This window comes from Leucoraja erinacea, chromosome 8 (genome assembly GCF_028641065.1).
Source record: "Leucoraja erinacea ecotype New England chromosome 8, Leri_hhj_1, whole genome shotgun sequence".
In the NCBI taxonomy this organism is placed as follows: Eukaryota; Metazoa; Chordata; class Chondrichthyes; order Rajiformes; family Rajidae; genus Leucoraja; species Leucoraja erinaceus.
The window spans coordinates 52,665,515-52,953,872 of record NC_073384.1 but is presented as its reverse complement, the minus strand read 5'-3'; the positions used below and the strand labels follow the sequence as shown (position 1 = coordinate 52,953,872).

At 40.9% G+C, this 288,358-nt stretch overlaps 5 protein-coding genes, 1 long non-coding RNA gene and 1 other non-coding gene across 7 annotated transcripts; 1 reads left to right on the top strand and 6 right to left on the bottom strand.

The window, feature by feature from the left end:
• Positions 1-12,606: 12,606 nt before the first annotated feature.
• slc30a10 (solute carrier family 30 member 10) lies at positions 12,607-30,340 on the bottom strand. Its single transcript, XM_055639723.1, has 5 exons — positions 29,685-30,340; positions 25,991-26,062; positions 19,027-19,266; positions 16,738-16,823; positions 12,607-13,865 (listed from the first exon to the last, which is right to left on the bottom strand). Exons 1-5 carry the CDS (start codon positions 30,082-30,084, stop codon positions 13,827-13,829), a joined length of 837 nt encoding a protein of 278 aa, XP_055495698.1. The 5' UTR covers positions 30,085-30,340; the 3' UTR covers positions 12,607-13,826.
• A 9,223-nt stretch (positions 30,341-39,563) lies between these two features.
• On the bottom strand, positions 39,564-98,340 carry eprs1 (glutamyl-prolyl-tRNA synthetase 1). Its single transcript, XM_055639718.1, has 32 exons — positions 98,183-98,340; positions 94,305-94,389; positions 89,667-89,766; positions 79,196-79,352; positions 78,534-78,673; positions 76,750-76,844; positions 74,471-74,597; positions 72,887-73,079; positions 70,101-70,272; positions 68,940-69,173; positions 68,717-68,801; positions 68,514-68,573; positions 66,899-67,009; positions 65,775-65,911; positions 65,450-65,657; positions 64,734-64,846; positions 63,753-63,867; positions 61,584-61,940; positions 59,430-59,663; positions 58,614-58,867; positions 57,198-57,249; positions 54,024-54,233; positions 53,745-53,817; positions 52,755-52,834; positions 50,653-50,754; positions 49,154-49,309; positions 48,537-48,734; positions 47,902-48,075; positions 46,192-46,352; positions 43,093-43,171; positions 41,157-41,221; positions 39,564-39,921 (listed from the first exon to the last, which is right to left on the bottom strand). Exons 1-32 carry the CDS (start codon positions 98,223-98,225, stop codon positions 39,771-39,773), a joined length of 4,521 nt encoding a protein of 1,506 aa, XP_055495693.1. The 5' UTR covers positions 98,226-98,340; the 3' UTR covers positions 39,564-39,770.
• A 3,730-nt stretch (positions 98,341-102,070) lies between these two features.
• Positions 102,071-116,787, bottom strand: bpnt1 (bisphosphate nucleotidase 1). Its single transcript, XM_055639722.1, has 8 exons — positions 116,557-116,787; positions 111,094-111,198; positions 110,569-110,676; positions 108,159-108,207; positions 105,917-106,008; positions 104,818-105,015; positions 103,404-103,509; positions 102,071-102,239 (listed from the first exon to the last, which is right to left on the bottom strand). The coding sequence occupies exons 1-8, from the start codon at positions 116,674-116,676 to the stop codon at positions 102,091-102,093; spliced, it is 927 nt and encodes a 308-aa protein (XP_055495697.1). The 5' UTR covers positions 116,677-116,787; the 3' UTR covers positions 102,071-102,090.
• Positions 116,788-119,264: 2,477 nt separating this feature from the next.
• iars2 (isoleucyl-tRNA synthetase 2, mitochondrial) lies at positions 119,265-183,919 on the top strand. The gene is given in 24 exon segments (XM_055639721.1): positions 119,265-119,519; positions 123,999-124,118; positions 124,306-124,465; positions 128,453-128,601; positions 128,682-128,731; positions 128,820-128,923; positions 129,534-129,624; positions 130,160-130,275; positions 130,730-130,899; positions 131,503-131,593; positions 132,942-133,093; positions 143,898-144,058; positions 152,575-152,677; positions 159,394-159,487; positions 172,239-172,347; positions 174,215-174,317; positions 176,030-176,095; positions 176,097-176,156; positions 179,224-179,355; positions 180,037-180,143; positions 181,005-181,150; positions 181,294-181,484; positions 181,944-182,088; positions 183,009-183,919. Coding segments are annotated over 24 exon segments (2,985 nt in total). The 5' UTR covers positions 119,265-119,306; the 3' UTR covers positions 183,161-183,919.
• On the bottom strand, positions 146,171-152,562 carry LOC129699711 (uncharacterized). Its single transcript, XR_008723916.1, has 4 exons — positions 150,967-152,562; positions 150,595-150,685; positions 150,079-150,187; positions 146,171-149,058 (listed from the first exon to the last, which is right to left on the bottom strand). It is a non-coding gene; the product is annotated as an uncharacterized LOC129699711 (long non-coding RNA).
• A 1,292-nt stretch (positions 183,920-185,211) lies between the features above and the next one.
• Positions 185,212-253,715, bottom strand: rab3gap2 (RAB3 GTPase activating protein subunit 2 (non-catalytic)). Its single transcript, XM_055639720.1, has 35 exons — positions 253,533-253,715; positions 246,832-246,896; positions 245,618-245,741; positions 245,073-245,154; positions 241,823-241,870; positions 236,420-236,495; positions 235,408-235,509; positions 234,927-235,026; positions 231,440-231,538; positions 230,725-230,873; positions 230,396-230,475; positions 229,130-229,219; positions 226,790-226,929; positions 226,135-226,351; positions 223,591-223,734; positions 221,295-221,377; positions 220,721-220,785; positions 220,553-220,643; positions 217,234-217,361; positions 215,857-216,070; positions 214,889-214,986; positions 213,704-213,809; positions 211,134-211,294; positions 210,236-210,443; positions 207,769-207,942; positions 207,005-207,111; positions 204,680-204,746; positions 201,890-201,960; positions 199,873-199,908; positions 196,398-196,472; positions 193,810-194,028; positions 192,282-192,371; positions 190,362-190,577; positions 187,496-187,654; positions 185,212-186,072 (listed from the first exon to the last, which is right to left on the bottom strand). Exons 1-35 carry the CDS (start codon positions 253,627-253,629, stop codon positions 185,923-185,925), a joined length of 4,131 nt encoding a protein of 1,376 aa, XP_055495695.1. The 5' UTR covers positions 253,630-253,715; the 3' UTR covers positions 185,212-185,922.
• Positions 253,716-261,123: 7,408 nt separating this feature from the next.
• Positions 261,124-261,216, bottom strand: trnai-uau (transfer RNA isoleucine (anticodon UAU)). The gene is given in 2 exon segments: positions 261,124-261,159; positions 261,179-261,216. It is a non-coding gene; the product is annotated as a tRNA-Ile (tRNA).
• Positions 261,217-288,358: the final 27,142 nt, after the last annotated feature.

Genomic DNA, 288,358 nt, shown 5'->3' with positions numbered 1-288,358 from the left:
AGGAGATCACGTAGGCCAAGGTGGACTGCGTGTAAGCATTCAGTGAAATGATCGACGAGCCTGCGCTTGGTCTCACCAATATATAGGAGCCCATGCATAGGACCACCGGATAAAGTAGATGAGGTTGGAAGAAGAGCAAGTGAACCTCTGCTTTGCCTGAAAGGACTGTCGGGGTCCCAGAAGGAAGTCGAGGGAGGAGATATAGGGACAGGTGTTGCATCACCTACCATTACATGGGGGGTCCATGGGCAGGGTGTGGTTTGGGTGGGAAAGGATATGTTAACCAGTCTGAAGAAGGGTCTCGACCCAAAACGTTGCCTATTCTTTCTCTCCATAGATGCTACCTCATCCGCTGAGTTTCTCCAGCATTTTTTGCCTACCTTTGATATTTCCAGCATCTGCAGTTCTTTCTTAAACAGTTAACCAGGGAGTTGTGGAGGGAATGTTTTCTGCAGAAAGCGGAAAAGGGGTGGAGATGGGAAGATGTCACTAGTGGTGGGATCCCATTGGAGGTGACAAAAATGATGAGCGACAATGTGTTGTATGCCACGGCTGATGGGGTGAAAGGTGAGGACTAGCGGGACTCTGCCCAAGTTACAACTGGGGGAGAGGGAGCAAGAACAGAACTATGAGATATAGAGGAGACACCTGTGAGGGCCTCATCTACGATAGAAGAGGGAAACCCCTATTCCCTAAGGAACGAAGACATCTCGGATGTCCTAGCAAGGAACGCCTCATCTTGGAGCAGATGCGGTGTAGACGGAGGAATTGGGAGTAGGGGATAGAGTCTTTGCAAGAGGCAGGTTGGGAAGAAGTGTTGTCTAGATAACTGTGAGAGTCAGTCGGTTTGTATTAGACATCAGTCGATAATCTACCTCCTGCGATGGAGATGGTGGGAACAAGAAAGGGGAGAGAGGTGTCCGGGTGAATTTGAGGGCAGGGTGGAAGTTAGTGGAACAAGGGGAAGGAGAGAGGTGGGAAATCATTTTTTAGTTTATGACTATTTAATTCAAAGGTCTTAGCCAAGTTTACAAAAAAAAGTTACATCTCTTCATTAAAGTATTTAGTATCAAAGTATTCTCATTCCATCAAGATGTCGCAGCTAAAAACCCTTATGACGGTGAGTTAAAATGACAGATCTGCTGACCTTTCAGCTTTTTCTTTCAAAACCCAAAGCAAAGTGGAGGCAACTACAATTGGTCTCCAATTATCAGCACTCTGGAGTTTTACAAGGTCCTGCAATTTGGGAACCCATCCAAACTATCCTGAAATTAATTGGGTGCTTTCTTCCATTCCGTTGAAATTGAAAAGAAACCGAATCAACATTTGTGTATCAAGATTTTCAACTGCAACTAATTGAAGTCTGTCAAAAACAGCAGTATTGTTTTAAAAATAATCTAACACAGTCCCAATTTCTGCAACTTTAATGACCCTGAGAAACTCACTATTATTACATGGTCTAAAACAATGAATCAATTTACCCATATCTATACAATATTATTCTCTATTAAAGTAGTCCTCTAATCTGCAGTGGACCATATGCACAAGGAAGAGGCCGACAGAAATATAGAAACATAGAAAATAGGTGTAGGAGTAGGCCATTAGGCCCTTCGAACCAGAACCAGAACCACCATTCAATGTGATCATCGCTGATCATCCAGAATCAGTACCCCGTTCCTGCTTTCTCCCCATATCCTTTGATTCCATTAGTTCTGAGAGCTATCCAACTATCTCTTGAATACATCCAGTGAATTGGCCACCACTGCCTTCTGTGGCAGAAAATTCCACAGATAAAAATAATATATAAATATAGAGAAAATAACCTATTGATGTTATTTTGCATTTAGAAAAGAGATTTCCCCATAATTCCAGGGATTCTGTTTTGTCAGCAGTATGAAATTGCCATCCACATAGATCAATCCTTGCTGACCCATATCCAAATCACAAGGATTTTTTTAAGTTGGCAGGCAGCTGAATTACAAGACATTTCTGTAGTATCTTTGTCAAATGAAATAGGCTTTTTAAAATGAAACATGGGCATATCTAATTTTGCATTTGTTCCTTCCTTTTCTTTGCTTATTTCCCCTTCGGCTAAATCATGAGATGAAATATTGATAACATTGGCAGCATTCCTCCATTCTGAAATATTCCTCCAACTGAAATATTCCTCCACGGCAATTATCGAGTGCTCACTAGAGGAGGCTTCTGGAGTATTGGTACCCATCTTTGTGTCGTCTTCTACAGCAAAATCATTACCATTTTGTGCCCTCCCTGCACAATTTATTCTCACATTCTGCACATGAATGATTGCACATTAACTCAGAATCTTTCATTCGTTCAGGATATTCTACTTGAATGATTGCAGGGTGAACTCCTATATTGTGGACAATCTCATGCATTTGTGATTCAGCTGTTTTAAAGGTGCCTGGTTACTGACATTTCACATGCAATGAAGCAATATTCTCCCATCTAGCATGTTCGCAGACACAGATCCCTTGCATTTTATTAATTCTGTGCACATCTTCATCTTCAAAACATAAAAAACAGAACTTCAGATTTTATTAAATGGAGAAAAATAGTTGTCATTTAAGTTCATCAGATCTTTACATTCTTATATTTAATGCTTTAGTGATGTGTTTACTGACTTCCTGTAAGCAAGAACTGTCCAGTTATTGACTGGACTAGTAGAATTCTTGAAATTGAAATTCTCGAAATTAAATAGAGAGAGAAACAAATCAACTTAAATATTCAGGACACTAATGTTTTAAGCAACATTACTATTTTCTAACTCAGAGGTCCCTGTGAACAAATTGTCCAAAACTTGGTGAATCCTTCAATGTTGCTTAAAACATTAGTGTCCTGAATATTTAAGTTGATTTGGTTTGGTATATCCAGCTGGAACATTTAAAATGGAGAATAGCTGAAAAGACTATAGAAACTGTTGAAACCCTCGTGGAACCATGTATACAAACTGAGAAAGAGCAAGGGAGGAACCTGCAACAAACATGTAATGCTTACCTCATGGGATACATAGTATGAAAATAATATCCCTGATAACAAACGTTCAGTGAGGTCACAAATTTTCATCACAAGCTTGGACAAAGATTTGCCAAAAACTTTGTATATCTACACTGAATAAAATGAGACCAATGAAGCATGAAGCTGCTATTATTATATTTATCTGTTCTACTAGAAATGGTTATTATCGTGTGTTTCAATTAACCTATTTCAAAACCAATATAAATGTATTCTCCAAACACATTTCACATGCTAACCGTACAACTTAGTTGTACAACTGTGCAACCCTATCCCTATCCCTGAACCCTATCTCTGCTCCCTATCCCCGAACACCATCTCCGCATACTTGTTCCAGGCGTACACTTGCCCTATCCTCAACCTCTATTTCTGCCACGTCGAACAATCCCTGTTCCAGGCCAACACTGGCCCTAACCCCGAACTCTATTTCCGCTTCAATGCGAAACGTCACCCATTCCCTCGCTCCAGAGATGCTGCCTGTCCCGTTGAGTTACTCCAGAATTTTGTGTCTACTGTCAACTTAAATGGAGTTAGGTACAGTGAAACTTTTGTTACACAGTTAATCATTTTCAGCAGAAAAAAAAAAAAAATGTATATCCATAAGCTAAATTATTTTCTTAGTAAAATAAATACAGGTTTAAATCAAGTACCACAACAACAAAATTGTAACCGTGTACTTAGATTAAATACTTAAAACAAAGAGAGCAATGTAATGCATTCATACATATTCATGTGTATGTTATTAAGTTGGTATTCAATATAAGCAGGGAATGCTGGGTAATATATATGTCATCCTGGAGTTTGGGAGTTCTCAGGGGTGTGTCTTCCTCCGATGTTCACAGTTCGTTTACTTCTGCCTTGTGAACTGTAGCCGTGGCGATTACGTAATTTTAAAAGCTCTGTGACTTGATGCCGTGGATCTCTCTCTCTCATGATCCAGGCAACCAGTGTGTAAGTTTAGTTCTTCATTCTGCCGTCCGGAATATAACAGCTCTCCCTTTTATTCTTGGAGATGCAGACATTTATTCAGAGACATTTTCATAGCACTGTCCAGATGACAATGCAAAATAGATTGGCAATGGATTTTTCGATCATGGATAATCCTGGTCACACACTGGAGAAGTTTCCACTGTTTTCTGATGTAACTTGAATATTCAAAATTAAAATTCTGTTTCTCAGCCACCCAGTTTCTTAATCATTTAAAATATTGATTCAGCAAATTTTAAAGAGCTGTCTTTGAAATTAACATATACCTCGTGTTATTTAGGCTCAGAGATAATCTACTTGAGATACACCATGCAGTTGTATCAAATATATCCCACCCTGTGGTGTACATGTCAATTTGGTCTTCAATTAGGAACACTTTTACTAGGTTAGATATATTTTAGTATCTATATATAATATACCAAAGCTCAATTACAAAAATATTTCAGTGAAAATTAGACATTACCTCCTAAGGCTAATAGTACAGGAAATAGTAAGATTAAACGAGAACTTACCAGTTTGAAGTTTGATCTTTATTTTATGAGGAGTAACGTTGAGGGAATACGTGAAGAACCCCGCCAGGACGCATGCGTGTCATTCTTCAAAGCAGCGGTGTGAAATCACAGATAACTGTAATGACTAAACATAGTAAGATTAGAGAAGAGATACCAGTTCAGGATATGATCAAGGGTGGGAGCGGAGGGCACGTATTCCCTCAATGTTACTCCTCATAAAATAAAGATCAAACTTCAAACTGGTAAGTTCTCGTTTAATCTTACTATTTTACTTCGGAGTCACGTGAGTGACTACGTGAAGATTTTAAAGCTCTGTGATTTCATGCCGTGGAACGAGTCCATGCATCACATCTGCCTTGATTTTGGGGAGAATAGAGTTAACATCATTAGACATCAATACGATATTGAAACCCAACGGTAAAAATATTAACACCAATTATTGCCCCTATTTATGGGGTAAATTATATTACAGAACTTAAATTTGTTTCTGCAAATGTTCCAGGTTCAATGACTGGATTGTTATAAAGTTGTAGGAAAGTTTCCTCCGTTGACCATCCTGCTGTCTTGAGGATTTGGTCCATAGGAACGTCCAACTTCATAGCTACGGAAGTAGCTGCAGCCCTGGTGGAGTGAGATTTTTTAAAAATGCTAGTGTCTGCTCCAGCCTTTTTTAGGACCTGTTTTAGCCATGTAGAGATGGTTGGGACAGTCACTGTTTTGAGTGGCTGTTTGTAGCTGATTAAAGTGACATTTCTTTCCCTCTGATGATCTTAGTATACTCCATATATAATAGTAAGTGTGTTGCAATACAGAGATGACCATCTGTCGGGTAGGCCCTGAATTCTGTTTTTAGGCCTGCTGACCCCTGTCTGTTCTGTTTGACTATTTCATTGATGTGAAAAGTTAAATTTCCAGATGAAATAGTCATGTTGTCCAACCTTAGTTTCTGTAGTGACTGGACCCTTTGTGCCGTAACCAAGGCCATCAGCATGACTGTTTTCATAGTCAGTTTCTGTAGTGACAGAGCTGTAGCTGGAGACCAGTTTCTTAACATGGTCAGTACAATGCTCACATCCCATATTTGGGAGTACCTGGCTCTTGGGGGATTAATATTAAAATGCCCCTCATGAGTTTGGTTACCAGGGTGCGTCCCAACAGAATGCCGCTCTGTTCCTTGTGCCAGGTATGTTGACAGAGCACTTCTGGCACAGTTGATGGCACTATAACTGAGCCTCTCATCGTAATGGAGGCTTGCCAGGAATTCTAGAACAGACGGGATGTTCATAGATCTGTGGGTGATGTTTATTGTTGTGACAGTACTTCCCATTTCTTGCTGACACCAAGTACTGAGTTTTTCGTGGACTGTCTGTGGGCCGCTGAAATAATTCCACTGTTCGGTCCGTCAGTCCCAGGTGTAGTAGAGGTGCTTTCAACTCTATAAATTAATAGGTTTATATAATTATGACATGGGTAACTCCCCTTGTTGCGGGAAGAACCAGTAAATTAGGTCTAAGATGGATGGTGATGCATGGTTCTAAAACCATGTCGATATCACCAGGACCGATGGTTGAGTAGGCCAATCGGGTACTATCAAAATACCAGACGCGGAGTCTACTGTTTATTCCTAAATACCCGACTGATGAGGCAGAAGGAGGGAATGCATAAATAATCCCCCAATGCAGCGAAAAGCATCTGTAGCCACTGCCCCAGGTTCTGGTTCCCAAGAACCTAATTCGATAACTGGTGAGAGCATGGATGTGAATAGGTCGTTATCTGGTGTTCCATACCGTGCTGTAATTCCAGCAATACATTTTTTATCCAACATCCATACAGTGTTTTCATAGACTTAGCGTGACCTGTTGTCTGCCACTAAATTCAGTTTACCTAGTAAGTTGGTAGCTGATATCCTAATATCTTTCTGGATACACTATTGCCAAATTGTGTTGGCCAGATAGTCACATGATGTCGATATGTTTCCACCCATATGGTTGACATATGCTACCACGGTGGTGTAGTCAATTAGTAGTCTAACATACTGGTGATATAACCCAGAACAATATGACTTAAAGCCATGGAATGCACTCAACTTCCCAGGTATTTATGCCCAGCGTATGTAATGATGCCCCTTGTGCATTCCATCTCCCCCACAGCTGGAGATGGAATTGGTAGCATCCCATCCAAGTGCCCATCAGTATGTAGGTCCATAGACGGGTAGCTGTTAATGTTTGGATAGGAACAATGCCTAATGTTATGTTTCCACCATTTTTAGTACCATTGTGGCCTCTGTTGGTAGCTTCTTTGGTCTGTCAGAATGACCCTCATAATTTTTGAGTGCACGCATGTTTGCGCTCAGTAATTTGCTAATGTAAAGGTCCGATTTATGTGGCTGGAACACAGCCACTATAATGCCAATTATTCTACTACCAGTCTGATGGATGGTTTAGTTTACTGCAAGCCTCCATTAAGGCTGTAACCTTTTCTTACGGCAAAGTCACTGACATGTGAGCTGAGTTAAGAGTGAAACCGCAGATGATCCATTGTGTTAAATACATCTGTGGTCACCTCTAATGGGTACTGTATAGTAAGCATTTTTTTTTAATACGATGCTTGCCATGTAGTACCCTAGGATCAATCCCTTTGCAGTAACAAAGGTTCCCATCTAGTAATGAATATAAAGTACGAAAGTATTCGAATTAGTCAAATCTATGATGACGTGGCAACCACCGTCTATTTTATGATAAAGATTTTTGGACACAGATTCCTGTGATTCGGGTTGGATGTCCTCGATTACTTTTTTATTTGGGCACTGTAGTTCAGCATGCGCTTTTGATTTTTTCTTTGCCTGTAAGCATGAACATTCAGTTCGGTGCATGCTGAACTGGAGGATTATGTTTTGAATAATTCTATGGTATAACCCTATACTTCTTCCTCCATGGTTACTATAAGTAGATTTGTTACTTTTTGGGCATCCTCCGTGGACGTTGAGGTGCCGGTGTCTGGATCTGTAGTTGGGTGTGTGTTGAGGGTTAGCGCATTCCCCAGGAAGTAGATTTTAAACGTTGCTTAATGAGCCCCCAGGGTTTCCCTCTATGTCAAGGTCTTTACCTGTTTAGATAAGTTGCCTCCAAATTTTAATATTGGTTGTATGGAGGTTCCAGATCTGCATAGGCCTGCAAATTAAGGTCTAAAGCCGGTTGGATGGTACTTCTTCCTAATGCTGTTTACTCGTATTGGTAGTTAGCAAAATAAGGCCAGTACATCCTGGTGATCTAGTGTCATGTCTTTTTTGTTTATTGTGCGGGCGAAACCCGTAATACCCGCTGTTAGGACTTTTGGAACTTTCTTTCGTTTCAAGTCCCTGGCCCTGTCATGTTTTCAAATACACTGGTTAATACTGGGAACATTCAGTGTTTTGCAGTTCCCTGATGGTAAGTGTCTTCCAATAGGTTTTCTGCACCCCATGTGCACTAGGGGTATGTTCTGCACCCCTGTTCAGGTTCAGCCCAGAATGGACCCCCTATACTCCGCTCTGATGAGGGAGAATCACTGTGCAGCCCTACAAGAGGTACTGCTGTAGGACTTACCAGCTGCCCCCTGTGACTAGTCTCCATCTCCCGGAGCCTGCCACTTATCTGCTCCAACAGCCGCTCCAGCTCGCTCCAATGCTCTCGGGCACTGGCTCCAATGCACATGGTCACTGGCCGTCGCAGCTGCTCCTGAAGCCGCTACTCCTGAGGCCGCTCCTGCTCCAGTTCCTGAAGCCACTCCACCCGGCTCCAATGCTCACGGGCACTGGCCGTCGCGGCTGCTCCTGAAGCCTCTCCTGCTCCAGCTCCTGCAGTCAGCCCAGGATTGACCCTCGGTGTTCCCCTCCGATGAGGGAGAAACACTGTGCAGCCCTACACGAGGTACTGCTGTGGGGCTTACTAACTGCCCACTGTGGCTAGCCTCCATCTCCCGGTGCCTGCCACTTTGGGGTATTTCCTCCAGCAGCCTTTCCAACTGGCTCTTATGCTCTCGGGCATATGCCACTCCCGGCTGCTGTTGACCCATCCTGCAGCCGCTCCAACCGGCTCCCGTGCTCATGGGCACTGGCCGCTCGCGGCTGCTTTGTTTCTCCTGCAGCCGCTCAACCGACCCCCATGCACACGGGCACTGGCCGCTCGCGGCTGCTTCGTTACCCGCTCCCAGCCGCTCAAACCGGCTCCCGTGCGCATGGGCACCGGCCGCTCGTGGCTGCTCCTAAAGCCGCTCAAACCGACCCCCATGCACACGGGCACTGGTCGCTCGCGGCTATTCAGAGTCGGACTCCTCGGAGTCAACGACTCTGTTAGTTGCTTACCTCTCCCGACCGGCCGGGGCCGGCGCGGGAGCGAAGTCGGGAGCGAAGTCGGGCACAGCTGTTCCCATTCCGGGAGATTAGCATGCCTTTGGTTGCTGCTGCCGGCTGCCCGCAACTCCGCGGTTCTCCCCCACCAGCTTTCCCGCAGTCTTCGTGGATCCGGACCATGTCTCCACCTAAAAGGTAAGTGGAAGGAACGCAGAATCTCCTTGCCTGCTGTTCCCGGCTTTCAAATTTTGCCGCTAAGGGAACGTCTTTCCCCCTGCTGTGACTCGTTGCAGTGCGTGTAGCGATATGACACGCATGCGTCCTGGTGGGGTTCTTCACATAGTCACTCACGTGACTCCGAAGTAAAATTCAATAGTTCACTAAATAAATTTAGAGACACTGAATTAGTTTAAGTACTTTCATGTTTATTAGTTAGGTAAACATGCACTCAATTTGTATACCACAGACAGTAAATTGTTGCATTAGAAACACTTGAAAATAACATTGCTCTTGAAATAGTAGTATGATCAAAAAAAAAAATTTCTACCTATGCATAGAATCCCCATTTAACAGCTTTTCACAGGCCAATTAACCTACACACCCACACAATCTTTGGGATGTGGGAGAAAGCTGGAGCACCTGGAAGAAATCCATGTCGTCACAGTGGGAACACGCAAACTTCACACACACACATAACCGAGGTCAGGATCAAACCAAATACTCTTGACACAGTGAGGCAGCAGCTCTACCAGCTGTGCCACTGTGTTAATAAATTCCTGACCAGTGTGTGGGAGAATTCTCTATGTATACAAAACGTGAATGATTTACTCTGTACTAATCAGAATACTAATGAAATTGAAATTATTTATGTTAAAGTCCCAATTTCCAATTACAATTATTTTCAATTGCAAAAATAAAACATCCCTTTTTAAAATAAAATATCAGCCCTAATATGTTAACATACAATTCTTATAGTGTCCTGCTCTCACATTAGATGAATGTTTGCTTGATGAATTAATCTTTGCCGAGCAAATATACCTGGAGTTCTTCACCTACAGTATAGCCTGAATGTGAATAAGAAGTACTTTCAATGTATCACTTTTGAGTCAATGCATTCACCAAGAAAATGCTCCCAACATGCCTGCCCTCTTCTGGAGTTTCTGTGTATAAGTCACCGTCAACGTGATGCTTATAAGAGAGATCAGCTCAGACAGCATGCTGAAGGAGTCCGAGATCAGAACAATGGACTTGCTCATGTATCCTGTCACCAGCTCCACAAGGAAGGAGCTGCCTGTTAACACCAGATTGAGATGTTACAGCCATAACAGAAGCACTATTGGAACAAAGTCAGGACTGGCAGCTCAACGTTCCACGGTACAGATGCTACAGGTGTGATAGAAGTACAGGTTAGAGAAGAGGGGGTTTTCCTTTTTGATGAGAGAGGACATATCTAGAGTGCATAGAGAGAGTATACTTGGAAAAAAACAGGAAGGGAATGATCACTCTGATTGGGACAGTATTATAGAATCCACAGTGGTGCTTACAGAGGAGCAGATTTGCAGGGAACATGGGCCTTTCATCATTTATCCTGGGCTCATTACAAATTACCTTCTCAAAGCTCCTTCATCACGTTGAAGCATTCCATTCCCAGGAGTCGCGAATTACACATTTTATCACACAGATGTTACACATTTTCAGGGAAATAATGAGAACCTTAGAATTTTTTACTTCAGTACTAATAATGTTTTGCTGTGAGAAAGGTTGAAAAAGAATGTTCTCCAGATTGCAGATGCTGGAATCTGGAATAGAAAACGAACGATAGTAAGCTCTCGTTTTATGAAGCAGGTCTGTGGAGGGGAATTGCATGAAGTTTAGGAAAAAGCAAAATTGTTGCTACTGAGGGCCAAATTTCAGTTTTGGGCTGCTATTGTAGGAATCCAAAAGTTTAATATTTACCAATTGCCCTTTAGACCAGTAGTAAGCAGTCATATTAACCTGTCAATTTAATAAAGACATGCTGCTTTTTATAGCAATTCTGATGCATTTGTTTGTAATGGTCAAAAAACTAGTTTGTAGCGGCCTGGAAAAGGCCAGACGCCAGGCAGGTTTAAACAGTAGTCTTTAATCACACAGCGAGAGCACACACACAAAAAGGGTCCTCTGGAAACCCCTTGGCAGACCAACGCCCCTGTCCCTCAATCGGCGAGGGGAATGATCCAAGGAGTGGCCTACCCCCCAAGGACCACCACTAGTTGGGAAAAACATTGCTCATCTAGAAGATAATGAAAACTAAAAGACTAATGTGTCTTTTTTTTTTCAAGTGTTAACTGATTTGAAAGTTTCTGAGAATACCACCCACTTGGAGGGTCATCACCATTAGGTGGTCTTAAATACCAATTTCATACCATCTGTTGTATTGTTGCAAAGAAGTTTAACCTGTCTCTGGACACTGTAGATGGCTTGATTGTAATCATTTGTAGACTTTCCGCTGACTGGATAGCATGCACCAAAAATCCACGGTACACATGACAATAAATTAAACTAAGCTTTTCAATAATAAATCATGTGTTTCAAGGAATTCTGGTGTGTTAAGGTACTTCATTTATTTGAGTTTGGACCAAACAAGGATGTTGTAAATATGCGCATGTTCATAAAATAGATGTTTTGGGAAATATTAGCATTAGATAATAAACCAGAAATGAGTTGTGAACACCATATAAATATTTGGACTTCTTTAATGAACAAAGGTGCTTTTACTCTACAATAATTAATCAACACAACCGTGATGTTTGGTGTGGATCATCTGGTACTGTGATCATTGTTAACAATCTCCTATTAATATCACCCCCACAATAACATAATGTTGTGCCCCCCCACAGCTCTTGATTTGCAACCTTATTTATGTACAATGAACTAGCAGTTTGTACATGTATTGCTATAATATTGCGGAAAATTGAACATTTTTTAAATCAAAACCTTCCGAAAATATCGGATAAAAATGCATTGGATCTAAATATTCTATCATTGTAACAAAATTGACTTAATTTAGTGACTCCTGACTTATTTTTACAATAAATTATAAACCAGTACCAGAAGCATATTTACTAGAAATGCATTGGTTATTAATCCATTTTGTATTGTGACCATAATTGTTTTGTCACAGGAAGGAGCATTTTCCTAACAGGGGTGTTTGTGAGTGAAATTCCATGTCGAGAGCAGATGATTGGGAAATTATCTCTTTAAGCCATATAGATTCAATTCTTCTGCTACTGGAGTAAAATTAACCAACGAAAGGCAATATGAGAGGCAATAATGAGATTTTCTCAAATGTTACCTGATACAATGCAAAAACACAGTTATAAAGAGAAACAAATGTGGCGGGACCAAGTCTCTTTCTTTCCAGAGCTGAAATTGAACTCAAGTTTTGTCCTTTGCTTTTTTTAGTAACATCTAACAGGAGAGATTCTGGCATAATATCCAGTGCCCAGTCGTATAGATCGACTCGGTCAACTTGATTGATAGATCAATCTCTCCTCCAGTATACAGTCACAAATACAGTTCACTTATGCTTAGTTCACAGTATTGCTGATTTGGAAATGGTCAGAAGGACACAGCTTCTTTATGTGGCATAAGCTTCAAATTACTTTTCAAAAAGTGATGTAAACAATTGCTATCCTCAAAATTAATGCTGAAGTGGAGTCCGATAGCCATTCTGTTTCTTATGATTAAATACTATAGTAAAACATGGTGCTGTACTGTTGTAAATGAAAATGGTTACTGTCCATAATTACCAATGTTAACAACATGATCTTGTTGCTATGTGCTGCTGTTGTGAAAATGATTTTCAAAAATATAACCTTGTGATACTGTTTAAAAGTGATTATTGGAAATTTATGCTTATAGTTATACATTTAGTTTGAAATGTTCCACTCATTGAAAGAATAAAGCATGCTGCTATAAGTCCTTTTATCTATTTAATAAAAACTAAAACAAAGAGGTTTGTTGGAGACAATGTTATTGCTGAAAGAATTTAACAATGCATATGAAAATGCTAAATTGAAAACTGTTTATGAGTTACAACAAAGCACCGGGTAAGATGAAATAGTAGCTCTATTTCTTGCAAAAGTAGGTAGGGAAGAAATATTTTAACATGCAGTTCAGCATTACAGTCAAACTCGAGACTTTGGTGCTGAACTGGCATATATTTGGACAATTAGATGTTATTAACACATTAACACGTGTTTGGTTAACTATTTTCAGATGCCACACAGTATTATAATAATTTCTCCAGTGAACATAATAAATTAAAAGGAAGTGGGGGAACTCAGGCCGTGATGAGTTGAATTGTAGAGTGGGAACTTGGGCCCAGGTGAGTTGAAAGAGCGCTGTAAACATCATCTACTGGGCCATGTGTTGAACAGTCAGGATTTCTTAAACATCAGATAGTGGATTATTGGAATTCAACTACATGTGGCTGGACTTTCTAAACAGTTTGGTGTTTCAATATGTCTCTGACACTTTGTTTCAGTTGAAGGTTTTTAAACAGATTGTTCCCTTGTCAGTTTTGATCAACTCTCTCTCTCCCACCACAAAGGCAAGGAAGCATGAGGAAAAAAATACTGGGCTGGCTAACGATGCTCACATCCTTGACAAACTAATGACAGATTTCTCATTGCAACTTGTTTAAACACAGGGCAAATCAATCATTATTTTGAAACACGCCACTGCTTTTTCATTAATTTCCACGTTTCCCACATTTTCACCATGGATCGTTTCACAGGATGTAGCTGTGATTTTTTTTTTTTTAAGTCTGTAGAAGGATCCCAATTCAAAACATCATCTGTCCATTTGCTTCCAGAGATGCTGCTGACCCACTTTCCTCCAGCACTTCAAGGTTCAAGGTTCCGTCTTCGGCAGTTTCTTGTGCCTCCAAGTAACTGTGAAATGTTTGCTCACTGACGCTAATAATAAACTTCTGCTCGAGCAGGAGTCAGCCATTCCTTCAGGAAAAACAATATAGAGTGAATCAAAGACATTTGTTTAGATACATGGTAAAAGTGCCTTGGTCTTTTCAGCCATTTGAGGAGTGATTTAAACATCCTGACTTTTTTCACCACAATTTGCAATGTGGACACACAAGCATTGAAGCAGCTGCCCTATCCTATATGAATATGATGTGGAGGGGTTCCATTAGAGAGCACATCACTAAAACGTGTTCTGCTGCTTCTCCCTCCCTCTTGAGCAAGTTGTATGTTGCATGATTGTGCATTAATGAATAGAGTGTGCAGGTGGTCATAGAAACATAGAAATTAGGTGCAGGAGTAGGCCATTCGGCCCTTCGAGCCTGTACCGCCATTCAATATGATCATGGCTGATCATCCAACTCAGTATCCCGTACCTGCCTTCTCTCCATACCCTCTGATCCCCTTGGCCACAAGGGCCACATCTAACTCCCTCTTATATATAGCCAATGAACTGGCCTCAACTACCCACTGTGGCAGAGAGTTCCAGAGATTCACCACTCTCTGTGTGAAAAATGTTCTCCTCATCTCGGTTTTAAAGGATTTCCCCCTTATCCTTAAGCTGTGACCCCTTGTCCTGGACTTCCCCAACATCGGGAACAATCTTCCTGCATCTAGCCTGTCCAACCCCTTAAGAATTTTGTAAGTTTCTATAAGATCCCCTCTCAATCTCCTAAATTCTAGAGTGTATAAACCAAGTCTATCCAGTCTTTCTTCATAAGACAGTCCTGACATCCCAGGAATCAGTCTGGTGAACCGTCTCTGCACTCCCTCTATGGCAATAATGTCCTTCCTCAGATTTGGAGACCAAAACTGCACACAATACTCCAGATGTGGTCTCACCAAGACCCTGTACAACTGCAGTAGAACCTCCCTGCTCCTATACTCAAATCCTCTTGCTATGAAAGCCAACATACCAAAGTCATCACAGACTCTCCTGATTTGAGTGGTTGCCTTTGCTGTTTATAGGTGTGGCATGCCTAACATGTGGTGCCTTAAGCAGGACACGTATCTCATTAATGTCCTCACTCAGCAAAGAAGAGAAAGGAGGGTTTTCCTTCATTGTTCAGGGCATTGAGCATGAAAGTGGGGAACTTTAATTCATCCACATTTGGAGAATTGTAGGCAACTCTAGTAACTAGCTTATAGGAATGACCTGGAAGCTATGGGTAGGGTGCAGAAGAGGTTGAATTGGAGTTCCATAGCTAAAAGGAGATGTTGGATTAACATGGACTGTACACTCTGCAGCGTTGGAGGCTGAGGGGTGACACAAGAGAAGCTACAGAAGTATGAGAAGCAGAGTTAGATCATCAAGAGTATTTTTCCCAGGATGGAAATGTCCTGGGAAAGTACCACAGGACAGAAGTTTAAAGTGAGAGAGGTTTAGTTACAAGGAAACATGTAGAGCAAGCATTTACACAGGGAGTGGTGGGTGCCGGGGCCACGAGAGGCCGGGAAGGCTGTGTGGGCCAGGGGTAGTGTGGGCAGTGTGGGCAGTGTGGGTCAGGAGGCAATGTTGGCAGGGGGCAATGTGGGCCAGGGGCAGTGGGTGGGCAGGGGGCAGTGTGGACAGTGTGGGCAGTGGGCAGCCAGGGAGGCAGCATGGGCGGCCATCAGTAGATCCATCCACTATAACCGCAATCCATTAAAACAAGGATTTACTACATTTCGATTTTTTTTCCATTCTGCAGTTAGCAGGTTAATTTCAATATTGGACAATATTTAACCTAAAATTGGAGAATTCAATGTTCATGGCGTTACATTGTAAGCTACCCAAGCAGAATACGAGATGCTGTTCCTCCAGTTTGCATGAGGCCTCACTCTGCAATAGAAGAGGTCCAGGACAGAAAGGTCAGAATGGGAATGGGAAGGTTATCTACCAGTAGATCTAGCAGGGCTTGGTGTACCAAGCGCTCGTGTTCGATGAAACAGTCACCTAGTCTACGTTCGGTCTTGCAGATGTAAAAGATGCCACATTAGGACTACCGAACACAGTCTGAGGTGAGAGGAGGTGCATGTGAACAACTGCCTCACCTGGGTGGCTGAGAGGAACAAAGTATAGGGACAGGGGTAACATTTCCTACGGCTGCATGGGAAAGGGTTGGTTTGGGTGAGAAGGGATGAGTGAACCAAGGTGTCGTAGAAGGAGCGGTCTCTGTGGAAGGCAAAAATGGGTGCAGATGAGAAGATGTGACTGGTGGTGGTGGGATCAAGTAGATGGTGACGGGAACGTTCGAGAATGATGTGTTGGAATCAGAAGCTGAATGGGAAGGACCAGGGGAACTCTATGTTTGTTCCGTCTGGAAGAGGAGGGAAGCAAAAGTAGAACAATGGGACATAGTTGGTTTGATCGCCCCCTGACACAATATTGTGTAAAGTGACAATTGTTTGCACAACCTGGAAAATTGTAGGGGAGCTTTTTTCGCCCTGTTTTAAAACCTAACATAAATTTAACTGAAATTACTGGTAAATATCATTTTAAGATTTCACTCAGATCTAATGTGCAGATTGAATGGTTTGAAAAGGTAAAAATGTAGCTTCCCATCCTTCATAAATTTAGCAATCAAATGGAAAGTTGCCTCTTTATTTAAAGGGATAGCATTTAAAGGGATGTAAGTAACTTCATTTTCAATAAACTCCATTTTATTTCCAAGCTTATTTCAGCCTGGTCATAATGAGGAAGTTAAGTCTTAGTTAAGCAAACCTCAAACCTGACTGATCTGTGCTCTTCTTTTGCACATATAAACAAAAAATAAGTTTAGCCCCAGATTCAGTCTTACTTTGAAATGGGATTATATTGCCAGATGAAATAGACTTACTACATTGAAACAGTAGGCATATCTAATATTACTTTTGTCTCTTCCTTTTCTTCTGTGTCCGAAGCGCTTGTGTCGACACCTTTCTCTGCAGTGTTTTCTGAACTAGCACAGGGACAATCTAGATATAGATATTGAATAGAGAGAGAAAAACAAACCAATTTAAATATTCAGGGCATTAATATTTTAATGTAAATGTCTCCATTGGAGTTCACCAAGTCTTGGAAAATGTGCTCACAAGGACATCTGAGTTAGAAAGGACTAAACCTGGTTTGGTATATCCAGCTGGAACATTCGAAAGGGAGAATATCAAGAAACACTATGGAAGGATTCAAACTGTTGAAGCCATCATGTAACCAAATGTATACATTGGGGATCAGCAAAGGGGGAATCTCAAACAGACATGTAACGTTTACCTCATGGGACACATCTTAGGAAATTGATGTCTCTGACAACAGATTTTCAATGAGGTCACAATTTATTTTCATATGCTTAAAGCAGGATTTAATCAGAACCGTTCTGTATCTACACTGAATAAAACTTGCCGAATGAAATATTAAACTGATATTATATTATCTGTTCTACTAGAAATTATTATTAAATTGTGCTATAATTACTCAATTTAAAGCTAGTATCATTGTAGTCTCCCACCACATTTCATATGTGATATGTACAACTTAAATGTTGGTACAGTGAAACTTTTTTGTAATATAGCTAATTAATTTCAGCATAAATATAGTTTTAATATTTATATCCATTAGTTAAGAGTTAATTTTCTTTCCTCTCCCTTCTATTTCTGAAGTGTTTTTATCACAAAACTTACAGTTGATTAATGGAGTCTGAGGTTAAGGGGCAAAGGCAGGAGAATGGGGTTAGGGGGAGAGATAGATCAGCCATGATTGAATGGCAAAGTAGACTTGATGGGCTGAATGGCCTAATTCTACTCATTTCACTTATGTCTTATGATCACTGCTCTCTTGTATATTTATTAGATTTGAAGCAGCCACCTTCAAGCATTTGAGAAGCATCATCACATTGTAGCAATGCTACAAAATTTTGAGATCAAAATCAAGTCTGCAATTTATCCCATCAGATAAAGCATAAAAAGAAGTTTAATTTGACACCCAATTCATTTTCATATCTTCAGTATTAAAAAAGTTATGGCCATTTTCAAACTCTGAAATTAGCATCTTGTTCCCTATTGCTTTTCCATTGACTTAACTCAAAAGCTGTGATCAAGGACAGTCAAAAGCCAATAACTTTCTTAAAAATTAAGGGAACTGAATGAATTTTTCAATTTTTATAGATTGAAGCATTCTGAAACAAATATGAAACAATCGTACTTGGATGACCTGAAATTAACGCATATAATTAGTTAGTTACCTAATTGTAGTTATTTACAAAATTCAATTACTAGATCCAAAATCTATCAATTTCTTAAAGAAAGGTTAACACTTTCAAATAGCCTAAGTGTCCAAATAATATTCACACAAGAATTCACACAATAACATGATTTTTAAATCTCATTCTCATGAATTTATAGGCCAAATGGAAGGAATTGTTTTGGAAGGAAGTGTTTAATTCCCGTAAATTAATGGCCATTTTAATCATCTTGCGAGTGGGATTTTGTGGAACACGAGCGTTTGAAACGTTGCGGTAGCGGTGAATTTAAATCCCATATCGGCAGGAAAACACTGCCGAAAAAATACTACCACCCAAGACTGCAACATTCATTTCATGTGCATGGAATTTGGTGAATGAAATTGTATCAGGTGTGCAACAACATTTTCCTGTTTATTGAATTACCTCTGGTGTTAAGAGCATCAAATAGTTTTCAAAATTCTAGTCCAGGACTAAGTCATGGCCACAGAATTAAAGGACGTTCCTTTAGGAAGGAGATGAGAAGGAATTTCTTTAGTCAGAGGGTGGTGAATCTGTAGAATTATTTGCCACAGAAGGCTATGGAGGCCGTCAGTGGATATTTTTAAGGAAGAGATAGATCCATTCTTGATTAGTACGATTGTCAGTTATTGGGAGAAGGCAGGAGAATGGGGTTAGGAGGGAGAGATAGATCTGCCATGATTGAATGGCGGAGTAGACTTGATGGGGCAAATGGCCTAATTCTGTTCCTATTACTTATGACCATAATGTGGCAGTTTATCGAGATTATGACTACGTTATTTTCTTGAAATAACATCAAATACTAAACATAATATCAGAAGATAAATTCCGAAGATGTATTTTTGGGATATATTTCTAATCATAACATGACCTTAGGTCTTTAAGACACGTTAATGAATCTTACATAATAAGCATTAACTTACCCATATTCTGCACATTCAATTCTTTGGGTTCATTCTCAAGTAAAATATGAACCGTTTCTTTTATAAGTGAGTAAACAGAGACATAAATGATCATAACCATAACGATGGTCAGGCTTGGATCGACATAACATTCCCAATTACAGGGATCATCCGATGCAAGTGGAAACACATAGAAGATGGTAGCAGTGACTACTACCACAACAGATCCCAAAGCATCGCCCAGTAATTGTAGGAAGACACCTGGAAAATAAATAATTGTATTTGTTTTAACTCTTACAAACAGGAAAAGGTCACACAAAAACAAAACTGTTCCAGAGCCTGGTGGCACATTCTTTTCTTTTTCATCCTTGGTACAAATGACATAAAAATGTCTTGAGTCCTCACCTACCCAAATATCTTTTGAATGTTGTTATTGTACCTGCCTCTGCCACTTCATCTGGCATCTCGTTCCATTTACCCACCACCCTCTGTGTGAAATTGTTGCTCCTTAATATGCAATAACAGTTGAATATTATTATATTATACATTGTATAATATGCTCCATATGATACAATAATGTAGCATCATACAACATTAGTGTATGTTCCCTTTAAAACATATAATGATGGTGTTTAAGAAGCTTTTGGAGAGGTACATGGATATGCAGGGAATGGGGGGGGGGGGGGGGGGGGGGGGGGGGGGGGGGGGGATCATGTGCAGGCAGAGGAGATTAGTTTAACTTGCAACATGTTTGGCAAGGCAAACCACCAGGTGGCGCCGTATGTGATGGCAGCCTCGCCAACAGTCTGCTGTCTTTTCGTCTTTTTGTTATTTTTAGTGTGTTTTATAAGTGTGTGTTAATGTTCTCTGGTTTGTTTTATTTGCGGAGAGGGGGAGGGGGTCGGGGAAACTTTTTTCAATCTCTTACATTGCTGGAGATGTGATTGATTTCCGGATCTCATCTCCAGTCGCTCTGCATGTAATACAGGGCTGCCAACTCACACGCATTTCAGCCAATTCTCACGCCCTCACGCTGAAGACAGAATTCTCACGCTGACAGGCTGTCTTCAGTCCCTGCACAGCAAAGATCCTATAGGGGAGCTATAGCGGAGCTATAGGCTCTTTGCTGCACAGTTTGTCTCAAGTTTACGCCGCATGACAGCGATCTGCACAGATTGGGGAAGCGCGTCGGTCCCGAGCAGCGGGTGCCAGCGCTTTTGTGAGCCGTCTGCGAGCGCTGTGCTTCCGGCTACCGCCTCCCTCCCTCCCTCCATCCCTCCTGCCCTTCAACTGACACGGCAGCACCGTGCCCGCCAGACTCCCCATTGGGCGGCCAGGGAAAGAGAGGGATGGGAGAAAGAGAGAGAGAAAAAAAAGGGAGGGATGGAGGCAAAGAGAGACAGTAGGGAATGTAGACAGGGGATGAAGGAAGGTAAGGAGAAAGGGGAGAAAGAGGAATGGTGAGGAAAAAGAGGGAGGGGGAGGAAAGGAAAGAGGGAGGAAAGAGAGGGAGGGAGGGGGAGGATGGAGGGAGGAAGGCAAGGTGTGTGTCTGTCTCCCTGTGTGTGTGTGTGTGTGTGTCTGTCTGTCTCCCCATGTCTGTGTGTGTGTGTGTCTGTCTGTCCCTGTGTGTGTGTGTGTGTGTGTGTGTGTGTGTGTGTGTGTGTGTGTGTGTGTCTCCTTTGTGTATGTGTCTCCCTGTGTGTCTGTTGTCACATCCTGGCCTTAGACAGGGCTGCCAACTCTCACGCTTTGAGCTTTGAGCTTTGAGCGTGAGAGTCACACATTTGCGGCATATCACAACGATCTGTGCGGCCTGTGGAAGCGCGTCAGTTGGCGGCTGTGAGTGACGTTGCATCTCTTCTCTTCTTTCTTGGTTGGATGTGCACCCGCCGACAACATGAAGCAGCCGGAGATAAAACTAACCAGGTGAATCAGTTGTAAAACATGGGGAGGACCACAATGAGGCCAAACATCTAGGACAGGGTTCGGCAACCTACGGCACACGGGCCGTAACCCACTGAAAACCCTCTTCCCATCCACCCCCCCCCCCCCCCCCCCCCCCCCCCCCCCCACCCCCCCACCCCCCCCCCCCCCCCCCCCCCCCCCCCCCCCCACACCCCACCCACCCCCACCCCCCCCCCCCCCCCCCCCCCCCCCCCCCCCCGGTCGCTACGTCCCTCGCAATTTCTCACTCTCAACTCTCACCCAATGTTGGCAGCCCTGATGTAACATCATGTAACTGGCGGCCTTGCTCGAGACTGACTTTGAGCCCCACCATCAGAGCCTGTGATCCCTTGCCTAGGATCGATGCTCCAACTGCAGCCTGCGGATTTCACCATCACGGAGCTTGCAGTTTCGGGTGGAGACAGATGTTGGGAAGTTCCAAAGTGCAGGTTCGACCAGCCCTGACCCGGGATCCGATCGCCCGGTCCCCCCCAATGTGGGAGCTTGATCGCCTCGACGCGGAGGGCTACAGGAGCCAAGATTGTCCCATCAATGGAAGGCTCGAGACCCCCGACGGGACAACAAAGAAGGGAAGAGATTGAGCTTTTTTTTGCCTTCCATCACAGTGAGGAATGTGGAGGGGTCACTGTGGTGGATGTTCATTTTAAAATTGTATCTGTGTGTCTTGTTACTTGTTATTGGTATGACTGTATGGCAAATCAATTTCTCGTATGTTGCAAAACACACTTGGCTAATAAAGTACTATGATTATTATTATGATTATGGTTATGACTTTGTGGGCTGAAGGGACTGTTCTTCTACTGCACTTTTCTATGTTCTAAAACCAAATCAGTGACGGTTATTAATCTAAGCTGACTGGCTGTCCTTATATATAATCCAATAGGAGCTGGGAACGTTTTAAATGATAGTCATTTTGACGAATAAAATCAAAGAAAAGGGTAATCTAATTGACTCATTGTAGTTGGTTCCTCAACATTCCAAATCACCCAGTTTCATTTGGACTCACTCCAATGCTTTGATTGATACATTTTGCCTATATTAAACATATATTGATATATGAAGTAATTACTTTTAAAACAACTTTTAAACCCACCTTTCTGTCACTTAAACTGAAAATCGTTTGCCCTCTACATATCTGTGTTTGAAGTAATATCATAGATCCACATCACTCTTTCAATAAATATTTTATACATGGCATTGAGATGCTCTGTTATGTAACTGTTCTCCAAATAAAGTAGTTCGCATATATTCAATATTATATGGCTGATCCATTTCTTATTCTTGTTGCTCCTCAAATCCCCAAATGTCAAATTTAAAGCATAGCATTATTGTCCTCTTGACCTATTGTTCATTTATCTTCAAAGAAAACATCCTTGCACACATGGCACCCTAGGGTGATATGCCTTCCCTTATTTGAGGAGTGTCTCTACCGGACTCTGCCCATCAATGACCAGGAGTGGAAAGACCCGAGCCCGTGTTCCTGCCCACAGATGTTTTCGGTTTAGTCCCTCAGCCCTGTCTCCTGCAATCTGAAATGGGCCAGCCTGCGGAGAGTCCACTGTTACGGACCTATTTGGCGTGAACCATTACAAGGACCTTTGCATTCTTCTCCAGACTCTCTTTGCAAATCCTTCTCGAAACCTTCTTTGCAAATCTATAGCCAGACCAACTTTGCAAATCCACACTCTGCAAAGAGGTGGGCAACTGTCTCCTCTCCATAGCAGCCATCCAGATGGCAGCATGACCAGATGGCAGGGTAATAAGATTCCGATGATACAGGGAGTATCTGACTGGATGAGCCCTTCGCATCGCCAGTCAAGCAAGGTCTTGGTTCTTGGTGCAGTTCTGGTGATGAGGCATTTTGCCAGACAATGTGGGCAGTCTGCTCAGAGAACCACCCACAGGATCCAACCATTCCATGTCCTGCAGCATCTACAGGATGTTCCATACTGACCACTGCCCGATGGACTTGTGGTTAAAGATGTTGGTCATGTCCATTTAAACCTATCCTATTTATTTACCTGTCTAAATGTTACTTAAACATTGTGATAATACCTATCTCAACTACCTCCTCAGGCAGCTCATTCCATACACCCACCACCCTTGTGTCAAAAAGCTCTCTCAGGTTCTCGATTTCCCTTTTCTGTGCATTTACCCGATCTATTCCTCTCATAATTTGTACACCTCTATAAAGGTCACCCCTCATCCTCCTGCACTCCAAGGAATTGAGTCCCAGCCTGCACAACCTCTCCCTATAGCCCAGGCTCTTATATTATGGCAATATCCTCATAAATCTTCTCTGCACCATTTCCAACATCTTTCCTATAACATGGTGACCAGAACTGAACACCTTACTTTAAATAAGACCTCAGTCTGAAGAAGGGTTTTGACTCGAAATGTCACCTATTGCCTTCGCTCCATAGATGCTGCTGCACCCGCTGAGTTTCTCCAGCATTTTTGTGTACCTTACTTTAAATGTGGCCTCACCAACATCTTATATAACTGCAACATGACCTCCCAACGTCTTTGCTCAATACTCTGATTGATGAAGGTTAATGTGCCAAAAGCCTTTTCGTTGCCTCAAAAAGGCTGGCAGTATCATGAAAGACCCACAACATCCTGGCCACACACTCATCTCCCTGCTACCTTCAGGTAGAAGGTACACAAGTCTGAAGACTGCAACAACCAGGTTCAGGAATAGCTACTTCCCCACAGCCATCAGGCTATTAAACCTGGCTCATACAAAACCTTGATTATTAATAACCAATTATCTGTTATTTGCACTTTATCAGTTTATTTATTCATGTGTGTATATATTTATATTATAGTATATGGACACATTGATCCGTTTTGTAGTAAATGCCATCTACTATGTTATGTTTGCTGAAGCAAAGCAAGAATGTCATTGGCCTATCAGGGACACATGACAATAAACTCACTTGAACTATCTACCTGTGATGTCACTTTAAAAAAACTATGTACCTGCACTCCCAGATCCCTCTGCTCTACAACACTCCCCAGAGCCTTGCCATTCACTGTGTAGATCCTGCCCTTGTTGGACTTCCCAAAACACCCCACATTTCTTGTATTAAATTCCATCAACTATTCATCAACCCACCTGCCCAAACAATCAAGAGCCTGCTGCAAATTTTGGCAACCATCTTTATTATCTACAATACCATCCACTTTAGTGTAATCTGCAAACTTGTTTCCAGATTTGGTCCCGTTACCTAAAATCGTATAGAGTAGCATTGTAGGCAGTGCGAAGGGAAATGACGGGTGGTCTTATCCAAACCTATAGAATCCTAACTGGGCTAACTGGACCGAGATGTTGAGATGAGAGTCATGAACATGGGAAAGAGTTACAAAAATGGTAACAACTATTTAAAGCTGAGGAGTGTAGAAATGCCTTCTGTCAGAATAGGACGGAATAGGCATTTATTTTTAGATAGTCCACTCTCCTGTTGTTCAGGAATCCCAATGGTTCACATGTGATTCATTTGCTCTGCTTACCACTTAACATTTAGTCTCATTGGACACTATTTTCATTCTTCTTAAAATATAACAGGACCTTTCCTGTGCTCCTTTTAAATTCCCCAGGGCCTTAGTCCCATTTGCCATGCTCGTTTTCAGCACAATGGGACCCTGCTTCTCACAACCCTTTTAAATTCACCGGGGCCAAGAATCCAGTATTCCCTTTAAAGTCATCAGGTTCACCAAAATAATGATTATACTATATTTAACATCAAAAAGATGACTAAAGACTCTGTGTTCAAGAGGGAACTGCAGATGCTGGAAGATTGAAGGTACACAAAATTGCTGGAGAAACTCAGCGGGTGCAGCAGCATCTATGGAGCGAAGGAAATAGGCGACGTTTCGGGCCGAAACCCTTCTTCAGACTGGGGGGGGAGAAGGAAGGAAAAGGGGAGGAGGAGGAGCCCGAGGGCGGGCGGATGGGAGGGTGGGAGGAGACAGCTAGAGGGTTAAGGAAGGGGAGGAGACAGCAAGGGCTAGCAAAATTGGGAGAATTCAATGTTAATGCCATCCGGACGCAAGGTCCCCAGGCGGAATATGAGGTGCTGTTCCTCTAATTTCCGCTGTTGCTCACTCTGGCAATGGAGGAGACCCAGGACAGAGAGGTCGGATTGGGAATGGGAGGGGGAGTTGAAGCTCCATAGATGCTGCTGCACCCGCTGAGTTTCTCCAGCAATTTTGTGTACCTTTGACTAAAGACTCTATTAGTTTGTAAAATACGTGATATTCAATAATCTAGAAAATCCATCATTATTACACCACCAAAGTCTGAAGCATACCAGATTATCATGTTTTGCAGTACTCTGTAAAACTTCGCTAAATTTTGGACCAATATTGGCTTAGTTTAAGGGAGTAGTGGTAAAGGTGGTGGACTTTATGGCAGTGGTGTGCAACTCCTGCACAATATGGCACATCAGTAATATTTCCAATATCCCTGTTTTTTATTGATGAGTTTCAACAAATCTAATTCTTATTAAAAAAACATAATATTTTTCTCCCTCACAGCTACTGCCTGACCAGTTGTATTTCCAGCATTTGTCATTTCTGTTGCAGACTTCAGACCTTTGTTCGCTAAATTTGAGGCTTTTATTTCAATATTGACCACTTAACAAGTGACAGTGGTTATTTCCTCAGAAACTCCCATTCAAACCCAATATTTTCTAATAATGATTTGCTTTTAAGTCCACCACCTTTCAAAACAAAATTAAAGATGCTATGTTCCACATATCTAATGTTAAATACCTTAAAACTACTTGAGAAATGAAGATATTGTTCGTAATTCATTAAATCTTAAGTAAAGTTTTTTTTTAGTGGGATAATTAGCTGTACAGTGGATATATAAGCGTGGCCATCGAGTAATTTTCCTTAAACAGTGTACTGATAAATATTTGAGTAAAGATACAAGATGGTATGTTTACTGACAAATGCAGCCACCATCAGAATGACTATGAAGTTATAATATATTTTTATTCCATGGTATTACCTTGAATATTTAAGTTCGAAGCATTTGTATTCCTGTTCCCTGATTGGTCTCTTGTGTCATTTCCCAAGCTGCCTAAAATTTGAAAAAAAACAGAAATGGATATTTAGATGTCTTCTTTGGAAATAAGAAACTAAAGGCAAATTGGTCAACAGGAGTAAAAAAGCACCATAAGAAACATACAAAATAATGCAGGTGCCATCCTATTATGGTTATGTTCAAGCACAATTAACATTAAACATTAAGAAATGCAAACATTCCAATTGGTGGTGATTTACGCATGTAAGTAGAAATTGTGTTTTAAATTGCCAAGGGCTTTAATACTGATATGAATCATTTGGAATATGAGCTGCTGTTTCTCCAGACCTAGGATTGGAGAATTCAATCTTCATACTTTTAGGCTGTAAGCTACAGTATCTGCAGGGACATCACCTCATATTCCATTTGTCAAGTCGATAGAACAGGACAAGTTGGAGGATTCAGATCCTCCAGATAACACACGGTATGAACATTGAACGCGCCAATTTTAGGTAATTCACCTACAAACAACCTCTCACCCCAATTTATTTTCCCATTTCGTGCCTCTTAAGTCCTTGTCTCACACCTTCTGTCTTTTTATCTCTAGCCTTTGTCCAACCGTCTGCCAATTAACCCCCCCCCCTTCCGCTGTATCCACCTATCACTCGCCAGGCTTTGTCCTCCCCCCCCCCCCCCCCCCTCCCAACTTTCTCTCCCCTACTAAAGTACATTCTGATGAAGGATTCCAATCAGAAAGGCGTAGAAAGAAACTGCGGATACTGGTATATACCGAAGATAGGCACAAAGTGCTGGAGTAACTCAATGGGTCAGGCCACATCTCTGGAGAAAAGGAACAAGTGACGTTTCAGGTCGAGACCCTTCTTCAGGCTGAGAGTCAGAGGAGGAAACTAGAGGCATGAAAAGGTACAGAACAGATCAAAGCTCGCACCAATGACACAGGAAAGGCAGAGCCCACAATGGTTCATTGTTGACTGTGGAAAAGGTGATAACAAAGAGAAAAAAACAATGGAACTGGCAATGTGAGATGGAGAGAGGGGGGATGCAAGGGTTACTTAAAATTAAAGAAATTAATATTCATACTGCAGGGTTGTAAGGTGCCCAAGTAAAATGTGTGCTGTTCCTCCAATTCATGTGCAGTCTCACTCTGTCAGTGGAGGATGAGTTAAAATGTTTGGCAATCAGGAGATTGAGTAGGCCAAGGCGGACTGAGGATTGGTGTTCAGCGAAACGATCGCCGTGTCTGTGCTTGGTCCCGCCATACCGAGAATAACAGATGTACAGTAGATGAGGTTGGAGGAGGCGCAAGTGAACCTCTGCCTCACCTGAAAGGACTGTCGGAGTCCTTGGATGGAGTGAAGGGAGAGGGTATAGGGACAGGTGTTGCATCTCTTGCGAAAGTACCCGGAGGAGGAGGTGGTTTCGGTGGGAAGAGACGAGTGAACCAGGAAGTTGTGGAGGGAATGGTCTCTGTGGAAAGGGGTGGAGATGGGAAGATATGGCAAGTGGTGGTATCCGGTTGAAGGTGGCGAAAATGTCGGAGGTGATGATCCTTTTTCACCACAGATGCAGCCTGACCAGTTGGGTTACTCCAGCACCTTCCCGACCAGAAATGTCTTCAATCATGTTCTCCAGCGATGCTACCTGACCCACTATTGTCACTCCAGCACTTGCTGTCTTTGTTTATTTATTAACTATCCATTTTGAGTAGGTATGTTGCAAAACCTACCTTCAGCGGCGCTGCAGTTCTGTCACTGCCCGTGTGCGCAACTTTGGTGCCTTTGAGAGGGGGGCGGGTTTAAAATGCCGTTTCCTCCAGGCTGTTTAAATCGATGTTCATCAGTCTGTTTAATTGCTCAAGAGAAATCACTGCCGTTCTCTGCACTTATTTTTAAGCTGAGTTAAATAATTTAATTGTTATAGTAAATTAAAAATCATCTTCTAAAGCCGTGAACGCCGACAACGGAACAGATCTCATGTAGGGGACAAGGCAATGTAGGCTGTTTATTTTTACATTAAAAAGTGCTTCTTAAGTTCCCTTTAATCAAAATTTTAAGTTGCGAGAAGGTGACTTGGGGCCCCTCCGAACCGGCAGTATTTTTCCTGCTGATATGGACTTCAAATCCACTGCAACCGCAACATTCCAAATGATCGCGTTCCAGAAAAACCCACTCGCAAGATGATTTAAATGGCCATTAATTTGCAGATATTAAACACTAAATTCCTTCCATTACAGGGTTACAGGGTTTCCTTTATTGTCATTCAGACCGAAGTCTGAACGAAATTTTGTGCCTGCAGTCATACATACATACATACAATACACTAAAAAAACAACAATAAACACATATTAACATCCACCACAATGAGTCCACCTAGCACCTCCTCACTGTGATGGAGGCAAAAGTCTTAGGGTCTGCAGTCTCTTCCCTCCTCTTCTCCCTCTGCGCTGCAGCGATACCCCACCGGGCGATGTTAAAACAGTCCCGCGGCTCAATCACCGCGGCCCGGGGTGGTTGAAGCTACCGCCCACCAGTCCTGCTGACACAGCCGCTGGGTCGCGGCCGAACCCCGGACTCAAGTCTCCGCCGTCAGAACGCCGTCCCAGCCACTGGAGCACCGTTCCAGCCCCGAGCCGGATCGCCCTCATGTAAGTACCGTTCAGCCTCGCTCCAGGCCGTCCTGACATGGGCGCCGCTCCTCCCTCGGTCTGGGCCGCCCCGACATGGGCCCCGCTCCTCCCTCGGGCTGGGCCGCCCCGACATGGCGCCGCTCCTCACTCGGGCTGGGAGCGCCGTACCTCCCCGAGCTCGGCCACTCCGACGGGAGCACCGTTCCTCCCTCGTGCTGGCCGCCCTCACGGGGTCGTCACAGCCCCTCACGGAAGCCCTGTTCCAACCCCGAGCCGGACCGTCCTCACGTCAGCGAGCTCAGGGCGAGTCCTGGCGGGCTTTGACTCCTGAGCCTCGAAGTCGCCAGCTCCGCCATTAGGCTTCAGCGCAGACGGAGGCAGAGAAGGGGAATACGACAAAAAAGTTGCATTCCCCCCGCAGGGAGAGACAGCAAACCCTGTTTCAAACCCCCCCCCCCCCCCCCCCCCCAAATCACAAACTAAAAACCAAAAACATTTGGCCTATAAATCCATGACAATGAGATTTAAAAATCATGTTATATTGGGAATTCTTGTGTGTATGTTATTTGGACACAGGCTATTTAAAAATGTTAATCTTTTCTTAAGAAATGGATAGATGTTTAGATCTAGTAATTGAATTATGTAATTAGCTACAATTGGGTAACTAACTAATTATATGCTTTAATTTCAGGTCATCCAAGTAAGATTGTTTCATATTTGTTTCAGAATGCTTCAATCTGTATTAACTGAAAATGTATTTCAGTTTTCTTAATTTTTAATAAAGTTATGGGCTTTTGACTGTCTTCGATCACAGCTTGTGTGTTAAGTCAATGGAAAAGCAATAGGGAACAAGATTTCCGAGTTTGAAAATGGCCATAACTTTTTTAATACTGAAGATATGAAAGTAAATTAGGTGTCAAATTAAACTTATTTTTATGCTTTATCTGATGGGATAAATTGCAGACTTGATTTTTAAAATCTCAAAACGTTGTAACATTCCTACTTTGAGCCCTCAGGCAGGACCCCATTCACCTGCTCGCATGCATCTGCCTCTCTTGGAGCAACAGTCTTGGAAGAGGATCAGTCCAACAACGTTCACGCCCAGCCCGAGAACTCCGACGATCAGCACCAGGACAACATCCTCCAACTTGCTCAATTCTAAAAGACGAGCAATCGCCTGGGTGAAGATGCCGAAAGTTAGCGCACAGAGGATGACGGCGTTGAGCAGAGCTCCCAAAACCCCTGCCGTCTTCTGGAGCTTGGACACATAGGCTGCCGCCAACGCGATGCTCAGAGAGATAACATCAGACAGCATGCTGAAGGAGTCCGAGATGAGAGCGATAGACTTGCTCATGTACCCTGTCACCAGCTCCACAAGGAAGAAGCCGCCTGTTAACACCAGCATGAGGATCAAGCGGCAGTTCTTACACATGGCTGTGATTACAAGCGGGTGTCAGAGCACCGGCTTCGATCGGTGAGTCCAATGTGTCTTGGCCATTGCTTGTGTTCTATCAGCGACTTTGTATTCCAATACGTCCAGTCGTAAGTCAAAGCCAGTTGAAACTGTGATGTGTGGGTTGGGGGGGAGATCTACCTGAAATATTATTCCTCCAAACCAGAACACATTGTGTTATATTACATCTACACCGATCCATTGATGCGTCACAGGTCAAACCCGCTTGTAATTGTGGCGTGTGGGGAAATCCAGCTGAAACATTCCAATGGACACTTCACTAAATATTATCAAACAGACCTCTCAAAGCCAGGACACACTTCCTGGTGGATAGATAGCACGCCTGTGACTTATTTTGGAGGGGGTGTTCTTTTCTCAAACTGTTGTTACACTTTTGCCTCCGAGTTTTTATTTTGGCAAGACACATTTTTTTAAAGTTCTGCTACGATCCCAAGTTATTTACCCCTAAAATAACATTCGGTAAAGTACCGATTGGAATGTTGTGCTACGGTAAAGTTATACTCCACGTCTGCGGGTTGTGGCTGCACATGATTCTTTGGAAAGCAAATATTACATCTACAACTTGCGCCTTCTTTTTCACCCATTCCTTCTCTCCAAAGATGCTGCCTGTGCCGCTGAGTTGCCCCAGCATTTTGTGTCTATCTTCGGTGTAAACCAGCATCTGTAGTTCCTTCCGACATGTTCGTTTTTACAGATGCCCTGAATGGAACAAATTGCACCAGATCAACAAATATCACGCAGTAACAGTTTTGACCACTGGCGATCGCATGAGATGTCCAGCACTTTCAACGGAATCTTGACCGAATAGCTAGCAGGATGCCTACCCTTTTAAAATAATAATAATACAGGATACCTCTCTGCAATGGGCTGATTATCAACTGATTATCAAACTGAAGAAGGGTCTCGACCCGATACGTCACCTAATCCATGTTGTCTGATCCAGTCTGGGTTATCAGCTTTTTGCGTCTATCTTCGGTTAAACCAGCATCTGTAGTTTCTTCCTACACATGTTATTTCCTGGTTCTAAGTTAGCGGTAGCCCATACATTGGCAAAGAGTCTCCTTGTGTTCTGATCGACATCCCTGATGGGCATGCCAAGGAAATGCCTACTTTTGTTTCCAGAAAGGATAAATCGGATGCAATTAAAGCGGCAAGAATAATTAAAGATTACTTTAAATGTATAAGACTATTAACATTTATTTTTTAGCCCAATCGATGATCTAGTGTGGACATTTGTAATTTGCCCACAACTCGGCCTCCTCCAGTGGTATTCAGCATGGTCCATGGCAGTTTGCAGCCAATTGCACTCATCCATGTGATTGCAAGAAACACCAAAGGCACTGTAAACAGCAAAGGTTAAGGGGCCAGACAACGTTCTGACAATAGGTTGAAGATTTTTACCCCAGTACTTTCCACACTCAGCTGTTCCAGTGCAGCTACAACACTGACAATGTAGAAGATTGCTCAGGTATGTTCTGTACACAAGAAGCAGGCCAAATTCAACCCTTCCAATTACTGTCCTAATATTCGAATTTTTAGTTTCGAGATACAGTGCAGAAACTTTGGTCCACCAAATCCACCCCGACCAGCAATTCCCACACACACACACAATGGACAATTTACAATTTTACCGAAATCAATGAATCTGCGAACCTGTATGTCTTTGGAATGTGGGAGGAAACTGGAGCCCCAAGAAAAAAAAACCCACACAAGGTCACAGATAGAATGTGTAAACTCCATACAGGCAGCACCATGGTCTGGATCGAACCCGGGTCTCTGGCACTGTAAGGCAGCAACTCTACTGCTGCACCACTGGGTCACCCTAATAAAATATTACTAGTTTAGTTCAGAGATGCTGTGTGGAAACAGGCCCTTCAGCCCATCGAGTCCGCGGAACCAGCGATCCCCCATACATCAGCATTATCCTATTCACTAGGGATAATGTACAATCTTTAATCTTATACTCTCGATCATCATCAAAGTGATGGAAGTGATTGGCAACAACCTTATCAAGCAGCATCTGCTTGCTAACAGCCTTCTCATAGAACCTCATTCTGGGTTCTGCCAAAGTTACTCAGCCTCTGAGCTCATTATGACATTTTTCCAAACGTGGACAAAAGAGTTGAACCAGAGTTCCCTTGACAATGTGGCAGTATTTGATCAAGTATGACATCAAGGAGCCCTGGCTAAACTGGAGCCAATTGGTAGGCAAACAGCTAGATTAATGGGCAGAAATAAAAGCAAGCGATATGAGACAGACTGATGAAAGAGTTGCAAATTGTAAAGCCAGAGGAAAGGATATAGGAGGAGGGGAGGGGGAGGGGGATGAGATGAGAAAATGTGTCAATTTCTGATGATCAGCAGTGTGCAAACATTTCACTTTTACTTGGAGACAAGAAACTGCAGATGCCGGTACCTTGACCAAAACAGTGCTGGAGGAACTCAATGAGCTGGTAGCATCTGTGGAGGGAAATGGACAGGTGCATTTTGAGTTGGGACCCTTCTTCAGACTTTTTTTAATTTCACAATTATTTCCTGTGAAAAGATCAATGATGATAATGTGGGAAATTAATTTCAAGCAGTGCCGTGTTTCAAAATAATGATTGATTTGACCTGTTTTTTAAATGAGTTAAAATGGAAAAAAGCTGTCATTAGTTTGTAAAGGATGTGAGCCCAGTATTTTTTCCTCATGTTTTCTTGCCTTTGTGGTGTGAGAGAGAGCTGATCAAAACTGTCAAGGGAACAATTACTTTAATAACCAGCAGCTGAAACAAAGTGACGGACACATATTGAAACAACAAATTGTTCGGAAAGTTTTGCCACGTGCAATTATATTCCGATAATCCACTATCTGATGTTTAAGAAATACTGATGTTGCAGCACATGGCCCAGTAGCTGATGTTTACAGCACTCTCTTTCAACTCACCTGGGCACTGGTTCCCACATGTCAATTCAATTCATCAGGGCATCTGTTCCTGTGCTCTCTTAACTTACTGGGTTGCCCTGAATAATGTTACAATGTTGTGTGGTATCTAAGATTAGTTAATTAAAACCATGTTAGTGGGTTAAGAGGAATAACATCCAATTGTCTAGAATATCTGTCAGCCCAGCACCATCAAAGACCTGAGCGTGTTGGATTATGTGTTTTACTGTCTATGGAGGAAAGGCACCTGAAATTGTTAAATTCAATATCAAAACCCGACGTTCGCATTGAATAGCGTTGTTACAAAACCTACCATCAGTGGCGCTCCAGTTCTGCCTGCTGCCTGTCCGTGCGATTCTGGAGGCTCTGGGGGATGGAAGATTGCAACCTTCACGTGGTCCGCCCTGTTTCGACTAATGCAATCAACTCAACGTGCACAAACGGAAGATCAAATAGAACAAGTTGTCCAACAACTTTAGGCTGTGCATGCCACACGAAAGAAGAAGGGGGGGGGGGGGGGGGGGGATTAAAATGCAGGTGCGTATTGGTTGTTGGAGAGGGATTTCCGCGAGCTGATGAAGAAAAAAAATGTTCACGCTTCCGTTCCCGGTTTTTAAAAAAAAAAAATTGCTGGACGATTGCACCGCTGGATTGAAGCTGAACGTGACTTCTAACGCCTTCAACATCACGGATCGCAATTGCAGGACAAAACAAAAGGTATGTCATTTATTTAACATATTATCTTGCTTTTTGGCGTGGCTTCATTTTAATCTTATGATGCAGCAAAATGTTATTTAGGCCCCAATACGAATCGGCCATGTCTTGCCTGCTGATAGAGGCTTAAATCATGGCAGTGGCCACATTCCAATCGATCACAATCCAGAAACACTCACTCTCAAGATAATCAAATCCATTATTTTTTGCACAATCATGTCATAAGAACATCTAAATCAAATATATTTTGTGTTATTGTCTATCCCTGATCAATATTTTCATACTAACTATCCACAGTACAGTTTTAGTCAGATGTATTGTGCAAAAAATAATGATTTTGATTATCTTGAGAGTGGATGTTTCTGGATTAATTTATGGGAATTAAACATTAAATTTCTTCCATTTGGCATACAAATTCATGACAAAGTGAGATTTAAAAATCATGTTATATTGTGAATTCTTGTGTGAATGGGATCAGTTTGTTATTTGTTATTAGGATACTTAGGCTGTTTAAAAATGTCAGCCTTGTTTAGATCTAGTAATTGAATTTAGATTAATTTAATTGATTAGATGAATTTAATTGATTTGATGAAACTGATGAATATGATTTTTTTGTTGGGTATACTATTTGTTTTAGCTTTTAACTTTATCATTTCTACCTTTTTTTCTAAAACTGCAAATAATAACTTGTTTCTGTTAATGCTGTTCAGTGTTTTTTTTTTCTCTTTACATTTTAAACAGATGTCTCAGAAGAAGAAATACAAAATTGTCAATCCAAATGCCCAGCAAAAGAGACTGATTTAGGCATCATTCTCAGAGATTATCCAAATTTGGACTACTCCAAATGTGATGAACTACAGGACATTCTTAATGGGGAAAGTAGTGGGCAGAAAGGCATGTCATGCATGGCTTGAAGAGCAAAAACTTGTAGTTTAAAATGCCAAAATCGAAAAGTTGAGGAAAAACAAGGCGTACAGAGTTGCTTATTGGTTACAATCTGAGGAGTATGATGATGTTACTGATTATGATATGCCAATGTACCAGCTAGCAACTGATCTTCTCCATAAAGATTTGGTCTTTTGCTAGAAATTGTAATTTCTTTACCTGTCTGTTACGGACACAGCATATAATACAATAATATTAAATTTCTGATCTTGAGAATATCACGTTTTTGAATTTCAGATTCAGATTCAACTTTAATTGTCATTGTCAGTGTACAGTACAGAGACAACGAAATGAATTTTCAAGGCAGTCTGGGTGTTTATTACTATTTCCGTCACCATGGTCAATGTTGTAATTAGCTACAATTAAATAACTAACTAATTATATGCTTTAATTTCAGGGCATCCAAGTAAGATGCTTCATATTTGTTTCAGAATGCTTCAACCTATAATAACTGAAAATTTCATTCAGTTCTCTTAATTTTTAAGAAAGTTATGGGCTTTTATGTCAATTGACTGTCCTCGATCACAGCTTTTGTGTTAAGTCAATGGAAAAGCAATAAGGAACAAGATGCAATTTTCCAAGTAAGAAAATTACCATAACTTTAATACTGAAGATATGAGAGTGAATTAGGTATCAAATTAAAGTTTATGCTTTATCTGATGGGATAAATTACAGGCTTGATTTTTAAAATCTCAAAATGTTGTAACATTCCTACATTGAGCCCTGCTGGAAATTGATTTGCTGCTGCTCAAGCATATAATAATGGAGCAATCCAAGAGACTGAAGATAGAGTGGTCAGAGTGGGAGTGGGTTGCAGAATTGAAGCGATGGTTGACTGGAAGCTCAGGATTGCCCCTGGAGTCCAAAATAGAAGGGATCTGCAAAGCATCCACATTGATAAAGGAATTAAATGAAAAATTAGAGTTTGTTCATCTAAGACGATGTGGACGTCAAGAATCCTGCCTGAAAGATGGAGGTAAAAATCCACATATGTCAGCATAGACATCAAAACCAGAAAATCAATCAGGTTGTACACTTACTTGATCGTAATGCTGAGCCACATGCTAAATTATTTGTTCCCTGGCTATGTTTTCAAGCAATATAGCTACTATTTCTCCTTCCCAAGTACTTTCCCGCAACCTATCAACTGCTTCCCATTTTTTATTTCCATATGTTTTGCTAAATTCTTTCAGCAAGAACATTGTCAGGTTTTTATTTTGGGGTTTTGTTTTAGGTTTTTATTAAATAGATAAAACAACTTGCAGTACATTAAAGCATGTAGTTTAATTCTTCCAATGAGTGGAGTATTATAACATAGCATAAATAGAGATGCGATCCTGATAAGTTATTTTTAACTCACTTATCGTAACTCACTTGTAGGTCTGTACGCTTTTCCGCAATGTTTACTCCAGATATTTACCTGTTCAATCCACTTCCATTAATGGCTCCGGTATGAAAAAAATGTGAAACAACCAGATTCTCTGGTTGGAGCATTGATTCCGGCTGCAAAGTTGGATTGAACTTTTGCTTTGTCTTGTTTTTAGTGTAAGCGAGGGAGAGAAGGGAGGGAGTGAACCGGATCCAATGAAGATTTCCAAAGATGAGATGGTCTTCCTCTGGCCCCTTGCACTTCTCATTAGATGAATGGAGAAAATGTCCTCGAGATCAACTGTGCCCCTGGCCAACAAACCATTCATGCCTTTTAATATAATGGGTATACACAACACTTTCAGTGAAGAGATTTTGCTCTGTGTGGGATGAACCATCTCCTGACAGCGGCTGACAAGTGCACTGATTCGGCCCCTGCCCGGCTTGGCTTGGCATCCTGTCCCAAACCTTGCCTGTGTGCACCTTGGTAAAACTCACCAGCAAGACTTTTAAAGAGCTGGAAGTTAGTGTTGCAAGCGACAGAGGGTAGGTCAAATGCAACACCTTCACATTTTACACCCTTACTAATCAAATGTACCAGTAAATGACTTTATGCTATTGCATTCTGCAGTCTCTTTATTATTTAGTTTTGGAAAAACAAGGCTCCAAAAGAAAAGATTGCTAATAGAGAAGCAGCACTATGTGGGGGTAGTGCTAAACAAGGTATACCTATATTTATAAATTTCCATTATCACTTTTAAACTGTATCATACGAGGCTATATTTTTGAAGATCATTTTACAGAACATGGAATCATATTGTTACTATTGCCAATCATGGACAATTGCTATTTTCATTTTAAACCGAAGATAGACACAAAATGCTGTAGTAACTTAACGGGGCAGGCAGTATCTCTAGGGAAGGAATGGTGACGTTTCGGGTTGAGACCGTTCTTCAGACTAGTTAGGGAAAAGGGAAACGAGAGACATAGACAATGATTATAGAGAGATAAAGAACAATGAATGAAAGATATACATCTCTAAAAAAGTAACGATGATAAAGGAAACAGGCCACTGTTAGCTGTTTGCTGAGTGACGAGGAGCTGGTGCGACTTGGGTGGGGGAGGGATAGAGTGAGAGAGGGAATGCTTGGACTACTTGAAGTTAGAGAAATCAAAACTCATACTAATGGACTGTAAGCTGCACAAGCAAAATATGAGATGTTGTTCCTCCAATTTGTGTATAGCCTCACCGGTGGGTGCTGTGAGGGGTCAGTTGGGCTGTTGGCCAGTGGGTGCTGTGAGGGGTCAGTCTGGCATTCGGCCGGCCGGTGGGTGCTGTGAGGGGTCAGTCGGCTGGCCGGTGAGCGGTCGGTCAGTCGGCCGGCCGGTGTTGCAGCGAGCGAGCGGACTGACGGAGCTATGGGGGTGCAGGGCAGTGCTGCTCCCCACCATGTTGGCATTCGGTGTAATCGTGGCATCGGGTGAGCTGCTGCTGATGATCCAGAAGGTCATGCTGGCCTGAGTGGATGCGCTGAGCGGATACGTACGGAGCCCGCAGCCGGTCCCAAAGCATCTCCAGCTCCAGCCGTTGGCAGCTCTGGAAGGGGGGCGAGTTAGGGTTAGGGTTAGGTATTTTCCTCTCAATGGAAGATGCCTTAGCCTTTCCCCAGCCTGGCACTGCCCCAGGCCCACTATGGCTGTGATCCCCACTCTGCACACTGGCAGTCAGTGGGGTTCAGTAAACGGGGGAATGCACAGGATCTGCCCTCACCCATTAATTAGGCGGGTTCAGGAGCCGGTGAAACCCAGAACCTCTGCGGCAGTCTCACTCAACATACACCTCCAGTTAGACTCACAATTATATTAATTATATTATTTTAAAATAATATAATTATATATAACTCCAGTTATATTATATGGCATAATATGATATGGAGTTATATTATATGGTATAATAATTATATGGTAATTATTATATGGTATAATTATTGGTTTAAATAGACCACAGCACGGAATTAGGCACCCCATAGAGTAATATGAGCATTGAGCACTAGATGGCGCTTACTTTTTCGATCTAATTTTGTAATTAGCTTAGTGTGCAACTTTTGGCACTGACAAGTTATGAATTCCTTCTCAATTATAATTTATTTAAATCTGTGCCAAATATCAAGTAGATACCAGACATGGGTCACAAAAATCTAATCCTAGAAACATTTTCGATGCTCCATCCACGGCCTAATAGCAAAATTAAGCCATTTGACCCATTGACTGTTCTGCTATTAGATTATGGCTGATGTATTTTTCCCTCTCGACCTGCCTTCTCTCTGTAATCTTTGATGCACTTACTAATCAAGAACTGCACTTTATTTTGCATTCAGTTTTGAGAAGGATGTCATTAAGCTGGTAAGAGTGTAAAGATGATTTACAAAAATGTTGCCAGGATGTGAAGGCCTAAGTTTAGGGTGAAGTTGGGTAGCCTGGGCCTTTATTCCTTAGAGTTTAGAAGTTTAAGATGTGTATAAAATCACGAGAAGCATAAACAAGGTGAATACAGTCTTTTCCCCAGGGCAAGGCAATCAAATACTAGATTAAATATGTTTAAGGTGAGGGTTAAAATAAAAAAGTGTTACTTTTTCAGAGGGTAGTTGAAAGGAACGCGCTGCCAGAGGATAGTTTGAGGCAGTAACTACAACGGCATTTAAAAGGCACTTGGACAGGAACATGGATAAGAAAGGGTCAGAGCAGTATGGGCAAATGGGACAGCTAATACGCGGAATCTTGGTCGGGATAAACGAGTTGGGCTGAAGGGCCTGTTCCTGTGTTGTATGACTGACTATCAGATGAGATTAGAAGGGAATCAGCTGAGAGCATTTAACTAAGCAGTGTTGGAGAATGGTTTGAGGAGAATGGTGTATTCGTGTAAGAGTATAGTTGAGAAGGAACGGATGGGATTGTTTTCCCTTTATTTAAATCACACTGTATGGGTCTTTGATAATTGTTTCAGAACTGAAGTATTACTTGAACTTTAATTTTGAAGTTTCAATATTTCAAGAAAAATAAGCACAAAATTTGATACAATGGCAGATTCAAGAACTCTGGATAGAAAAAAGATTAGAAATACACATGGCAATTACCAAGTATTTGAAATTCTTGATTTTTTCTTATTTAGATTTGAGAAATGTTTGGACGATAACCAAGGAGAAAGAACCGTTCACATTGTCAACTTACAATCCAGAAGGACAAATTTAATGTGTTTGAACTTTAAGAGGCTGGGCCACTTACAATAATTTTTAAATCTTGAACATTAAAATCAAGTATAAGGGAATAGCCTAATTTTGTAATATGATTAATATAATAGTATAGGTAATTAATCCTATTTAGAAATGTATTTTTCTCCATTTTTTTTGATAAGCAAAAGATTTGGAAATATTTTTCCTATTTTGATACCAAAACACTACACTGTTTAAATCAAACAAAAACACAAATGTATTCATTAAACGTTTACTAATGTTAAGTAGGGTATCTGTTCTGGATTTATTTTTGACAATCATTAGCTCTCAAGGTTTTGTCCTTGTTATTCATAGTTAATTTCTTATAACTAGATAAAAATACACAAAGATGAAAGCAACTGGTATTTAGTCTTATAAAAACATTTATAGACAAAGACATGATTTTCCCACTATTCACATCTTCATTAGTAACTACGCCCAAAAAGTACATAATGTTGAGCAGGCTCTTTGCCACTGATGCACATTGCTCCATGCTGTAATTCACGAAGAGGTTTGAAAGGGATACACAGGCTCTTGGCTCCCATGGATGGTGCTCCAGGCTCAATATCCTGATCCCTACAACACACACACAAAAAACAATTATTTTTCCAAGAATGGCATAGTGGCAAAGTAAACAATAGCCAAATAATTTAAAAGAACAAATTACCCGTTTTTCGATACAATTGATATTTGTAAAAAAGAGGCTGACAAAATTACTTTGATTTTACTTGCAAGAAGTTAACAAAAGGGTGATGAAGGCAAGGTCACAGACAATGTATATACGGACTTCAGCAAGGCCTTTGACATGGTTCCGCATGGTAGGCTGATCTGGAAGGTTAGCTTGCATAGCTCCAGGGTGAGCTAGTTGCCTGGAAACAGAGTTGGCTTCGAGAATGACAGAGGGTGGTGGTAAATGGTTGTTTTTTTAAACTGGAGTTCCCTGAAAGTACTGTCCTGGGTAGATAGGGTGGTAAAGGCTGCTTTTGGTACATTGGCCTTAATTGGTCAAGTGTATTGAGCAACTTTGTTATAGTCGTCAGAACGTTGGTGAGACCGCATTTGGAGTATTACGTTCAGTTTTAGTCAACCTGCTTTGAGGGATGTCAGTCATAGCCCTTCAGCCCAACTTGCCATGCTAACCAAGATGCCCCATTGACACAAGCCCACCGACTTGCATTTGCTCCATTTCCTTCAAACCTTTCCTATCCATATACAAGTATGTTACATGACAGCACAAGGCATGACAGCAACGTTTGTTATAGTCTGTCAGAACATGACAGCTAACGTTTTGGTACATAAGACAACTTTGCATGGTTTTGGTGAGACCGCATTTGGAGTATTACGTTCAGTTTTAGTCAACCTGCTTTGAGGGATGTCAGTCATAGCCCTTCAGCCCAACTTGCCATGCTAACCAAGATGCCCCATTGACACAAGCCCACCGACTTGCATTTGCTCCATTTCCTTCAAACCTTTCCTATCCATATACAAGTATGTTACATGACAGCACAAAGGCATGACAGCTAACGTGCATAAGACAAATGGCATGGTTTTTTTTAAAATAACATTGAGGCATAAGGTTTGGCTATGACTGCTGGAAGACCACTTTCTTTTTAAATGCCACAGATTATTTTGTCTTCAGCCAGTTTATCGGATTTTTAACAATTCCTTAAAGCCCACATATATTAAAAAATGTATCCAAGAATAAATTCTACATCTTTGACAATTATGTAGAATTTTATTCATGGTACAAATATATCTGACAACAGCAATACAAAACACTCAATACATAGATGATCAATGTTTGCTATTACCTAGTTGTTGTTTTCTTGATCCAGTCTTCACATTCTATGCTACCACAAAAAGGAATCTGAACAATCTGAAAGAGAAACAATGATATCGACTAACATTAGTACAATCAATGGGAATGCTCGAGATGGAAAAATAAAACACCACTGCTTTTTTGATAAAGATGAAATGCACACGAGAACTTGGTGTTTTTAATCAACATAGGTACACAACTTTTTATCCGAAATTCCGGAAATCGAAAAGCTTCGAAAACCGGACATTTTTTCCAGGATGTCGTCTGCACACCAAAGCTCGCGTTTGGCGCCAAACCTGACCCGAAACGACCTACGGTCAACCCAGGTCTGTACTACTGTAGCGGCTGCCTCCTCCCCGGAGACCGAGGAGACACTTAAACATCTGTAAATTATTGCTTAAATGTTAGTCAGTTAGTTTGGAGGGCTTTTTTTGGTGGTGGGGGGGGGGGGGGGGGGGGGGAAGGGGTGAAGGGGGTGGGGGGGGGGGGGGGTGAAGGGGGAAACTTTAATTTTTAGTCCCCTCCCTGGTCGGAGAGGCGGGGAGCGGGCAATGCCTTATCGGGTCGCCGTGCAGTAAGCTCCGGAGTGCTGTGGCCGCCGACTCCCAACATCGCGGAGCTGGGGCTGTGGGCATCCGGCCGCGGGCGGCGTCGGTTGGAGCTCCGACCCCAGCGAACTCGATCCCTGGCACTCCAAATCCAGCGCGGCCCGCGGCCGGCCGGCCGCAGCCCCAGCTCCGCGATGTTGGGAGTCGGCGGCCACAGCGCTCCGGAGCTTACCGCACGGCGACCCTGTAAGGCATTGCCCGCTCCCCACCGGTATCCCAGCGCTGCGCCACCGCCGACTCTCAACATCGCGGAGCTGGGGCTGCGGAGCCAGGGATCGAGTTCGCCGGGGTCGGAGCTCCAAATGGCGCGGCCTGAGGGCTACAAGTGCCAACTCCCAACATCACGGAGCTGGGGCTGCGGAGCCAGGCATCGAGTTCGCCGAGGTCGGAGCTGCAACAGACGCCGCCCGCAGCCCCAGCTCCACGATGTTGGGAGTCGGCGGCCACAGCACTCCGGAGCTTAGGGGCGACTTGGAAAGGCATTGCCCCCTCCCCCCTCTCCCCCAGGTACAATAAAAGCCCCCCAAACTAGCTGATAAAATTTCCAAACTAACTGACTAACATTTAAGCAATGGGGAGGAGGCAGCCGCTCCAGACTTTCCAAGCCACCTAAACCTAATCTACGCTAAAAATCTTCCATTCCGAAATCCGAAAAATTCCGAAATCCGAGAAGTGTCTGGTCCCAAGGCTTTCGGATAAAAGGTTGTGTACCTGTACCACATAGGCCTGTGATTGCAATTGGCACTCATTCAATTTAATTAGCAGCGTTGCTAATTACATTGAAAAATACAGCCTGGGAACAAACACTAGGGCTAATCGAATTTCCATGGTGACCATTGATTACCCACTCACACTAATTTTAATTTTACCTCACCTTCACATGCATTCCCTACATACAAGGGCAATTTTGAGGTGGCCAATTAACCTACAAACCCACACCTGGGGATGTAGGCGGAAACTGGAGGAAACCCAGGTGGACAGGGGGAGAACATGCAAGCTCCACAGACAAACACCCAAGATCAGGATCAAACCTGAGTTTCTGACTGCACCACAGTGCCGCCCCTGGACTTGCGTTTTACAAGACCATGTTGAGACCAAAGATCTTATAACGGAGCTATAAGATCTTTGGTTGAGACTCCCCTAATACAATGCCCATACGTTTGACAAAGAATAGGAATAACACAAAAGACTTTTGAGCAATTTGTCTTACTTGCTTGCATTTGAATAAACTCCAATTAGGTACTAACCTACTGTATCACATTTTCCACACAAATACCTCTCTCATGCAAAGGAAGCAGTAATTAAGTGAGATTTTCATACCTTTCTTGAATCTAACTCCTGCTGAAATTGTTCCATTGTGTCAGCCAAAACCATATGGTCCTTTAAATCCTGTGCAGCCCTTATTGTGATGCAGGAAGAAAAAAAAATCCTAAATATTACAAGCTTCAACATAGAAAACAGCTGAATAGAAATTAGACTCTTTATTGAATTGACTTTGCCTTTGATACAGACGATTTGCTGTGAATGGATAAACAATACAATTCCCCTGGTAAAAAGGCAACACCAATCAACCATTGATACACTAGAGTAATACTATTATGCACAGAATCACGTTATGAGTAATGTTTAATAATTTTAATGTAAAAACATTTTAAACAGTAGCCAAAGAAAGTAATTTCAGTATTTGATTAAAAGTATTGCAATAAAAAATTACATTATATTGTCATATTTTAACAAGGAAATAAGATTTTGAATTTGTCAACGTAAGGAGCAGGTACATTATTTATTGTTAAACTACTAGGAAGAGCAGCAATATTAATCGATGTAGTAATCCCAGTTAAGATATTCACACATGGACTTGGAGATTCCAGTGTTCGAGAACTGTATTTTCCACTACACCTTTATTTGAAATTTCTTTATTATTCCGTCCAAGCTGAACAAATAGAAGACACAATCATATTACAACACAAAAACAGGTCTTTCATCCTACTATATTCACAACACCCTTTATAGAGTCATAGAGTGAAACAGCATGGAAACAGGCCCTTTGGCCCAACGCCCACACCGGCCAACGTGTCCCAGCTAGATTAGTCCCACCTGCCTGAGTTTGGTCCATATCCCTCCTATCCATTTAACTGTCTCTTAAACTATTTCATTATATTAATCCCATTTAACAACATTTGGCCCATAGCTTTCTATGCCATGGATATTCACTGTAAGGAAGTATGACATGCTACATGTAGGAAATTAACGATACAATTCAGAACTGTAAGTTCTCAACTGTTAAAAGTAACCAAGGAAGTAGTTAGCAGTTAGAGCAGCGATTCTCAACCGGGGTCCCCGGAACGTTAGGGTTCCACGAGAGGTCACGAGGGGTTCCAAGAGATATAGTGATAAATTGGCTAATTATATGTAATGGTTCAGCGCCATCTCAGCGCCTTCTGCCGGCCCGCTCACCTCTGGCAGTGCGGGCGGTGGAGTTTACTCCTGCGTCAGCACGATCAAGGGACTAATTGAGGTTACTCGTGCTGAAACAGGAGTAAGCTCCACCACCCGCACTGCCAGAGGCGAGCGGGCTGGCAGAAGGCGCTGAGATAGCGGTCGGTTCCACTGTCTGGTCCCGGCGGCCGCTTGCAGCCACCTGAGCTACTCCCCTCCCCGGCCACAATACCGTGGCACCGCGCCCGGAACGCCGCACAGCGGTGAGCGAGTTTCTGGCATGATCCCCCCCCCCCACCCTCTCATTCTCAACGCTCATTCAATAAGATCACAACTGATTCCTTGTCCCGGTGTGCTCCCACTTTACCGCTGGCCACCTACTTCCCTACACGCTCAGTAAGGCTAAGCATTTACTGCACAATTTTATTTTTCCCGAAGCATTAGCAAGCCGCCAGCCTCTGGAAAAATTGCATTGCGTCTTCTGGGGAAAGATACTTTTGAAGACTTCATAAAAAGTCGACAGCTGCTGTATGGCATCCGATTTAATTACATTTTAATTACTCAGACTTTGACAGTCCAGCACCCACATAAATAGTGAACCCATCTTTTGTGTTACAGAAATGTTCCATTAAATGGCTGTGAATCCCCAATATCCTAAAAGGCCGTTTATTCTGCCAAATCCCAACAAGATTATTAAGTTTGTTTTTTTTGCATTTTAAACTTGAAAATCTGAATAAACCAGACAGAAATATATATATTTTGCCTTATGAACTTTAAGTTTAAAAGGTGCAGGAGTAGAATACTTTTTTCGGCCCTGAGTGCCAATTATTTCACCGCCAAAAAGGTTCAATGTGAAATCATTTCCCCAAAACTCAGTACCCCTAAAATTGGCAATTAAAGTCCTCTACATTCCCAATTGTTTAAACAAGTTGAAACGTATTAATGTACACAGGGAAAAGACAAGGAATTATAGCTTAAGGTAGAAGGGCTAATCTTTTTTTATTTAAAAAGCATTTTCAGGAAGGCTAACATTTACGCACAATTTTAATTTCCCGCCCATATTCCCTGACTCCGCTATTTTTAAGAGCCCTATCTAACTCTCTCTTGAAAGCATCCAGAGAACCTGCCTCCACCGCACTCAGACTCGTCACTCTGTGAGAAAAAGTGTCTCCTCGACTCCGTTCTAAGAAAATTTGTTCTGAATCCTTTGTTCCGAATCCTATTTGTTCTGAACCCTTTCAAAGAGCAAAATGGAAAGCACCAATGCTAGCTATGAGTGGGGCACTTTATCAGTAGAAGATTGCCTGGGTGGGGATAGCTATGTGTGGGGCACTTTATCAGTAGAAGATTGCCTGGGTGGGGATGACCTGTGGTTTTCATTCAAAAATGTCAGAGTTTAAAACAAAGATGAAACGCCCCCGGGATTATCTGGAGTCACATTTGTGTCAAATGATTTCCTCATTAATAAAACAACAGAAAGCTTCTGTCTCACTGGGTGGTGATGGAGAAATTTGCGAATGATGGGTTTTTTGTCAACAAATTTGCAAAACTGTAAATTTATAATGCATTTTCAAGTCACATCTTAAGTCACGTCTGGAGGTGGCAGTGTTCCGTGCATTTGCACCCTTGTACTTTTTGGCGGTTGAGGTGCTGCCCAAATGGCTAACTAATTTTATTGATGGGTATAAACTTTAGCCACTTTACACCTGTGGTGGAGGGTTAGTAAGTTACCTGATTGACCTTTCCCCGTCCCCAGGATCATCTCTGATGGCATTTAAAAGAAAAAGCATATATTTCACGTAGGCATGAAGCCAAATTGGTAATGGTGTATGCTCTCCTCTTTTTGCACGAGTTATCCAAGATAAACATCATCAGAAGTATGTCTGAGAAAAAGGGTACCTTAATAAAATGGTCGAACTGCAATGCATGCCAAGGTTGGGTGAATTCTTCAGATTTGTACTATTTTCTTAGAATGTGTACCTGTTATAAAGATTGGTTTGGATTTCCTCCAATAAAATCTTCAACTTTGTCTCAGCAGCACCCTCAGGAACCGTGAGTTTACTGGCAGTATCTCTTCTGACAGCTACAAATTGGTGATTTTTCATGTCTCGTGGTCCAACTTCGAGCCTGATGGGGACACCCTGAAATTAGAAATTTAAAATATCCTACTACCACTTCTTCATCGAAAATAAAATCATCTTGTTCTAGTGTTGGGTTCCGATGCTGCACGTCGCTCTCGAAACAATAAACTAGACCATCAGGAATGTTAACTAAAATGAGCAATGTCCATCATGCTTGCATTGCATTTGTCAGATATGCACCATACCAACATTCTCAGCAGTAATTCCATTTACTGATATACAAAAAGCAAAATATTGCAGTGGAGGAAGATCTAAAACATAAATATGCGGAAAACAAAAGTCAGGCTATACCTTGGGGAAATAATAGAGTTAAGATAAATAATATCATGTATTATATTGTTTAAGAAGGAACTGCAGATGCTGGAAAATCGAAGGTAGACAAAAATGGTGGAGAAACTCAGCGGGCGAGGCAGCATCTATGGAGCGAAGTAAATAGGCAACGTTTTGGGTCAAAACCCTTCTTCTACTTTCATGTATTATATTTACTGGAACTAAAGCATTTTCTGACTTTCTTGTTTCAGGTTAATTGAACTAGATGAGTTACTAGTCATATTGTAGCTGCAGGACATTGAAACCTATTGTGCAAAAAAAGATTAAAGCCACAGAACAAATGGTTTGTAAGGCTGAATTCAGCCCACTTGATGGTTTCATTAATCTCCCATTGACCAGCAAGCTGCCTGTACTGGCCATTCCAGCATAAAGCAAAGGTCGGAAATTCAGATTAAAAGATAAATTCTGACACAAAAATACAAGAGACATTAAGAAATACAAAAATCACATCAGTCATCGTCATGGCTACTTTGTCACCAAAAGCACCTTTCAATGAACAATCAATAGTAATGACCCAAGGCTAACAGGCTGTCTAATAGTTTGAATGTTTATGTATGAATATACTAAAATATTCACAGCCATTTTAGGTTGTTGGAAATAAACAGAGTAGCATGTTTAGCAGGTAGATTGGCAAATGTGGGATGCTGACAACACTGCTAGATTCCAAAAGGAGACTAACATTTAAGAGACGTTAATATAGGTTTAGAGGGATGCGAGCCAAATGTAGTTGGGACATTTTGACTGGTGTAGGCAAGATGGCCCAAAGGGCCCTATTCCACACTGTAAGATTATATGACACAGCACAACCAAATTGACAGTGGCAAAGACATCTCAGTTAATTCAGGGTCTTCTCATTCAGGTTCCAAAGCCTTCATAAGCAGTTCAGATTACCAATCATGCCACTCCCAATAAAAAAAGTGCCTTCAGTGCATGAAGATCCTAACTGCAAAAACTCTGAGGGCAATATAAAACTGAAACGTGTTCAGGTCCCAGGATGACGGCTAATTCCTATGCCTTGCCCTTGACAATTGTTGTTTTCTGCATGGTGGAAGCTAGGAGGATACGATAGCAAATTAGTGGAGCCTTGAAAAAGTATTTCACATGTTATCTCAAATCATCAATAACTGTAACTTATTGAGGTGAAATCAGAGTGCACTTTGGAAACACAACTAACCCAAGAAATGTCTTAAATTTGAATTTAAACAACTTATCCACTCACTTTCAACTCCCAATGGTTGAACTTCCAGCCAGGTGAATAATTATCCCTCAAGTCAGCTCGAGCACGGACTCCAGCATTAATCAATCGGTCAAGATATTGACTGCACTTCTTTATTAAAGATTCTTTGTCCTCTTCTGAGAGGTTGTTAGTGATACCACAAGGTATTATTATAACCTGCAAAAAATTAGTAATTAATTGTGAAACAACAGATCCATGCATTGATTTGCTTAGCAAATGGAAATTCTGATAAATTTGTACTTTGCTCGTGTGAATATATTATCTATTTATTATCATTAAAATTTATATCCTTGGCTTTCAGAACTCAAAGTCAGTGTTCTATTCTCTGGTCTGAATAATTATCTGAAAAGTAATTAATCTTTGAATGTAATCACAGAATAGAACATTCTACCTTACCAAATAACTGTTTTACTCTTTTATCTACAGTATCCAATATTCCATGAGAACTGCTATGGGAGATTTGATATCATAACATTTGCAAAATGAAAACCTTTATTATTGCATTACCATGTATTACTTGTCTTCCCACAAACTACAGTTCAAATTTAACTTCTGATTGAACATGCAATTAACACAAGCCCATTAATCGGCCAACCCGTCACAAACAAAATACATACCTGCACACAAGCAACTCGTGGAGGTAATATTAGTCCCTGGTTATCACCATGGATCATGGTCATGACCCCAATTGTACGGGTTGTAATTCCCCAAGAGTTTTGATATGCAAATTGTTTCTCTCCAGGTTTCATTGGATCTTCAAAAACGATCTCAAACATCTTTGCAAAATTCTGTCCCAAGTGGTGTGAAGTGGCACCCTACAATTTTAAAATTATACATCAAATGCTATTCAATACCAGAGAAATTCATCTCCTATAAACGCACTATTGAAATTAATTCAATCTATCTAACTGAAAGGGAAAAAAAGTACAATTTGATCGATCCAAAATCATTAGACTTGAGACCCTAAGTAAAGATTGTTGAATATTGTTCAATAGAGTATTACAATCATGTAATTTTAACATTAAAATACATTTGAAAGATTTTTTTCAAAATAGTTAAAAATACAGGCTCCACAGAAAGTTGATATTTATTGAATTTCAACTGTAGCAAACTCACAGCCATTTTTTTTCAGTGTTATTTTGCAGAACACTTGAAATAAAATACTTAATTGTTTTGCAGGTTCAATGAAAATTTCAGATCCCATAATACCATCTAGATTCTTGCATATACACACCTGGATAGCTCTTCCACTGGCGGATACAAAGGCCTCCACTGTAGTTGTATAGTCACCACCTGCAAACTTTTCTTTCCCAGTTTTTCTTCCTTTCACCACAGGGATTGCAAGCAACTCCTCATACACTCGTGCATAGAGTTCCAGAATTTGCAAGACCTACAACAGTAAATTTCAGTCAATAAATGTAAAGTTTGCAATAATGCCCAGTTCATAATGCAGGAATACTCACATTTTGAAAACAGATAACATTTGAAAAGAAAGACAAATGGGTCTTTTAGCTTTTATTATCCTTTGGTTGAACAATCTTTTTCCGAACATTTTTTTTACAATAAGTGAATGCATCAGATTTGCTACAAACAGCAGCAGATAAATGTCAAATTAGGCTAATATGACTGCTTATGGTTGGTCTAAAGGGCAATTGGCAAGTACAGTAAACCTTTGTTTTAACAGACCCTTTTATAATGGATTTTGATTATAGCAGACGGACCAACTGATGCTACCCGACTCGCAAGGCCGTCACTTTGTCCACTCGGCCTCTTCCCTCCCACCCCCTCCTGCAGTCGCTGACATACCATCTTGGAAGATGTCAGTGACTGAGGTAGGAGGAGGAAAGGGAAGTGGCGGAGTGGAAAGCGATGGGAGGAGGCGGTGTTGGGGTGGGGAGAGAATAGCGGAGTGGACAAAGCAGCGGAAGGAGGAGAAAGTGGTGATGGAGCAGGAAACGGACAATGCGACGGCCAACAGAAAGAAGCGGCAGCTGATGAGAGTGGAGGAAGCCCCATGGTAACCAAGTGCGGCTTGTCATTGGCAGCAGCCTGAAGAAAGCACTGCCGGTCAGGGGCTACAACGAGTAGCGACAACAGCCTTGTCAACTGGACCGTGTGACAGCTGGTGACGAAAGGCTCGCTGGTGTAGACCACGGCATCGGCACCTAGTTTTAAGGTGAAACTACACAAAGTACTGGAATAACTGAATCAGTCTGAAGGGTCCCAACCTGTAACTTCACCTATCCATGTTATGCAAATACTACCTGATCTACTGCGTCACTCCAGCACTTTGTGTTCTTTTGTGTATTAACCAGCATCTGCAATTCTTTGTTTCCACTATTAATCAGTTATAGTGGACAATCAGCAATAACGGACACCGTTTCCCGCTCGATGGTCCAGTATATTGAGGGTTAACTATTCAACATTTGGATTCCTCCAATGTCCGGGCTAAAACTGAAATTCGGCCCAGTGGCTCATAGTAGCAGCTAATTTGCATTCTCATTAACATCATGCACCAAACAAAATCCCAAGCTATAAACTTGACACATCCAGTAAAGTGTAACCATAAACCATGCCCATGTAAACTATAGTATGACAACAATGTAGTACAGATGAATGGTTAACTGTGACCAAAGTTAATTGTTTTAAATGAATGTTTTCACATGCACAAGGATACAAGTTATTGAAAATAATATTTAGGAATAGTGAACTGCAACCCTCTCAATGCCTTACCTCTTCTGTGGCTTCCTCACGACTAGCAAACGCTGTGTGTCCTTCCTGCCATAAGAACTCACGAGTGCGTAGAAATGGTTGTGGATGCTTAAATTCCCAGCGCTGTGGAGCAAATGCAAAATAAAACTTTTCACTGTACCTCGCTACACGTGACAATAATAATCAAACCAAATGTAATCACATAATTCTAACTTTTACAAACAATAATAAATGACTGTAAAAGAAAATACTGAATGTTTACGTCTTCACTACAGAAAATAACAAGTAGAGGAAATTGAAAAGCAGCCAAGACAGCAAGTTTTTAAAATATAAAGTACCAAGGTGGATGAATTTAAGATTGAAATGCAAGGATTAGTGATAAGAAAGCTCCAGACCTTCTCCCCAATGGAGGGACATATAGGAAAAATATTTTCTTATGGTTCATTAGTATTTATGAAGAACACGAAAAAGTTTGACTAAAGTTGCAATGTCGTTAGAAGTTTGAAACCCCATATTTTATTGTTGAATTCTGACTGGTTTTTAGGTATGGTTATCACACTTTTTTCCCCTTTCAGCAACTGAGGAACAGATGGAGCAGGAGCTGACGTAGGTCAGGCAGTTTCTCAACCCTCTCACCATTTCATAAGGTTATGGTTAATTGATTCTTGGACCCGACACTACGTTCCTGCACTCTCCCAAACCTAACTTCTTTATAGTTTAAACTAGACTAAGTGGGACCTGTTGGGTCCCAGTCACACGGGAGGCCTGGTCCCCCAACGCAACCCATTTCCCAACGCAATATTCCACCACTCACCAGTTCTCCCAACGCAACCATTTCCCCCAATGAAATATTCCACCACTCACCCATAGCCCCTTACTGCGCATGAGTGGCTGACGGGTTCCCGTTGTGACGCCCCTGATCCCCCTTCCTCCCCCCCACTCTGCCCCTTGTTCTTCCCCCCACGCACTCACTCCATCCCCTCTCAAACCTCCCCCATCCACTCTTTGCGGCTCTCCTGCAGCGCAGCCATTCCCGCTGATTGGGTTCCCATTGGGATGTGTGTGGGCCGTGGGGGTGATGTGTTGGCCGGGAGCAGGAGCCAGCGTGGGGGACTAGAGTATTGTATTGCATTGTATTCAAATTTATTGTCATTGTCTCAATTAGAGAAGAAGGGGCTGGAGCTCACGGTGCGATAGGAATTCACAGCGGCCGCTGGACGTTCTCCTCTGCTGGGATCAGATTTTCCGCTTTCAATTGGCGACATCTTTCCAGTCCCTCAGAAAATTGTGGGACTAGAAACCTCGCCAGCCATCCTCAGCTCCAGTAAAGACGCGATGGCGCAAGAAGAGGCGGACCGGGGTAAAGACGCGATGGCGCAGGAAGGGGCATTGATCGGCACACGCGTGGTTTTTAAGATTTTTTAAACCTGTTACATTAGACCACCGATTGGAACGGAACTTGGTGAAAACGGCGAGTCAGCTGGTGAAAAATCGTAGCGCTATTGCGTACTGTTTATACGCAAATAGAATGATTGCGCAAACTGGAAGATAACAAGATCAGAGCTTTAGTTATGTATAGATGTCAGTAATTTTCTGCCTTGAATATATCTTTCAGCTCACAAGGCTGGTGAAACCCGAAGAATACAAGTTTCCAAGAACAAATTCCTCATCTCAATCTGAAATACATTATTCTGAAATATTAGCTCGTTCTAGACAATGCTACTGAAGGAAACATCCTAGCTGCAACCAGGCTTTCAATCCCCTTCACAATCTTACATATTTCAGCAAGTCACATCCCATTCTTCTATATTTTATGTCGCACTACCCTGCTTAGCCTTCCTTCCTATGCCATTTATTTAATACCATAAAGCATTCTGAAGTTCCTTATAATGAAATATCTGAATTAGCTACTGTAAAATGCAGAAGAGTGGTCAGTACAATTTTGCTAATTGTAAAAAAAAGACCAATCCACGCGGCGCTGAATGACAGATTTCTCCTGATTTCTCCTTTCCTTCATAATGTTACCTAATTTCCACTGACCTTACTAGCTTTTGTATAATCAAACTTGGAATTAAACAAATACACAATAAAATATATTAATGCAAGCAAACTTCAATACCTACCACTACATTGCACCATTGATTGAGCTTGATTGGTAAATCACGATGTGATTGGACCCATTTGGCATAAGCTGGGTACATAGCTAACAAAATGAACACAAGAGAAAATTAGCCCTCATCATTGAAACAAATAGCTCTTCTTCACAAGAGAAACATTTTTAAACATTTACTTCTGGCGAATAGCCAAACATATCAATCTTTCCAAGACCCTGTATAACCTGATAAGTATTTCCAGCACTTTAGTTTTACTAGTTTCACTATGAGGATGGCAAGTTTTTCATGCTGTGTTCGAGCCAAAATGATTATGACATCCTACAGGTGCCACCAGAATTATGAGTAGGCTTCATTACGGTAGTTCAGAAAAACACCATTTCCACTATTTTGGAAATTTTGTAATTGGAGGCGCAAGTTAAAGAATTTTGCTAATGAAAAATGGAAGAGGTTAGAAGCTTTTATTTATAAAGTAGATGACTATCAAGATAATGGAAGGTCCTACCAAAAACAGCCGTGGACATCAAAAAAAGTGGCTAAATATTTGAAGGAGGAAACATTTATTATAGAAAATGAGTTCAATTGGAGGCTTATTCCAGAGCCATCAAAGAACCTGAAAGATTGCAAATTCAATCACTCTAGTAGATCTTGTGCTTTGTGTAGGTTGGTAAAAGTACTCCAGGTCTGCCGAGTTAGATGAATGTTGGAGAAAGTGTAACATTTCGCAGAGAGCAAGGAATGCACTAAGAGGTTCTTCTGATGTCCAGAATTACACGGTATCGTCAACTTTTAAGAGTAAAATAACAGGGCATTTTTCTTATTGGCAATTTGAGGCATTTTACTTTGATTAAATTGGCTTCTCTGTTTAGCAGCTACAAAATTAGATGTTAATCACTTAGAGGTGTCTCGATGGCATTCCAAGATATTCTGTAATTCATTATGGTCATATCATAGCTATCAGTAATAAAAGGCAATAAAAGATTTGATTAAGATATTTCATACCAGTTTCACTTGTTGGTCGAACAGCAATTGGTTCTGCCAGCTCCGTTTTCCCTGATCTCGTAACCCAGGCAACCTAATTTAATTAAAATGATAATTAATTACTTCAAAGTAATCTACATCGTTAGAATACAATGTTTTAAATACTATTTCAAATGAACGAAAATTGCGGATTTTGTGGACCAAGTGAATGAAAACATGGTTGTACCCACTGAATAAATTCAAGGCTGATAGTCAAGTCAATTAGATTTCACATGGATTGTCAAGTAAATTTATTCTTACCTCCGGGGCAAAATCTGCTATATGAGATTTCTCCTTCTCGAGGGCTGCTTGTGACACAAACATGGGGAAGTAACAGTTTTCCACCCCCATTTTTTTAATCTCACGGTCGAAGAACTCTTTGATGGCTTCCCAGATAGCATATGACCATGGACGGAGAATATAGCAGCCACTAACATCATAATATTCAATCAATTCGGATTTTGTAATGACCTGGATTCAGCCAAGGAAAACAACACGTTAAAAAAGACCTCTATACAATAAGAACAAATATTGCATATTATAACGACTGTTCAGGCAAAAGGACAGCTATAATCTTAGTGTTATTATAACATTTTCTGAGTTTAATGAAATTCATAACAAATGCGTTATTAGTACATTTTCACTCTTCATTTGTACATCGTACATGGCAACTGTGCCAATAGCCTATCTCGTATTTTTCTTCTTTTGCTGTTTTGGTCTGTGTTTACTTATACAGTGCCCTCCATAATGTTTGGGATAAAGACCCATCCTTTATTTATTTGCCTCTGTATTCATTATCAGATTTTATTAAAGGCCATTGTCAGATTTTGGTTTCACCATGTAGAAATTACAGCTGTGTTTATACATAGTCCCCCCATTTCAGGGCACCATAATGTTTGGGACACATGGCTTCACAGGCGTAATTGCTCAGATGTGTTTAATTGTGTCCTTAATGCAGGTATAAGAGAGCTCTCAGCACCTAGTCAATCACCTTTGGAAACTTTTATTGCTGTTTATCAACATGTGGATCAACGTTGTGCCAATGAAAGTCAAAGAAGCCATTGTGAGACTGAGAAACAAGAATAAAACTGTTACAGACATCAGCCATACCTTAGGCTTACCAAAATCAACTGTTTAGAACATCATTAAGAAGAAAGAGAGCACTGATGAGCTTACTAATCGCAAAGGGATTGGCAGGCCAAGGAAGACCTCCACAGCTGATGACAGAAGAATTTTCTCTATAATAAAGAAAAATCCCCAACACCTGTCTGACAGATCAGAAATAGTCCTCAGGTGTGGATTTGTCAATGATCACTGTCCGCAGAAGACTTCATGAACAGAAATACTGCTACACTGCAAGATGCAAATCACTGGTTAACTGCAAAAATAGGATGGCCACGTTACTGTTTGCCAAGAAGTACTTAAAAGAGCAGCCACAGTTCTTGACAAAGATCTTGTGGACAGATGAGACGAAGATTAACCTAAATCAGAGTGATGGCAAGACCAAACTATGGAGGAGAGAAGGAACTGCCCAAGGTCCAAACCATACCATGTCATCTGTGAAACGCAGTGGTAGAGGTGGTATGGCCAGGGCATTAATGGCTGCTGAAGGTACTGGCTCACTTATCTTGATTGATGAGACAACTGCTGATGGTAGTAGCATAATGAATTCCGAAGTGTATAGACACATCCTATCTGCACAAGTTCAAACAAATGCCTCAAATCTCATTGACCGGCAGTTCATTCTACAGCAAGACGATGATGCCAAACATACTGCTAAAGCAACATAGGAGTTTTTAAAAACTAAAAAATTGTAAATTCTTGAGTGGCCATGTCAATCACCCGATCTAAACCCAATTGAGCATGCCTTTTATATGCTGAAAGAAAACTGAAGGGAACTAGCCACCAAAACAAGGAAAAACTAAAGATGACTGCAATTCAGGCCTGGCAGAGCATCGCCAGAGAAGACACCCAGCAACTGGTCATGTCCATGAATCGCAGATTTCAAGCAGTCATTGCATGCAAAGGATATGCAACAAAATACTAAACATGGCTATTTTCGTTTACATGACATTGCTGTCCCAAACATTAAGATGTCCTGAATTTGGGGGGGGGGGGGGGGGGGGGGGGGGGGGGGAGTATGTATAAACACAGCTGTAATGTCTACATGGTGAAACCAAAATGTAGAAAAATGCCCTTTATTAAAAGCTGACAATGTGCACTTTAACCACATGTGATTTTTTTTCCCCAATTACAAATCTCAAATTGTGGAATACAGAGGCAAATAAATAAATAAACGCTAGGTCTTTGTCCCAAACATTATGAAGGACACAGTGTTTTTAGTGTGCCTTTTAGTTTTTATATTATGTGAGGGTGGGGGTTGGGGGAAACTTTTTTAAATCTCTTTCCTTCACGGAGCTGCAACTTTTTCATCGTATCTCCATCTGCACTGAGGCTTTAACATCGTGGAGCTGGCAGTCCGTTTGTTAGGGATTGACTGCAGGAGCTCCAACCGCAGGAGCTTCTGGAGTCCAGTGCGAGTGTGGACGGCTTTCTGACTGTTCGGCGGACAGGGGCTGCAGAGGGAGTGACAGCGGTCGGTACAACTCTGGTCACATCGTGGTGAAGGAGCGTGTGTGTGGTCAGGATATTGAAATGATGGCTGTGGGTCTCCGCTTAGGCTGTGTGCCCTGGGGATTCTCACACTCCGTTGTGGTGGCAGTTTAATTTTTATGTGGTTATGTATCTTGTTGCTTTTTTGACTGTTGGCAAATCAAATTCCTTGCATGGTTACATACTTGGCTAATAAATTAACTACAAATGAATTACAATTACAATCAGGAAGACATCTTACTGCTGTAATAACGTGAAGAAGCCGAAAACAACTTCATAATCAAGGCAGGAATTGATCAATGCAGGTTAAAACGAACCTCATGCTTCTTAGATATTTCAATTTAGAATTAAAATGTTTTTAATTTATTGGTTATTTACTCATAATTAAAATGTTTTTAATTACGAGTTATTTTTAAACTCAGTTGACAGACAGACAGACAGACAGACAGACAGACAGACAGACAGACAGACAGACAGACAGACAGACAGACAGATAACCACATTCAACAAAAACAAATAGAAAAGTAAGTAACAATATCGGACTATACTACAAAAATAATGGCGGGTGCTTTCAAACCATCACAATTAATGTATCATAGCAGATACCAACAATCAAGACAGCTCATATGCTACGCCAAGTGCAATTGCTGTTTGCAGGAATGCACTATTGAGTACACCAAAACACTTTCGCTAATTACACTGAATGGGCACAAAAGCATTTGGGTTGGTTTCAGGGCAACTCAATAGCACGAAAATGCCATTCACACAACTATAATACTACTTCCTGTCCGGCTAATAAAGAAAAGATAATCACACACTTACTTGTGAATACCAATCTGCCAGATTCTCCTCTTTTTTAGCTTCGAGGCCCAATCTATAAAAAGAGCATCAGTCAGAAGCAATAGTGACTAATAATTAGTAATAGGAATAACTCCCTCACATGCTTTACATTTCTAGTTTCACATTCCTAGAAGTATAACAAAATTAACCTTCTGATTATTCAATAAATTCTACATTTAAAGTTTTTAAATTCTAGCAGAATCTAAATTTTATAATAAAAAGTTCTTGGGCCCATTTTCAAAAATATTTCCATACTTCCAGACTCCATGACAAAAGCAAAATTCCACAGGCAATGCACTAATAAAATATATCTCTTCTTGCGCCTTTATAAACTCTATGTAGCATTATTGAGAGCATCTTAAGGTTTATTTGAGGAATTCTACATCATAGAAAGATAGCATTCAATCCACTTATGTGTGCTTATCCTTTTAATGAATTACTGCTCCTCTTGGATTTTAAAGACAATTGAACAAACATTTATCATCAATAATTCCATGAGTTTGATGTTGAACACAATATCAACGTAATGGTCTACAAAAATGTAGCATAGTAAGTGTGCCGACACCGATGCTCAGAAGGTATTCTCAGACCATGGGCGGGAGTAGGTTTGGATGCATTCTTTTATTTGGTACTTGGCCCATCTTTTTCCCAACCATTTCCACTGACATCTGGTAGCAAAATGTTTAGCACATGTATCCCTCACTTTCATGAGGAGCAAATAAAATGTAACATTAACATTTGTTTCAAGCATGTCAACGGTATCCTAAACGTGACCTTCCCAGTTCCTGCTTTTGCTCAGGAAATCCAAGGTAGATTCAAAGATATATGCAGGTGTGCCCACATAAGTGTGTCATTATTTGGCATTTAACAACTTCTATAAAAGTAAACGCTTATTTAAAAATTGAATCAAATGCAGACAGATTAAATGAGGTTGTATTCCCGACTTGACAATTTTTGTGCTATCAGAGTGAATTTCCCATTTGATCGGATTTTCAGATTGGGGCCAAATGGGAACTCAAAATATGGGCAGCCAAGGTGGCGCAGCGATAGAGTTGCTGCCTTACAGTGCTGGAGGCCCGGGTTGGATCCAGACTACGGGTGCTGTCTGTACGGAGTTTGTACGTTCTCCCTGTGACCACATGTGTTTTTTCCAAAATCTTCGGTCCTCCATTCCAAAGACGTGCAGGTTTGTAGGTTAATTGGCTTGGTGTATGTGTAAATTGGCCCTTTGTGTGTAGGATCGTGTTAGTGTGCTGAGATCGCAGGTTGGCGCGGATTCGGTGGGCTGAAGGGCCTGTTTCCGTGCTGTGTCTCTCGGTTTCCAAATAATGATCTTGTTTATCAAGTCTCTACTCTTAGCAGCGCCATTTTATTAAATGTGTCTGGATGTTTACTCACCGGGTCTGCTTCTTCGCCCCTTGACCTTCACCAGCGCCTCCACTGCTTGAACCTTGCTCCTGCTCTTTTGATGTGTTTTTCTTGTTTTCCTCTTGTTTTTCAGATTTATTCTGCTTCTCAGATTTATTTTGTTTCTCTTTCTTATTTTTGCTCCGGTCATCACCACCAGCAGCTGGTTTATACTCTGATCCCGTTAAAGCTTTGTACTGGACCTTCAAATCAAGAAGCAAGGCAATAGCAGCATCCATCAAAGCCTGGAAAAATTAAGGGAGAGACATGAAAAAATGATGAAACCAAATTTAGATTGCATAATGTCACTAAGATCATGTTACATTAAACTATAATATACACTAAACTTATAGAACCAAAAATGGAAAACCTAATCCATCAGGAAGGCCTTCCTGCCCTGGGGATAAGAAGAGTATTGACTCAATTCAGGACAACCCAAGTCATGTGTTTAAGATGTGTGGGCAGTGCACTTCTAGTTTTATTGACTGAGATTGGTGCCAATTTAACGAGTTTTTTGGACTCCACTATACGAGGAACGAAGCTAATGAATATAGAAATATTTCTCAGCAATATGGGATTGTTTCCAGCTTCTAATGGAAGGTAGCATCCTGAATGTCAGTGTTATTATCCAAATCTTCATTTATAATTCATACCTTGGTCAATGCCTTCCTTCAACTTAAATATCCATCTCAGTTTGAGCAGAGAAGCACATTTCTTTGGACTATAACAAACTGAACGCATGGCTACTTTTTACTCTTTTCTATGACTCGCAATGGGTTCAATAATTGAAAAATCCTACTGTGTTACCTTTGAAACTTTCTCTGCTTTAAGTTTGCGTACAACCTCTCCTTGTTCTGCCACCTTGCTATACAGTGTTTTCTCTTCAAGTCCCGACGCTTCTGTAGAGCAGACGACCCTGGCTGGAGTTACTGCTTCTGCCACTACAACAGGTGACTTTCCTGGTTTATATTCCTCACCAGTCTTCTGTTTAAACTCAGTTTTTAAGTCTTTAAGTATTTTCACTGCTTCATCCACCTGAACCTGAACCATAAAGAGATAATTGTATAAAAACAAAAATTAAACAAAATAGAAACACATAGAAATCCAGAAACTGTTAGATAGAAATAAACATATACGGTTTCTGAATCAGCATGCTTCTTTGTCTTCATATTGCACTTGCATTGCAAGTAAAATAACCACAATTTTGTTTTCAAATTACACACAAATAGACCACCTTTGTATTTGTGATGTGAAATCACAAAAAAGGTGATAGAATTTTTTTACGAGCGGAAAAGGGGGATGTACTGATATTTTGTGCTAAATAAGTGACAAGTGTTGAACCACCACATCGTCAAGCTGTCAACTAAACTCAAAGTCTACAAAGCAGTTGTGCTTTCCAGCCTGCTCTATGGCTGTGAAACGTGGACCTTGTAGAGGAATCACATCCGTCAACTTGAGAAGTCCCATATGCGCTCGTAACGGTCCACCATTGATTGGCATTCGCTGGCAGGACAAAGTGCCCAACCTTGAAGTATTGGATAGATCCAGCTTCACAAGCATCGAGGCAATGATCATCAAAGCACAACTCCGATGGACTGGGCACGTCATCAGGATGGATGAAACCCGCATGCCTCTTCTATGGCGCGCTCTCCCAAGGAGAAAGGAAACATGGGCATCCGAGGAAGTGGTACAAAGATTGCGTCAAGGACCATCTCCACTATTGTGGTCTTGCGCCCAAGCAACTGGAAGCTTGCGCCAGCGACAGCACACGCTGGCGCGCAGCAGTGTGAACAGCAGCCAGCAGCTTCGAGGAGTGCCGTCTACAGCGACTTACCAAAGCCAGCGAGAGGAGGAAGGCTGCCCCCCACGATTACCTTTATCTGCCCCCACTGCCCTTGAGTGTGCGGCTCATGAATTGGACTTGTGAGCCGTCAGATCTCACCAGAATTGAGACTGCACAACCCGCCATCGTCGTTACAGAAGCGCCACCACCATAACAACTTGAAAGGAAAATCCTCATCTCCTCTCAATCTTCCATAGTGCCACTTTTGACTGAGCCAAGAGAATGTATATCAATCCAAGGCCTGGACTACCAGGCAGAAGACTTCACTATTCCAATATTTCAACATGTATTTCTGAATGCTTGGCTAGTGAGAATATATGCAGAATAAAACAATAGTGTAGCTAGATTAGGATAGAAAATATCCACCTCACCACACCTTAAAAATACGGCTGCTTCATCGTCCCATGCTTGCATCAATTAAAAGTTATTACATATTGTGAAAAAGGCTAAGGAAATTTTAACAATTCAATGCAAGACAGTGATTGCATCATTAGAGACTTTATGTAGAAAGCAAGTGGAAAGCTAGTTTCATCTGAAATAAAGAAAGAAAATGCTACAAAACACAGGTCAGGCAGCATCTGCGAAAAGAGAAATGGTCAAGGTTTCAGGTCCAAAGTGTTATGCCCTTGTCCCACTTAGGAAACCTGAACGGAAACCTCTGGAGACTTTGCGCCCCACCCAAGGTTTCCGTGCGGTTCCCGGAGGTTGCAGGTGGTTGCAGGTAGTGGAAGCAGGTGGGGAGACTGACAAACACCTCTGGGAACCGCATGGAAACCAGAGGTTTCCGTTCAGGTTTCCTAAGTGGGACAGGGGCTTTACAGGACCAGTCTGATACGGGTCTTTGACCAGAAACCCTTCCCATTTCTTCCCAGATACCATTTGACCTTCTGAGTTTTTCAAGTATTTTTTTTTCTTTACATTTCCAGTGCCTATCGTTTTATTTTCCAGTTGGTTTTATATGCTTGATTTACATTTACCTATATTTTGGCATCGTGAGGAACCAGTTAAATAACAAAAGTTCAATCAAAGCTAATTAAAAACCTGCAATTATTTGTCAGTGAAAAGCAATTATACTTGTTTACATATTCTAAAGAGGAAGTAAAGTTGAAACAATGTACCTTGGCTGCTTTTTCAGCTTTGAGTTTTCGAACCACCTCTCCTTGTTGAGACACCTTGTCATAGAGAACTTTGCTAATATTCGTGTCTGTGGTCTTGGGTGCAGGGAGAGGACTGTCATTTGATGCTGGTGGCTTGCCAGGCTTGTATTCAGTACCACTCTTTTGCTTATATTCAGCCTTTAAAGTTACCAATCCTTTAATTGCAATATCCACCTCCTCTTTCGATGCTTTCTTTACCTTTAGTTCACGCACCACCTCACCTTGTTGAGCTACTTTATTGTAAAGTGCATTAAGGTTTATTGCATCATTTGTTGAGGCAGGTGATGAAACATTTGTAGCTGCAGAATCAGTTTTAACCTAAAGGAATTTAAAAAAAAAATGGTTATAAAATCAGTGAAACTAGATCTTAGAATACAAATAATTTGCTATTTGTATGGATTATGTTTCTTGGTTAAACATTTAGCTTGTGTGTTTGTCAACATGTAGGCAGCTTATTACTGAATATGAGGTACGTTATTGTCCTTATAGTATGTATAAATAGTTTAGCTACTACTTTGGAATTGGGCTTGGCTTTCTTGGTTAAGCGCTTATCCAGGTGTTATACCAGAAGTACTTTGTGTTTTAATGGCAATTAAAAAGAAAGTCCTCATATGACTGGTTTAATTTTAATTTAAAGTAGATTGGATGTCATAGTTTGTCTTAAAGAAGCAGGTAATTTAGAGGCATATTTGCTGTGTTTCACTCAAAGTTTATGGAAAGTGAGAGATGGTACAACATGAACTCATTCAATAAAGGGAGAGAGAGAGTGTGAGTGTGTGAGATTTGTTGCTGAAGTGTTGATTATTTGTCGGTCATAGGTAGTCCCTAGGGAGTCAAACATTATTTGTTTCCTCTCCAGTTCTTTGAGTTCCGAGGTAGTTGCGAAGATCAGTGTGAGATCTGCTTACTCTACTATAGGTGTGGCGGAAAGTGCTTAACAAGTAGATGAGTAGACTGTGGAACATGCTCCATTCTTTCACCATTTATGCTGGGCTCACTGCAAGGTCTTCAATGCTCCTTCATCACATTGGAAAGTCATGCATGAAGTATTCCCAGGATTTGGTAGGGAAATTACACATTTTCAAGGAGACACGGAGATATTACTTGAATTTTTTTTACCACTGTTCTCCTGGTAATCTTTTGCTGTGACAGATTGAAATGTTTTGGCATAGTGAATGGCATAGCCCATTAGTGCTGACTGGGTGTAATTAGAACCTTGGTGCTTATGATGTTGTCCTACGGAAAAATGCTAATGATATCCTGGTATTAGATATAGAGTATGTTGTGGTGACACTGTTGATGCTCCCGAGTGTCTAGTGGCGAGAGGTAGAGAAGATTCTTGTTTTATACTCCATTCTCAATTGGTTGCCTGTCTTCCAGGTTTCTGGCATTTCTTTAATATATGGCCTGCATTTAGTGGGAAATTGTCAACAATTGTGGTATTCTCCACTGGGTGCTGTCAAATGTGTGATTTTTTGTGCATGTGTGTTTGAATGAGATATGTTTGCCAGCATTGCTTAAGGTATGTTCAGGTGCTGCACTCCATGTATCTCTGGAGGGAAATCGACTGTCGACATTTCGGATCGACACTTCTTCTGGATGGCCCTGAACTGAACTCCTCGGGACATAAATGGGAACAGTTTTTGTGTAAGAAACTAATAGCCCACATTGACTGGAAATTCTGCGTACTGCTTGATGGCACTAACAATTATCTGTTCCATCATTTTGTTGATGAAGATTAAACTAACGGGACAGTAATTGGGAGGATTCTATTTTTGCTTCTTATTGTGGACTTGATATACCCAGGTAATGTTTTACATTGTTGCATGGGTGTCCGTGTTGAAGCTCTACTGGAACAGCTGGGTCAAGGGTGTGGAAAGTCTGGAGAAAAGGTCTTCTAAACTATTGCCAGAATGTTCTTATGGCATATAACCTTTGCTATCTCCAGTGACTTTAATGTTTCTTGCTCTCACATGGACTTTATGGAATTGGCTGAAGACTGGCATCTATAATGCCAAGGACCACTAGAGGATTCTAAGATGTGAATAAATGATGAATTTCCACAAGAGAACATTAATTGAGATTAAAGAAAAATGTTAACAGTCTATACACTTGAATAGTCATTCTTACCGCTTTGACTGTATCAGATTTACTCTTCTCCTTGGAACCAGAAGTAGGCATTTCCTTGGTATGTCCGTCAGGGATGTAGATCAAAACACAAGGAGATTCTTTGCAACTGTATGGACTAAATTAAAACCAGCAAATCACACGGCTGATGTCAATCAAATTATTAACACTCCTTTTTAAAAAGCTTTTTTTTGTGGTATTATGTAGCTCTTTGAATATGGAAACAGTACAAACTAGCTTGTGTATATATATATGTGTTCAAGAAGGAACTGCAGATGCTGGAAAATTGAAGGTACACAAAAATGTTGGAGAAACTCAGAGGGTGCAGCAGCATCTATGGAGCAAAGGAAATAGGTAACGTTTCGGGCCGAAATGTTTCAGGTCTGAAGAAGGGTTTTGGCCTGAAACGTTACATATATCTCTATATATATATATCTCTATATATCTATATGTGTGTGTGTGTGTGTGTGTGTGTGTGTGTATATATATATATATATATGTGTGTGTGTGTGTGTGTGTGTGTGTGTGTGTGTGTGTGTGTGTGTGTGTGTGTGTGTGTGTGTGTGTGTGTGTGTGTGTGTGTGTGTGTGTGTATATATATATATATAGCCGAATTCCGTTCATGTGAAATATTCACAACGCAAGAATGTACATAGACTAGGTATTCATAAGCTGGAGAGAACTTGGATCTCCACATATGTGTCTTAAGGCTAATATTACAATAGACTATGATGCCAATGAATGATCTGACATACTTTAGTGGCTTTTATTGCATTAAATGAAAAATGATGAAAATGAGAAAGTTAGCATATCTAATGATAGTTACATTTTTGTCACCGCTTAAACACAAATCTCCTACCATCAGATCATTAAACCCAAGTTTCAGTTTAAACCAGCATCTCCAGTTCCTTCCTACACATAAATACCTTTTCTTTAGTTGGATATTCTTCCCATGTAACGAGTCATATCACTACAACAACTCACCTAACTGGTTCATACGTCTGGTCACAGATAAAAAATCCTCTTCTTTGCAGCTGAATTATATCTCCTTTTTTCAAATCTCTCAGACAGGGATCACCCAACATCAGTTCTTCTTTCTAAAAAAAATATTTTCTTTTCAGTTAATCATTCACTCAAAAAGGCAGACAATATCATCAGAGACTTACACCATCCTGCCTACACTCACTTCACTCCTTCCATCAGGAAGAAGGTTTAGGAGCCTAAAAACTATAACGTCCAGGTTCTGGAGCAGCTTCTTCCCAACAACCATCAGACTATTAAACACAATAATCTCCAACTAAGCTCCAAACTACATAGACTTGGGGGACATTGTTTTTGGCTTTGCACTATTATGTTTGTTGGGTTTTTATATATACCAAACTTTGTTTTTGTTGTCGATTATCATGTTGCAGAATCCCCTGTTTACATATCTGTTGTGCTGCTGCAAGAAAGAATTTCATTGTTCCGTTTTGGGGCATATGATTATTAAACACTCTTGAAACACATTTTGGCCTTTTTGTTTCAGAGAAAACATGAAACTGAATGTTGGAGAGGATACATAGGTATATGTATCCTCTCAAAATGCAGCCTAACCCATGTTATGTACACGAATAACATGTTTTGTACAAGAATAATCCATTCATATTACTGAATTTCTAAGTGGTAACTAATACTAACAGGCAAGCATTATAAATAATTACCTTGTTGTTTCGGTTAACATATTCTTTGAAATCTTCATCCTTGCCAATGACAGGTTTACTTATTAGATGCTCATAGTGGACACATACTGTGGGAATCAATGGAGCTTGCACAGTCTCAGCTAACCATGTAATCTTTGTTGTTTTCTTGTAATCCTTGTTCTCTAGATTTAACTTTGCTTCAAGCGATGCAACTTTTCCTCGGGAATCTCTAAAACAGAAAGTTTCATTAAAGCAAATATATATTCTGAATTCTTGAAAAGACCCTAAAATAATCAAATAAAGTTTAGGTCCTCTCAAAATAGTAGCAACTTCCATACTTTCCTACCTGTTAATTTTAGTGATGTAAATGTTACCCCAATTGATGAAAGTAACCATTTCTCCCTCAGCGAATGTTTCTGCATCTGCTCCCTCAATAAGCACCTTGGTTCCATACCATACAGGCTTCAGCCCTACATCTAGATTCTGACAACAACAAAAAAAACACGGTACAAAACAGGTTTAGGTTTATTATTGTCACGTGTACTGTAAAAATCTTTTTTCTTTGCACGCCATCCAATCAGACTGTGCCCTTGCTTATGGTAGTACCATTTTGAGGCCTGAAGCTAGAGGGGAATAAGCTGTTCCCGAGTCTGGTGTTGCACGCTTTCAAACTTCTGTATCTTCTGGATGATGGGAGCGGGGAGAAGGAGAAATGACCGGGGTGGGACAAATCTTTGATTATGTTTGCTGCTTTTCTGAGGCGTCGTGAAGTGTAGATGGAGTCAAAGGTTGGGAGTCTGATCTGTATGATTACTGGGCGACATCCACAACTCTGCAAATTCTTGCAGTTTTGGGCAGAGCTGTGCCTAAAACGAGCTGTAATGCAACCTGATAGGCTACTTTCCGTGACACTATTACATACATTAACACTGAATTAAGGGATTATTTTGCAATAAAATAAGAATCAAATAGACTCATGATACTATTACTGGTGCTAGCCATTTAATCTAGATTTGACCTAGATTACTAATCAATTCCATAGCCACTGTGGTGAAGTTTGAACATGTCTTCAGAATTTAATTTCAATTCAAGAAGTTCATTTAATAATTTTTTTTTAAGTCTCTGAATGGCAGAAATATTTAAAGTATATATTTTTTTAAAATCACTGGGAAAGGGACATTTATGTGGAGGAACATCCTCAGAAGATCACTTTCACTCAGACCATGACACCAGAACTTTTGACTTTATGGACCAGCAAGATAGGCTGTTCACATCAGAACTAGGTTAACATGTGGATAGGAGGTTACACAAAAAAGCTGGAGAAACTCAGCGGGTGCAGCAGCATCTATGGAGCGAAGGAAATAGGCAACGTTTCGGGCCGAAACCCTTCTTCAGATGGATGTCTGAATAACATGTGGATAGTTTGTGTCAGTAAGACAGCAAGACTGATTTTTTTCTTAACTCTATTACCTTGGGATGCTTGGCCACATCCTTCACTTCTTCCTTGGCCTCAGGCACATGCACAGGCACTACCTCATCTTGCAATAATGCAGTGTAACGAGGTGCAACTGGATCGATAACCTGAAAAACAGGTTTGCTCATTTTATCTGCATAATCTAAAATAATATTCTATTTTCAATTACATGCAATTTGCAAAATAAGGACACATGGAATTGTTTGGCTTGATGCATTCAACTGCCAATTGAAGTACTGGTGAAAATGAATTATTTGAAAAGTGAGAGACTGCTTCAACGAGTGTATTGCTGCTTGTGCGCAGTGCTATTTTCTGTGGAAAATACTTGAAGTGCTTATATAATAAAGTTTTATTCCTCAAATCAATTATAAATAAAAAATGACCATAATAATATCTTGATTTTCAGTTAAGTGCAGCAACAAACAATCCACAATACGAGCTAAATGAACATTAAAAGCCATTCCTTCATAATTGTAGACGAGAGGAAATAAAGGTTAAGGTAGAAAAAATGATACAGTAGTGCAAGCAAAATGGTTGTTAGCTAGAAATCAGTTTAACAAATCAAATACAAATGGTTTACATTAAGACTTTGTTCAAGCTAGCCAAAGTCCTGGAATGGTATTTCTGCACTCAATTAATTGTCATATAATCCTATTTGTCATCTATGCTGGCAGTAATTTAAAGGTTTGTAAACTATGCCATGTCCTCTTCCAAAGGGAAAGTTACAAATTCAGGGATGTGCACTCGGCATCATCTAGTGCTATGCAAGATATTTCATATTATATAATGTACAGTTATTATAGTACATTATACTATGTGCATAATAACAAAAGGCGGCCCGTTTCCAATAACTTTTTTTTAAAAGGTGACAACTACATCTGATTTTTCTGCACTTTAAATTAAAAACATAACAAAAGATTGTACAGTTAACTAAGGACAATAAATATGCCCGCCCTGTATTTACCGGTTTTGGGATGAAAAAGATAAAAATCAAGCTGTATTAATGTCCTGGTGTCTTGTTAATGCAAAATTTGAATACTAAATAATTACTGCCACTTTTTTAAAACTGTACAAGCTTAAAGTATATAATCATTTCCCTCAAAATATGCAGAAAACCATACCATAACTGCAATAGCTGAAAAGATGGTCAACTTTGCACACACTTTGAACTTTAAAGCATTCTTGCCATGCTTTTCAAGCTGTAGTAAACCTAACACTAATTAGAGCAGAAAATAAGTAATACCTTGTTACAGTTAACTTGCAGCTTGAAAAGCAGAAAATGCAATGCATAGTTTGTGTTTAATTGACAGATTATTTGTACATTTTAGGTTACAGAATAGTGAGAATGTTTTTCTTTCTTTTCATATTCTTATTCAAACACAAAAATAAACAATTTGCACCAAAGTTTGATCTTTAGTACTTTTTAAAAAGCAATAGAGCAACATTCACCATGTAACCATTCACAAGAACATTCCATTTTCCTCACAAAAGCTGTCATTTTTACACACTAAATTCACACCAGAAAAAGAACACAGAATTCAACAAAAAGAGCAATCAAAAGCAGATGTTATTCAGCAAGGTGCAAAGAAGCTGATCATATCATACATTTACCTTTTTGTTGAAAGCCCAGATTTTGTCCCACTCCATATTTACAACTGATCTGGAGCCACCCTGCATCAGAAAGTTTATTCTATGTTTAGGCATTTGTATATGAAACAATACTACAAATTTTTACCGTAAATCGTCAAAAGCAATAAAATTTGTAAGACGATACAAATCTATGCTGGAAGCCATTCAGCTAACTTTCTACTCACTTGAGCAGCAATAAACTGCTTCAATCCCTCAACGGTCATTCCTCTCCGCAGGACTCCACGCACTGTTGGAAACCGAGGATCATCCCTAACAATAGAAGTTGTGGATAAGAGATGGTATTCCCAAGAAAACATTATGATGAGAACAATCTCAGTGTATTTCAATTTAAAATTGAAAAAAAAGTAAAACATTTGTCATGCTTAATTATAGCACACACATCCATACCATCCATCTACCAATCCCTCGTTGACAAACCACGTGAGCTTCCTCTTTGATAGTACAGTGTTATTTAGGTTAAGCCGGCTGTACTCCCATATGTAGGGCTTTCGAATTTCCAGAGCATCTATTATCCAGTAATACTGTTCATCCCGGTCATGATACTCAGTTGTCCTTAATGCATGTGTGACATCTTCAATACTGTCCACTATTGGGCAGGCAAAGTCATATGTTGGGTAAATTCTGCAAACAGAGAGATGAAGATTCAAGCATGACTAATAAACCACAGCAGTTTATCACGATACCTCAATTAACTCTTAGCGTTTTTAAGAATAACATTCTAAGTAATCTTTCAAACCACTTTGTTCAATACTTCCAAGCTGTTTAATAAGCATTTCCTAAAAAATGTCCTAATATATATCTTTCTGTTCAAATTTTCTACAATGTTTTCAGTTTGTTAAATTTATTTCTATAGTAACATTTGAGAATGATGAGCTACATCTTATTAAATAGCTCTTTCTGCACCTTCCTTTCGACATAATTAACTATTCCCTGAAGGCCCTCAATGCCATCCAGCACAAAGTAGAATATAATAGCCTAATCGTGCAGTGGCATCTATATCCCACCTACTCCTGGTTTCTCAAGTTCGAAGGCATGATTCCAGTTCATTGAAGGCACAGGCATTCCCTGACCCACGAAATAGGCAACATGCATAAACTTGCATTTGCATAAACAATTCACAATAATGAACCAATTTCCTGAATGACCTATGTTATTGCAACAGGAGGATGGCAAGTGTCTCCCATTCACTACATTGATATATCAGCCTTGCCACGGCCCAGTGCAATACTGGAAAGCCGAGCGATAATAAGGGAGGTGGCAGAGGTGGTGGTGGCATTTGTATACTCAGCAACCTGTCTGATAAACATGCCAATTGCCATCTTTACCATCCTGGGGTAACGCAGTGGGTCAGGAACCATCCTTGGAGAACTTTAATAGGTGACGTTTCAATTCAAGATCCTTCTTCAATCCGAAAGGTCATCTATCTATGTTCTCCTGGGATGCTGCCTGACCCGCTGAATTACCCCAGCACTTTGTGTCCTTTAAGATAATAATATCTATACTCTGGCATTTTATGTGCAAAACCTAAATACGGCTGATATATTGCACCTGTATTTGAGTCCCGTACGGGGATGTGGTGCATTTTTGCATCGGTAGATTGTGGGGTCCCTGAGGCAACCGTTGTTGGAGGTCATGTCAATCTTCACTCGTAAACAGCAGGTTTGCCCAAATTCTGATCCATTCTTCATCTCTTCCCACATGCGAATGTTCTGTTCCACAGCTACAAAAAAAGCAGGGAACAGTGGCAATTAAAGGAGGAGTTAAATCTAAACAAATGTTATATTAATGAACACATTCCCAATAAATGCTAATAATCACGATTGACTATAACTCCAGAGTGGGGTTTTTTTGTGTCACTTTAATTTAAAACTGTGGATTGCAAAGTATAGCAGTACAGTTGGAATATCAACTCAGCAGAGCACTGATATTCTGGTCTGAACTTTCATCACCAGGCAAAAGCACCCCCACCCAGAAACTGCACTTTGCAATCGAAGGAGATAATTTGCCTAAGAAGATATAATTGGTACAGTCGCCACCCTATAGCAGCACAGTGGCACAGCAGTAGAGTTACAGCACCAGAGACCCAAGTTCGATCCTGACTACGGGTGCTTGTCTGTATGGAATTTGGACGTTCTCCCCGTGACCTGCGTGGGTTTTCTCCAGGGTCTCCGGATTCCTCCCACACTCCAAAGGCGTATAGGTGTGCAGGTTAATTAGCTTGGTATAATTGTAAATTGTCCCTTTTATGTGTAGGATAGCGTTAGTGTGCTAGGATTGCAGATCGGCATCGGACTCTGTGTGCCGAAGGGCCCGTTTCCGTGCTGTATCTCTAAACTAAACTAAATAGTCTATTGGAACTCTTTCAAAAGACCCATTCAGATTGCCAGATCTCTAGTATTTTCTTCAAGTACTGATCCAATTGTCTTTTGAAGGTCGCTATCGAATCATCGCTCACTATTCTATTGGAAAGGTTTAGAAATTCAAACTACCTGTTGTACAACAATGTTTTTTTTAATGCATCTTTCCATGAAACAATAAATCCATGCCCCTCATGGCTATTATCCCTACGGTTGTTGGGAAATGAAGGACATTGGTTCAGTGCATTCAGAAAGTATTCAGCCCCCTTCACTTTTTCCACATTTTATTAGATTACAGCCTTATTTTAAAATGGATTAAATTCATTTTATTTGATCATCAATTTACACACAATACCCCAGAATGCAGAAGCAAAAACAGGTGTTTAGAAATGTTTGCAAAGTAATTAAAAATAAATAACTGAAATATCACGTTTACATAAGTATTCAGACCCTATGACACTCAAAATTGAGCTTTGGTTCATCCTGTTTCCATTGATTATCCTTGAGATGTTTCTACAACTTGATTCATGTCCACCAGTGGTAAATTAAATAGATTGGACATGATTTGGAAAGCCACACACCTGTCTATATAAGATCCCACTGTTTTCAATGTATGTCAGAGCAAAAGCCAAGCCATGAAGATGAAGGAATTGTCCGTAGACCTCTGAGACAGGATTGTGTTGAGACAGATCTGAGGAACTTTATAAAACAATTTCTGCAGCATTGCAGGTCCTGAAGAGCATAGTGGCCTCCGTCAATCTTAAATGGAAGAACTTTGGAACCACCATGACTCTTCATCGAGCTGGCTGCCCGGGCAAACTGAGCAATTGGGGGAAAAGGGCCTTGGTCGGGGGGGTGACCAAGAACCCAATGGTCACTCTGACAGAGTTCTAGAGTTCCTCTGTGGAGGTGGGAAAACCTTCCAGAATGATTGGTGGAGCTGCATATCTGCAACACTCCACCAATCAGGCCTTTATGATAGAGTAGCCAGACAGAAGCCACTCATCAGTAAAAGGCACATGACAGCCCACTTGGGGTTTGCCAAACAAGATTCTCTGGTCTGATGAAACCAAGATTGAACTCTTTGGCCTGAATGCCAAGCGTCACGTCTGGAGGAAACCAGGCACCGCTCATCACCTGGCCAATACCATACCTACGGTGAAGCATGATGGTGGCAGCATCATGCTGTGAGGATGGTTTTCAGCGGCAGGAATGGGAGACTAGTCAGGATCGAGGGAAAGATGAACGGAGCAAAGTACAGAGAGATCCTTGATGAAAATCTGCGCCAGAGCGTTCTAGACCTCAGTCTGGGGCGGAGGTTCACCTTCCAACAGGACAATGACATTAAGCACACAGCCAAGACAACGCAGGAGTGGCTTCTTGACAAGTCCATGAATGTCCTTGAGTGGCCCAGCCAGAGCCCAGACTTTAACCCGATCGAACATCTCTGGAGGCACCTGAAAATAGCTGTGCATCGACGTTCCCATCAACCTGACAAAGCTTGAGAGGATCTGCAGAGAAGAATGGGAGAAATGACCCAAATACAGGTGTGCCAAGCTTGTAGCATCATACCCAAGACGACTTGAGGCTGTAATCGTTGCCAAAGGCAACAAAGTACTGAGTAAAGTGTCTGTATAGTTATGTAAATGTGATATTTCAGTTATTTCTTTTTAATTACCGAGCAAAAAATTCTAAACACCAGTTTTCACTTTTTTATTATGGTGGATTGTGTGTAGATTGATGATTAAAAAAATGAATTTAATCAATTTTAGAATGTTGTAACGTGGAATGTGGAAAAAGTGAAGGGGAATGAATTTGTTCTGAATGCACTGGATATTTTTCACTGCAGTCAAGTAGCTAGCCACTAAGTCCCATTGAGAAATTGGGACATTTAAGTATGGTCTTTTAAGTAGAGAATAGACAACAAATAAACATTTGATAACCTAGACTGACAGCATGCAGAATTTTAATACTTACAATTCTTCCTATGTTTAGACTCAATTCTTTGCTCCCGTTCTTGTTTCATTTGTTCTGCAGGAGTGTCATCTGCATAAGCTTTCCCATCTCTAATCAATTTATCTGCATACTGCATTATAATGTCAAAATGATCTGAAGTATATGTAAATCGGTCAGGTTTTATCTGTAGCATTGATACGTCTTCCAAGATAACCTAAAAAAAGTAAGTTAGTATGCAAACAAATCAACTGCCTGGAATAGTAAGGCAACTATCTTCATTTTATTCCATGTTATAGATTCCAAATAAAATCTAAAAGATACAGGTGTTTAACAAAGTAACTTGCTCCTAATGTTTCTCAGTTGCATAATGCAAATTTAAGCTGTAGCAAGCAACATTGCAAGTTTCTACAACGATACTGCAGTACTTTTGAAACTCAAAGGGTACAATCTATTTTAGGTTTAGTGCCACTGTGTTCCATAAAATATTCACAAGATCTTATTGTTGGAAGGTCAGCAAGAGGACAAACCCCAAGAAATGATGAACTACAACAAAATAATTAAGTTTGAAAACCATAATTGACTGATTTTCATAATGGCTTTTTTTTTTAAAGTTGTTTGCTCAGATTTTAATTTAGTGTCTGGGTAAATGTTGCTCAGATAGCAATATAACAAATGTTATGCTGATTAAAAATTTAAAAGGAACTGGCAGCAGTATGTTCTCAATATACTGAAATAATCATGCCTTTTACTTTATACTAGACCAAGTGCAGACCCGTTGGGTCTGCTCCCCCAACGCACCCGTCCCCTACCCATGGGAGGTGTGGTCCTCCAACTCAACCCGTTGCTGAAGGCAAGATTCGAGCACTACTCAGCAAAGATCATAGGTCGTGAGCCTCCCCCAGCACTGGAGTTGAAAGAAAAAATTCCCAATCCCCAATTGCAATACCAATTGACCCTCCCCCTCCTGTCCTGCCAGGAGCTATGATGGCAACATTGTTGCAAATGGCGGGTGCACTTGCTGTGAGATGCCATTGAGCAGATAAATGCAGTGTTCCTGCCAGTGTTCTTGTCTTGCAACTTTGTATCAAAGTGTGTTGGAGGCTGTGAGGAATTATTTTAAAGTAAAAACCATTTAAAATTCAAAGTATTTTTAAACATTTTCACTAATAAGTCGAGAAATAAAGCCTAAAATTTTCAGATAAATAGTTTTGGTCTCCACGGGGAAAAATCTCTACCGGAATATGTAAACATTTTACCGTTGGAGTGTAATTTTTTTCAAGAAGATACGATTATACACAAACAAACAAACACATGAACAAACACACACACACACGAACAAACACATCCACATCAGACCTTAACAGTTATATGATGTACTAAGTGAACATTTTCTTTTGGGGCAAAAGTTTCAATAGTTCTAGAGAAACCCAAGGAATGGCAGATGATGGAATCTTGAACAAAACAAAGTGGTGAAGGAGCTCAGCAGGTTAGACATCAGTGGACACATGCTGCCTGACCCGCTGAGTTACTCCAACCATTTGCGTTTTGGTCACTGTAGTTCGAAGTGTATCAAGATGGATTTAATAAATACAATTCAATAACCACCTTCTCAAAGTCTTCTTTCTCCTTCTCAGGATTGGTGTCATCAAATCTCATGATGAGTTTCCCCTTAAAGCTCACTTGGTAATGCTGATTCAGGAGTGCAGCTTTCGCGTGACCAATATGTAAATAACTGTACTTGACAAATAAATGAATTGGAAACAATGAAAGATACACCTCAGTAGCAATACTTACTGTAAACAATCACATATTACATTTTCCTGCAACATTAATTGCAAAACCTTATGCAGAATTTGAAGAAAATGTCTATGTATTTATGGCATATTTAAATTACAATATTGTGGTAAGGCTCTTCACTAATACTTAATTGAGACAGGAATTAAAACTGTACGAAAGAGACCCAAAGAGGTGTGTTTTAATTTGCATAACTAAAGTAGTTTTGAGAAAGAGATTTGGTGTTTTGTTGGCTAAAGAAGTGGCCAGAAACAGTGGAATGGCAAGATAAGGAAGGGGAGTCAAGGGAAGAAACAATGAGATTAAAGTCCAGAGAGGAACAAGTGCAAGCAGTAAATTTGTAGGTCTGAAACAGGTTAGAGGGACAATGTAAGGATTTAATAAAAATAATGAGAAATATAAGTCACTGCGTCCAGATGCCAAGCGTTTCTTAATGCATTAAATGGTTTGGTCCAACCAATTCACCTCATCATTGGACATTTATTTTGATGTTTAAAAGGGGAAATCCTGCTTGACTAATCATCTGGAATTTTTTGAGGATGTGACAAGTAAAATGGATGAAGGAGAGCCAGTGGATGTAGTATATCCAGATTTTCAGAAAGCCTTTGATAAGGTCCCACACAGGAGATTAATGGGCAAAATTAGAGCACATGGCATCGGGGGTAGGGTATTGACATGGATAGAGAATGGGACCGAGATGAGAAAAAAAAATTTCACACAGAGAGTGGTGAATCTCTGGAATTCTCTGCCACAGAAGGTAGTTGAGGCCAGTTCATTGGCTATATTTAAGAGGGAGTTAGATGTGGCCCTTGTAGCTAAAGGGATCAGGGGGTATGGAGAGAAGGCAGGTACAGGATACTGAGTTGGATGATCAGCCATGATCATATTGAATGGCGGTGCAGGCTCGAAGGGCCGAATGGCCTACTCCTGCACCTATTTTCTATGTTTCTATGTTTCTATGGTTGGCAAACAGGAAACAAAGAGTAGGAATAGGGTCCCCGTCAGAATGGCAAGCAGTGGCGAGTGGAGTGCCGCAAGGCTCGATGCTGGGACTGCAACTATTTACAATATATATTAATGATTTAGATGATTGGATTAAAAGTAACACCAGCAAATTTGCAGATGACACAAAGCTGGGTGACAGTGTGAACTCTGAATACGATGCTGGGAGGTTGCAGGGTGACTTGGATAGGTTGAGTGAGTAGGCAAATGCATGGCAGAAGCAGTATAATGTAGATAAATGTGAGGTTATCCATTTTGGTGGCAAGAACAAGGAGGCAGATTATTATCTCAAATGGTGTCAGATTAGGAAAAAGGGAAGTGCAAAGAGACCTGGGTGGCTTTGTACACCAGTCACTGAAAGTAAACATGCAGGTACAGTGAAGAAAGCTAATGGCATGTTCGCCTTCATAACGAGAGGATTTGAGTATAGGAGTGAAAAGGTCCTTCGGCAGTTGTACAGGGCCCTGGTGATATTGTGGATACCACATCTGGAGTATTGTGTACAATTTTGGTCTCCTAATTTGAGGAAGCATATCCTTGCTATTGAGGCAGTGCAGCGTAGGCTCACGAAGTTAATCCCCAGGATGGCGGGACTGTCATGAGGAAAGATTGAAAAGACTGGGCTTGTATATAACGGAATTTAGAAGGATGAAAGGAAATATAGAAATATAAAATTATAAAAGGACTGGACAAACTAGATGCAGGAAAAACGTTCCCAATGTTGGGAGAGTCCAGAACCAGGAGCCATTGTCTAAGAATAATGGGGGGGCTATTTAAAACTGAGATGAGAAAAAACATTTTCACCCAGAGAGTTGTGAATTTATGGAATTCTCTGCCACAGAAGGCAGTGGAGGCCAACTGGATGAATTTAAAAGAGAGATAGATTGAGCCCGAGGGGCTAGCGGAATCAAGGGATATAGGGAGAAGGCAGGCACGGGTTACTGATTGTGGATGATCAGCCATGATCACAATGAATGGCGGTGCTGGCTCGAAGGGCCAAATGGCCTCCTCCTGCATCTATTTTCTATGTTTCTAAACCTATATAATTCCTAGAAATTTAAAGCTAGAAATTGTGATTCAGAACTCACCCACTGGCTTCAGGTGGAAACCTTACTACTACTTTCCCAATTTCAGCACCAGGCAGCTCAGCAAATTTTCCCTGATCCTCTTTCTTCTCCATTATCTGCAAAGGTTTTGAAGCAAACGAGGATTAAGCATAGCTGTTCGCGAAATGGACTTCAACGAAGCATGTTCTAAAGTCCACACAATAGCTGAAAATAAAATTCATAGAACTTGGCTTTAAGGCCATCTCGAATTAATGGTAGTTGAGTGATCGGAAGAGAACAATTTAAGCTTTTAGCTCATGCAAAGTAGTAAAGTGCTGTATTGCAGACAAAAATTTTAGTGTTTGAAATTTTAAAAGTTGCTTCCTAACAGCATTTAGGATTGATCAGCAGGAGAAAGGCACTTAAGATTGGTTGTAATGAGTCCTAAAGGGCCTAAAGTCCTAAATTGTAATTGGTCCTAAAGGGCCCTTGTGCATAATAAAAATGGCCTTTCATCTGAAGACTTAAGTACCAAAAGAATACAAGAGCTACTACTGCTAAAGGATAATTTGATTGCAGCTTTTAAAGCATTAAAGAGCAACCAATAGCTATTGATCTTTTTTTATTTACATTGATAATTTCACAGATGAAGTTAGGGAGTAGCTACACAAAGAGAATGATAGAAATTAAGAACTTCTTAAAATGGTAACTGATCTCAAGTTAGTTGTTAATTACATTTTTTAATTTCTAAACTCTTGAGAATATCAGCAGTCTGCTAAAATCTCTTCTCATTGAACAAGCTACCATACCAGGAATCAATGTCAAAAACTGTTGAGTCCCTTTATAAAATAACACTATTTAAGGATTTCCTTAAAATATAATCAGTAGTAATTAAAAATGTTTCCAAAAGAGAAAAGCAATACATGATTCTAAAAAAGGGAATTGCGTGACTGAGCAAAGCGCTCAATTTGTCAGATTTATCAAGTTATTCTTAAGTAACTTAATTTGTCAATTTACTGAGAACAAAAACATGACTAGTATCAAATTGTCAAAATTACTTCTATGATTAAGTTTGCTTACCACCACATGCCCAGTGACTTCTGATTAAAATAGAAACAGATTATCTTGTGACAAGTTACTCGATAGCTATAGATTTGGAGGTGTGAGAGAATAATCATGTTTACCCACTTTATCATATTTTGTTCTACACTGAAAAAAGCATTGCAAAAGCATCTCAATCAACGATGCTGATACTGACAATTGTGTATTGCAGGTGAACTTTCATTCTCTACAATCAGACAAAGTAACGGCAGAACATACCATCTATAATATGCACTGGATTTAGCATAAAAGGCAATTCAAAACCACCTTCCAAATTGCTGCTATCATCTGGAAGGAAAAAAGGTGGCACGGGCACGGATGTCCCCCACCACTCACCATCCTGATTTACAAATCAGTCAATGTTGCTTCATTGTTGCAGAGTGCACACTTTGGAAATTCTTACCCTAACATTCCCAGGACGATAATAGTTGATTCACTTCAAAGCCAAGGACAGGCATTGAATACAGACCTATATAATTGCAATGACACTGCTAAATTAATACTGTATGATGCTAGAATAAAACACAAGGTCCAAGAGACAATTAAATGGCATTCAGAAAAACAAGTAATCCTTGGGCAGAGATGTGTAAGCTTGGATATTATGACGAGACTGCAATCAGCCAGTGTGACAGTTATACAATATTACAATTTTAATACAGCTCTTTGCGAAGTCACTAATGCATTCTGTTACTAATCAATAACATTTTCGAAACCTGCGTATTTACCGTTTTACTCTGTGGTGTTAACACTGTCCACTTTTTATCAATCGACTGAAATGCATCCTGGGAGCCAAGGAAGTTGTACCATCGTTTAACATGAGTTGGTATCTTATTCTGATTTATCTGCTTCTGACAAAGGTTACTTCCTGTTGATAAAAATATTGTCTTAATAATAAAATTATGAAAGTGACTGCCATTTAAAAAATGGTAATTTCACAATTTTACTCCCACATCAATGATTCATTATTATCTTCCGACCTCTATTATTCACTGTTGTACAATCTGCCAGTGATAAAAGGTTTCCCCCTCAGAGCTAGAAAAATGTTTGTGTTAAATTAACATTCTTTGGAAAACACTATTTATGGCATATTCATATTCAAGAAATTCAAAAACATTGAGGAATAGAAACATTTCAATTTTTTATTCTCAAAACCATTCAACAACATTTGTAGCCAGACGTAAACATCTTCCTCCACTTGCTTCCAGATTCAAGAAATGGCTGTTGCAGTTTGCTTAATCCCTCTTCCCATCACAGGCATTCTCAATTTGTGTGGACACTTATAGCCATTAACAAATTTAAGTGGCAATTTCAAAATTATTAAATTACAAATAACCTTCAAATGAACACAATTTTTAAAATGTTATAATAATACATTTATTTTACCAACCTTTCAATGCTGCCCATACACAAAGATCAGCTATGGTCAACTCATGGCCAACTAGGTAGGTCCTGAGAGAGAGTGCACAGTCAAGCTCTTGTATTGCTGCAGGAAACAATGCAGAGCTCACCAGTCTTGTGCTGCTGAATTCCAACCAGTGATCAACCTGCCAACAAAAGGATTATAAATGGGATCAGTTTTAAAGTTCATCAGTTGAATTGTCCAGATTGATACAAATGTGATCAAAATTACTTAGAATTATGAGACCAGGAAAATAAAAATCTTAATAAATGCCTTGTTGGATTTAATGATATTTGTCCTGTGATTTAATCATAATTGACTCTTGGAATTTAGCCCAGTAAAATAATATTATCTTTCAACATGCTTCAACAAAATCTATATTTATGCGTAGGCCAGTTTGCTTCAACATTATGCAATTTTCATCTTCAGTAATAGTTATATATTTTTTCATTTCGCAGAGGCCCAGTACCTGTACCATATTTCTCTAATGTTTCATGGCCAGTCGCATCCCTCATCTTAAGGGTTTCAAGCCAATAATGGGGGTTGACATTTTCCCAGGATCTGGGCATCACATGCATGCAGGCATTTATTGTCCATTCCTGCAAGGCTTTGATGTAGGGGTGTGTAGCTATGGTGAAAGTATTTCTACAGTGCGTTGGGATAAAGAATTCCACGATTAGACCTGGTGATGATGCATAAACCAGTAATATACATCCCCAAAAATACACAAATTGTTGGAGTAACTCAGCGGGTCAGGCAGCATCTCTGGAGAACATGGATAGGTGATATTTCTGGTCGGGATTCTTCTTCAGACTGATTTTGATGGGAAAGGGAGTAAGCGGGGGGGGGGGGGGGGGGGGGGGGGGGGGGGGGGGGGGGGGGGGGGGAATATGCTGGAAGAGGTGGGTGCAGGACAAGTTATAGTTGGATACAGGTGGGGTTGGGAGGTGGGTTGATTAGCAGATGATTTGATAAAGGCCAGAGGTGAAAGACAAGTATGAGATAAGGAGAGAAGGATAGGTATCCATTAATAACTTTAGGCTCAAATAACACTGATTAAATCCTACCTACTTTTGCCACTGGCAAACGGGTTAGTTGGCTTTCTCTACCCTCAGTATGCTTTCTATACCAATTTATAAATAGTAAACAGCTGTAGTCCAAACATAGATCTTTACAGCATACAACAAGTCATGCCCAATACGAACAACTAACCTATCACATCTCTGGTTACACAGACATTTGTAAAGTAATACATTTGCCTTCAATTATACTCAGCTTCAAGTAAATTAAGGACATTATCAAACTGTTTCTGATATCCACACTTCAATCAAATTTTCATTAGAACAAACAAAACAAGTTTGGATTAGCAAACATGCCTATCTTCCTGATCTACTGAAAGTGTAGGATATTAAATCACATTACCCTACAAAGAAGAATTTTCTAATGCATTATTATTGCCCTTTCTCTGGAGGCCATGGCTGTTTTCCGCTACCTTTATTACAAAAAAGGAATGGGCATCATCCAACATGTATATAATTTTCTTAAATTTATAATACGGGAGCACCGGCACAATGGCATGGCTGGTAGCGCTACTGCCTGTCAGGGCCAGAGACCCCGGGTGGGGTCTATGTGCAGTTTGTATATTCTCCCGGGTGCTTCGGTTTCCCCCCACATCCCAAAAAAGTGTGCCATCTGTAGTCTTGTCTATAGTTGGGAGCTCTGTAAATTGGTCCCGAGTACTGCCTGTCAGGAGACCCCGGGTGGGGTCTATTGCAAAAGTGGGATAACAGAACTAATAGTGACCTCGTAAATTGTCCCGATAATTCAAAAGTGTCAGAACTAACTGACCGTAGGCCGAAGTTTCCATCTCTCTAAACTAAACTCTAAACATGCTTTTCAAATATCAGTCACATTGCTTCCAACCATCATCTTATTTTTTTATTTTTTTTAAAAGACAAGCTGTAAAAAAATGTTGCCATTTTCCTGGTGTTTCCTCACATTTTGTATTTACTGGTTTATTACCGTTTGCAGCTTTTGATTCCCTTCCAATCTAATGTTATTTTTTGTATTTACATATGGGCATTCTTGGCCATTGTTTTGAAGCATATGGAACTCCTGTCCTTGGGGAAATAGAACTGGTGCTGAATCACATTATGTTATTTTTCAAATACCCTACCGCCATTCTATTAACATTTCCCATGGCCTCAAAGTCAGCCTTACACAAATAGAAATTTAGTAACCTCTTTCCCGTTTTCCTCGTCAAACATCAAAATGAATCACTTTATAAATTTGATATAATCGTTAGATAAATCAACATGGGCCATGCCACATGAGAAGGTTATGCAGATGATCGAGTGGAACGGTTCTCCAAAAAAGTCAAAAGCTTCAAGAAAGGGAATTAAGTGGAAATGCTGAAGTGCAGGTCAGCAATTGACAGTAAAGAAAACAAAACCAGAATGCTGGAAATACTTAGGTCAGCAGCATCTGTGGAGAGGGGAAGACACAGACCAACCACCTTTCCCCAGCTCAAATGAAAGGACATCAAGCCATGATGCTAAATTTATTCCTCTCTCCGATAATATCAACGGATTTGCTGAATCACTCCAGCATTCTCGGTTTCAATTTCCAGCATCTATACTAGTTTGCTTTTGTTTTCTCATAATAAATGTACGATTTTATGTTCCTAAGAATGCAAAAAAAAAATACCCTTAAGCATTGTGCATTACTTTTTTTTCAGATGCATCTTTGCAAATTGGCTTTCTAAATTAGTATTTTATCAAACTTGCAGTGGAGATAGAAAGCTAAGCAGCATACAAAAAATGTTTCCATCTGTCCCAATTGGCATCGGCTTGCAGAAATTCACAACTAGTCAAGTTGACGTGGCAGTGGGGCCCTGGTTTCACAGTACATGCCAAATGCTTTACAAATTCACAAACATCTCTATATAATATTGTTTACTGGGAATAATAAACACATTTATATAGATTGGTCAATAAACAAAAGAAACAAAAAATGTTTGAATACAGGGTATTACTGAAATCTGACGAATCTATTCAGTATTAAACTTTCAACTTTCTTAAAAGCTAAATGTTAATTAAAACATGTATTAGTAGAACATATTTAATTGTTCACTGCATTGCTGATAAATTTTCAATTCAGAATGGCCAATAAAAATGAATCAAGTCTAACACAGTACAGATGCAGTTTACATTGCTTAAATTAAGACCATTTAATTTGAGCTCTTTTAAGTCAAACAGTCAAATATTTATCCTGTGCTGAATCCTAAAATAAAGTTAACATTGTGAAATTATTTAGTATTAACTTCCTTAAAAAACAGATTTGATTGTTCAATTGGACTTTATGAACAGATAATGTTTAGTGTCTTCAGCAAAAAAGCAGCAACATGGTCTGTTTTCAATAACATTGCACCATGAAACAACAACAATGGAAAAATACTGATGTGTAAACCTCAAGCTTGACTTTGCAGTTGAAAAGTTACTTAAAAATCATAAATAAAACATAATGTGAGAAATATTTATGTGTTATGTGTTAATAAGGTCATTCTTACAAAGGGCTTCTGTCTTGGAATATTAATTCTTACATTCTCCATAGATGTTGCCTGACCTGTTGAATATTTCTAACATTTACTATTTTGTTTCAGATGCCCAGTATCTGCCGAATCAGAATTCCTCAATGGGCCGATTGTACTGATAACAAGCTAGCAGTACAGTAAAGGCTGAATGCTTACTGGTGGCACGTACTGTGAAAAACACCTCTGTAGAAAACTGCTGCAACTCATGCATCTTCCAGACATCTACAGTGCACTGCAGCGGGAGTATTCTCGCAATCAGGTGAAAGTGGGGAATAGATAATGGTAAATGCATAGAATCTTTTACCGTAAGGTAGGGGAAATTTATACCTACCTGAAAGGCAACCTTTTCAACCAGAGGGTGGTGAGAATATGGAATGAGATATTGGAGGAGGTAGTTGAAGCAGATACTATAACTGTGTTAAAAGGACGTGTGGATAGGTACATAGATAGGAATGGTTTAAAGGGATATGGGCCAAACGCAAGCAAATGGCACCAGCTTGATGACTTTCCATTCTACCATAATATAAAGTCAATAATAGACTTTATTTTTATATTTCTATGATTCTACAGACCTTGGCTGGGAACCTGGGGCTCACCAAAATTGTTTTGGGATAAAGAATTCCACGATTAGACCGGGTGATGATGCATAAACCAGTAATATACATCCCCAAAAATACACAAATTGTTGGAGTAACTCAGCGGGTCAGGCAGCATCTCTGGAGAACATGGATAGGTGATATTTCTGGTCGGGATTCTTCTTCAGACTGATTTTGATGGGGAAAGGGAGGGGGGGGGGGGGGGGGGGGGGGGGGGGGGGGGGGGGGGGGGGGGGGGGGGGGGGGGAATATGCTGGAAGAGGTGGGTGCAGGACAAGTTATAGGTGGATACAGGTGGGGTAGGGAGGTGGGTTGATTAGCAGATGATTTGATAAAGGCCAGAGGTGAAAGACAAGTATGAGATAAGGAGAGAAGGATAGTTATCCATTAATAACTTTAGGCTCAAATAACACTGATTAAATCCTACCTACTTTTGCCACTGGCAAACGGGTTAGTTGGCTTTCTCTACCCTCAGTATGCTTTCTATACCAATTTATAAATAGTAAACAGCTGTAGTCCAAACATAGATCTTTACAGCATACAACAAGTCATGCCCAATATGAACAACTAACCCATCACATCTCTGGTTACACAGACATTTGTAAAGTAATACATTTGCCTTCAATTATACTCAGCTTCAAGTAAATTAAGGACGTTATCAAACTGTTTCTGATATCCACACTTCAATCAAATTTTCATTAGAACAAACAAAACAAGTTTGGATTAGCAAACATTCTGAAACATGCCTATCTTTCTGATCTACTGAAAGTGTAGGATATTAAATCACATTACCCTACAAAGAAGAATTTTCTAATGCATTATTATTGCCCATGCAAATGAGCTAATATTGGCAAATCTGTCCCTTCAATTCAATATTGGTTTTCTCTGGAGGCCATGGCTGTTTTCCGCTACCTCTATCACAAAAAAGGAATGGGCATCATCCAACATTATATTATTATATATTATTATAATCTTATTTATATAGCACATTTTTAGTCAACTTGCATTGACCCCAGAGTGCTTCACATAATTACATTACATTTACACACAGGCAAAGGTGGGTGAAGTGTCTTGCCCCAAGGACACAACGACAGTATGCACTCCAAGCGGGATTCGAACCGGCTACCTTCCGGTCGCCAGCCAAACACTTAGCCCATTGCGCCATCTGTCGTCACATGTCTATAATTTTCTTAAATTTATAATACGGGAGCACCGGCACAATGGCATGGCTGGTAGCAGTACTGCCTGTCAGGGCCAGAGACCCCGGGTGGGGTCTATGTGCAGTTTGTATATTCTCCCGGGTGCTTCGGTTTCCCCCCACATCCCAAAAACGTGTGTTTGTAGATTAGTTGGCCTCTGTAAATTGTCCCGAGTATGTAAGGAGTGAATTCAAAAGTGGGATAACAGAACTAATATGACCGAGTGATATTGTCAGAATGAACCGTAGGCCGATGTTTCCATCTCTAAACTAAACTCTAAACATGCTTTTCAAATATCAGTCACATTGCTTCCAACTATCATCTTATTTTTTTATTTTTTTTAAAAGACAAGCTGTAAAAAAATGTTGCCATTTTCCTGGTGTTTCCTCACGTTTTGTATTTACTGGTTTATTACCGTTTGCAGCTTTTGATTCCCTTCCAATCTAATGTTATTTTTTGTATTTACATATGGGCATTCTTGGCCATTGTTTTGAAGCATATGGAACTCCTGTCCTTGGGGAAATAGAACTGGTGCTGAATCACATTATGTTATTTTTCAAATACCCTACCGCCATTCTATTAACATTTCCCATGGCCTCAAAGTCAGCCTTACACAAATAGAAATTTAGTAACCTCTTTCCCGTTTTCCTCGTCAAACATCAAAATTAATCACTTTATAAATTTGATATAATCATTAGGTAAATCAACATGGGCCATGCCACATGAGAAGGTTATGCAGATGATTGAGTGGAACGGTTCTCCAAAAAAGTCAAAAGCTTCAAGAAAGGGAATTAAGTGGAAATGCTGAAGTGCAGGTCAGCAATTGACAGTAAAGAAAACAAAACCAGAATGCTGGAAATACTTAGGTCAGCAGCATCTGTGGAGAGGGGAAGACACAGACCAACCACCTTTCACCAGCTCAAATGAAAGGACATCAAGCCATGATGCTAAATTTATTCCTCTCTCCGATAATATCAACGGATTTGCTGAATCACTCCAGCATTCTCGGTTTCAATTTCCAGCATCTATACTAGTTTGCTTTTGTTTTCTCATAATAAATGTACGATTTTATGTTCCTAAGAATGCAAAAAAAAAATACCCTTAAGCATTGTGCATTACTTTTTTTTCAGATGCATCTTTGCAAATTGGCTTTCTAAATTAGTATTTTATCAAACTTGCAGTGGATAGAAAGCTAAGCAGCATACAAAAAATGTTTCCATCTGTCCCAATTGGCATAGGCTTGCAGAAATTCACAACTAGTCAAGTTGACGTGGCAGTGGGGCCCTGGTTTCACAGTACATGCCAAATGCTTTACAAATTCACAAGCATCTCTATATAATATTGCTTACTGGGAATAATAAACACATTTATATAGATTGGTCAATAAACAAAAGAAACAAAAAATGTTTGAATACAGGGTATTACTGAAATCTGACGAATCTATTCAGTATTAAACTTTCAACTTTCTTAAAAGCTAAATGTTAATTAAAACATGTATTAGTAGAACATATTTAATTGTTCACTGCATTGCTGATAAATTTTCAATTCAGAATGGCCAATAAAAATGAATCAAGTCTAACACAGTACAGATGCAGTTTACATTGCTTAAATTAAGACCATTTAATTTGAGCTCTTTTAAGTCAAACAGTCAAATATTTATCCTGTGCTGAATCATAAAATAAAGTTAACATTGTGAAATTATTTAGTATTAACTTCCTTAAAAAACAGATTTGATTGTTCAATTGGACTTTATGAACAGATAATGTTTAGTGTCTTCAGCAAAAAAGCAGCAACATGGTCTGTTTTCAATAACATTGCACCATGAAACAACAACAATGGAAAAATACTGATGTGTAAACCTCAAGCTTGACTTTGCAGTTGAAAAGTTACTTAAAAATCATAAATAAAACATAATGTGAGAAATATTTATGTGTTATGTGTTAATAAGGTCATTCTTACAAAGGGCTTCTGTCTTGGAATATTAATTCTTACATTCTCCATAGATGTTGCCTGACCTGTTGAATATTTAAACATTTACTATTTTGTTTCAGATGCCCAGTATCTGCCGAATCAGAATTCCTCAATGGACCTATTGTACTGATAACAAGCTAGCAGTACAGTAAAGGCTGAATGCTTACTGGTGGCACGTACTGTGAAAGACACCTCTGTAGAAAACTGCTGCAACTTATGCATCTTCCAGACATCTACAGTGCACTGCAGCGGGAGTATTCTCGCAATCAGGTGAAAGTGGGGAATAGATAATGGTAAATGCATAGAATCTTTTACCGTAAGGTAGGGGAAATTTATACCTACCTGAAAGGCAACCTTTTCAATCAGAGGGTGGTGAGAATATGGAATGAGATATTGGAGGAGGTAGTTGAAGCAGATACTATAACTGCGTTAAAAGGACATGTGGATAGGTACATAGATAGGAATGGTTTAAAGGGATATGGGCCAAACGCAAGCAAATGGCACCAGCTTGATGACTTTCCATTCTACCATAATATAAAGTCAATAATAGACTTTATTTTTATATTTCTATGATTCTACAGACCTTGGCTGGGAACCTGGGGCTCACCAAAATTGTTCCCAATTGGGCCCCGCACCTCCTAAGGCCGGCCCTGCTCATGATCATTCTGAGGTATGTGAAGCAGTTATATTCTGTTGTACTGCTATTCTATTATATTGTGCATTCTATATGAAAGAAAACCTAAAATATGAAATGCGGGTGTCAAAATTTAGTGCAGGTAAAGGCAATAGAAAGAGACGAGAAATATTCAGCTTTGCAGCCTGCATACCCATATCAACTTCTCTTTAATTTGTCCCATTACCCATAATATTCACAATTGAAACCTAACATCTCACCTCATACCTTGAAAGATGCACATAACGTTAAGGGAAAAAACATTTGCACAGTAATTGCATAAAATCTCCCAAATTAATCCAGTTGACAATTACCGTAGATTCCTAATATTCAACTACATCTTGGACAAGAACAAATGTCATTCATTTAACCTCTCAGACGACAAGCCAAATTTTGGTTATGCTGAGAAACCCTTTATGCATCTCCTTTGAAAACAATTGATTTTAAACCATGTATGATGAACCCACACCAATAAGAAAATTTTGAAATTCTGCATTCATTTAAACCGACGTTTTCATTGGCCTATGGCTGCAGAGGAAAACAAGATGCAGACGTTCAACTACTGGCCAATGTAATGGTTGTGCAAACTGAGAACGTAAAGTATTTATCTTGCACCTCGAATTAATTCTTCATGAGCAATTACATACACAATTTGGCAAGAGAACCAAGAAGGAGATGTTAGCACAAGTAACCAAATGCGTGGAGGTGGTAGGTTTTACAATATGCCTCAAAAGGGGGAAGATGAAGATTGCGAGGTAATTTCAGAAATAAATCAGGGCAGATGAAGTCGTGGTTGTCAAAAAAGAATGAATAAAATAGATTTAAAAGAAGAAAAAGGCCTTTTTAGGGCTGGGGAAAATTACGAAGATAAAAGGGGATTAGGTAATGGAGGATGCCAAATAGTGGCATGAGTACTTACAAAGCAAGAAGATGCACAGAAACATGCACTACTTCTTCAGATGGTCCCAAGCTTATTGGTGAAGATGTTGGTAATCAGCAATAGATCTTTCTGATTTACTTCAACAATATGCCATGGGAACAAACCCTTTCTACATATTTTCTGATCAACCATCCAATTTATAGTTTTTAAATGACAGCTATGGCGGATTAAACTTTAGCTTGAGAAATTGTAACTCAAAACAAAATTCTGCTGATGCAACGTCTTTCCATGGCATCACATAACCTAACTAGTTGAACATCAGCCAACAATAAACAGTAATAAGTACAAGTACAAGGTCACAGAAAACTGCTAAAATGTATCATAATATGTTAACGGAAATGTGGAAGACCAACAAAAAGGAAACATTCCCTTTCACCGCAAATGGATCATTTAAAAAAAAAAACTCCTTAAGTGCTCATATGAAAATGCTGCCAGCAATTAGCCAAAGACATTACTTGCTCGGATGCGACAAATGGATCCCTCCCAACCTTATTGCTAAGCAGAGAAAATACTACTGAGGAATGAATCACTTTTTATTCCTAATGTTAGATCCAAATATTGTAAAATTCGCAAATGATTGAGAAATTGTTTATAATTATAGCACCATCTCACAAAAAAGTCCAACTTTAAGGCTGAGAACATGTATTCCAACTGACAAGAAAGGGCTTTTTTGAATGCTCTCCAATTGCATGTACCGTATTTCCCGGCAATGAAGACGTACCTGCGTCGAAGACGCACCCCCATTTTGAGTTGCTAAATTTTGAAAAGGGCTGGCGGGACATAGAAATTCTGACGCTAAAAAAACAACAAATAAATAAATAAATAAAGTGGCAATTCAACTTGCCCAAGGCTTCCAGATCTCCTCCATTCTGAATGACTGAATGGGTGGGTGAAGGGTGACGGCAGGTGGAGAGATGGTGCGAAAAACGGGAGAATTCCGGGACAAGTTGAATCAGTTGTGATCTTATTGAATGACCAATTGGGAGGAAAGTTCCTTTCACAGCGTGTGGGGAGTCTGGCCCAGGTCAGCACAGGCATGAGCATTGAGAAAGAGGGGATTGGGGATCATACCAGCAACTCACTCACTCCCCGCGGCCACGGCACTCCGGGCGCAGAGCCACCGCATTGTGGCCGGGGAGGGAAGTAGCTCGGGTGGCCACTAGCGGCCGTCGTCCTTAAATTCCGACTGCCGCTGGGAGCAGGCCATGGCCTCACTTGCTGCGCTGGGTGACACTGCATGGCATTCACTGTGTCTTTCAATGTAGACCAAACAATGAGGGGACCAGCTCAAAAGCAAATATTATAGATCGGAGCTGGTCAGCGGGCGATGGATAACAGGACAGCGGGCAGTGGAGCTTACTCCTGCGTCAGCCCGATCAAGTGACCAATTGAGGTTATTCGCGCTGTAAAAAATAGCGTCTTCATTAACAGGAAATACAGTAGATACAAGGCGTTAAATTAATTATTTTGTCAGCAGCCATTTCTTACCTCAGAATGTTCCAGCAGATTTAAGCCATAAAGCTTGCTTTCAGTGGCCACACGAGCCAGATAGCGGACGATGGAATTCACATCATTAAACTCCACATTTCTGTAACATTCAAAATAGATAGTTTAGTGGCAACACAGTAACCAACAATCGTTTACCTCTAACCCCGCTCAATAAATAATATTTTAAATTCATTGTTTACAAGCATATTGATGCCATTGATTTAGGATGAATTAAGTAAAGAGGTCATCAAATGATGGGACTGAACAAAATGATGATTATACAGAATTTCTAATATTTGCCAAGTCAAATCAAAGGACATTTTAAAATTCAACATTTCTTATAGGCAGATATAATGTGCCTGGCCATTTGGCTGTGTAACACTTGTGAATCCCATTTACACGTGAAATTCACACCTCAGTAACATACAAATCGCAAACTGTACATATCCACAAAGTTCGATATTCTAACTGAGGATTACCATCGAGATACATTTCCAACACAATCGACTTAAAATTCAAGCAAGGCAAAATCAAAAAGTAACCAGTAAAAACAGAATCAAGAGATTTTAGGGGAAAGGAAGTTGATCTTTCAACTACCTTGAAAAAAAACTTTTAGATGTCCGTCCTGATTGCTCAAGCTCTTGGACAGATACGTGAATAGGAAAGATTGAGAGGAAATAAGGACCAAATTCGGGCAAATGGTACCAGCTTAGATTAGATTTATTATTGTCACGTGTACTGGGGTATAGAGAAAAGATTTGTTTTGCTTGCTATCCAAACAGAGCAGATGATATGTCTAAACCTATAAAACTCTGATCTTGGATGTGTATTTATTTGTGTGATGTTCGTGTGCGTTTCACATCTCCTCGAAAACATGACGCACTAACGGTGAAATGTTTACATATTCCGATAGAGATTTACGCCATGATGTCCAAAATTGCCTTATCTGAAAATTTCATGCATTATTTCTCAAATGTTCAAAGATTTCAAATAACAGAAAATAAACAAGATGGTCTCGCTGATGACGTCACAATGGATCTGACTGCCTGCCGCTGCTGCTCGCGCTGCGAGTGACGTCACCCCTGTTCTGTCTGCTCCACTGGGCTCCTTGAAGTTCTAGAGCACGGCGGCGGTGATCGTTATCGCCGTGCGGTGCAGCGCAATGGGAAGGTGGCCATGGTGGCCTTTACTCCCTCTGGGGGAGGCTGTCTATGGACACCTGCGATTCCTCCGTCGATCGCAGGGACTCGGGGAATCGTTACTCCTTTTCCTTGCTGGTGATCCTGACCCCACCTGCCGATCTCTGGAGGGGGGGAGGGGGGAAAGGGGGGTGGGGGGGGGGGGGGAAGAGGAGGGGGGAGGGCTCTACGACCTGGGTAGATGCTGCCTCTACCCCCTCCCTCAGTGTCCCCTCCCTCTCTGCCCCCCCTCTCTGCACCCCCCTCTCTGCACCCCCTCTCTCTTCCCCCCCCCCCCACCTCCCTCCCTCGCTGCCACCCCTCCCTCTCTGCTCCCCCCCTCTCCTTCCGCTCTAGGGAGTGGTGAATATTGGGACCTCTGGGTGACTGTTGGGAGTATTGCGTACTGGAACCAGCCCTCCCCTTTGACACGCATGCCCTCCTCCCCCACCCCTCAATCTCTACCCCCCCCTCTAGCCGCGCCTGAGCAGTTGGGGGTTATGCGCAAGTGGATAGGGCGGGGGATGTTTTTATTAAATGCACTGACAGGAACTGATGAGAACCAATTTTTCGTTTCTTCTGTGTATGTAAGTACTCAGTGAAACGACAATAAAGTTAATACTGAAATACTGAATACTGAATGGGGTAAAAGGAGCAAATGAATAATATTAAGGGGTGTGTGCGTGTGCGTGACGCCGAAGGTCTAGTTACATTTAAAAACAATCAAGTCAATTTCACGTACAAGGGTAAAGTATAGAATGCAGAATATTGTCTTCAGCATGGTAGCACATTAGTTCCATACACAAAGTCCAATATGGGTAGAGGTGAATCACACAGTACCCTGGCTTATGGAAGTACCACTAAGAAGCCTGATAACAGAGTTAGAACCTATTCCTGAAACTGGTAGCATGTGCTTTCAAGCTTCTGTACCTTCTGTCGGAAATGAACAGCGAGAAGCAGGAATTACCTGGGTCGGACAAGTCTTTGATTAAGTATGTTGCTTTTCTGAAGCAGCGTAATGTGCTGATAGAATTAATGGTACAAGGTATATTCTGTGTGATGAACTGGGCTACCTACATGTGTAATTTGCAATTTCTTGCAGTCTTGGGCAGAGCTTTTCCCAAACCAAGCTGTGATGCAATCCGATAGTTTGCTTTCTATGTCGCATCTGTAGAAGTTTGTAAGAGTCACTGGAGACATGCCAAATGTCATCATTCTCCTCAGGAAGCAGAAGAGCTGGTGTACCTTCTAGACTGTCGCATCAATGTGGTTGGTCCACGACTGATCTTGCTATTGAGGGAGTGCAGCGTAGGTTTACAAGGTTAATTCCCGGGATGGCGGGACTGTCATATGCTGAGAGAATGGAACAGCTGGGCTTGTGCACTGGAGTTAAGAAGGATGAGAGGCGATCATATTGAAACATGATTGTAAAGAGTTTGGACACGCTAGAGGCAGGAAACACGTTCCCAATGTTGGGTGAGTCCAGAACCAGGGGCCACAGTTTAAGAATAAGGGGTAAGCCATTTAGAATGGAGACGAGGAAACACTTTTTCTCACAGAGAGTTGTGAGGCTGTGGAATTAATTCTCTGCCTCAGAGAGCGGTGGAGGCCGGTTCTCTGGATACTTTCAAGAGAGAACTAGATAGGGCTCTTAAAGATAGCGGAGTCAGGGGATATGGGGAGAAGGCAGGAACGGGGTACTGATTGGGGATGATCAGCCATGATCACATTGAATGGCGGTGCTGGCTCGAAGGGCCGAATCGCCTACTCCTGCACCTATTGTCTATTGATCACTGGTAATATTAATGGCAAGGAACTTGAAGCTCTCAACAATTTCCACTTCAGTACCATCGATGCTGATCAGAGAATGTACTCCAATATGCTTCCAACATGGTCAATAACTAGCTCTTGCTTGCTGACATTGAGCAAGAGGCTATTGTCCAGCCACCATGTTACTAAGCTCTCTATCTATGTCCTGTAATCCATCTCGTTATTGTTTGTGATTTAGCCTACCACAACGTGTCATCTGCAATCATGTAGATTGCTTTGGAGCCAAATTTGGAGTGTATAGGGAGTATAGTAGGAGACTGCAAACACATCCTTGTGGAGCACCAGTATTGAGAATTATTGTGGAGGAGGGACTGCAATGGTGGTGGATCAGGGTTGACTTGGAGGCTGGAGTTAACATCACCAGTCCCACAAAGCACTTCATGATGGTGGATGTCAGAGCCACTGGCTGATAGTCATTAACGCACGCTGCCTTACTTTTCTTTGGCACCAGGATGATAATGGCATCAAAAGTTATGGGCAGAAAGTAAAATATAGTTGAGAGGGGAAAATAGATCAGTTATGCCAGCTCGATGGACTGAATGGTCTGATTCTGCAACTAAAACAATGATGATTACTGCAGTACAAAAGAGAACTGGTTAATGTCAATCTCAAGCAGACTAACAGAGACAGAGGATGAAATGCAGGAAATAGAAAGCTAGGATGAGTGGTCAGAAGGTTAGACAAGGACTGGAAACACAAGGAACTGCAGATGCTGCCTGACCCACTGAATTAAAGGTTCAAAGGTATTTTATTCAGATTCAGATTCAGATTCAATTTTAATTGTCATTGTCAGTGTACAGTACAGAGACAACGAAATGCATTTGTTGTGTATTGACACGTGTACCAATTAAGGTACAGTGAAACTCGATTTACCATTTACTCCAGCACTTTTTATTTTGCTATAAATTGGGAGCAATCTTTTGAAATAGTTTAAATGGGTACAGAATCAAAGAGCCACAAAAATATTCGGAACAGTTTTAAAGTCCTCACAAGCAATACAAGTAAACTGGAAATGGTTATGGGGAATAGTAAAGAAATGAAATTTGTAAAATGAATACAGTGAATGAGATTACTTTCAATACTCCAGTCTATTTCTGTCCATCTGCCCATTTGAAACAGTGCATGTCAATTAATGGAAGTGGGTACACTGATCAATTGAAAATGCTGGCATTAATCAATCAAGAGCTCATCTGTAAATACCACAACCCAACTGCTACTTCACGTCATACAACCACTGAGTTCCTATCCCACAGTTATCCACTAATAATTCATTAACACAAGATAGTTAAAATGTATATTTAGTTTGTTCATAGAAAATTTGAATAAGACTGTATACTAAAGTCAATACATACAGAAATGATTCCAAGTGAGCGTTATACATTTAATACAATACGCCATTAAAATTAAGCCATTACGTACCTCCCAGCATTTATTACAGAGCAGAACAGACAAAGGCTGAAGAATACTCTAACATCAATATTTTATTAATGCAGCATTTGTAGGTAGCAAACCATAATATCCAGGATTAAATATTAATAGTTAAAACTTAAGTTGAAAATGACTGTGTGTCCTATCAAATTAAAATGCGAGCAATAACCCCACCCAAATCTCCACCTTCAAGGCCACTTACTCAGAAATCCGCAGAATGTTTTCCTTGCCCTTTTCAACCAAAACGTTGACATAATCTTTGATGCGTTCTACAGTTAGCAAAGCACCTGCAAAAGAGAACAATTTCATTTTAAACTCATATTTGGAGTTTGATATCAAATATCCAATTTAAGTGAACAATAGAGATAGAGACATCAGTATATAATTATCAAGGTCCATGACAGCATATTTCATGATTTGAATGCTAAAACTAAAGCTACATCAAATAAATCATGCGTCCGGATGGCATGAACGTTGAATTCTCCCAGTTTTGCTAACCCTTGCTGTCTCCTCCCCTTCCTTAACCCTCGAGCTGTCTCCTCCCATCCCCCCGCCCTCGGGCTCCTCCTCCTCCCTTTTTCCTTCCTTCTCCCCCCCACCCCCCATCAGTCTGAAGAAGGGTTTTGGCCCGAAACGTCGCCTATTTCCTTCACTCCATAGATGCTGCTGCACCCGCTGAGTTGCTCCAGCATTTTTGTGTACCTTCAAATAAATCTATATTTGAGATTAAAAACTGTCACATCTCTACATTTACAAACATAATTTCTTCACAGTTGAGTGGTTTCTTCCATAAAGCTTGCTGCAATGAATTGCCTACTTCAACCAAAGATCCGTTTTGTTCCTCTTTAAATATGTATCATTGTTTTGTGTTGTACATAAAGTTAGCGGAGTTTAGAATAACTATGACAGTCCAGTTGAGCAATGGCTTCAACAAATTTGTATTTGCAATTCAAATTTACAATCAATTTGCACCAAAAACATCCTGTTTGTTGCTATAAAACAAAATTTTATCTTATTTAGCTTTAATGCCCATCTAAAACAGTGACAGGGGAAAATACTTTTCCACACAACACCATATTTAAGGATAGCAAGGAAAATCAAAGTCATGGGGTTTGAAAGACTAAGTGATTTAAGTGCATACCAAACAAAATACATAAAAGCTTAACTAACAAGTTTTCATTTTTTGAAATCCAAATAATCAATAACAATCAGCTCTGTTCTACTGGCTTGACCAATTGCTGCATTGCAGATTGAAACATTGAATGCAAGGTGAAATGTCAAAGTAAACCAAGAGCATCTGACATAACCCTCAATCATCAATGCTAAACAGCACCACCAGGTGTTGAATAGAGATTGCAATTTCTGAAGAAAGGTTTCGACCCGAAACGTTGCCAATTTCCTTCGCTCCATAAATGCTGCCTCATCCGCTGAGTTTCTCCAGCATTTTTGTCTACCTTGCAATTACCAGCATTTGGACTAACCTTACATTGGATAGGCCAAACATCAGATGTATATGTGTAGGGAGGAACTGCAGATGCTGGTTTAAACTGAAGATGGACACAAAAAGCTGAAGTAACTCAGCAGGTCAGACGACATTTCTGAAGACCCTTATCAGATGTAAATGCTAGTTCAGAAGCACCCCACCTTGCCATCTCATCTGCATTCCAGCAAGTCACTCATCTGAACAGCAAGACTTGCTGCTCCCATAATCAATGCTGACAGACTCTTACTATTTTAAGAATACTTTCCCTACATCTTATTAAAATTGTTTAAGCATTGTTTAAGAACCAATCAAACCAGAATTTTCCTTTAACAACAACTTCAGATGGAGAAGCCTTTGGCCTATATAGTGTTACATTTTTCCTCAGCTGAGGGAAAAGCCATAATGCAGAGGGCACTGATATTTCTCGACAAACTAAAATAATTAAATTAGTAATCTTGATTCAAAAAAATGCTCAGGGACTTCCAAACAATCCTAATTAATGCATACCGTTTTACCGTTATAGTGCCCATTTTGGACTAAAATAATGCAAATACCACAAATAAATATTTGGGGCAGCAGTTTGCATTGCGCTACATGGCTCCAATGACGCAGGTTCAATCCTCCATTTGGGTGATGACTGTGTGGTTTGCACTGTCTCCCTGCGACCAAGTGGTTTTTCCCTCACATCCCTAAGACATGTTGGTAGGTTATCTGGCTCCTATAAATTGCCCCAAGTATGAACAAGAGAACTGGGAGGGCGCTGTTGGGAGTTGATGAGCATGAGAGACAGATTATGTCACAGGGAATTGTACTCGGAGCAATCATTGCCTTAAGAAAATACGAGATATGATGGTCGAGCAATAAAGACAAAGGCACACCATTTTTTTGTCACCAAGATGTCCTTCAAAATCCAAATTGAAATAATTATACAAATCAGATAGATACAACCAGTTTAAAGAGACAATGTTTCAACTGCATAAATATCTCAAAGTTCAAAATTAAATGTAAAATAAGTAAATTTTCAGGAAGTGTTTGAAGATCTAAATTTTGACAACAATGCCGTCTTTGGGCTTCTTCCAATAATCAACACTCCCCCAACAGATGGTTAAATACTTTTCTGCTTGCTTTGGTGCATTAAAAACATTTAAAACCCAAGATGCCAGAAATGTGTTTGAATCTCGCAGGTCAAATCATTTAGCTTACCGACTACCATGGAGCTGCTCCTGAAATAGACTTCAATATTTCATAAGTATTTCTCATACGTATCACTGATGGCACAAAGCAACACATGCAAATCGTTTAATGCACAAGGAATGTGCACTAGATTTCTACTGTACATATTTGAGAGCCAAGACTAATCTCATCATCTAAGCACAAAGCAAGACACGGTCCAACAGGTGTGCTTAAATTCTAATGTTATTAAATCTGATCAAATTAGCTGATTTCAAAAGAGATTGGTGGTCCTTTTGGAATGAAATGAAAATTGACAGAAATTTGGGAGCATTTGCATTCGGGATTGCATAATAGATAAATCTACTCCACATAAAATCTACTCCACATAAAATTATACTGCACTGATTAAATTAATGAACACATAAAGTAGAATATATGCTTGCTTATTATCAAAATGTGCTCCCACATTACAATGTAACCCCTCATGTACTTAAATACATATTATTTGGGTCCATCCATCAAGAAAAAGACAAGGCTCTTCCTTCCGTTCCCAAAGTCTGCAGAGAAGATGCATTTGAACAGGTACAGGTTTAATCGAGTGTTCACAAGTTTCTGCTTTGGGGTATAACTGCCATTTAAGATGTTGGGGAGGTAACATTAACTGCATGCAAATCAGAAACATCTGACATAGCAGCAGATCCATCTGTCCGAGTATGGCAAGCAAACCCTGTCATCACCCTTCGATGGTGCAGATTTATTTGACCAAAGCAGATACTGTCTACGTCCTCCCCACTCTCTGCAGACGTATGAAAATAATTGAACTAAATATTTTCTCAATAGAACACCATTATCTGGAAAAGAAAACTATTAAAGGAGCATAAATAAATCAGTATCACACCACTGTTTCAGAATATAAATATGGCCAGTAATAACACGGCAGAAGTTGTTTTAAATATCGAGAACCACACCCATCCATCATCCAGCCTGCAGAGCATGTACGTGGTTGTTAAACCTGTCGAAAATTGTATACACTTACTCACCTTAACCTTAATGACAACTGCAGTGCATTTTCAATGAAATATGAACTTACAAACTAAAGTGGATCCAAATAGCTTAACATTCACAATAAATACAAAGTTTTCAGAAAAGACAAATGCTGTCCGCACGCCGTGCTATTTCGGTCTTTCGGGCAATCGTTAGAAAATGAGGATTTGTTGGCGAATGGCCATTGAGCATGAAGTGCAGCTGAGTGAGTGGTTCATTCACTCTGATCGCAGCCCAGGCTCCCAGGGCCAGGCTGGAGCGGGGCACATGATGCAATACCGTGCACTGTGCTGTGCAGCGCCGAGCCGAGCCGGGCATGTGTGTGGACCAACACACAGCTCTCGGACGGTCAACCCGCCGCCCCGGCACTTCACACTCACCTAGCGGAGGGCTGGAGGCGTTCACGGTTAGACTCAGAGCCATCTGCTGCTTGTTCGTTCGCCCGCCCGGTCACCGCAGCCACAGTGACAGCCGCCGCCAGCTGCTCCTCTCCTCTCCTCTCCTAAAGGCGCTGTTTCCGGGTGCTGCAGCGTAAACCTTCCCTCCCGGCACCCACATCCGGCAACCTCCACACGCTGCAAGGTTAAACCGTTCCGTCCCTCAATGCTTAACTTTTATCTGCTGAAGTTAGCCTTAACGGATTAAAAAAAAAACGAAATATCACAGTGAGAGCTTAATTGCAACCACGGGTTTATGTGTAGATGGAAATAGCAGTTGTTTGGTTTCTTTTAAATCATTTCCAGGATTCTGCCACGTATTAGTCAAAACACAACTGGAAAGGCTGGAGCTGGGAGGTGGAGAGAGGAGGGGTATGTTGTTGGAAGTTTGACAAGCATGTACTTAAATAACATAAATTACAGAAGCCTGTGAATAAGAATTCCAGTTTCGAAATGTAGAGTCATGTAGTTATGCAGCATATAGAAGGCCCTTCAGCCCACGACAACTTTTCTGACCAAACTGCCCATCTATGACAATCCCATTTGTTTGCATTAATTCCATGGCCCTCAGTACCTTGTGTAGGAAAGAACTGCAGATGCTGGTTTAAATCGAAGGTAGACACAAAATGCTAGAGTAACTCAGCGGCACGGACAGCATCTCTGGAGAGAAGGAATGGGGGACATTTGGGTGAAGAAGGGTCTCAACCCGAAATGTCACCCCCATTCCTTATCTTCAGAGATGCTGTCTGTCCCGCTGAGTTACTCCAGAATTTTGTGTCTGCCCTCTATACCTTGTTCGTTGAAATGCCTGTCCATTCGTCTCTTAAATGTTATTACAGTTCCTGCCTCCCCCACCTCATCTCGTAGCTCATGCCAGATACCATCTACTCAATGTAACAAACCTATCCCATAGACATAAAAAGCTGGTAACTCAGCTGGTCAGTCAAATAGTCTAACCTACTGACCCCCACAGCTTCTTCCCATCCTGCTTCCTGCAAAGACTATCCCCAACACCCAATTTCTCTGTCTCCTCTGCATCTGCGCCCAAGATGAGGTGTTCCATACCAGGACCTGAGGTGTTTGGGGAACGGGGGTTCGCCTCTTCTATCATAGATGAGGTCCTCACTCGTGTCTCCTCGATATTCTATTGCTCCGATCTTGCTCCCCATCTCCAGTCACAACAGGGACAGTCTCCCTAGTTCTCACCTTTCACCCCATCAGCCGTTGCATACATACCTCCAACATTTTGCACCTCTTATAAGGATCCTCCTACCACATTTCCCATCTCCCACAGAGACCATTCTCTGTATGGGATGAGGCCTTCCTCCCAATGGGACTCCTACCACTAGATACAAAACACATCTTCCCATCTCCTTGACCCCCGGTTTCACACAGAGACCATTCCCATCTGTAACTCCAAAGCAGACTGGGCGATTTTTCGCTGACTCACGTCCTTGATTGCCCAACATTTTAACTCCCCTTCCAAATCTGACCAGAGTGGGGCCCAACCAAATTGGAGGAATAGGACCTCAGGGTGGTATATTGATTTCTGCAAGTAACCCTGAATCCCCTCTCTCCCCTCGCCCTAACACACAGGAGATACATCAGTGACCTGTTCACAATACTTCCTTTTCATCGTAAGACCAAAAACGACTGTCCCTTTTTCTAAGGGGAAATCAGACACCAGGTGTCACTTACACCTCCTCTGCAACCTCGATCTTTATGGTTGTGTGAGGTAAATTCAAATCCAAAATTAATCCAACGCTTGTAAATATTGTCATAGTGTGAAGAAATCCTAAAATACATCAACTGAGACCAAAGCAGAAAATCTGGGCGATTGGTTTTCGCTGACTATTATTACTACGTCCCTTCTCCTTCCTTTATGATTTTCCTGAAAATGGCCTTAAAAATGCATTTTATGACCATCCATTTGTGGCTCAAACATTTGTTAAACTCCCTTCCCTTATCTGACCAGAGTGGGGGTTCCCCTCTCCCACTATAGATGGAGGCTCTCTTCGCCCTTGCTTCGCCCTTGCTTCCCCCCCTAGTCGCAACAGAGACAGAGTCCCCCTCAGAATCCTCCAAAATTTCCGTCACCTCCAATGGGATCCCAATACTAGGCACATTTTCCCATCTCCACCCCTTTCCACCTTCCGCAGAGACCGTTCGCTCCGCAAGTCCCCGGTTAACTCATCCCTTCCCACCCAAACCACCCCCCTCCCCAGGTACCTTCCCCTGCAACTGCTGTAGATGCAACACTTGTCACTATACCTCCTCACTCAACTCTATCCAGAGACCCCAACTGTCCTTTCAGGTTAGGCAAAGGTTCACTTGCACCTCCTCCAACCGAATCTACTATATCCGTTGTTCAAGATGTTGCTCACATCGACGAGACCAAATGCAGACTGAGCGATCGTTTCGCGGAATACCTTCGCTCAGCCCTCGTGAATCAACCTGATCTCCTGGTTGCCTGACACTTTAATTCTCCTTCCCATTCCTGCAGACTATTCTGTCCTTGGTCTCCTCCATTGTCAGAGTGAGGCTAAACGCAAATTGGCAGAACAGCATCTCATATTTCGCTTGGGCAGCTTACAGCCCAGTGGTATGGGGTGGAAGATTGCAACCTTCACGAGGTCCATCCTGTTTCGACTAATGCAATCAACTCGACGTGCACAAACGGAAGATCAAATAGAACAAGTTGTCCTACAACTTTAGGCTGTGCACGCCACACGAAAGAAGAAGCTCAGTGGTATGAATATTGATTTCTCTCACTTCAGGGAGCCCTGGCATTCCCTCTCTCTCTCTCTATCCCTCCCCCAGCCAAGTTGTACTAGCTTCTCATTTTCACCATACAAACAGCTTACAATGGCCTGTTTCCTTTATCATAGTTACTTTTTTGCATATCTTTCATTCATTATTCTTTATCTCTCCATATCACCGTCTATATCTCTCGTTTTCCTTATCCCTAACCAGTCTGAAGAAGGGGCTCGACCGGAAACGTCACCCATTCCTTTTCTCCAGAGATGCTGCCTGTTCCGTTGAGTTACTCCAGCTTTTTGCATCTATTTTCTGGTATATTAAAGTAGCTTTACAAACTTTAAAATATCCAAACTGCTTAACTGAAGTGTAAATAGAATACAAATACAATAGAATGCCTGCTACAAAGTAATAGATTTTAAGAATGACTTAAAATATTAAAGTGGGTGGTTTGCCTCCCGCCACGGGTACCATGTAATCCCGTGCCACCTGCTCCATGGTCGGCGAATAAACCGTCTCCCGAACCTGGTTTGTCAGGTGAGGAGGGGGCTGTGGACCCCCAGCAGGACCAAAAACAAGACCTGTCAAAGGGGGATGAACGTCTAGCGAGCAGATGGCTATCCCCACTTCAGTGGAAGTTGCGATCACTGTCGTGCATAGCATTGTAAAGAATGATGATAAAGCACACACACCAAAATCCTATACTTCCAGCGGCGGAGGTCCGCTGGAACTGGAGGACAGAGATGTCTGGTGTGTCCGTCACCGTTCTAGTTGGAACCCAGCACAAATGTGTCGCTAATGTTTTCAACGATGATGAATGAATGAATGGGTTGCCTACAGCATAAAAGCGGTGGGGCCTTAATTTCCAAAGGCCATTGGCACTAATACCAGCAAACAGTGGTTTAAGGCTAAAATGGACGTAGGAGTTTAAACAATAGCAGCAATCTTGCTTGTTGTTCTCAGTGCTATAGTACATATCAGAAAGCGTCTCTGAAGATCAATTGCCTTGTTATAAAAAAAGAACAATGTCCAGGCAGCAATAATTTTATTTGAAAAAAAAGACACAAAATTAAATTATTCAGATTATACATTTTTTATGGAATAAGGGCCTTTTTAACAGACTCGGGAACACGACTTGCATAATAATCAAAATTCGTCAACGTTGCAAGGACTCCAGCCGAGTTTACATGCTTCACATCTTTGTGATATTGGAAAGAATTCCCATGAATGTCTGTCAATTTACCTAAAAAGGGTAAAGAATTATGGTGAAAAGATGGCAAAGCTTTAATTTATTGATGGTGCAATATTTGAAGAAGATAACCCAGGCAGTATTGTGTTATTAGAATCCTTATTGAATTCAAATATTAACAGTTGGTTTTTATGCTGGCTTGCTTACTTATAGCTTGACTACTGGGCATTAAATTACAGTAGGGTTTTGGACATTTTGAAAAATAAAATCCCCAAGGAAACACCTTTGCAGAGATGATGTCACACTGTATTATACTGCCCTTTATCAGACACATGGGCGACAAGATTTATAAATGGAATCTCAAAATGCTACTTTCTAGGGTCTTGTCATCAGTAATCTGAAGTTAAAATGGCAGTTATGTTGCTAAGTAGCGAAATCCAAGCTTGGTTGCACCTAAATAACTAGTTTCACTTTGACTTTCTGTATGCAAACTTTCACTCAATTAGCACATATTCAATGACTGGCAAGGAGTTGGGAGAATTTATTTTCAAACTGCCTCTCGTTTATCTAGTACATCAAGCAAATAGAATAACATCATAATATGCTTCATCATGGTTGGACTTAGAGAGTTGGTAATATTCGTATACTTTGAAAGGTCAGTAACGGGGAGGCACTAGTTTTGTGGCATCTGTAGAATTTACTCCTTATGTTATGTGCAGAATCAGATGGGTGTGACTGTCTGATTATACACAGAATAGGGGAAATTCCAGTGTGATGTAAAAAAAATATCTATAAGCGCCAAGGAAGATAAATATTGTTTGAGTTGGAAGGACAACTGGAATTTTAGTCCTGGCACAAGAGGCTAGCCAGTGTTGGTGGGGCGTGAGCGGACAAATAAGCACAGTGCCATTTTTTTAAAACAATGACAACTATTTTGAAATCAATAATGATGAGAAAAGAGGGTACCCTTTGCAAAAATGGTATGCTGCTGTTCTGAAAGTTAAGGAAGCATCAAAGGTAAGGAATGTATTGAACATGTTTGGAAGAATAATTGGGACAGGCGGAGGTGAGGATCAAATCATTTAGACTCACTTTAGGATCAAAAATATAGGAAAGATTTTAGAGATTACCTCGTGATAGGGGACAGATTTATAATGTTTGCATAGCTCTAAAACAAACCTGAGACTGTTTCTGATGAACTAATTCAGACCTACCTACCTGAAAGAGCATGAAGGATAGCCTCAGGGGCACAAGTGTCCCATTTCTTACAGCCTGGACTAGCAAATATATAAGCTGAAGCCTTCCCTTCTATAAGTTGTAAAACCTGCATAAATAAAAACAAAATATCTTAGATTAAGAAAGGCACAATATATAAACTTCAAAATCAACTTGTCAATTAATGTTATTTTGTACAGTGTCAGTGGCAGTTTGATTGTAGACGGAGTCCAACAAACATTTCAGCTACAAGAACATCTATAACATAGAAAAATGTGCTAAACTAGAATAATAAATAATAATAATTAAGAAGGCAGAACAATAGGGATGCCAAACCCAAGTGGAGAAAAGGAGGGCTGATCAAAGATGTAGTGAATCCTTAAGTGCATGAAGATTAACAGCCAGCAATATTTGGAAGAACTCCTGAGGATATGGTGATGGTGTAGCAAACATGAAAATGAAAAAAACAGATGTAGGATAGGAAACTTTTTTGAAATAGCAGGTGGTAGAATGGTGGTCACAGTGGCGCAGAGGTAGAGTTGCTGCCTTACAGCGAATGCAGCGCCGGAGACCCGGGTTTGATCCAGACTACGGGTGCTGTCTGTACGAAGTTTGTACATTCTCCCCGTGACCTGCGTGGGTTTTCTCCGAGATCTTTGGTTTCCTCCCACACGCTAAAGACGTACACTGTATGCCATACAGGTGTGTAGGTTAATTGGCTTGGTAAATGTAAAAGTTGTCCCTAGCGGGTGTAGGATAGTGTTAATGTGTGGGAATCGCTGGTCGGCGCGGACCCGGTGGGCCGAAGGGCCTGTTCCCGCACTGTATCTCTAACTAAGCTAAAAAAAATAATAGGCAGCAATGAAAACCTAACAACAGTAGAGTCTGAAATTGGTAAATATTTGAACGAGGGTTTCAAGAGTATATACTAGCAGTATTAAAAGAGCGAGGATACAGGATTATAAACGGAAATCAGTATCATGCAATCAAGAAAGTAGTCATGGAGAATTCTGGAATTTGTATCAAGGGTTGAAAATTTTAACCATTTCCTAGAATAATACATCTCATTCAAAGCATAATCAATATGGCAGTTTTAAAGCAGTCAAGAGCTCAAGAGAGGCATTGAGAGTAACATTAGAGAACATTGCTGCAGGTAGTTGAAAAGAAAGAAAAAATAATTCCCCCAAAAGTTTGGTGAGAGGAAAGGAAATGCTACCAACTTTGCCACAAAATTGATGTTCTGCATTCCTGGTAACATTCTCATAAATCTCCTCTGCAACATCTCCAAAACCATGAGATAACATGAAGTGGGACTACTTGAAGTTAGAATACTAAAACAAGGCTGATACTGGTTTTGAACATCATTAAAATTTAAAAACGACATCCACAATTCCCCCCCCACCCCTCCATCACATACCTTATTGCCTGCTCCTCCAACTCTTATTACTTCATCAACATTCATTGCACTGATACAGTCATTGACTAGCTTGTTGCTGTGGGAACGGGATGTAGTGACAATATGTTTTCCTGCTGGTACTTCTTTCACCTTAATTCCAAAGACTCCAAGATTCAAACCCCCCCAAATGGTCCGACCAACCACAGCATCAGCTCCAGCCTGAACAAATATAAAATATGCAGGCAATTTTCTGACATCAATGATTCAATTATACTTTATCGTCTCAAAATTATCAACATTTATACTAGCAAAGCTTGTTCTATTCAAGTTTAAATCCATCAATTGGGAGCCAATTATTTTGTACTGTACACAAAATATATATAATTCTTAAAACTACTATATAGCCAAAGATATTTTGTTAATGTCATACCACATTTTCCTCTATTTCAAAAAACGGATTTTGTGGAAATGGTGGGTGAAGTGTCGGTTTTGATAAGTTGGAAAATGCAACATTGGGTTGTAAGTTACTCAAGCGGAATATGAGGTGCGTTCCCTATAGTTTGCCTGGGGCCACACTCTGGCAATAGAGGAGGCCAAGGGCAGAAAGGTCAGTATGGGAATGGATAGACCAGTTAAAATGGTTAGCAATCAGGAGAATCCAGTATATATTATATACTATTATCTTATTGCCATCTCCTTAGCAGGAAAACCAAGTCATTGAAGCTTTCTCGTTACATTCAAATCATGAGATTTATTTGTTATTTGACAAGAGCCCCAAATGACTCTCTTAATAACAGATAGTGCTTAAAATACTCAGGTCAAGCAGCAGCTAATAAATAACAGCAAATGTATTGTGTCACTTGTAAACCTTGGAACCCAGTCTATCACAAACATCCCTTTATTGTTTACTCCTTACCCCTCTCTTAAAGTTAAAAAAAAAAAGTTTCCAGTTCAAATGAAGGATCATCAACCTGGAACACTGAACTATATTTTTCTTTCAGACATGCTGCCTGACCCGTTGACAGTTTCTAGCATTGATTTTACTTCTGAATTTCCATGATCCACGTTTCCTCAGATTTCTGCTTTTCCACTGTACAATCTTTGAAAAAAATAATCATACCTGATAATTGTAATATGGCTGATTGATCACGCCAGCTATTGCTTTACCTCCACAAGCAATTCCAATAAGCACAGTCACATGATCTAAAAAGCCTGCGGATAAAAATATTTAAATTACCGCAAGCATAAAATCAACTTCATATCTGGCCATCCAACGAAAGGCACAAACACCTTGTTATATTAGCCAAAAGCCAAGTCATCTTCACTGTGGCACAATATAGTTGATTTAAAAAAAATATATAGAACAAAAATCTTGTAAGACCTGGAAAAAATTAAAATCTCAAAATGTGGTTTACCACAACTTACTTACGGATGCAAGAAAGAGAGGTAAGATTTCTAGCCTGATTTCATTCCCAATCTGGAAAATACTGGCAGATGTATTCAGCAATAGAAGCAAAATTGTGGTCTTTCATGGCATCTGATGTCAAAATTTATTTTGTTATTTTGTCTGGAGAGTAATTTATCTCCAGATTTAATAGATGACTGCATTTCACATCAATAGAAATCAATATTTTCTCTAAATGTGCCATTGTGGCGGCTCCTAAGGGTCGTCCCATTATACTGCCGAACCCCTCGGCACAGGAGTGGTGCAGTCCGGAGGCGGTCCTTAGCCGGAGGGTATAAAAGGCAGGGTTTGGGTGCCATCTCCGGCCTCCGTCTTGAGGATGTCCCTCTCGGTCCTGGGGGTGTGACAATCCTGTGCGATGTGTCGTCCGGTCAGCCGCGCCCCATCGTCCCTGCCACCTGGCGCCGGAGAGTGTTCGAGGTCATCCACGGACTGGCTCACCCATCAATCCGGGTGACAACGGCACTGGTGGCAGCTCGCTTCATGTGGCACGGTCTGCGCAAGCAAGTTGCCCATTGGGCTCGCACCTGCATCCCGTGCCAGACAGCAAAAATCCAGCGCCATGTCCGCGCACCTCTCCAGGAGTTCAGTCTACCTCACCGGCGGTTCGACCATCTCCACGTGGACATTGTGGGGCCCTTTCCACCGTCCCGGGGCATCACCCACCTTTTGACCATGGTGGACCGCTTCACGCGGTGGCCGGAGGCCATTCCGTTGGCTGACACCTCATCGGCTACGTGTGCTCGTGCATTGTCCGCGCACTGGATTGCTCGCTTCGGGGTGCCGGCGCACATCTCCTCCGACCGGGGGCCACAGTTCACCTCCGAGCTGTGGTCAGCCATGGCTCGCTTGCTGGGGGTGCAGCTGCACCACACCATGGCTTACCACCCGCAGGCTAACGGTCTGGTGGAGAGGTTCACCGGCAGCTGAAGGCTGAAGGCGGCATTGAAGGCACGACTCACCGGCCCGGACTGGATGGACGAGTTGCCGTGGGTCATGCTGGGCATCCGGACCGCTCCCAAAGAGCACTTGGCCTCATCATCGGCGGAACTGGTGTACGGGTCGACACTCACAGTGCCCGGGGAGTTCGTGCCGTCGGCGCCGGAGCAGCAGGAAACGCCCTCCTCCACCCTTCAACGCCTTCGCGAGCGAGTTGGCAGGCTCGCACCCGTCCCGACGTCCCGCCATGGGACATTTCGCCCACACGTGCCAATGGCCCTCAGGGACTGCCCATACGTCTTCCTGCGCCGTGCTGCCCACCGGACACCACTCCAGAGGCCGTACGAGGGCCCGTTCCGGGTGCTGGAACACGGGCAGTCGACTTTTGTCCTGGACATGGGGGGCCGGCCGGAGGCCGTGTCGATTGACCGTTTAAAGCCGGTGCACCTGGACATTGACCAGCCGGTGCTGGTTGCTCAACCTCGGCCCCGAGGGTGCCCCCCCTCACGACTCCCTCCACCTGTCCTCCCGCCGGTCCCTCGACCTGTCCCTCCACCTACGCCCCCGCAAGCCCCGGGATCTGCTGACTTCCGCACGCGGGCCGGCCGGGTCGTGCGCCCGCCGGTGCGTTTTGTGCCTCTGATTCTGGGGGGGGGGGTCCTGTGGCGGCTCCTAAGGGTCATCCCATTATACTGCCGAACCCCTCGGCACAGGAGTGGTGCAGTCCGGAGGCGGTCCTTAGCCGGAGGGTATAAAAGGCAGGGTTTGGGTGCCATCTTCCCCTGGTTTCGTCTTCCCCTGAACCGGGAGGAAATAAAGTAAAGTGCTTCTCAAACTTCGGACTACTTGCCTCATTTTGAGACCCACGCACTACACCATTTTATTTTACCTTTTGGTTTCACAAACTTAAAATATTGGTTTTAGATCTCTAACTGATACTAAAAAAGCACAACCTTACCTTCAGTGAATTCCTTTGTACCATCAAGAGGATCGACCCAAACCACTATCTGAAATTTATTAATTATATTATGTTTCATTCTTCTAAAATACATCATTACATAGCCTAAAAAAAAAACTTGGCTATCATTCCTAGTTTTCTTTCAGTATTTTAATTTTTTTTCCCCTCCAAATTACTTCCAGTTCTGTTGCATCTTGACCCCATATGGAGTACTACAAGCAGTGCAATGTCAACAAAATATCTGGACTAAACGTAGGATCATATTCCATGGAATTTAAAAGTCATTTGATCAAAGTTCAAGACATTAGGACAACCAGGTAGAGAGTGGTGAGAAGTCCACATATTAAATGGTAAATTAAGTTGAGAGACAGAATTTTCAACTCTGAAGTTAAGGGACTTTTTACACACAGATTAGTAGATGTTTGAAACTCCATTTGCCTAATAGCAATAGAGGAAAGGTACATTTTTAATACTTAATTCTGATATTTACAGAATCTTGTTAACAAAAAAACATCAAAAATTTGAGGGAATAGGCAATTGTGTGAATTTAGGCAGTTGATCAGCCATCTCACTGCACTGCAAACATGCTGAAGTTGGTAAATGATATCCTTGTTCTAAGTTTTTCCATATTCCTATTGATGTAAAAGGAAGCCATTCAATCCAACAAATCTATTTTGGTTTGTATTGTCCATTTATTATTGTAACATGTAAAGACTTTCTGTGTGATCCAATTAAATCATACTACACATGATTACAATTAAGCTATACTCATGTACAAATGCAAAGCGAAAAATACCAGCGTGCAGAATATAGTGTTACAGTATTATAGCTACAAAGTAAGTACAGATTAAAAAAGAAGTGAATGGGCTGCAAAGAGGTAGGCTGGGAAATCAGAACTACACGCTTAACTTATGAGAAAACCGTGGACTAGTTCTGATAGAATGGCAAGAAAAGCTGTTCCTGAATCTGGCTAAAATGTAGGCTAATTCTCCAAGCAATCCCAGCAATCCAATTCACCTGCAACATATTCTCACACACACATCCATTATCACTACTAATTCTCCCAACAAACTTAAACTAGAAGTAATTTGCAGAGGCCAAGTAACCCAATGGAAACTCACACGGTCACAGGAAGGAGCAAACCACACACCACCACTGTCTCTCCAAGAAACGGATGGATCAACTGAAACAATTGGAAGCAGAGATTCTTATTCTATAAGCCACAATTTATACATATTTATATGCAAGCTCATGCACTCTTCTTTCTTCAAAGCTTCTTGGAGTCAAAAAATCATGCAGCATGGAAACAGACCTTTAATACTGTTTATCTAAGCTGGTCCCATTTGCCCGCATTAAGCCCTTTTCCCACTAAACGTTTCCTATCCATGTAGCTGTGCAAAAGTCTGTTAAATGTTGTTCTTGTACCTGCCTCAACAATTTCCTCTGGCAGCTTTTCCATATACCCACCACACTGTGTGAAAAAGCTTTCATTGAGGTTATTATTAAATGTTTCCCATCTCACCTTGCAGCAATGTCCTCTTGTTATTGATCGCCCTACTTTGGGGAAAAAGACTCTGCATGTGGATCCTATTTATTCCCCTCGTTATTTCATACATCTCTGGAAGATCACCCCCGAGCTTCCTACACTCAGAGGAATAAAGTCTTAGCCGCCCCAACCACTCCCTGGAGTCCTGGCAACATGCTCGTAAGTCTACTCTGCAGTCTTTCCAGTTCAATGTCATCTTTCCTATAACAGAGTAACCAAAACTGAGCACAATATTCCAAGTACAGCCTCCTCAGCATATTGTAGAACTGTATAATATACAATGTCTCAACTTCTATACTCAATTCCTTGAGGGGTGAAAAGTCTTGGCACGTAATCCAACTGAGAATGCCAAATATATCCGAGGCAAAACTCCAAAATTACTACACAGCTAACCCTCAAAAGAATGTATAAAATGGGAAGGGAAAGAGCCAGATCCTGCAAATTCTTATTACATCTTCGCACTTTTCTCAAATTAGGTTCACCTGCCACAATTAAAAATCAATGGCAAACCACAAATAAGAAATCAAGCAACAAGGTTATGCCAAATGTATATAAACCTGTGCATATACAAGGAATTGCAGATGCTGGTTTGTAAAAAAAAATTATGGTGGGGGTGGGGTGAAAGTTGGAAGAGAGGATGGGCAGCACAAGGCCTGGCAAGTGATAGGTGGATACAGGTGAGGAGCAGTTAGCATAGGCAGATGGTCAGACATTGCCCAGAGATGAAAAGACAAAAGGAGTGTGAGGTAAGGATGCCTTGGGGAGATTTCACAACAATAGATACAAGGAACTGCATATACTGGTTCTGTGAAAGACTTCCCTTCACCTTACAGATTAAGCACCTTTAATCTCATCACAACTCACCTCTTCTTCCTTGAAATGGCTGTACTGAACTGGACAGGAGTACTTCAACACTTCTTCACATTGGCCACTTTCAATTAAATCTTCATCAATTTCTTGGAAAGGCAAATCCTACGAACAGAAATGTTGCCATTATTAAATAGATGTTTTCAATGACTTTACTTACTTCATCATATTTTCACCATATAATGGTGCAGTGGTTATTCTAGTTGAGCAGTAAGTGATCCTGATTATTCAAACAGCCCAACAAAATTTACAATAATCAGGGCATTTTCACCATTGATCTTGCAGGTGGATATCTTGCCGGCAAAAGAGAACTGTAATGAACTAAATACGCTTCTTCAACATAATCAACAACTTATTAAGGAACAGTTGGGAATTGAGATATAATTAACATGGCAGAAGTTCTCTGCTAAATATAAATACTTCCAATATTGACAGTAATAACGGGCTAGAAACTCAAGAGATAGAAAATCTAAGGAAAATTCAAGGGGAAATACAACTTGAACAATGTGTTAATGTCCTTACCTCCTCCCCAATTATAGTTAAATTGGGGAATTTACGTGCCAGTGATAAGCAGATGCTTTGTTGCACCAATCGATCGGCTTTTGTTTGTAGGTCATTGGCTCCAGTCTATATTGGAAATGTTAATAATATAAACCATTGATACATGTTTGTTCTTGTTTAGTACAAATGCCAAGTATAACATAGAGAATACCACAGAATATATTGTACATCATATTCTACAAAGATAAGGATACATGTTTGCTTTTGTTTAGTGCAAAGGCCAAGTATATCAAAGACCACAGAATATATTGTGTGCTAGATTCAACATAGACAGGGATAATTGGATGACATAGCTCTAAGAAGCTTATTAATTAATGTTAACAACACTGATGGGATTTATTTGCATACCAACAGATTGAATAATGCACTGTCATGTTTGAATAGATACAAGAAACAACAAATATATGTCGTTAGGTTCCAAGACAAAAAACTGTTTTGCAAATACAAACCCATGTCATATTACTGGTTTTGGAGAGAATTTAGTGTTTCATCTGTGGGCTTGTCCCTGAAAAACGGACCCAGGCTTGTCCTTGGTTCCAGCGGCCGCTTCTTTCTCACCCCCGGTCATGGCCCCATCCCAAGCCCTGGCCTCGGCTATCACTCCAGCGTGAGCACCAAGTTCGGCTCCAGCCAGTGCCCGCAGCACCACCCTCGCCACCAGGTGTCGGGCTTCGGCAGCCACCACACAAGCGCTGGAGTGCCCCTCCCTCCCGGAGTGTCCCGTCCTGCCTTGCAAGTCCATTGTGACGCCACTCGGGTTTTCGGGCTGTTTTTAATAGACATTAGACAATAGGTGCAGGAGTAGGCCATTCGGCCCTTCGAGCCAGCACCGCCATTCAATGTGATCATGGCTGATCATCCCCAATCAGTACCCCATTCCTGCCTTCTCCCCATATCCCCAGACTCCGCTATTTTTAAGAGCCCTATATAGCTCTCTCTTGAAAGCATCCAGAGAACCTGCCTCCACCATCCTCTGAGGCAGAGAATTCCACAGACTCACCACTCTCTGTGAGAAAAAGTGTTTCCTCGTCTCTGTTCTAAATGGCGTACTCCTTATTCTTAAACTGTGGCCCCTGGTTCTGGACTCCCCCAACATCGGGAACATGTTTCCTGCCTCTAGTGTGTCCAAGCCCTTAACAATCTTATGTTTCAATGAGATTCCCTCTCATCCTTCTAAACTCCAGAGTGTACAAGCCCAGCTGTTCCATTCTATCAGCATATGACAGTCCCGCTATCCTGGGAATTAACCTTGTAAACCTACGCTGCACTCCCTCAACAGCAAGAATGTCCTTCCTCAAATTAGGGGACCAAAAATGCACACAATACTCCAGGTGTGGTCTCACTAGGGCTCTGTACAACTGCAGAAGGACCTCTTTGCTCCTATATAACAAGATTCCTCTTGTTATAAAGACCAACATGCCATTCTCTTTCTTCACTGCCTGCTGTACCTGCATGCTTACTTTCGTAGATTGATGTACAAGGACACCCCAGATCCCGTTGTACTTGCCCTTTTCCCAACTTGACGCCATTTAGATAGTATGATGCCATTTAGATAGTAAAATGTTTAAAACTTTAAACGATTAAAAGTGCGGAAATATAAGTGGGAATGCGACGGGAAGATGTGTATTGCCTCGACGGGAAAAATGTGAGTAGAATGTGTGAAAATGGCAAGGCTATGTGTTTGGAAGAAAATAGGAATTAACCAGATTGTGCCCAGATGACACACATATACATATACACAAACAAGAGAAGAATTTTAGTAAGTTATAGATAATAATAAAAAATGATAAAGGATAAGATTTGGAAACATCCCTTGTAGAGCATGGGCTAATCCTACCCTGTGACAAGAAACATTAGCCAATGGTGAATTGTTCAAAGGTGTAAAATCCACATGTAAATGTTGTGCTGTGCGAATATAAAAATGCTGTGGAGGCTGCCAATCTTTGAAACGCTTTGGGTTCCCTCAAGAGTGTTTCCCAGTGCACATATTTATGGATTTGAATAAACGGAATTGTTTGAGAAACTCATCACTGTTGTATGAGCTGTTCTTTGTGTCTGTTCCTGTCTGAGACAAAACCGGTAACTGGGCCTATGTGAAGCCAGATATCAGCTACGTGCTTCAGGATAATAAATTTGGAAAGCTCGAGGGAACAGCAGAAGAAATGAAACTGGATTGCTCTACAGTGAGCTCTCAAGACAAAGGACATTTATTGTCACATTTGAGTTTTGAAATTTGAGTTACCATGCAGCACACAAATAAGATAAACACAACTATAGAATTGAACATAAAACATAAAACACCCCCCACAGCGGAATCAACATTTCCCACTGTAAGGGAAGGCAATAAAAGTTCAATCCACTCCTCTATGTTCACCCGTGGTCGGGGCCTCCGCAGTCGCCGCTATGGACGGCCCGATGTTTCAGGCCGTCTTGCCGGATGATAATACTCCGGCGTCGGAAGAACATTCTCAACGGCTTGGAGTGTCCAAATCGGCCGCTTCCTAACGGAGACTGCGGCTCCAGAGGTCCACAGGCCAAACTGGGCGGAGCTCCAACTCTGGCGACCTCGGCGAACGATCCCAGGCCTCCGCGATGTTAAAGTCAGCGTCGCCCGTGGCTGGAGGCTCTCCATGTACCTATCTAACTGTTCCTTAAGCGTTGGGATAGTCCCAGCCTCAACTACGTGCTCTGGCATTTTGTTCCATACACCCACCACCCTTTGTGTGAAAAAGTTACCCCTCAGATTCCTATTAAATCTTTTCCCTTTCACTTTGAACTTATGTACTCCGGTCCTCGATTGCCCTACTCTGGGCAAGAGATTCTGTGCATCTACCCGATTTATTCCTCTCATGATATTAGATAGATATGCCATTTATTGTCACTATACATGTACAGTGAAACTGAAAGCTGCTCGTACTCAGTGCATACATACAATTTAGCACAAAAAACAAGAGACAGAAAACAAAAAACAGAAGGGATTTGGGGGGGGGAGGGGGAGTAGGTGCACAAATTCTGCGGCGCTACATTCATATATACAGATGGAAGTCCGTGTTGGGCGGTGTAGTCAGTGCTTGTGTGAATTTGAATTTATAGTAGATATAATTCTCGGAAAGCAACTATTCCTGAGTTTGTTTGCGCTGGATTTGATGCACCTATAGCGCCTTTTTACAGAGGGCAGCAGGTCGAACAGTCCAAAATCGCAGGAAAATGGGAGCTGTCTTTGATGATCTTCTTTGCCCTGCTAAGGCAGCGGTTTAAAGGTGTAGATGTCCATCAGGCAGAGGGGAGAGGGCAGCCATTAAAGATCCTCTGCGCTGTCCTGGTTACCCTCTGAAGCCTCTCCCTGTCTGCCATGGTGCAGCTGCCATACCATGCTGTAATGCAGTCTTTATATCCCGCAGGCTCTCGATGGACGAGCGGTAGCACAAAGGTCAGCAGCAGGTTAGCAAGTCCAGGTTGTGCTTCCTGAGGACCGTCAGGAAGTGCAGCCGCTGCTGAGCCTTCTTGATGACCGCTGTCGTGTTGTCCGTCCAGGAGATGTCAGCAGCGATATGGACACCGAGAAACCGGAAGGTGTTGACCCTCTCCACACACTCGCCGTTGATGTGTAGGGGGGCTAACACCCTCTATTAGATAATATAATATATACTAATATAATAATATTATACACCTCTATTAGAATACCCCTCATCCTCCTGCGCTCCAAGGAATAGAGACCCAGCCTACCCAACCTCTCCCTATATCCCAGACCCTCTAGTCGTGGCAACATCCTCGTAAATCTTCTCTGAATCCTTTCAAGCTTGACAATATCTTTCCTATAACATGGTGCCCAGAACTGAACACAATACTCTAAATGCAGTCTCACCAACGTCTTATACAACTGCAATAAGCCCTCCCACCTTTTATAAATAATATTCTGATGAAGATGACTGATGAAGGCCATGTGTCAGAAGCCTTTTTGACCACCTTATCTACCTGTGGCTCAACCTTCAAGGAACCATGCACTTGCACTCCTAGATCCCTCTGCTCTACAACACTCCCCAGAGGTCTACCATTCACTGTGTAGGTCCTGCCCTTGTTAGATGTCCCAAAATGCAACACCTCACATTTCTCTGTATTAAATTCCATCAACCATTACTCAGTTCGCCTGGCCAATCAATCAAGATCCTGCTATAATATTTCACAACCATCTTCACTATCTGCAAAACCACCCACTTTTGTATCATCAGAAAACTTGCTAATCTTGCCATGTATGTTCTCATCCAAATCATTGGTGTAGATGATGGTGTAATGGGCCCAGCACTGAACCCTGTCACACAACTAGTCACAGGCCTTCAGTCATAGAAGCAACCTTCCACCATCACCCTCTGCATCCTTGCACGACTTCAAGTAACCCTTGTTCCCTCTCTCTCCATCCCTCCCCAATTCTCCGACCAGTCTTACTATCTCCGACTATATTTTATCTCTGTTTATTTTGTTGTTACCTTCTCCCACCTAACAACGATCTGTTCTACATTTTCCTTGATCACCATTCCCTTTGTCCTATGTTCACACGTTACACTACCTTGTCTATATATCTCTTGACATCAGTTTGAAGAAGGGTCTCGGCCTGAAACATCACCAATTCCTTCTCCAGATCTGCTGCCTGTCCCGCTGAGTTACTCCAGCATTTTGTGTCTATCTTCAGTTGACATTGGGTATCAACCAACAATTAATTTAGCAATGTATAACTGAAATTCTTGCAATCTGATATATTCAGCACCTCATGTTCCACGTGGATAGCTCATAACCCAATAGTAAGAACATTGAATTATCAAACCAAGTAATTCTTCATCCCCCATGCACACCCAGTTTCTCCCACCTTCTCTTAACCCACCAGTTCCTTTTCCCTCCATTGTACTCACCGTCCATTTCTGAGTCTCGTATTTCTCTTTAACTCTCCTCTTCTCCTCCTGTCCCCTTCCACCACATCCCTCTCTCCAACATTACATTCCACTCTTTTCTCCTTGGCACTTATAGCATTTGTCACTTTACTCCATCGATCTGCTAAAGTCCACCCCACCTGTATTCACCTATCCCTTGCCAGGCTTTGTCCCGCTCCCGCCCCCACCTCTATTTTGCAGCTTTCTCCCTCAAACGCCAATCAGTCTGAATAAAGATTCCGACCAGATCCCGTCTGTCCACCGATGTTTCAGACCCTCTGAGTTCCTCCATCACTCAAGAGTCCAGCAGCTGTAGATTCTTAAGTCTGACATGGAAGGTGTTGCTTTTACAGCTGTATTTATCAATCAGGAATTCGTGGGCCGAAACAGCAGCTGACCGTTGGACTTGTTTTCTTCTCCTCACAGCCGGGGCAATGATCCCAGCGCAGAGCCCGTCCTATGAGGCCTGGCCAGGGCCCACCCGACCCCGGCAACAACCCACCTTCTCCACGATGTTCAAATTCCCTCCACTCAGTACTTGGTGAATGATCATCTGCGCCTTCTCTGCAATCGCGAAGGACGACGCCAGTAGCCTCATAAGTAAAGCCGGCTTCGTGGACATAATGAAAGGCAAGAGAACAACAACCAAAGGACCGATCCCTGCACTGTCCAACCAGCCGCCTCTCGCTTAGGGATCTGCAAAACACACATCCGTCCTCTAAGATCTTTGATTGGCAGGTCATAGGGCCACTGTGAACCTATAGGATCTTTGCTGTGAACCTATTGCACAACTACAGGATTTAAGAACCGAATCACCGCCCCCTGGCTACAGCACTTGCAAATAAACAATGCACGTCAGGCGATCCGAAATTAATTCAAACAGGCAATTGAGAAATAACATGACTGCTAAATGTTTTTTTGAAAACAGACTGCAAATAAGCGAACTATAAGGAAATCTAGCTGTTCTTGCTTAGTGATTACAAAATGTTAGCAGGCAAGTGGTTAAGAGGACAAATAGCATAATGGGCTTTACTGTGAAGAGGTTGGAGTACAGAAATGGAGAAATGTTGTTACAATAAGCGAGTTCGGTATTGCGACTGCGCATGCCCAGGTCAAAGGTCACCATGCATAAACAGCCCTGGAAAACTGGAGCAGTGAACCTTCAAAACAATAAAAACGACAAAATAATCTTAGTTTTTAACAAAGGAACAAAAAATACAATTATTTCATAGTTTGAAAGCAGTATTTTCTTACCTAGAAGAATCAAAGCTGGAAAAATGGAAGAAATGAAGGTTCACTGTTCCACTGCTTTCCAGGGATGTTTACGCATTGTTACCTTTGACCTGGGCATGAGCAGTCAGAATACCGAACTTGCTTATTGTACATGTCATTGGCGAAGCCACACCTGGAGCACGGATCACGGTTCTGGTCCCTGTACCTAGGAAAGGACATAGTAGTTTTAGAGGCAGTCCAAAACAGGTTTGCAGGGCTAATTCATGGCAGGACTGATTGTCCTGACAAGAGAGGCTAAAAAGAATCAGTGTTTTCCTTGCGACTTAGAATAATGAGATGATCATATTGAAACATATCGGATCCAATGGAGTAATGGCAGGATAGACAATTGCTGGTGGGAAAGTCCCAAACAAGGGAATATGATTTGAATATATAGGGTCAGTCATAGAGTCATACAGCATGGAAACAGGCCGTGTGGCCCAACATGCCCATGCTGACAATAATGCCCCATCAACACTCGGCCAACCTGCCTGCATTTGGCCCATATCTCCAAACCATTCCAAACCATGTACCTGTCCAAATGTATTTTTAAAGTTGTTATCCCGTCAACTACTTCCTCTGGCAGTTTGTTCCATATACCCACTGCCCTTTGTGTGAGAAAATTGTCTCTTGGGTACCTATTCAATCTTTCCCTCTCACCTAATAACCTATGTTTTCTCGTTCTTGATTCCCCTACTCTGGGTAAAAGACTATGCATTTAAAACTGGGAGACAGATAAGCCCTTTTCACAGAGTCTAGTGAATCCCTAGAATTATTTAAAGCGAATAAATTCAATAAATCATCATTTCAGTTATTTATTAAAAATAGATAATTTTCTTAAAATTCAAGGGATTGAAGGCTCTGGGGAAGGAGTTGAGGCCAAGGTTAGATTCTGCCCTGATGTGTTGTTCCTCTGGACGTGGTATCACTGGCAAAGACATAATTCCACCACAACAATGTACAATGTAAGTTGATGCTATGCCCAGAGTTTTCTTAACGGCATTGGAAAATTCACAAGAGATTGGGTATCAAAATGAAACAGCAACATTATGTGCTTTATCAATGATCTAATTAACATTTTGATATTACAATACGAGTCAAGGCAGATACGATAAGAACAGAAAATGCTGACTATCCCTAATTAACCTGTCCGCGTTTGGCTCATATCTCTAAAAATCTGTCCTCTCCATGTACCTGCCTAAATGTTTCTTAAACATTGCGATAGTCCTTTCCTCAACTATCTCCTCCGGCACCTCGTTCCATACGCCCATCACCCTATGTGTGAAAAATGTACACATTCCAAAGTCTTATTCCAGAACTTGGTGTACATTTAAAAACGTATATCCATGGAAGATGCAACTTATTCTAAAGCTGGAATATCGCTCAGTATGTAGCTGAAAACACCACATTTACAAGCTCAGGGGTTGAATTTGTTTTGGGAATATTTGCACGTGGTTCACTTTCTCCCACTGAGATGTGGATGGGGAGAAGGAGAAGAGGAAAAGAGGGAGAGAAAGAGTAGTAGAGGAAGAGAAGCAGGAGAAGAGGGAGGGAAAGTGAAGTTGGGGAGGAGAAGTGGAAGAAGAGGAGAAGAGGGAGAGGAAGAGAGAGGGAGAGAAGAGTAGAAGGTAAGAGGAGAAGGTGAGAAGAGGGTGAGGAGGAGAGGGGGAGAGAGGGCGATAAGAAGAGGGAGAGAAGGAGAAAAGAAGAGGGAGAGAAGGAGAAAAGAAGAGGGAATAGAAGGATAATGAGAAGAGGGTGAGACTATGCGAGCTATAAGCCAAGCAGGAGGTGCGGTTTTGAACTCGGAGCTTGAGCCTGTGCGGCCGCCGTGTAGTGGCCCCGCATTACGCAGCTGCGGGCCGCAGAGTAACCGGTGGCGGCGGCGGGGAGAGCAGGAGGACAGGGCCGGACAGGACCGGCCAGGACCGGGCAGCGGCGGCCCCACTCACCCACTCACCCACCCACCCACCGGCAACCATGATGTCGGCGCTGACAGGCCGCAGCCTCCTGGCCGGCAAGTGTCGGGCGGCGGCGGCCCGGTGCAGGGTCCGGCCGGCCAGCGGCGGCTCCACCTGGGACCGGGAGCCCGGCAAGAACAAGTTCAGGGAGACGGTGCTGCTGCCCCGCACCGAGCTCCCCATGCGGCTCAGCGGGAGGCAGCTGCCCGACAAGGAGCTGCAGATCCAGCGGGTACGGTCAGGGCTGGGGGGATGGGTTCACTGCCAAGCGACCGACCCATGACGGCTAATTTCCCCCCCCCCACACCCCCCCCCCCTCTCACACCTCCCCCTCTCACACACCTCCCCCCCATCTCACACCCCCCCTCTCACACCTCCCCGTCTCTCACACCTCCCCCCTCTCACCTCCCCTCTCACCTCCCCCTCTCTCTCACCTCCCCCCCCCTCTCTCACACCCTCCCCCCCTCTCACACCTCCCCCCTCTCACACCTCCACCCTCCACCCTCCTCACCCTCCACCCCCACCCTCTCTCACACTCCACCCTCTCACACACCCACCCTCCACCTCCTCACCCTCTCACCCCCCCGACCTCTCTCACACCTCCACCCTCCCTCCCCCCCCTCACACCTCCCCCCTCTCACACCTCCCCCCCCACACACCTCCACACCTCTCACCTCCTCCCCCCTCCCCCCACACCCACCCCCCCCCCCCTCTCACACCCCCCCTCTCACCACCCCCCCCCCTCTCTCACCCCCCCCCCTCTCACACCTCCCCCTCTCTCTCACACCTCCCCCCCTCTCACACCCTCTCACCTCCCCCCCCCTCTCACCCCCCCCCTCCTCACCCTCACACCCCCACCCTCTCACACCTCCCCCTCTCTCACTCCTCCCCACCCTCCACACCTCCCCACCCTCTCACACCTCCCCACCCTCACACCTCCACCGTCTCGCACCTCACCACCCTCTCCCACCTCCCCCTCTCACCTCCCCCCCCTCTCACACCTCCCCCCTCTCTCACCACCCCCCACCCTCTCACCTCCCCCCTCTCTCACACCCCCCCCCTCTCTCACACCCCCCCCTCACACCTCCCCCCTCTCACCCTCTCCCCCCCCCCTCTCACACCCCCCCACACCCTCTCACACCTCCCCCCCCCCCTCTCACCCTCCCCACCCTCTCACACCTCCCCACCCTCTCACACCTCCCCACCCTCTCACACCTCCCCACCCTCTCACACCTCCCCACCCTCTCACACCTCCCCACACACTCCCACCTCTCTCCAACCCTCCCCACACCCCGCCCCTTCCATGCCTCATCTCTCTTTCTCTTCTTCACCCATACTCTAACATACCTCTTTGCCCTCCCTTCTCTTGCATGCCTGCCCACCCTTCCCTTCCATCTCTTTGCCCACCCTTCTATGCCTCATCCCCTTCTCGCCTATACATCATAGCGCCCCTTCTCTTGCATTCCTGCTTCTCTTCCACATTTCTGCCCCTTCCATATCCATTCTCCCCACCCAGCAGCTGATCTACTCACACCATTCACTTGGCCGTTCTCATCCTACCCCCATTTTATCACATCAACACAACTCCACAGCCATTCCTTGTCAAGGCAGCAGATAAGAATTTGTAAATCTGTTACATCGAGTAGCTTGATGTTGAGACTGACCTCATGCATGTGAATGCTGAGCTTGTGTTGGGTTGTCAGGTGAGGTTGGATGTGTCACCCTGTCAGTAGAATTAAAGTGGGAAATTAGATGTTGGTGAAATTGTTTTTGGCAGATTTGAAAGCATGGGATTTTAAATGTTGGTGTGTTTGTAACATGTAGGGTAAAAGTGGAAAAGAGAAATTGCCATTGTAGACTAATTTGATTGATTCAATTGATTGATTGATTGATTGATTCAACTTTATTGTCATTGCACAAATAAGAGTACAGGTACAACGAAATGCAGTTTAGCATCTAATCGGAGTGTAAGGTAGTAAAAATACTGGTTAAAAACAATATGTGCAATGTGGATGAATTAAACCAGTACATAGGCAATAAATATATACAGATAAAAGAGTATAAAGATAGCTAGTGTCGGGTCTGTGAGTTCAGCAGGGTGATGGTATTTTGGAAAAAGCTGTTCCTCAGCCTGCTTGTGCGAGACCTGAGGCTCCTGTACCGCCTCCCTGATGGGAGGAGGGCAAATAGCCCATGGTTAGGGTGAGAGTGCCTTCCTGCCAGCTGTTGTGCAGCTGCTGTACCATACCGTGAAGCAGGTGGTCAGGATGCTTTCAATGGTACAGCAGTAGAAGTTGGACAGGATCTGGGGGGACACGTGAACTTTCTTAAGCCTCCTCAGAAAGTAGAGACGCTGCTGTGCCTTTTTGATCAGTTTGGTGGTATTGAGGGACCAGGACAGATCCTCTGAGGTATGTACCCAGAGGAATTTGTAGTTGGAGACGCGCTCCACCTCAGTCCCGTTTATGTGGATAGGGGTATGTCTGCCACCTCTGGTCTTCCTGAAGTCTACAATGATTTCCTTCGTCTTCTTTGAGTTGAGTACGAGGTTATTATTGGTACACCAGGCTGCCAGGTTCTGGACCTCCTCCCTGTAGGCTGATTTTAGAAGTGATGCTAGTGAATGGATGAAAGAGGTCTGAAGAAGGATCTCGACTTGAAACGTCATCCATTCCTTCTATCCAGAGATGCTGCCTGTCCCGCTGAGTTACTCCAGTATTTTGTTTCTATCTTCTGTGTAAACCAGCATCTGCTGTTTTTTCCTACACATATTCATTAAGTGGCCAAATAAGAGCTTTAAAAGGGCATCAATTATACCAGTGCCCAAGAAGAGTAAGGTGGCGTGCCTCAATGACTATCGACCAGTGGCACTAACGCTGGTGGTGATGAAGTGCTTTGAGAGGTTGATCATGGAGCAAATCAACTCCTATCTCGACAAAAACCTGGAACCACTGCAGTTTGCTTACCGCCACAACAGATCAACGGTGGATGCGATCTCGCTGGCCCTCCACTGCGTTCTGGACCACTTGGACAACAAATCTGAGTTTTTGTTGTCCAAGTGGTCAGGCTGTTATTCATCAATTACAGCTCGGCATTTAACACAATCATCCCCTCCAAGCTGGTTACCAAACTCGCAGAACTGGGTCTCTGCGCATCCCTCTACAATTGGATCCTCGACTTCCTCATTCACAGACCACAGTCTGTTCGTATTGGTGGAAGTGTGTCAGCCTCGATAAGAATCAGCACGGGAGTACCTCAAGGCTGCGTGCTCAGCCCCCTGCTGTACTCACTCTATACTCATGACTGCGTAGCTGGTCACAGTGCGAACTCCATCATCAAGTTCGCTGACGACACCACTGTTGTGGGACGTATCACTGATGGGGATGAGTCAGAGTATAGAAGAGAGATCGAGCAACTGTCCATATGGTGCCAGCACAATAACCTGGCCCACAACACCAGCAAAACCAAGGAACTGATTGTGGACTTTGGAAGGAGTAGGATGGGGACCCACAGTCCCATTTATATCAACGGGTCGATGGTTGAAAGGGTCAAGAGCTTCAAATTCCTGGGCGTGCACATCTCTGAAGATCTTTCCTGGTCTGAGAACACTGATGCAATTATCAAGAAAGCACATCAGAACCACTACTTCCTGAGAAGATTACGGAGAGTCGGTTTGTCAAGGAGGACTCTCTCTAATTTCTACAGGTGCACAGTAGAGAGCATGCTGACTGGTTGCATCGTGGCTTGGTTCGGCAACTTGAGTGCCCAGGAGCGGATAAGACTACAAAAAGTAGTAAACACTGCCCAGTCCATCATCGGCTCTGACCTTCCTTCCATCGAGGGGATTTATCGCAGTCGCTGCCTTAAAAACGCTGGCAGTATCATCAAAGACCCACGCCATCCTGGCCACACACTCATCTCCCTGCTACCTTCAGGCAGAAGGTACAGGAGCCTGAAGACTGCAACAACCAGCTTCAGGAATAGCTACAGGACCCCACAGCCATCAGGCTATTAAACCTGGCTCGGATAAAACTCTGATCATTAATAATCCCTTATCTGTTATTTGCACTTAATCAGTCTTTATTTATGTGTGTATATATTTATATTATGGTATATGGACACGCTGATCTGTTTTGTAGTAAATGCCTACTATGTTCTGTGTGCTGAAGCAAAGCAAGAATTTCATTGTCCTATCAGGGATACATGACAATACACTCACTTGAACTTGAACTTTAATTTACATTCATACCAAGTCAATTAGCCAACAAAGCTGTGTGTCTTTGGAGTGTGGGAGGAAATCGGAGCTTCTCGGAGAAAACACATGTAGGTCACGGGGAGAACGATCAAACTCCGTATAGACCGCACCCGTAGTCAGGATTGATCCTGGATCATAAGGCAGCACCTCTACCGCTGTGCCACTGTGCTGCCCACATCCTAAACATAGGATTTTTAATCAAAAACACATACGAGGACTAAATTGTATCTGTAAAATTTCTTTGCCCTCTATCCCACGTGGGATGAAGAAAACATCAGAAAATTTGACACTTTCAATTGTTGTTTAAGGTTATCTGGCCACTGGTCAGTTAAATGCATGGTTTTGTCACTTTGTCAGAATTTATTTTTGCACTGTCAGCCGTCCTGTTTTATGTGTAGTATCTTGACAAAATCCAATAAGCTATTGATGTTTTAACCCATTGTTGAATTTTTGTAGGAATGCGGTTTCTCAGAGCTGTACACTTGGCAAAGAAATAGGAAAGGCAAGGAATTTTGTATCCATGATGGACCACCTTATGCTAACGGAGATCCTCATGTTGGTCATGCCTTAAATAAAGTAAGTTCATCTGATTTGGTTGTCTCTAATAATTTTGAACTGCAAATATTTCTGCTGAACAATCAGATCATTTTAGTGATTTTTTTTTTAATGCTTGATGGTGTGAGTTTTCAAGTTTACACTTTTGCAAATTAAACAAAGTTGTTTCTTCATATTATTGACTGAAACTGTATTTACCCTTGTGCAGATACTAAAGGATATCACAAATAGATTCCAGATGATGAGAGGTAAAATAGTTCATTTCATACCAGGATGGGATTGTCATGGATTACCTATTGAGCTAAGAGCTTTGGCAGAATGTGGTGAACAAGCCAAAACACTCTCTCCTATGGAAATCAGACAAAAAGGTAATTTGTTTAAAGATATGTTAACAAGTTTATTATGAACTTGATTGTTTTATTTACTAGTACCATAGGCCATTAGAACTATGAACAGAAATATTTTGAAACCAGTAACCACAGTAAAACATTGATAATCTACAAAACAATTGTTTTGAAATCTCTGTAGCTTGGCATCTGAATCAAATGACCTCCATTTGCAAGCTCCTTTTTGCTCTGTTTAAAAAGAGTGGGGTTAGGTGAGTTTAAAAAGAATGCAGAAACTAGGCCTCGGCGAGTTTGTTCACTCATTGTAAACTCCTCAGGGCACCGGTTCCTGTGCTCCATTGAAATTGACTGGGACACTGTTTCCCATGCTCTCTTTAAACTCGCAAGTTTCACTGAAAAATGTATTGTGCTTTTCTCTATACCCCAGGCTTTTAACTGTACATCGGTGCATATGACAAATTAAACTAAGCAATGTAATTTATTTAAAACAAAGTGAATTAAAATATGTTGGGGCTATTAATAGAAGCCACATCCCATATTTTGGAAACACTGCCAGTTTCTGCCTAGCCAAAGCCCTGAGCATGTTATCTTATGAGTGATTCACTGTATCTGATTAAGCTAATTTCTATTTGTACATAATTTGGAGATTTTTGAATTTGGTTAATAAATTTGTAACATTGAAATTACTCCATGGATTTCAGTTTACACTCAATCATTCTTTGTAATTTTGAGTTGCTTTTAGTTTTTAGAGATACAGCATGGAAAGGACATCTGGTGGCGCTGTTGCTAGCTGCCTCTGCCCACGGTCTGGCTGTCTTTTTTTTATTTTGTTATGTTTAGAGTGTGCCTTTTAGTTTTTTATTTCAGTATTTTTTTTTGGTATTTTATGTGGGGGGGGAAGCGGGTAGGGTAAGGGGGAAATCATTCTTCAGTCGCTTCCTGGCGAGAGCTTCAGCAGCGGCGGTGAAGTGCTGGAAACATCGCGGAGCGGGCGAGGCCTTCCTGGGATCGCCGCTTGAAGCTCCGGAGTGTTGGGCCGCTGCTCCAACATCGCGGAGCTGTGGGTGCGGAGCTCCCAACGCAGGCGGCGCTGACTTTAACATCGCGGAGTCCTGGGACCCTTTGCCGGGGGTCGCCAGCGCGAATCTCCGCCCAGCGCTGCCTGTGGATATCGGAAACCGCGGACTCCGGTGGAAGGTGGCCGACGAGAGGTTGCCGATGAGAGATTCCCGGCGAGAGGGCCTGAACATCAGGCGGCCCGTAGCGGCGACTACGGGGTGCTCGGGAGGCCCTGACCACGGGTGAACATTGGGGAACATCAGCGAGGAGGTTGACTGGACTTTTGTTCCTTCCCTCACAGTGGGGAACTTTAGTTCCACTGTGGGGATGTTTGTGTTGTGGACTACTGTGTACTGTGTTTTGTGTTTTTTTTATATTTTATTTTTTTGTATGACTGCAAGGGAAAAATAATGTTGTTGTCTCTTCATTGAAGACAATGACAATAAATTAAATCAAATCAAACCCGCCCTTCAGCCCACTGAGCCCACGCCGACCATCGATCACCCGTTCATACTAATCTATAATAATTTACATAATTATATATAATTTATGGTGCTTTTATAAGTGATATACTAAGATTTTATATGTACTTTATGATATTTTTTAATATGCAATGCATTTTTATGTAATGTTGCCCCTTGTCTGGACCTCGTCCGTAATAAAGTTTATTATTTTTATTAATCCAATGTCATCCTTCCGCATCCTCTCCCTGCACACTAGGGGCAATTTACAGGGGCTAATTAACATACAAACCCGCAGATCTTTGGGATGTGGTTGGAAACCAGAGCATCCACATGGTCACAGGAGGAATGTGCAAGCTACACACTGACATCACCCAAGGTCAGGACCAAATCCAGGTCTCTGGCGCTGTGTGGCAGCATCTCCACCGGCTATGCCACTGTGCTGCCCACATTTTGGTGTTTGATCTTTTGTTGATTCTCAAGGTGCTCAGTTTCCTATTATGGTTCAACAAGATGGAACACACAGTTCTTCCAAATATTTTTAACACGTGTAAAAGTTGACTTTGATGTTGTCAGGGTAATTCATCTGTTGTGGCATTTAAACCTAGTGCTCCTTACAAGAAGGTGCAAAATGCCATTTCCGAAAAATTCCTAAACAATCGTAAATGCAAATTTTGCTTTTATTGAGCCAAGCTGCAATTTTTAGCCTTCCTTTATCATTACCTCTGGTTGATGTACAACTTGGATTTGTGATGGACCCCTTTTGCTAATGTGCATGACTTAAACGTTGATGTGGCCCTTGTGGATAAGGGGATCAGGGGCAGAAATCGATATGGCAGAATATCCCTGCTCTGCATGACTGAAAACGTGCTCAGTGTGGGCTGGGTGGGAAGGAATCAGAAGTTCCTTCAGCCAACTTTCATGGATGCAAACTGATAGCAGTTTTATTGGAAGGAAAAGCTTATGTCTGATCTTTTACTTCAACACCATTTTCCAGACCTTTGCCTAAACCCCTTGATCATTTAAATAAAATGCTCTCATTGATTGAGCTTTTACTGCACTCTGATGGTAGAGTGCTATGATTTCATCAACCCTTGAGTCATACAGCATGCAAACAGTCCCTTTGGCCTTACTCCTTCAGACCAACCAAGATGTCCCATCTAAGCGAATCCCCTTTGCCCGCTATTGGTGCATATCCCTCTAAACCTTTCCTATCCATGTACCAATTCAAATGTAAAATTATTGTACCGGACTCAACTTCCTCTGGCAGCTTGCTCCATCTGTCCACCACCATCTGTGTAGAAAAAGTTGTTCCTCAGGTTCCTGTTAAAATTTTCCCCTCTCACCTTAAACCTATGCCCTCGATATATACTCTATACTCAATATGCTTACTTATGAAGGACAGCATGCCTAAAGTCACTTTCACCATCCTATCTACCTGTGATTCCACTTTCGGGACCAGTGTACTTGTACTCCTGGATCCCTCTGCTCTAGAATACTTCCTGGGGTCTGGTAAACCTTCCCAACCTGGTCAATAAACATCTTCTACACCCTCTCCAAAGCGTCCGTATCCGTCATGTAATGGAGTGACCAAAACTGCACACAATACTCCAAATGCAGTCTAACCAAAGTCCTATAAAGCTGCATCATAACTTCCCTACGCTTGCACTCAAGGACCCGACCAGTGAAGACAGACATACCAAACGCCTTCTTTACCACTCTATCTACTCAGTCCTGAGTAAACAATCCAAGTTTGTGCAATCCCTCATGCTGGTAATCCTCTTCTGCACCCTGTCCAAAGTCTGCACACCCTGGCCAAAGTCTGCACACCCTGGCAGTAACATGACTTCCAGACTTTTGTACTTAATTCCAATACCAATGAAGCAAGCATACCATATGCCTCATACATGTTACAAACAGAATATGTACAGATTACAAAATGTATATGATTTTGGAAGATGATGACCAAATCATCTATTCTGGTGTATAGGTTATGTATTGTTAGGTTATGGATTGTTCTTAAATTATCTTATACACTGATTTCCAGCTACCAAAGAATATGTGTGACCATTCAACCTGTTTTACATTCGAATTACTAATGGTTACATTGTAAAATTATAGATTGGATATAGCAAATTTAATGTAAATCTGGATGAAAGTAGTTGCAATGGAGACAGTACAATACATTTTTTATTTCAATTAAATACATGTTAGAATTAATTACATTTCAACTTTATTGGAGGAGTAACAAAATTGCAGTTAAAGGACATTGTTATTTTGAGTGTATAGAGATACTTGGTCTGAAGAAGGGTTTCGGCCCGAAACGTTGCCTATTTCCTTCGCTCCATAGATGCTGCTGCACCCGCTGAGTTTCTCCAGGTTTTTTGTGTAACCTCCTCATATCAATATTGACATGTATTTATGATGTGGAGAAATTTGCCATTTACATTGTTCCTTATAAACATTTCAAGCTATTTGTGTCTTGTAGCCAGAGAATTTGCAGAAAGAACAATTGAACGCCAGCGTGCAGCATTCATCCGATGGGGTGTGATGGCAGATTGGGACAACTGTTATTACACTTTTGACAAGCAATATGAAGCCAAACAATTAGAAGTTTTCCACCAAATGTTTGACAAGGTATTACAGTTGTGTTCTGTTTCATAATTCGTCCAATGTGTGATAAGATACACATTTATTTATTTTTTGCTTTTCTTAAGGGATACATTTATCAAGACTATAAACCTGTATTTTGGTCGCCTTCTACAAGGTTTGTAACTAATTTAATTTGCGATCACTTTAAATATAAAGTAATTTTGGGGTAATGAGTTGAATATGTTTGTTATTTATCTGCGTAGGACTGCTTTGGCAGAAGCTGAACTTGAATACAATCAACAGCATGTTAGTCGATCGGTATATGTCAAGTTTCCACTCTTAAAAACTCCATCCAAAATTACTTCAGGTACAGTGTGTGTTAATAAATTACTTCAGGTACAGTGTGTGATAATGTGTTGAGGTTGAGAAGGAGTTTCTTCCCAGAGGCAATTCGGACTGTAAACGCCTTTCTCACCAGGGACTAACTCTACAGAACGTTTTTCCTTCTATTATTTATTAGTAAGAATCACCAATTTGTTTGGTTGTTTGTTTGTCTTTTGAAAAATAGATACATGCCACTTTCATTTCACACATGTAGGAGTATGTGAATTTGATGGGACTGAATTTTTTTCAGCTAGGTATGCACCTAACATGGCACCACTACACAGATGCAAAATCACCACATTGTAGATTGTTTGTGTAGGCTTCTTTCTTTTTTTTAGTACAGGGTATTTTGAAAAATTTGTTTGTGTCTTCTTTCGCACAGGATATTTTGAAAAATACATTGTTTCTGCGCATTGTTCTGAGAACACAGTATATATTTTTGATACCTGATTATTGGGGGGGGGGGGGGGGGGGGGGTTGATAAAACCCAATCCATTAGTATGATACATATTGAAGAATTTCAGATGATTTTTTAAAAAAGTTAGTTTTGCCTTTTCTGTCCAGACTTAAAGATTCTTTTTTTTTCCTTTCAGAGAATGCATCCTCTATTAATGCACTGATATGGACAACCCAGCCTTGGACCATTCCAGCTAACCAGGCCGTTTGTTATATGCCAAATGCCAAGTACGTTGAAATATTTATGACTTGTCATCTTAAAATAATGACATACTTTTTAAATGGATCCCACTAAACTTTGCAATAATGCATAGAGCTGTTTTCATTTCTCCCCAAACTATCTATAATCTAATCTAACACTTCATGCAAAATTAAAAATCCTAATCCCCTTAAAATCTTCCTGAATTGTAGTGAAGTGAGCTGTTGCCTCATATGCATTGATATTAGAAACTAAAGAAATTGTGTCTGGTCTATGGGTGACAATCAAGAGAAAAGTGCAGGCGCTAGAAATCTGAGATAAAATGCTGGAAATACTTAGATCAAACCATAAAATATATTTGTGTTGTAGCATTCTCTTTGTAAACTTGAAAAGCAAATAATTTAATTATTCAGCTCACTTAAGTTGAATGTTTTATTCTAAAATAATTTTTATTAATAACCTGTGACTGTATATCTCTAATTATTTAACCTATCTCTTATTTTAGTTCTACATTTTTATTTACAAGTGTATTTGGAAGATTATTTTTTTTTTATTGAAATCCAGGTACTCCCTAGTGAAGTGCTTAAACACAGAAGAGCTCTACCTTCTGGGTGCAGAATGCATAGATTCCACAGCAGCTATTCTGGAGACACAGTTTGAAATTCTTCAGACGGTCAATGGTAAGCAAATTAAAAGTAATTGTTCCTGCCTTTCAATAAATATCATACCCGTTCAATAACATATACGATAAAAATTTCTATCTCACTTTTATTTCTTCCTACCTTGATCTACAAATTGAAATGTTAGGATACCATAAATGCAATCATTTTCAAACAGTAATTTTACAAATATAAACTTGGGTAAAAAGTTTATTAGTACATTGTTTAAGAAGCATTTTATCCATACCCTGTACTCTGTTCAAGATCTATTTCAGCACATATTACTGTCTAGCAATTTGGATTAGCGAGGGGATATGGTTTTTGCCCCCATGCTTATCTTTCCTATGCAGAAACTAATTGTGGTATCCATATTATTATTGAAACCAATACTGGTTAACTTGCCAGAATGGTTTCATATTAGGGATATCTGTAAAATAAATGTCTAACATTTTTGCAATAACTTTTCTGAATTTAGGTTCTGATTTGGAGGGTGGAGTTTGTACCCACCCCACAATTCCGGGAAGACAGTCTCGACTTTTGCCTGCTAACCATGTGACAATGCAGAAAGGGACAGGATTGGTACATACAGCACCAGCTCATGGAATGGAAGATTACAGTGTAGCTTCTCAACATGAACTTTCTGTTGTAAGTTACAGATAAAATTAATTCACTATTGAAATAGGTAATAATACTGGGATTGAAATCAAAATACAAACCTACAGGGCTCTCTTCACTTTTCGCAGGGTGCTCTGGTTTCCTCCCACACTCCAAAAGATGTAGGCATGTTAGTGTACGGGGTGATTGCTGGTCGTAGAGCCAAACGGCCCGTTTCTGCGCTATCTATCTAAAAGACTGCAGTTCCAATAATCCAGTGCTGGAAAGGAGTCTTACTCCTGTACTCGAGCAATCAGTGTATTCATTTTTGGTTTATTTGAGACATTTAGGTCGTGAACAATCTTTGTAAGTTTTGGACAGCAGCTGGGGGTGACACTGAAGTCCATTGCTAGGTAAAAGAGTTACCAAAAGGATATAAATAGAAGCAGCAGCCTTTTGTGTCACTCATATTTGCTTTGCCATTCAACAAAATAATTACCTACTTGTTCCATACCCATAATTTCATAAACATTTCAAAAATCCTTTTATTGTGGACATTGAATGATTTCAATTTAAGAAACTTTTAGTTCTTCCTCTGGACAATATGTGTACTTGAAGTCTCAAGTATTTTAATTACCATGTTCACAATTTTAGGACTGTTTAGTGGATGAAGATGGAATTTTCACCGAAGCAGCAGGATCAGACCTTCAGAACAAGTTTGTCCTTACTGAAGGAAATGAAACAGGTTGGTATTATCTCTTTGCAGAATGTTTAAACATTTCTTGCGTCTCAGTAATTTATATTTAGTGATATAAATATGAGCTATACTAATAGGGAAGGTTTCGGGTTTTGATCCTTGTAATGTTGCCTTCACTAAATGTGGTTAAAAGAGCGAATGTGAAGGTAGGGTATGAGAAGAGAGGTGGTGCCAATGCAGACTTGAAATGCTCTTTTTGGTTAAAGTAAAGTGGGAGTGCTCTTGGATTAAGTAAATAATGTGGCTTATCAAGTGGAGTTAAAAATGAGCTGCAAGAGGAACTGAGTGGGTCAGCCAATCTATAAAGTTAAATTGGGTGTTTATGTTCCTCGTTCAGACCCTTCATCTGGACTGAAAGAGTGGAGTCCAGTTGAAAAGCCATGGTTCAAAACACCAATTTCATTTCCCTCCAAAGCTGCTGTTTGACCTGCTATGTTTCTCCAACAGTGTCTGTTTTGCTCTGGATACCATTATCTGCAATCTCTTCTGTCTCTGATTGAATGTATTTCGGGCCATGTTGGTTTACTTATCCTGCCATTTGGAAGACTTTGAGGTGACAATGGTGGTGGTTTCTCTCTAAGTAGTATTAATTCTCAGAAGCATATAGGAGGGCAGGCTTTAATGTTGTCCATCAGAATCTATTTATGTCTGAAGAAGGGTTTCAACCCAAAACCCAAGAAGGGTTTCAACCCACCATTTTTCTCTGGAAATGCTGCCTGACCCACTGAGTTACTCCAGCACTTTGTGTCTACCCTAGTTATGTACTGGGCTTGACGTTTTAATCTTCATTTGGCCAAATAAATGTGTTACTACTCTAAATGTGTTGTTGAATGTCATAATTGATGCCAGCCTGTACAGAAAACATAGAAAATAGGTGCAAGAGGAAGCCATTTGGCCCTTCGAGCCAGCACCGCCATTCATTGTGATCATGGCTGATCATCCCCTATCAATAACCCATTGATATGCAAGTGGCATGCATTTTCCTGATTATGTACCTTTTATTGTTGGATAATGAAATGGTACATTGGAGGCAGGTTGATGGAATACCAAATGTATGCTGTCCATATGGTTTTGGTGGGTTAATTGGCAATGGTAAATTGCTCCTAGTATGATGGAATCTGAGACAGTTAATGAGGCTTAAGGGGGAATAAAATTAAATGGGAGCAACTTGAGATCAGTGTAAATGGATGGTTATGGTGGATACAAACATCTCTCTGTGGCTCTTAATAATTTCTCATCAAGAACTAAAGTTGTTATTGTCTTTACAATAGGAATATTCAACTGGGTTTAATGTGGATACTTTTTTTATGAATTTAATTTCTGAATTTTATTTCAGTCATCCAAATGTTGCAAGGATCGAAAATGCTACTGAAAGAGGACGATGTTCAGCATAGTTATCCATATGACTGGCGAACAAAGAAACCAGTCATTATACGGTCCAGTAAACAATGGTTCATAGATACTGGAAAAATTAAGGACCAGGCCCAGGTAATTATATATTTTGACATTGGACTATTGAAATGATTGAAACTTGCAGTGGTATGGATGGCATCTTGTATCTTGGTGGATATGCTCCTTGTCTACATTTGAACCATTTTTATTTCTGAATTTGGATAATCTTTTCAATGTGGTTAAGACATTATTGAGTTTTCCAGGGAAATTAAAGGGGAAATAACAAGGCAATTTAATCCGCATGATAAGCTTAGATGTTTATATTAAACGGGGGTGGTGGGGAAACCATGTACAATATTTTGGAGGGAAAGGGAAAATACAGTTGAATAAGTAAACAAACAAAGTTGAATACACATGGGTTGCATCTGTGCATTTTAGAAGCTGCGGACGACATTATAAAGACAGATATTTTGTTGGGATGAAATAAAAAGAGTGCTTGTTCTGCAGGCTCAGACAAAAAAGTAGATGGGCCGGCTGATGCAATGTAATTCTTTGTAGAACACAAAGTGCTGGAGTAACTCAACGGGTCAGGCAGCATCTTTGGAGGACGTGGATAGACAATAGGTGCAGGAGTAGGCCATTCGGCCCTTTGAGCCAGCGCCGCCATTCAATGTGATCATGGCTGATCATCCCCAATCAGTACCCCGTTCCTGCCTTCTCCCCATATCCCCAGACTCCGCTATTTTTAAGAGCCCTATCTAGCTCCCTCTTGAAAGTATCCAGAGAACCGGCCTCCACCGCCCTCTGAGGCGGAGCATTCCACAGACTCACCAACTCTCTGTGAGAAAAAGTGTTTCCTCGTCTCCGTTCTAAATGGCTTACCCCTTATTCTTAAACTGTGGCCCTTGGTTCTGGACTCCTCTACCTCTTCCAGCCTCTACCATGTCCAAACCCTTAACAATCTTATATGTTTCAATAAGATCCCCTCTCGTCCTTCTAAACTCCAGAGTGTACAGGCCCAGCCGCTCCATTCGCTCAGCATATGACAGTCCCGGGAATTAACCTTGTAAACCTATTCTGCACTCCCTCAATAGCAAGAATGTCCTTCCCCAAATTAGGTGACCAAAACTGCACACAATACTCCAGGTGTGGTCTCACTAGGGCCCTGTACAACTGCAGAAGGACCTCTTTGCTCCTAGGCCCTGGGGATTCATCAGCCTTCAGTCCCATCAGTCTACTCAACACCATTTCCTGCCTAACGTGGATTTCCTTCAGTTCCTCCGTCACCCCAGATCCTCTGGCCACTACCATATCAGGAAGATTGTTTGTGTCCTCCTTAGTGAAGACAGATCCAAAGTACCTGTTCACCTCATCTGCCATTTCCTTGTTCCCCATAATAAATTCACCTTTTTCGGTCTTCTAGGGTCCAACTTTGGTCTAAACGAATTTTTTAATTCTTCACATACGTAAAGAAGCTTTTACTATCCTCCTTTATATTCTTGGCTATGTGAATGTTTTGGGTCGGGACCCTTCAGACTAATTGTAATGGGGGGGGGGGGGGGTGGGGGAAGGAGAAGTCTGGAAAAGAGGTGGGGGGGGGGGCATTTCATTGTCGCCGAGTGATAGGGGGATACAGTTGAAGGGGGTTATGATTGGCAGGTGGGTGGACAAAGGCAGGAGTTGAAAAGTCGATAATAGTTTCAGATAAATGAGAAGAGGACTGAAATGTGAAGCCCGAGGGAGGGATGTAGATTGAATGAGACGGAGATTGGAGGAAAAAGGATGGGGAAGGGGGGGGGGTAATGTGTTTGAACTGGGGTGGGCGGGGCACAGGAAAGAGGGAGGAACAATTCTATCGTATTGTCAGCAGCCTTAAAACACCTGTCTGCTTAAAACATGTTAAATAATTGAGTTTATGAGATTGTTAAAACATTCTGTTGCATTAGCGTGCAGATTTTTATTTGAAGAAACCTAAATACAATTTCTGTAACTAAAACTGGTGACGGGCGCAGAGGTCAGAATTTTACAGTTCCTCCATTATGCCACACGAGTGTGCTATTCTTGCATCTTATCTCCAGTCCAAGTGTTGCTCCCATTAATGAGTAGAGAGAGAGAGGGAGCATTCCACCAGGTTTGGTGCAGGGCCAATTGCCTCAAACCAAGAAGTGGACACTGGGCAGCAAATAAAACTGCTCCATTGCTTTCAATCAGTTAAACATAATCTAGTAATCTGATATAAACTTCTATTGTTATAGCTGACATTTGCCCTGTCCATCAATCTCTCTTACTTTCCTCTCTCATTCCCTTCTTTCTCTACCACCCCTCCACCTCTGTTGTATGACATTTTTGCTTTGGCAGGCATGTATGTGTGTACAAATTTTATTTTTTGAATTTTTTTATTGACAAGGCATAGAAGAATTTTCAATTAACAGAGCATTAGAAAACAGCAAATTAATACGGAAGTCAAAGTCCCTTTATCCTCTGAATGTGCTTAGCAATTGCACTTAAAGTGTACAGTTCCAATTGTGCTGTATCTTTTCAGTATTATGAAACTTCTATGAAATTCCTTTTCGCATCAATCTTGATAAGTGTGAAGTTGGATACGTTTGGTAAGGAAGGTTAGATGGAGAGACAATATATGGGAATGATTATGAAATAGTGCTAAGATTTGCTGTGGATCAGTGTAATGCCCTTTAATACAACATGTCATCTTGTTACTCTTGAGAAATTATATTAAATATTCAAGTTTTTGTGCAGAAGGCATTGTGAATGCATTTTTCAAATTCAATTGAAGTAAGCTGGGGGGAGGTAAGGTTGTGCACCGTGGTGACCTGGATTTTCAAACATTACAGAATTGCCGTTGCCTTACAGCTCTAACTAGATTTTTAAAGTTTTTGAATGGGAACTCTCTTTGATCTGGCATCTGATCGAGTGTGTACCACACTGTGGGTTGTGTGCAAAATACAATACAATACAATACAATACAATACCTTTATTTGTCATTTGAACCTCACATGAGGTTCAAACGAAATGTAGTTTCTGCAGCCATACAATACAATAAAAGAACCAAAACACACACCAACACTATTTCACATAAACATCCATCACAGTGGCTCTCCTCCTCACTGTGATGGAAGGCAAAGTTCTTGTCTCTCCCCTGCATTCCATTTCCCTCCCGAAGTCGAGGTCAAAGCCCCCGGCGGGCGCTAGTCCGCGGCAAATTAAGGCCGCTCAGGCGTTTTGTAGGGCCCCCCTCCAGGTCACTCTCAACCCCGCAATTCGGGCAGGAGAAGTCGCCGCTGCCGGTGCCCCGCAAAGCAGCCACCCACCGGGGATCCGCGAGCTCCCGGTGTCACCATCCACCGGAGCCGGGCCGCATGAACGCGCCACCGCCGCTCTCCACGCCCCGAAGCCGGCCAGCTCCACGCAGGTAAGTCTGCAGCAGCCCCACAGCAGCCCCACAGCAGCTCCTCAGCAGCTCCATGGCAGGCTCCACGGCAGGCTCCACGGCAGCTCCACAGCAGCTCCACAGGCAGGCTCCACAGCAGCAGGCTCCACAGCAGCTCCTCAGCAGGCTCCACGGCAGGCTCCACAGCAGCTCCTCAGCTCCACAGCAGGCTCCACAGCAGCTCCCCAGCTCCAGGCTCCGTGACTTGAGCCTCCAGGTCGTTCCGGTGGAGGCCGCTCCACGGCGCTAGGCCCCAACGGCAACGGAGCTCCGACAGGGAAAAGGTCGGGTCTCCATGCAGGGAAGAGATTAAAAGTTTCCCCCACCCACCCCCCACACATACACATTAAAAAAAAACCCGATAAACAGCTACAAACTAAACCCTCAACAGGACAAAAAAACAAAAAAAACACAGACAGACTGCAGAGGCCGCTGCGACACCGGTCGCGCCGCCCACACATAGAAACAAAGCATGAATCATTGTCTCGAACAAATGAACATACTTAATGGAAGAAAGAGGAGGTGATGTTCTTGTTGTAGGAGTGAAAATAAAGGTTGGAGTAGGAATGGAGTGAAGAATTGAAGTGGATGGTATCAAGATCGTGGTGTGCAAAGGGATTACCCAGTCTGCATTTAGTTTCTCCAAAGTGAGTAGTACACTAGATTGGAAAAAGGGCATGTTAATCAATGCTTCACCTAGAAAGTAGTTTGGGCCCTTGGATGGCAGGAAGGGAAGAAGTGAGAGGGCAGCTGTTGCATTTCTTGTAATTGCAAGGGAAAGTGCCATAACTTAGGGATTGTTAGTTGAAATGGACCAGGGTGCCGTGAAGGGATGGTCCCTGCGAAAGGCTGAAACATAGAAACATAGAAAATAAGTGCAGGAGTAGGCCATTCGGCCCTTCGAGCCTGCACCGCCATTCAATATGATCATGGCTGATCATCCAACTCAGTATCCCGTACCTGCTTTCTCTCCATACCCTCTGATCCCCTTAGCCACAAGGGCCACATCTAACTCCCTCTTAAATATAGCCAATGAACTGGCCTCAACTACCCCCTGTGGCAGAGAGTTCCAGAGATTTACCACTCTCTGTGTGAAAAAAGTTCTTCTCATCTTGGTTTTAAAGGATTTCCCCCTTATCCTTAAGCTGTGACCCCTTGTCCTGGACTTCCCCAACATCGGGAACAATCTTCCTGCATCTAGCCTGTCCAGCCCCTTCAGAATTTTGTAAGTTTCTATAAGATCCCCTCTCAATCTCCTAAATTCTAGAGAGTATAAACCAAGTCTATCCAGTCTTTCTTCATAAGACAGTCCTGACATCCCAGGAATCAGTCTGGTGAACCTTCTCTGCACTCCCTCTATGGCAATAATGTTCTTCCTCAGATTTGGAGACCAAAACTGTACGCAATACTCCAGGTGTGGTCTCACCAAGACCCTGTACAACTGCAGTAGAACCTCCCTGCTCCTATACTCAAATCCTTTTGCTATGAAAGCTAACATACCATTCGCTTTCTTCACTGCCTGCTGCACCTGCATGCCTACTTTCAATGACTGGTGTACCATGACACCCAGGTCTTGCTGCATCTCCCCTTTTCCTAATCGGCCACCATTTAGATACCATCTGCTTTCCTGTTTTTGCCACCAAAATGGATAACCTCACATTTATCCACATTATACTGCATCTGCCAAACATTTGCCCACTCACCCAGCCTATCCAAGTCACCTTGCAGTCTCCTAGCATCCTCCTCACAGCTAACACTGCCCCCAGCTTAGTGTCATCTGCAAACTTGGAGATATTGCCTTCAATTCCCTCATCCAGATCATTAATATATGTTGTAAATAGCTGGGGTCCCAGCACTGAGCCTTGCGGTACCCCACTAGTCACTGCCTGCCATTGTGAAAAGCCATCATTAAGGGGAAAATACTGGTAGAATCTCTGAAGATGGTGGAAATTGTGGAGAATAATCTGTGGTTTGCTGGTTGGAAGGTGAGGACCAGGGATTCTCCATCCTAGTTCTGTCCTAGAGGAGAAGGGGAGAGAGCAAAGGCACAGGTAATGGACAAGCTGCAGTCAAGGGTATTGTTGACACTGGCAGAGGGGAAGCCACCCTTGAAAGAAGCATCTGTATAGAAAATCTCATTATCAGAACAAATGACAGAGATGAGGAACTGAAAGAAGGGAAATGTCTGCTTTCAGGCACAATTGAATAGATTAGTTGAGACACTCAAGGCATTAGTAGATTTGTAACAAATGTTAAAAAATATAATATTTCCTGAGAGAATCAAAGATCCAGAAAACAAAGCAAAAAGTTTGAGTTAACCTTTTGAAGGTTGGAGCAGGATGGAAATTGGAAGCAATGCAACATTTGATGGACTGGAATAAGAGCCCAGGGAGTGCACACTGTTAGGAATGAAATGATGGCTTCTACATATCTCACAAAAGAAAGATGTCACCAGAGCTTAACCTTTGATCTGGAGACTGTGAGTAAGGTTGAAGGAGAAGTTATTTAACATGAGAACAACTTTAGCCAGGCAACTAAGTGTGCTAATACATTGTAACTGGTTGGGTCTACTCAAGGAGGAGGCGGATGGCTCTTAGATCGTCCTGATGTGGAATAAAGGCATATGGGGATTGTACATCCATGGTAAAGATGAGACTATTGTGATCAGGGATATGGAAACGGTCAAAATCATGGAGGTTATCAGGGATCCCATAGGTGTCATAAGTGATAGGAGCAGAATGAAGCTATTCGGCCCATCAGGTCTACTCCACCATTCAATCATGGCTGATCTATCTCTCCCTCCAAACCCCATTCTCCTGCCTTCTCCCCATAACTGGTTAACACCCATACTAATCAAGTGTAAGTGGGAAGGCAGTTGCACTCAAGTAGGCAGCAGTGGCATTAGCAAGTGTCTCTATAGCAGAGGGCATTTTAATGACACTATTATACTACCATAGGACAGCAAGAGGATCATAAAAAATCCCTCAGCCTTCGTTAGGCTTCGCTTGGAACACCACGTGTGATGGTGTAACTGGTTCATGCTTCTCATGTGTGGCACCACATATGCAACATAACAATACCCTGTCACACACGTACTGTTTCCCAAAAATACACCAGTGCCTTGGTTGTGGCAAAAACAGGTAGTATTAACTGGCCTTTTGTGGATCTATAGAAAAGATTCCTTACAGCAACTTACCTGGATGGGAAAAATGGCAGAAATTGGCGCCGTAACAGACAAGCGGACAAGCACTAGTGATTTCGCGATCTCCCGCAGCTGCGGGAGCCTCTGACTGCAAGCGTTCCCTGGACCGCTGGAGAGAACCCGACCCAACTGGGAATCAAAGAGACTGTACCTGGAAACACCTCTGGAGCCGACGAGCAGGATTTCCCGTGAGCAACGGAGCTGGAATTGCCACCTGTGAGGAAATCCCCAATCGGAATGGATCTGGAGCTGCCGTCTGGAAGGGAATCCCCGGTCCAGCACAGGTTCGCAGAAACAGCAGGTACAGTAAGTACAGTACCTGCAAACAAAGGGGAAGCCTCCATTGTGTCCGGAAACGTGGCCGACGGGCAGAACATCAGGTCAGAATGAAGTGCAGGGGACTTTGGCCCCCTCTCCCTACTATCCTACTGGATAACATACAGTCCCTTGAAAATAAAGTGGAGCTTAAGGGCTAGGCTGCTTTATCAAAGGGAGCTGAGGGAATGCTCTGTGTTCTGTTTCACAGAGACATGGCTCACCCCCAGCTCCCCAGACTCAGCAGTCCAGCCTGAAGGGTTCTCCATCCACTGTATGGACCGTACGCAGGCATCTGGGAAAGGGAGAGAAGGGGGCGTCTGACCCGTGGTCAACTCTGCGTGGTCTCCACACCTCGAACATCTGGAGGTGAAGTGCTGTCCCTTCTACCTTCCGAGGGAATTCACCTCCATCATCCTGACTGCGGTCTACATCCCACCCCAGGCAGACATCCGTCTGGCACTGGAGGAGCTGCACGCCGTGGTCAACAAACACAAGACGTCTTACCCCGAGGTGCTTACCACCATAGCTGGGGACTTCAATAAAGCAAACCTTACGAAATCACTCCGTAACTTCCACCAACATGTCTCCTGCTACACCAGACAAAAACCTTACGATTGTTTCCAAATCAGAAGCCTTGGATGAACTATGAGATCTGCACTCTTCTGAAGACCAGACACCGGGCATTCATGTCTGATGATACAGTGGTCTACAAGAAGTCCAGATACGACCTTGGTAAGGCCATCAAAAGGGTCTTCTGCTCCAAGCTGGAGGATGTGACAGATGTTCGGCACATGTGGCGGGGAGTGAACGCAATCACCTCCTACAAGGCGAAATCAGGAGGTAGCTCGAATGTCGGCGTAGTGTCACTCCCTGACGAGCTCAATGCGTTTTACGCACGCTTTGATAGGGAGAACACTGATGTGCCTTCTCAATCCCCCATTCGCTGTGATGGTATTTCAGTCACAGTCACAGAGGCCTGCGTCAGAAAATCTTTCAGAGAGGTGAACCCTCGAAAAGCGCCTGGATCTGATGGTATACCGGGTCGTGTTCTAAAAACCTGTGCGGACCAACTGGCTGGAGTTTTTACGGACATTTTCAACCTCTCACTTCTGAGGTCCGAGGTTCCCACCTGCTTTAAAAGGGCATCAATAATACCAGTGCCCAAGAAGAGCAAGGTGACGTGCCTCAACGACTATCGACCAGTGGCACTAACGTCGGTGGTGATGAAGTGCTTCGAGTGGTTGATCATGGCACAAATCAACTCCTACCTCGACAAAAACCTGGACACACTTTAGTTCGCATATCACCACAACAGATCAACGGTGGATGCGATCTCACTGGCTCTCCACTCCGCTCTGGACCACTTGGACAACAAAAACTCATATGTCAGGTTGTTATTCATTGATTACAGCTCAGCATTTAATACAATCATCCCCTCCAAGCTGGTTACCAAACTCGCAGAACTGGGTCTCTGCGCATCCCTCTGCCATTGGATCCTCGACTTCCTCATTCACAGACCACAGACTGTTCAAATTGGTGGAAAAGTGTCAGCCTCGATAACAATCAGCACGGGAGCACCTCAAGGCTGCGTGCTCAGCCCCCTGCTGTACTCACTTTATACTCATGCGTAGCCGGTCATAGTGCGAACTCCATCATCAAGTTCGCTGACAACACCACTGTTGTGGGACGTATCACTGATGGGGACGAGTCAGAGTATAGAAGTGAGATCGGCCGACTAACCATATGGTGCCAGCGCAATAACCTGGCCCTCAACACCAGCAAAACCAAGGAACTGATTGTGGACCATTGAAGGGGTATGATGGGGACTCACAGTCCCGTTTATATCAACGGGTCGATGGTTGAAAGGGTCAAGAGCTTCAAATTCCTGGGCGTGCACATCTCTGAAGATCTGTCCTGGTCCGAGAACACTGATGCTATTATAAAGAAAGCACATCAGCGCCTCTACTTCCTGAGAAGATTACGGAGAGCCGGTATGTCAAGGAGGACTATCTCTAACTTCTACAGGTGCACAGTAGAGAGCATGCTGACCAGTTGCATCGTGGCTTGGTTCGGCAACCTGAGTGCCCAGGAACAGATAAGACTACAAAAAGTAGTAAACACTGCCCAGTCCATCATCGGCTCTGCCCTCCCTACCATCGAGGGGATTTATCACAGTTGCTGCCTCAAAAAGGCTGGCAGCATCATCAAGGACCCATATCATCCTGGCCACACACTCATCTCCCCGCTACCTTCAGGTAGAAGGTACAGGAGCCTGAAGACTGCAACGTCCAGGTTCAGAAACAGCTCTTTCCCCACAGCCATCAGGCTATTGAACTCAACTCAAACAAAACTCTGAACATTAATAGCCCATTATCTGTTTATTTGCACTTTATCTGTTTTATTTATTCATGTGTGTATATATTTATACAATGGTATATGGACACACTGATCTGTTCTGTATTCATGCCCTCTATATTCTGTTGTGCTGAAGCAAAGCAAGAATTTCATTGTCCTATCAGGGACACATGACAATTAACTCTCTTGAATCTTGAATCGGTAGTCTCCTGAATCTACTATCGGTAGTCGGGGTATATCTGCTGTGCTTGTCATGTTTAATTCCAATCTTGTTTAAAGGGAGAGGTGTACCATCCTTTAAATGTGGGTTAGTCCTCAAGTTTGCCATTCTGAAGGAAGTCCAGTCCATGTGGGCCAGCCCAGAGTAAAAGGAGGGTCAATAGCCCCATTGTCCTTTCTTGTTTCCCCGAACTGTTCACAGTCACGCAGATGTATCCACCAATCTTCAATCTTCACGGCGGTTGATGTTGTTGGTAGCACTTTGTACAGTTCCTTTCAACACAGTCTCAATTTCTTCCGGTCCCAGCACCCGTCAGCATGTAGTCTTTATGGACTCGTCCCTGTGCTCACTGGTAATGAGCACAGTTCCCCGTACCTGGGAATGCAGATCTGGCAAGACATGGGTTAATTGCTGTGCATACATAATTAGTTCATCTCCCAGGGCCTGTAGGTGCAAGACAACAAAAAGACACAGTGCTGGAGTAACTTAGTGGTTCAGTGTACATCTCTGGAGAACATGTACAGGTGATGTTTCGAGTCAGATCCATTCTTCAGACAGATACAAGGAATTGTAGGTGTTGGTTTACAAAAAAAAACAGCATCTGCAGTTCTTTGTGTCTATTTCTCTACTTTGTCAAGGCAATCCTGCTTGCAGATTTTTGGCAGAAGATGGTGTAAATATGGTCATCATAGATCTTGGTGATTTATGTGAGCTCTGATAGTTTCCACCAGATGTGGAACATTAACTGCATCTGATGTCTCGAGCAAGACACAGCCAAACCTCAGCAGTGACTATATCTTGGGTACTGCTGAGGCCTTATACCCGAAAAATCCTTAGACATGATGCAGAGCTGGGCAAAGTTTCATCTTCTTACACAGCCATTGGAGCTTGATTTATTTTTTGTCTTTAATATACTGAAATAAAATAATTTAAGAACAGTAATGCTGCATTTTGAGTTCTGAAAATATCAAATTTAAATTTAAACATAAATACCTTGGTTTCTTTATTCTAATCTGCAGTCTTGAGAATATATTTGATTTTAGGTCTGTATGGTGTAGAATTTAGCAAGCCAATCTTTTATCATGATACAAAGTGCAAGCAAAATAAGACTCCTGCATTGTACTCAAAGTGGAATCCAGAGACAACAGAGTGACCAATGCACCACAGCAGCATGATACAGGCTGATAAATGCTGTTATTGACCTCTCTTGTGATTTCTGTTTTTTGTTAATGAAACAAATGGAGTATACCTGGTGGTTGCAGTTTGATTTTTTTTAAATAATTTGAATTCTGTGCCATGCATATGGTTGGCATGATATATGTATGAAAAAAAACCCATCTTTGTTTTTTTGGTTTAGGAGTTATTGAAGAAGGTTAAAATGGTACCACAATCAGCAATGAATAGCATGCTTGCCATGTTGGACAGACGAACATATTGGTGCATTTCGAGGCAGAGATGCTGGGGAGTTCCCATTCCAGTTTTCTACCACAAAGAAACTGCAGAACCACTCATTAACAAGTAAGATGCTTTGAACAGGATGGGATATTTCTATATTTATTTTCAGTTAAACACCAAATTAATAACATTTTTTAATTTGCCTAACTAATCCATGAATAATTTATTGTCCTTTTCATAGTACTGACTGTAATGGTGCCAGATACATTTCCAGATTAATACATGCACCTAAAAGGCGTAATTAATTTAGAAACCAACAAAAGATTACTTTAAAAAAAATTACAAAGAGGAAGATAAAAGTACAAGCAAACAATATAAAAGATGGATTGAGAGCTTTCAAGGTATATAAAAATAAGGAAGTGTGAAGCTAAGATAAGCATTGGTTCCTTGGAGAATATGATGGGTAGTTATTAGTGGGATATTGAGCAGTGTCCTTAATATGAGGATATCCTTAATTGTATTTTTGGATCTGACTTTACGGCAAAATACATTAAAATATCTCTGTAATAATGGGTTATCATAGGTAACAGGAAAGTAGGAATTTGAAATTTTCATTTTCACCAAAGGAAGAATTACTCTGGAAACTAATGAGGCCAATAAGTTATTTGAATCTGATGGCCTGCACCCAAGGGCTTTAATGTAAATTGATGCATTGGTTACGATCTATCAAAACATTGGATTTTGGAGAAATCCCAGTGAATTTGAAAATATGCCCATGTGATAACGTGAGAAGTTGGATACAGAAAGTAGGACACTACAGATCATTTGGATGAAAATGTACCATTAGGGAAATGCTTGATTGAGGCAAGAGCAGAATATTTGGAAAATATTACCATAATCAAGCAGAGTCATTGTGGCATTTATTAAAGGGGAATCACGTTTGACAAATTTGCTGGTTGTTGGTGTGCAAAATAAGAAAGTAAACAATGATAAAATACATTAAAATATCTCAGTAATAATGGATTATCATGGGTAACAGGAAAGTAGGAATTGAATTTGAATGATAAAGTTGAGATTACTGCCCAGGCAATTTAACATTCTGTGTGAGGGTGTAATACAACCTGTAGTTACTTGATTTAATTGAGTAATTAACTGTTGTGTTGTACTGCCAAAATTATGCCAAAATGTCTCTTTTCCGAGAAGATGCTCATTGTGTCTCAAATGTGATTTATTGTATGGCATGCTTTGGTACATTCTGACAGGAATACATCTTAATCGCAAGCTGTATGTTCAAGGATTCTAAAAAGTTAGTCTTCACAAATCTTGCAGCCTGGCATAGACTTAGATTTTAGTTAATGCAGGAAACTTGGTGCAGAAGCGTCCCTGACTTTACAGGACATTTGATCAGTGGCACATGTTTTTGTTATGACTCATATTCCACAATGCTTTGAAAAAGGGCAGAGCCAGATGAGTTTGATGGATTGGGCAGGTAGTTCTCCAAAGGCATGAAAATGCTTAAAAATTGATTTAAATGTAGAAATAGTTTTGAGCCGTCTTAGCGCCTTAATTTTTTTTTTTAGGCTTTGTACTTTGGAATGTTCACTGTCTACCTTATTGTACATATAATCTTTAATATTATTTAGTCTCACTGACGTGGCAGATTTAAGCTTAGTCATAATGTAGTAGTTACACCGCAGCACAGGTCATTCTGCCCTACAAGTCCATTTTAATATTTACCTTCCCAATCAAATTTACCTACTCTATTCCTGATTGTAGACCCAGAACTGCAATGTGCAGTACCACCCACTTCAAATCTTTAAGGGAATGGGTGGAATCATCTTTATGATTCATATGATTTATTCATCTTTAATTTCTACACTTTTTTTCCAACCAAATTGTAATTCTGTTTTCCATATGTACTCATAATATCCTCATGTAATGAACTTGAAGTCGAGATCGTTAAGTGTTTGGTTATCATGTGTAATGTACATTTCCATCGATTTGCTAAAAACCTCATAAAAATGTAGGTCTTACAAAATATAATGTTCTGATTATTTTCTAATAAACTAAACAATAGCATAGTTTCACCCTTAATTAAGGGCATTGAAGTAAAAATCCCAGTCATAAAAATAGAATTGACCCATATTTATCCAGATCACTTCAATCTTCTGTTTAAAGAATGGAGAGCATATTTACCAAATCTGTAAACCTATGGCGCACATTTTATGGGTATCATGACATTATGATAGCATGACTTTTCTGCATTACATTATTGAGAGAACGCTTCAGCGTTTAACCTGCATGATCTCTTTGTTCCATTCAAAATACCATGACCCATAATCTGATCCATGTTCATGGTCATCAGTAACCTCTCACCTCTTACTTTTGCACTAATGTATGTTGTTCTTTTCTCCTTCCTTCTCCATGTGAAAGGGAATAGATTAAAAAATTCTCACAATCCTAATAATCATATTCATCTGTTAACATGTTCCTTCGCAAACCATCTTAAATACTGGCCTTTTTATTCACCGTTCCTGCATCTAAGATTGGTTATTTAGAATCTATGCTCCACGGCAGTTGGAATTTCTTTGTGTCAACTGTCTCCATGACTTCCTTAAACCTTTGGTTACTTTCTGTTTATGAATTACAATATAGAGCTTTGCAAGTGCACACTAAAAAGTTAGAATGGGTATGGTATATTACTATTCAAGTTTATTGTCATTTGCATAATACTGGTGAGGTACAGGCACAGTGAAAAACCTTTTCTGCCACAACATCACAGGCACATAGACTCGGGTAACACACAGAAACATAGGCTGTACATACATTACACACAAATTCTGCAAGACAGTGCAAAATAAAACAAGACATTACTACAACACGCAATTAGAATACAAATTCATGGATGTTCAAGAAGTAATCTGCAATGTTCTGTTGCCAAGGTTAAGGTTATGTGGGTCAGTCCAAAATTGATGGTTGTGGGAGCTTTTTCGCTTTTGGAACAGATTGTCTGTTATCCTTGTCTCATCAATATAATCTTGCATTCTGGTTTCATGCTTGTGAATCTATTTTAACCCCTTGGCCGATCATAGACATTTGCAGCACGGAAACAGACACTCCAGCCTGCATGTCCATGTCAGCCATAAAGTGCCCTTCTGTGCATTGAAATAAGTTGTGCAGCCCATAGGGTCCACGTTGAGCCCCACTGGAGCAATCTCATCAGTCCCATTGCTTCAAGCTCCGTGATGTTTTCTTTTCCTCAGCTCATTAATGCCCCTTTGGTTTGTTTGCAACTGAGCTACATTTTGGGGTAACAGAGGGGCAAATCTACAAGTGTGCCTTTCAGAAGCAGGAGGAAACTGGAGCACCCAAAAGAACTCCACAAAGTCATGGGAAGAATGCACAAACTACACACAGAACTTGCAATGAAGATTGAACCAATAACTGCTATACCAACATACTGCCCATACTACCTCCTCAAAAATAAACCTATATTACCTATCTTGACACTCTCTGTCTATGGTGTTGATTTTCATTTTACTGCCATCCTTTACCTGGAGAGATTATTCTGAATTCACAATGGAATTTCTTGGTGACTAATAATAGTAACTTCCTCACAAGTGAAAACATTCTTTTTCCACCCTTCAGCTTTCTTTTCTCGAGAGAAAATAGATTTTAATCTGTGCATTCTTCCTCATATGTAGCCCTGGACATCCATTGTGTTATTATTTTGTTTGTACCTGCAATTCAGCAGAATCTATACTTCTGGTAACATCTATATTAAACTCTGTACCCTTATCGATACGCCATCCCTGATAGTGGATTGATATGACAGTGATATGATAATGTATGCGGGAATTTATCTTAAGTTTGATTATTTAATATTTCTCTTGTTTTATAATATACTGTTATAATATGTCTTATCTCAACCTCCAAATCATGTCCATCATGTGTTTATAATAAATAGAGAAACAAAGTAAATAGAGAAACAAAATAATTGTTTCTCCTAATTTGCGATTTCTGCCTGTGATTTTTACGCTTTGCAGGCCTCTTTACATATATTTAAATGGACCTTTATATCCATCTACGCTGCCATTGTTTCATTTGTTTCTGCAATTTAACACAAGTATACTTGCAGGAGTCTATTAAAGACATTTATAAATATTTCTGTACACCCTTTTCATTGATATTCATTCATTCTCAAGTTCTCAAAATGGCCTTTTCTCCAATTCATTGTCCTGTTCTTTGTCACATATAGCCGCCTTGCAGTTATATTAAAAGTGCAGTTATTGGAATAGCTCACAGCTCAAGACTCCATGCCCTCTCCCGTAACCTCTGTTTGGCTGTTCTCAGGATGACAAAGGCCCGAAGCTGAGCTCATAATTTTCAGCTTGACAAGTATATTCATTTGAGTCCATATTGTGTCCAATTGTGAAAGTAAACCTGTATGGGTTTGTTTACATTTGCAAAAAACAGTGCTGGGGAAACTTGGCGGGCCAGGCAGCATCTGTGGAGCGAATGGACAGACAATGTTCCGGGTCGGGATCCTTCTTCAGACTGGAGCTTTTAAATATTTTACTGTTATCAAGTACAATTTGCAATATTAGGCAATGAGGTGCACAAAATATTTTATTTTCTTAAATAAGAATAAGTTTGTTTTATCTATTACAGTGCCATTATTTCATATATTTTATACATTGTACGCATTAAAAAAAAAAAAAAAATTACAGGTATTAAATATGTTGTCTTGGTTAAGTTGAAATGTATTAGAATGATGGACAAAATAGTGGCCTATAGAACTGACAGGCAAATCTGTTATTGCACTGGCTGTCAATTCATAGGTCATAGTCTTGTACACCTTCACTTCACGGAAAACTAGTACTAACACTGCGGTAGTTACTTAGTAGAAACAATATGATTTCAACAGGGAAAGGATCCTTGATCTGTAAGTGCCCATCGAAAGTAACAGCGACTCCACTGGAAGCCAGTGCTATCCAAATGGAGTTGCTGTTACACCTGATGAGCACTGCTGTTCTCTTGTGTTTCTGTTATGTCATTTTCAAAATGTTCTGATCTTCCATAGCTGCAACAGTATAACTGTTTCTTCTTCTGCTGATGCTGATCTGTGATGGAAAAATAGTTGCCAATACTGTAAAATAAATTAACATTATCAAACGCGCTTTATTTATGGAAAATGTTGATCTCTAATACTACGGTGGCAAGAACACTGTGTTAAAAAAATGCAACTTTTCTATTGCTTATCTAACATTTGATTTTCAGGTACTTGTAGGACTCTGAATGACTTGGGTCATTTGGGGGTGTCAACTCTGAAAAGTTTAAAATAAAAATCAGTGCGAAGCTGAGACAAAACAAAACCTTAAGGCATGTCCTAGAGAAGGTAAATCCAAAATATTACTTTAACATTGGCAGAAGGAATTTCACATAAAAGGAGATAAGTGTTCAGAGTTGTCTGCATGCAAGTGATAGGGGCATTCAGTCAGAATCAGACAATATCCTGGGAAAACTGGAATAGTTAGCGGGTCAAGTATTTGGTGGGTTGTGACTTTCACTTTTCAGCAATGGCAATGGGATTTGTTCTACAACACATTTTGCGACTTTGGCTCAGTAAAAATTGAAAGTAATTTTATATCCAAATCTATATTAAATTGTGTTATAAATGGTGTTACATGGGCTGGAAAATATACACTGGCAAAATACAATAAATCGGCCAAGGATAAATTAACATTTCACATAAAGATATTCAGTGGTTTAAAAATACCAAATTAAATTATAAAATGGTATTACAGACCCTAGTGCATTTGGAGAAGAATTTTATCAATGCACCCTGCTTAAGATAACAGGTAGTTACGGAAAATTATTTGTAGAATCAAAGAAGCTTTGAAGGAATGTTTCATGTTCTACAATTAATTGTATCTTAAAATTCATTTGTAGATAATGTACCATAGATTATTCTGAATATTCCCAAAATTTAAAATTACAAATATGCAGTTAAATTTCATTATAATTTGCAATTAAAATACAAAAATATTCAAATGCTATTTAAAATAAAACTAGTTGGTTGAAATGTCATTACTTTTTCTGGGAGCTTATTGGCTGTTTCAGAAGAATACATCTGTGGTTACCTGCATGTCTGCAAAGGAAGTGGCAAAGTATTCAAGTTATCTTGTCCACCTGTATCTACTCCTGTCCTGTTGTTAGGAAAGCCGTAAAATGTTCACCTCCAATGTACATCTGCAAGTAAAACAGTCTAATGCTACTTTGTCTCTGATAACTCTAGAAGATAAGCATTCTGAACAGTCAATATCAGCTTGTACACTTATTGGTCGGTGTCATGGTAGCTGCATTACCTCATCCCTTTTGCTGCTGAAATCAAGTAAATGTCACACAAACTCCTCCTGGGTATAGTCTGTAAAGTCCAGGCAAAGTTTTACAATCAACTAGTTTAATCATTTCAGATAAATTATTTTGTTAACAATATTTTGTTTTTAATGCCAGTTCAGGTAGTCTGTTGCCTGGTCAGATGCGACCCAGGTCTGGCTATTCAGTGAAATTAACACATTCATTTTACACTTAATCATTTTATTCAGTTCTAGATTTACTTATCCTAACATTCATAGTTTCAAGAGACTGTAACCCACCTCTGCTTTCAGTCTTCAGTTTTAAGGCAAAGTATTATTGTTCCACCAGTGGACGAGGGGGTGAGGAAATGAGCAAAATATTTTATCTGATCTGCAAGTAGAATTAGTCAGCGTATTGACATAATTTGTTAAGTGAAACATTGATTAAATTATTGTTTGCTGGAAAAATTCATTTACTTTTAAACTTGCTGAATTACTCCCAACAAACACAAAATTATAGCAGTTTGAGGGTTTGAACCCAGCTTAAGAATTAGTTAGCAAATCATTTTTTTTTTTTTTTTAAATGGTGTTAGTAAAATTGTTGGTGGTTATTTAAAAAAAACTAATTTGGTTACCAATGTTCTTTTAGGATATAAAATCTGCAATCCTTACCTGGTCTAGGTTTACTTCACTCGTCATCCACCATGTGTAGACTCATGGCTGCTTCTGAAGTGATCTTGCAAGTTGCAGCAAATTGCTCAGATCTGCTCGAGTGAGATGACAAATGCCAGCCTTCCTGGCAATGTTCTCATCGCAAGGATGAGAGAGAGAAAGCTCTAATCTGCGTTTTCTCAGCTTCAGGCATTGTTCTGGAATTTGTATCAAATGAAAAGTGACAAAAAGAAATTTCCCTTTTTCCTCTTTTAAACATAGCACTGTGAACCTTTGGCCGATGTGGAAGTTAATAAATGTGAGTTAATGATTATCCATGCTGCAAATATTTAATAACTTTGTACACCCAATGCAACTAGCATGATTTCAAATATTTTGATGGGAGTTATTTGAAATGCATTTTGGCTTATTTCCATTATAGTAACCAAAAAGTACATTTTACAGTATGAAAGGACCTTTTTATTTTTAAAACATTTCCTTTTTATTTTTAATTAAGAATTCGGAATAAACGGGTCCAGGGGTCAAAAATGGACAAAATTGTTACCTTTCATATTGACTTTACAATTTTATAAGATTTAATCAAAATTGATTCAGAATAGTGGGAAGACAGGGAAACCAAATGTGAAGTTGAGTAATTAATAAAAATCCTTATTAGATTCATATTAGTTTATTGTGATACACACCAACGTGCTATGAAATTCCTTGTACATTAGAGAAGGGACGTGGTGATGATTAGTGAGTGAATGAAACTAAGGATGTTTCAAAAATACTTATTAAGGTGTTACTCTGAAGCCATTACTCTGAAAGCATTGATGCATACGGTGTAATTATTTTCGCATTGGTAATGGCAAATGTCGCCTGCTGTGTTGATGTGGAGGTCCAGATACTCTTAGCAATTACTTGTTGGGTATGATTGGTTTTTAGTTGTCATGGAAACAAACTATTTGATCAATATTGTTGGGAGACTGTTAAAGCATTTTCATGTACGAAGTTATGGCACTCTGCTCTTAGTATAAAAATTGGCAACGGGAAAAGAACTTTATGCAAAGGGTGTACAGAGGAAGAGTTATACGATCAATACTTCTCTTTCCCTTTTGGTTTGTTGCTATGCCTTTCGTCAATTGAGTTTCAATATTTGTAGTTTGTTAAATTTTGTGTTCTATCAATTAAAGATGCATTTGTTTTTCTGAACATTATTTTGGAAACTGAAAATAAAATAAAAGTGTTGATGAAGTGAGTAATGCTTTAAGGAGTTGCAACGTGCCTTTTGTGAATTAGGTTGCTTTTTATGAGGATGTGGCAGAGGCTTGCCATGTTCTTTTTCATCTCTACTGAAAGTAATGACTAATGTCAGTTTAGGCAGACTGCCCAATGTATACAGTGTGTAAAGATTCTATTGTGTATTGGAATTGCATAGCAGCCATTCAAACTAATTGCGTAACGTAGCATCCTGTCTAATATCCTACTCTTCACTGCAGTTAAATCAAGTGTAGAGACTTGTCTAAAGCTGGAATAAGTACAGAAGTGCTTTTGAATTGTGCTTAATAGTTATCTAATTGCTTGTCAATAATGTTGCTGACATTACTTGATGTAACTGTTTCCATGCAGATACACAAGGGATCACCTCATCAATCTGATGAAAGAACATGGTACGGACTGTTGGTGGACTCTACCTTTGGACCAACTCTTGACAAAGGAAATTTTAATAAAGGTAGTACTGTTTAGAGGTCATAATCTCACTCACATTGCAACAAAATATATAAAAGTCGCAGTGACTATGCAGTGTCTTGAATGGAAATGTCTTAAATTATATTTGTAAATTATTGAAATGTTATTTAGTAAGAAACTCCTGAGAATTTAAAATGAAATTAGTATTAGACATGTTACACTTACTTTGCTTGGTTTATAGTCACCTAACATTGGCAAATAAATTGTTCAAAGTATTAAAAAAAAATGTAGGTGGTTTTTTAGTAGTAGATTATTTCCACGAAAAATAATAATTTGAGGGAAAACCCACTGAAAATACTGCATCTTACTGACAAAACATGCTTGCAGAACCATGGAAGCAGGAGAGGGTATGTAGTATAGTTTAGAGATACAGCGAGAAGATAGGCTCTTTGGCCCACCAACGATCCACGCCGACCAACGATCACCCATACACCAGTTTTATACACACAAGGGACAATTTATGTACAAAACCTGCATGTACTTGAAATGTGGCAGGAAACGGAGCTCTCGGAGAAAACCCGTAAGGGTTCACGAGGAGAACGTACACACTCCATACAGACAGCACCCAGTCAGGATTGAACCCTGGTCTCTGGCATTGTAAGGCAGCATCTCTACCACTGTGCTGCCATGTAATGCTTGAGTCTGCCATGCCAATCTCTGAGCTGATAGCTTATTCACAAACTCACATTCTCACATGACCCCAATATTCTGTAATTTCCATCATTTTTAATCTCTTGTCCATTCGGCCATTCGAGCCAGCACCGCCATTCAATATGGTCATGGCTGATCATCTAAAATCAGTACCCCATTCCTGCTTTTTCCCCATATCCCTTGATTCCTTTAGCCCCAAGAGCTAAATCTAACTCTCTCTTGAAAACATCCAGTGAATTGGCCTCCACTGCCTTCTGTGAATTCCACAGATTCACAACTCTCTGTCTCTAAAGCAATGCTAGAAACATAGATAAAACAAATATTAAATTAAAAAATAATTTTGCATCAAAATCTGCATTTCTTGCATGGGCGCCAATTAACGAGTATCCCTCAAGTCCCAATGAGGGTCGGATCGGTCGCATCATGCGGTCCAGGTGCCACATTTTCTGGGGGACATTTGGGGGGGATTTCAAGTGCGCTCTTGTCATTTTGTCCAGATTAAAGAAGGTGCCAGACCACCAGTTGCCAGAAATCGGTGGTGGACCTGTATATGTTGATGGCCTAGACTTAAATGTAAGGAAAATGATAAAGAAGTTTATAGGTGACACAAAATTGGTTGCATATTGATGACGAAGAAAGGTTTAGAGTGCAGGATGATGTAGTATATCAGGCAGAGAAGTGGCAAATAGAATTTATTGCAGAGAAGTCTGACTGATACATTGGGAAGGTGCAACATAATAAGGGAGTATACAGTTAATAGAAGGATATAGTATGATTTGGAGAAATTAAAGAATCTTGGGGTAAAGGTTTGTAACTTATTAAAAGTAGTTATGATACACACAGAATATTTTTATTATTAGCTGAGACGTAGAATATAAAAGCAGGGCGGTTATGTTGAACTCAAAATAGTACTATTTAGGCCATAAATGGGGAGCAGAGAAAATTGATAAGGACATTGCCAAAACTAGAACATGAAAGCTATGAGGAATTTGATATGCTAGAATTGTTATATTTGAGTAGCGACAGTTGAGGTGAGTCTTAACTGAAATGTATTCATTTATGAGGAGAGGCTCAAGAATCTTAAGTAAAACACAAAATACCGGAATAATTCAGCAGGTTAGGTAGCATCTAATGAAAGAATGGATGTGTGACGTTTCGGGTTGGTACCATTCTTCAAAATGAAATGACTGGATTAAGTAAACAGGTAGAAGCCATTTCCCTCAGAGAGGTTAAAAGTCAGTGGTAAAGATTTAAAGAAACTGGTAGAATTATGAAACAGTTTTCAATCAAGGATAGGTTTCTGTTTGGAACCTGCTGCCTGATACAGTAGATAAAGCAGAAACCACCCACCACGTTCAGCGAGACAGGACCTGCAAGACTACAGCCCTGGAGTTGGACGGCCAGAACTATGCTGATTAGTTTTCTCTTTTTGACTGCCCCAGGCAAGATTGACTGCATGGTGTCCTTTTGTTCATTTCCTCAGGCTGTCTGCTGACTTTAGGTTGGCTTTGTTTTCCATATTCCATCTATTATTGCTTTCTAACATTTTCTTCAAACATGTTCCCACTGTTAGCTTACCTCTTCCTGCTAGCAAGATACTGAAAGTAGTGTTTATCCAAGACAATTTTGTTTTAATATTAAAGTTCAATACCGCTCTAGAACCTAGTCTGTAAACTCTGTCTCTTCGTTTGCTCTGAGTATTTAATGCCTGCTTCTTTTACTAGATATTTTCCTAACTCAGTTTTTTCCTTATGACAAAACATGTTCACTGATAACACAATGTCAACAAGCAAGTTGGAGACCGAACAGGGTGGGGCATCTGATTAAGCTCATGGCAAACAGTTGATTGTAGAGCAAGTCAATTTATTCTGGTAAGTTTAAAGAGCAGAGTAACCAGAAATGATGACAGAAACTGCAACAACTTTTAGTGAAAGCAGGTAATTTATCCGAATTATAGTTCCCTGTACAACATTGCAATTGAAGGGTCCTGATCCGAAATGTCATCTATCCATTTTCTCCGGAAATATTGCTTGACCTGCTGAGATACTCAATTTTTTAACTTTCCTTGGTAAATGAGCATCTGCAATTTCTACATCGCACATTGACTGCTGACTTCATCAAACTACTTGATGACTATGTTTGCAACCATGTTTGTAGATGATATAAAGATAGGTGGAGGCGCAGGTAGTGTTGAAAATGGGAGTCTGCAGAAGGACTTGGACAGGTTGGGAGAGTGCACACAGTAGCAAATGGAATACAGCATAGCAGAGTGTACAGTCAGGCACTTTGGTAGGAAAAGTAAAGACATAGAAGTGCAAAGGGATTTGGGAATGCTGATACAGGATTCCCAAAAGGCTAATTTGCAGGTTGAAGATAGACACAAAAGCTGGAGTAACTCGGCGGGTCAGGCTGCATCTCTGGAGAAAAGGAATAGGTGATGTGTCGGGTCAAGACCCTTCTTCAGGTTTTAATTTGCAGGTTGAGGAAGGCAAATGCAATGTAAGGCCAGCATTCATTTCGAGAGGACAACAGTGCCCTCCATAATGTTTTGGATAAAGACCCATCATTTATTTATTTGCCTCTGTACTCCACAATTTGAGATTTGTAATAGAAAAAATCACACGTGGTTATTGTGCACATTGTCAGATTTTAATAAAGGCCATTTTTTATACATTTTGGTTTCACCATGTAGAAATGACAGCAGTGTTTATACATAGTTTCCCCCCCCCCCCCCCCCCCCCATTTCAGGGCACCATAATGTTTGCGATGACAATGTCATGTATGTTAAAGTAGTCATGTTTAGTATTTTGTTGTATATCCTTTGCATGCAATGACTGCTTGAAGTCTGTGATTCATGGACATCACCAGTTGCTGGGTGTCTTAACCGGTGAAGCTCTGCCAGGCCTGAATTTAGCTATTGCTTGTTTTGGGGGCTAGTACCCTTCAGTTTTCTCTTCAGCATATAAAAGGCATGCTCAATTGAGTTCAGATTGGGTGATTGACTTGGCCACTCAAGAATTAACCATATTTTAGCTTTAAAAAACTCCTTTATTGCTTTAGCAGTATGTTTGGGATCATTGTCTTGCTGTAGAATGAACCACCGGCCAATGTGTTTTGAGGCATTTGTTTGAACTCGAGCAGATAGGATGTGTCTATACACTTCAGAATTCATTATGCTACTACCATCAGCAGTTGGATCATCAATAAAAATAAGTGAGCCTGTACCTTCAGCAGCCATACATGTCCAGGCCATAACACACCTACCACCGTGCTTCACAGATAAGGTGGTATGCTTTGGATTTGGGGCAGTTCCTTCTCTCCTCTATACTTTGCTCTTGCCATCACTATGATATAAGTTAATCTTCATCTCATCTGTCCACAAGACCTTTTTCCAGAACTGTGGTTGCTCTTTTAAGTACTTCTTGGCAAAATGTAACCCGGCCATCCTATTTTTGTGGCTAACCAGTGGTTTGCATCTTGCAGTGTAGCCTCTATTTCTGTTCATGAAGTCTTCTGCGGACAGTGGTCATTGACAAATCCACACCTGAAGAGTGTTTCTGATCTGTCGCACAGGTGTTTGGGGATTTTTCTTTGTTATAGAGAGAATTCTGCTGTCATCAGCTGTGGAGGTCTTGTGACTAGTAAGCTCTTTCTTTTTAATGATATTCCAAACAGTTGATTTTGGTAAGCTTAAGGTTTGGCTTGTGTCTCAACAGTTTTATTCTTGTTTCTCAGTCTCATAATGGCTTATTTGACTTTCATTGGCACAACTTTGGTCCTCATGTTGATAAACAGCAATACAAGTTTCCAAAGGTGATGGAAAGATTGGAGGAAAGACTAGGTGCTGAGAGCTCTCTTATACCTGCATTAAGGAGGCAGTTAAACACACCTGAGCAACAAACGCCTGTGAAGCCATGTTTCCCAAACATTATGGTGCCCTGAAATGGGGGCGACTATGTATAAACACAGCTGTAATTTCTACATGATGAAACCAAAATGTATAAAAATGGTCTATAATAAAATCTGACAATGTGCACTTTATTCACATGTGGTTTTTTTTTCTATTACAATTCAAATTGTGGAGTACAGAGGCAAATAAATAAATGATGGGTCTTTGTCCGAAATATTATGGAGGGCACTGTAGAATATAAAAGCAAGGATGTAAAGCTGAGGCTTCATAAGGTGCGGGTGAGGCCATATTTAGAATATTGTGAGCTGTTTTGGGCCTCATATCTGAGGAAGGATCTTCCCCATTGCTCTCTACCAGTCTTCCTCTCTCTACATCCTTGCTCTCGGCAGTATGGTTTCCGGAGATGCTGGTGGCTCGGGGCCTACTGGGAGATCACAACGGGTGAACCGGGCCTATCGAGTGCAACTTCCATCATTGGTCTACGGTGGACGAGTGTTCCTCTGACATCTGGCCGCGGCGCGCGAGACGGGCCTGCATGTCGGGAGCGTCCTGGCCCACTGATTAAGTTAACATATGAGGAGCGTTTGATGGCTCTGAGGCCCGTACTTGCTGGAGTTGAGAAGGATGAGGGGGAGCTCTTGAAATCTATTGGATAATGAAAGGCTTAGATACAGTGAACATAGAAAGGATGCTTCCGGTAACAGGAGAGTCTACGACCAGAGGGCAGAGCCTCAGAATGAAAGGATGTACTTTTAGAATGTAGATGAGGAATTTCTTTAGCTAGAGGATGGTGAATCTGTGGAATTCATTGCCACAGATAGCTGTGGAGGCCAAGACATTGGTTATTTTTAAAGCGGAGATTGATAGGTTCTTGACTTGTATAGGGTGTCAAATGATACTGAGAGAAGGTAGGAGAATGGAACTAAGGGGGGAAAATATCAACTATCATTGAATGGCGGCGTAAACTCAATGGGCCGAATAGCCTAATTCTGCTCCTATGACATGGTTTTTATCTCGGGTAGAATCAGATGGTTTATACACAAGTATGGTTAATATTGATTCCTTGGAAGGTGAGTCTAAGATTTATGGAAAACAGGAAAATGGCAAAAACTTTGAACAAATGTTTTGTTTCTGTCTTCATGGTAGATGATACCAAATGCGTCCCAATTAGACAAATATTCAGGTGGTAGGGTAAAAGGGGAGGAATTTAACAATCAATGTCACCAAAGAAAAGGCTGAAAACTAGCAGAAGTTTTTTTTTTTAAATGGTGGTAGGTGAGATGGTGGATGCATTTATTTGTGATTGTGAAATCTTCTGGGAAGGTCCAAGTAGATTGAAAAACATGGGGTAAAACTCTTGTTAAAAGACTGTACTTCTACCATATTTATTTCCCTTATGATCTTGTACACCTCTATAAGATCACTCCTCATCCTCCTGCGCTCAAAGGAATAAAGTCCCAGCCTGCTCTAACTCCCTATAGCTCACGCCCACGAGTACTGGCAACATTTCAGTAAATTGAATAACCACATCTTTCTTATAACAGGGTGACCAAAATTGAACACAGCACTTCAAATCTGTGACGCCACTTCCAAGAAACTGTGCCTGCACTCCTAGATCCCTCTGCTCTACAACAATCCAGAGAGCCCTGCTGTATAGGGCCGTGACTACTATGTAGGTCCGATGCTGGGGTGACTTTCCAAAATGCAACACCTTGCACCTATCTGTATTAATTATCCAATCCGCAACTCACCTGGCCAACTGATCAAGATCTTGCTGCAATTTTTGGTTGTGGTTGGGTCTGCTTGGAGTTTGCACATTCCCCCTTTGCCTATTTGGGCCAGATTCGTCAGTTTCCACAACCATCCGACGATAGATTAATCAGCTATTGTTAATTACTTTATTTTTGTAATCAAAAGAGAGTTTACAGATGTGCAATGAAATAAGTTGCAGGATGTAAGGAAACGAGGAGACGGGTAATGTGACTGATGAGCCACATTGACCTGAGGGAATTAATATCCTACGTCATAATAAATAAATAAACAACCTGACAGCTAATTAATTGTACAGGAATTCATTGTCATTTGGTATATAAATGTTTTTTCATTGACTAAATTATGTCATGTTTTTGTTTCTGCAGAGTGGAGGCTCTGATGTGTCAAATTATGTCAAGGGAGAGGATATCTTGGATATTTGGTTTGACAGTGGCATCTCATGGGCAAATGTGTTGTCAGGTGAGAAGTTAAGCATTCATAGACGTTATTTATTCAAAAAAAACATTTATTTCCATGTTTAGTTTTATGGGTTCTAAGCTAAAGAAATGGTCTGATAATGCCAGGCACCAAATATGGCGCCTACCTGCGGCGACATTTTGCCAGCAGCCCAACAGAAGAGGATAATTTACAGCTACGATCAACTTACCTGGATCAGAAAAACGTCCGCAACGGACAAGCTGCTGGTGCATCTGAAGGCACTAGCGATTTCGCGATCTCCCGCAGCTACGGGAGCCTCTGACTGCAAGTGTTCCCTGGATTGCTGGAGAGAATCCCACCCGACCGGGAAACACCATACTGTACCTGGAAACACCGGGAATCCCTCCGACGAGCCGGATTTCCCAGGAGCAACGGAGCTCAAGCTGCCATCTGTGAGGGAATCCCCAATCGTAACGGAGTGGGAGCTGCCGACTGTGAGGGAATCCCCCTTCCAGCGCAGGCTCGCAGAAACAGCAGGTACAGTACCTGGAAACAACGGCGAGGCCTCCATTGTGTCCGGAAACGTGGCTGACGGGCAGGACTTCAGGTCAGACTGAAGTGCAGGGGACTTCGACACCCTCTCCCTACCATCCTACTGGCTAATGTACGGTCCCTTGAAAATAAAATGGAGGACTTAAAGGCAAGGCTGCTTTACCAAAGGGAGCTGAGGGAATGCTCTGTTCTGTTTCACAGAGACATGGCTTACCCCAGCTCCCCAGACTCAGCAGTCCAGCCTGAAGCTTTCTCCATCCATCGCATGGACCGTACACTGGCATCTGCGTGGTGCTCAGACGTGGCGGTCCTATCCAACTCCTGCCACCCGCACCCTGGAACACCTGGCGGTGAAGTGCCATCCCTTCTACCTACCAACGGAATTCACTTCCATCATCCTGACGACGGTCTACATCCCTCCCCAGGCTGATGGCCATCTGGCACTGGGGGAGCTGCACGCCTTGGTCAACAAGCAACAGACGGCTTACCCGGAGGCATTTACCACCGTAGCCGGGGACTTCAATAAAGCTAACCTTAAGAAATCGCTCCCTAACTTCTACCAACACATCTCCTGCAGCACCAGAGGATCAAACACCCTCAACCACTGCTACACGACCATCAAAGACGCCTATCGCTCTATCCCTCGCCCTCACTTTGGTAAATCCGACCATACTGCAGTGAACCCTCGAAAAGCACCTGGACCTGATGATATACCCAGTAGTGTTCTAAAAACCTGTGCAGACCAACTGGCTGGAGTTTTTACTGACATTTTCAACCTCTCACTTCTGACGTCTGAGGTCCCCATCTGCTTTAAAAGGGCATCAATTATCCCAGTGCTCAAGAAGAGCAAGATGATGTGCCTCAATGACTATCGACCAGTGGCACTAACGTCTGTGGTGATGAAGTGCTTTGAGAGGTTGATTATCGCGCATATCAACTCCTACCTCAACAAGAACCTCGACCCACTGCAGTTTGCTTTCCGCCGTAACAAATCAATGGTGGATGCGATCTCACTGGCTCTCCACTCCGCTCTGGACCACTTGGACAACAAAAACTCATATGTCAGGCTGTTATTCATTGACTACAGCTCGGCATTTAATACCATCATCCCCTCCAAGCTGGTTACCAAGCTCTCAGATCTGGGTCTCTGCGTATCCCTCTGCAATTGGATCCTTGACTTCCTCATCCACAGACCACAGTCTGTCCGTATTGGTGGAAATGTGTCATCCTCGATAACAATCAGCACGGGAGCACCTCAAGGCTGCGTGCTCAGCCCTCTGCTTTACTCACTCTATACTCATGACTGCGTAGTCGGACATAGTGCAAACTCCATCATCAAGTTCACCGACGACACAACTTGTGGGACGAATCACTGATGGGGCCAAGTCAGAGTATAGAAGTGAGATCGACCGATTGACCAAATGGTGCCAACACAATAACCTGGCACTCAACACCAGCAAAACCAAGGAACTGATTGTGGACTGTGGAAGGGGTAGGATAGGGACCCACAATCCCGTTTACATCAACGGGACAATGGTGGAAAGGGTCAAGAACTTCAAATTCCTGGGCGTGCACATTTCCGAAGATCTTTCTTGGTCCCAGCACACTGATGCAATCATAAAGAAAGCACATCAAAGAAAGCACATCAGCGCCACTACTTCCTGAGAAGACTACGGATAGTCGGCATGTCAAAGAGGACTCTCGAACTTCTACAGGTGCACAGTAGAGAGCATGCTGACTGGTTGCATCGTGGCTTGGTTCGGCAACCTGAGGGTCCAGGAGCGGAAAAGGATGCAGAAAGTTGTGACCACTGCCCAGTCCATCATCGGCTCTGACCTCCCCACCATCGAAGGGATCTATCGCAGTCGCTGACTCAAAAAGGCAGCCAACATCATCAAGGACCCACACCATCCTGGCCACACACTCATCTCTCCACTACCATTGGGCAGAAGGTACAGGAGCCTGAAATCTGTTACATCCAGGTTCAGGAGCAGCTTCTTCCCCACAGCCATCAGGCTATTAAACTCGCCAACAAACAGACTTTATCTGCTTATTTATGTGTATATTGAACAGAACAGTTCTGTATTTTTGCTTACAATACTCTGTTGTGCTGCAGCAGGCAAGAATTTCATTGTCCTATCTGGGACACATGACAATAAACACTCGACTTGACTTGACTGTTAATGGAGCTTAAAGGTATGTCTAGCTCTATCAACTGAATTGATCAACGATGGGAATTTTGTCAGAAGGAACAGCAGATGCTGGTTTACACTGAAGATAGACACAAAATGCTGGAGTAACTCAGTGGGACAGGCAGCATCTCTGGAGAGAAGGAATATGTGACGTTTCAGATCGAGTCCCTTCAGACTGGAAATTTTATGGTTTTGACTAACTGATTTATTTTTACTAGCAATTAGTGCCAAAAACTATGGAAGAATAAATTTAAGATGCTGGAGTTCTAAAATAGTGCCAATATTGTGGAAATATCAGAGGTCAGGTGGCATCTGTGACAGCGAAACATGTTTTACGTTGCTGCACTAATTAGAATCGATGATCTGAAATGTTAACCCTTCCCATTCTCCCTGCAGCTGCTGGCTCATCGCAAGCATTTCCCATTTTTGTGAATAGCAAATTGTCTACTAATGGCAGTGCTAACAAAGCGATTTCAACATGTTTGTAACTGAGCCATGTGAGCACAGAATGCACAATTGAAATGTAAATTTTCAAGAAAACATACTCAGTAATGTGTCTTCTGTGATGACTATGAAGAGGTAGCAAGTTCTGTGAAGAAAGGGAAGCCAGTGGATGTACAACTGCTGTTAAACTTGAGTGACTTAGATATTCTGCATGCTCACTCTTAAGTCTGCAGTCACTTTGAATTTGTTGGTGCTGCGTGCATTCGTAATCAGTTAAACTTTGTTCTCTGTAAGGAAATTAAACTACCTGTACGAAGGTTAAAATAAAACGGTAACGAGTTCTCTTCCTCTAGTATCCTTCTAGAGGTTTGGTATCTCTACCATACTACATGAAAGTGGTGTAGTGATAGATAAAACTGATTACTCTGCAAAATGGTTATCACCTTTTCCAGAATATGTTGGAGTTTGATCCTTTAAGGTAGACATTTCATCCTCCACGTAAAATTAAATATGTTTAAAAAATGTGAACTTTAATCCCAAAGTATAATATAAATCTATCAAAACTGCATAAATCATTTATTGTTAATTTATTTAGCAATAAATATTATCTATGAGTTATAATACATTACAATTTTCTTGATCTTACTTTGCCAGTCTTTAATAATATAACACATTTAATAGCACAAATATTGTTTTGCACATGATTGCTTGGATTTAAATTGCCAATGATAATTTGACCAGCTCAGTGGCAATGTGACCTGGGGGACGAGAATAAACCAATATTGAATGAATTTTTAAAAAGTAATATTAGAAAGTCTCTTAAAATGGTCCAAAGGGAAACTTTATAGTATGGGGGGATTATTATATGATTTATAGGTGTGCAGCAAGGAAGCACCATCTTTTATTTATTTTATTTCTATAACGACGTAGAAACTGCCAAATAGCTTTGCATAACAATCGGATCAGTAACAGCATTTTTGTACATAGCAAAAGTCGTACTTTAGTTTGCAAGATGCAAGTCCAGATCACCTATTTTTAGGCTTGTCATTGAGGAAAGAATATTTGCCAATGCTTCTGGAGACCTGCTTACTTTTCAGGAATAGAAGAAAATCATTAACATTGACCTAATCCATGCAGTAGGTTTTCTTCGTGGGTCTAGAATGAGGGGTTCTCAAACCCAGGATACTGTATAAAGTCATGTACCACTGAGATTAGGAGACATTTCATGACTCAAAGGTTGGTGTGGTCAGCCTATATAATTCTCTACCACAGAGGGCAAGTTGCTGAATATATTTGGAAGTAGATCAAGAACATATTAAGAAGTAGACACAAAAACATCAACATGAACAGCCGTGATCACGTTGAATGATGTGGAGCATGCTCAACAGGCTGAATGGCCCAATCGTGCTCCAGTTTTAGGAGATGTTTTATAACTAAAGGTTCATATTTTTTTTTAAGTGGTATCTTGATTTAGCACATGCTCACCTGGCATACATGAAACAGCACAATTCAAACTCCTTTAAACTATCCATTTGGTGTGCCAACAATGGTATTTATAATTGTTCATTTCTGATCTGGAATCATTCCTCGGAAGCCATTGATTACTGTTTTTACTGCAAATAAATTTCAATTGTTAAATGGAAAGACTGCTAAAATAAGCACCACTCACGGCAAAATCATTGAAAGAAGGTTCCAATTGTTAGTAAATAGCTTGTTGCACAATTTAAGTGCTGAAGTATATCAGCAATACCCTGTACTGCAAAATTTGTTTCAAAAGCAAGTTGAGCTTTATTTTATCAGAATTATTTTGTATGAACTTCATTCTAAACAGAGCAATGCATGTTAGTAGCAAGTGACCCTGTATAGCTTTAAAACATAATAACCTCTTTCAACACCACCATATTTGATAATGTTTAACAGATTGTTAGCTTATTTCTTAAATGAGCATATCTTTAGAATTGTGTTTGCCAGTCAAAGTGCAACCATAAGGCGAAGGTTGATTTTATTACTTTACATCTTGCAGTAAATTATCTGTTCTTATAGAATTGCAGTTGGATTGGAGAGATTCACTGAAATGTATGATGCTGATAAGCAATAGCTAACATGTAAGGATCAAACACAAAAAATTGCGAGCATTTAGTTTCCGTTTCTGGTACAAATAATTCCAACATGGCGGACAAAGGATAGTACTTGATCAAAAGTAGAAACATATAATGAATCATGAAGAGCAATTTGGAATTAGATTAGGAAGGATAAATGTATGTCCTTTATCTGCAACTGTATGGAAGCAAGAATCCAATGCAAAGGAGAAATTAAAACAAATAAGTAAATAGAAGGAGCTGGAGAAATTAATGGATTAAAGGTGAATGTATCCTGCATCTCGGAATACTGAAAAGATAGATATGAACATGGTGGATACCTTGGTTGTCATCGTCCAATATTCTGTAGTTTAGGGGACTGCTCCTGCAGATTGGAGGATGGCAATTAATATCCCCACTTTTTAGAAAAGAAAAAATAAATGGAGAAATATGAACCAGTTAGCCAGACCAGTATTAGGGAATATGATAGATTATTTTAAGCGATGGCATAATAAGGTATTTCAAAAATATTGAGGGGATTAGACAAAAGTTAGCATGGATTTACAAATGAGAAATTATTTTTAACAAACCAACTAGAGATTTTTGATGATGTAAATAGTAGAATAGAAAAGGGAGAATCAACATGTTTGGATTCTCAAAAGTGTCATATAAGATGTTACGAAGAAACAGAAGGATAAATGGGGTTTTCTCTTGGTAACATGGCAGGTAAAACAGAAATTAAGCAGGTAAAACAGAAAATAAGGTGATTATTTAATTGCTAGGAGATTAGGAAATATTGATGTATTGCCAACTTGTATGTGAAGCAAGCAGATAAGAAGGCAAATGGTATGTTGCAGGAGATTTTGAATGCAGGGGCACTGATGTCTAACTATCCTTGAACAGGGCATTGGTCAGACCACTCCTGAAGTATAGCGTGCATGTTTGATCTTATTTAAGAAAGGAAATATTTGTACATAGAGCTAATGCAATAAAGCTTACCAAAGTGATTTTTGGGATGGTGGGACTGTCACGTGAGAAGAGAATGGGCTGATATGACCCGCATTCACCAACATTAAAAAAAACTCTGACAAGATTTCAATTAAATGTACAACATTTTGAAAAAATGGTTAACAGGCTGAATGTAGAATCAAATTAACATTTCCATTTGTTTTTAATTCTCATTTCACTCTGTTTACCCATTCTTTATATTGTTTTGGCGTTTAGCGCTTCAAACCAAAGCTATGATCCAGCAGTGTAGAGATTGATCTGTGACCCAAGTACATAGGTCTTGGATCAATTTCTATCATGCCAAGATTTTAAATTAATAATTGACGGCCGTCAACTGTCTGTGGAAGAGAATTCTAAACTTGTCAACCTTTACATATAAAATTGTTAAGCTGCCAATTTCCAGGAAATACAACTATAATTATCGTAATCTCTCCTTGTAATGTAGACCATGCAGTCCAGGTATCATTTTGATAAGCATACTCTTAAACTTCATTTATCCTTCCAAGGTGTGGCATCCAAACTCTATGAGATTTGACCAAAGCTTTTAGTAAATCACAAATTTATAGACCCGAATCTATGCAGTGTTTAGAATTTTTGAAAGTGAAGTTTTGGAACTTCAAGATATTGTTTTCTAGCCATTTATGATTATTTTTTTTAAACTTAACAAAGACTTTGGCTGTTGGGGGGGGGGGGGGGGATAATCACTGATATAATTCCAAAGGTTAGGGCTATAATATTTTATCAGTTTTACAGTTTGCTTACTCATTAAAGTCAATATATCCTTATCATACAATCTTTCATACTAGCATTTTCAGGAAGGTGGCATATATCTTAATTACCTGGCCCTCTAAACTTTTAGGACTTTGGAAGTAATTCTTGTTATCTCATCGTAGAACAGCAACTCCCTCTAATAATTGCCAGGCCCTGTCTAAGCATAATTTTATTCACAAACAATTTGTGTGAGGTCAATATGTGTATAATCTCTCTTCAGTTTACATTTCGAAATGTAAAACACCCAAAAATACATGGCAGTTAAAATGAACCACGTCTCCTGTAAGGTTCTGGTATCAAAAAGCTTCAAAGGAACTATCTTCACAATGTGAAGGAAGGAACTACAGAAGATAGACTCAAAAAGTTGGAATAACTCAGTGTCACCCATCATGTTCTCGCTATTCCTTTACATTGTTCTCCTTCACTCTTCCTTTTACATATTCAATTTGACATTTTTCTTAGTTGTTTAGATTGATTTGCTTAATCTTGGTCACAAATGATTGGGGTAGAAATCTTTGCTCTTGAGATGTTGAATCCCTTTTATCAAAATGAATTAGTTTCTTGGTAAAATTCATGGAGATGCTAGTGAATTTGGGTAACATACAGCTTCATAATTCACTACTTCTCAATGTCTTATATCTTTCTAGATAAAAACCTAATTCACCAAATTCTGTATGAATCAAGGAGAAGGGCATAGAGGACAATGTGGGGAATATTAATAGGGCAGTTTGAGATCAAGAAGGTGGTGTTGGGGGCTCTTGAAGAGTATTAAAGTGGATAACTCCCCAAAGCCTGGTGGGATTAGCCCCAGATTATTAAGGGAGGAGGTTGCAGTGGCCTTGTCGAAGATCTATGTATCTTCACCAGCTATAGGCCAGGTCCCGGAGGATCAGCGATCAGCCAAGATGTTGTTCCTTTGTGTAAGAGGGGAAGTAGAGATAATCCCTGAAATGATAAGCCAGTGAGCATCATTTCAGTGGTAGGGAAGCTATTGGAGAGGATTCTTCCGGATAGGATTTACTTCCATTGGGAGGGGAACGGATTAATTTGGAACAGTTAGAGTGGCTTTGTCTGTGGCAGGTCATGTCTTACTAACTTGATTGAGTTTCTAGAGGTGACATAGATGATTGATGAGGGTAGGGGCACTGGATATGTGCTTTGAAGAGGGTGCAGATGTGGTTTACCAGAATGCTATACACTGCTATTCTCATTGCTATTTTCCCCACAATATTTCTACTTATTTCAAAGTGCTGCCTCTTATATTTATCCTCATTGCACATATTGCTTCTAATTGTTCATTAGAAATTTGATTTTCTTCTGTATTAATGCACATTCACAAGTATTCAATATTTACTGAGGGATCTCAAGGCAGTGCATGTTTTGTACCAAATAAATCACTAGTTCAGACATTTTGTGCAGTGGTAATTCACCTTTTTGAAGGATAGGTTAACATTTTACATTTAAGTTTGAGCAGTTCACGATCAATTTCATAGCTGTTTAACTTGCACAGGCCTCGTGGTGGATCATAAGCAGCTCAATATCTCTGTTTAATTATATCATGTTCCCCATCAATAATCGTTACATTTTCTCCTTGCTGTATTTCTCCTTTCAACTTCTACCCTTGTACAGTGCCATTGGGCATTTAGCTAATTAACAATCTTGCCATAAAATAATGTCAGGTGTGCCCATTGCAAAAATGTAATACAAAAAGCATGCTGTCTATACTGCCATCTGCTGATTAATTTCCATCAACCACCAAACCATCTGTGAATTTGCTGCATCCTTTCATTCCTTCTTGTTGGCTGGTATGAAATTATGTCACTATTGTGTTGTCTTTGAGGTTTCCAAAGGTGTTCATACTTTAATTAATAATTCACAAATAGGAAATGAAAAGATGCAAAGCATTTTTGTTTACTTAAATAAAATAGTAACTCGAGAGGGAATTGACCCCAGACATGTGTTTGCCATTGTCAAATTGGTACACATTGACTGAGGCCTGGCTCTTTATTTTGGTCAATATTGCCACAAGGCTGTGCTGTACCCCTGAAAGGATAGGATATGCTGAAAAACACACTAAATTGTGATGATCTATGTAGTGTGAACTTTACAGAAAACATTTGTTCCTTTTATGGTAGTTTTCAGTCTGCAGTGCTTTGTTTTGATAATTATTCAGATTTCTGTTTTATTAGTAGGCCCCCCTCGGTCATGACTGACCATGGGTGATGCATCCTAGTTGTTGGCTGCTTGCTCCAAACCTCGGCTGAAGCAGCGTCGCTTGTGGCTGAAGAGACCAATGCGGGCGGGAGTGACAGCCTCTGTGGCAAAGGTCACATTTGTGTGTGGTCTCTGGTCTGTTGAAGTTGCTGCGCTCCTTTCTGCGCGCCCGCTTGTCTGCCGCTGCGTTCAACAGTTTCTCTTCCCCCGTTTTGAGATGTTGGTTTAGGGTATCTCTCCACCTCGTGCGGTCAGCTGCAAGGCTCTCCCAGGACTCCACGTCGATGTCGAGCGCCTTCATATCTCTCTTGCAGACATCCTTGTAACGTAGCTGGGGGCGGCCGATGGTTCTCCTCACAGATGTCAGCTTTCCATAGAGAATGTCTTTTGGAATACCCCATCCTCCATGCGGTGGACATGGCCCAGCCACCGCAGTCTGCGCTGCCTGAGTAGAGTGTACATACTGGGAAGGCCAGCGTGAGACAGGATCTCGGCGTTGGACACTCTGTCTTGCCAGGATATGCCCAGGATACGACGGATGCTTCTCAGATGGAAGGTGTTGTGTCTTCTCTCCTGCCTGGCTGCAGTCCATGTCTCACTGCCGTACAGCAGCGTACTGATGACACATGCATTGTAGACTGCTATCTTTGTCTTCACTGTCAGCTTTGGGTTGGTCCACACTCGAGTCCACACTTTTGCTGCCTTCCCGATCCTCTTATCAATCTCTGTGTCCAAGGAGAGGTTGTCGGTGATGGTGGAGCCGAGGTACGTGAACTGATGGACGGCATCAAGTTCGTAGTCGTCATTGGTGATGACAGGCTGCGCCAAGACGTTCGTCTTCTTCAGGCTGATGGTCAGCCCGAAGTCCTTGTATGCCCGATAAAAGCGGTCCATCAGTGACTGTAGTTCCTGCTGGGTGTGGGACACAACTGCGGTGTCATTGGCAAACAACACAGCCCGAGTGATGAGAGCTTCACGTACTTTTGTCTTTGCTCTGAGGCGGGTGAGGTTGAAGAGCCTGCCATCTGATCTAATACGCAGGTAGATCCCCTCTGTTGCAGTGCCGAAGGCAGGTTTCAGGAGCAGAGCGAAGAAAATCTCAAAGAGTGGGAGTGAGGACGCAGCCTTGTTTGACACCACTGTGGATGTCAAAGGGATCAGAGAAGCTGCCATTGAACTGTACTGTCCCCTTCGTGTTGATGTGGAAGGATTCTATCATGCTCTGCAGTTTTGGTGGGCAGTCGATCTTTGGCAGAGCTTTAAATAGGCCACCTCTGCTGACGAGGTTGAACGTCTTGGTGAGGTCAATGAAGGCAACATACAGGGGCATCAGCTGTTCTCTGCACTTCTCCTGGAGCTGGCAAAGGGAGAAGACCATCTCTACTGTTGACCTTCCAACTCAGAAACCGCACTGTGACTTTGGGTAGACTCTTTCTGCCAGCTTCTGCAGGCGGATCAAGGTGACCCAAGCAAAGAACTTGCCATCTATGTTGAGGAGGGAGATGCCACTGTAGTTGTTGCAGTTGCTTCTCTCGCTCTTGTTCTTATAGAGGGTATTGATGGTGGCATCCCTCATGTCCTGTGGCACAGCTCCTTCTTGCCAGCACTGGCAGAGGACTTCATACAAAGGAAGCAGTAAGGTTATCTTGCAATGCTTGATCAGGTCAAGGGGAATCCGATCGCTGCCTGGGGCCCTGCCTAAGGCCAGTCTGTCAATGGCCTTGCTGAGCTCTTCCACCGTCGGCTCTGTGTCTAGCACATCCATGGTCGCCAGGCACCCGATGGCATCAAGGGCTGAGGGGGCACAGTGTTCTCTGTCCAGTAGAGGTCGGAGTAGTGTTCCACCCATCTCTCCATCTGCTGGCATTTGTCTGTGATTACTTACCCAGTGGAGGATTTGAGGGGGAGGGCTGTCTTGCTCTGGACTGGTCCCAATGCCTTCTTAAGGCCATCATACATTCCCCTGATATTCCCAGTTATGGCGGCCGTCTGGATGTCCTAACGAAGCTGTGTCCAGTAATCATTGGAGCAATGCCTGGCAGTCTGCTGAACCTTCCTCCTGGCAGCCCTGAGGATCTGCAGGTTCTTCTCGTTAGCTGACCGCTTGTACTCGGCTAGCGCGACGCGCTTGGCTTCAATGACGGGAGTCATCTCGGTCGACTTGTCCTCAAACCAGTCGTACGTCTTCAAGGTCTTCTTCCCAAAGCTAGCCAAGGCTGTGCGGTTTATGGTGTCTCGCAGATTTATTTATTATTGATTTAGTTGTGACTGTAACCTTTCCATCATAAAGTCTGTAAGCAAATTCACCTTCAATTCATTTTCCATCCGAGTTAAAGTTACTCCTTAATCATGTGCTAACTTGACCGTTGCAAAGATTAGCCTCGACCTCTATATAAGCTGTTCCTTGCTATAACCCAGGCTCCCACTGCTTCAGATCTCTGCTTTGTGATGATTTGGCCTTCACCATCAATGTGATTTTCTTTTTCAGCACAAAAAGAACTTCCAAGAAATCTGTACTCCTCCATCTTTGGCTCCTTATGTATTCTCAATAGAATTTGCCAAACTCTGTTGTCTTGTGTTCAGCCATCTCACATTGACTCACTATATGGGAGGAGGCAATTTGGTGCATCAAGTCTTTGCTGACTTTCAGACCAATCCTCCTACTTCCCACCTATTTCTTTATATCCTACTCCTTCACGGGCCCATGAACACACCTCATTAATACTCAGTAATTTACATGGGTCAGTCAACCTACCAACCAGCACGCCTTTTGATGCAGGGTAAATCAACACTGTCACAGGGAAAATATGCAAACTCCACAAAGACAGCTGGAGCAGAACAGAAGCCTGGTTGCCTGAGGCAGGCGCAGCAGCGTTCCAATTGAACCGCCCTCAGAGATGCAGTCTTGTATTCTCTTCCTAACTCTGCCTCATAGACTCCCTTTCTACTATTTAACACATTTTTTGACAGAGCATCCTGGGCACTTCTCTTAACATCACCTCCTCTGGCTCAGTGTTGATTTTAACCTGATTATGCATCTGTTAATTCTTGGGGTCAGCACATTCATACAATCATACAGAAAACTCACCACGCCTCTATCCATGTGTCTATCTAAAGACCTCTTACATGCTACTATTGTATCTGCCTCCATCACCATCCCTAGCAGTACATTCCAAGCACCCACCACCACCCTCTTTGCAAAGCAAAACTGGCCTCACGCATCTCCTTTAAATCCAGATCCTCTCGCATTGAAGCTATGCCCTCTTTGACAGTTCCACCAGACACCGTTAGAATTTCATTGTTCTGGTTCACATCCAGAGCACATAAGAAATAAGCATTGACTCTTTTGGGGAGATGATTTCCGACAACAATTAAATACAAGCCCTCTGCAAAATACGAGAACAAAATTTTGAAAGTAGGATCAATGGGGTTAAAATTGTGAAGAAAGACCTTTGTCATTTAAACTTGAATTTGAATGCATTTACATAAATGTAAATAAAGGTTCATGTGTACTGTAACATCTTTTCTTTCTAGATGTAGACAATATTGCCGATGTCTACCTTGAGGGGAAGGACCAGCTGGGTGGATGGTTTCAGTCCTCTCTGCTCACCAGCGTGGCTGTGAAAAAACAGGTTCCATTTAGGTTAGTATCGCACAACTGCCAATTGCCAGAAAATGTACATTTATTTTCCCAATTAAGTTGAAATGGTTTTTGATGTTATTTTTGTTCATCGATGCTGTTGTCTTGATCTTGTAATTTGGTAATTTTATCTATTTTGCCATACCTAAATAAACTCTCACCATGAATTCTAGAAATAAGAGGTAAAAATACTGAGAATTTGAACCACATATAAACATAGAACATAGACAATAGGTGCAGGAGTAGGCTATTCGGCCCTTCGAGCCAGCACCGTCATTCAATATGATCGTGGCTGATCATCCAAAATCCAGCTTTCTCCCCATATCCAGTTAGCCCTAAATGTAACTCTCTCTTGGAAACATCCAGTGAATAGGCCTCCACTGCCTTCTGTGGCAGAGAATTCCACAGATTCACAACTCTCTGGGTGAAAACATTTTTCCTCATCTCAGTCCTAAATGGCCTACCCGTACTTCTTAAACTGTGACCCCTGATTCTGGACTCCCCCAACATCGGGAACATCTTTCCTGCATCTAGCTTGTCCAATCCCTTAAGAATTTTATATATTTCTATGATATCCTCTCATCCTTCTAAATTCCAGTGAATATAAGCCCAGTTGATCCATTCTTTCATCATTGTCACCATCGCGGGAATTAACCAGGTGAACCCACGCTGCACTCCCTCAATAGCAAGAATATTACTATAGCAATAGCAATACCCAGTAGGTCGGGGAGCATCTCTGGAGAGAGAAACAGTTAATGTTCCAGGATGATTACGTTATTGGAGGAGTTAACGGTTAATTCTCTCTAACGGATGATTATTTCTCAGATGCTTCTTGACCTTATGTTTTTGTTTTGAAAGAAGACTATTTCCTTTGATAATATTCTAAAGACCCAAGGCAGATGATAATTATTACTTCCTGTTGTTTACCTAAAGATGTCTTAGTAGAGTAAATGCAAGTGGCAAGTGCAAAGGTGACACAGTGGCGCAGCAGTAGAGTTGTTGCCTTACAGCGCCAGAGATCCGGGTTCGATCCTGACCACGGGTGCTTTCTGTAAGGACTTTGTATGTTCTCCCCGTGACCTGCGTGAGTTTTCTTCGGGATCTCTGGTTTCCTCTCGCTATCCAAAGGAGTACAGATTTATAGGTTAATTGGCTTGATATAATTGTAAATTGTTCCTAGTGGTGTGTTGGGTGGTGTAAGTGTGCAGGGATCGCGCGGATATGGTGGGCCGAAGGATCAGTTACCGCGCTGTATCTCTAAACTAAACTAAAGTGTTTGTTTTGAAAAGTAATGTTCTCCTATTCCATTAATCCAGCTTTGTTGGTGCTTTTCATTACCGAGCACTTGATTTTTTTAACTTCTGTTGTATAAATTGTTCATTTTGATTTCATATGGTGTAGCTGAAATTCAAACTATGATCACTGGTACTATTATTAGAGCTCCAGTTTTTCTTTGAGTGTCCTGCACCTGCTCCACACGTCTTCTTTCAGGCCATAACACAATGGCCAGACTGGTCCAAGCTAGTCATTATTATTCCTCCTCGCAGGCAACCAGCAGGTCTGTAACAGTTGAAGGCTGCATGTCCAGTTAGCAGACTCCCTCAGTCAACATTTATGATGTTTTTGGGTGTGATAGTTGTTCCCTGCACAGAAGTACTATTCAGTCACATTTTAAATTGAAAACGCCAACAGATTGAAATGCAAATGGCAGGGGTGAGCTGCAAATTCCCTATAAAAAGGTTCTGTTGCTCACATCTGGGTCAGGTATACAATTTCATACATATTTTATGGTTTTCATAGGTCTTCACAAACTTGATTGCAAATTGCAGAACAAATATAAAGGAATATTGACTTAATTTTTTGTTGTTAGAAAACTGATTGTTCATGGATTTACCCTCAATGAAACTGGTGAAAAGATGTCCAAATCTCTGGGAAATGTGGTGGATCCTGATATTGTTATTAATGGAGGGCAGGTAAGCTAATCTATAACTTCCTTTTTTTTTTAAAAGAAAAGAAACACATTTAAAAAAAGTCTTATTTATACAATGTTCAATTCAGTTGTAAAGGTGTACAAAATATGTACAAAAATTTTGTTGTATGACTGCAATGGATTTTATAATCAGTCTTGGTCACTTGATATTATTTTTCTTCAGTGGCAAGGTAACATAGCACATATAGAACATGGAACAGTACAGCATAGGAACAGGTCCTGAGCCCCACATAGGAACATGATACCAATTTAAAATAATCCCTTCTATCTGCATGCAGTCTATATTCTTCCCTGCCTGCTCATGTGCCTGTCTAAATGCCGCTCAAATGTTGCTGATGCATCTGATTCCACCAGTTTGCTTGGCAGAGCCTTCCAGGCATTTACCACTCCAGAGCCTCAACATCTGTACTATAATGTGGCAACAAGAACTGCATGCAATCTTCCAAGTGTGACCTAAACAAAGTTTTATACAGCTGCACGGGACTTGCCAACTGTTATATTTGATGGCTCAACCCAGAAAGCGAGGATGCCAAATGCCTTCTTTACCACTCTTTCTCCTTGTTTTGCCATTATTAGAGGGTTATGGATTTGCAAGATTAGTGATATATTTTATAGTCGTAGCACAGAAACAAACTCTTCAGTCCAACTTGTTCATGCCAAACAAGTTTCCTATTGGGTTAGTCCCATTTGCCAGCATTTGACCTAAAACCCACAAACCCTTACCTATCCATATACATGTCCTAATATCTTTTAAATGTTATTGTTGTACCCATCTCTACCACATAACCACCATCCTCCGTGGGAGAAAAAGTTGTCCCTCAGGTCCCCTTTAAACCTTTCCCCTCTCACCTTTAATTTAGTGTTAGATTCCCTTAATTGGTGGGGAAAAGACTGACCATTCACCATTGGCGTTATTTCAACAATGTATAGTTGTAACATGACGTACAAACTCTTGTATACAATGGCCTTCCTGATGAAGGGAAGTGTGCCAAACATCAACTTCATCACCCCGTCTACCTGTGCAGCCACCTTCAAGAAACGATGTGCTTGTACCCCCATGCCTCTCTGTTCTACAACCTACCCCAGGGCTTTGCCATTTATGTGCAAGTTGTGCCCTAACTTCCCAAAATGCAATACTTCACACTTGTCCTAGTTAGATTCCATCTACCTTTAATTGGCCCACTTTCCCAGTTGATCAGAATCCTGTTATAGCTTTGGCCAACCTTCTTCACTGTTCACATTCCACCAATTTTAGTATCATCATCTACAAACTATGTCGGCTGCGTTCTCAACCAAAGCATTAATATAGATGAACATAGTGGATCCAGCATCAATCGTTGGACACATTGCTGCTCAGGCTATCAATCTAAAATATAACCCTCCTCGACCACACTTGGCCTCCTTCAATAAAGGGATTTTTAAAATTCAATTAGCTAACTTACCATAAATCCCATCCAACCTGACAACCCAAACTAGCCTTTACCATTGTCAAAGACCTTGGTAAAGTCCATGTGGACACCCTGCCCTTGCCAATCCTTTTGATCACCACTTCAAAAACTCACCCATAAATTCTCTTTTGTCACATGCAACAGTGCCACATTTTCATGGTATTTTATAAATGTTAAATATCCTAGGCTGTAAAGTGCATAAGTGTTAGAAGTATTAAATAAAAATGTTTATTTTATTTTATTATAGGATCTCAACCAAGACCCACCCTATGGAGCAGACATCCTTCGCTGGTGGGTGGCAGAATCCAATGTCCTTCACAGAAGTGTTAATTGGACAAAAAATATTGCAAGCAGCGAAAGAGGATGTCTTTAAGGTGAGAATCTCAAATAAATAAGTTTGCGATTTTCCAGTTAGTAATTCCTATTGAATGCAGATCTGATTTATTAATAACCATTTTATTGCTTGATATTGTTGAGAGCCCTTTGTATTCAAGCACTGTGTAGTCTGTTGCCAGACCATACTCAGTGGTACTATTAGTACTGGAGTATTAGGTGCATTTCAGGCTTTTCAATTTAGACTGCATTGCAATATGCAGGAGGCTTCTGCCAAAACATTTTTTGTACAGTGTTGTACAAAGCAAAACACTTAACAAACGCAGCAGAAGAAGGGTCTTGACCCGAAACATCACCCATTACTTCTCTCCAGAGATGTTGCCTGTCCCACTGAGTTACTCCAGCTTTTTGTGTCTTTCTTCGGCAGAGGTTTCTTGTTTTTATTCAATCACCCTTCATAAGAAGTAGAAAAATGAGACGAATAACCATGTTTTAAGATGCAGTGAAGGGAGGGAATGTCTGAGCGAATTTTGACCAAAGTTGTCAAGTTAACAATTACCTTTTAAAATAAAAAGCAATTGAAACAAAATGATGCAGAAGGTATACAGTCATTGGTGGAATAAAATGGGTGTTTCATCTGAAATTGTTAAACTTATTACAGTAAACCTCTGATAGTCGTGTACATCTGGTACTTTGCTGGAGCTACACTACCAGATTTTCCAGATGAGAAACATGATTTGCCCATTCACTCCAGAGATATTGCCTGACCCAGCACTTGTGTTTTATTCAATATTTCAGCATCTACTCTTTATTTAAATCTCTAGATTTTCTGGACTGTTTGTTTGTTTGTATGCGTGCATGTGTGTGAGATCCCAAAACCCCGCCAAAATGATACAATTTTTGGCCCACCTTAGTCACCATTGTCCTGTGCTGTAAATGAAACGAGTTCCGTCCGGTGACGTCATATTGACATCCCGAGTCTCATTTACATTAAAAAATTGTGATTTAAAAAAAATCAATTTTAATCAAAATCTATGTTTTCATTAACAGCTAACATTGTGTTTAGGTTATCTTAAAGAAAAATCACGATTTTCATTGTGGGGGGGAGGTGAGTTGGGGAGCAGGGGGATAGAGGGAGAGGAGGGGGGGTAGGGAGGGGAAAGTGGGGGAAGGAGAGTGGTGGAGGAGGGGGATATAGGGAGAGGATGTTGGCAGTGGGGGAAGTAAGGAGTAGGGGATAGAGGAAGAGGAGGGAGGTGAGGAGGGAGAGTGAGTGGGGGGGGGGGGGATGGGGGAGGGAAGGAGTGGTGGAGCAGGAAGATGTAGGGGGGGAGAGGTGTTATGGAGGGAGAAAGGGAGTGATTGAGGATAGGGAGTGGGGGTGGGGAGGAGAAAAGGGAGGGCGGAGAGGAGGGGGTGTTGGGTATCAGTGGGAATGGAGGAAGAAAGGGGTAGGAAGAAGGATGGCGAGGCGCAGTTGGAGGGTTGCCGTGACTCAAGTCACTACGAAGATCTCTGGCGTCACAACGGGAACCCCTCAGCCGCGCCTGCGTAGTTGGGGGCAGTGGATCCGCACCTGGTCTAGTTTATTCCTACAACTAGCTCAATACACTTTCACCTCACTTTTTTAAAACAAGATATTACAGAGAGTAAATAAAGTTTCAAATGAACCCACAATACTTAAAGGAAACACTGAAAATAGAGTCTGAGAGCTTGGGAGGGGTTGGAAAAAATGTTTGCTGAGAATGGTGCCACAATGAGCTAGATGCAGAACCATCAGGGCTTTCAAATAATCGGGTAATAATTTGTCAGGGTATTAAGGCATTAAGTCACGAAGGTGGGAACATGACTAGTTGTAGGGTAAGATGCTGTTTCATGAGCTATGCTGGTCATTACTGGAGCAACACAGGAAAGGACTGCAGAGAAGTCAGAGTGGGACAAATTAATTTAAATCTTACCAGCTGGATTTTAAATGTGGCTGTTCATTAAATAATATTCTGAACAAATTAATATGCTTTGCTAAATTAACAAAAAAAGCAAATGATGGGTTTGAAAACTTTCAATTCAACTAATTAATAATCTAGGAACAAGCTCAGCATTAACCAAGAATCATAATGCAATTTAAAAAAAAAAATCTTATTGCATAGAAAGAATTCCTCGCATGTAACTAAAGTTGTGAAATTACATAAACGCACAAAAGAAAGAAAATGTAAGTATAGCGAGAAAACAGTGAAGTCATGGAATTGGATAATATCTGAACCAGGAAGTGAGATGTAAATGGCATGCTATACTTTAATGGGCTTCTTGGGATTTTGACATTTCCGTCCACTGTAAAAGAAAAGCGTCTTGATGTTATGGTGTATGCTGTTACTCAACTGTCCCACATTGATTTTGACAGATTGTGTATTAGGAACTGGTGAGAGCAGCATGCTTGGGAAGCCAGCTCATCTAGGTCTGATATAAAATTGTGCTAGTTACTTCCTGGCATTTTTTTAGTTACTTTCACATCTTCGAGAGCACATCATTAAAGAAAGATTTACCCTGTGAGGAATGATACAAAATCAAAATATTGCTGGAAATGAAAAATAAAAACTAGATGCTAGAAACAATACAACAGGTCATGTGGTATTTTCAAATATAACATATTTAATGTTTTGCATCAATATGCACTCGTACTGTGTGGTCTGTTGACTTTCCAGCATTTCCATTGTTACTCACCTTTAGCATTTAGTTAAGCGGTTAATATTTTTTTTAATAAAACAAATTTGTGTTTTTAATTAAAGTTTGAAATGTTTGAGGGGGTTAATCAAAGCATGGAAACACCACTTGAGCTTCCTTCAACGTGGAGATTGCTTGAACAATGCACCAGTGAACTGTCTCATTTATACTGTATTGTGAATCAGAAAATGTGCTGCTCCCTGTCATTTATTTTGAAGTTGCAGTGATTTGAGAAGATCTATCTATTATATTTAAATTGAGATTGGTGTGACAACTGATATCCCATGAGCAGATTAAAATTCTTGGCTTGCGTCAAAGATTTGCTTTCATGAAAATAAATTTTGAACTTTGCTAAGAAATGTAATTAATTTGGCTGGTTTTCTCTCTCAGTTGCGGAATACTTTACGATTTTTGCTGGGGAACCTTTATAATTTCAATCCTGAGATTGATAGAGTTTCAAATGAAGAAATGCTCTTAGTGGATCAGTATATGCTTCATCTCCTTCAAGATTATGGCATCAAGGTAATGGCATTGGAATATTTATCATTAAATAATTCACCAACATTTGTCAGACCTTGATTTCTTAAGCAGAAATGTACCAATGTAGAATGTTTTAAACAATTTCTCATGCATCTTACACAATTTGCAGTGAATGATTACAAATCGTGGTGATGATATTTTAAAATAAACAATTACACTTTCCTAGTACAGAAATCGGTATTAAATCAATCTGATAAAACTTATGTTTGGAAAGAGGTTAAAACTGCTGGTGTCAGGCATTTAGTATGTGAGAATCATTGTTTTAATTATTAACAGCCTGACTCCACTGACAAGGACAGCCCAACAGAAATCCTGGTTGTGGCAGCAAATTGGCCCAGCAGAGATTTTGAAATACATCTGTATTTTGTGTGCCAACATCATGAGCATTCCAACTTTTCTTTCTTGGTCCAGATACATGTGCTTGAGAGAAAAAAATTGGACTGGATTCTAATTAAGCAACATGATCTAAAGTTATAGGACCACTAATGAGCAAAAGTGTGTGCATCTTAGGTCTGTAAAGTTAAATTAAAAACAAGGACTTAACAGACCATGTCATATTTGTCAGTAACAAAATTCACTTTACATTCCAGCTTTAATTTACTGTTTTTTCTACTTAGCAGGAATTAATTTTGACTATGTAATTAATTTTAAAATCTTTTTCAGGTTACAGAGGCTTACAAAGAATATGATTTTGGAAAGGTTATTCGCCTTATGCTAGCATTTATTAACAGAGAACTTTCAAACTTCTACTTCAGCATCATCAAAGATCGGTTTGTATATTTGCAATTGGAATATATTTATTTGTAAATCAGCCCAAAAGTACATTGTTAAATTAATATTAAATGCATCTCTGACTGAACAATGTGGACAAATTGATAAGTGTTATTGCAGATTCAGCAAATGTACTTTAAATAAAATTATTTTCAGTTATTAACCATACCACACAGACTCTCAGTCTGAGAAGCATTTGGGGTTATTGTTTAAATGGTACTATTCATGAGCAATGACACTCAATGGCTTTAGAGGAATAAATTCCAGGATACTGAGCCTGGCAAAATGACTTGTATGTCCACTTCAGTATAATGTGTGAATTTTCAGCCAACCTTCCTTGGTACTGAATTTGCAGATTATGGCTGATACCTTATTCCACAATGCAACCACAGTGAATCACTGGTGGATATTGAGCCTAATGTTAAAGTACAATGCAACCACAGTGAATCACTGGTGGATATTGAGCCTAATGTTAAAGGTATAAATCAAGCTGCTTTGTCTGGAATGGTTGGGCTTAAGTGTTCTTGGATCACACTCTTGACTTGAACCAATAAAATAACCGAGGTTGGCATCTCAATGCAGAGTACTTAGCTGCTATCTTGTTCTATACAAGCTTAGTCTAGTTACTAATGACCTCTGAAACATTAAGAAACAACTCTGCAGTGTAGACAGTGAAAGTCAAGGAAGATGGCTAGGGCTTTCTCTTTGTTCAATACTGGTATTCAAGTTACCTGAGCTTGTATGGTAGTAATGGCCTGGCATAAGCTATTTCGATAATAGAAGTTATAAGCAGAGCTGATACTGAATTTTGTATGCCAACTGGAGAGAGCTTTTTAAGTAACATTTCATTCAAATTGCAGATTGTATTGTGAAGATGAAAAACATCCCAAGCGTCGATCATGTCAGACAGTTTTAGATGAAGCGTTAGATGTAATCACACGTTCTGTAGCGCCAATTCTGCCTCACCTTGCAGAGGAAATATTTCAACATCTATCAAACACAAAAGGTAAAACACTCATACTATGAAATCAATTTTGTTTCACACTGATTAAAGATTTGAAATTTGAGAGTAAAAGGCTTGAGATTCCCAATACTCTGAATGCCTACATAAATTGACAAACTTTCATAATTTTTTTGATTATCTTTTAGAGCCTTTGAGTGTGTTTCACACTGGCTGGATAAAGACCAGTTCTGTCTGGAAGAAGCCAGGCATAGTGGAAGCTATCGAAGGTGCTTGTGCAATAAGAGATAGCTTCTTGAGCTCTATCCCGGGCAAAAATACATCAGAATATGATGTAACCATTATCATTGAGCCAAGTCTACTGCTGGAATTGATGGAGGTAATTTAATCCCAATTCTGAAAATCTTGTGAATGTGTATTTTTTTTTTAAATAGCTTTTTTAAATTAAATTATAAAAAAATTGATGCTGTCGATTTTGAATTGGGAAGTTTCATTCGTAATGACATAGTACAGGTGGTTTTTAGTCTTTCAATGCGAGTATGTGGACATTTTGCTGTTCCATCCTGTTCCACACAACTATGAGGCCTTTGGAAGATTTTAAACCCCATCCAAAACTGCACTGTTCTTAAGCATTCAGATAGTTGTATTGTACCTCTTGAATAGGGGGTGGGGAGGGGGAAGAGTGTGCTGTTGTGTTGTTTGTAGATTATATAGCAATAATAGAAACACTATGTTGGTGTAAAACCCATTCTTTCACAGGTCAGGCATAGATTTTAATCTGTTTCTCTGACAAGAGAGCTCTTGCTTCACTGTCTGTTTACCTGTTACTTGTCCCCAGCAATTACAGAAAGATCAAGTATCCAGTACTTCAGAACTGAATGAATTAATGATGGCATCACACACAACACTACTAACAAGTGTTCCTCGTGACCTTCCTGCTGATACAGATCTAATTGAAGGAAAATTTATAATCAATTTGGAAGGTAAACCAGTTTAATACTGTCACTATTTTCTGTAATAGAGCATTACAGAAGCATATATTTTTCTTCAGTATTATATAAATTGAAAAATGTTGGTTATAATTAATAATTGGAAAGGTTAGGTGGGGTTTAGTGGGAATGTAAAGATAATTGTAAAGAATATAAAGATATCCAACTAATTATTATTGGTACAAAAATACAAATAAAAAATATGCTGCAATTTTACCTTCCAAAAGATCCTTTTTGTGTATTAGTCATCCAACTAATTCATATCATTAGAGATTGCTATTTATAAATCATATATAATTTATAGAGGGTATTCTCAACTAGACATTTCCTATTAATTAATATTGAAGTCATTTAATTTAGAAACATAAGCATAGAGTTGGTTCTGTATTGCAGTTCAAATTTCATCTTTGGCTTTGTTTACTTTCTTTAGTTTGAAGGGGAATAAATTGGGGTATCCGTCACAACTATGCTACCAGCTTACTAAGATTGCATTTCAAATTGTATTGGGTTGTAATATTGATATTTGTGTACTGGTATGGGATCACGTTGAAGGCAGCGGAAATGTTGGAGAATGTGGTGAATGCAGATGCTTGAGGAAAGGTGAGTGCCGGGGAACTATCCTCCCCTCTGGGGGAAGGGGGAGCAAGAACAGAACTGTGGGACACGGAGATACAGTTGAGGGCTCCATCCACAACAGCAGGAGGAGAAGTCATGTTTACTGAAGGAAGAGCATATCTCGAATGGCTTGGAGTGGAAAGCTTCATCATGTGAGCAGGAGCAGCAGACACCGAACTTGAGAGTAGGGAATGGTGACATTGCAACAGGCGGGTTGGGAGGAGGCATATTCAGGGTATATTTTTATGTGATGTTTTCACTTTACTCTGAAAACCTAATTATTCCTAATTGCTTGACAGGTGGCGATCTTATTGAAGAATCACGATATGTAGTCATTGTTCAACATGCTGCCAAAGAAAAATGTCCTCGCTGTAAAAAGTATACATCAGATATGGCACTAAATCCATGCCCTCGTTGTTTGGAAGTCATTGCAGGGAAGTGGACCACGTAATTTATATACTGGGAAAGGACTATTTCTAATTACTGGAAGAAATGGCTATTACATAATCTACAGCTATCTTTCTGAGGAAGTCCTTTTCTTCAGATATGCACCCTCTCCCCACCCTGCAATCTTTGAAAGTGAATCTATAAACAACTTTGTTTGGACATTTTGAATTCAAAAATTTTCAAAATGAATATAAAAATCATTGTGCTCCATGAGTATTATTGGTCAGCATTACAAGTGTACAAAACTGACTGCTGAACATATTCATTAGGAGTAGAAACTTTGATTGTTCTCAGATAGTCGTGCAATATGCCGGTACACAAAAAAATGCTGGAGAAACTCAGCGGGTGCAGCAGCATCTATGGAGCGAAGGAAATAGGCAACGTTCCGGGCCGAAACCCTTCTTCAGACATTTGCCTGTTGGTTTGAAATTTGATTATACTTCACAGTTCTAAGCAAACCTCTTAATCGACTGTTGAACACAGTTAAGAATAATCCATGTGTAGGTAATCAAATTTTCTGTTTCATTTGTAATATCAGATGAGGTTAAAGTTTCTACGATATTTTTGCTTTTTTAAAGTAACCTGCGCAAAGCATATAATTATGGCAGAAACCTAAAGTTGTCGCAAAAATATACCAAGTCATCCACAAATGAAATTTAATAAGTTTACGGTAATGTTTCTATTGTCTTGTCATGCTGCAGCTTGATGAGGAATTAAGTTGTGCGTCAATTAAAAGTAACCAGTGTTTTTTGGACTGAAGAAACATGACTTTTTTTTAAGAAAGGAATTAATGTTTAAACAACAATTTTAATAAGCTGACTACAAACCTGTTTAAGGTTGGTTTAGTTTGATCCTAAATAGGTTGGCTATAGCCCAGCCTTTGGTTATTTGTGGGTTCCCCCTGTAGAAATCTAATTCTTGCCCCCGTTGGTGGAAGGTTCATTTCAAAGGCTGCATTCTAAATTAATTGTTGTACAAATGGTTTGTGTAGATTTTGTTTGGAGAATATATGAAATCATACGCAAATAGCCATGATTCCTCCAGCTCATCTTCTGACATTTTGGTCATTGTAATGTGGAACAATGATGGATGTTAATGACTGAACAAGGAAATTGAAATCTTCCAATTGGTTAATTCTCAGAAACCCTGACGGATTTGTCAGAGCTAGGGTCAAACATTATACATTTTTCATTGGTTCCACTTTCAGAAAATGAATTCGTATTTCCAAAGGGATTTCAATGAATTTACCATGCATCTTTTCCAAAAGAGCTAAATTACAATTTCTAATTTGTCAGCTAGTGTTAATATCCTCTGCTTTGACTGTTTTGGCAAAGTGAAATCACTGCTTGGGGTCTATCATCATTTAGCTTCTTGACAATTATGTGCATTACCATTCAATCTTTTCAAGTGAGAACCAACTCAATTTTCACAATATTTTTTACATGCAATGTGCCCGTCCTGATCACAACTTTATTATTAAAATAAATGCTGTTTTTTAAAAAAACTTGCAGCATTGAATCTTCCTGCAGATAAACTATATTTCTAATATAAGATTGTTTACACTAAATTTAGCCTTAATTTCAGACACAATTTGCAATATAATTTGAAAGAGAATTGCAAAGCAGGGTGTTACATATTGGTAATCAAAGCATATAGACTCGGTTTTGAATTCACTAATTTCAGCTCCACCTTTTCAGACCTTCAACCTGTACCATCAGCTCTGTTTTTCTCACTACTGGATCTGTTGAGTATTTCCAGCAACTGCACTATTCTGTATCTCACCATCATCCTCAGAGGATCTCCACCCCTACTCATTCTCTAACATAAAACAATATCAATCAGAAGCATTAATCTACTCTCATCACAACTATTGAGCCCACCAGGCAGCATTTTCCCATTTAGCAGTTAATCAAGTTATGCTGGTTAAATTAACAACCACAGTGAGATTTTAAGTAGATGTAAATCAACCCAGTTCATTAAGTTTTCCCTCACTACAGACACATCATGTCAATTTTTGTGCAAAGACTTAATATTTTGAAAGCAAACCAACTTAGCTTGGGTATAAGCTTTTATTTAAAGGAATATTTTACAATCAGAGGTGGCATTTCTACCACTTAGTGTGGAAATATCTCACCACACACTGATAACTGTGCAGTGAACATAGAAAGACATTATTTTAGAGCAAAACATTGAGGTAATAGAAACATTCATCTTTTACATTAACAAAATAAACTACATTTTTGCCTTTTTTTAGTGACATTAGGCTTCATTAAATAGTCATTACTACCTTGGTGTGGTTCAGAGTAGATAGTGCTACAGTGGATATTGCAAAATCACTTATTTGTCTATCTTCAATAGTGGGGATTTAAAACCATAGATTTACGGTTTTGTATAGATATCCAGAAAGACCACATGCTATGCAATTCATTCACTACATAATACCTTAAGGTACAGACTTTCTTTAGCATTTTGCACAGCTAAAGCAACACAGAACATGGTATCTGAGACCAATATGATTTGTGTTTTAACAATACATTGAGAAAGCTGAAGCAAAGCTTACGGCTATGTAACCATGGGCATGCAGATGTATTTGGGTATTAGAATAAGAACTTATTACAGATGTGTATGAATGGCTTCCATTAGATATGAAGCAGTCAAGAACATGATTATCTGCGACAAAATGAGAAATTTACATCCTAATGATCTAAACTCTTCCCAATTGGTCAAATCTGGAAACTACCATAAATAAAAATGAGCCAACTTGTATCACAAAGATGATATAGCATCAACTGCTTCCAACAGATGCAGCACCAGGCTGTATTGCCCATGGTTTTCAGGTAAGAGTTCTATCACCTTCCTCACCAATCTAGCTGTTGCTTCAATTGGCACATCTTTGTTTTGAAGATCCTGAGGATTCTGGAAATTATGCAAAGTACAATAAATAGAGGTCAAGGACGTAAATCATGTATCAATTACTTTTCTCAATGTTTATTAATTTTTCAAAGATTCTAGTACCTCGCAGTAACTTAATAGAATGGCTGGTTCCTCTATCAATTGCTATGGCAAGTCCAAGATTCTATGGTATTACTGCCAACTTGGACTATAGTTATTGCCAGCCTGTATCAATAGCTCCTGATTTTTTTTTTTCCAAATTTACCTTCTCATATATCCAAGATGGACACAAAATGAAGGAGTAACTCAGCAGGTCAGACAGCATATCTGAAGAAAATGGATGGGTGACGTTTAAGGTCAGAAACCTTCGGAAAGATGGATACGTCGGCGAGACTTGTTGCCGTTAGATTCGACGACGTTTCACTGAACACTTACGCTTGTCCGCCAAGGCCCATTAGATCTGTCAGTTGCCAACCAGCTTAACTTCCCATTCCCATATTGACCTTTCTGTCCTGGGCCTCCTCCATTGCCAGAGTGAGGCCACACACAAATTGGAGGAACTGCACATCATGTTTTGCTTGGGTAGCTTACAACCCAGCGGTATAAACATTGAATTCACCATTTTAGGTAACTTATACAAACATCCCCCTGCCCCACTGAAAGCCCAGTCCCATTCCACAGTTCACAACAATGCATCTCTATTGGACTCACGCTGTCATTAGCTAACAATTGGCCTATCGGGGAACCTCCTTGCCCGAGGTCATCTGTTGCCGTCCCCGATTTGTCCTGTGATTTCTTATTTCCTCCCCCACCACACCTCTACAATCAGATGGGCCCCGACCCGAAACGTCACCTCTCAATGTTATTCAAGGATGTTTAGTTACTCCAGCATTTTGTGTCTATGGTATAAACTAGCAGGTGTAGTTCCTTTTAATTATATTCTCATATGCTGATGTTAGTAGGCATTTTAAAGTTAGTAGATCAAAATTAAATTATTGACCTAACTGGAGAATCAAAGTATAGTGATAATGTGTATAACATTACTTAGAGACTAGATCAGCTCCCCTAATTGCAATGAAGGAAGCAATTCAATCATTTTCATGGCTCCCATTATTAATACTTATATTCTCAAATTTAGATTTTCCCCGTTGTGTGTTTGGGGGGGGGGGGGGGAATCCCATTCTGTGACTGGTGCTCAACGATCATGGTTTCTGAGGAAGGTAATATACAAATGTTCAATAATAATTTTCATTAATCTTTCTCTCTCTAAGATAACCCATTGAGAATATATTAAATAAACAATTTAATACGTTTCAAAACTTGCAATCTAAGCTTTCATTTGCCACAATATGTTTTGTGATTTTGTTTTTTAACTTTGCACAAAAGAATTTGACTTTGTCTCTTAGTTCTTTTGGCATTACCTGGATGGAATATTATTTATACTTACCATGGCCTTAAGCCAAGTGCACAACACTGGAGGGAGTCTGGCCAGCAGTTCCATGCCCTCTTTAGTCTGAGTGTGGAGTAAAGCATAAGCAAGTCTCTGTCCTGTCAGCACAAGCAACTGGGATGCCAGGACCTCTTGATCATGCACCTGGAGAATTGCCTGAGCAGGCGACAAAAGGAAAGACATGGCTCAAAAGCTTATTCTGTGCACTGATAAGATTTTAAACTAAAGTTTCGATCAGACATTATTCGTCGAAAATGGGCATTTCCCCAATTATTCTGGCACATTTAAAACGCCAATCTGGTCATCGCAACATAAATGCTCCAAACTTAACTTTTATTTTTAGTAGTAAAATGTAAAAGTTCACATCAGGTTCACATAAATAAAACTAGAGGTTGGAATTACTCAGTCAGTGAACCAGCAACAGTGGAAAGAGAAACCTGTTAATTCTGAGAAGAAGTGCTAACCGGTTTTTGTGGTTTCTCTTTCCAGATGCTGCTTGACTGTCGTGTTCTTCCAGCACTTTTTGTAACAATCCCCCAGTTGATAAAGTCCCCTATAGTAGGCTGATGCAGAGGATGATGATGCACACAATCCATGGGGACTTGGTTGTATGGGTTCACAGTTTACACATTGGAGTGTGGGTTGTAATGGAAGGACTTTATTCTGGGTGGAGGTCTGTGACTAATGCAGTTCCACAGGGATTTGTGCTAGGACCTCCGTTTGTAATGTGACATGGACATAAACGGCGATGGGCTGGTAAGTGCGTTTGCAGGTGACCAAACTTCTTGTTGTTGCAGACTGCGAGGAAGGCTTTCATAGGATACAGCAGGATATAGATCAGTTACGGAAATATGCATTGACGTGCAAAATGCAGTTCAATCCGAATGAGAGTGAAGGGGTGTAACTTTTGAGAGTTTGAATGCAAGAGGAAAGTTTACAGTTAATGACAAGACCCTTAACAGCACTAACGTACAGTGGGTTCTTGGAATCCAAGTCCAGAAAGTGACATCACAAGTAGATGGAAGGGTAAAGAAAGTGTACGGTATACTTGCCTTTGTTGGTCAGGGCATTGAATGTAAAAGTCAGGAAGTCATGAAGCAGCTCTAAAAACTTTGGATGTCACATTTAGAGTATTGTGTTCAGTTGTGCTCACCCCATTTCAGGAAGGATGTGGAGGCTTTGAAGAGGGTGCAGAAGAAGTTTACCAGAAAGCTATCTGGATTAGGAGGTATTAGCTACAAGGAAAGGTTGAACAAATTTGGACTGTGACGGTGGAGATTGTGGGGAGACCTTCATGGAAGGAAGCAGAGGGTGTTGGTGGAAGGTTGCTTTTTGGACCGGAGGCCTGTGACTATTGGTGTGCCTCAGGATTCGGTGCTGGGTCCATTGTTGTTTGCCATCTATATCAATAATTTGGATAGGAACGTACATGGCATGGCTAGCAACTTTGTAGATGACACAAAAGTGGGTGGTGTTGTACATAGGATGGTTGTCAAAAATTGCAGCAGGATCTTGTTTGGTTGGGCAGGTGGGCTGAGGAATGATTTAACACAGAGAAATGTGAGGTGTTGCACTTTGGGAGTTCTAACATGGGCAGAACCTACACAGTGAACAGTAGGGCTCTGGGGAGTGTGGTAGAGCAGAGGGAGTTAGAGCAGAGTACATGTACATAGTTCGTTGAAAGTGCATTACAGGTAGATAGGGTGGTCAAAAAGGCTTTTGGCACATTGGCCTTCAGTCAGAGAATTGAGTATAGAAGTTGGGTCATGTTGCAGTTGTATAAGATGTTGGTGAGGCCGCATTTAGAGTATTGTTCAGTTTTGGGCACCATGTTATAGGAAAGATGTTATCAAGCGGGAAAAGGTGCAGAGAAGATTTATGAGGATGTTGCCAGGACTTGAAGGCATGAGCAATGGAAAGGTTGAGCAAGATAGCACTGTATACCTTGGAGTGCAGGAAGATGAGTGGTGATTTTATTGAGGTATATAAAATCATGAGGAATAGATCAGGTAGATGCACAGAGTCTCTTGCCCAGAGGACAAGGTTTAAGGTGGGGAGGTGGGGGGGGAAGAGAGGGACGGAAAGGTTAAATAAGAATCTGAGGGGTAACTTTGTGACACAAAGGGTGGTAGGTGTATGGAACAAGTTGTCAGAGGATGTAGTCGAGGCAGGTACAATTGCAACGTTTAAGAAACATTTAGACAGGTAGATGGAGAGGACAAGGTTTAGAGGGAAACGGGCCAAACGCAGGTAGATGGGTACAGTTGGCCGGAGTCGGCAAGATGGCTGGAAGTTTAGCTAATATCTCACCATTTTGATATTTTCCCTAATCTTCCTGACAAAATTACTGTCATTTTAAAATCTTATGCTAATTCTTGCCCAGTTTAAGAGGTTCTTAAATTACACGACTTAGGCCCGATCAAAATGTTCCAGAAATGAGAAACAGCCATATAAGGTACCCAAGATTAGAAGGACAAGCATAAGCTGCACTCACTGCATCTCTCCAGAAATACAAGGAGAAATCACATAGCACTGACTGATTATCAAACACTAGCTTGGCTCATTGCTACCAAGAATGCAAGTTCAAGATGCATGCCAGAACTGGAGCACAGCCTAGGTTGAAATGTCCATGCATCACTATGTTACACCCAGAGAGGCACTCTCAGGTTTGTGATTAAATCAACACCCATCATGTTTGGCCAGGGAAGCATCAACACATGCTTTAGCCTGCTCCTTATGCTCATATGTTCTATCACGCACAAAGGATTGTGCACGGCCGAATTTCCTCCCGTTTTATTCCTCAATGTACATTGCCTCTAGACATTAGATTATTTTAATTATACATTTAAATAGTAACACTTACCTCTTCACCAATGTGGTCAATTCCATGACTGTACAGTTCACACACGTGATGGCGTTTAATACAATCCTCATTCACCTGGAGGTTCTGAGACAGCTCTACTGCCACTGAGGGCCAGTCTTCATTTTGTTCTGAATACGAGTGTTGTTCAGAAGCATGTTCAGTCTTCGGCGGTTGTATTAGTTCTTCCACTGCAGCACTGACTAATTTCATTAAGAACTGGAAAAAAATAAATACAAGTCACTGCAGTAGGAAGTTACGAGATCTGGTCAGATGTGAGAAAATTGGGGATCTTTTATCTATATCTATATTACTAAAACTCTCATCTTGTTTGTTAGTATGTGCGTGTGTTCTGGAAACTCCACAAAAACGGTACACAATACAGCTACAATTTTTGGCCCACCTGACTCACCGTTGTCCTGGTGTGTGCATTAGCCAAGTTTCGTTCAGATTGATGTTATATTTTACAAGTTAGTGACATTTTAAACTTTACAAAAAACACTTTTTCACTTGCCCTGCCGTCAGCCGTGTTCGACATCACAACGGGATCCCAAATTTTATTTACTTAAAAAACAAAACAAAAAAAAAACAACAAAAAAATTTGCAATTTTCATTGACTTTATTCTAAAAAAACTCAATTTTAAACAAATTCTTCCGTTTTCATTAACAGCTAACATTGTGTTTACGTTATTATAAAGAAAAACGCGATTTTCATTGAGAATTTTTTTTTTTTTTTAAAACATTGCGCTTTTCATTGGGGGGAGGGGGCGGTGGGGGAGCAGGGGGATAGAGAGGGGAGATGGAGGTGATGCGAGAGATGGGCAAAGTGGGGTGGTAGGGAGTGGGGGATAGAGTGCAGTGGGGGAGGTGGGGAGCAGGGAGATAGAGGGAGAGGAGGGGAGTAGGTAGGGGAGAGAGGTTATGGAGGGAGGGAGTGACTAAGTGGAAAGGAGAGGGAGGGTGAAGAGGGAGAGGGAGTGCTGGGGATGAGGGGGCATGGAGGAGGATAGGGGTAGGAAGAGGGATGGTGAGGTAATGGAGGATGGGAGGGGGTGGAGGGAAAAAGATTATTATTATTGGGGGTGAGGGGAGGAAGCAGGAGGGTTGGTGGAGGGTGAGGAGGATAATGGAGGAGGGGAATAGGGGACTGAAGAGGGAGAGTGAGATGCGTTCACATTGATCTTATATTTTACAAGTTATTGCCATTGTGAAACTTTAAAAACGTTGCAGTCGCGCTTCCAATTGCCGGCCGCGACCTGCGCATTTGGTGAAGGGTTGCTGTGACTCGCGTCACAATGGGAATCTCTGGCGTCACAACGGGAACCCGTCACCTGCGCCTGCGCAGTTGAGGGCTATGGGTCAGTGGTGGAATATTGCGTTGGGAGACGGGGCCCAACGGGTCCACACTTGGTCTAGGTTTCTCATAAAATGTTGAATCTATTACGTCTTATGTGCTGAAGGAGAGATGCAACACTGGTTCTCAGAAAAGGGGCTGAATAAAAATGCATATTTTGGAAACTAGACTGTCTTCATAATACTCCTAAATCAGAACGCATCATTTTTGTGCTGTGGATTCAGTTTGTTTCATTTCATTTCGGACTTCAAATCAACAATGTACAAATTTGAACTCTGATCCTCAAAATGAATATGTTCCAAAGCAATACAGAATGAAATTTGTTTAACAAAGGAGTCATTATTATCAGTTTGTCACGTTGTTAGTTAGCAACACAAAAAGTTTCAATAGGACTAGTTACCAATACAATTGTAAGTATGAGGAATACATTTACTGAACATAGTTATTGTATTAATTCTACTGTGAACAGATAGAATTTATAAATTTCAAACAACAATTTATTTTTAATCACTTAATTCCAATTCTGAATGACTGTTTCGACGAGCAATATTCTTCAACAATTTTACTACCTGTTGTCTGAGGGAGACTATGTTGGGATCCATATCTCCACTTGGCAGCAATTGGATTGATGTCAGCTCCCTGAAAAAAGCATTTTTTCCCTGGAAGTAAATGCAGAACACTGAGTATTTGATACAATTTCTTACCCATGCCAAATGGATGGAATATTTCACTACCAGTTATAAATGGCACACACAGCATGAGGGCCAGAGATATGTCGGGTGGTTGCAGTCTTTTTCTCAGGGTTGGAATGGCTAAAACTAGAGGCCAGAAGTCTCAGGTGAGATGGGGAAGTTTTAAAGGGGGCCTGAGGGGCAACTTTATCACATGGAGGATGGTGGGTCTGTGGAACAAGCTGCCAGGGGAAGTGGTAGGAACAGATACAATTATAACACGTCAAACATGGATACGAAGGATTTAGAGCAGGGGTGTCAAACAACCGGCCAGGCTGGCCGAATGGGAGAAGTAACCGCCCTCTGGGCAGTCAGCTGTGGCCAATGAGGATACTGGGGTTAAGTTGCGCGGTGCGGAGTGGCTGGGTGGATGCGAGGGAAAAAAACATTGTAGCGGTGCGGATTGCGCGGTGGATACTTTTCTCTTTACACTGTGGAGCAGCATAGCGAATGAGAGAGCTCAGCTTACCGCAAAGCATCTCTGTTCTAGGCTCTTCCTGGTCTCCCGATCATCACAGAAACCTGCACTGACCGGAGGAGGCCATCTCTTGGATGCCAGTGCTAAAATAGTGGCAGAGTAGATCTAACAAAACCACAATTTGTTTTTTTAGGTCTGCATTTGTGTCTGCTAATGTTCGATTTCAAATGGTTTATTAATGGAAAGGGTGTGGTTCCCAAAACAATCTTAGCCAAAATAGCATCATTTTGTCTCTCTCATCACAATGTTCTTGTAGCCTACCACTGTAAGTTAATACCAATCATAAAAGTAATGCTTGCTGGGCAATCTTCATAAGAAACAAAATTCGAAAAGTGAAACACTTTGTAGTTATAGCAGAGACTGAGACGCATGAGACACAGGTTGAAAAACAAAGGCAACGAAAGCTGTGGGAGCATGCGCGCGTGTGCACAACTGATCCGGCCCGCATGAAGTCACATTTTGCCCAATCCGGCACATGACCTAAAATGAATTTGACACCCCTGGTTTAGAGGGTCATGGATCAATTACAGGCAAATGGGTTGAGTTCAGGTAAGCAACTTGATCAGTGTGGATCATTTGGGCCAAATTACCTGTTTCTGTGCTTTTTGCCTCTAGTTAGCACACAAAATTACACTTTTAAGGCAGTTCTACTTGCACGTTTTATAACCATTTAAATAGCAAGGTAATAATTTGAAGTTTAAATAGCCTGAACTTGGAAGAAAGGTATTTAAAAGTATAAGTAAGGTGTGTTGTGGAATTCTTGGAATATAGATTTATACATTTTGCTTTAGAAGCATGTCATATAATGGTATTCACGTTGACAGTGCCTTCAAAATACCACAGCATTTTAGATAATAAAATAGATAGATTACCTGGCAAATACCATACCTTACTATCAAATAGACTAAATATTTTGACAGATTTCATTCCAAAAAGCATGATTCCGTGCATAATAACAGCTAGAATGTAATGGTGTTCAGCCAAAGGATAATGGACGTGTCTTTGTTCTAGAGCCATATCCACTATTGATGTTGGACCCTCTATAGCTGACCAGGTATCCTCAATCTGCAGAAATGGTTCCTTCATCTCATCGCTGCTAATTTCAGCCTATGACAAATTTCAAAAAGGGTGAAATGCAGGAATACATAATTTACGGACCAATGTTACTAAAGTCAGCTTGCACATTATCAACAATTACATCATGTAAACGAGAGGCCACTCATCTCAACAATTCCACATCTATGCTATTTAAATTTCACGTCATTTCTTTCTATCAGCAATACCTACTGTGCCTTTCCTTCAATTATGTAGATTCATTTTAATCTGTCTATTGCTTTCACCTTATCTACTGCCATGAGCATACCTGCACTCAAAAATTGAAACCAAATTCAAATTTATTTTCCATCTCATCAGCAAGTTTCATTTATCTTAAAAATTGTTGTGTGCAGAAATATTATGATCTGCTAGATGATTAAATACATTTTGTATTATAATTTCTGCTAATGTATCGATGTAATTTTATTTATTTTTGTGTAACCTAACATCTCACAACAGTTTCTCACACAGTGTTTGGTTGTAACTTCTAGGATTATTTCCGTTATAGAAATCTAATCCCCAAAAATGTTACCTAATGCCAGACAAAATTAAATAGTTAATTTTCTCAAAGATTTTGCAGGGTCACAAAGGCAGTTTTGATAAGCAAGCAAAATATGTTCTTGTTCACAGTGAAATCTATGTTCTTAAAGATTAAGTTTAAACTACCACAGTTCCTTAAGCAGGTTGCTAAATAATTCTTCAGAACACAAGAAGATTTAAAAGATTCAGGAACACTTTAATCCTTTTCTGCCAAAAATCATTACCTGAACTAATCTATGACAATTGTTTAAGTAAGAGGATATTGGAGTTTTTTCCTTTGGTTCAACTTCCAAGTTGAACTAAAACTAGCAATAGTTTTGAAATATGCATTGCCTTATCAGCAGAGAATAGCCACTGTCCCTATTTCCACCAAGATGGGCATACCAGCAGCAGAGCGCCTACCACCATGTGCTGATGATCACTGGCTGAACTGGAGATGTCTCAACCGACTGCGAACCTGGGTCGGGCGGTCAAGGGCGACACTGCACAAATGGGACTACATCGAGGGTACAACAACCTGTGACTGTGGCACACAGACCCAGACAATGCAACACCTACTGCAATGCCCATTACTGGATAATCCATGTACCACTGCAGACCTTGCACTTAACATTCCAATAGTGCAACGATGTGTACAGTAGTGGCGAGCCACTATATAGCATAAGGACACCAAAGAAGAAGCAGAGAATTTTCTGTTTACAGTGGCAGACATGAGGTTCATGACTTCCAGTTTAGTGTTAGAATAGAATTGTGCAGCATGAACATGGGCTAATCTGCCCAACCTGTCCACACAAGCCTGTAGACACCTCCTATATTAATCCTATCTCCCAGCATTTGAGTCATAGCCCTCTGTGTCTAAGCAATTCAAGTGCTCATCTAGACATTTCCTAAATAGTGTCAACAACCCAGTTTCCTGCTCTGGGTGAAAAGGTCCTCCTCATATTCTCTCTAACTCTTTCCCTAAAATAAAATCCCCAAATTTGTTCTACCTATGATATGGGGAAAACTTTCCTGTAATCTACCCTATCTGTACCCTGTCTTCAAACCTGTTTGAAGAAGGGTCCCAACCCAAAATATTTCCAGTCCATTTCTCTACAGATGCTGCCTAATCTGCTGAGTTTCTCCAGCATTTTGTTCGTTACTACCCATTAATAGTTCCCTTTACCTGTCACATGTTTTTTTTCCCCCACTTTAGTCTACCCTCAATATCCCACCCATGGTTCCCTATCCTTGATATCCCATGTTCTTGCCCTTACAGGAACCTGTTATCCTTGAACGCTTGCTATTTTCTCTTTTCCCAATATGCAAAAGTAGATCTACCAATCTACCTCTGCTATGTTAATGATGTTGACCTTCCCCTAATTAAGATCTTTACTTTTCCGTAACCACTTTAAAATATATGGAATTATAGACATATATGAATTATATCTCCAAAATAATCCCTCACTAATAATACTCCATCCACTGGATTAGCTACATTACCCAAGGTCCAGTCGTGCTATTTCAAATATTGGTCTATCTATATACAAAACTCTCTTGGCTACACTTTAACCACCGAGTTTCTAACACCAAGGCAATCCCCGCTAATATTTGGGAAATTGAACTTCCCCAGCAAGATAACTTTTTTTTCATCTACATTAATTACAAATACTAAGATTCAAAGGAAAATAATTTAAATTTAAAATTATTTAAGTATTTATATTCCTTGGACTACACTGGATGTAACAGTCTCAAAAAGTGAAAGGCATGTTCCTTTCATGATTATACAATACTGTATCTGCATAATAAAAACAGCATGCCATATGATAACGTTGTTTAAGTCAAATTAGCTTTTGTATTACCTCCATTAAAGTTTGAATCAGCAGTGAACAAGACCCAAGGAAAGAGGTCATAGCTGTGTCACTCATGCCCACATCCTGTCAGAAGAAATTTATGAAATCATTATTTTTTTAAAAAGCCCGTACACCAAATGTTTTTGATCTACATTTCTTCTCAATTCTAAACGTAACTATCACACTTTAAACCAACTGAAAGAGCAAGTGTCCATCTGCCTTCAGGCTTCAAGTGCACTAAGCTGACGTCACAATTTCTCCCTCTTGTAGAGAGAAAACCAATGCATTTGTTTACTCTAATTCTAAGAAGTGAAATTTATATGAATATAGGAAACTAAAACTACTATTTCAGAGGAATTTGATGTAGGGTCATGGCACTGCACGGCAACATCAGCTGCTGCCTGCTGGGCAAATCACATTTTGTGCGTATCTGGAAACTGAATCAGCATTTGTCCCAGATTTACACCGCAATTGTGGCAATAATTAAAGACCAAGGTTTTTGACATCCAGAACTTTCATGGATGTGTGATCCTCCAGACAGCAAAAGTAGAGAACATTAATTAAATTAGAGTTGAGGAAAAACCGCTCCAACTAATTATAAATTGAAAAACTAACATGAGTTCAGACAATAAAGAAACAGTCCAAGATTGACACTGGCCTCTGGGATTTGTCTTCCTTTCAAACAGAGAGGTACAATCTAGTTTGAGAGTCAGTGTGGTACAGCACACGTACAGAACCTTCAGCCCACTTTGTCCATGTGGACCAAGTTGGCACCTATCTAAATTACTAAAACTCTGATCTTGACCACTTCCTGTTTTTCATGATTTCATAATTTTAGAAAAAATGCTGCCACTTACTGCTGTGATTTTTAGCCATCTTACTCAGTCCCCCCTCAATCTACTCAACTGTGAGTGCCCTTAATGTGGTTTGAAAATGAAAATGTGGTTGCTTTGAAATGCTGCAAATGGTGCAAATGGTTGTTGTTGGTGGTGGTTGCTTTGAAATGCTGCACTGCAAATGGTTGTTGGTGGTGGTTGCTGTGAAATGTTGCACTGCAAATGGTTGTTGGTGGTGGTTGCTTTGAAATACTGCACTGCAAATGGTTGTAAGTCTAAACTTGACAACTTCCTGTTTGCACTGTATATTGATTTTAGATAAAACGCTACCCGTTAGTCTGTGATTTTTGGCCATCTTACTCAGTCCCCCTCCGCTCATCAGGTGCAGAGGATTCTTCCCATCAATGAAAAATAAAAGGGTTATTAGTGTTTAAAAAAAATGTTGAGAATCTCTCTCATGTCAATCACGCCATGAAGGCCACACCCCTTCCAGTGGGAGGGGGGAGGGATTATAAAACCCGGATGCGTGGGTGTGGCTAAGTCTCTGCAAGATGGGGGAGGGAGAGGTCACGACTCTGTCTGTGCTGTGAATCAACTGAACACACTGAATGTCTACTGAACTGTGAGTGTGGTGTTTATATGGTTTTATGGTGGTTTGACCCTGCTTGAAATGGTATGAAACATTTGAATGTGGTGGCCTTGCACCCTGCATGAAACTGCACTTGAGTTTGGTGGCCCTGCGCCCTGCTTGAAGTGGTAGGAAACTGCACCTGAATTTAGTAGCCTTGCACCCTGCTTGAAATGGAATTTCAAGGAATAGCCATGAGTCAACTGCTGGCCCACCAGCCGTGAGTGAGCTGCCAGCATATCAGGCTTGATTGACTGAGCTGCCACCCCAATAATCCATTTGGCCCACAATGTCCATACTAGCCCTCTGGAAACCAGTCCCTTCAGCCTACAATACCCATACTAGTGCTCCAGAACCCCACCCCCCCGCCACTGGCCACCAATATTGGAATTGGTGGAGTGGTGGAATATTGCGTTGGGGACCAGCCCTCCCGTGTGAACATGGGACCCAACGGGTCCCACTTAGTCTAGTATTGGGCCAGTTCTATTTGTCTGAATTTGGTCCAGACACGTCTGAACCTTTCCGATCCATAAATGCCCAAATGTCTTTTAAAAGTCGTAACTGTATCCACTTCTATAGCTTCCTCTGGCAGCTCATTCCAAATACAGACAACCCTCTGAATAAAAGCATTGCCCCTACGGTCCCTCTTAAATATCTCCCCTCATGTTAAGCCTATGCCCTCTAGTTTTACAATCCTCTACCATGGGTGTTTACGTTATCCTGCCCTTCATGAACCTATACAGCTCAAAGAGGTCAACACTCAGTCTCCTATGCTGGAAAGAAGAAAGTCCCAGCCTATTCAACCTCTACCTATAATGCAAGGTAATATTCTGGTTAACCTCTTCTGCACCCTTTCCAACTTAATTAATCCTTATTATAGTTGGGCAACCAGAACCACACCAGGTATTCCAAGTGCAGTCTGACCAACAACTTGTAAAGCTGCATCATTATGTCCTATCTTTTGTACCTAATACCTTTCCCAATGAAGACAATCATGCCAAACACTCTTCAGCCCGCTGTCCACCTGCTTCATCACTTTTAGGGAACACGAGATGTATGAATTAGCAGAACTAGAATGTTTCCAATTCAACTGATGCTTTGACTCTTTATGTACCCAGACAAAATTCACTGATATTCAGCACTCCGCACTAGCAAACTTGAAATTAATGCTGCCTTGAAGTAGAAAATATGTAACTGACAAGTCGACAAGAAAAAGCAGACTGGATGATCTTGAATATCCTCATATTCCTGAATCACCCACAACACTAATTAGCCTTTCGTGACAGAAAGTTCAGTCCAAACAAGGGGTATTTCTGCACAAGAAAATATTTCAAATATCTACTGCACTGAACTGAATAATTTATATTTCAGAGTGCAAAACAACCCATTGTGGGGACTGCAATGACCATGTATAACATATTTTAAAGTGAACTGAATTGAAGCACTAAAGAGCCATAGAGTCCTACAGCGTGGAACCAGTCCTTTCAGCCGAACTTGCCCACACCGACCAACATGTCCCATCTACACTGGTACCCACCTGTCTGTATTTGGCCCATATCCTTCCAAACCTATTCTATCCATGTTCCTGTCTAATTGTTTTTTAAACTTTGCAATAGTCCCAGCCTCTGGCAGCTCCTTCCATACATCCACCACCGTTTGTGTGAAAAAGTTATCCCTCACGTTACTATTAAATCTTTTCCCTTTCACCTTAAAACTATGTCATCAGGTTCTCGATTCCCCTACTCTGGGCAAGAGACAGTGTGTCTATCCAATCTATTCCTCTCATGACTTTATACACCTCTATAAGCGCCCCTCATCCTCCTGTGCTCCAAGGAATAGTCCTAGCCTGGTCAATATCTCATTTCAAATAAGGAAGACAACACCTCATCTTTCACTTGACTTCAGGTCATAATGGTAACATTTCATATCCATTTTCTGATGTTTCAATTCAAATAAAGGCAAGCAAAAATAGATTTTAGCACTAGTGAAGATTTATCTGCACCGAATAACAAATACTCACTCTTCTGCACAGTCTATCTTTTGGTGCTTTCCCAACCTGTTAGACAAAAAAAAATCACCTCAGTACATGTCCTCATGATTAAGATGAGTGAAATTGGCCACATTTAGTCAGTCTAGAAACAATTAAGGTATTTCCTTATAAATCCATGTAGCAGGAAGGTATTGCAGTAATTAAAATCTGCAAAAATAAATCCTTCAATTCAATAAAAATTAATACCTGAAAAAGTAAATGAAATTTTCAACTTTATTTTGCGTTTACCTCACCACTGGGCAACAAGCATGGCAAGTCTGGTAATATATTTTTTATAATACTTAGAGTTGTTTGCAAAAAGCAAATGTAAAAGCATCCAATCACAGCAGCAAGAGAGTGGTCCAGTTTGACGGGAATGAATACATTTACTACACTATGTAGCAATGTTACAAAATTTTGAGATTTAAAAAATCAAGTCTGCAATTTATCCCATCAGATAAAGCATAACAATAAGTTTAATTTGACACCAAATTCACTTTCATATCTCAAGTATTAAAAAAGTTATGACCATTTTCATACTCGGAAATTAGCATCTTGTTCCCTATTGATTTTCAATGGACATTACAAAAAAGCTGTGATCTTGGATAGTCAAACGCCCATTTCTTAAGGAAAGATAAACATTTTTAAATAGCCTAAGTGACCAAAGATTATTCACAAATAATTAACAATATAACATGATTTTTATATCCAATTTATAGGCCAAATGGAAGGAATTTAGTGTTCAATTGCTGTCCCCATTTAAATCGGCTTGGGTTCATGTGGAACGCGCTGGTTTAGATGACATACATTTGCCCTCAAATGCCGAGAAAAATACTACACTAAAAAGCCCAAAATGAACTATTCGCTATAGATAACTTGATATATAGGGTTTTATATATGCCCCATTTAATGTAATAATAAGGTACATACCTTTATTGTTTTGCTTTAAAACCCTGGGGGCGAGAGGTACTGAGAACCATTTTAAAAACTATTAACTATATTAATGCCTATAAAACTAATAATAGCGACCGGGTCTTGCAGCGATTTTTCGTTAATGATTTAGGCTATTAGTACAGCCTAGTAAAAATCGCGTTTTAAACCCGCCCCCTCCAAACAGCGCCAAAATCGCCGACATGGCTGAGGGCAGATTCCCAATGACGATTCAGGTAGGTTTTGTAACATACCTACACTATGCTTCTGGATTATGATCCATACCATTATTGACTTTGTTATTGTGGGAGGGAGTACTGAGAACCATCTTAAATCAATGCATTGCTAGTCTACTTAGTAATTTCCAGTCACTTAAATTGTGGAATAAATACATGTGGATGACAACAAATCACTCAGCAGACAAACATACCGTCACAAATTATTCAGCTGACATTAAGGCCTCACATCCACTGGAAAGTTATTATTTTTCTGCTGAATTCTTCCATTTTTCAACATGCTCTTGGGCGTTACCACTGTTCCTGAATGTGATCTGAAGTTTTCTAGTCCACATTCATACTGATATTTACCAGTGCAAGATTACAAATAAGCGCTAAGATAAAAGAGTTTCTATCATCTAGATGACATACTTTTCTTGCCTCCATCGGTCAGATCATGGAATAGAAAAGTTGGGATGCTACGTTGTAACTTTACAAAACACTAGTTAAACCATACTTGGACTATTGTGTGCAGTTATACTCAACAGACGAGAGGAAAGATGTAGTTGTGCTGGAGATTCACCGGGATGTTGCCAAGATTGAAGCAGTATAGTTATAGGGAGAGACTGAATGGGTTTGTTTTATCTGAGTGAAGGCTGTAAAGGGGTGGCCTGATAAGAGATAAATAAAGCAAAGGGCTTGGGTAGGGTAAACATTCAGAATATTTTTCCCCTTGGCAAGGTATATGTTTCGGGATGGCATTCCTGCAGGCAATACCAACAGTAACGGGTGCACTCCATAGAGTAGGCATTGATCAGTATGTTGAACATAATGTAAATTATCCAATTTGGGCCCATCTTTACCTTATCCATAAGGTATGCAGCTGCTGACAGTCTCTTTACAATAAAGGTATTCCACATCATTACTGCAATACCTGCAAAGAGGGCAAGATACATATTACGACTTGCTCATAATATAAAAACATGAACATTAATGAGCAGATAAATGCAATCAAGATATTCAATGTCATGAAAAAAGCTTGACATCTAAACATAACTAAAACTCTGATCTTGTTATCTTCCGGATTGGCGGTCTATTTGCGCAAAAAGGGTTCGTGATAGCGCCACGATTTTTCACCAGTTCACTCTCCGTTCTCCCACGCTGCGAGTGCACAAAGTTTCGTTCCGATCAATTGAATGTCGTAAAAGTTAGCGAGGTTTAAAAATCCTAAAAAAAACGGGTAATTCTCCCGTGCCTTTCATCCGCAGTGCATTTAAAATGCGGAAGTATGTGCTGCTCACGAGCTGTCGACGATGCTTCAAGCTATCAGTGGGAACGGTCCGTAAAGGCAGCTGAAATTCTGCCTTTACACAGTGGACTGCGTGCATGTGCTGCACTGTGCATGCGCACCAGCCTACTGCGCATGCGCAAGTTTCTTGGCGGGTTTTTCAAAGATGGATAGTGATTACCTGAAGAGTTGCTCGAAGCAAAGTTACGAGGAAAAGACCAAAATAATTAAAAATAGCAGACCAACGCCGGAACTTCAAGAACTTCAACAGCGCAAAGGAACAAAAATAATTAGAACATATAAAATAGCTTGGTACAACAGGAAGCAAAGAGAGAAGAATGGATTTTGTGTACAAATAATATGGTAAGTAAATTTCTTTGAGCTATATGTTTTTTAAATACTTTATTAAGAGATAGGACCTATTGAAGACAAATTACTTGATAAAAGTCGAGAGAACAATCTGCGCATGCGCGGTTTTCAAGATTTTTAAAAGCCACTGCCTACCCTGACTAATAACTCACGGCACGTGCCTGACACACACCCTCCCACACATCCCTCCTCCCCCCTACACCCCTCCCCCCCCACACTGCTCCTGCCCACATACACACCTCCCCCCCACACACAACACACCCCCCGCCACCACATCCCCCTCCCCCACAACCCCCCTCTCCCACACACCCCCTCTCCCCACATCACCCTCTCCACCCCCTCCCATCCACACACACCCATCCTCCGCTCTCACCCCACCATTACACACCCGACTTCCCTCCCCTCCTCCCTTCCAACACTTGAAGAGGAGGGAGAGGGAGTGTTCGGGGATGAGGGGAAATGAGCCGTGCCTGCGCAGTTAGGGGCTATGGGTAAGTGTTGGAATATTGCTTTGGGGGAACGGGTTGCATTGGAAGAACGGGTGAGTGGTGGAATATTGCGTTGGGGAATGGGTTGAATTGGGGTACCAGGCCTACCATGTAACTGGGACCCAACAGGTCCTACTTTTTCTAGTTCTATAATTAAAACTGAAATTGCCAAAGCGTTAAAAATAAATCCTGCATTTAGAGATATGAGTGTAACAGTGGAATTGTGGACTAAGTGCAAGCATAGAACTAGTTTTCAAATGGTTCCATAACTAATGTTGAAATAACTTGGATAAAGTATGATTACATTCTGAATAATTCCAGCATTTCTACTGGGTCCTTCTTGAATCTAGTTTAAATTTGAAACTGTCACTATTACAATTTCTATTACCATTCTATTACCATTACCAATCTATTACCATTTCCACTGCTGGCTTTGCATAACACCACAGCCTTAAAAATCCCCCGAGTAAATATATAAATCACTCTACTTTTTTAGGCAGTGGCAGTTTCTTATCAATAATTTTCAGTTTATTAAAATAGCAAATTTCACTTGAAGGATGGGATGGGGAAAGCAATGCGTTCCTCGAAAACAATTACTCCCTCCACCCATGGCTATTCCTGTCATTGGGAAATGTATTGCCGGGTGCTTCACCGGCATGCTGCATGTTACAATTTTTCCCATTATGTAGTTAAGTGGCAAATGGAGCAAATTGGAGCAAACTGAAAATAAGTTACAGAACTATAATAAAACGAGGAGGGAGAGTGGAGCTGATGGGATTGCTCTATTGGGATAAGGCATATACTCGATGCACTGATTAGCCTCCTCCTGCTTCACAAGTAAGCAAATTGAAGTTAAGGAGAGCAAATTCATCAACATTACACATTTTTAGTTTCTGATGTGCAAAGCTAAATTTGAACCAATCAATGGGTGAAATGCCAGAAGATAACATTTATGAGGAACTTGTAGATGTGAGATTGACAATGGGGTGAAAAAGCCATATTCCAGAAGGACAGGTGTCAAATCACAGGAAGCATGGATATCGCTTGGAAAATGGAATCCCCCTCCCCCTCCCCCCCCACGCTGCCCGAGTAAATATTTCAAGGATGCCCAAATAAAAGACTCATCACGCCGATTGCAGAATTGATTTGGCCATACATTGCTAGATCGGATAAAGCCATTTCACAGGATCACTCTCTTCTGCTGAAATTATTCATTGCCCTATATTTATTATGAAGAATAATAATAACTGCAGTGTTTGTCTTGTCTGAATGAGTCCCCACTTCTCAGCTCTACCTACCTACCAGCAAACATAGGTAGTGTGGAAGGGAGTAGCACTGAGCTTAGAACAACCCGGCTTTGTGAAGTTGAGTAGAGCAGTCCCCGACAAAAGCTTCAAACTCCATTTTTATCAGAGGTTTAGTCAATCCTTCCAACTAGTAATTAATTAGATATGTATTTAAAAATATTTTCCATTGGGGATGTTTAAGGTAACATAACAGATACTAACCACGTTGAACATGACCATTGTCAACACATTTCAGATGGTCCACAGATCTGCTCAAAAAGCAGCCTTCCTAGAAGTCAAGAGAAAGCAGAGACTAAAAACATAGCACTTATCCAACTTTAAAGCCAGAAGAGTCAATATGAAAAATTCAAGTAAAATTATTTCATTAAATCATTATGAAAAAGTGAACAGAATAAAAACAATGAGAATTAAAAGCCTTCAAATGGCAACGTGAAAGTATTAAAATTCAATATACCTTTAAATTATAAGAATTAAACAACATTATTAGATTCAATCAAAATCAATATACACTTATTTAAAGTAAAAAAAACATTACAAAGCACTTCATATCACATATAATCACATGGAAAGACAATTAAGGGCTGTCCTAACCAAAAACCTTGGATGAACAGAGAGATCCACTCTCTGCTAAAGTCCAGATCGGTAGCTTTCAAGTACGATGATTCCACACTAAATAAGGCCATGTGTCATCTTTGCAAGGCAATCAGAGATGCCGATGGATTCCAAATCAAGCTGGGCACTTAACATAAGCAAGTGGTGCCGGACAACTGTGGCAGAGCCTGAAAACATTCACGGTCTATAAGATGAAGTCAGGAGCCATCTCAATGAAGCATCTCTGCTAGATGGATTTTATGCCCCTTTTGAACAGGTAAACAAAGCTCAACCTACACGAGTCCCCCTTTTCCCCAACTGGCCCACTCATCTCAGTGCTCGAGTCAGATCTGCTTTCAGGAGCGTAACGTTTCCGAAACCAGCCAGCCCGATGGAGTCATGCATCAACCAACTGGCCACAGTATTCAATATCTTCAACAGTCTTCTGTCCCCATCAGCTTCAAATAAATCTCAATTCCAGCCAGGAAGAAAAATAAAGTGACCCGTCTCATTGACTATCACCCAACAGCTGTAATAACTTAGGCCTTAACATTAGGAAGGACTTGGTTGATCTAAGAAAGCGAGGAGATGAACACAACCCTGTACTCAAACGGAGATAGTCGCTAGTTCTTAAGCATCCACATCACCATCAAAATAGCCTGAAGCCTTCACACTGATACTGGTGACCACAAAAGAACATCAGCGTAATTACTTACTGTATGAATGCGGAATACTCAGAGAGATTCATGTGAACAGGGAATTCCATCGCACCCTGGTATATATGTCAATAAACTAATCTCATCTGAAATGAGGGTGGGGGGGGGGGGGGGGGGGGGTGAAGTGAGGCGGCAAGGAGTCTGATTGGAAATTTAGTGAGTCCCTCCCTCAAAGTAAGAGTTTTTCCTGGAACCATTCCAATTCTCAGTATAGAGTTAGTTAATATGCCACAACTAAAACATCAGAGCAACACAAGACGTCAGAGTTGAAGGAATATTAATATCTAGGTTTGCACAACTAACACAGGTTATAAAGATGGAAGAGCATGTAATTTTGAGGTTAACAAGGACCCGTTGTGGGGCATGCATAAAAACATGATTGGTGGGGAGGATAAAATTTAAATGAGTTGGCATAGTTTTATATGAATTGGCACTGAGAGACTATGGTATATTGGAGCCTATTATTCATTCTAACTGCAAAAAAAAAAATTGATAAGATGTGGTGAAACAGAAGTAGAAGCATGAAGCTTCCAGGGGTTTGAAAGCAATAAGCCTATGTGAGGGAACAGATATGGGCTTTGAAGTTCTGGTCAAAGTAAGGAGCAGATTTCAAACTGTTTGGTTAAACCAGGGAGCAGCCAAACCAGGAGATAGATTGATGTTCCTATTGGCTGAACTAAAGAAACAACCTCTATGAATGAACTTCAAATTACCCTTCATGTTTGATCATCGGTAGACGAGACAGGATGCTCAGCCCCTGCACAATCGGGCATAAGGGGCAGTGGGACTCCGACAACAAACTCAGGAGACGTTATTTGTCATTGCATTAAAAGCGCTGGTTAATTTCTGCCTCAAGGTTCCAAGTCTATTCAAAAAAAGCATAGATTGCATTTCTAGCCTACTGAATTGTTCGTAGATAATCACTTGTCACCATGAATGAAGCAATTAAATGCCATTGAAGGATTCATTAAAAAAGTATCATTTCCATGTATTTAATATAGTAATAAAAGCAAGTGCATTATTACAGTATTTGATGTCTGAATAAAACATCCCCATAAAATATATTAATCAACACCAGTTTTCAATAAAATATCTAAACCAAGCTTATGAAGACTGAGATTTAAACATTAGCCCAGCACTAGCTTTCACACTGTAATTAATTTCAGTAGAACACAGAAAATTAAAAAATGGTATCTAAAAGGTTTTCTATTATTGTTACCTCTGGATCTTTGTTCCATTGCACTACATATTCCCAACAACAATGAGCATGAAGAACATCAGATTCTAGACTGTATGGAAATCGCTCATATGCCAATCGGAGAAATTCTGTAAGAGTAAAAATCCTTTAAGAAAACAAAACCATTCCCGACTGTTCCAATATGCACCTCCATATTAATGAGTAAAAGTCTCGAATGACTTTTAGAAGGATGAAAGGATATCTTATTGAAACATTTAAGATTATTAAGGGATTGGACACGCTCGAGGCAGAAAACAATGTTGGGGGAGTCCAGAACCAAGGGCCACAGTTTAAGAATAAGGGGTAGACCATTTGGAACGGAGATGAGGAAAAACATTTTCACCCAGAGAGTTGCGAATCTGTGGAATTATCTGCCTCAGAAGGCAGTGGAGGCCAATTTTCTGGATGCTTTCAAGAGAGAGCTAGATAGAGCTCTTAAAGTTAGCCGAGTCAGGGGATATGGTGAGAAGGCAGGAACGGGGTACTAAATGTGGAGGATCAGCCATGATCACAGTGAATGGCGGTGCTGGCTCAAAGGGCCGAATGGTCTACTCCTGCACCTATTGTCTATTGATCCATCCCCCATTTTAAATCAGACCCACACTCGCTGGCCACAACAAACCTAACCTCAGAATGGAAATTAAAAAGCACACAATTTAAAATACAACAGGTCTTTTACCCTCCAGAACCTGTGTGCCTCAGTGAAGTACTATCATTTTCAACTTGTTTAGTGTTGGGCTCCATACCTAGTATCCTTTCCAAGCCAAGCTCTCTGCACTTCTCATGAAAGAGAATGCTGTGCTCCTTTTCTTCTGGTTCTTCCGTACTTTCTAATCTCCTAGATTGATGGGCCTGTTTCAGAATACTTGGAGTAAGATCCAGTTTGAATATCCACTTGGCCACACCATCAGCAACAACCCCTGGGTATAGGTATAGACACAGTTAAGTACAACAGTTCACAGAACATTTATCTAAAGCCTATTTCTAATACAAATCATTTGTTAATTCTGGCCTGAGATGATATTGTTCCAATTATGGATACAAGTTTACTCATACACAAGTTTACTTGAACAGTTGGGCTGAGGACGGAAGCTCGGGGTCAAGACGGGCCGAAGATGGGGTCGACACGAGGACGGGGTTGTGCCGCATCGCTGAGAACTAGTCTGAAGAGGGGTCTCGACCTGAAACGTCACCCATTCCTTCTCTCCAGGGATGCTGCCTGTCCGCTGAGTTACTCCAGCATTTTGTGTCTATCGCTGAGAACTAAGAGGATCCGATGGGGCGTATGAAGAAGCGATGAGTACTTGATACAAATGGCAAAGTGTCATCATCGTCATCATCATTCACGCACAGAGACACAAGGAACTACAGATGCTGGAACCTTGCATAGGACACAAAGTGCTGGAATAACTCAGTGGGTCAGGCAGTATCTCCGGAAGACATGTAGAGGCAACTTTTCAGATTGGGATTGAGAATGAATGAATAAGTTTATTGGCCAAGTATTCACATACAAAGAATTAGCCTGGGTGCGCCGTCCGCAACTGACAATATGACATACAGTGACAGTTAGGAATGACACATAAAACATTAATAATAAAACATTATTGATTAAACATGTGAATTAAATAAAATAATTAAATGAATTAGACAAAATCATCTGAAGAAGGATCCCAAGACAAAACATTGTCTATACATGGTCTTCAGAGGTGTTGCCAGTTATTCCAGCACTTTATATTTTACTCACATGTGGGTGTTCACAAAACACGCTCATGAATTCAGAAATTACCTGACTAAATGAAATATAGAAACAGCAGTCCTTTCATAAGTTTTATTAGGAAATATAACATTTTTTAAAGGATTGGACAGGATAGATTCAGGAAAAATGTTCCCGATGTTGGGGGAATACAGAACCAGGGGTCACAGTTTAAGAATAAGGGGTAAACCATTTAGGACTGAGATGAGGAAAAACATTTTCACCAAGAGAGTTGTGAATCTGTGGAATTCTCTGCTACAGAAGGCAGTGGAGGTCAATTCACTGGATGTTTTCAATTGTTAGATTTTGCTCTTAGGGCTAAGAGAATCAAGGAATATGGGGAAAAAACCAGAACGGGGGTACTGATGTTGGATGATCAGCCATGATCATATTGAATGGTGGTGCTGGCTCGAAGGGGCGAATGGCATACTCCTGCAGGTATTTTCGATGTATGTTTCTAAAATGACAGTAAAAGACTATCTTGGTCAGCTGTCTGTGTGAAATTTGCACGTTCTCACTATGACCACATGGGTTTCCACCAGGTGTTCTAGTTTTCTCCCACATCACATTGACATGTGGGTTTATTGGTCTTTTTGGCTTATTGGCCCCTGTAAATTAACCCTAGTGTGTAAGGAGTGAATGAGAAAGTGGGATAACATAGATATATTGTGGAAAAAAAAAGACAAAGTGCTGGAGTAACTCAGCAGGTCAGGCAGCATCCCTGGCGAACACGTATAGATGATGTTTCGGGTCAGAACCTTTCTTCAGACTTTGGTTGGGCGGGGGAGGTGAAGAAAGCTAGATAAAAGGAGGGGCAGGTATGGGTGAATAATTACGAGGGAGGATTTTGATAGGCAGGTAGATGGACAAAGGCCAGAAATGAAAACAAAAGCTGAGAGACAAAAGGATCGGAAAAGTAACATATCAATGTTAGCTGGGATGCTACCTGACTCGCCCACTGGGTTATGCCCCTGTCCCAATTAGGAAACCTGAACGGAAACCTCTGGAGACTTTGCGCCCCACCCAAGGTTTCCGTGCGGTTCCCAGAGGTTTTTGTCAGTCTCCCTACCTGCTTCCACTACCTGCAACCTCCGGCAACCGCCTGCAACCTCTGGGAACCGCACGGAAACCTTGGGTGGGGCTCAAAGTCTCCAGAGGTTTCCGTTCAGGTTTTCTAAGTGGGACAGGGGCATTAATTCAGCACTTTGCGTTTTTTTTTTTGTAAATCAGTATCGGCAGTTCCTTGTTCTACTAGAAATAGTGTGAACGAGTGAAAAATTATGTTCATTATGGACTCAATGAGCGGAAGGGGTCGTTTCCATACTGTATCTTTAAATTATCTATCTTGGTCAGTTTGGACGAGTTGGGCCGAAGGACATATTTCCCTGCTGCATAACTCCATGACTATAACAGATTGTGGATCCTCAACAGCAAAGTCATGCAAATGAGAAGACTCTTACCTCTCCCTCCCTCCAAAAGCTTTTTCACAGAAATGCGGGAAAGTGGCTCAGAATGACCACAGGCTGGTTTATTCCCTTTGCTCTGAAGAAGTGTTTGGAGAACCAGGCAATCTTCAAGCTGTCTCAGCAACATATTCCAGTGCTCCATATCAAGAGATAGTGCTTCCCAAGAATCAGTCATTCCATCTGAAGCTTCAGTTTCCTGGATCTGGAAATCCAGAAAAATAAAGCCAAATCCGTGTTAGCAAGAAGATTTTTTTCCCCCCAACTATTGACAAGTAAAAAAAAAAAAATCAGAGGCCCTGCAACAAGAGGTGCCCTCAATTGATCAGCTGAGATCCAGCATTCAAACACCCATCTCTCACCAACAATTTTCAAATGTGATGGTATTTCCTTTATTTACTGTCTGCATTCTCCTTTCTCCTTTCTCCTCACCCAGCATCACCTTTCTTTATCCGCATATTTATAAATTGTTCATTTTTTTACCTAATTTGATCTCTGCTAAATTTGGGTTCCAGGCTGAAACTCAAATGATACTTAGAAACATAGAAAATAGGTGCAGGAGTAGGCCATTCGGCCCTTCGAGCCTGCGCCGCCATTCAATATGATCATGGCTGATCATCCAACTCGGTATCCTGTACCTGCCTTTTCTCCATATCCCCTGATCCCTTTAGCCACAAGGGCCACATCTAACTCCCTCCTAAATACTTCTCTTCAGGGGCCAAATTATTTGTCTTCTATGACAGTAAGATAAATCCTAAAATCAGAAGTGAATGAAATTCCCGCAATCGGCAAACGATTTCCAAAACATCCATTAGTTTTAAGCATATTAACCACAGTACAACATAGGTGTACTGGTTTGTGCAAATCTGTTTCAATGGCAAACGATGTTACTCACATCTTTCTCGGCCAGACTGTTTGTCACGCTTATAGACACACTCCTTCCAATAAGTGCAGCTAATAATGCTGCCCCAACATTCTCTGCCTGTGCACATGCAGTGCGCACTTGTTGCCACCAAGGAGAAACCGACTGAAAGTCCCATGAAACGTCAATGGCACCTGTAGAAAAACAAGAATTTCAGATTCGATCCAGTTTAACATTGAACATGGAGGTGTACAGCACAGGAACAGCCCTTCGGCCACAATGTGTGTGTCATGCAACATGATGCCAAATTAAATGAATCCCTTCTGCCTGTACGTGCTCCATATCCTTCTATTCCCTGCATACTTGGTGCCGACCCAAAAACTGCTTAAATGCCACTATTGTACCTGCTTCCACCAACACCCCTTGCAGCACATTTTAGGCATCCACCTCTCTGCATGTAAAGAAAACGTCGCACATATCTCCTTTGAACTTTTTCCCTCACCTAAAAGCCTCACATCACCAGAGATCTGGGTTTGATCTTGACTCGGGTGCTGCTTGTGTGGAGATTGCACATTTGTCCTGTGACTGTAGGTTTCTTCATGGGGCTCGGTTTCTCTCCCCTATCACAAAAACATACGGGCTTTGGCCTCTGTAAATTGTCCCTGGTATGTAGGGAGTGGATGAGAAAGTGGGATAACAGGTGACCTAGGGTGAACAGGTGATTGATGATCAACATGGACTCGGTGGGCCGAATGGCCTATTTCCGTGCTGTATCTCTAAAATATGCCTTGTAGCTTTTCATATTTTCACCTTTGAAAAATGTTTCCGACTGTCTATCCTATCCATGTCTCTCATGATTTTACACACTTCTATCAGGTCTCTCCTCAGACTCTGATGCTCCTGAGAGAACAATCAAACTATGTTCAACCTCTCCTTGTCGCTAATTCATTCATTCTTAACACATCGCATGGCTATAATTTCTGAAGTCACTTCTCTTATGTCACATGATCTTTGCTGTCTTTTATTTTCTGCAATCTTCGCCAATCTGTGCCAACTTGTTCTATGTGCAAAAACTGCCAAACTTTGCAGTTGATGCCGACCTCCCTAAATGTCCTACGCTCTTTTAATCAGGACTCGTGTTAGATAATGAACCTTTCAATCTGACTAGATCCCAGGAAGGAAAAGAATGAAAATATACATGTGACCATGATGTTAAATTTCACCTTCACATGATTTTCAGCATCAACAGGATCTTCCGGTCACTAAACACATGCATATTTTTTGCACGCTCCTCAAATATTGCAAGCATAATTTCTCTGAACTTGCTTATGGATTTTTAAAAAATGTTAAAGCACAGGATGGTAATTGGAACTTAAGAACTAAAACACCATAGCATAGTTAGGGAGAGACTAAAAGAATGACAGCATTATGAACAATATTCAACCCCCATAAATGAATTAGCAGCATGAAAAAAACATGAATTGATTGGGGCAAGAGTGGGAAAAAATCAATTGTGGACTAAACCTGACTGCTTTTTCGAAGTCTGAGGTTACACACAACAAATAATCATTTTATGTACAAAAATACATTACAAGGATCTGGGCTGAAGATCCAGAGATAAGAATTCAAACAATATCATGCACGTTCAAATAATACAAAAACAGATGAAATTACAACTAACTTTCTTCCCCCTCCAGTTCAAATAAATCTGCAAGTCACTTCTATGGAAACATAGAAAAACAAGTGTAGGCCGATCGGCCCATTGAGCCAGCACTGCCATTCAGTATGATCATGGCTGATCATCTAAAATCAGTACCCTATTCCTGCTTTTTCCTCATGTCCCTTAATTCCTTTAGCCCTAAGAGCTAAATCTAACTCTCTCTTGAAAGATTGGGTTATTAGAACATGAGCATACAGGCATTAAAAAAAGTTTTATATCAATTAAAATATTCAGTAATTTATTTTTAGAAGGTAGCATTAGCAATGGTTCTAAGTGAAATTGTTGGAGATCTCTAAGAATAGCTGAATGCATCTACTTTGCAAATCATTGCTATCCTTGTGATGCTGCTGCCTCAATAATAATACTACTAAAATATCTTTGTTTATATCAAATATGTTATACAAATTCTGTTTATCCAAATTAAGGGGATATATGATTATGAGGTCGAATGGGATAAGTTGAAACTACTCCCCCTCCCCCAACCCCTACACACTCACCTGGCACCTAACGAAAATATTGCACAATGGAGGAGAACTTGGATGGGGAAGAAGAGAGAATGGGACATTGGAGTTATTATAGTGCTTTCTGTACTCAATAGTGGAGTCATGTGTGACATGCAGGCTTCAGTTGATCAAATCTACAACTCTGCTTTGAGCACAAGTTATTGCTGCATTGCCATTGGCTTTCATACGTTGATCCATCATACTTGTGAACTCTGCAGATGATTCAGGTGCTTTGAGCCACTCTGCCGTTCTTGTTGTCAAGCTGCTAACAGCATTGGTTCTGGTCACGAATAATTTCAAATTGCAGTAACTTTAACATAATCTGGTGTTTTTACAAATAAATAATAAGGTAACTCCCTACTAAAAACTAGGCACATCACCTTTCATTTTGATTAAGAGCGACAGCATAATATGGAGGAAGCTATTTGATTCCTGGTTCTTGAGGATGTCTTTCTCCCTGAAGAGCCACATAGAAAGAAGCAGAGACTGGAGGGAGAAGAAGACAGAGAAAAACTATTAGAACTGCAATTTCTCATCATCTTCAATACTTGGATTAAAAAGTTAAATATGTGTAATTAATCCTCAAAATACACTATATTCCAATATCAGCAAATAAATCACACACGTTCTAAAGTAAATATCGAGGAGAATATTCATGAAATAATTTCAAATTAAGTGGAAAATACCAGGCTACTAAAACGAAAATATTAAAATGTCAAGTCCAGTCAAAATGGTCAAGACTTGGAATTTTATTGACACAAGGCATCTTTATTAACACACTTCTGATTACTAGACATGGCGAAGCCCGCACCTTTCCATCATTGATTCCTTTATATCCTCCTCCATAACTCCATTTATAAAGTTCCACATATAACTGTTCAATTCCAACAGTGGAGTAATAGGATGCTTGAGCAATTTTAAAGATAGAAATTATGCCCAATAGTGTTATGTGTCATTAAACATTGTTTCACATTAGAACACTTAGAAATTTTAAGTTCCCATTTTTTCGCAGTACAATGACACACCTAGTATAGCCATTGCCTCACATTACCATTGACCCAAACTCTATCCTGATCTCAAGTGTTGCCTGGATGGAATTTGCAAGTTCACCCTGCAACTGCATGAGTTTCCTCTGAGTGCATCGGCTTCCTCATTCATCCCTACACATGCAGCTTAGTTGGTTAATTGGTCACTGTAAAATATCCCCTAGAGTAAGAGTGAGTAGTAGAATATTGGAGAGTTGATAATCTGGGGAGGGTAACAAAAATGGGATTAATGTAGGATTAGTATAAATCGGAGGCGGATGGTATATTTAATGGGCCAACAGCCTTTTTCTGTACTTGATTCACTATTTCATTTTGATTCGATGATATGCCCAACCATATTTTAGGTACATGCTCCAGGGATGTATCTCTTTCTTAAAATAAATTCCCAGTATTCCCACATCACAAACTGAAAGTTGGAGGCAATTGAATCAGCATATATACCAAATGAAGCTATACGGTTTATTTCTTAGCTGTGATCAGTATGTGACCACATCAGATTGATTTTTACTAAAAACGTACCAAAAATTGTTGAGGCCTCACTCCCGCTGACTCTAGCAATTGGCACATTTCCTCCACAGAGCATTTCCCACATAGACATTTCCAGAAAAAGAAATTGCCTGCAATGTAATGGGAAATGTGGAAGACCATTTAAATATCTTTTCATTCTGTTGCACTTTGTGGTGCAACTGAATCATCAGCTGAAAAAGGTTAATTTAGAAGTGTTAACAAGTGATAGTCCGTCATGGCCATTTTCCAATTTAACTATAGGGTTGTTCAACATTTAAATAATACTTACACTTGGTTACATCATGATTCATTAGAATATTTAACAAGTTTCACATTTAATGTTTGCGAATTTGTCATTTTCTCTTTTAGAACAATAATGTTTTGTACTAATTCACAAAAATATCTTCTACTTCATGCCCTTTTAATCAGTCTATCTAGCTTGTATCACCAATAATAATTGGATAGCAAATGGGAATAAAGGAAGATTCTACGTCACATAGCAAAGAAACAGACTTTTTAGCCATGTCAATGCTGGGCAACAAGCACTTATCCATACTCATCCCATTTTCTAGCACCTTGGCTCATAGCCTTCTATGCCATGATATTTTAGATGATCATTTAATTTCTAGCATCAGGTCACAAAGCGGTTTGAGTATTACAATTCTATTAGATAGACACAAAAAGCTGGAATAACTGAGCGGGTCAGACAGCATCTCTGGGGAAAAGGAATACGTGAGGAGGGTGGTGAATCTGTGAAATTCACTGCCACAGACGGCTATGAAGGAAAGGTCACTGGCATTTTTAAAACAGAGATTGAAAGGTTCTTGATTAGTAAGGGCGAAAGGATACAGAGAGAAGGGAAGAGAATAGGGTTGAGAGGGAAAAATAGATCAGCCATGTTCGAATGGTGTAGCACTCGATGGGCCTAATTTTACTCCAATGTGTTTTTGTTTACCACAAAAAATAACGTGAGTACTTACCCAAAGCAACATATTCTTCTTCATCTACTTTTTTTACATGAACCGTTTCTTTTTCGTATTCAAGAAAATCCAAGAACATTTGGATTGGAAGTTTACAATTTTCATCGTCCTCAAACTGAACTGTATTTTTGGTTTTTCCATGTCTATAATTATCCAGAAGTGTTTGTATTTTTGCAGATTCACTTTCCTCTAGTCTTAGCAAAGAAGCCAATTCCTTTACAAAAAGACCACAAAGGTGAAATGCATGTGATAAACACAATACAAAAAATCTATGGATTTTTAATATATAAACAAAATATACACAAGGAAAAGTACAATGTGGAAAGATATGTTAAAATCAAGGTGCAACCAAGATCTACCGTCTGTTCTAATTAATTAAACACAAGAGAATGCTCTTCTAAAAATACACTTTCCACTGGGGCAGAGGGGCAGCACATTGGCAAGCGGTAAGAGCTGCTGCCTTACAGTGCCAGCGCCAGAGACCTGGGTTCTTGAACTTGAATAACCTTTAATAATCCTTTACAGGAAATTACAGTGCCACAACAGCTTCAAGACAGACATAACACCACACATTTCCACAGATAGCTTCAATACTTAATAAGTTAAAATACAATGAATGAATACTAAAAAAAATCCAAAATTATTTTTGTGCATTATAAAACCTTATAGCAGCTGGTATACAAGACTTCCTATATCTCTCCGTTTTGCACATTGGTGCAATCAGTCTGACTGAGATTTGTCACTTTCAGGGCGTGCAGTGAGTGGGTTTGGTCGTTATTGAACCTAGTTTGTGGTTCTGGCCTCTGCCACCTGCTGGAGTTAGTTGCTCAGCCCCAACCACTAAGCCGGCCTTCCTGATCAGCTTGTCCAATCTGTTTTTGTCCGCAATGCGGGCGCCTTCTCCCCAACAGGCCACAGCAAAAAACAGAGCACTGGCCACCACTGAATGGTAGACACTGCACAGTAGGAGTTGGCAGTTATTAAATGACCTTAGCCTCCTTAAAAAATACAGTCGACTTTGTCCCTTCCTGTACACCGCCTCCATATGACTCTTCCAGTCCAGCTCACTGTCAAGCTGCACACCAAGGTACCTGTGGTTGGCGACCACCTCCACCTCAGTTCAATCACAGCCATGGGTCTATGTGGAGTTTGTACTTGCTTGCAGTGACCACGTGGGTTTTCTCAGGGTGCTCCGGTTTCATCCCACAATCCAAAGATGTATAGGTTTGTTGATTAATTGGTGCGTAGGATAGTGCTGGTGCACGGGGCGTTCACTGGTCGACACAAACTCAGAGGGATGAAGGGCCTGTTCACTCACTGTATCACTAAAGTCGATAGTCATCATCTATTCACATACCGAAAGTATTAATTACTCACATTATTGGTTTTGGCTCCATTCTGTTCCACATCTTCAGCGTTGAGCTTGTTTACACATGTATAAAGGTGAAGTAATTTCAGCTGGCTGAGGCAAAATTGCAACAATCCTTCATCCACACTTTCTGGATCTAATAAATGTACAAGGGGAAAAGTTGCACTCAATAAACATCAAGTAACAAAGCCAAATACTTTGTGGGTCATTTTTTTTCTTCTTTTTTACAACAAATAAAGAGTCCCTGGTACCCAAGTACCAACGTAACCAATACAAATCTGAGGTTCTATTCCTCTATAATAATCCAATAACTTCTGTTGCAGGAGCAATAGGCAATGTTGTTACCAGAGATAGACACAAAATGCTGGAGTAACTCAGTGGAACAGGCAGCACCCCTGGAGAGAGTGAATGGGTGACGTTTCGGGCCGAGACCCTTCTTCAGACAGGGTCTCGATCCAAAATGTCGCCCATTCCTTCTCTCCAGAGATGCTGCCTGTCCCGCTGAGTTACTCCAGCATTTTGTGTCTATCTTAGGTTTAAACCAGCATCTGCAGTTCCTTCCTACACACAATGTAATTACCAGTCTTTGGTATCCATTGGCTCTATCTATCAAATTGACTTCAAGAGAGTTTATTGTCATGTGTCCCAGATAGGACAATGAAATTCTTGCTTTGCTTCAGCACAACAGAATATAGTAGGCATGAATTCAGAACAGATTAGCGTGTCCATATACCATTACATAAATATATACATACATGAATAAATAAACAGATATGGTGCAAATAAACAGATAATGGTCTATTAATGTTCAGAGTTTTGTTTCAGTTGAGTTTAATAGCCTGATGGCTGTGGGGAAGTAGCTATTCCTGAACCTGGACGTTGCAGTCCTCAGGCTAATGTACCTTCTACCTGAAGGTAGCAGGGAGATGAATGTGAGGCCAGGATGGTGTGGGTCCTTGATGATACTGCCAGCCTTTTTGAGGCAGCGACTGTGATAGATCCCCTCGATGGTAGGGAGGTCAGAGCCGATGATGGACTGGGCAATGTTTACTACTTTTTGTAGTTTTTACCACTCCTGGGCACTCCAGACAATGATCAAAAGAAAAACATGTTGCATGTTATTCTCATAGTGGTTAAAGATACATCTATCCATTGCAATATTGGTAGGAAAAGCACAACAGTTCTCATGGAGATGAAGGCACACCCAAACCCATTTGCCATCTGTCCATACTAAGCTCATTATCCATCATGGTGTTTGATTTGGTTCCGATCCAGCAGTCAAAACTATGGTCAAGAGGCAATGTGGATCGTCAGAAGCAATAAAAGTGCATTACCCCACATTCCATAACCTCATATCCTGTCCAGTCCCTCAATCTACCACTAAGCCAGGGCTTAGCTTGTGTTCAATGAGGTGCCAACCTGGTGAAGCTGCAACAGGGGCTATTCCAAAAATAAGCAGAATGCTATAGTCATTGTTAGGCATTTCCACAACTAATGGATTCAATCATTTTCCTGCTATAAACAGATGTGAATAATGAAAGAATTAAACTAAAAAGGGCAAGCTTTCCCACATTCTACAATAATGGAGCTTAGTATGCGAGTGCAAAAGGCAAAGTTGAAGATTTTTCAACTATCTTGGACATTCCAATTTTCTTCCTGACCTCCTTGAGATCCTAGCATCAAAAAGAATCATTACCAATTCTAACTTGTAATAGTAAAATATAAATACAGTGAAAATTTCAGACCTCGACAAAATCGTAGACTCCAACAAAATCATGTGAACACCAATGATGCATGCTCCTGCCCAAACGGATTCAGTGCAGTAGTACCAATAGCACCTACCTGCCAATATATATTTGCTCATCCTACTGTGGGTAGGATGAGCAAATATCTATTCCATTTCATTACCATCTCAGTATATTCCTAATCAAAGTGACCAAAGGTATTGTCCATGGCTCAAGCAATATTCTAAAAGCTTATTTGGATTTCCTGTAGAACTACTAAGTTTGTGTTCTAAAAGCTTATTTGGATTTCCTGTAAGAACTACTAAGTTTCTAAGTACTAAGAACTACTAAGCTTGTGTGCCCATTGAACCACGATTCTTCCCAAAAATAACACATTCATGAGGAGAAAATCAATGCTTTTAAAATCATAGCAACATCAGATATAACGTGACATAAAGAAGTCCAAGTTAATAAGAATCATGGGGAAATCTCTCCATTAACTGAATTCATACACTGCAGAATGGAAGGTAATTGTGATCATGCCCTCATCTTCTACAACTGGAAGAATAAGCACACTATAACAACACCAGCAGCAAGTTGCTGACAAAATCAATCACATCTTGGCTGGGAAATATGTTGGCTTTGCGTCACCACCGTCTGGTCACCTCTGCCAAAGAGCAGTGTGGAAGTATCTTTCCCCCACAGACTGCAACAGTTCAAGGTTGTGAATATCAGGTTCTTTTGGGCAATAGTAGCTGACATTGCCAATGCAATCTACATCCTCTGGCATCTCTACCTCTGACCTTATTTATTATAATTTAAATTGTTCATAAAATACTTGTGATTCCTACTGCATTACCTTTTAATCTAAACAGACACACTTCATTGTCTTCTGAATGTTTTGAATTCTAATTGCTCTTCAGTCTAGAGTCAAGTATTTTGACATCTCAATATTAACAATTCTTACAATGCAATTATTTTTGCATTGAATAATGTTCTTTTATTTTTATGGTTCAAGAAATTTAACAAGTGGTATAACACCTACAGTGGCCTGAAATTATTATTTGCCATCAAATAAACTTTATAATACTCTGTAAATCAAAGATTAAAGCTCACTGCTAATCCTCGGATGATATGAAATTCACATTTATTTTGAGCGTTTTATCAAGCATTACATTTGAGAGTGTAAATAATTTGAGTCTATTTACATAAGCAGTCAGTGATGTTTAAAGAAAAATCGATGAAGAGCATAACTTGACAGAAAATTAAATATATTGAGCAGTATTGGAACTCCAATGTGATATTTGTTTTATGGGAAGGAACAATTAAACCATATCAAATACGGAGGGGATCAAGAGCAGGAAAGGAAATAGACAATACAAGCTGCTAATGGTTTCAATCATGTATCATAATAGAAATTAGATAAAATTAAGAATCTAAGCCTATTTGCCAAAAGACATGAAACTTGTTTAATAATAGTCAGGTGAACAACAAATATGTACTTAAAAAATGCCCCAACAGCATATACCAATATTATCGGAGACCAAAGAAAAATATTCCAAACCTATTTACTTACCACACTTTTACTTAAATTTGGACCTACCTTGGTTCATTAAGCTGTCCAACAGTGCTTGGATTAAATTTGTTAAGCAAGATAGTGAGATACTTTTACTTGCTAGTAGTTTTTCTAAAGCCTGTGTTTTAAAAAGAAAAGTTATTATGACCAGGGTAAAAAATTAAAAGAATACTTTTTATACAACAGTTTAATTACCTGTTTTTTCATAGTAGGATATTTAATATCAAGAAGATGCATCTTTATCTCAGTCTCCAAATTTTCTGGCAACATAAATACAGAATACCAAATTGTGAAATGAATGTAAACTATGATAAATGAACACAGAAAAAATATATAACAGTTGATTTGGGCCTTGATTCCCTCAACATTCATCCACACATGTAACAATACTGAGAATTAACATTTCAAAAGAACATATCAGGTATATGAGGAAAATAACAGTATCATTTGTTTGCAACAAATAATACATTCATGCAGTCGCTCCAGCAAATTGTTGGATTGCGGTATTGATTTTAGGAAGAGCTTGATCTTTTCCTAAAATAAATGGGCTTTTATGAATTTGCACATATAAAGGTAGTGTTAAAGCATCTTAATAATTACCTTCATGTCCTTGAATCTCACATGGAAATTTAGTTCTAGTCTGGTAACATTTGATCATTCTACAACCTTGGAACTCCAATTTACCACTTCTTTCTGAACAAATTATTAACAGTATTGTCATTGCAGTACAAATTGCTTTACAAATGAAAAGAAAGGATTTGATACCCACCAGGATTAGAGACTTTGGCCTTCAACAAAACAGTTAGACGCTTCAATAGATGCATATCCTTTGCTCTTTCACTTTTCTTATCACTAAGAAACAAAATAGGGTGTTTAAAAAATAAATTTAAGGTTACCAATTCATTAAAATCAAAAAGCCAGACAATTTGCATATTATTGTAGATATTTGCAAATAACCCATTGGGATATAATTTTGTCCAATAGACAATCCTGTTTCTTCAATAACGTTATTATTCACTAAATTTCAATCTTAAAATGTTGGAAACAAATAGTTAATATGTTTTATCTTGGTGTTCAATACTGCACAGGTAACCTACTTGATAGCCTAACTTATCAGCCACAGAACTTTAATACTTGTCAATAGGTGTTGTATAGACTTGTAACATTGCAGGTGTGGTATAGACTTGTAACATAGTAAGAATGAGGATACCAATCAGGAAAACTAAACAGCCTGCCGAATATGAAGGTCTTTAAAATTATGAGGTAGCTCAAGATTGTAGACAGAACAGTTGTTCCTACTTGGGTTCACAACTTGCAACTCAAAGTATGAAACCAAATTGGTTCATGACTTGCCACCTTTAAGTTACCATTGTTGATCTTTTTAACTATAGTTTTGATTTTTGTGCTTAATGATTTATGCAATTTCTGATGGTACTGCAAACAGTGCCCTCCATAATGTTTGGGACAAAGACCCATCATTTATTTATTTGCCTCTATACTCCACAATTTGAGATTTGTAATAGAAAAAACAATCACATGTGTTTAAAGTGCACAGATTTTATTAAAAAAGCCATTTTTATACATTTTGGTTTCATCATGTAGAAATTACAGCTGTGTTTATACAGTCTCCCTATTTCAGGGCACAATAATGTTTGGGACACATGGCTTCACAGGTGTTTGTAATTGCTCAGGTGTGTTTCATTGCCTCCTTAATGCAGGTATAAGAGAGGCCTCAGTTCCTAGTCTTTTCATCACCTTTGTAAACTTTTATTGCTGTTTATCATCACGAGGACCAAATTTGTGCCAATAAAAGTCAAAGCAGCCGTTATGAGACTGAGAAACAAGAATAAAACTGTTAGAGACATCAGCCAAACCTTAGGCTTACCAAAATTAAATGTTTGGAACATCATTAAGAAGAAAGAGAGCACTGGTGAGCTTATTAAGCGCAAAGGGACTGGCAGGCCAAGCACCTGTCCGGCAGATCAGAAACATTCTTCAGGAGTCAGGTGTGGATTTGTCAATGACCACTGTCCGCAGAAGACTTCATGAACAGAAATAGAGAGGTTACACTGCAAGATGCAAACCACTGGTTAGCTACAAAAATAGGATGGCCAGGTTACAGTTTGCAAAGAAGTACTTGAAAGAACAACCTCAGTTCTGGAAAAAAGGTCTTGTGGACAGATGAGATGAAGATTAACATATATCAGAGTGATGGCAAGAGCAAAGTATGGAGGAGATCCAAAGATCCCAAGATCCAAAGCATATCACCTCATCTGTAAAACACGGTGGTGGGGGTGTTATTGCCTGGGCTGCTGAAGGTGCTGGCTCACTTATCTTCATTGGTGATACAACTGCTGATGGTAGTAGCATAATGAATTCTGAAGTGTATAGACACATCCTATCTGCTCAAGTTCAAACAAATGCCTCAAAACTCATTGGCCAGCGGTTCATTCTACAGCACTACAATGATCCCAAACATACTGCTAAAGCAATAAAGGAGATTTTCAAAGCTAAAAAATAGTCAATTCTTGAGTGGCCAAGTCAATCACCCCATCTGAACCCAATTGAGCTGCCATGCTGAAGAGAAAACTGAAGGGGGCCAGCATAAACAAGCATGCTAAAGATGGCTGCAATACAGGCCTGGCAGAGCATCACCAGGGGAGATACCTAGCAACTGGTGATGTCCATGAATCGCAGACTTCAAGCAGTCATTGCATGCAAAGGATATGCAACTAAATAATAAACATGACTACTTTCATTTAAATGGCATTACTGTCCCAAACATTATGGTGCCCTGAAATGGGGGGGGGGGGGGGGGGGACTATGTATAAACATTGCTGTAATTTCTACTTGGTGAAACCAAAATGTATAAAAATACCCTTTAATAAAATTAGACAACGTGCACTTTAACCACATGTGATTTTTTTCTACTACAAATCTCAAATTGTGGCGTATAGACGCAAATAAATAAATGATGGGTCTTTGTCCCAAACATTATGGAGGACTGTATGAGAGATATTGGAATTATTCTTTAACTATTATCTCTGAAGGAAAAAATAAAATACCTAAGAGCAAGATGGAAGGGAACATTGATGGTTTTCACATTACCATCTACTGGATCAATTAGACAAATCTGGTAAGTTTGTGGTTGCCATCCCTGGCTGGTAACGTTATTTAACCCCATTATTTTGTATCCAGGATATAATAACCTGCAAAAGAGAATACTTTCAAGTCATAAAATATAGAAATGCTATACAGATAAAATACAGAATAAAAATTAACCATAACATTTTGCAATTAATAACCTTCCCTTATCTTCTACTTTCTGGTTATGCAAACAATAAAGAATTCCCCTTCTAATCCAAATCTATTGCTGGTGTATCATTCCTTAAACAGCGAGACCAGAACACCCATCTGCGCACAGCCTCCCTATACAATAAGACCATTATATTTCTACTGCATGCAAACCGTTTTTTAAGGCCAACATACAATCTGCTTTTCTTAATATTTGCCGTACCACAAGAGTTTCTGAACACCAACACCTTTCCATCTGTCAGTGGATAGAAAACACTTCGACTTCCCAGTTCAATGGAAATGGATGACCTCCTATTTTTCCACATTATGATCCTTCTGCAATCTGCCAGATTCTCATTTGTTCACTTAGCCTATTTAAAATATCCAAACCCTCTCTGCATCCACCTTACAGCCCACACTGTCAAATAGCTTTGTATTGTATTGTAATCAAACTTGGATTTATTACTTCCCCTCATCCAGATCATTGATAAGAATTGTGAACAGCCGAGTTCTGCACCAATCCTACTCCTCTCATCACAGGCTTCTTATCCGAAAATGTTATTACTCTGTTCTGTTTACCAGCCAACCCTCAACCCACACAAATATATTAACTCCAATATTGTGATCTAAAGGTAATCAATAATCTCTTGTATGGCACCCAAATGAAGACCTTCTACAAGTATAAAGTTAACTTTCGCTACCCAATCAAAATTCCCCTTTGATAAATACGTTGATATTGTCATATCTAATTACTTTGCAAGTTTCATGTTACCATTTTGTTAATAAATGCCGATAGACTATAATTTGAGAAGCGTACTTATTTAATGTGTCGCCTACAGTGCCCTCCAAATCCACAATGTTTGGGACAAAGTCCCATCATTTATTTATTTGCCTCTGTACTCCACAATTTGAGATTTGTAATAGAAAAACAATCACGTATTGTTAAAGTGCACATTGTCAGATTTTAATAAAGGCCATTTTTATACATTTTGGTTTCAGCATGTAGAATTACAGCAGTGTTTATACATAGTCCCCCCCATTTGTGGAGTACAGAGGCAAATAAATAAATGATGGGTCTTTGTCCCAAACATTATGGAGGGCACTGTATGTATGCCAGTTAAAATAGTGATATTCAAGAAACGTAAAATATTTGATTGGGTGGAACAGTCTGCAGTAATTTCAAATGACTATCAAGATATTTCACCAGCAATGCAGACGTTTTCAACAAAAAATATAAATCTTTTCGAGGGTTCAGAAGCATAAAAATATGTGTCCTCTGGATCATTGAAATCCACAGATTTAATGGCTAAAATTGGATTCACTTAGAAAATTTACCACTGAATACAACATGGGCATCAGGATGACAAAGCTGCCTCCTGCTGGAGAAATAGATCATCTGGAAAGGTCTAAACTATCACTTCACCTAAATCGGCAGATGAAAAGCCAACACAACAGAGTGCGATACTCTACAAGATTAAAGACCTGCAACTCTGGCAAGATGCTGACCCTTTCAGCCTGTAGGATAAGACCTGCATATTTCAACCTACAAGTGTTGAAATACGTTTGTCATAAAAGGTTTTTACGGAGTGGGGCGAACGACGACTGGAAATAGTTGGACACCTTGCTGGAGGCCTTGCTTGAGTGACTTTGAGCCCCACCACGGAGCCGTGGACATACCATAGGAGCCTGCGATCCCTTGCCTGGGATCGACGCTCCAACTGCGGCCTGCAGATTCCAACATCGAGGAGCTTGCAGGCTCGGGTAGAGACCAATGTCGGGAAGCTCCAAAGTCGCAGAAAGTTGGACTAAACTCAACCCAGGGTCCGATCACCCGGCGCGGGGAGCCGAGATCCCCCCAATGCGGGAGCTTGATCACCCCGATGCGGAGGGCCCAACTGCCGGCTACGAGAGCCAAGATCATCCTGTCAACGGAAGGCTCGAGGGCCCCAACCGTGGGAGGACAGAGAAGGGAAGAGATTGAACTTTTTTTCCGCCTTCCATCACAGTGAGGAATGTGGAGGATGCACTGTGGTGGATGTTTATGTTCAAATGCATTTTGTGTTTTGTTGTTTTATTGGTACGACTATGGCAAATTAAACTCCTCGTATGTTGCAAAACATACTTTGCTAATAAAGTATGATTATGATTATGATATGGTTAGGAAGAGTATTATTTTTCTCTCCCTTTAAAATGGAAATATATTCATGTTACTTTAACTTTAAGATGCAAAATGGGGACTCTGCTCCCTTCCATGGATTCAAATGCAGCAAAGATCTAACAGAAAATACAGTGACTTCAGACACCATTCAACAAACCTGCAATGTTTTCCAACATTGAATGCTCCAACTCTAGGGCCTTGCTGAGTGCTCCACACTTCTAGGATTCCTCTCCTTGGAGCATAGATAACTAGGAATTGAGCCACTCGTCTTAGACCTGTGGGACTGCTGAAGGGGGACACATTACTTTTCTCGATTTCTCTTTCATGAAGATCTTCTACCACTTGGATCCAGCCGACCTCTGCATCGCGATACCCTGGAGAACAGATTAGATTAAGGGGAGATCCAGCATGTACATTCAAACCTCCGAAGAATTTAAGCAGATAAATATTTTGCCATTTGGATGAAATATATGATTTTCCTGCCGAATACCAAGAGTGGCTTGGCAACCTTGCTATAGCCTCAACAGATGCAATGTCTTTGGGTCATAACCAAAAGTTTAAACAAGCATGATATCAACAGAAATGCTTTATTATACAATTTATCTCACACACCTCAAATTTGTACATAGAAGAAATGCAGATTATTCAAGAAAGGCGAATGTGCCTAATTAATTAGCATATTATCTCCGTTCAGTCAATATTTAAAGATATTGTTTGGAGTGTTGAATAATTGGAAATAAAAAGTTAAAAATTAAGTTAGCAAAGCACTAGGAATATTTGTAAAATTGGTTTCAAATGGATGTTATCCTCACCTTTCCACATGCGTATAGCGACTCCTCTTACTACATCGAGTAATGTGACACGGCCAAAATCATCTGTTACAGCTGCCAGTGTGTTACAAGGTGATAAACAAATATGTTCTCCACGCCGACGAGAATCGGGAATCCCAAACCTATAAAATGGTAAATGGAATAATCCATAAACTGGCCTTTCTATAAGTTGCAGCACTAGAGCCATTGCTATTTGTAAACGCAGTGGGAAAAATACTCAATTTCAAGTAAGTTTAAGGGCTGACCACACTAGATGTCATTAGACAGATAATATTGCAAGACAATACCACAAGACACATTAAGAACCTGTGGGCATTGCACAAGAACTGCAAAAATATTAATTTGAGTCAACAATCAAAGCTACAAGTAAAACAGAGAAACCTGAGATTTTCTGCAAGGATAAAAAGTGCCCAAGAAGCTATTTTAGATATCTCGAGGACAGCTGGTGGGAAGAAATAAACACAATAATGAAAGTTCATGCATATGTAAAACTGCTGCTCGCATCCGATCACAACAATGTCCAGGAGTTTGAACCAACGACAATGAATGTTCATCAATCTATTTCCAACAGCGGATCATGTCGAACTTAGAGATGGCTGTATCCCATGTTTCTACTGCCCTCATCCTTCTCGATTACACAAGATTAAGAGGGGGCTTTAGATACCGACAAGTTGCTTCAGTACAACTGCGTCGTGGAGGGAATGAATGTTGGTCGAAGGAATGCTAATCAAGTTCTCTTGACTGGTTCCTTCCTCTGCTCTAACAATTCTATGAAGAGAGGGAGAGACTGGGCACGTGCAAAAATCTTTGACGATAACAAGATGGGTTGACAAAACAATTAATAAAGAAAATGGATCCTGCACTTAATAATTGGAGGAGTAATGTACAAAAAGCCATGAATGTTTGCTGAACATATACAAAATAATAGCCAGCTCCAATGGACTATTGAGCCCAATTCCAGCAAGCATGATTAATAAAGAACACAAATGTACTGCATTAGATGTAAACATTTACGATAGAATACACAATACACAATATTAGAATACCTAGAATACTTTGAGGGACTAGGGATTGTTATTATGTGGGTAAACTGAAGATACAATGGTTATTTTCCTTATAGAAGGCTTAAAGGAGATTTAATTCACATGAAATGTTCCACTGGCTGCTGCAATAATAACTAGAGCATTATCTACTATTAATAACAGGTAGATAGATTGGTAAAAGCAGCTTTTAGTACACTGGTCTTTGTCAGAAAGGGTATTGAGTATGGAAGTTGCGATGTAATGTTAGACTTGTACAAAACATATTGGTGAGGCCACATTTAGTAACATAGAACATAGAAAAATAGGTGCAGGAGTAGGCCCTTCGAGCCAGCACCGCCATTCAATATGATCATGGCTGATCATCTAAAATCAGTACCCCGTTCCTGCTTTTTCCCCATATCCCTTGATTTCTTTAGCCCTAAGAACTAAATCTAACTCTCTCTTGAAAATGTAGAGTCTTGTGTTCTGTTGTGGTCACCCTGCCATTAATGTCATTAAACTACAGAGATGATTTACGACAATGTTGCCTGAACTCGAGTCTGTGCAAAAGGAAAAGTTTGGGCAGACGAGGACTTTATTCCTTGTAGTGCAGAAGGCTAAGGGGTAATCTTATGGAGGTGCATAAAAGGGGAATTGATTGGGTGAATGCACACGTTTACCCCGTGAAGGGTAATCAAGGACCAGAGAAGATAGGGTTAAACTGAGGGGGGAAAGATTTAATAGGAACCTGACGGAACACTTTTTCACCCAGAAAGTGATGGGTATGTGGAATGAGCTGTCAAAGGAGGTAGTTGAGGCAGAAACTATAATAGTATTTAAACAACAGTTGGATAGGTACATGGATAGGAAAGGTTCAGAGAGATATGGATTAAACGCAGGCAAATCAAACTAGCTTACACGAGGCATATGTCAGCATGGATGAGTTGGGCCGATGGACCTGTTTCCGTGGTGTATGCAACAATGCAAGAGGAAAAACTTTTTAAATGTATAGTCTGAAAAGATTGCGAATACTGTGATGGGTTCTTGTATACAAATTCATATCAAACTTTATGGAGAAATGTTCTGAAGAAAATAAACTATATGGCAGGTTTGTGGTACTTGCTGGATAGCACTTGAAAAGATCTGGCACAAACTTGATAAATAAAACAGTCCTCTTCTCAACTGTGCTGTCAATAATTGCAAGATTTCATAGTTTCTTGTGAAACATTTTATGACAATGCTGCATATTGCAAATTGTTAACACTATATACATCACTTCACCTACACACAATTTACCCACCTTACAGGAAGAGGCGTTGCAGGTTCAACTTTTGGTTTCTGTTTTTGTACTGTTTCTTCATCATGTTTGCTTTTCCAGCCAAGCCATCCACTGGAAAATGTACCAAAAGATCTCATGTAACACTTGATAAGGTAAGCTATAAGCAGGTTGGAAGTCTGCCAACCAAGCATTTATTTATTTTAAATATCTCCTCTATACTATTTACAAAACTAAACAGTATGTTTCAAAGGTCTTTTATTGTCACGTGTACCAATTAAGGTACAGTGATATTTGCATTACCATCCAAGGAAAACCAATTGTATCATGTTAAAGATTGTTTTAAATGTTGTTGAATATTATCACGTGAACAGCTTTTTCCATGGACAACATTCTATTTAATGCCTAGCCAATACATTTTAAATTCTGTTCTCCTGCTACTTGATCCCATAATAAATAATATTATATTGCCAACTAGCACTTGTTGAAAATAATATATTTGCAAACACATGACAAGGCCCACCACATGTAGATTAAATACATTACAATTGAACACAGGAGGATTAAAAGTTATAGAAGGAACACAAAAGGCATGTGTCAAAGTGATCACTGAAGGGAGGCATGTAATGTAAATAATTGAGTCGCTGCCGCACAGCATCAGAGACCCAAGTTCAATGCTGAGCTCAGAAGCTCTCTGCATGTTGTCTGTGACTGCATGGGATTCTTCCCACATATAACCATATAACAATTACAGCACGGAAACAGGCCATCCCGACCCTTCTAGTCCATGCCGAACACATAATCTCCCCTAGTCCCATATACCTGCGCTCAGACCATAACCCTCCATTCCCTTCCCATCCATATAATTAGGGACGTGCATCTTAGGGACGTGCAGATTGGTTGGTTAATTGGCCACGGTAGATTGTCCCATGCATGTAGGTGAGTGTAAAATCTGAGGGAAGGGTTGACAAGAAAGTGCGCAGTTGATGGAAAAAGAGGGGAGAATAAAATGATCATTAATGTAGGATTAATGGTTGATGGTGGGCCAAAGGATCATTTCTGTGCATGTGATAATATCCAGGAGGCAAAAATTTCCAAAGGCTTGAAAACTTAACACCTTGACCTTCTTCAAAAGCATATTTATAAAAACTGTTAACAGCCATTTATGACACAAATCAAGCCAATGTCATTGCACGTGGACAAACTTATTTAAAGCAGTTCACATGGCACATAAATCTCAAATAATAGTTATAGTGAAACTTAAACGTCAACAAAAAGACTGCTCCTTACCTAGCCGCATTAAATAAAGCTGACGTGAGCTTGCTTGCAACTGCTAAAGCAACGTGTGATAGCAAAGGCTGTGTGCTACCCTGTAACCCAACAAACAGCATGTCAGAAGATCCTGAAGATGTGACATATTTGAACTAATAGTCCCAGAATGTTGCCAGCACAAATGTAGTGAAATATTTTGTAGCAAAATATTTTAATTCTATGTTTAAAATGATTTAAATGAAACCACTGTTCCATGGATGCACTACTATTCACAAAAGTCCATTTAAATACACAAAATGTTGGAAAATAAGCAATTTAAACGAATACAATGTCATAGACACACTTACCTCCAAAGAATAGAAAAAACCTGTGAATGGACCAGAGCCAACTGTTACATATGCCGACATGGCTGGTGGGCTGCTCTTTACAGTAGCATTTACTCCACCTAAAATAGAAGCAGTCTTCAACTGATCAAATGGACACAGGGTCATGATTCCTGGTGTGAAAGGTAGAGAACATAATGACACAAGTGAAAATATATCCCCATACTGCAAATAATCATTTCAAAAAGATGGTGGGAGATGTAATTGATCTGAACAACATAATTTATTTTCTATTGATTATGCATCTTCACCCAAGTAATAAACAATTAAACAGAAAATGAAGCATGTCGTGGAAATGGATTTCTAAATACCATTATAAAGTGGTATAATTGCAATACTGAAAATAAAGACGCATTGATAAATGCGCGGAGCATTTGAAATTACTTTTCAAATAATTCAAGTCCATTCCTATTGATCGCGGCAGATGTGACGGCTAAACTATCCACAGCATCAAACTTAGGTTACCTTCTTAAGATCATTTTGCCTCAATTAACCATGTCTTTTAATACGTGCCTTTAAATCTACTAGTTTGACCAAGCGTTTGGTTATCTACTTCATGCATTTACTTCATGTTGCTCAGCCTCCAATTTTACTTGAAAATATTGCTGCATGTTTAATGAATGCAAAGGTCATTTGGCTGCAAGCTTATTCTGCTCTTGTGAATGGATTTTTATATTACCTATGCTTGTATGGTCCACAATCATATCAACGTCCTGTAAACCCCATTTTTTGTATGTTAAAGGTGGAGGTTGCACACTTTCAGCCCCTGAAGCTGCAGCTGTAAAAAGAAGCAAATTAGAAAAAAAGATAGCAAACCACGTTGTTTCTTACGAGGAACCTACTGCAATTATTCACATTAGTCCTACAGATGGTATATATTACAAGGACAAAGTTTGCTGGCAATGCTCAAATGAACAGTTAAACTGAACCATGTGACAATGCAAGGAACACAAAATTAGCTGTTTGATGCTTTGCTTTTTGAATGAGTTTCTCAGAATGCTGCTGTTACAACAATGCCAGTCATTTACTGACCATCCACAACAGCCCCAAAGGGGATGGTGGTGATGAACAGCTACAGGAATCATTGCTGACCTCCTGCTGAGAAGTTATAAATAACATTGCAGGCAGGAAATACTAAAATTCAAACTCAGTAACGATGAAGAAAACAACAATACATTTCTAAATCATGGTAATATTCAGCTTGAATGGAATTCTGTAAGCAGAGATGTTCCCATGCACCTAGTCCTCTTGTCTTTCTCAGGGTCAGGGCTTGTGGTTTTGAAAGGTGCTATCACAGTAGTCTAAGTGAATGCAATGTAATAGTTCAACATAGTTTAATGGGTTGTTGTTCAATTGGTACTTTATTGCCACATGTACCTAGATACAGCGAAATGCTTTGTTTTGCAAATAATCTAGAAAAAAACAGACTATGCCAAAGCATAATCATTAATAAGTCAAAGAGTGCGGTTCTCTTAGATATTTCAGTTTCCTCCGAGATCCCCAAGATGGTAAGTTATTCCTTGTGTGCGAGTGACAAACAGGAAGGTATTGGTGAGCATGAGAGAGAATTGGAAGCAGGAAAATAAATGGAGAATGGGATCGAGCTGGGAGACTGCACAGACTTGACAGGCCAAATGGCCTCATTCTATGTCATACAGTCAAAAAATGTTGCCAATTCATAGATTGTGATCTGTCATTGATGAAGTTGATGATCCAGTCCCCTGAGGTTGTTAACAAGTTAGGAGGGGATGATGGTGTTGAACAACAGCCTGACACATGTGTTCTTATTGTCCAAGTGGTCTGGTGCGGAATGGCGAGCCAGTGAGATCAGCGACCCCAGTTGATCTATTGTGGCAGTAGGCAAATTAAAGTAGGTCCAGGTTCTTGCTAAGGTAGGAGTTGATGTTGCATAACCACCTTCTCAAAGCACTTCATCACCATAGATGTTAGTGCCACCGGTCGGTAGTCATTGACCTCTACTAATTTATTCTGCCATGACAGAGCAAGGGCACAGGAAAGGTAGTGGTCAATTAGATCTATCCCTCATGCTGGTTCACTCACTACTATTCCCATCTGTGAATTTGGTACCAAGCCACTCTTGGCTATGGATAAGTCTTAGTCCTCCACATGGATGACATTCCCTGACCGTACTCTTTTCAGTGTTTCTTCCATATGTTGTTCAATATGGAATAATACCAGTTCATTGGCTGAGAAAAAATGACAACGTTTCCTTGTCCACATTTGAAAGAGGGTTACAAAAAAACCCCCTAATTTTAATATTTCATTCTCAGGATTCAAGATGACAATATTTATTTTGTATTAACATTTTTGTTAGAAATGTTGCATGTGATGTTCATAGTCCTATAATGCCATTTTGAATTTCAAGGAAATAAATGTGGACAGTGGGTCTGTCATGGGTAAGGGGAACACACCACTGTCCCACTGAATGGCGGTGAAGACTCAAGAGACTGAATGGGCAATTCTTATTTTGTAGGTTCTGATGTTACAAACAAGTTGTTGAAGGATCATATTCTAAAAATGAATAGATTTTTTCCCTCATAATGATGAATACTTACGCACAATTCCCCTAACAATAAAACCGCCCCAAGTTAAGGCTCCCGGAATCGGACAGTATAAAATAAAGGACTGTGAGGCTGTGGACTCTTGAAAGACGCCCATAAATAAAATTTATTATTATTATTATTATTATATTCACACACAATCCGCCACTACTGGACATCATGTCCTCATTCATCCACTTGCCTGGCCATGGCCTCATCTCATTGCTTACGTATCTACCATTTACTTTCCAATAGTGCTTAGTGTTAACCTCAAGCATGCTAGCAGTGATATTATGGAGCTAGATTGTGCACAACCCAGTCATGCACATACAATAACGCTTCCAACGTCTGTTACAAAACTGAAATAAAACATTTTGCACCAAGATAAAGTAAATGCACAGTAATAATTTTATGACCTAACAGAATAACTGTTTAGTTGAAACGTGGCATACAATGTTACATTTTCTGATTTAAGATTTTTATTATACACAATTTTATTTTTGTGCATTTCACATATTCAGTGCATAAACTATATTTATGCAAGATGATTTTCAAGATTCCAGGTTCATCATAAATGAACTCAACAAATACCAAAATCACTATTCTGGTGTTAAGGAAACTGCAAATTTACCACTGAGCAGTAACATTACTGGAACAAAACAATTGATCTCAAAATATTTTCACATGAGCACCACAGCTCAGAGATAATATTTGTCACAAGCATGAAGCATTAAAGTGTTTCCAAGCAACAATTTATTTTTTTGATATGAATTCACCAAGAAAAGTAGCAGCAATCTAGAGGCCAAATTATGTCAGATAATCTTGCAAAGGCAGACATCTGTAATTCCCTGGTTCTACAGTCAGATTTAAATGGAGCATTCTTCAATTCAAAAGAATAACCTAGTGTAAACAAAAATTAAATACAGGCAACATCTCTCCTAAAACCAAGGTAGGTCACACGGTGGCTTAGCGCGAATGCAGCTGCCTTAGACCCGAATTCAATCCCAGACTACCCGGGTTCTGTCTGAACGGAGTTTTATGTTCTCCCCGTGATCTGCGTGGGTTTCTCCGAGATCTTCGGTTTCCTCCCACACTCCAAAGACATACAGGTTTGTAGGTTAATTGGCTTGGTAAATGTAAAAATTGTCTCTAGTGGGTGTGGGATAGTGTTAATGTGCAGGGATCGCTGGTCAGAGCGGACCGGTGGGCTGAAGGGCCTGTTTCCTTGCTGTATCTCTAAACTAAACTAAAAACTAAACAAAAATATTTTTTAAGTTATACAAATTTTGCAAGGAATTAAAACTGGACTACATGGGTTGATGAAAGGATCATAGTTGCGAGTGTTTTATTTCAAGAAATGTTTTATGTTGTATATCAGGTAATGACTTATAACTAAATAATTTTTCCGTTATGCTCTTCAGAAATAATACGCAAGTTCAGGAGTTTGCTCAGTACAAACTCCTACACTGACACATTACATGGCATCATCAATTTAGCATAAATTTAGCATAAAGCCATATCAAACAGAAGCCCAAAATGTAACTTATACATTTTACTTTAATTAATATACGGAACAAAACATTTACTTTTCTTTATGAAAAGTACCTCTTGCTACTTGATTTCGACAGGCACGAAGAGACTGAAAGAGGCTGAACCCATCTATTGTCACAAGGGCAAACGGATACAGAATACTCAGTTCTTCATGCTTTGTGGCAGAGAGGGAAAAAAGAGGTGGGAAGGAAGGAAATGGAAATTACAATTCTAGTCAACAATCGAGATATCAGGATAATTTACAAAATTTTCTCAAAAACAGCACATAAAAAACAATCTACTTAAAATGTACCTGATCACAACTTCATTATATTGATTTTTACTGCCTCTGCAATCTATTCATGCTTAAAATATTCCACTGTAAATGCAAACTAAGTAATTTGGTCATTTTTTTCAACACCACAGCATTTAACTACTATGATATAAACATTATAATCAGGCATCCAAAGAAAAATTACTAACTGAATCATTATCTAGTTTAATAATGCTTATGAATGGTCTATACTCAAAGAGCATTTATCCAAAAGTTTGTTACCTGTTCTGTGACACCAGGATGCCTGGGTATCTCATAGGTTCGACATTTCAATTGCAGAACTGGATCTTCATTTAAAAGTTGGGCCAAAAGAAGAACTCCATTCTGCAACAAAAAGGTAGGAAATGCTTGTGAAAACATGGAAATTAACATACTTGCCAATGTCAGAATTTTTGAGAAAACAATTAGGTTTGATACATTTCATTAACTTAACGATAAATGATGGGTTGAATTGTGGGGAAAGCAATTTGACACCGCATATCATTTAAAAATTCTGTAACTTTGGATCCAAAACAGGCAAATGGGACCAGGGTGCATATGCCAAGACATTGGGTATTTTTAAAGATAGAATTGACAGAAGGGTGTCAAAGGTTACGGGAGAAGGCAGGAAATGGGATTGAGAGAAAAATAGATCAGCCCTGATGGAATAGCTGAGTAGACTCGTTGGGCCAAATGGCCTAATTCTGCTATGTTTTATGGTCTTATCGTTAGACCATTCAGTCTAAGCTTCAATGTTTTGTTGATGCGTTATCCTACAAACTCTGCAAACTGAAATATAAATACTTTGTCATTATATTATATTATTACAAAGGGGCCTCTGATTTATTTTATTCAACTTGGCTCTAGTTAATAAAATCTGGATCTAGATCTCAACTATGTCTGACTCGGAGACCCCACTAAACTCCCCAAGTGTGGAGCCTTCAATTCCTTGCACATTTTCTGGATCACAAGTGTGATCATGGATAAATATTGCCTTCTGGGACTTTTTTTGTAAATAGAACATGAAGGAAGGGCAGTCATCTTCAATAGGCAAATCTACAACCTGTTACAAACAATTTCCAGGTATATATTATATATTTGAGGTGAACATAAACACAAATAATATGTAGGTTACTGGAAAACTATGTCATTCTATAGAGCATGATTAAAAATAACTGAAGTTAATTATTTAATCTGAATATTTTTTTTAATTAATGTTTGAATTCCCCTCAAAGTAAACATTTGAATTAATTACCTCTGTGTAAAATCGTACATATCCAGAGGTAAAACCAACAATTATACATGTCCAGTCTGGTCGTCCCGTGGAACTTCTATCAATTGTAAAAGAGATTGTTATTTCATTCAGCGATTTCAGAATTAAATCATAAGCTGCATTGCAACAAGTTTTTACAAAATTATTATTATCATGTTCTAGGCCACATTCTCACCATAGGTATAGCTATGACATTTTTATTCTTCAACAGTTTGAAAACTATCAAGCAAATTTAGCACAAGATTCTAGGTTGATAGTTTTGAACAGTAGAAAAGGAGCAGTATTAGAGACTCCTTCAAACATGATGTTAAATTTAATTCCCAGCTGCTTTCCACAACAATTATGTGCAATTATCCTTATGTAGGGAGATGAATCATAACAATTTAGCCAATATTCTTTAACATTATTAAGACAACAACTTCAACAAAGTGCAGAGGCCATAGGTGCAGTTTGGTTTAGTTTATTCAGTAAAGTTGCTGAAAGTAAGAGTCATTTTCCTTTAAATTAGGAGAGAAAACTAAATCCCATCCCCATGACATTATTGACTTAGTTGAATTTGGCATCAAACTCCTCTGATCAATACTGCCCAAACGTTGAACTGAACCCAACTATATAAAAAAGGGAGCAGGTCAGAAGGCATGTATTCTGTAGCTCAAGACTCAACACTGGCCTGGGTGATGAAAGATCCAAGCATACTCAAGCAGCCTGACATCATCTAGTGTACTTAGTCTATTTGACTGGCACCCAATCTTTTTACATACGGTGCATTCAGAAAGTATTCAGACCCCTTCACTTTTTCCACATTTTGTTGCGTTATAGCCTTATTTTAAAATGGATTAAATTCTACACACAATACCCCAAAACGAAGAAGTTAAAAACAGGTATTTAGAAATGTTTACAAAATAATTAAAAATAAATAACTAAAATATCACATTTACATGTATTCAGACCCTTTGCTATGACACTCAAAGTTGAGTTCAGGTTCATCCTGTTTCCATTGATTATCCTTGAGATGTTTCTACAACTTTATTGGTGTCCGCCAGTGGTAAATTAAATTGATTGGACATGATTTGGAAAGACACACACCTGTCTATATAAGGTCCCACAGTTGACAGTGCATGTCAGAGCAAAAACCAAGCCATGAAGACGAAAGAATTGACCGTAGACCTCTGAGACAGGATTGTGTCGAGATACAGATCTGGGGAAGGGTATGAAACTATTTCTGCAGCATTGCAGGTCCCGAAGAGTACAGTGGCCTCAGTCGTTCTTAAATGGAAGAATTTTGGAACCACCAGGACTCTTCATATGGTTGCTGCCCGGCCAAACTGAGCAATCGGGGGAGAAGGGCCTTAATCAGGGAGGTGACCAAGAACCCGATGGTCACTCTGACAGAGCTCCAGAGTTCCTCTGTGGAGATGGGAGAACCTTCCAGACGGGCAACTATATCTGCAGCACTCCACCAATGGTAGAGTGGTAGAGTGGCCAGACGGAAGCCACTCCTCAGTAAAAGGCACATTACAGCCCTCTTTGAGTTTGCCAAAAGGCATGAGAAACAAGATTCTCTGGTCTGATGAAACCAAGATTGAACTCTTTGGCCTGAATGCCAAGCGTCACGTCTGGAGGACACCAGGAACCACTCTTCACCTGGCCAATACCATAACTACGGTGATGGCAGGATCATGCTGTGGGGATGTTTTTCTGCGGCAGGAACTGGGAGACTAGTCAGGATCAAGGGAAAGATGAATGCAGCAAAGTACAGAGATCTTTGATGAAAACCTACTCCAGAGCGTTCTGGACAGACTGGGGCGGAGGTTCACCTTCCAACACAGCCAAGACAACGCAGGAGTGGCTTTGTGACAAGTCTGTGAATGTCCTTGAGTGGCCCAGCCAGTTCCCGGACTTGAATCCAATTAAACATCTCTGGAGGGTCCTGAAAATAGCTGTGCATCGACGCTCCCCATCCAACCTGACAGAGCTTGAGAGGATCTGCAGAGAAGAATGGGAGAAATTACCCAAATACAGGTGTGCCAAGCTTGTAACGTCATACCCAAGAAGACTTGAGGGTGTAATCACTGCCAAAGGTATCTCAACAAAGTACTGAGTAAATGGTCTAAATGCTTATGTAAATGTGATATTTCAGTTATTTCTTTTTAATTACTTTACAAAAATTTCTAAACCTGTTTTAGCTTTTTTTATTATTAGGTATTGTGTGTAGATTGCTGATAAAAAATAGTAATAGGCCAACAGCAAATGCTAATTCACTGGCTCACCACTCTGCTATGGACCACCTGGCTGACAAGAATACATACGTCAGGCTGCATTTCATCAACAAAAGCTTGGCCTTCAAAACGATTATCGCCTCCAAGCTCATCACTCCCAGCTCCGAGACCTGGACCTCTGTATCTCACTTTGCAACTGGATTCTTGACTTCCTCACTGGCAGATCGCAATCAGTTGCATCTTCTCCATTACCACAGCAAGACCAGACTGTGCATTTGGACCTCCTTGCTCTACTCTTTTTACATCCAAACATGTGCCTAAGCACTCAACGTTAACAAACATCAAGGAACTCATTGTGGATTTAAAGGGTAAGCCAGGAGACCATGCGCCAGTTTTTATTGGTGGGTCAGCGATAAGAGTTAGCAGCATCAAATTCTGGGATGTTCACATCTCAGTTGACCTGACTTGGGCCCAACATTTAAATGTAATTATGAAGGTGGCACTTTTAGAAATAGAAAGAGATTCAGCATGTCACTAAATACTCCATAATTAACTTTTCCATATGTACTGTAGAAAGTATCTTCTTTGCAGTGGCCTCTTCCATCAAAGAGCCCCATGATTCAGGCTATGCTCTCTTCTCATTGTTACCATCAGCAAGGGATATAGAAGCATGAAATCCCACACCACCAGTTCCAAGAACAGCGATTTTCCAACAGATTCTTGAACTAACTGAGACAACGCCAATCCTACCTCAGCAATAGAACATTACAGATCACCTCTCGTACTATGACTGTTTTACAATTGTGTTTTGTGCCATGGTTTTAATTTTGTTGTTTTGCACAATCCTCAGGCATTTCACTGCACATCTTGTATGTGACAAATAAAGTTGAATCGACTCTTTCACTCTTTTGTAGAATGTGTCACGTGTGTAACTACAATGCTGCTGCAGCATGATTTTTCATTGTACCTGTAACTCACCATAATTGTGCATATGACATACTTGTGCATATGACATACTTGATCCTAGCAGATTACCAATGATTGGAGTCACTTAACAGCACTGTTGAAAGACATAACCACCAAGCAAGTGGTGCAATAAGTAGGATGGCAAATGATAGTTCAAGTTAGACACTCAGCGGGACAGGCAGCAGGAGATGTGTTCATCTTTTCGTTTGGACAAACAATTTGGAAAATGTTCCATCTGAGAGGTACACTGAACAGCAGGGCTAGAACTACAGGTAGTTCTGGATTTCAAGTTTTCCGCTAAGATATTTTACCCCATAACCTCAGGCAAATCCAGCACACTCAAATGTATGTAGATAGTAAGGAAATGCAGATGCCCGTTTATACCAAAGAAAAACACAAAGTGCTGGAGTAACTTAGCAGGTCAGGCAGCTTCTTTGTATCACGTGGAGCTAATTGAATTGGCTGGAGAATGATTTCTGTGAGGAAAGGGAATGTTTAAGGAGGTTAATTATCCCTTTGGCAGTTCTGCCTGAAGTAGTTGCAATAACTTTGAGTATTTTAAACAAATATTTTGATATAGTCATCCTCAACAGGGAATGTTTATAGCTTTCTGAATTACTCGTAATTGTTAATTGCCTACAACAGCTGGATACAAATTTTTTATTAACAGTAGAATTGATCAATTGGTTAATGTAGAATCTTATTATTCACTTGTATCTCTATCAAAAGTTCAGCAGTTGTTTGGTATCTCATTGTTGCGTATGACCTGTTATTTTGCATTCTTGACCCTGTCATGATGTTAATGGTGGTGAGAAACACACCAAGGTACAAGCGTATAGATTGTAAGGAAAGAATTTTACTATTGAATGGTGATACATTGTCCATTGAGACCATAGTTTAATCCGCTTGATAGGTCCCAATTTGCACGGCAAATTTCTTTCCCGATGCCATGGTGGAATCAGCTCAAAGATCGTCAAGACTTCATAAAGTCTCAACATTAATTTTTCAGTTTAATTAGGAATAATCAATAAAAGTAGATGACATATCAAAAGAAAGGATGCCATATTTAATTAAACTAAATGTGATATATCAAGAATAGTGGAAAGAAGTGTATGCAACTTCATAATTGGCAAATAGATAATCCCCTTATAAGGAGCCAAATTACAAAACAAAATGGGTTTGGGGTGTGAAGAACAAATGTTACTGATCAACAGAGGCAATTGCAAAAATAAGGATTTGGTGTTTGAAAACAATTATTTCTTAACCGATCACATACTAACAAGAAAAGAAAATGACGACAGCCAGAATTGGGAATGAGTTTTATTAAAAGGATGGTGAAGAGATAACATCTAATGTTAGCATGTTTACATCACATCTTTTTCGAAGATTTGGAATACATACTTCAATTTATTCACGTTAAATGTAGTATATTGTGAGAATACATTGTGCTATTATTTTCTTTGCCTACCCTTCCCCAATGTGTCACATGGCACCTCAATATTTTACGGTCAATGTTAATAACTTACAGTAATAGTAAAAGTAACAGGTCAAAGGATATGGGAAGAAGGCAGGAACACGGTACTGATTGTAGATGATCAGCCATGATCACAGTGAATGACGGTGCTGGCTCCAAGGGCTGAATGGCTTACTCCTACACCTATTGTATTAGCGATAATGTTGTTTTCTCTGGATCAAAAGCCGAGGGGAGACCTCATAGGAGTTTATAAAATTATGAGAGGCATCGATGGGTAGGCAATCAGAATATGTTTCCCCAGAATGGAAATTTCAAACTCTAGCTTGTCTTTGAGTTTAGAGGGAGGAAGTTTCAAGGAGATGTGTGGGGCAAGTTTTTTAAATTTAAAACACAGTGGTAAGTGCCTTGAGCCTGATGCCAGGCACGGCAGTGGAAGGAGATGTGAAAGTGGCAGTTAAGAGCTTTTTAAATCGGCACAAGTATGTAGGGAATGTTGGGATATGGATCACATGCAGGCAAGAGGGATTAGTTTAATTTGGCATCATGTTCAGTCCAGACATCATGGGCCAAAGGGCTGTACTGTACTATTCTATGTTCTGTTAACCAGTCTCAGCTGCTGAATTTTCTAACCAAAATGTTGGTAAAATAACGTGATCTACTGTAAGCAACTTTTGTTTTATCAATACTTATGTAGCTGTACCCGGATCCTCAAATAAAAATACTTACCTCTTCTGGCTTGCTAAGGGTATGCAAATAGCACTACTGACACATTCACTGAAAGAAAAAAAAAAACAGGACATCATATCAGATGTTTAATATATATGGCATATCATAAACCTTAACCAAATAAATTCAGGTGTTCCAATCATGGTTTAATGACGTTAGACAACCAGAACTAAGTTATTTTTGTTTATAAAACTAAATTTTATATAAAACACAACTTTAGAATGTTGAAGACTGTCCCAATGTAACCCAACCTCGTCTGTTCAATTTCTAATTATGGAAAAAGGCTCAAACAAGCAATCCCTACACTAAAAGCAGCTAACAGGTTAGACATCAGTGATGACTATAAATTTACAGGCCAATAAGCGTTCGCTATTCCGAAAAACACAAGGAATCATGGGATTTGTCAAAGGTCATTTGTGATAAAGAAAAAGCGTACAAGCGCTGGCTGTGTATAAATTGTTAACTATTCAGCCAATGAATTAATCTAGAATTCTGTCAACTCAATAGCTTCCTTTCTTGGTCTACTGTTCACACACTACTGACACAGTCCCAGTTCTAGATCAGTTCATTAATCTGCAATTATGAGATATTCAAAAAGTTAAAGAATTTATTATTTTCATTTAATCCTTAATGTGTTTGCTACAAGAATAAGAAAATATTACTTGTGTTTGAAACATTTTCTTATCATTATTCATAATTTATGTGTAAAAATATATTTAATCTGAGGAACGGGGGTGCCAGGTTGCGAGGTGTAACAGCGAGAGAGAGGGGGCAGATGCGAGTGGGAGACAGTGGGAGAGACTGGACCGGCGGAGAGACATTCTCGGCAGCTGAGCTGCTGCGTGTGTGCAGTGGCAGCCCCAGGCTTACAGTCAGCACAGAAAATAAATACTAACTCCAGCTCAACTATGCTCCAACCCCCAAGGAACCCGTTGCCCGACAGGCCGGGACCGTCAGCTGCACCTCTCGCCTTACCCAATGGCTGTCGGTTAATCCCCTCGGTGCCGGAGAAAGCCGAGCACCAGTCACCGATGGGGATACACACAAAATGCTGGAGTAACTCAGCGGGACAGGCAGCATCTTTGGAGAAAACGAATAGGTGACGTTTCGGGTCGAGACCCTTCTCCAGAGATGTTGCCCAACCCGCTGAGTTACTGCAGCATTTTTGTGTACCCCCTTTGATGACTGGTATAATAACCCTGTATAACTCGGGAGGGCAGCCAGAGTGAGAATGGAACCCATATACCCAGGCTGAGGGGGGCCGGACTGTAATTCATTAGATTGTCACTGCTGAGATTTTTGCATGGACCAGTGGAGAAGGGAGAAATAGTGTTGCTAAGTCCAGTATCAATACAACAGCTCTTGCATCATCGAAGACCCGGTTCGATCCTGACTACGGATGAAACGTAGGTCTGTATACACACAGCAGCTCAGCTGCTGAGAATGTTTTTCTCCAGTGACCTATGACCTGGGCATGCGCAGTCGGAATACCGAACACGCTTATTCAATATACCTGCAAATTTTAAATATCGTATCCACTTCACAGATGGTCAATAGTAATCGACCCAAATTTTACTGAAAAATTATAGACACAATCTGTATATCCCCCCCCCCATGTAACTCAGGAAAAAAGGAATTTCTACACCGATGTCAAACTCCAAAGTTGCTGTTAAGGTAAGAGATCAGTGAAGACCTCTTTGAATAATCAATACTTGATCTGACCATCAACATGGTTCTTTCGACTACTCTGCGTACAGGGCAGGCTATCAGCAATCCATCCCCCACTGTCAGCCACCCAAACAATGCTATTTACCTTGTCATAATAGAGATTTGCCATAACCATCGAATAATGCTTCTCCCGGGTGCTTCATACCAGTGGAACCACACATGATATGCATGACCTTTTCTCAAGAGGTCAGTAATGAGGCAGTTCACAAATGATCACATGATCTAAGCTATTAATTTTACTCCCAGTGTCATATTTTTCCTAACGTACAAATTTTGCACAAAAACACGTGTAAGAATTTCACTAATGAGAAAACCCTGTATTAATACTTTAACAAGTTAACTGAATCAATTAATATTGATTACGTGAAATATATATTTTTTTCTAATTGGTCTAATTCTACCAAAATCTAGTTTTCCAAAATGTGATGTTCTTTGGAATAAGTTGCAAACATTTGTGAGGGGTTTAAAATTAACTACATTCTCATGAGAGTTATAAGGGGAGTTTGTGTAAATTAAGTCTACACTATGATGAGGTTTGATAAAACTCGGGAAAGTAGTTTATCATTCCTATTATCAAATAAAACATTCGAAGGGTTGTATTTTCAACCTTCCAACAAAGAATTGATACATTTGGCTCAAAAATAAGATCTAACAGCAATCTAATTATGACAAATCAAAAGCATTTTGCAGCTGCTAGCTTTCAATAATATCTCTTATCACAAAAGCAGCATAATGCAAACTAAAGGAATTATGGAATCCCAAAGTTGTTGCAAGGGTAGAAGGAAGCTGTTGTTAAAATCAATGCAAGTATTCTGCTACATCTGTCAGACTGCTAACTTTATGGTATTCATTGACCCTATGTACCAGAGTGACAGACCACTAGTTGATTTACATACAGACTGTTGAATGACAAGTGACCAGGTTTATCCTCACACAAGGAATCACACAAAAATAACAAAAACAAAAACAAAAATGCTGAAGATACTCAAGTAACTTCTGTTGATTGACGAAAAGAGTTAACCTTCATCAGAAATCAGATTAAGTTAGATTGAGCATCTGCAATTTTGTTTTTACTATTCAACATCTGTACAGCTTTGGTCCATGATTGTTCAAATCGAAGGCAACCATCATAGTCATAGAGTGAAACAGTGTGAAAACAGGCCTTTCTGCCCAACTCGCCCACACCGCCAACAATGTCCCAGCTACACTCGTCACTTTTGCCTGCTCTTGGTCCATATCCCTCCAACCCTGTCCTAACCATGTACCTGCCTAACTGTTTCTTAAACGATGGGATAGTCCCAGCCTCAACTACCTCCTCTGGCAGCTTGTTCCATACACCCACCACCCTTTGTGTGAAAATGTTACCCCTCAAATTCCTATTAAATCTTTTCCCCTTCACCTTGAACCTATGTCCTCTGATCCTCGATTCCCCTACTCTGGGCAAAAGACTGCGCATCTACCCGATCTATTCTGCTCAAAAGTACAAAAATTAAATTGATTACTTGTTTTAATGTATACTTACCCTTCTTCAACATTCAAAGCACCGCTCCAGGTAACACAATACTGCATTTCATTTTTACCTTTTTCATTATTCTTCCATTTTGCTAAAATACAATTAAAGTGAACACTCAGATTTGAAAGATTTATTTCTGGAAGCATTTTAAACTTTTTAATTTTACAAGCAGAAATCGCTATTTAAAAATGTATACCTTTGCAATCAATTAAGTTAAAAAATAAAAATGATGAAAATGTCTGCTTTTGGCAATATCTATGCAAAGGGAAGCAGATTTAATATTTTGAACTCAACCTTACATCAAAACCAAAAAGATAAATATCCAATTAGTTTTAAGTTAGCATGGCCATAGAAAAACATTATTCAGATTTGCTTTCCAAAGATGCTGAAGAACTGAGTATTTCCAGCAGAAATGTATTATTTCCAAATTCCAGCATCTACAATTTCCTCCTTGTCAATTATAATTTTATACTCAAGCAAAATATAAACTGCTAAAACTAAAGTATCTTTTTAAGTTGAAACGGTGCAAAGTTCACAACAGGAATTTCACTTACGCACAAGGAATACAGCTCTCTGATCCCTGGCCATCACCATTAAATCATTGGTTGGTGACAATGATATCACACAGTCTTGTAACCATGATACAGTCGGTGCTTTACTTGAAGATTTATCTTCCTTCTGTAACACATTTTAAAGCTAAACGTAAACACATGATATAACCTGTTTTTTTTTTGGGGGGGGGGGAGGGTGGATTGCAAAACAGTTTCAAAATGGCTGTTCTCATTATTTTAAAAAGAAACTGAAGCATCCAAATGAAAAAATAAATTGTCAGGAATTTAATTTGACTACATTAGCGAAAACCTCTTAGGTAGACAGTGGTCTAAAAGTTGAATTGTTAAAGACTAGGAATGTAAATACATTTAAATCATGGTTTCAACTATGCATAGAAATTAGTACGAGCAATAATGTGGATTTAATGGATACTGTCACTAAAGATTAGAAATTCAGAAAGATATTGTCAACACGTTAATATTCATAAAATTATAATAGGCTATTGGCAGAATTTTAAGTAACAATTTAAACCAAATTCATATGCATTATTGAAGTGAAGGTATTTTAAAATTATTTAATTATCTGCAATTGGCTTGGACCACTCTAAGGACATGAAGAAGGCACCTTACTGGTTAAGTGCTTTCCTCTTACAATAGATTTATATTGTAAATAAAGGATTGAGGTAAAAAGAGTTTGGAGCGTTGCAACTACTAAATGAAACATGCAATAAAAGATTATGTGATGTACTTAAAAGTGAACAAATTCTTCAAATAATTTGGCCATTGATTAACTGAAGGGCTGGCAACTTGCACACCGTGGATTCTGATGAGGTGAAGAATACAAGAAATGATAGAGCATCCACACAACCCAGTCCATAGTGTATAAAATTACTTAGGTAACAGAAAGTAGCATAGCCAGGGAAAATAAAGAAATTGTAAAAAAAGTAAAACGACAAAAGAAAACACAGAAAGCACAACTTCTATTCAGTAGGAAAATTGTGTTTGATTATTACTCTGTATTATGAGTAAACTGACTGTACAACCCACAAAATTGATGAACCCAGATCATTATCAGACTTGATAAGTAACTAACTCACAGATTATCATTAATAACCACCCAATAATTAATGAGAATAAGATTCTTTACCAAAGCAACATTCAAACCCAGGCTTAATATAATGAATTAATTAAATACACAACTGATGACCAGGTCTTACAATTTCTTTTAATTCACCGTCTTCCCATGTTCCCCAGTCTTCATCCTCCCAGCTGTGCTCTTTATCTAGACAAGAAAACAAATGTAATAATTATGTCCACATCTCAGGTGCAACTTTAACAAGAAATATACGGGTTTAATACTACACATTTCAAACAATGCATTGTTATGTTTTAATAATTAAAGAACATTTATATTTCAATAGCAACAATTTAATAAAACTTGGTATTGCAAGTTTTAAGCCTAAATTTAGACTCAAAGTCACTGCAACCAAATTGTATCTGATAACTAAATAAATTGAGGGCACCTACATTTGTAACATAGAAACATAGAAAATAGGTGCAGGAGTAGGCCATTCGGCCCTTCGAGCCTGCACCGCCATTCAATATGATCATGGCTGATCATCCAACTCAGTATCCTGTACCTGCCTTCTCTCCATACCCCCTGATCCCTTTAGCCACAAGGGCCACATCTAACTCCCTCTTAAATATAGCCAATGAACTGGCCTCATGAATGTTATATTAATAGTTAAAATATGTGCAAGACCATTAAATAAATCAAGTGAGCAAGTTATTCTTCAAAGATGGGAAGTAAAAAGGCTTTACAAGGTTGAGGCACAAAAAATTGCAGGTGCTGAAATCTTATCAACACAAGAGTGCTGGAGGAACTTAGGTGGTCAGGCAGCAACTGTGGAAGGAAATGGACAAGTACATTTTCAGGTTGGGCCCTTCTTTAGACGATTCTGATTCAGGAAGCCTTGACCAGCCCAAAGGAGATGCTCAACCAGTCTCAGGAACTATTTTTTGCACACTGAAAGCCAGACAATATCCACGCTCACACGGATGAATGCAAGTCACAGGCACCTATTTTGCATGTTTGTTTGTCAAGGGTGAGGTACTGTCGGATAACTTTGTTTTCATTTCTACAAAAAGGCGAGAGGGGTAAGTCTGGAAACCCGAACCACACATCAGTTGTTGGAGAAAATTCTCAGGGACAGGATTCTTGTTCACTTTGAAAGACAGATTGATTAGGCGTCAGTGATCACCCTGTACACTAGCACTATCCTACACACTAGAGACAATTTACAGAACCCAATTAACCTACAAACCTGTATGTCTTTGGAGTGTGGGAGAAAACCCACGCAATAACAAGGAGAACATACAATCTCAGTACAGACAGCACCTGTAGTCAGGATCAAGTCCACGTCTCTACCACTGCAGCACATTGGCCTTCATTATTCAGGGAATTAAGCGTAAAAGTTAAGGCCCTTAGACATAGACCATTAGACATAGAACTAGGCCCTTCAGCCCATTGGGACTACTTCACCATTCAATCATGGCTGATCTATCTCTCTCAATCCCATTCTCCTGCCTTCTCCAGTGTTGGCAAGTCGGGCCGAAGGGCCTGTTTCCACAATGTATCACTTTTTGACTCTATCTCCATTTGGTCACCCTGCTGTAGGAAAGATGCTATTAAGCTGGAAAAGGTGCGGAGAATCAGGAGGCTGTTGGTAAGACTCAAAGGCGTGTCCTATTGCAAGATGTCGAGCCGGCTATAATTCATTCTTTGGAGTACAGGAAAAGTGCGCTTTTGTAAAGGTATCGAAAATCATGAAGGGAATGATTAGGTGAATTCAGTCTTTTACACAGGCTAGGAGAATTGAGAACAAGGAGGCATAGGATTAAGATGAGAAGGGAATAATTTAATAGGACTCAGAGCAACTTGTACCTCTCAGAGGATGGTGGGAAAATAGAAGAGCTGAACGAGGAAGTAGTTGAGGCAGGTACAATAACAACATTTAAAAGACATTTGGACAGATGTGTGCATAGGAAAGATATATAGGGATATGCATAGAACACAGGTAAATAGGACCAGCTTTGATGAGGCATCTTGGTCAGCATAAAAAGCTTGCATAATGAGGCAGAGGATGTTCTGCTGTCAAAATACCAATACCGGGACTGTTGCTTCCTCACACACTAAATTATTTAAAAAAAAATTAAGATACTGCCAACCAAATATATGAGAAAACGAAAAAGATATTTGTTGGGTTAACTGAAATAAAGAATGCAAAGAGTCTCCTGTGAACTATAAATCAAAATTGCTCTTAATAACACAAATTGTTTAGGATTCTGTGAAATGAATATTAAAAAAAACACGTACAAAGAAGCATTGTTCACTTTCAAACTAACCAAGCTCCAGCTGATCTCTAGCCTAATGCGATTATACATGTGTAATGGACCAGAAGGAAATAATTTTAAGGGAACTTGTGGTGGAATACAACTGTTGATTGCAAAAGAAAACACCAATAACTTAAACTGTCAAGAAAATGACAAATGCAGCATTTCTCCCTTGGGCATCAGTCTTTGTAAACCACAAGTCAAACTTACATTTATAAATTGAAGGCATTAGAAACCCAACAACTCAAGAGTTCCCAAATAAATAACATCCTCATAACCTCAAGGGCAGCACGGTGAGGCAGCGTAGAGTTGCTGCCTTATAGTACCAGAGAAACAGGTTCGATTCTGACTACGGGTGCTGTTTGTACGGAGTTTGTATGTTCTCCCCGTTACCTGCTTAGGTTTTCTCCGGGAGCTTGGGTTTCCTCCCACACGCCAAAGAAGTACGGGTTTGTAGGCTAATTGGCTTGGTAATATTGTAAATTGTCCCTAGTGTGTGCAGGATAGTGTTAGTGTGTGGGGATCGCTGGTGAGCGAGAATTCGTTGGACCAAAGGGCCTTTTTCCACCCTGTATCTAAGCTAAACTAAACATAGAATAAACTTGAAATAGAAAACCTGGCAGAGAATTTAAGCAAGCTTCAGTGAAAAAAAGCTCTGTATACATCCAGAGGACCAAAACTGACGTCAACGTCTTAAGAGTTCAGAAAGAAGTGGATGCACGGTCTTTGCATTAATCATACAACATTCCTAAGAATCTAGATTTATCCTAATGGACTAGAGGATGGCAAATGTAACAGCACTTTTCAAGAAAGGAGAGTAAATTGAGAAGTACAGACCAGTTCGCCTGACACCTGTTGCTGAGCCTGGAATCCATTATCAAGAACATAGTTACTAATCACAACAGGGTTAGGCCAAATTAATATGATTTCATGCCAGATAGGTCATGCATGGGAAATATAACTTATCTTTGTTTAGAAGATGAACAAGCAAATCAGGCAAGTAGGAAAACATGTAGCTATGGCACTCAATGAGCAATGATTACAGCAATTACATATGATTTCACGTAATTAGGTTAACATAAGAACATATGGAGGAATTGCTAAACAGCAAAAAGTATAAACATGCGAGTCAATTATAGACAAGGAACTGCAGATGCTGGAATATTGAGCACATATATGAGAGTCTTTTCTTGGTGAAGTCCATGATATAGATCGGGGCCTCAACTTTTCAGCATAAGGGCCACATTATATATTTGGCACATTTCTGCGGGCCGTACTCACACAGTCACGCATAAACTCATGCACACACTCACGCACACACCCACATTCACGCACCCACACTCACCCACCTACTCACTCACTGGGGCCACTGCCGCCAATCTTCAGTCTCCCCGGGGCCATTGACGATAACCTGTCAGCAACTGCACACAAACCCTCAACTTGATAGCCTACGGCAAACTGACGTGCAAGTTCCCGCGCTAACACAGAACCCACTAACTAGCCTGCCGCACGGAACGCGGGTTGGATAAAATCTCTTGGCGGGCCGCATGTGGCCCATGGGCCATAGTTTGGAGACCCCGGATATAGATCATAAGCCAAGGGACAATTGAGAAGTGACTCAAAACACAAACTGCTAGAGGAATTCAGCTGGTCAGGCAGCATCTAGAGGGAACGGACAGGCGACTTTTCAGGTTGGGACTTTTTTTTTTTCCAATCTGAAGGGCCCCAACCCGATTACAATCTATATCAATGACATCAGGAAAAGACTCAAATACTGTAAAATTGTGCATAATTCTTAACTACAGAGGCAATAGAATTAACGTGTATATACAAGAAGTAATTTGAAAAGCAAATACAAGTAAATTTTTACATGGGAACCGTATCACCAAATGTAATGACTGCACAGAGTTTAGGTGTTATCAACAATTTTTTTTAATCTCCATTCAAGGAAAGAAATATAGGCTTAGTAGACAGTGCAGCACAATTTACTTAATATCTCAAAAAGTTGCTTCATTTTGAGATATTAAGACTGGCTCTTAATCACTGGAATTTAGAAAAGGGTGACCGTATTACCACGTACGAGTTGCTTAGAAGGTTACATGCAGGTTGTTTCTCTGGCCGGTGAATCATAAACCTTTGGGGGCATAATCACAAGATTCCAACGTTCACAGCGCACATAGCAACAAAAAAAAATTCTATTCACCTTTGTCCGAAATAGTCAACCTGTCATGGGATTCAGCCCCATTAGGAGCATACTTTTATTCTGTTTGGATAAGTAATTGACTTTTGAAGACTGAGAAAGGATTGATTTTTTTAGCATTTTAATTCTTTGGAAGAACTGCAGGTGCCAAATTGTTGAGTTGGAAGAAAACAGAGCAGCCTCGAGGATCTATTGGGCCTTCTGTTTCAATCACATATCCTGCTCTCTTAAAGCATGCCTTAGATTTAATATTTGAAGCATCTTACACTAAAGACAATATTTGACTAACTTACACAAGAATCTAACTAAATATAGGGACCATTGACATATTTTAGATATTTCCCCAAAAGCAAATTTGACAAAATGTTGCCAATGTAATGTAATTACTTATAGTTGTAAATGCAATTTCAATTTTAGCTAATTTCATCCTAGAATTAAATTGCCCTCATTTAAAACATCTAACATTTTGTGTTCAAACACCCAATATATTTCTTCAAAACAATTCTTCATTTGGGAATCTTAACATCCAGCACCATCTAATCATGTAATTTCAAGGTTATCTACAATATAGTAAAGAAGCATAGCACATTGATAAATTTCTATTCAGGTTGTTTGGACAGGCATAATTCTCCACCTGCAGCCGTTCAGTCTACTGACTCATCTTGCACTCCATCTGCTGCAACAGTGAGCTCCACAGGCCAGTTACACTGGACCATCTTGTTGGCAGATTGCCTCCACCACGTAATCCAAGACCTGTATTTTTAGTGTCACAACCAGGACCATAGCCTCTTGCTTCCTATCTCAAACATCCTGCTCACTAGCCTTTGTCAGACCTCCCCTTGATGCTCAATGTCAAGTGAGGGCATCACCATCCTGGGCTCTCGTCAAGTGAGGCACCTGCCATTCTTGTGAGTAGCCAAAGCCCACTAGAGGAAGCTAAAGTAAACTAAGTAGGCAATACAAGCGTTGGCATTTAATATACAAGTTAATTGTCAAGGAAATGCCCCAGACGTAAACACATTAATAATAGCAACTACTTGTGGACCTCAACATCATCAAACTGTAAAAGTAATCCAAGTCAGCACAAGGCTCAAGAGGTTTCAAAATTACCACGAAATCCATGGTTACATCACTAGACGCTTATAGACATAAAAACAGAAAATAGGTGCAGGAATAGACCATTCGGCTCTTCGAGCCTGCACCGCCATTCAATATGATCATGGCTGATCATCCAACTCAGTATCCTGTACCTGCCTTCTCTCCATACCCCCTAATCCCTTTAGCCACAAGGGCCACATCTAACTCCCTCTTAAATATAGCCAATGAACTGGCCTCAACTACCTCTGTGGCAGAGAATTCCAGAGATTCACCACTCTCTGCGTGAAAAATGTTTTTCTCATCTCGGTCCTAAAAGATTTCCCCCTTATCCTTAAACTATGACCCCTTGTTCTGGACTTCGCCAACATCGGGAACAATCTTCCTGCATCTAGCCTGTCCAACCCCTTAAAGATTGTGTACATTTATATAAGATCCCCCCTCAATCTTCTAAATTCTAGCGAGTACAAGCCAAGTCTATCCAGTCTTTCTTCATATGAAAGTCCTGACATCCCAGGAATCAGTCTGGTGAACCTTCTCTGTACTCCCTCTTTGACAAGAATGTCTTTCCTCAGATTAGGAGACCAAAACTGTATGCAATACTCCAGGTGTGGTCTCACCAAGACCCTGTACAACTGCAGTAGAACCTCCCTGCTCCTATACTCAAAGGATATTTTAGAATGTATGGAGCTATGGAGCGGACCACCAACTTTCCTACTGGGGAAACTGGCCATTAAAAAAAAAAAATCACACAAGTTTTGCAGACAACGAACTGCTGCAGACTGTAATGTGAATAGTCTACTCCAGTTATGTGTTTTGATGCCTTTGCATAACTGGCTTTGGGAAACGTCTCGTCTGACAGCCGGCACCTGCGATGGTACAAACGCTCAGCAGTTTATAGAAGGGTCTCGATCCTGAAAGGTCACCCATTGCTTCTCTCCAGAGATGCTGCCTGTCCCGTTGAGTTACTCCAGCTTTTTGTGCCTATCTTCGGTTTAAACCAACATCTGCAGATCCTTCCTACACACTGGAGCTGCAGCTCCTGACAGCGATGCCAATCCACAACCTGCTACCTCAGGGGCAACTGCGTTACCCGGGGGAAGCCTCAGCCGAGAGCCCGGGGAAACTTTCTCTCTCCCTTCCCTTCTGGACAACCCCTCGCTCCCATCCCGGGCCCAGGCCCAGGCCCATCTCCGGCTCCCAGTCACCATACGCGAGGCCGCCACCTACCTCCACCCTTCGCTTCCCCCTTCGGATGCGGGAAGAGGAATTCGTGGATGGGCTTGAGGTCGTGGAAGTAGCAGAAATGCAGGAGGCTGCAGGCCATGGCGGTGCTGGCGGTGACCACAGGCGCCTCTCACTCCGGGTTGTTGTTGTTGCGGCCGCGCCGGCAGCGGCTTCGACGCCTCACCACGCATGCGCTGCCCACACAACAGGCCTGACAGCTGCCGTCGACGACTGCGCATGCGCAGGCGTCTTAAAGGCGCGGCGCCCTCTGTTTAAAAAGTGACCCCAGCTACCCCCGAATTAAAGGGATCGTCTCATCTTAGACATGGACTCGCTCGTCGCTGCAAATGCGAGATCAGGTCCAGGGAGCATGTTGTGAGGAAGAAACAAAATGCTGGAGTAACACAGCGGGACGGGCAGCAACTCTGGAGAGAAAGGATAAGTGACTTTTCGGGTCGAGACCCTTCTTCAGACAGGATTCTATCTAGAGAGATTTAAGATAAACCTCAGCGGCAACTTTTTTCCCTCAGACGGTAGAGCATATCTAGAATGAGTTGCCAGAGGAAGCTATAGAAGTGGATATAATTACAACTTCCAAAATACATTTGGGCCGATATATAGATAGGAACTCTTTAGAGGGCAATGGGCCAAATGCAGGCAAAGGGTAGCAATGTTACAAAATTTTGAGATTTAAAAAATCAAGTCTGCAATTTATCCCATCAGATAAAGCATAACAATAAGTTTAATTTTACACCTAATTCACTTTCATATCTCAAGTAATAAAAAAAGTTATGGCCATTTTCATACTCGGAAATTAGCATCTTGTTCCCTATTGATTTTCTATGGACGTAACAAAAAAGCTGTGATCATGGACAGTCAAAAGCAAATAACCTTCTTAAAAATTAAGAGAACTGAATGAAATTTTCAGTTATCATAGATTGAACCATTCTGAAACAAATATAAAATAATCTTACTTGGATGACCTGAAATTAAAGCATATAATTAGTTACCCAATTGTAGCTAATTTCAAACGTCAATTACTAGATCTAAACATCTATCCATTTCTTAATAAATGATTAACATTTTTAAATAGCCTAAGTGTCCAAATAATATTCACAAATAATTCACAATAAAACATGATTTTTAAATCTCATTTACATAAATTTATAGGCCAAATGGAAGGAATTTAGTGTCCAATTGCTGTAAATTAAAGTCCATTTTAAATCGGCTTTCTAGTGGATCCTGTGAACGCGCTGGTTTAGAACGTTCACATTGCGCTGGATTTGTGCCTCAAATGCCCAGAAAAATACTGCGGGATATAAAGGGCCCAAAATGAGCTACTTGCTATAGAAAACTTTATATACAGGGTTCTTAAGAAGCCCCTTTTAATGTAAAAATAAGGTACATACCTTTAATTGTTTGCTTTATAAAACCCTGGGGCTGCGAGAGGTCGCGGGTTTAGAGAGTGATTTTTAAACTACTATAACTATTATACAAGGCCATAAAAACTAATAATACCTTTTGCGACGGGGTCTTTCAGCAATTTTCCGTTAATGATTTACTAGGCTGAACATTTTCGATTGCAACAGCCTAGTAAAAATCGCGTTTTAAACCCGCCCCCTCTAAATAGCGCCAAAATCACACACATGGGGCTGGGACAGATTCTCAACGACGATTCAGGTAGGTTTTGTAACATACCTAAAGGGGACTAGTCCAGTAAGGCATCTCAGTTGGCATAGACAAGGTGGGCTAAAGCAAAGATACTAGAGGAGCTCCTCTAGTATCTTTGGGCTAAAGGGCGTATTTCTGTGCTGCACAGATCTACGACTGTTAGACTCCACAAGGTGTCAGCAGATCCCATTCTTACTGTGTTACCTAACACTGCCTCGCCCTTCAGCCCCTTCACATATCTGTGTTGGATCCAAGACCTCTATTGATTTTAACGGTGATTCCAGCATGTGGCTTCAGTTAAAGATTAACTTTAGTTTAATGTTCTTAATTAATTAGGATTTTCTGCTTCCAATAACTATTCTAATGGAATCACCAAATACTTCAAAAAGAAAGTGGCAAAGTTAAAAAGTAAAAGGGACATGGATTTATTTTTCGGATTGTGCCATTGTAATTAATTTGTAGTTTAAATGATTAGAGCACAGTTAAAGCAACTTTCAATTAAGCTACGGCTGGTTGAAACAAAACAACTGCAGATGCTAGAACTTTAAAACAAAAAATTACAATGTCCGAATCATTCTATAGATCAGATAGCATTAGTGGAGGGACTAGAGAGACAATATTTCAGATCAACAATTCTTCATTGGAAGTGCATAAATGAGAAAACCAGCAAGTTTTAATTTGCACAGGCGAGACTATGTTGAGCACCTGAGAGCTTTGTTGAGACCTGCTGAGCACTTAAAGGCATACAGCATGGAAATAGGCCTGTCAGTGCTGCTTGCCAATGACGACCAAGGTGCCATCACCTACACTAGTCTTGCCTGACCACGTTTGACCCATAATCTCTCTAAACCTCTTCTATCCATGCACCTATCAAAATGTCTTTTAAATGTTGTTCTAGTTTCTGCCTCAACTGCCTCCCCCAGCAGTTCATTCCATATACCCATCACCCTCTGTGCCCCTCAGATTAATTTAAAATCTTTCCCCTCTTTCCTTTCACCTATGTCCTTTTTTCTTCTTCAAATTACAGCTGTGCATCAATTTTCTTTACAGTTATTGCAATTTAAGCATTCTTTATACATAAGCCCCCAACTTACAATAATGTGGAAATTGAGGATTTCACACCACTAATAGGCTGATTTTTGGACTCACTCATCTCCATCTTAGTTGCTCCTGAAGCTTGACATCCACCCTCCCAATCCAAGACCCCAGATTCACTTGCTGTACTAAATTAATTACATCGAACATGTGCTGGAGTAAATCAATGACTGCTGTCGAACCGCTTCAGTTCCTGCTTGTAAGCAGGGAGCAGAGGCACAGCCTGGTGGTCAGATTTGCCAAAGGATGGAGCAGTAGGCGACTTTGATGGTTGTGTAGCAGTGATTGAGGGTGTTTTTAATTATATTCTCAATTGAAACTAGAAAATGGAAAAATAGTAATAGATATGTTACTTTGAAGCGAGATCAGGCAGGTTGAGTAACGTAAATTTTATTCACCGAAAAAACTGAACTAAAACTCATGAAAACCGCGTGCCTGACTTAGCTAACAAACACAGCTCCTGTCACTGGGAGGAGCGCTGAACAACTGGCTAAAAGCCCGTGAATGAACCCCCGCGGTCATGTGACCATGCCGACCATTGACGAGGGTTCTGACTTCCCCACCCTACCACTAGATGCCGCTACAGGATCCCCACACCCCCACACCAGAACCAGAGGAAAGGAAACGAGCGGAAGTCCAAACCAGGCGGTCAGACCGAATAGAGACAGGGGGATCTGGCATAACAGGTGCAACGGGCACAACAAGCTGAACAGTCACACCAGGCGGAACAGGCACAACAGGTGAAAGCGGCGAAAGCGAGCTGGCCAGCGGACGACCTCTACGCCGGGGTTGGGCCACCACTACCAGGCTGTCAACATCCAGATGGGTCAGCTTGAGGCGGGCCACCGAAACTATCTCCTCACGAACCCCGGCATCAGAAAAACAATAGTCGCAATGCCGGGCCGCAGCACCAGTAAAACACCCTCATAATGGAGCTAATGGAGCTGACGACCTCGAGGCTTCGGAGGCAGAGCACCGTCAGGACTCGCCCTGAGCTCGCTCCCATGAGGGTGGTCCGGCTCAGGGCTGGAAGAGGTTGGGACGCTCCCGTGAGGGTGGCCAGCCCGAGGGTGGAACGAGGCTCCCGTCGGAGCGGCCGAGCTCGGGAAGGTGCGGCGCTGGCAGCCCGAGGGAGGTTCGGCGCCCAGGTCGGGCGCCCATGGGCAGCTCAGCCCGGGGAAGAAGCGACGCCCAAGTCGGGGCGGCCCGGTCCGGGGGAGAAGCGACGCCCAAGTCGGGGCGGCCCGGTCCGGGGGAGAAGCGACGCCCAAGTCGGGGCGGCCCGGTCCGGGGGGAGAAGCGACGCCCAAGTCGGGGCGGCCCGGTCCGGGGGGAGAAGCGACGCCCAAGTCGGGGCGGCCCGGTCCGGGGGAGAAGCGACGCCCAAGTCGGGGCGGCCCGGTCCGGGGGAGGTTCGGCGCCCAAGTCGGGGCGGCCCAGCCCGAGGCTGAAGACGACGCAGTACTCACGTGAGGGTGGCTGCGACGGTGTTCTGGCGGTGGTGGCCTGAGTCCGGGGTTCGGCCGCGGGCCAGCGGCTGCGTCTGCAGGACTGGTGGGCGGCAGCTTCAACCACCCCGGGCCGCGGTGTTTGAGCCGCGGGACTGTTTTTAACATCACCCAGCGCAGAGGGAGAAGAGGAGGGAAGAGACTGCAGACCTAACACTTTTGCCTCCATCACAGTGAGGAGATGCTGGGTGGACTCACTGTGGTGGATGTTAATATGTGTTTATTGTTGTTTTATTGTATTGTATTATATGTATGACTGCTGCAATTTCGTTCAGACTTCGGTCTGAATGACAATAAAAGGCTATCTATCTATCTATAAGGCCGCTGTAGCGGAGTCCGGTGAGCGTCTCTGCACATGAAAACAAAAAGGCAGTCCAGGTGGAATGTAAGAAGGTGCAAACCCGTGGCGAGAGGTCGGAACAGGAGCCAGTCCACCCACTTTCTCCCGGAGGTGCGCCAGCACATACGAAGTGGGTTCCTGCAGCCCCTGAGCTGCACAAAGGAAATCACCATGCACCCGCAGCGGGGAGCCGTGCACCAGTTCCGCAGAAGGCGTGTCAAAATCCACTTTAGGGGCCGTGCAGATCCCCAGCAAGACCCGTGGCAGCTTGTCCACCCAATCTGGGCCCGTCAGCCGCGCCTTCAACGCCAACTTCAGATGGCGGTGAAACCACTCAACCAAACCGTTAGCCTGATGGTACGCAGTCATGGGATGCAGCTGAGCACCGTACAGCTGAGCCATGGCCGTCCACAGGGCAGAGGTGAATTGAGCACCACAGTCGGTAGAGATGTCAGCAGGAACACCTTCGTGAAAGCAAAAATTATGGGCTTGTGATCGGTAAACGCCATGAAGGGCCTGCCCTCCAGGAAATACCGGAAATGCCGGACTGTCAAATAAAGAGCCTGGAGCTCACGAGCGAACGCACTGTAGTTCCTGTGAGCGTAGGTGCTGGCTGTAAAAGGCAAGCGGCTGCCAGAGACCATCGATAAACTGCTCGAGGACCTCCCTCCTCCAACGGCAGTATCCGAAGCGTCAACAGTGGGGACAGTTGGGGCAGCAGCTCGCGGGTGCACGAGCATGGTAGTGTGGGCCAGCGCCTCCTTGGCACCGTCGAAACCAACTGCAGTCTTGGTGTCCCACACTAGGGTCTCGCGGCTTGACCCGCGCCGCCGCTGGCACAAAACGATGGTAAAAGTTTATCAACCCCACGTATTCCTGTAGCCCTTTAACGGTGAGCGGCTGAGGAAACTGCCGAATCGCCTCCACCTTGCCGGGGAGAGGCGTAGCGCCCTGCGGGGTAGCGTGGTGTCCATGGAAAGAAATGGAGCTGAGACCAAACTGACACTTGGCGGCGTTAATAACAAGCCCGTGGTGCTGGAGCCAGTGGAACAGCACCCGGAGGAGCGCACGGTGTTCCAGGCGGGAGCGGCTGGCAACCAGAATGTCGTCTAGGTAAACGAAAACAAAGTCCAATCCCCAGCTAACCATGTCCATAAGCCGCTGTAAAGCCTGCGCGGCGTTCTTAAGGCCGAACGGCATCCGCAGCCACTCAAACAGGCCAAGCGGGGTGATGATGGCGGTCTTGGGCACATCATCGGGGTGGACGGGAATCTGGTGGTATCCGCGCACCAGATCCACCTTGGAGAAAATGGTAGCCCCATCCACATGGGCCGTGAAGTCCTGGATGTGCCGGACTGGGTAGTGGTAAGTGGTCGTGACAGTGTTAAGGTGGTGGTAGCCCCCACACGTACTCCACCCGTCGGACAACTTGAGAACCATATGGAGTGGGAAAGCCCATGGTCTGTCGGAGCGCCGCACAATCCCCATGTCATCCACTTAAACTCTTCCTTAGTCAAACGCAGCTTGTTGGGCGGGAACTGGCGTGCCCATGTGTGAAGCGGAGGGCCGGCGGTAAGGATTGGATGGACAATCCCATGCTTAGCAGCGGCCGAGTGAAACTGAGAGGTCAGGATCTCCGGGAACTCGGCCAGGAGTGGGGCGTATGCCCCACCTGCATCTGACACCGATCCGAGATGCAGGCTGGAGGAAACCGCAGGCCGCTGTGACGCAGGCTGGGGAGACTCTGAAGGAACGAGGCGCTGGACCCGAACGTCAACCAGGAGGGAAAAGGCCATAAAAAATCGGCACCCAGCAGCGGCTGGGAGACGTCCGCAATCGTGAACGGCCATGAGTAACGACAAGAGTCCAAAACGAGGGAAACGGTGCAAGTACCGTACGTGCAAATGGGGCTGCCATTGGTGGCGGTCAGGGCGGGGCCACTGTTACCAGCACGAGTGTCAACCCCTGTCGGAGGTAAGACCGTCGAGGCTGCTGCGGAGGTGCGGACACCTGACTGACTGAACCGCCGTCCTACTGCTTGGCAAGCCACAGCTCGTCCGTCCATTCAGCAAGCTGCAGGGGATCCGCGAAATTGGACCCAGCGAGGACCTGGGTCCAAGCGAGACCAGGTTGAGTAAAGTAATTTTTATTCATAGAAAAAAACGTAACTAAAACATGTGAACCTCATTGACATGACCAGTTCACTTTTAAACATCCATTGTGTAAGTTCTCTTTATCTTTCTCTCCACCTGACATAGGTCTACAATAACTTTTTCACCATTTGTTTCTGTGCTCAGGCAATCAATCTACCTTTAAATCAGCTGGAGTAGATTTATAAGCAAAGTGATTGGCAAAGTGTGATCCAAGACTACCTGCTATTATTATTTGCCTGTTGGCTATAGCATGTGACAACATTTTTTTAGAATGATCATTTGGTAATTCTTGACCAAAATTCTGCCCATCTCAGTAAACTTTAAATTTGTCAACCCCACTCCCAAAACAGGTTCGGAAAAGCTGATGACACAAAAGGTTGGAATAATTCAGCGGGACAGGCAGCATCTCTGGAGAGAAGGAATCGGTGATGTTTCAGGTCAAGCCTTAGAAACATAGAAAATAGGTGCAGGAGGAGGCCATTCGGCCCTTTGAGCGAGCACCGCCATTCATTGTGATCATGGCTGATCGTCCCCGATCAATAACCCGTGCCTGCCTACTCCTCATATCCCTTGACTCCACTAGCCCCTAGAGCTTTATCTAACTCTCTCTTAAATCCGTCCAGTGACTTGGCCTCCACTACCCTCAGTGGCAGGGAATTCCATAAATTCACAACTCTCTGGGTGAAAAAGTTTTTTCTCACCTCAGTCTTAAATGACCTCCTCTTTATTCTAAGACTGTGGCCCTTGGTTCAGATTCAGATTCAGATTCAATTTTAATTGTCATTGTCAGTGTACAGTACAGAGACAACGAAATGCATTAAAACGTGTGCTCCAGGTGAGGCTCGAACTCACAACCTCGGCATTGCTCACTGCGTACTGCTGTATAAGTACCGCGCGCTAACCGATTGCGCCACTGGAGCTCTGTATTGTGTCTGGTTCTGGACTCGCCACACATTGGGAACATTTTTCCTGCATCTAGCATTGTCCAGTCCTTTTAAAAATTTATATGTTTCTATAAGATATCCCCTCATCCTTCTAAACTCCAGTGAATACAAGCCTAGTCTTTTTCAATCTTTCCTCATATGACAGTCCCGCCATCCCAGGGATCAATTTCGTGAACCTACGCTGCACTGCCTCAATCACAAGGATGTCCTTCCTCAAATTAGGAGACCAAAACTGTACATAATACTCCAGATGTGGTCTCACCTGAACTCTATACAACTGCAGAAAAACCTCTTTACTCCTATACTGAAATCCTCTTGTAATGAAGGCCAACATTCCATGCTGTAACTGTAACTGTAAGCCAACTTTCAGTGACTGGTGACAAGGACGCCCGGTCTCGCTGCACCTCTCCCTTATCTAATCTAACCCCATTGCCTTCTTCAGACTAGTTAGGGAAAAGGGAGATGAGAGATATCGACAATGATGTGGAGAGATAAAGAACAATGAATGAAAGATTGCAAAAAAAGTAATGATGATAAATAAGGGAAGAAGAAAAGATGTCGCACAAATGAAAAGCGAGAGTAAGAAATTTACATTGAAAAAGGAAACAAGATAAATGGAAAGAAACTTGTGGTAAGGCAGAGAGTGGGGGCAGGGTGCAGGGTGGGGTGCAGGGGACAAAGGAACAATGTTTCAAAGTGCTTTTTCATGCACCTGTAGAAATGCATGATCCATAGGCTCAGAAGGACGCTAATATAATAATGCAGGTAAGTGGGTTTTGTATGGGTGGGCATAAATAATAGCATGGATATAGTGGGCCAAAGGGTATGTTTCTGTGCTATACAACTACATGATTCTCCAAGCAATGGACACCAGCTCGGTTAGAAGGCTTAAATCTAATGTTGATAGGATTTTGCCAGCAATATTTATATACATGTGCAGCACATTTGTTATAAGTCTCTTAACGGTGAGGTTCCAGAGTTTTGAACACAGTAACATAGGCTGAGGAGTTGAACCAAAGGCTCACCTGCATTTACTTGCAGGCATAAAATATTCCGTTATTTCAAATAAGATGATGGAGCCAAACTTCTGCTGTCCTGATTACCATCTATTCCTCAATCAGCATCATGAAAACAGATTATTTGGTCATTGGTGTGTTCATCTGTGGGCAGATTAGCTACCATGCTTCCTAAAAATGACAACACTTGCAATGTATGTCATTTGTTCAAAGGCACTTTGGAGCACCCTGGAAGTGGTGCTACTGTTTGCAACTTTTTCCTTTTAGAAAGAAATGTGGAGCCAAGGTCGGTGGAAGGTGTTGGGATCCACATCAGATGGAACTGATCTAGGCAACCAAATGCCCTGTGATACAGAACCTGGGATCTTCAGTCTAGGGAAGAGAAATCAGTGGCGTTGATATTGGGGGACTGCTGCTACTGGCCACCATGCTTCATTTCTTGAGCTTATTGCCTCTCTAGCTCCTCTTGTTCCTTTAGTATGCAGAAATCACCTTGCTCATCCAGATGCGCAGTCTGGGAGATGACCTTTTCATGGAAATTAATGTGTTTTAGTAAACTGCAGTTGATAGTCCATGGTAGAATGTCATTATTCACATTGAGAGAAGTGAACACATTTATGATTGAGACACAGTGATTTTTTTTAAATATTGCATGCTATCCATTCAAATCATATTGTAAATGAGTTCAATCAAGCCAAACTCTACAGGTATTGCAAAGAGAAATAAAAAACAGAGCAAAATATAGTGTGAGAGCGTTATAATGTTATAGACACCGAAAAAGTGCAGGTAAAAATAGTCCAAGCGTTACAATGAGATAAGTTGGGAGATCAGGGTTACATTCTTAGCTGATGAGATGACCATTCAGTAGTCTGCTAACAGCGGGGAAGAAACTGTTTCTGAAGATAAACATAAAATGTTGGAGTAGCTCAGCAGGTCAGGCAGCATCTTTGGAGAAAAGGAATAGGTGATGTTTCAAGTCGAGACCCTTCTTCAGACTTTAGACCTTTCTTGAGGTACGTGGTTTCAAGCTTTTCTGCCCGACAGGAGAGGGGAGATGAGGGGATTATCGAGGTGGCTGTCGTCTTTGATTTTGTTATCTGCTTTTCCGTGGCAGTGTGGTATAGATGGAGTCAGTGGGGAGGAAGCTGGTTCATGTGATGGACAGAGCTCTGGAATTTCATTTCTGCAAATGCATTCTGACAAACGTTTGAGCAAAAGTCCTGACTGATATGTGAGACAGGCAATACAATGAGCAAATATAGGATAATTCTGAAAAATTATATTTGATATGCTGAATGATCTTTACATCTGTGAATATCTTGAAATCTTGCTATAAACTATGTTGTCATATGTTGTAAAATGAATTTAATGTTAATGCCCTGTAGGTGGCAGATTATGACAAGGTATTTATTAAAAGTATTGTTATATTTTGTTTTAAAGTATATTTTTCTTTCAGCTGAAAGTGCAATTTGAAAATTCCAATAAATACTCAGATTCACCAGAAAACAATGCCTGCATAAATATTCCTGCAAAGTTGTGTAGTCAAGGGAACAGACAGTGGAAAGTCAGAGACTAAGACTTTTGCCTCCATCACAGTGAGGAGGTGCTTGGTGAACTCACTGTGGTGGATGTTAATTTGTGTTTATTGTATGTTTTGTTACTTATTGTTACTGTGTATAACTGCAGGCAACGTAATTTTGTTCAGACCGAAAGGTTTGAATGACAATAAAGGAATCAAATCAAATTCAAAAGTGTATTGGAAATGTCTTTGACATTTGTAATAATAATAATAATAATAATAAATTTTATTTATGGGCGCCTTTCAAGAGTCTCAAGGACACCTTATAAAAATTTAGCAAGTAGAGGAAAAACATGTAAGCGGAATGAAATAAATAATAGAGACATGACTAGTACACAAATTAAAGACAGAATTCAATTCAAAACACAATATGAGGCAATTCAAGCACAGATAAAAAGGGAGGGGGACGTGGGGCTAAGGATAGGCAGAGGTGAAGAGATGGGTCTTGAGGCGGGACTGGAAGATGGTGAGGGACATGGAATTGCGGATCAGTTGGGGGAGGGAGTTCCAGAGCCTGGGAGCTGCCCTGGAGAATGCTCTGTCCCCAAAACTGCGGAGGTTGGATTTGTGGATGGAGAGGAGACCGGCGGATGTGGATCTGAGGGACCGTGAGGGTTGGTAGGGGGAGAGGAGGTCAGTGAGATATGGGGGGGGCAGATGGTGGAGGGCTTTGTAGGTGAGGACCAGGATTTTGTAGGTGATATGGTGGGAGATGGGAAGCCAGTGAAGTTGTTTGAGGACTGGAGTGATGTGATGCCAGGATTTGGTGTGGGTGATGAGTCGGGCGGCTGCGTTCTGGACCAGTTGGAGTCGGTTGACGTAGGTGGAGCTGATGCCAAGGAGAAGTGAGTTGCAGTAGTCCAGTCGGGAGGAGATGAAGGCATGGATGAGTCTTTCAGCAGCGGGAGGTGTGAGAGAGGGTCTGATTTTGGCGATGTTGCGGAGGTGAAAGAAGGAGGTTTTAATGACATGGCAGATGTGAGGCTCAAGGGAGAGGGTGGAATCAAAGATCACGCCAAGGTTGCGGGCCTGGGGAGATGGGGAGGCAGTGGTAGCATTGTAGCAATGTTACAACATTTTGAGATTTTAAAAATCAAGTCTGTAATTTACCCCATCACATAAAGCATAAAAAGAAGTTTAATTTGACACCTTATTCACTTTCATATCTTCAGTATTAAAAAGGTTATGGCCATTTTCATACTCGGAAATTAGCATCTTGTTCCCTATTGCTTTTCCATTGACTGAACACAAAAGCTGTGATCGAGGACAGTCAAAAGCCTATAACTTTCTTAAAAATTAAGAGAACTGAAAGAAATTTTCAGTTATTATAGATTGAAGCATTCTGAAATAAATATGAAACAATCTTACTTAGATGACTTGAAATTAAAACATATAATTAGTTAGTTACCTAATTGTAGCTAATTACAAAATTCAATTACTAGATCTAAACATCTATCAATTTCTTAAGAATAGATTAACATTTTGAAATAGCCTAAGTGTCCAAATAACATTCACACAAGAATTCACAATATAACATAATTTTTAAATCTCATTGTCATGGATTTATAGGCCAAATGGAAGGAATTTAATGTTTAATACCTGCAAATTAATGGCCATTTAAATCAACTTGCGAGTGGGTTTTTCTGGAAAGCGATCATTTGGAACATTGCAGTTTGCGGTGATTTAGACCCACATATTGGCATGAAAAATACTGCCGGTTCGTATGGGGACAAAATCACCGGTTCGCAACTTAAAATGTGAACTAAAGGCATCTTAAGAAACACATAAAAATAAACGGCTTTCTTTTACCTAAGCTCCCCGTTGTCGGCGTTGACGGCTTTAGAAGCTGATTTTAAAATTACTCCAGCACTAAACTTGTCGGGCGATATAAAAAAAAAAAAAAAGACACAGAACGGCCGTCGGTACAATTCTTCAGCAAAAGCTTGCACTCCGACAAAATATAATCCAGGACAAGGTAGGAGAAAACTGTGTTTTAACCCCGCCCCCCCCCCCCTCCCCCCTCAAACGCGGCAAAATCGCTCACACGGCCAGTGGCAGAACTGCAGCGCTGCTGAAGGTAAGTATTGTAACATACCTATACATTGGTATTGGTTTGGTGTAAGTTTATTGTTGTCACATGTATCGAGATACAGCAAAAAAAATTGTCAGTGAAAAACATCCTCAAGAACGGCTTTTAAATTTTATAATTCTATAATTTCAGCCAAAGTGATCAATATTAATCATGTCCATCACCTGTCAACTGAATTCAAAAACTCCTACTGCTTGCAAGACTTTGTACATTCAAGCATTCTATAAATCCCAACAGTATCCTCGTCCCCATGACAGGATCTCTCTTTTATTTTTAATGATTTTTTTCAATTTTTTAATTCAATTTTATTAAAGTTTGCTTTGACAATGTGGATTTTCAGCTTTGAATACATTGCCTGTTTGTAGTTTCCCTGAGAAAGGGGTGGTGGACATGCTTCTTGAATTTACGCAGCCAATGTGGTAATGATCTTCTCATGTTTGTAACCCATAATAACACTGTGGATAAGGCAATTGTTTTTCAGCCTGTAAGGCCCATGTTTATCCCAATGACAAACATTTAGTCTATTCTCCATGTATTATGTCTGTCTAATTTGCATTATTATTAATGCATATGTTCTTATGGCGCATTCCTGAAAATTATTGTGGTTCCAAAATATTACCTTTTCACACCAAACAAACATTCCACGTGTCTTATCACTGCATATGAGGGGAAAGGAACGTGGAATGCCTCATTCTAAAGATGACCCTGTGAATTATTTTTTGCAGTAGTACACCCTTTGTTCTCGACGGCCCTGCTCCCTGGGTCACCTTTTGTTCTCAGCGGCCCTGATCTCCGCCAACCCATCTTCAACCGTCGGCAGAGCTTTCTACTCATATACAATGCTGAAGTCCATTTACAAAAGAGAGCCTTTACTCCTTATCTCCTTAGGATAAGATTTTTCATGTGATGTACAAATCATTTGGAAACAATGTACCCAGGATAAATAATGAACTTTATTTACTTTGCAAATCTTAATCACCCACCCCTATCCCTAAAATTGGTGTGAAATTAAATTAATAACAGTTTCAGGTCACCAATTGTTAATTTGGTGCTTGTTATAGATTAATCAATTGGAAGACTTTTGCTATGGGCGATTGGATAGGCTGGGCTTGTTTTCCCTGAAGTGAAGGAGAATGGGGGATGACCTGACAGAGGTATATAACATTAAAAGAGGCATAAGGCAGCATCTATCATCAAGGATTCCCACCATCTGGGCCTTGCCCTCTTCTCACTGCTACAGGAGGTACAGATGCCTGAAGTCTCACACCACCAGTTTCAGTAACAGCTACTGTACTTTCCTACTACTATCAGGTTCTTTAAACAACCTGCACAACCCTAATCCTACCTTGACAAAGGAACCCTATGGTCCACCTCTTTCACCTCCATGGACTTATTTTTTTCTAATTATATTTCTGCACTAATATCTTGCTTTGGAAATGTTATGTATAATTTATGTCTAATATTTTTCTATGTGATTGTTTGTGTCTATAATGATGCTATGGCAAATTAGATTTTTTATTATATCTATACATATCTATATCTGTTGAGTAGAATATATACAATATATGAAGAATTTTACACTATTCTAAAACAAGAGACTCAATTCCTGAGAATTGTTCATGCTTTATCTTCTCTGTTGTAATCTCAGCCATATCTCTAATATAAAAATGTTTCATGTGAGGAAGACACATTAAAGATTCCCAATAACTCCAGCCTATACAGCAGGATGCCAGGAAGAGAATGACTCATTTGATAGAACCAGCAAAAGTGCTTTAGTTATCTTTCATCATTTTCTAAAGATGACCCTGTGAATTATTTTTTACAGTAGTACACCCATCAGTCCAATCAAGCTTTAAAATATTAAGGCAGATAAGTTCTGATTCAAACAATTTGAGATGAAACAAGATTGTGAATCTTGTGAACAATGCCTGTTGTTTAGACAGACATCATAATTGGCAGGATGAGGATTTGCCTCATTTGTAAATGTAACAGATAATATAAAAGCTAATTTCAGCCAAAGTGATCAATATAAATCATGTCCATCACCTGTGTGGTTTTCATTCCGCTACTTTATAACCATATAACCATATAACAATTACAGCACGGAAACAGGCCATCTCGACCCTTCTAGTCCATGCCGAACACATAATCTCCCCTAGTCCCATATACCCGCGCTCAGACCATAACCCTCCATTCCCTTCCCATCCATATAACTATCCAATTTATTTTTAAATGATAAAAACGAACCTGCCTCCACCACCTTCACTGGAAGCTCATTCCACACAGCTACCACTCTCTGAGTGGTATATGGGTTGACTTTGTCAACCCATATGCCACTGACACTTCGCCAAACCTCTAATCCATTTACCTCTCATCAAATAAACTGCCACATCCCCTTCTGCCTCAGCTTATCTGTGGCTGAAATCCTGTTCAATTTTTCCATTAGCTCCTGATTTGACCATTTTGTTGCTTTCCTGACAGGCCTCCAAACATCTACTCAATCAAAACCTTTCTCTACTCCCTTAGCTTACTCAATAAACTGAAATCTTTGACCAAGTAATTGGTTCAAATTAAGTATGTTGAGGTATAGATACAGTGAAAAATCTTGCTTGCCATAGCATCACAGGTGCATAGACTCAAACAAACACATAGAAAAATATTATACTTAAATACACATAAAATTTCTAAAAGAACGAAGACTGTAAAAAAAGCAAGATATTAGTGCAAAAACATAATTTGAAAAAAACCAGGTGTTAGGTGGTGCAAAAGGTGGACTGTAGCATTCCGTTGTCAAGGTAGGATTAGGGTTGTGCAGGTTGTTTCAAGAACCATATGGTAGCAGGAAAGAAGCTGTTCCCTGAAGCTGGTGGTGTGAGACTTCAGGCTGTACCTCCTGTCGCAATAAGAAGAAGGCATGGCCCAGATGGTAGTCATCCTTGATGACAGGTGTCGCCTTATGCCTCATAATTTTATTAACCTCTTGTCAGGTCGTCTTGCAGTCTCTTTCACTTCATGGAAAACAAGTCCAGCCTATTCAATCTCTCCCATAGTTGAAGTCCTCCAATCCAGGCAATATTTTGGTGAATCTTCTCTGTATTTTCTCCTGTATGATCACATCCTTCCGTTAATGGAGTCATATTGGAATCTCCTTCTTGGAATAATAATATATGGAGTTATGATAATATCCTTCTGGGAGTAAAATTTACACAATAATTTAATGATTTAATGCAGTTAAGCAATCTTGTTAGATTAATGCCCCTGTTCCACTTAGGAAACCTGAACGGAAACCTCTGGAGACTTTGCGCCCCACCCAAAGTTTCCGTGCAGTTCCCGAAGGTTTTTGTCAGTCTCCCTACCTGCTTCCACTACCTGCAACCTCCGGGAACCACACGGAAACCTTGGGTGGGGCGCAAAGTCTCCAGAGGTTTCTGTTCAGGTTTCCTATCTGTCTCTCTCTATCTCCTATTAATTTCTCCCCAATATTCAGCATAATCTTGAGGTTTTCTTTTTGTTATTTGTAGGAAGGGTGATGGCAGATGAAAACTGCATGAAGAGGACGGGACTCAAAAGGACCCAGTCCAATTTCCTTTGGGCAAAACCTGTCGGAAATGGGTGCAAACACTTAAAAAATATATACATTTTGTCTTTGAGATATGATAAACATATAAAATGCAGGAGCAAATGATTCCAACGTCATCACAGAGAAATATCAAACATGAATTATCTGTTATTATTGAATTGTGGAATGGCTTTATGAACCAAAATCCATTCTATATTTTACGATTTGAGAAGCGTGCACAGATACAAAGTTAGGAGGAGAATGCATAGAGACTTCAGGATGTTTTAGAGAGGTTACGTGAATGAGAAAGGGACATACCGATAGGATACAATACGATGTCATTCTAATTTTAGTAGAAAAAAATAGTAATGCAGAGTATTTTTTAACCGGAGAGAGGTTGAAGGGCGTTGGGTTTCAGGAGAACCTGGGTGACCTTGTACAGCAATCACTGGAGGTTAACAAGCAGGTATAACATGTAATTAAGAAAGCAAATATTCAATTTTTGATACTGTAGTTGGGTAGATTTAATGTGTTGTACATTTATGTCAGTTTTGACTTCCACTTAACATCCTGGATCCATAGAAATTTACCAATGAGCTATATTTAATGACAACTGTTCATGAGCCAGGATTTTTTTAGCTGTGCTTTGCAATACGAGACCATTGCCAGATTGATCCAATCGTATTTTCTATTGTGTACTTGAAAGGTGAAGCTGTGGAATAACTCATGCCAATGTTGCAACTGCTGGTAATGCAGCAGACGTTTCAGGAGTTGTAAATCAATTCATTGCTTGAGAAAGGCTAGTCAAAACTTGTTTGCTGTCCCATTTCACTAGTCTTTCCCTCTAAGTAAAATACTGATTGTGTAATATATCCAGTTTATATTCACTGTGAGAGTGATGTTTTCTTTCCATTTTTTGTAGTCTTTTGGGAGAGGTTGGGGGGGGGGGGGGGGGGGGGGGGGGGGGGGGGGGGGAGAAGATGGGGAACAAAGAAAATATATTTTTTTGTGCCATCTGTACAAAGTAGACCTGTGAATATTTCAGATGCATCAGCAGTATTGAGTCAATATTGAGTTTCTGTAAAATACTAGCAGTTATCACCAACATCATGCATGTTTTGCTAAAAAGGTGAGTATTACTGGAAATGTGAAAGCATAGAAACATAGACATAGAAACATAGAAAATAGATGCAGGAGTAGGCCATTCGGCTCTTCGAGCCTGCACCGCCATTCAATATGATCATGGCTGATCATCCAACTCAGTATCCTGTACCTGCCTTCTCTCCATACCCCCTGATCCCTTTAGCCACAAGGGCCACATCTAACTCCCTCTTAAATATAGCCAATGAACTGGCCTCAACTACCCTCTGTGGCAGAGAATTCCAGACATTCACCACTCTGTGTGAAAAATGTTTTCCTCATCTCGGACTTAAAAGATTTCCCCCTTATCCTTAAACTGTGACCCCTTGTTCTGGACTTCCCCAACATCGGGAACAATCTTCCTGCATCTAGCCTGTCCAACCCCTTAAGAATTTTGTAAGTTTCTATAAGATCCCCCCTCAATCTTCTAAATTCTAGCGTGTACAAGCCGAGTCTATCCAGTCTTTCTTCATATGAAAGTCCTGCCATCCCAGGAATCAGTCTGGAGAACCTTCTCTGTACTCCCTCTATGGCAAGAATGTCTTTCCTCAGATTAGGAGACCAAAACTGTACGCAATACTCCAGGCGTGGTCTCACCAAGACCCTGTACAACTGCAGTAGAACCTCCCTGCTCCTATACTCAAATCCTTTTGCTATGAATGCTAACATACCATTCGCCTTCTTCACTGCCTGCTGCACCTGCATGCCTACTTTTAATGACTGGTGTACCATGATACCCAGGTCTTGTTGCATCTCCCCCTTTCCTAATTGGCCACCATTCAGATAATAGTCTACTTTCCTGTTTTTGCCACCAAAGTGGATAACCTCACATTTAACCACATTATACTGCATCTGCCATGCATTTGCCCACTCACCCAGCCTATCCAAGTCACCTTGCAGCCTCCTAGCATCCTCCTCACAGCTAACACTGCCCTCTAGCTTTGTGTCATCCGCTAACTTGTAGATGTTGCATTCAATTCCCTCGTCCAACTCATTAATATATATCGTAAATAGCTGGGGTCCCAGCACTGAGCCTTGTGGTACCCCACTAGTCACTGCTTGCCATTGTGAAAAGGACCCATTTACTCCTACTCTTTGCTTCCTGTTTGCCAGCCAGTTCTCTATCCACATCAATACTGAACCCCCAAAACCATGTTCTTTAAGTTTGTATACTAATCTCTTATGTGGGACCTTGTCGAAAGCCTTCTGAAAGTCCAGATATAACACATCCATTGGTTCTCCCTTATCCACTGTATTAGTTACATCCTGGAAAAATTCTATAAGATTCGTCAGACATGATTTACCTTTCGTAAATCCATGCTGACTTTGTCCAATGATTTCACCACTTTCCAAATGTGCTGCTATCCCATCTTTAATAACTGATTCTAGCAATTTTCCCCACTACTGACATTAGACTAACTGGTCTGTAATTCCCCGTTTTCTCTCTCCCTCCCTTTTTAAAAAGTGGGGTTACATGAGCTACCCTCCAATCCTCAGGAACTACTCCAGAATGTAAAGAGTTTTGAAAAATTATCACTAATGCATCCACTATTTCTGGGGCTACTTCCTTAAGTACTCTGGGATGCAGCCTATCTGGCCCTGGGGATTTATTGGCCTTTAACCCATTCAATTTACCTAACACCACTTCCTGGCTAACCTGGATTTCACTCAGTTCCTCCATCTCATTTGACCCCCGGTCCCCTGCTATTTCCGGCAGATTATTTATGTCTTCCTTAGTGAAGACAGAACCAAAGTAGTTTTTCAATTGGTCTGCCATGCCCTTGTTCCCCATGATCAATTCACCTGTTTTTGACTGCAAGGGACCTACATTTGTTTTAACTAATCTTTTTCTCTTCACATATCTATAAAAGCTTTTGCAGTCAGTTTTTATGTTCCCTGCTAGTTTTTTTTTCATAATCTATTTTCCCTTTCCTAATTAAGCCCTGTGTCCTCCTCTGCTGGACTCTGAATTTCTCCCAGTCCTCTGGTAGGCTGCTTTTTCTGGCTAATTTGTACGCTTCATCTTTTGTTTTGATACTATCCCTGATTTCCCTTGTTATCCACGGATGCACTACCTTCCCTGATTTATTTTTTTGCCAAACTGGGATGAACAATTGTTGTAGTTCATTCATGCAGTCTTTAAATGCCTTCCATTGCATATCCACTGTCAACCCATTAAGAATCAATTGCCAGTCTATCTTGGCCAATTCACGTCTCATACCCTCAAAGTTACCTTTCTTTAAGTTCAGGACCCTTGTTTCTGAATTAACAATATCGCTCTCCATCCTAATGAAGAACTCAACTATATTATGGTCACTCTTGCCCAAGGGGCCATGCACAACAAGACTGCTAACTAACCCTTCCTCATTACTTAATACTCGATCTAGAATAGCCTGCTCTCTCGTTGGTTCATCTACATGTTGGTTTAGAACATATCCCTCCTGAATATTGAATATCCCTGGATGTTCAGCTCCCAGCCTTGGTCACCCTGGAGCCATGTCTCCATGACCCCAACTATATCATAGTCATTAATAGCTATCTGCACATTCAACTCATCCACCTTATTATGAATTATCCTTGCATTGAGACACAAAGCCTTCAGGCTTGTTTTTACAACACCCTTACCCCTTATACAATTATGTTGAAAAGTGGCCCTTTTTGATATTTGCCCTGGATTTGTCTGCCTGCCACTTTTACTTTTCACCTTGCTACCTATTGCTTCTACCCTCATTTTACACCCCTCTGTCTCTACGCTCATACATTTAAGAAACCCTTTCCCTTTAACTCCATCCTCAACGATCCCATTCGACATCCCACCCCCCTTATTCAGTTTAAAACCACCCATGTAGCAGTGGCAAACCTGCCTGCCAGAATGCTGGTCCCCCACCTGTTAAGATGCAATCCTGCCCTTTTGTACAGTTCCCCCTTACTCCAAAACAGATCCCAGTGATCTAAGAATCTAAATCCTTGCCCCGTGCACCAGTTCCTCAGCCACACATTCAGGTCCCGTATCTCCCTGTTCCTGCTCTCGCCAGCACGAGGAACTATCCAACAACAATCGCAATTACATTAGTCCAAATTATGTTAAGTTAGTTGCTTATACTAATGACATATTCCAATTGAACCAACTTTTAATGGAAATTTGTTATCTTTGGGTCTCCACTCTATGATGACAAATATTTTAAAGTGGAATTATAGATATTAGAGTCAATGATGTTTTAAGAAAGAGGAATCATGTTTAACAAATTTATTAGAGTTGTTTGAGGATGTGCAGAAAAGGGTGGATAAACTGTGCCTTGAGAAATGCCAGATAGTTTGAACACCACTGTTCCAATTATGGAAGATAGAATTTGAGTTATAATCCATGTTGAGTGAATTGGAGCAGAGTCTGTGATCTCCAATATCTGTAGCTCCATATTAAAGGAGTTGTGCATGGTGATGGTGTCATCATGAAATGTTAGGGACCGCGGAACATTAGAGTAGAATGAATCATGACAAGAAGTTCAAGTTCCAAACAGGTGGATTTTCCACTGGAAATGGGCTCAGTTAAAAGTGGATGAACTGTGCTTTTATATGTTATTTATAAATAAAAATCATGCAGAAAAAGGTCTTAAAACTGTTGACAGAGGTTGTAATAAATATTTATTTTTAAATATCATAAATAAGTAATGCAATTTTAACCAGCAATTCACTTTAACAGATATACTCTGACAGATTTTGCAGCCAACTGTTAAGTGCAAGGGTTTAGGTCAAGAGCTGGGAAGTAGCATTGATCTGAATGACTTCTTTATTGACTTGCACGGACGCAATGGGCTGAGTGGCCTCGTTCTAAACTAAAATTTTATTCTAGAATACAGGAAGGGCATAAGAATATAAGAACATAAGAAACAAGAGGCAGCATATCAGTTCACTATTCAATACCATCATGGCTATTCCAAGCTTAGCCTAACCACCACTTTCCCACTCTCTCCTCATACACCATGAGTTAGTAGTATATGTCTGTCAATCGCCTCTTTCAAAATATTCATCGACTCCACTTACACGTGTCTTCTGAGTAGAGAATGTCGAAGATTTACAACTCTCCTCATCTGTCTTAATGGGAGATTTCTTGTTCTGAAACTATCCCCTTTGTTCGAGATACTTCATGAAGAGAAACACTTTCATCATGCACCCTGGCAATTTCCTTCCATATCTCATATGTTTCAATAAGATCAGCTCTCTTCTAACCTGCAACCAATAGAGGCCCACATGGCACAAACTATTTGTTTCGAATCAACTCTTTCATCCAAGGAGTTAAATTGGATACGTACTTTTGACTGCCTCCAATGCAAGCCCATTCTTCCTTAACTATAAAAACTCAAGATGTATACAGTACTTAAGATCACCAGTGCTTTACTACATTGGATGAATGGATTCAAAGTAACTCAGATTCAGATTCAATTTTAATTGTCATTGTCAGTGTACAGTACAGAGACAACGAAATGCATTTAGCATCTCCTTTGAAGAGCGACATAGCAAACGGAATAAAAAAAATAAATAATAAAGTGTCCGGGATTTGGGGGGGGGGGGGGGGGGGTGGGAAGGCAGATGCATGGTCAGAGGTACGTTGTTTAGTAGAGTGACAGCGGCCGGAAAGAAGCTGTTCCTCGACCTGCTGGTTCGGCAACGGAGAGACCTGTAGCGCCTCCCAGATGGTAGGAGGGTAAACAGTCCATGGTTGGGGTGAGAGCAGTCCTTGGCGATGCTGAGCGCCCTCCGCAGACAGCGCTTGCTTTGGACAGACTCAATCTGGAACCGGTGATGCGTTGGGCAAGTTTCACCACCCTCTGCAGGCCTACTTCGGAGACAGAGCAGTTGCCAGACCATACTGTGATGCATGGTAAGGATGCTCTCGATTGCAGCAAGAGGAGTCACCATATCTGAGGAGACAGATGGACCTTCTGCAGTCTGTCACAAGAAGCCGCTGAGTGAGACCTTCTTGATCAGAGTAGAGGTATGTGGGTCCAAGAGAGGTCATCGGAGATGTTGACTCCCAGGAACCTGAAGCTAGAAACACATTCACACCTCCGTCCCGTTATGTGGAGGGGGTGTGCGTGCCGCCTCTGGACTTCCTGAAGTCTACAATGAGCTCCTTGGTCTTCTTGGAGTTAAGGGCCAGGTTGTTGTCAGCGCACCATGCTGCTAAGTGCTGGACCTCCTCCCTGTAGGCCAGCTCATCGTTGTTGCTGATGAGGCCAATCACCGTTGTATCATCTGCATACTTGATGATGGTGAGTACCATGTACAGGTGTGCCAGTCATAGGTGAAGAGGTTAAGAGGAGGGGGCTCACACACAGAGGCTGAGGAACGCCGGTTCAGGGTGAGGGTTGAAGAGGTGTGCTTGTCTAACCTCACAGACTGGGGTCTGTTGGTTAGAAAGTCCAGTATCAAGTCCATTTATTAGCAAATTTGCAGATGACACAAAGCTGGGTGGCAGTGTGAACTGTGAGGAGGATGCTATGGAATGCAGGGTGATTTGGAGGGTTGGGGGAGGGGAAGATGCATGGCAGATGAAGTTTTAATGCGGATAGAATGAGGTTATCCACATTGGTAGCAAAAACAGGAAGGCAGATTACTATCTAAATGGTGTCAAGTTGGGAAAAGGGGAAGTACAACGGGATCTGGGGGTCCTTGTTCATCAGTCTATGAAAGTAAGCATGCAGGTACTTCAGGCAGTGAAGAAAGCGAATGGCATGTTGGCCTTTATAACAAGAGGAGTCAAATATAGGAGCAAAGAGGTCCTTATGCAGTTGTACAGAGCCCTAGTGAGACCACACCTGGAGTATTGTGTGCAGTTTTGGTCCCTTAATTTGAAAAGGACATTCTTTCTATTGAGGGAGTGCATCATAGGTTTACAAGGTTGATTCCCGGGATGGCGGGACTGTCATATGCTGAGAGAATGGAACGGCTGGGCTTATACACCGTGGAGTTCAGAAGGATGAAAGGGAATCTCATTGAAACATATAAGATTGTTAAGTGGTTGGACACGCTAGAGGCAGGAAACGTGTTCCCAATTTTGGGGGAATCCAGAACCAGGGGCCACAGTTTAAGAATAAGGAGTAAGCCATTTAGAACGGAGACGAGGAAACACTTTTTCTCACAGAGAGTTGTGAGTCTGTGGAATTCTCTGCCTCAGAGGGTGGTGGAGGCAGGTTCTCTGGATTGTTTCAAGAGAGAGCTAGATAGGGCTCTTAAAATAGCAGAGTCAGGGGATATGGGGAGAAGGCAGGAACAGGGTACTGATCAGCCATGATCACATTAAATGGCGGTGCTGGCTCGAAGGGCCAAATGGCCTGCTCCTGCACCTATTGCCTATTGTCTACATCTCCCCACATTTTGCTCTAAACTCTTGCACAAAGGCCAACATTCCATCACCTTCCTATTATTACTTTTTTCACCTGCATGCTACGTTTTTGTTTTTTTATGTTCTAGGACACCCAGTTCCTTTTGTACCATAGTATTTTATCAGATCACTACATTTAAATAATACTTTGCTTTTCCATTCTTCCTTCCAAAATGGACAAACTTACATTTTCCCACCCTATACTCCACCTGGTATCTTCTTGTCCACACATTTAACCTGTTGATACATTTTCGTAGGATTTTTATGCCATCCTTATAACTTGATAACCCACCTTCATATTTGTTTATAGTATATTTTATCCTTTACTCCATGTCATTAAAACTGATTGCAAATAGTTGAGGCCCAAGCGCTGATACAATTATTTCATTAATTATTGACTGCCAATCTAACTTTACTGTGTACTCTTCATGTGCAATAGGCTTTCACATGACACATTATCAAATATCTGGAAATCCCAAAACACTTAATATACTGTACTGGTTCTGCTTTATCCATTCTGAGATCCATGTATGATGCTACATGTTGGTGGATGCGTGCTTTTGAATTCTGGCTTTTTTTTTCTGTTCATTAGTATAGCCTGACCTGCTAGCATGTCCCAGAACCCTGGTTTATAAACACATAATACGGGCAACGAAGTACAATCTGCCTCTAAGTGCAGATTACTTTTTTATCTATGCATACTGTGTTCGCAGGCATGTTATGCTGCTGCAGGTAAGCATTTCAATGTTCCATTTTTGGTACATATGCTAATAATTCACTCTTCACTATTAACTCTCTTGGTCTCATCCCATCAAGGCATTCCATTTATCCTATTCATTCCCTCTTCCACTTTCTCCCCAACTTAAAACTACATTTGTTTCTCTTTCCCAGTTCAAATGAAGGATCTCAGACATAAAACATTAACTGTTCCTTCTTCCATAGCACTTATGCGATCTGCTGAGTGTTTCCAGTAGTCACCGTGTCAGTAGGTGATTACTACAGTCACATTGCTGCCATAGCTCAATATAGGGAATAAGTAAAGACAACTTCCTTTAAACAAATAATGTCTAAATTGCATCATACAATATGGTGCTGCCACTATGTGACATGCACTTAACCCAAAAAATTGCCACAAGTCCAATTTTTAGACATGGTCCATGGTTCCAGCAGCTCATTGTATCCACAAAGCTGCCTAATGTGTCATTTAACTCCAAAACAAATCTGTTTGATTCTTAAACTTGACATTAATGTATTGGAGACACAATATTAAACATGTGGGAATATCAGCCAGAGAGCAATCAAATATTGCCTCATGCCATTCATTTAGGACATCTTCATTTGTATCCATGAGCAACTGAGGCCTTTGGCTTAGTATGAATGTAAAGTTACCTTCTAATCTAATTAATGGATCGTACACAATTGCTCCACATATATGAGGGTAGATCTGCCATCCCTCAGGACGATGACACAAGGGCCTGTAAAGTGTACCAAAGAGCCTTTTAACCAAATCAGACCCATTTCTATATCAATCACGACTTTGTGGTATACATTTTAGTTTGGCCTGTTGACATCTCGCAAAAAGCATGTGTAGTTTTATTTAATTACAGGTTGATGTGAAAACTAACACAATTCTCTGTCCATTTTGGCAAGAATTGGAGTGCTCATTTTCCACATCTGAAATGATTTTTAGAGAAGCTTAATTTGACAATGGAGCACTCAAATAATCCGAGGCTTGTTAATCTTACATTAATCTTCTCCAGTTTTTCCAATAGATTATTAATTATTTGGACAGTTTCATTAGATATAGTGTTCCAATAAAAAAGATGTGCTTTTTTTCCTTTACCATAAGTAAAAGGTTTATGTGGAATTAAACTTTGCTTCTTAAAGTGATAACGATATCATTGATACTCAGACATTGTCTCATTTTTCTAACTCCTTATAAAGAGGTGTTTAAAACTAAATAGCTCCTCACTACATATTTTCCTTGTTTATCCATTGCTGCTGGAATCAAGGCTCAATATGGTGGATAAAGGGTAGATTTATCTCTGGCTGAGGAGACCACAACCAGGGATCACATGGGAGTTATTCAACAAATTAGTGTGTTTTGACTAATTAAACAAATTGGTGTGATCAAAAGCAATACAGCTGAGGAAAATTTGAGGCTTTAATCCTGAATGATGCTAAATTAATTAGCTGATATTACTGATCATTTCAGTTGGTGCCAATCTCACAATGGTAAGGACAGAGAAATGATCTTATATTTGACTCTTGATCTCAATGAACTAACTACTAACGAGTAGCAATGTACTTGTGTGGAAGACAGGTGTGCCTGTGATGCCAAGTTTGCTAATAGTCTCAGTTAAAGTACAGCGAGAAATGCTCGAAATACTCAGGATGCCAGGCCACAGGCTGGAGAAAGAAACAAAGTTAACATTTCAGGTTGATAATGGCCCCAAATCCATAACTATCTCCCTAAAAGGTGGATGTGCTACCAATTTAGCTATTGCTAGAACCTATACATTATCAAAATACAAATCAATCACAATCACAATCACAATAATACTTTATTAGCCAAGTATGTTTTGCAACATACGAGAAATTTCATTTGCCAAGTCAGTCATACAAATAAAAAGCAACAGAACACACAAAACACATTTTAATATAAACATCCATCACAGAGACTCCTCCACATTCCTCTCTGTGATGGAAGGCGGAAAAAAGTTTAATCTCTTCCCTTTGCTCTCCCGCAGTCGGGGGCCTCGAGCCCTCCATTGACAGGATGATCTTGACTCCCATAGCCGGCAGTGGGCCCTCCACGTCGAGGCAATCAGCTCCTGCATTGGGGTGATGTCAGCTCCCCCGCGCCGGATGATCGAACCTCGAGTCGGAGCTGGCCGAACCTCCCGTGACATTGGAGCTCCTGACTTCTACGGCCTCTCCCGAGACTACGAGCTCCCGATGTAAAGTCCACTGGGATCGACTCCGATGTAAGTCCACACCCCATGGTGGGGCCCAGGGTCAGTCCGAGGAGGCCTCCAGCTCCATCGATGGCAGGCGGCAGAGTGGCCGGAGACACGATCCGGAAAGTAATCGCATCTCCAGACAAGGTAAGAAATTGAAAAAAAACGTTTTCCCCGACCCTTCCCCCTCCCCCCCTTCCCCCCCCCCCCCCCCCCCCCCCCCCCCCCCCCCCCCCCCCCCCCCCCCCCCCCCCCCCCCCCCATAAAACAAACTGGAGAACATTTACACAGACCTGTAACACATACTAACATTTTTTTTAAAAGACGAAAAAACAACCAAACTATTTGCGGGGCTGCCAATCGTATGCCGCTCCTGGTGGTCTTTTGTAAGGTAGAAACAAAAGACCACCAGGGATGTGTCTACCTTCGATTTAAACTAAATGTGATGAAAATACTCAACATTCTGTAAAGGGAAAAAACTGTGTTAATATTTCAGGTTCATGGTGAGGTTGGAAATATTTTACTTTGTGGAGAAGGTTAGGGGTTGAGAACAAATGGATTGCCTACATATTTTGACCCACTGTACATTACTGAGGTGTTGAAGAAAAAATACACATGAGTCTTTTATCATCCAGTAAAAACTGAATACAGGAGTAACGAATTGAATAGTGCTTTGATGAGACAGCACCTGGAATACTGTCTACAGTTTTGATTTCTTTACCTATGAGAGGATACACTTGCCATGAAGACAGTGCATTGAAGATTCACTGGACAGGCTCAGGGTTTGTAGATTTGCTGTGCTATTGGAGATGGATCAGATTGGAATCGATAATCTTTAAAATTTAAAAGAATGGGATCGTGGTGCATATTGGCACCAACGATATAGGTAAAAAAAGGGATGAGGTCCTACAAGATAAATTTAGGGAGCTAGGAGATAAACTTAAAAGTAGGACCTCAAAGGTAATAATCTCTGGATTACTACCAGTATCACGGGCCAGTCAGAGTAGAAATAGGAGGATATTGCAGATGAATACGTGGTTTGAAAAATGGTGCAAGGGAGAGGGATTCATATTTTTAGGGCATTTGAACCAGTTCTGGGGGAGGTGGGACCAGTACAAATAGGACGGTCTGCACCTGGGCTGGAATGGAACCAATGTCCTTGGGGGAGTGTTTGCTAGTGCTGTCGGGGAGGATTTAAACTAATGTGGCAGGGGGATGAGTACAAGAGCAGAGAGGCAGGGGGGTGTAAAATGAGGGTAGAAGCAATAAGTAGCAAGGTGAAAAGTAAAAGTGGCAGGCAGACAAAACCAGGGCAAAAATCAAAAAGGGCCACTTTTCAACATAATTGTATAAGGGGTAAGAGCGTTGTAAAAACAAGCCTGAAGGCTTTGTGTCTCAATGCAAGGAGTATTCGTAATAAGGTGGATGAGTTGAACGTGCAGATAGCTATTAATGATTATGATATAGTTGGGATCACGGAGACATGGCTCCAGGGTGACCAAGGCTGGGAGCTGAACATCCAGGGATATTCAATATTCAGGAGGGATAGAGAGAAAGGAAAAGGAGGTGGGGTAGCGTTGCTGGTTAGAGAGGAGATTAACGCAATAGAAAGGAAGGACATTAGTTTGGAGGATGTGGAATCGGTATGGGTAGAGCTGCGAAACACTAAGGGGCAGAAAACGCTGGTGGGTGTTGTGTACAGGCCACCTAACAGTAGTAGTGAAGTTGGAGATGGTATCAAACAGGAAATTAGAAATGCGTGCGACAAAGGCAAAACAGTTATAATGGGTGACTTCAATCTACATATAGATTGGGTGAATCAAATTGGCAGGGGTGCTGAGGAAGAGGATTTCTTGAAACGTATGCGGGATAGTTATCTAAATCAACATGTAGAGGAACCAACAAGAGAGCAGGCTATTTTAGACTGGGTATTGAGTAATGAGGAAGGGTTAGTTAGCAGTCTTGTTGTACGTGCCCCCTTGGGCAAGATTGACCATAATATGGTTGAGTTCTTCATTAGGATGGAGAGTGACATTGTTAATTCAGAAACAATGGTTCTGAACTTAAAGAAAGGTAACTTTGAGGGTATGAGACGTGAATTGGCCAAGATTGACTGGCAATTAATTCTAAAAGGGTTGACGGTGGATCTGCAATGGAAGACATTTAAAGACTGCATGGATGAACTGCAAAAATTGTTCATCCCAGTTTGGCAAAAGAATAAATCAGGGAAGGTAGTGCATCCGTGGATAACAAGGGAAATCAGGGATAGTATCAAAGCGAAGGATGATGCGTACAAATTAGCCATAAAAAGCAGCATACAGCAGGACTGGGAGAAATTCAGAGACCAGCAGAGGAGGACAAAGGGCTTAATTAGGAAAGGAAAAATAGATTATGAAAGAAAACTGGCAGGGAACATAAAAAATGACTGCAAAAGTTTTTATAGATATGTGAAAAGAAAGAGATTAGTTAAAACAAATGTAGGTCCCTTGCAGTCAGAAACAGGTGAGTTGATCATGGGGAACAAGGATATGGCGGACCAATTGAATAACTACTTTGGTTCCGTCTTCACTAAGGAAGACATAAATAATCTGCCGGAAATAGCAGGGGACCGCGGGTCAAAGGAGTTGGAGGAATTGAGTGAAATCCAGGTTAGTCGGGAATTGGTGTTGGGTAAATTAAATGGATTAAAGGCCGATAAATCCCCAGGGCCAGATAGGCTGCATCCCAGAGTACTTAAGGAAGTAGCTCCAGAAATAGTGGATGCATTAGTAATAATCTTTCAAAACTCTTTAGATTCTGGAGTAGTTCCTGAGGATTGGCGGGTAGAAAACGTAACCCCACTTTTTAAGAAGAGAGCGAGAGAGAAAACGGGGAATTACAGACCAGTTAGTCTAACATCGGTAGTGGGGAAACTGCTAGAGTCAGTTATTAAAGATGGGATAGCAGCACATTGGAAAGTGGTGAAATCATTGGACAAAGTCAGCATGGATTTACGAAAGGTAAATCATGTCTGACGAATCTTATAGAATTTTTTGAGGATGTAACTAGTAGCTTGGATAGGGGAGAACCAGTGGATGTGGTGTATCTGGACTTCCAGAAGGCTTTCGACAAGGTCCCACATAAGAGATTAGTATACAAACTTAAAGCACACGGCATTGGGTGTTCAGTATTGATGTGGATGGAGAACTGGCTGGCAAACAGGAAGCAAAGAGTAGGAGTAAACGGGTCCTTTTCACAATGGCAGGCAGTGACTAGTGGGGTACCACAAGGCTCAGTGCTGGGACCCCAGCTATTTACAATATATATTAATGATCTGGATGAGGGAATTGAAGGCAATATCTCCAAGTTTGCGGATGACACTAAGCTGGGGGGCAGTGTTAGCTGTGAGGAGGATGCTAGGAGACTGCAGGGTGACTTGGATAGGCTGGGTGAGTAGGCAAATGTTTGCCAGATGCAGTATAATGTGGATAAATGTGAGGTTATCCATTTTGGTGGCAAAAACAGGAAAGCAGACTATTATCTAAATGGTGGCCGATTAGGAAAAGGGGAGATGCAGCGAGACCTGGGTGTCATGGTACACCAATCATTGAAAGTAGGCATGCAGGTGCAGCAGGCAGTGAAGAAAGCGAATGGTATGTTAGCATTCATAGCTAAAGGATTTGAGTATAGGAGCAGGGAGGTTCTACTGCAGTTGTACAGGGTCTTGGTGAGACCACACCTGGAGTATTGCGTACAGTTTTGGTCTCCAAATCTGAGGAAGGACATTATTGCCATAGAGGGAGTGCAGAGACGGTTCACCAGACTGATTCCTGGGATGTCAGGACTGTCTTATGAAGAAAGACTGGATGGACTTGGTTTATACTCTCTACAATTTAGGAGATTGAGAGGGGATCTTAGAAACTTACAAAATTCTTAAGGGGTTGGACAGGCTACTGCAGGAAGATTGTTCCCGATGTTAGGGAAGTCCAGGACAAGGGGTCACAGCTTAAGGATAAGGGGGAAATCCTTTAAAACCGAGATGAGAAGAACTTTTTTCACACAGAGAGTGGTGAATCTCTGGAATTCTCTGCCACAGAGGGTAGTTGAGGCCAGTTCATGGCTATATTTAAGAGGGAGTTAGATGTGGCCCTTGTGGCTAAAGGGATCAGAGGGTATGGAGAGAATGCAGGTACGGGATACTGAGTTGGATGATGAGCCATGATCATATTGAATGGCGGTGCAGGCTCGAAGGGCCGAATGGCCTACTCCTGCACCTAATTTCTATGTTTCTATGTTTCTATATCTGATAAAAACGTACACAATTCTTGAAGTGCTTGACAGGCCAGATGCAGAGAAGATGACTGCCCTGAGTGAGGAGTCAAGGTCGAAGGGCACTGTCTCAGAATACAAGCTGGACCATTTAGGACTGAACTGAGGAGGAATATCTTCACTGAGAGGGAGATGAACATAGAACAGTACAGGTAGACACAAAATGCTGGAGTAACTCCAGCATTTTGCATCTACCTTCGATTTAAACCAGCATCTGCAGTTCATTCCTGCACATAGTACAGTACAGGAACAGGCCCTTCAGCCCACAATATCCATGCTAAAACCTTTGTAATTCTTTATCACATAGGGCTTGCCACTTTATACATTCAAAACACCGATAGACAGATTTCTCTAAATTAATGGAATCAAATGAAATGAGTGTAGTGATTGAAAATGTCTCTCCGGTAGATCAGCCGTGATATTAAAGAATGGTGGAGCAGGCTTGAAGTAACCAAATGGCCTTCCTCTGTTCCTGTTTCCTATGTTGTAATGTGTAGGAAGGAGCTGCAGATGCTGATTTAAACTGAAGATAGACACAAAAAGCTGGAGTAACAAAAAGTCTGAAGAAGCGTCTTGACCTGAAACGTTACCTATTCCTTTTCTGCAAAAATGCTGTATGACCGGCTGAGTTGCTCCAGCTTTTTGTGTCTATCCTATGTTGTAATGTTCTCAATAAAGTGCTGGCAGAGGATCCCTGTAATCGATCTAACAATCTTTTTCTTTGCATGTTTACTTTTTGCATATTTGCATGTTTATGATTTACTTTTAATTTTCCTTTGCATCATAGGAAAGGAAGATTCTTGTTTACAGAGTTCATTAATCATTGAACAATTGAATGAATGATATTCGTCACAATTACAGCACAAGCAAGTAAGTAAATTGTTCAATATGCAACATTTCATTAAGTTGTACAATATCAAATGCGGCTTTAACAAATATGTTACGTTTAAAGATCTTATCACGCTCTGGTGAGGTTGAAGTTCTGTAACAATGAATTCAACTGCGTGAATCCTTAAAGTTTCAGCTATAAGATATAATCAGCATAGTACAAGAAGCCCATTCAACCTCTGCTATCTGCTTTGACTCTTGAAGAGGAATCACTTAGTTCCACTTTCCAACTGCTTCATTCTACTTCTTCATGTAACTAATCAATTCCATTTTGAAGGGTACAATGGCATCTGTTTTTGCAATTCTAGCAGACATCACATTCCACACCTTAACCATTTCCACGAGCAATGCAAAAATCTAACTTTGCCTTTGTTTTAAATACATGCTCATTGCTTATCATTCTTTCAGCCACTGGAAACAGTTCCTTTTTATTTAGATCATTTGAAAACTTGAACTGACCTGACCAGGCCTTCTCATTCATAAGTGATGCAGGATCCAAAAGGACAGAAATGAAAAGGACAATTTATTGAACACATGTCAAAATAAGAAAAATAATATATTTTATAGATGCTGTAAGGCTGGAGAATTTTCATGAGAAGTTTTACATTTTCTGCTTTATGAACCTGCCTTTTATCATAAAATATAGATTTTCACAGATTTTACAACTTTAAGATTTATTACAATAATTATGGCAGTAAAGTTACAAGAAATTTTGAAATGCTTTTTTAGTTGAATTACCTGATTTAGAATAATTTATTCATGAATGTCGATGATATCCTCTGACTAAATGGCTGGGAAAGCTGACAATATCGGTGGATTCTATAAGAAAAGCTCATTAGTAAAGGTGCACTGGTTAAATTTTATGCCTGCAAACCAATTATAAAACTACATAATTTTAATTGTAATGATATATATGTAAGGAAATAGAAGTGCAGAGAAAAATGGAAAAGTGGAGGGAAATCACACATGAAATGATTTTTGCTGTGAAAATGTGAGATGTGAAATGCTGAATAACTTGATTTTGCTCTTATGTTCGTTCATGTAAAACATATGTGAAGATGTAGTACAGGATGGTGGAGTGCAATATCTAATTTAGGAGATAATAAAACAGTACTCATTTCAGTATGTTGCTGGAAATGAGAACCTTTTTGAAAAGAATCACATTTACGTGTAAACAGTTGTTCACTCCGTAACCAGAACAAATTGTAAACTCATTGATAGTGGATGAAAATCAAAAGAAAATCAAATCAAAGAGATATTGGAAATCTGAAATGAAACAGAAAATGCCACGAAAATTTCAGCAGGTCAGACAGTATCTGGGAAAAGAAAAACAGTTGACAATTCAGGACTCAGAGCTTCATCAAAACGTGTTTTATTTGTTACCTCGACTCTTCTTGCACTGAAATATTACATTGTCCATCTTCCACCGATGCAGCGTGACCTGCAGAGTGTTTCCATCATTTTTCTATTTTTATTATTCACTTAGCTGTCGGTTTGTTGCACTGTAACTTCACAGCGTAAGAGAACATGTCAAGTCGTCAAGAGAGTTTATTGTCATTCTTGCATTGCTGCAGCACAACAGGATATTGTAGTCATAAATACAGATCAGATCAGTGTGCCATATACCATAGAACATATATATATATATATATATATATACACACATCAGTAAACAGGTAGTGCAATCGGCTGTTATAGTTCATTGTTTGTTTGAAGTTGTGTTTAATAGTCTGATTGCTGCGGGGAAGAAGCTGTTCCAGAATCTGGATGTTGCAAATTTCAGGCTCCTGTACCTTCTACCTGATGGCAGCGGAGAGATGAGTGCGTGGCCAGGATGGTGTGGGTCCTTGATGATGCTGGCATCCTTTTTGAGGCAGCGACTGCAATAGATCCCCATGATGGTAGGGAGGTCAGAACCAATGATGGACTGGGCAGTGGTTACTATGTGGTTACTGTGGTGAATATGATAGCTGATGTCAAGGAAACAATATCCCCTTCCAAATTTGATATCACTCTTTGACAGTGGGGTTTTTTTGCGATGGTACCCATCAGTGTAATCTACTGGCAACTCGAAAAAGTTTTTGAAAAACTAGATTTTCAATTTTTTTGTTTTACTTTTATGCTCTCCAATTTTATTGGTTTATTAAATTCAAAGTTAATTGGTCACATAATCAATACGGAGGATGGGGTATATTGATGGAAAAAATATTGTTGATAAATATAACTTTTTTTTATTGATATATGTACTGGAACTAGTTTGCCTGCAATAAAAGGTACTACATGATTATAAATAACTACGGATGGTGAAAATCCCAAATAAAAGCAGAAAATGCTTTAAACACTCAGCAGGTCAGGCAGCATTTATTGAAAGACTGACAGTTAACATTGTGGGTAGTGTGAGGTATTTTTGCGATTCACTTATCCATATTCCCCAGAGACACTGCCTGACCCACTGAGTTACTCCAACACTTTGTGTATTTCTTTGTAAATCAGCATCAACTGTTCCTTGTGTCTCCATATAACCATATAACATATAACAATTACAGCACGGAAATTCCAGTCTCCTTCTTGAGTTTATTGTCAGATGCACAAGTACAGTGAGGGACAGGTACAAACAATGAAAATTCTTGCTTTCAGCAACTCCACAGGCATATAGGCTCAGGCAAATACACAAAGACAAATTATGCATAGGTTATTCATAACATTTCTAAAAGAAAGAAGACACAAAGAAAAGCAAGACATTAGTGCAAAACTCAATTAGAAAACATGGTGCATGGTGTTCCATTGTTGAGGTTGGATAAGGGTTACGCTGGTTTGTTTAAGGACCTGATAGTTGTAAGAAAAGAGATGATCCTGAACTTGGCGGTGTGGAACTTTAGGCTTCTGTACCCCTTGCCTGATGGTTGCAATGAGAGAAGGCCTTGGCCAAGATGATGGGGATCCTTAATTATATGTCGTCTTCTTGAGGCTGCACCTGCTGTAGATGATTTGGATGGGAGGGAGGATTGTGCCCGTGATTGACCGAGCAAGTCCACCACTCTCTGCAGCTACTAGCATCCTGTGCATTGGAATTGCCACACCATACCATGATGCACCAGTCAGGATACTTTCAATTGCACTTTATTAGAAGATTGTATTTGAGTATTCGGAGAGAAACCAAATCTCTTTCTACTTCTACAAAAGTAGAGGCACTGGAA

Excerpts from the sequence above, each read along its gene's own strand:
- slc30a10 (XM_055639723.1), bottom strand. The coding sequence starts at position 30,084 with ATGTGTAAGAACTGCCGCTTGATCCTCATGCTGGTGTTAACAGGCGGC. Across the intron at positions 26,063-29,684 it reads AGGCAGATGCATGCGAGCAG|GCAGCTTGGGAAATGACACA; the intron begins GTGAATGGGGTC and ends TTCAAATTTTAG. Across the intron at positions 16,824-19,026 it reads ATTGAATGTGCAGAATATGG|ATTGTCCCTGTGCTAGTTCA; the intron begins GTAAGTTAATGC and ends ATCTATATCTAG.
- eprs1 (XM_055639718.1), bottom strand. The coding sequence starts at position 98,225 with ATGGCTCTGAGTCTAACCGTGAACGCCTCCAGCCCTCCGCTAG. Across the intron at positions 52,835-53,744 it reads TCGACCAACAAGTGAAACTG|CTATGTACCCAGCTTATGCC; the intron begins GTATGAAATATC and ends TCATTTTGTTAG. Across the intron at positions 48,735-49,153 it reads CCAGTGGAAGAGCTATCCAG|GGTGCCACTTCACACCACTT; the intron begins GTGTGTATATGC and ends TTAAAATTGTAG.
- bpnt1 (XM_055639722.1), bottom strand. The coding sequence starts at position 116,676 with ATGTCCACGAAGCCGGCTTTACTTATGAGGCTACTGGCGTCGTCCTTC. Across the intron at positions 111,199-116,556 it reads ATTTGAACATCGTGGAGAAG|ACTGGAGCCAATGACCTACA; the intron begins GTGGGTTGTTGC and ends TTTCCAATATAG. Across the intron at positions 103,510-104,817 it reads TTGGAGGAGCAGGCAATAAG|GTTTTACAACTTATAGAAGG; the intron begins GTATGTGATGGA and ends TTATTTATGCAG.
- rab3gap2 (XM_055639720.1), bottom strand. The coding sequence starts at position 253,629 with ATGGCCTGCAGCCTCCTGCATTTCTGCTACTTCCACGACCTCAAGCCC. Across the intron at positions 241,871-245,072 it reads GCTTTGAATGTTGAAGAAGG|TGAATGTGTCAGTAGTGCTA; the intron begins GTAAGTATACAT and ends TTTTTCTTTCAG. Across the intron at positions 196,473-199,872 it reads AAGATAGACTGTGCAGAAGA|GATGTGGGCATGAGTGACAC; the intron begins GTGAGTATTTGT and ends TTCTTCTGACAG.